At 40.5% G+C, this 288,358-nt stretch overlaps 7 protein-coding genes, 1 long non-coding RNA gene and 1 other non-coding gene across 17 annotated transcripts; 5 read left to right on the plus strand and 4 right to left on the minus strand.

Moving 5' to 3' along the window:
• Window positions 1-4,838: 4,838 nt before the first annotated feature.
• LOC117045511 (cell cycle control protein 50C-like) lies at window positions 4,839-11,683 on the minus strand. Its single transcript, XM_033146611.1, has 7 exons — window positions 11,039-11,683; window positions 10,123-10,233; window positions 8,998-9,099; window positions 8,489-8,579; window positions 8,092-8,232; window positions 6,757-6,966; window positions 4,839-6,153 (listed from the first exon to the last, which is right to left on the minus strand). Exons 1-7 carry the CDS (start codon window positions 11,237-11,239, stop codon window positions 5,969-5,971), a joined length of 1,041 nt encoding a protein of 346 aa, XP_033002502.1. The 5' UTR covers window positions 11,240-11,683; the 3' UTR covers window positions 4,839-5,968.
• An 870-nt stretch (window positions 11,684-12,553) lies between these two features.
• On the minus strand, window positions 12,554-191,652 carry CMSS1 (cms1 ribosomal small subunit homolog). 4 transcript variants are annotated; one of them, XM_033146612.1, is made up of 10 exons: window positions 191,435-191,652; window positions 29,741-29,841; window positions 27,637-27,720; window positions 22,156-22,285; window positions 20,121-20,180; window positions 19,027-19,129; window positions 17,423-17,483; window positions 16,484-16,571; window positions 15,412-15,500; window positions 12,554-12,782 (listed from the first exon to the last, which is right to left on the minus strand). In XM_033146612.1, the coding sequence occupies exons 1-10, from the start codon at window positions 191,493-191,495 to the stop codon at window positions 12,699-12,701; spliced, it is 861 nt and encodes a 286-aa protein (XP_033002503.1). In that variant the 5' UTR covers window positions 191,496-191,652; the 3' UTR covers window positions 12,554-12,698. The 4 variants fall into 4 exon arrangements, with proteins under 4 accessions (XP_033002503.1, XP_033002504.1, XP_033002505.1 ...); XM_033146613.1 differs by lacking the exon at window positions 191,435-191,652 and adding an exon at window positions 95,535-95,582; XM_033146614.1 differs by lacking the exon at window positions 191,435-191,652 and adding an exon at window positions 34,567-34,661.
• On the plus strand, window positions 30,586-30,658 carry TRNAK-CUU. The gene has a single exon. It is a non-coding gene; the product is annotated as a tRNA-Lys (tRNA).
• On the plus strand, window positions 34,611-187,519 carry FILIP1L (filamin A interacting protein 1 like). Of its 2 annotated transcripts, XM_033146610.1 has the most exons (6): window positions 34,611-34,657; window positions 119,112-119,391; window positions 121,739-121,912; window positions 127,937-128,115; window positions 174,141-176,907; window positions 186,501-187,519. In XM_033146610.1, the coding sequence occupies exons 1-6, from the start codon at window positions 34,626-34,628 to the stop codon at window positions 186,687-186,689; spliced, it is 3,621 nt and encodes a 1,206-aa protein (XP_033002501.1). In that variant the 5' UTR covers window positions 34,611-34,625; the 3' UTR covers window positions 186,690-187,519. The 2 variants fall into 2 exon arrangements, 1 of the variants encoding a protein (XP_033002501.1); XR_004426436.1 differs by lacking the exons at window positions 34,611-34,657; window positions 119,112-119,391; window positions 121,739-121,912; window positions 127,937-128,115; window positions 186,501-187,519 and adding an exon at window positions 157,001-157,146 and having other exon boundaries at window positions 174,141-174,186.
• Window positions 191,653-192,642: 990 nt separating the features above from the next.
• TBC1D23 (TBC1 domain family member 23) lies at window positions 192,643-224,274 on the plus strand. Of its 3 annotated transcripts, none has more exons than XM_033146619.1 (19): window positions 192,653-192,723; window positions 200,231-200,355; window positions 201,772-201,877; window positions 203,050-203,254; window positions 203,579-203,702; window positions 204,588-204,712; window positions 204,813-204,859; window positions 205,892-205,995; window positions 208,289-208,411; window positions 209,639-209,731; window positions 211,517-211,687; window positions 212,233-212,275; window positions 212,603-212,712; window positions 213,430-213,572; window positions 214,331-214,375; window positions 216,843-216,931; window positions 219,454-219,589; window positions 221,052-221,246; window positions 222,614-222,695. In XM_033146619.1, the coding sequence occupies exons 4-19, from the start codon at window positions 203,235-203,237 to the stop codon at window positions 222,693-222,695; spliced, it is 1,650 nt and encodes a 549-aa protein (XP_033002510.1). In that variant the 5' UTR covers window positions 192,653-192,723; window positions 200,231-200,355; window positions 201,772-201,877; window positions 203,050-203,234. The 3 variants fall into 3 exon arrangements, with proteins under 3 accessions (XP_033002509.1, XP_033002510.1, XP_033002507.1); XM_033146616.1 differs by having other exon boundaries at window positions 192,686-192,723; window positions 200,244-200,355; window positions 222,614-224,274; XM_033146618.1 differs by lacking the exon at window positions 214,331-214,375 and having other exon boundaries at window positions 192,643-192,723; window positions 200,244-200,355; window positions 222,614-224,274.
• A 1,465-nt stretch (window positions 224,275-225,739) lies between these two features.
• Window positions 225,740-236,847, plus strand: NIT2 (nitrilase family member 2). Of its 2 annotated transcripts, XM_033146620.1 has the most exons (10): window positions 225,740-225,815; window positions 227,427-227,545; window positions 229,936-230,056; window positions 230,189-230,277; window positions 231,175-231,268; window positions 231,570-231,644; window positions 233,946-234,024; window positions 234,317-234,415; window positions 235,246-235,301; window positions 236,644-236,847. In XM_033146620.1, exons 1-10 carry the CDS (start codon window positions 225,788-225,790, stop codon window positions 236,733-236,735), a joined length of 852 nt encoding a protein of 283 aa, XP_033002511.1. In that variant the 5' UTR covers window positions 225,740-225,787; the 3' UTR covers window positions 236,736-236,847. The 2 variants fall into 2 exon arrangements, with proteins under 2 accessions (XP_033002511.1, XP_033002512.1); XM_033146621.1 differs by lacking the exon at window positions 235,246-235,301 and having other exon boundaries at window positions 236,644-236,743.
• A 6,399-nt stretch (window positions 236,848-243,246) lies between these two features.
• On the minus strand, window positions 243,247-268,243 carry TOMM70 (translocase of outer mitochondrial membrane 70). The gene is made up of 12 exons (XM_033146622.1): window positions 267,971-268,243; window positions 259,761-259,934; window positions 254,672-254,798; window positions 254,377-254,486; window positions 253,342-253,490; window positions 250,846-251,053; window positions 249,556-249,690; window positions 248,903-249,010; window positions 248,588-248,704; window positions 248,294-248,391; window positions 246,107-246,229; window positions 243,247-243,707 (listed from the first exon to the last, which is right to left on the minus strand). The coding sequence occupies exons 1-12, from the start codon at window positions 268,226-268,228 to the stop codon at window positions 243,554-243,556; spliced, it is 1,761 nt and encodes a 586-aa protein (XP_033002513.1). The 5' UTR covers window positions 268,229-268,243; the 3' UTR covers window positions 243,247-243,553.
• A 1,754-nt stretch (window positions 268,244-269,997) lies between these two features.
• LOC117045518 lies at window positions 269,998-284,944 on the minus strand. Of its 2 annotated transcripts, none has more exons than XR_004426437.1 (3): window positions 284,818-284,944; window positions 282,994-283,181; window positions 269,998-270,167 (listed from the first exon to the last, which is right to left on the minus strand). It is a non-coding gene; the product is annotated as an uncharacterized LOC117045518 (long non-coding RNA). The 2 variants fall into 2 exon arrangements; XR_004426438.1 differs by having other exon boundaries at window positions 282,994-283,222; window positions 284,818-284,943.
• LNP1 (leukemia NUP98 fusion partner 1) lies at window positions 270,857-280,572 on the plus strand. Its single transcript, XM_033146623.1, has 4 exons — window positions 270,857-271,298; window positions 271,411-271,668; window positions 277,686-277,937; window positions 280,236-280,572. The coding sequence occupies exons 2-4, from the start codon at window positions 271,525-271,527 to the stop codon at window positions 280,383-280,385; spliced, it is 546 nt and encodes a 181-aa protein (XP_033002514.1). The 5' UTR covers window positions 270,857-271,298; window positions 271,411-271,524; the 3' UTR covers window positions 280,386-280,572.
• Window positions 284,945-288,358: the final 3,414 nt, after the last annotated feature.

Here is a 288,358-nt window from a genome sequence, read left to right on the forward strand (position 1 = left end):
ATTGATAACTAGCAGGCTGGTATTTTCATAAGGCTTCACATTGTAAAAGTAAACTGATTATTGTGCTTCCTGTAACAGGAAGTTAGTGGCAATTATAAGAGAAATTGATCCCTAAAATTAAAAAGAGTTTCCTTTGTTTATTTCTTTGATGAGATCAATTGGTAGTGTAGAAAATACCTGGAATCTCTGGCAAGCATGACTTGCTATACACTAGTAATCACTCTCTGTTGATCCCTTTGGAGTAGTTTCGAATGAATGCTGTTGTCTTTTAAAATACTGTATCAGGGTGCTCCTTTCCATTTCCTAGGGAGGCAAATTCCCTGAAGATGATACATTTGCTAAATTTTGTTACGGGGCTAAAAAGGACCTTACTGGGAATCCTTGGCTCAACTAAAATACCCCAAAGCCGTCCAATGATGGCCGCAAACAGCAATAAAATAAAATAAAAAATATTTTATTTAGATTAAAGGAAGTGATATTTTTAAGGAGGGAAGGATAAGTCCACTTCTGTAAAACATAAGCACACTGGCATCATTGCATGTAGGTTTTTAATGTAAATCAGGGTGTCTTTACATGCATAGATGAACGGCTTGGTTTTCGCAGTATGATTTTAGCTATATGCCTTAAGAAAATGCATATATATGCATTGATGTCATGGAGCCTTCTGAATGTGAGATGGCGATTAGATTAAAATATAGCTATGTTTAAAGTATTGGCATTTGATCTACAATGTATTGCATAAAAATTACTTTTTTTCACCCCCAGATTCTTCAAGTTCAAAATTATCATACACTTTCATTTGGGACTAAAGGCATTTCACCTTCTAACTGCTAGTGAAATTATTTTTCCAAGGTTTATATACTTGAAACCAGTTAGTAACTTTGTGCACAATGAGAATTGCTGAAAGCATAGCTGTATAACCTACAAGCCAGTCTCCCGTTGGCCATGCTTTAAATGTTTTTTTTTTTTAAAGCACATTAGGGCGACATGAAAAGAATGCTTTGTTTTTATTGTATTATAACAGCACTGTAGCGATGATGTAGGACAGATAAATGTGATATCCCCTCTATATGCAATAGCCCAGTTTTATGGACTTCATTATGAACATTTAGTTCAAAAGAATATTGGGTGTTATCCCATTGTGTTCGTCTGCTAGCAGGCAGATTGTCCACTTGCAGAATGAGACTTTCTCCCTTCCTCTCCTCCTCTGCACGGACACCAAATCTGCTTCAGAGAGAGAGAGAAGGTGGCAGGGGGTTGAAGGGTAAGGAAGCCGAAATCTACTTGTGCTGTATTGGATACTGCCCATTTCTGTTTTTCTTGCGGTCTGTATTGTTGAATGCACAATATATCTCAATGTAGCTGGCTGGAAAGGCAAATCATAACAATCACAACTCTTAAATGTAGGTAGTACTCCTTAGCCCAGCTTTCTCCAGCCTGGGGCCCCTTCGGATGTTGAGGACCACGCTATAGCTGGGACTGAAGCCCAAAACAGCTCGAGAGCAGCAGCCTTAGTCCAATACTTAGTTTCAGCAGTATGGCATGCTGGTTCGCTCTTGTGCTTTGTTCCATTTATATTTTGTTTATTTATAAAAGTTATAACATAACTTATTTTTATTCTGTAAACTACGGTACACCGAGGCTAAATGTGTGGCCTAAGAAAACTCTCAGAATATGTGTATATGTAGACTCTGTTCTATGGCCTAGTCTATAATTTCTTGCTTCGTTTGGTCCAGTGGATATGGGTACATATCTGCCAGATTGGATTCAACAAAATCTATGTTGAATATATGACACCCTAATCGTGTCATTGTCTATCTCTGTTAGGGTCTCTAGACTCAGCTGTCCTACTCTTGCATATCTGCATCTTTGAAAACCATACTGTAGAAGTAGCACATGTGCAACAGAGTGATTCCCACATCCCGCCATTGCCAAAAGGTGATTCATTTCTGGAAGTAAAATTCAAGGGATTAGCTCTTTTTAGTTCAGATGGTAGCACTCGTGCACCTTGCACAGCTGCCAATCAACACATAGTTCCTTAGCTTGGTTATAAATGGTTATAAATCACTTATTGGTTACAAATTGGAATCAGAACCCTAAATTCTTCAAAAACCTGAGATTGTAATTGGATTCAGTGGCGCACATCAAGCAAACTACTACTTGTAAACAGAATTGAAAACTATTACCTTTATTTATTGACAGTATTTATAAATCACTCTTCTGCATATGTTACAAGGCAGTGCACCAAATGCTACATTAAAAATACCAAAGTAAACTATGTCAAACTCTAAAATTAATGGCAGAAAAGCAACAGGAAAATAATCCTAGCTGATTTCCAAATACCTAGTGGAATAGAACACAACCTAAGTTTCCTAGATACTAAAAATTCTTCTTAGAAACGTATTTTCTGCTCAAATTCTAAACAGATGGTAGCTATCTTTAAAGGAAAATTAGGCAGCAATCTTGTACCCATTTCCCTATTTGTAAGCCCAGTGAACTGAATGGGGCTTGTTTCTGATTAAACACGCTATAGGGGTTGTGCTCTGAGTGTTTTGACTTGAATGTTGCACCAGTTAGAGTGGCTTGGTGTATTTGTATCACGCCAAAGTATAGAATTGTGTATGTGTGATGTTTCTTACAAAAATTGACAAGTGTACGTACAAGAGACTACCAAAAGCCACGGTAGGGCCGTTTTTCAAAGCTGCCTGTTACTGGAATTATGCACACAAGTGTATATGCTTAGTCTGAAGTCTTGCAGGTATCCAAACCCACAAAAATTAGTACAAGCAAGTCCACCTCCACTATATGTTGCAGATTTAAGCTTGCCAGCACATAAAATATTACAACAGTATAAAAGGAATGGTGTGAGCAATTGAATGTATCAAAATTAAATGGCCAATGAAATGAAAACAGCTTTCTTGATTTATTGCCCTGACGCGGGTGGCGCTGTGGGTTAAACCACAGAGCCTAGGGCTTGCCGACCAGAAGGTCGGCAGTTTGAATCCCCGTGACGGGGTAAGCTCCCATTGCTCGGTCCCTGCTCCTGCCAACCTAGCAGTTTGAAAGCATGTCAAAGTGCAAGTAGATAAATAGGTATCGCTCTGGCGGGAAGATAAGCGGCTTAGTCATGCTGACCACATGACCCAGAAGCTGTATGCCGGCTTCTTTGGCCAATAAAGCGAGATGAGCGCCGCAACCCCAGAGTCATCCGCGACTAGACCTAATTGTCAGGGGTCCCTTTACCTTTACCTTTTTATTTTAGGTACTAACTTATTGATTCCTGAATGTAAGACACACAGCACAGGCAAGTATCCACACTTAAGTGTTTTGGGGTTTAGGCCCACCGTTGGTATTGTCTCAAGGTATGCAGAGGGGTCACTCGGTTAGTGCAGGTGAGATGGGTGCAAATAAGTGTCGAGTGGCTGTTTTCCTAGAATGTACTTCCTTACCTCAGCATGTTCTGTAGTCACTCTGTATATGTTGCTAGAATTTAGATAATATGAATAGCAATTTTTTAATGTATGTGTTAAAACCTTTTAATAAAATGCACAATGTGGAACTCATGATTCTTGTTCAGGAAAAGTTAAGCAGATTCCATTTTGGAGCTTAATGTCACTGGATATCCCAGCTGATGAAGGGTCAGTTACAGCTACATTTTGACAAGCACTTTCTGTTCGGCAGATAGAATAGTCCTGATTTTATCTTGGGGGTACTGTTTGTGGACATGAGAACCTGAGTGGCAATATGCAGGTAAGTCACAACACAACAGACTTACACATTGTTCGGATGATTCGGAGCAGCCCAATCCTATTGCTTACTTGTGCAAACAGGCTTGTTCTGTTCTACCCCATCTGCCACACCTTTGCTGCACCTCTTGATAGCACACCGTTAAAAGAGCGCTGATAAGTTTTGAAAGGAGTTATCTTAGTGAACCATTCCACCCCCTTGATTAATACTGGAACAATGGTACCAGACAGATGAGTTCTGTTAAGTACTTATATACGAGTATAAGCCTAGTTTTCCAGCACATTTTTTGTGCTGAAAAAGCTGCCCTCGGCTTATACTTGAGTGAGGCGGGCGGTGGGGGTGGCAAGAAAGAAGCCCTTTCTCTCCGCTCGTGCTGCCACCCGCTCTCCCCAGTCAACCATTCCTTAAGAAGCGTACAAGAACAGCGGTTCTTTACTCTCCCCAGGCAGCTTGTTCCATTCCTGAACTGCTCGCATAAATGCAAACTTGCCAAAGGAGGAAGAGGAAGGAGCAGCCCAAAGGGCTGCTTTTGGGCTGCTCGTTGCTCCTCCTCCACAGCGGCAAAGGTGAACCGGCTTATACTCGAGTCAATAAGCTTTCCCAGGTTTTTGTGGGAAAATTAAGTGCCTCGGTTTATATTTGGGTCGGCTTATATTCGGGTATATACGGTACATCTTCACAGAACGCCTAATTTACATAATTCACTGCCATAAAATACAGTGGTACCTCAGGTTACAGACTCCGTTAACCCGGAAGTAGTAAATTGGTACCTCAGGTTAAGAACGGAACTCCGGAATGCATTAAGTTCGTAACCAGAGGTACCACTTTATGCTGATATCCACATGCTCAGATAAATCTACTGAGATTAGGTCTATATAGTGATGGTCACCTAAATAGATGCCCCAGGTTCAGAGGCAGTATTCCTCTAAATACCTGTTGCTAGTTAGGCAAATCATCATCTTTGGCGATCACTCGTAGCCGAGTAAGATTGTCTTCCATGAACACAGTCTTCACAGGGAGTCCGTAAGTGACCATAGCTGCCAATTCTGGATCCACATGTCCTTCCACAGTGGGGACATTGGTTTCCGGGTGGGAGTTGATCACAAATAGCATAGTGTGGGGGCTGTCGTCTTCATGGGGGCTTCTTGGAAGCATTTGGCTGGCTACTGGGCGACAGGTTGCTGGGGCAGAATGGATCCAGCAGCTCTGCTCTGACACTCTTAACCACTATGCTGAGAATTATATAGCACAAGACTAACTTAGAATGCACAGCGCATATGGAGCTAAAGCCCCACAACTTTGCACCAAGAAAACCCAGCATGTCTCCTTCCTTGTCATTAATACTTCCTTGTCATTAAAATCCGGAGAGTATTTCTTACAAGAGGGATTTAACTGCAACGTTTTTGCTTTAATTCTAATTTGACGTTGCCTGGCGCTTTTTAAAATTCCCTCTTGGTGGCAGCTGGCTGTGATGCCATTTACTGCTTTATCTCATGAAGTGTATAAATGGCACTGCATGCTGCGAAATAAATCACTCTTTAATCTCACAGAGGCCAGTATTTGGGAAAGCTGTATATAATTTTGGTACAGAGTTTTCAATACGAAAGATGAATTAATGGAAATAGACATTTTAATGAGCAGATTCATGCGTAACACTACTTACACTGACAGTTTCTTCCTTTTTAAACTCTACATTTCTTGCAACGTGCTGTTCTGCCTATGACACTTTCGGGAACAGAGTCACTGCTGCAGAGGATGTGCAAGAGGCCAGGGATCCACATGGCTGTTACCTGAGAACTTGTGTGAACTTTTAACCTAGCTGTAAACATTCATCAGACCAAATGTACTGGCGCAGTTCCTAGCCAAGCATTCATTATACTAAGTACTAGATGAATTCAGACAGGAACTCAGCCCATTGCTGCATGAGCCGAGACTTCACAGACTCCTTCCTTTGCATATTACGGTTTCTAAACTTCCACCTGTGTTCTGTGTAAACCATGGTTTGCCACTCCATCCGTGTTCCATCTGCAGAGTGATTTTAGCAAAGCATCATTTGCCTTTAAACAAGGTTCCCAAATCCAAAACTGTCTTTTGGAGTCCTGGTTTAAGGGCGATGATGGTGTGCTGAGAATCAGGAAGGAAATTTAGGTATCTCTCATTTCTGGTCTCTGGCTTTGCAGGGCACTTGTATTTTTAACTTCATCAAGTAAAGGGAATCGTCCTATAGTCCCTTGTTGGGTTTCCCCCTGGATTTCAAGTGAGCTACTGTAATGATACAACTTGCCAGCAGAGTCGCTGCACCAGTAACCGTGTAAGCTATCCCCAGAAAAGGATTTCTTCCTCCACTCCATGTTACTGTTGAGAAGACCACCTGCTTTTCTCCTTTGAACTTTGAAACTGGGAAATCTGACAGGATGATGTTCAAGTTGTATTAACAGTTTGGAACATACATGAGCATTAAAAGATGCCAAAGAGTTGGATCTAATCCTGTTAGCAATATCTATGTGCCCCCCCCCTTAGCACCTACAATGCAAAAGGCATATTTAAAAGGAATATATGTAGATTTTCACAGTTTACTCTCCTTGTTGCAATACACATCTATTGATGGGACACTACCACTATTATCAGCCTTTTCCAGTGTGGTGCTCTACAGAAGTTTTGAACTGGAACTCCCATCTGCTCCAGCCATCATAGCCAATGGTCAGGGATGATGAGAGCTACAGTCTAAAACACCTGCAGAGTACCAGGTTGGGGAAGACTGAGCTAGACAGATACAGTATCTGCATTAGCCCACTGTATGTTTCCTCCACCCAAGTGACAAGCAGCTCCTCTCCTCAAAACTCAGCTACATTTCACGATGAAATGCATGCAGCATTGGCCTGCCAGGGAGTGTTCTGGCTATATATTCCTTGATTACCCTTACCGTCTACAGAAAATCTGCCAGTTATAGCCCACACATAACTAAAACTTGCAGAGAAAACATGACACGAACCCACACAGAAAGGATACTATAGGATATTTGGAGCCCATACATCCCTGCTGGGAGCCCATTTGCAAACTGCCTGGTGTGGCTGACGCGACAGTAAAGATTCTTGAATGTAGAAAAGGCTGATACACGCATCCAGATGATAAAGTCTTCATTTGTGTAGCCATTGTTCTCTTGGTTTTCTTCATCTAATAAATATACTGGTTTTTGCCAGTAATGTGGTCTTGCCGTGCCTGAGATAGATGGGGAGGGAGGGAGATGATAGCTATAGGTGAACTAGCTACCCCTACTTCTACAGGTATATATTTCTAACGTTAGTCTCACTAGTGGGTAAGCATGCCTCAGCCTTCGCCGATATGGTGCCCTCAAGATGTTTTGGACAATAGTTCTCTTCATTCCTGACCATTGGCCATGCTGGCTGTGGCAGATGGGACTTAGAGTCCAACAACACCTGGAAGGTCCCAGGTTCAGGAAGTCTGACCTAAGTAGTCTAAACAAAGTGAGTACTGAGTTATAGTTTGATGCATCCATCACAGACACACTTGTGAAGGAGTATGTCCCACTGTTCAGTGGGGATGCAGGATTGCCTTGTAAGTCAAGCAACGTGCCAGGAATGTAGCTTCAATAAAGTTGATTATCCAGTATGCATATAAGGTGGAGCAGATTTGCACCCATTGGCCCTGCTCCTGACCTCGGTTGAAGCGGGAAATTTAAGTGTCGTTAACATCAATACTGAGGCACCTCTTTAACCATGTTTAAAGTGAAAGTGCACTGCAAATGGGCACATGTTCTGGGAAGGAAAGGGCACACCGTTTTGTGGTGGTGTCCCAGGTGCTCATCCATGGTGGAAAAAATCTGATGCATTGGCCTTGAGAAAAGGTAGCTGTGCAGCATTGGAACACCATTTCTTCTGAGTACTAAAATCTTTCCCAGGAACCAGCTTTGGCTGGGTTACATTACATCAGGGATGGGGAAACCTTCCAAGGGCCATATTCCCTCCAGGGGAACCTTCCAAGGGCCACAGGCAAACAGGCAGAGTAACAAGTGAACGATTCACCTTTCTACAGCAGGTTAAGTTTCTTCTGTCCTCCATCCAGACAAACAAGCAAGAGGCATTTACTAATTTAATAAAAATTATATAACACTTGATTGTGGGGAAAAACCTCAAAGCAATGGATCAAACCTCAAAAGCATGATTAAAGTTCAAAGACACATTCCAGCTAGGTAAAAACACTTAGGTCTGAAGCAGAGCTAGTGAAAAATGTAGTCAGGAAAGATTTCCAAGGCACACAAGAGAGCCCATTAGCTGCATTTCAAAAACTGACGAACCACCTTTCAGCTAATGGGATCATTCTTACCATCAAATGCAGAAGACAAGTTGTGTGCAGCTGGATTGTGAAATTTCACATTTTTATCTGTCCACCAGGCATTTCCTTGCTTCAGAAGTGGGACTCTGACAGCCTTTACAGAAGCAGGATAGTAGAACAGCTGTATTGTGTCTGTATGGAAAATAGAAACAGGGATTTAATGCTAAGCCAGTATTGAATGCCTGTAATTTGACTATTTTAGTTGATCTAAGAGAATATGGTCACATCCACACCATACATTTAAAGCACAACATTACAAAACCTCCAATGGTGGCTGTGTGATGACATCCTTACATTTTTGTCATATAGAGAGAAATCTTAACTTGCAGTCCGAATAGATTATGAAGACTGCATATTCAGGTAAATATCAGATGCACGTAGCACTCACCATTGAACATACTGTTTGCAATTGCACCACATGGAGCTATAGGTGTCCCGTTTTCATAAGTTGCAAAAGGTACACAATTGCTGTTCTGAATCTGTATTCAAAACCATAATGCAATTAGGAGCACATTTCTCTGAAAAATCAAGCCATAATGTTAAACAATGCAGCTATTCATAAACAGCAGGAAATGTGTTCTGAAAAAGACACATCTTTTATCTGGTGATGGAAAATCAATGGGGAAAGACTGTCACACCATGCCAGGGAGTGTATTTCCTAGTGTGGCTCTGAATAGTTGGCAAATGACTCTCCCTCCTCTCGGATGTTTACATTGCCCACCTCCCTCAGCATAACATTACAAAGTCCAGACAATGAATGACAAGCACAACATTCCTGAACCAGCTAGACTTCTTTCTGGTTAATAATATATCAAGAATTACTACCCTTAAAATGGCATCATGTGATTAAAAAAAACCAAACATCAGAAGTACTAAAAGAATTTCAAACCACCTTACGTTTGCCTTCCGACCCAATAGTTGTGCATCACTTCTGGAAAGGACATAGCGACGATGGTTCTGATAAAAATTATGCAATCCATAGTACATGAAGACATCACCCTGCATTTTTTTTTAAGGGACAACATGTAGGAATTAAGAAATGAGTTTCAAAGCTAAATCTGGCACACTATTGACAATAGCCCCTATGAAGTGGGACAGTAATATGAATGTCCAAGATCTAAGTGCCATCAAAAGCCCTAGAGATCTTTGATGGGCAAGAATTGGCGTGACTCCAAATCACCAAGCCCAAGAGACAAGCCTAAATTGTTACTTTATTGGTTTGTGGAGTAAGGCTACCAATAAATGAAAATGATATTCTCTTCCGATTGCTCCACAAGGTCTTCCTCTAATGTTCATTGCTTGATGCGCTCGCGAAATCAGTCAAAACAGCAAAGACAAGCTGCTCTGTATCACCTGACATTATTTCCACAGAGGCAGTTCACATCCTCAGCTGCTGAATTCAGCATTGGTTGAATAAACCGAAGGATAAGCTCCTGAGAGATGGGCATGGATATGGGAATCCCTAAGGTATGGTGCCAGATGCAAAAGAAGACAGGGCTCCTGCACCTTTAACAGAAAAGGAAAATTTGACAGGTGTGGCATCTGGTCACGCTACGCTAAGGGTTGTAGCCCTAGTCATTGAATGACAAGAGCTAACACACTAGATACTGACATGCCAACACCACAGTCACAATATGTGCTCCACACTGCTATTTCAGATAGATTTGGTGCTTAAAATTGGCTAGATGCTAAAAGCACCATAGGGTGTAATCCAGCCAACAATTGAAACACTGAGGTTCCACTGATTTTACAGTGAGAATTAATGCATGTGCTTAACATTCTCCCATTGAAATTATAAAAGGGCTTAACTCGGCTAAACACTCACAAAATGTTTTAAATATTTCAAAACGTTTACTTCAAATTCATTCTTGTTTCCTTAGGTACAATTTATTTCTTTTTATTCAACAGCCTTAAAATATTTGAGGTTTCCTTTCCCCATGTATGTTGTTAATTTTAATGCTAATCTTGTGTTGCTTATTAAAAAAACAACAACCTATTATTCACTTTTCCACAATCACTTACCTGCATGCTTTCCTGAAGTGTGAAGTTGGTGATACACAGGCATTCCTTCTCCCAGTTGGATGAGTTTTCACGCAGCTTTGAACAATGTGAGCATAACTCAGAATAATTAATCTGCCAAGAAACGAAAGAAACAGGCCGAGTTATTGTCATCATTTCACAAGGAGAACAAGATCTCCATGCCTTAAAGGCTTCACACCAGGGGTCAGCAGACTTTTTCAGCAGGGTGCCAGTCTACTGTCCCTCAAACCTTGGATTCTAATCTCATTATACATGACAAAGCTATCTTTAGCCATCTCACCCGTTGCCTTTTCCTTTAAGACCAATTGCAGTCATTAACAGTCGTTAACAGGTTTTCCACACCTATCAGCTGATCACCCATTCCCACCACCCTTCTGAGTAATACCCCTCCCCACTCTCACTATACATAAGGGTCTGGTGACTTCTGTTTCAGTGTATCTGAAGAAGTGTGCATGCACACGAAAGCTCATACCAAGAACAAACTTAGTTGGTCTCTAAGGTGCTACTGGAAGGAATTTTTTTTCTTTCAATATAGACTTTGTTGTTTAGTCGTGTCTGACTCTTTGTGACCCCATGGACCAGAGCTCGTCAGGCACTCCTATCTTCCACAATATAGAGTACTTACATTATTTATTCCTTTGCTAAAGAAATAAAGAACATAATAGCCAAAGTGGGTATTGAAGTCAGGTCTCTGGGTGCCAAGATCAGTACTTCCACTTTTGGATCTGCACCAAAATGTTTATTTTACGGCATTAGGATTAATGAGGACATCATATACAAATGTTATGAAAATTAAACAAAACAAAACAAATACACTGTAAATTTCTGTTTTACTTATACACAAATACAGTCTACCAATATTGTAATGCATGCTTTCTAGCACACAATGAAAACAAACCTTTATTTCTTTGACTCCTGTTGCAGCCAATAGAAGTACAATTCCCATCACAAGGCAGAAGAGGCTAATGATAAAGAAACTGGGGAGGACAAGCTCTGGGGTGAGCTGGGGCTTCCAGGCTGGGAGTCTCTGTTGTTTATATGCAGTATTATCAGGGCATCTCGATGGACGGTTTGGTGAAACGGTGCTCTTTTCATTCATGTTGATGCTGGACAAGTCTTTGGTTGGCCTTTGTGTCGTACCGTAAGGTATTTTTCATCTGTTTCTATCTACTTAGCATTTTAAAGAACCTTGGTAACTTCCTGGAATTACTTATTAACTTGATCCATTTGATTGGGAATAATGCCTTCCTTGTACTTTATTGTCATAATCACATTTAGCCAGCCTGTGCCATCCTCCTGCTGGTGTACTTTAACCTGACTTACACCTGCTAGCTAATACCAGTCAACTGCTTCCTGCACAAGGTTGCAACCCTTTTGCTGTTACTGTTGTTCCACACAGCTTAGGACACAATTTAGTAGGATCATCTGCATTGCTTTATTTGGAAATCCTGCATGCAGGGTGGTATATTACTCCCCAGATTTTCTGTCTGTCAAATTTATTAGCTGACTTGATTGTGTTTTTGTGATGACCAATGATTTTCAGCATATAGTAAACTTTACCGTCTGACACAACTTAAGGCTTCCCTTTCTCCCCACCATCACAGATTCCAAAACTGCATTGAAACTGAAGTAAAAAGGCAGATTTTGCTAATAACAAGTATGGTGAGAATCGAGTGAGAGACAATGGTTACACCAGCTCTGCATTTTTTCTGGGGCCAATTAAGCACCCTACTCACAAGTAGCATCTATTTTGCTTCAAGTTTCCTGGTCTTCATATCTGCCATAAGAACGAGAGTTTGCTACCTGATGCTTTGAATTCACAGTGGCAGATTCTAGGTTACAACGACCTATGGTAATGATAATTAGTAACACTGGGGAGTTCCCCTAAAGAAAGAGGGGTAGTTATCCCTATACATTGACAATTTATGATCACTGGCACTGATCTTTAAGGATATTTTGGAAATACTTTAGCCATGGTTCTGCCACAGAACAGATGATCTATTGGAGGTTACTTCCTTCCAGAAAACTGAACTGTATTGATATGCAGAGCTGCAGAAGAAAAGCTCAGGAAACATTACTATCATCATTATTATCAGTTATATTTTATATATTTCCTCAAGTGTTTTGTACACATTATCATGTTAAGCACTGCAACTACTCTTTAAAGCAAGCTGGTATTATTATTTCTAAACTGCAGCCTTTTAAGCTGAGATATGATCCCCCAAACTGGCCTAGAGGCTCATTCAAGGATTCCTAGTGAGCTTGTTGCTGAAATGAGATTCCCCACAACACAATCTCTTACCCACTAGCTTATACTTTTGAGTAAATCTTTTGAGTTAACAGTTACTTTATCTGCTGGTGGAAAAATCTGTGTTGACTTTCGATTTCATATCATTATACGCAAACATTTCAGTAGAGGACTCCATACAAAAGCTGGCTTTATTGCAAAATAATTAAGGGTGACAAAAGGGCTTCTACTATATGCATTTCAGAATTAAAAAGCAGCCTCAACTTGGGCAGACTGAAGGATGAGTTGAATTCAAGGGCAAACATTATATCTAAAAGAGTCCCACTTTCACAGTGCCCTCTCTACACAGTTTGATCAGTCCCATTTCCAGAAGTTCAATGGTTTCTTTCCTTGTCTGGAGAAAAAAGGAAAAAAATTAGAGAATTAAGGTTACCAAGGCCGGCGCTTCTGTGAGGCGAGGTGAAGAACTTTGCCTCAGGAGGCAGATCCACCCATTCCTTCCCACCCCAGCAGTTGCCAGCCCCACTGCAGTTTCACCTATGCCACCACTGCAGCACCACCACTGCCCTCACCACAAAAGCCACGCCCCCCACTGCTGCCACTGCATCATGGTGGCAGTGCAAGTGCAGCTGCAGATTAGGGTACAGTTGCAGTGGCTAGGCCAGTGGCAATCTAGGCACAATGGCGTTGTCAGGGAGAGGGCCAGGATCTGTGGGGGAGCAGCAGGGCATTTTGCCTACAGTGGAAAAATGTTCTGGGCCGCCCTTGAAGGTTACTGCAAGACCCCCATGCAAACATTTATTGTGCTGTCTCTCTCACGAACTCACTCACTCCAGCCAGCTGATACCTTATACTTCTCTTATTTTTAATACTGGCACAACACTCCCCCCATTAAACATGTACTTATGAAACACCATCGGTTAAGAAACATGCCTGCAAACTTGCAGCTTGTCGCTTGCCCATGGCAATTAACAGTTCCTTCTGCATTAGGAGTTTGTCAGATCCACTGCTCAAGTCAGCCTGGGCAACACTGTCTGCATGTGGGAGGCTAAGCAGACTAGAATTTTTTTAAAAAACTTGAGCTTGTCTGCAAGGAAGTTTGAACCTATACCTGTTTGAAAGGTCATCGGGGTAACTGACAGTAAATGATGTTTCAATTACAAGCATTTTGGCTGGGAAGCAAATTCAATAAAACTCAGTTTTATGTATGCATATTAGTCATCTTGCCAGCTGCATCAGCTGCTACTATAATAATTTCACATTGAAAAATGCCACAAGGGGGCACCTTCTTGCTTCAGTTATGGAAATTCATTGCAATCTCTAGTAGTAGACTTTTCTGAACATTGAGAAAACCAATGGGCTTACTATATTGTGACATTTTCAACAGCTTGGTAAAACAAGGCTTAGAGTGGAAAGGTCAAACGCAACACATTTAGTGCAAAAGAGGCCCTGGCCACATTCACACATAGCAGTTATCCTTGGGCTAATCAACCATACTGTGCATGGATTGCATGCTAGTGCATTGATCCTGATTGTTTCTGCTTCATTCTTCACTTAAGCAAGTAAAGAAACCAGGATGGGAAAAGCTGAGTGCTACTTCTAAATCCAAGATTTTGGCTTTTAAATAATAATAATAATAATAATAATAATAATAATAATAATAATAATAATTGAATAGGAATTATAAGTGAACAACATTTAAGGAGGGCTAGCAATCCTGGGTTATTAGGGTCGAATACACCACATCCCCAGATATTCAGACATAACACAAAGCTTCCCCTTTACTGGTTTGTTAACCAGCTTGTGAAAAGTGTGATAGAATGGATTCGCTGCACCAGAGGCCATCTCATGCATCATATGGTTCTTGGTGTATCATTATGGCAAATGCTGCTTCCACGTATTAAAGGGCATTTTCTGACCGAGGATGTAGCTAAGTGCCTGCTGGTTTGATAGCATATACAGAACAGTGTTTGCCATAAATTACAAGGTATACCAATCAGCACAGTTCACTCACATCCCAACCCTAAACATACCTGAGGAATTAATACCAAGTTAAGTATGCTTTGGACTGTTTTAGTGTGATATAATCGTACTCTAATCAAGACAATTCTTTAATTTTGGTTTCAGTGGTTCAGGAGAAAATAGGTATAAATTATGTGATGCTTGTATATACATCTGTGCAGTTGCATATCACAGTTTTGTACAGTATTTTGTACTTTTCAACTGTACTTTTATTTTTAGAATTTCAAATGTAATAAAGGGGGAAAGTATGCTTGGGAGTACAGCCTTAAAAGTACAATTTTCCCCACTAAGCTACCAGATTATGAGCATAAATTCAGTTTACAAGATCAGATGATTTGCCCTATTATGGAATTGTGTTTTTTCAAAAGAAGGTAAGTGTAAGTGTTAGTCCTCCTTAGGTAGAGGGCAGGAGTTAACAAAGTGTGTGTGTGAAATCTGCTAGAATAATTTTTGTTCTGTTCTCCAGGCTTACCTCTAACAGGTTGTTGTTGTTGTTGTTGTTAGACACTCTATTTGAAAATCCTACGGTCTGGAACTTTTTGAAAGCAGCAGCAGTACTTGCTTATGTTGCTGCTTTCCTACATAGCTTATTTGAAAGGTGTCAGAGAAATCAATGGAACTTGACTTTAATGAAAATGAATGTAGGCTTGAGGTGTTAAAGAGAATCACAGCAGGAAAGGTAAGCATGCCAGGAGGCTGAAGAGAGAGGCAGCCCAACACATTACTGCATATACTTCCTCTCCTGCTTCAGCTAGACAGAGCTCTTCAGCACCACAGCAGCCATGTAAAGACTAGCTGACCCATGTAGTGACAAGTCCATGTTCCCAACATAATGTGTGCAATGGCCCAGCATGTATCTCTTAAGCCTCGGATTAGAAAACTAAAATTATGATGTGCGTTTGTGTAAAAAGTCCCTTTCCCCTTTGCATTTCTAGAATGTGAAATAGAAGAATGTAAGACACCACACAGGCTTTTACTTGTTAAATATTATTGCTTGGTACCTCAGGGATGTCAATTAATCTTCTTAACTTCTGATCTCTCCAATTCCAGTCCAAGATGACATACTTCAAGGATGTCATGCTAAGACCATCTGAGGAGATAGTAAGAGACATTTGTTAGTAGTGTGACAAGTGCATTATCAAAATGATATTGGGCTTTTAAATTTTTTTGCTGCCCAATCAATCCCCAGGCAGCTAGTCTTTGCATATCAAGTCCCGCCCTTCTTGGTTAACAGACTATAAAGAAAGATCCCTGCAAGTTTCTGGCTATGAAATCAGTCCTGTGCCTATTCAATAGCTAAACACAAAAGCAGAACGGCCACTGGCATGCTAATCCCAAGTATGTGCCAGCAACTAATTCCCCAAACTTCTACTTCATAAAAACGCAAGAACTGTGCTTTTATTACGCTGATGATTTATTATTTATAAACTACTTTTCTGTTCAAATTCCCAAAGCGGTGTGTCATAAGCAGCATTATGAATATGATGTAATGCTGGCTCTTGCTCAACCATTGTTAAGAGACTGGGTAGAAGCTGCAGGGTTGCACACTCCAGCCCCTCCATTCTGCAAATTCCTGCTTTAAACTGCAGAAAAGGTGAGCACGAGCCTCAATGGTAGCCCCTTCTACAACAACAAACCTTCCCGTACACGCAGAGATCAACTCTGTAGACCCTCCTCTGAAGCTGGGGGAGCAGATGACAAAGTGAAAAGGCCTTTTTGGCGATGAACCTCATTTGTGGAATGGTCTTCCCAGGGAAGCTCAACCTGATGCCTTTATAGCACAGACAAAGAGCTTCATCGCGGTCTGACTGTGCTAAGTGCACTGTGTAGGTGTACGCTATTCCTTTCCCAGTTTGCTTACACACTTGTACGAAGGGATGAGTGAAGGGGAAGCGACTGGGCTGTGTGCATCTGTATGCAGCTCGTGCATAACCACTGTTTATTAAGCACAGATTCTTGGCTTATTGTGGCATGCAAACATGGCCTGCCACAGATGATCAAATATACAGACTCAGGAAACAATTCTTAGGGGTGGAGGAACCCTCTATTTTCGTTACTGCAACACAGCCTTACCTTGCTGTAAGAGTGCTTTGATCCTTCCAGGTGTCCCAACACCCACATGGATGACCCCTTTCTCCAGCATCTTCACCTGCTCTTGTAACTGTTTGATGGAAACAAATAAAAACGTAGCATTTGCAGGAGGCAGGGGAGAGAACAACTATATACATTTCCAATTCCTTCTCAAATATTTAAAAGACATCTGAAGAAATCTCTAGACTAACGGACGTTCGGCATTACTCCATGGAAAAGAAAAGAAACCTAAGTGGGAAACTTTTCAAGGGGAAAAGGAAAGCAACTAAAGCCTACTAACTATAAACAGTGTTTGTTTTCTTTTAATGTGCTATTCAATGCTTCCACCTTTTTCCATAATGGACGTATTTCCACCACCACCTACAAACAACTGAAAAATCAGTATGCTTCTGTGGAACTAAGAAATGTACATCTGTATGAAGTTAACATGCACAATATACTTGCCTTTATAAAGTTAGCACCAGATTGAATTTGTTTAGGAATAAGCAGGGAAAATATACTTACTGGACACAGTTAGCACACAAAGGCAACTACACTCTGTATTTAAGCCATTTTGCCTGGTAGTCCTTGGCAAGCAGAATTCCATGCAGGCAAGTGACTAGGATTGTTACATCCCTTCTCTGTCATACCATTTGGTTTCTGTGCTAGATGAAGGAGGAAAGGCTTTTCCTCCAGGAGCAGCATAAAAAAGGCTAGCAGAGGGAGCTAGAGTGATCTTTCCCTCTTCCTCTTCCCTGCACGGTAGCTTTCTCTTTTTTACTAGCCCAAGAGGCTAGTATCCCCTGTTTGCTGATCTCTTAGCAGACTAGTAATTGGTGGAAGGGGGAGGCGGAGGTGGTTAGAAGAGCTTTGAGACACCCAAAGGGCAAGTGAACAGAAAATAGTTATAAAAATAAACTCATCTCTCTTAACCGTGCTTACCTTTATGTGTTTTGCAAACATCTTCATCACCTTGCCATCTCCTTTGAATGCTGCCATTGACCTAGAACAGAAAATAGTTTTAAAAAAGAAAAATGGAACTGAAAAGAAAATGAGGACAGGAACTGATGTATTTCAAGTACAAAAAGAATGAGTGCACCAAGGGAAAGTTTATTAAATTGTAATGGTCCTCAGTGTTTCCAGCCCTGGGGAATACCTGCTGAACTCCAACCTACAACATAAGACACACGCTCAGGTTTTTGTTTTACCTCTCTCTCTCTCTGGGAGGTTGGCGAAATTATGGGTCTCCAGAAGTTGTTTGACTCCAGCTCCCATCAGCCTCTTCCAGTGAGACCAATAGACAGGGATGGTGGGAACTGAGAGTCCAGCAATGTCTGGAATGCCACAAGTTCCCCACCTCTGTTCTAGGTGGTAGCATTCTTGTACCTTCACTAATGGTGTCAAGACTTCTTTGCCTAGGGACATGATTTCTGCTTCAAGAATGACAATGCCCAGGATTCAAATCCAGACAAACTTATGCAATAAGGGAGAAGGATGTATCTTTTACTAAAAAATATGGGGAGAGGGACCATAGCTCAGTGGTAAAGGGACCCCTGACCATTAGGTCCAGTCATGTCCGACTCTGGGGTTGCGGCGCTCATCTCGCATTTGGCCGAGGGAGCCAGCATACAGCTTCCGGGTCATGTGGCCAGCATGACAAAGCCACTTCTGGCGAACCAGAGCAGCACATGGAAACGCCGTTTACCTTCCCGCCGGAGCGGTACCTATTTATCTACTTGCACTTTGACGTGCTTTTGAACTGCTAGGTGCACAGGAGCTGGGACCGAGCAACGGGAGCTCACCCCGTCACGGGGATTTGAACCGCCAACCTTCTGATCAGCAAGCCCTAGGCTCTGTGGTTTAACCCACAGCGCCACCCGCTCAGTGGCAGAGCTATGGTAAAGCAATGCTTTGTTTGCAGAAGGTCCCATATTAAATATCTTTATCTACAAATACAAGTAGCTTCATGTGAGACTCTAAAGAACTGCTGCCAGTCCAAGTATCCAATATTGGGTTATATGAACAAATATAATAAACTAGTATAGGTTCCAGCTGTCATGAAACATCGGGAAATTCAGAAAGTGTACCTTATGCGGTACACAAAAACCCATCTGCTATAATTTATTCTTTATACCTATTAAAAGGACCTCTGTCCTCCTTGGTGGTTTATCACTCTTCCCCTTCTCTTTAATAAAACCACACATATAAAACCAAACCAACCAAGGAAGAAGTGGAAGTGGTACTGGTGCAATACATCTGTAGCATCCCAATCCATTTGATGGAGATTAATGCTTCCCAGAACTAACAAGATACCATATGCAACAAGTTAAGAAGCTTTTTAAAAACTGTTATTTTGGACTTGAAATATTCATGCTAGAGCTAGGCAAGGAAGCTACCAGTGTAGGGAAGCTGCCTGAGCAAATACATCTGTGACTTCGTAGGCTAGCAGAGGACAGACAGTGCCCGGGTTTTGCCTATGATTCAGTGGTTTCAGACAAAACCTCAGAAAAGGGTGCCAGCTTCTATTACATCGCCTAACGACATACTTGATGAGTTCCAGACAGCGAAGAGCGGAGCTGCAGATTATCATCATCACCACTGACTTCTTCTCCATGTGGTTTTTACGGAGCTTCGCCCATTTGGGGCAGACTGCAGTGGGGAAGACGACATGCCGCAGGAGCAGTTATGCAAAATGTACAGCAATGACTAATTGCATGAGAACATGGTGCTTACGTGCCTACTGGCAGGCAGGCAAACTTTTAAGTTTGTTTGACTTTTGTAAAAGCCACATTGTAATAAATAAATTTCCAAAGCTAATCCACTCCAGGCAGGTAGGTGAGCATCAAACGGCATGGCGAAGCAAGACCACTGAAAATGTCAAAAGACACTGGACAAGCTGTCCCATCTCCCAAATGACCATAGCATAATATTGTTTTGATATCTTTATCTCTCTCTCTGTGTGTGTACATGTGTATAAAAGAAACACTACAGATTAAGCTCCACCTTACTCTGCTATATAATAGTATATAAAAAACCTCACATAAAGCTAAATATAATAAATATTACAGAACTAAATATTGCACCAGTTTCATGACCACAATATATACCATTGCATATTATCCAAGTATTTTTTGTTTTTGTGATTTGTATGTACAGTATACTCCATTTTTCTATAAATCTATCTGGCACAAGGGCTCCCTTAGATATTTTCAAGTTTGAGAGCTTGGTTTTAAAACCCTTCCAAACAATGTTCATACCAGTTCAGAATCTGGGGAGAAATGTGATGATTTCTAGCACAAACCTGTTGATAATTGGACTGCAGTGAGTAAATGTGTATGTATTATTGGCTTTTTAATCATATTTTTTTTATTGTCAACCACCACCAAGTACCAAAAACAAGCAAGTTTGTTGCTGAACATTAAGAAAATAACAATTTCTGTTGGAAATCAATAAAGGACCAAAACAAACATAATCTAACCACGTTAAGGTAATGCACCTATACAGAAAACAGACAGTAGAATAAGAAACACGTTTATTTAGACTAATAATGGAAATCTAAATTTGATTATAATCCTTTAAGGAAAAGAATGGGCATGAGAGTTATATGCACACAACACCTTCAAACCAATGAGCTACTCACTTTCTTTCAGGTAGGAAGAAAAACTGTGGGTGAGGTCATTTGCAGGGAGGAAACAGGCATCTGAAACCGCAAGAGAATATTGTTGCTTGGTGCTAAAACTAAGACCTTCGATTAAATCTTCCAGGAAAGCTCTTTTGCCAAAAGTCATGTACAGTGCTCTTTGGAAAGGCAGAGTTTCACAAGCACTCACAGCTAATAACAAGAAGCTTTAAAGCAGACTAGCAAAATGATGGGAACAACATTTAGCCCAACCAGTGCTTTTCCCCTAGAAAAATACGTGCTGGCACTGTGTATCCTTGAGTACCCCCTGAAAAAAAAGCACTGAGCCCAACCCAGATTCCTTCTAAAATCATCTTGCCATAAAGCCCTCTCCTAATTTATCCTTAAACATAGCTTTGCTTAACCAGCTGTGCATGCTACGAAATGTTTGCAGCTTTCTCTTTCAAGAGCTGAATCATTAACCAATACCACAAAACTGCACAATTCAACTATACAGAACAGTTCCTGAAACCCACACCAAACCCTGGCTCACCCGAGAATGGCAAATGCTATACTTTCTGTATCTCCAGCAGCCAGGGGCTTACAAAGCGATACACGAAATCCTGCTGCTTACACAAGTATGTTATTGCTGACTTTCGTTAGCAGCTAGAGATCCAAAACATCTTCCCCACTCTATGATACACAGTTCCATTTCTTTCAATGCATTTTATTTTATTTAGGTATTTGTCTTTAGGAATTTACAGTCAGCCACGCTTCGAGGGCACTTTACATAAAAAGAGATTATTAAACCATTGTTAAAGGTGAGGTGCCTGGCAGACAATCACTTAAACCTTGGTTTAAGATGTCACAGAATAGCACCGGTGAGAGTAGCAAACACTTGAGATGGGTTTGAATATTCTCTTGCTCTTCACTTGCGGCTCTGTAGCTTTTGGATCTGCCCTTAGGCAGGGTATGGTCAGAAACCCCAGCGTGTGAAGAGTTAAGATTCCGTCTGTTTGAGTGGCAGTTCGCTCGCATGAGGCGGGACTTTTCGCCCTTTAAAAGGAGGGAACTGCAGTTGGTCAAGGAGGGAGAAAGAGGGAGTGAGTGGTGACTGAGGGAGAGAGGGTTAGAGACCAGGACAGTGGTGGGTAGGTTAGGCTAGGTCGAAGGTTGAGTATGTTATACTGAATAGTAAACCTTTTAGGCTGTTATGAAACTACGTTTAAACTTTTGATTCTCTGAAACCGTTATGCTCTAAAAAGAAAATAAAGACTAGTTTTGTTGCTATAAGTCAGTCGTCGTCAATTTTTGGGTCCAGCGGGTTATAAACTGCTCATGAAGAGGTGAACCCAGGGAAGAGTCCAAACAGTCCTGCGGGGTGTTAGTTTGTGTCTTAGGGGTTTCACTCAGGAGGGGCTAGCGGGCTGCAACATTGTGTATGCCACGGAGTTGCTAAAAGGGCTTAGCAGACTGCTACAGTGAGGGATCTAGAGAGAGAGACCCTGGGGCTGTAGGCAAAATGGTGTTTAACCCCTGAAGCCCAGAGCAAGGATTATAAATGGCCACGGCAGCTGGACAAAGACACTCCGGTTACTAAGATACTCCCGTTTTGTAACTACCAGGGAGTTAACTTCATTGACGGAACTCCGAGGGACAGGTGGGGTGACTAATTAGTCTGGCCCGGAACACCTGAGCAGCAAAAAAATAAAAATAAATAAACTTAGTAACAGGGGAGGGGAGTGTGACAGGGAGGTTCGTTGCATCACTCCTTAACCATAGTTAAGGAGGTGCTCTGGGTTTGCATGTCATACTAAAGTATGGTTAACATTAGCAAAGGTTTGTAAACCAAGAACAAACCTTGGTTAATGAGTGATCTTTAACTATATTTAATAAATCATAGTTACATTGCTCGGCTGGGATCAGAGTTAAATGTTGCAGCACGGTTTAGCACGAACGAACCAGGCCACAGTTGTGTTACAAACTAACATTCCTATTGTTCTTTCTGCTGGTGCATCTTTTATAATATCCTTCATTATATAATATATTTCATTACCTGGCAACTGTAATTCTTCTAATTCAATCACTGAACGTTTAGCACAAAAATGTTCCTTAATAAGTTTCTGTAGGTCTTCAGGGACTCCTGGTTTTGGAGATGATTTTGAAAGAATATCAGAAATTTTCTTCTAAAGAAACAGAAGAAGAGGTACATTCAGCACAGCGATTCCATCTTCAGCACTCTTGCTGATACACTGTTTTCTATTCTTTTTTTTTATTTATTTTTATTAAGAATTTATTAAAATTTTCAGATTAAAAACATAAAAGACAAAAAGAAAAAAGAAAAAGACATAAACATTAAAAACCTACAACTTATAACTACAAACCACTACAAAACAGAAAAAATACAACATAGAAATTACATCTAATTACACAAAAATAAAAACCAATTCCAAAATACTCTAAACTTATTCAAATCTTACTTAATGGACTTCCCCAAGCCCTCTCTTCAGTGTTCATTTCAAATATACTTTAGTAACTTTATAACCCCTTTAAATCTTCTTTAAAAACTTATCTACCTCATTATCAATCTCTATATCTCTAAACTTATTTTAACAATACAAAAACCTTAATTCTTACATCTACCCTAAAACTCCTATTTTAACTTAACCTATTATTGCTATCGCCTCGATTGTCCTTTGATTCCATCAAATCTCTATCTTTTCACGTTTCTTTAAATAGTCCTTGAATTTCTTCCATTCATCTTGCACCTTTTCCTCCCTCTGGTCACGGAGTTTCGCTGTCAGTTCTGCGAGATCCATATATTCAATCATCTTGATCTGCCAATCTTCAACCGTTGGTAATTCTTCAGTTTTCCAATTTTTTGCAATCAAAATTCTAGCTGCTGTTGTGGCATACATAAAGAAAGTTCTATCCTTACTGGGTATCTCATGATTGGTCATGCCCAGCAGAAAGGCCTCTGGTTTCTTAGAGAAGGTGTGTTTTAACACTCTTTTAATCTCATTATAAATTGTCTCCCAGAAGTCCCTTACCTTTGGGCATGTCCACCACATGTGATAGAAGGTACCTTCAATCTGTTTACATTTCCAACATTGATTGCTCACATTATGATACATCTTAGCTAATTTGACTGGTGTTAAATACCATCTATAGATCATTTTCATTATATTCTCTCTCAATACATTACATGCAGTTTTCTATTCTTTTTGTAGCCTGAAAACAACAGGTCTTCAAAAACCTTACAAGTGGGACATCTTATGTAGTCTACATGGATTAAGACACCAGGATTCAGTTTAGAATACTTTAGATGGATATGGCAAAAGCTATCTAAAAGCTGTTGCTTTTTTAGCACGTTTAAACAGCTTTAACACATTTGCTCGTGCATATAGCTTCTGCAGTGGCCTGAAGAATGTGGAGTCACATCAAATGGGAGGCTTTTATCCATATTTCTCTCAACCACCCCCAAATCTCTGCTCAGCTGTTCATCAAGTTTCTATGGGATTGTCCCAAACAAGCATTAAAAAAATTCTCCAAGCAGAAAGGGACAGCTGAACTGTTGTGCCTTCAAGACCATAGCACCATCCATGCTTGCATTTTCTAATTCAACAAATTAAAATTTTCCTTTAAGGGCAGAGATTGTCTCCTGGGCAATTTTCAGAGTGATCTTTTGCATTAGTTTAACATAGCATACATAAGCAGATAAGAATCTGACAAAGATCAACTGGACTCACTTCACTTAAGGCCGGGAGGTGGGGGAAAGAGCACTATTTCATGGGGCTATTACATCATTCACTGAGTCACTCAATTCCTCCAGGAAAATAATGGTACTCTGGAGGGTGATGCTGATATTAACAAGAAATTCCATAACAGTAAGAACAAGGACACCTGAATATATTCCCTTCCTTCAAAGAGCTGTGGGAGGAAACGTTCTTCACGCAGGAAGTTTTATTATTTTGCTTCTAATTCATTCCAGATGCTAAAGAGCAAAAGGCTTTTTAAAAAGAAAGAATTGGGGGTGGGGACACAGAGATGTTTGCTGTGATATCCATGCCACACTTATTTCCTTACAGCTTGTTCATTCTGGGATTCAGTGCTATAATGCTACAAATATTGCTCTGGAAAGCACCAAAAAACGAGGTGTGATGTCAGTCTCCAAAACGAAACAAAAGCCTTCCAATGGAACATTTTTTTACATGGATATTACATCCTTGCAGGAAAGCTTGTGAATATATATTAAAGTATGACAACTGCACCCAGTGTCTGTTTAAGACAGCCTGATAGCTCAGGATAGAGTGGTTAGAGTGTGGTGCTGATAATGCCAAGGTCGCAGGTTCAATCCCCATATGGGACAGCTGCATATTCCTGCATTGCAGGGGGTTGGACTAGATGATCCTCAGGGTCCCTTCCAACTCTACAATTCTATGAAAGAATATAAGAAGAGCTCTGTTGGATCAGATAGAAGGCCTATTTAGTCTGGCATCCTGTTTCTCACAGTAGCCAACAAAGTGCCTGTAGAAAGGATATTGTTTACTTTAGAATAAGTGTGTCATATTATGTCTGCTGCATTCGTTTAATCACTGAGAGCCATCATTTAGTGATGCACTGGCACCACTAGTTCTGATATCTCTGTCAGACCTTATAGCTGCCTTTTCAAACACACTGCTTCTTGTTTTGCCGGAGGTTACAAAGTCCAACACATAATGAGAACCCCAAGGATAGCTTCATGTCAAAATATAAAACAAGAGAGTCAAATCAGGTTCACAATCGGCAGCAACACATTCTATAGAAAGAGCAGTGCTAAGACAGCTTTAAAAAGGAATTTAGCCAATTTCACAGAGGCAACGTCTATCAATGGCGCTAAGGTATGATAAAATGCTGCAGAGTGGAGTACTCCAATTCAGGTTTCTAACCAGCCATACAAGCCTTTCCCAGGACACTCAACTTCATTCCCCTAGTTTTCTGCTTCTGCCCTGCTCCAGTATTCCCTAGCCAATGAGCATGCCCAGTCCTTATTCAGATGTTTTGGCAAAGTATTTTTTTCCTCTTAATTCTGCAAACCTTGGGGTGTTCTCAAGCCAGTTGGTACCTCTTGTGTGTGGTTGGTGCTGTTTTGCTATACAAGGATCCAGGCTTGGAGAACTGAGCTCCCTGTCAGTATATCGGCAAGATCAGCACTACTAAAGGTGTTCTGCATTTGCAAGAACTCGGTCATTTAGCATGGCAGCACCCACACTTTGGAACTCCCTGCCTATTGAAATCAAGCAGGCATTCTTGTTTAGACAAGCCTACCCAGATGCTTAGAAAGTTGTTGTAAAATTAATCTGTTTTAGAATATTTACTTCTGTATGCTTTAATTCAGGGTTGCAAACTTTTCTTGATTTTATTGTTTTACCTTTTGGTCAACTGCCATGCCCCGGTATCTATGTATTCAGTGAAATGCATGGAAATGCCTTCTGCACATATCACTGTATAGGTGTAAGGCTTCTCCACATGGTCAGAAACTCTGGGGTATTCAAGATTCTGCGTCAGAGGTGTACATACTAGTCCCCTTTTACACATGCTGCCAAACAAATGGACACCAGGGTGCAGCCACTGTCTTCAGTGAGGCTAGAAAGCACAGTCCTGCTTGCCCCTGCAAGTGCACAGTGTTTTGGTGGAGTATGCTGTTCTTATGATCACCCCAATTATTCACAACTGAAATGAGGATTTTAAAAATTGTGAATTATCTGGAGAAATCGCACATATGGAACACCCGGACAATTTATAGATCTTCTTCTTAAAGCTGGATTTTGTGTGCTTGTTTTTAATGTGGATCTGGTCTGCAGAGCTGGCAACCCACTTCGGCTGAGCACAACCTGCCACTTATTTCATGTGGCTTCCCAGGTGCCTGAAAACCTCCTATTTTTTTTTATTCCCAGGTAGGTAATCCCAAGTGGTTTAAAAAATAAGTGGTTATTTTTATCCCAACATGGTTGGCAGGCTGAGTTCAGCTTGGGAGGTCACAAGTGGTGTATGCCTGGTTTAGCACTTTGACAAGCGACTCCTGATACAGAATTTGGATATCTTGCATTTGCCTGTTGAATCAAGGGTAAAGATACTACGTCCGTGTTGGTATGTGCAGCAAATTAGTAGAGCTTTAAAATAATGCACAAGTGAAAAGAGTAATAGGTAAAGGTAAAGGTACCCCTGACCATTAGATCCAGTTGCGGACGACTCTGGGGTTGCGGCGCTCATCTCGCTCTATAGGCCGAGGGAGTCGGCGTTTGTCCGCAGACATCTTTTGGGTCATGTGGCAAGCATAAATAAGCCATTTCTGGCAAAACCAGAGCAGCGCACGGAAACACCGTTTACCTTCGCGCTAGAGCAATACCGATTTATCTACTTGCACTTTGACGTGCTTTCGAACTCCTAGGTGGGCAGGAGCTGGGACCGAACAACAGGAGCTCACCCCGTCGCGGGGATTCGAACTGCCAACCTTCTGATCGGCAAGTCCTAGGCTCAGTGGTTTAGACCACAGCACCACCCGCGCCCCTCTGCGCCACCCACAGAACTTAAAAGCCTGATGCTGAATTAACTCAGCTTTTTTTTGGAATACAATCTTATATCTGAGAAGTTGGGAGTTTTTGGCAACTGAGCACACCCATATATCAACTCAGAAAAGACAAGATCCTCATGTTTTACCTTCTCAATGGGAGTATGTTGGATTTATAACCTGCAGACAGTTATCCCTAGTGGTTTGAACAAGGGATTTGATTTATTAGCATTTTTGTACCAAGTTTAATGTTGCAATGTCTGTTTTCACTTCAAATATATTTCATGGCTATTCATGTTGTTTTAAAAACCTTACATGACACAAATAAGGCAGGTCCCTTCACTGTACTCTTCTTGTATTCATTTTTGTTTAGACAAGCCTACTTGCTTTAATTTTTTAAAAAATGTTTAACATTGTTGTATTGAACGGTTTTTACCAATAACTGTACAGTTTTAATGTGGACTAACAGGTTGCACCAGAGGTTGCCACAATGGGAGAAACAGGAGGCTCTTGGAATGTGATGCTTTGAACCCCTTTTATCACAGGCTTGGGTTGTGTATATGTGTAAATAAACCATATATCCTAAAGACACCATAGTCTCCGTTGTGCCTCATTGTCCTAAAGGAAACACAGACCCTGGGGTAAGCGCCTGGAACCCCTGGAATCTTGCACTGCTGTGGAGATTGGGGTGATATACAAAAAATACTTCCCTACACTGAATTACTCAGTTCTATATTGAACAGGGATTTAGCTCAAATATATTAGTGGAGTAAGATAAAACAAGGATGGAGTGTTCTTGAATGAAATGATTTTCAGTGACTGAAAAATAACCCTCAGAACTAAAAGGATAAGGCGTGGGGATAAACTTTAAAGCTTTTAAAAAGTCATTTGTTTTGTGTCGTCTCGGAACAATTCTGAAGCATTTTATAACAGCCTCCAGAGAAGCATTTATGGTGCTATGTTGCAATGTCAGTTAGGAGTCAGTACCTTTCTTCTTCTCTTTGGCTTTGCTTCACTTTCGTTTTTATCCGCAGTGTCCTCTTTTTCTGCACCGAGGAAACATTCTGTAGCCTGCGGGTGGGGAAGGTGGGCGGGGAGAGAGAGAGAGAAAGAAGGAAAAGAAGCTGAGCATTTGGGCTGAGTTACATCATCATTAAAAACACTTTAGAAACACAACCGAACGGGTCTGTGGGAATTAGGCACATGTCTCGGCTGCCAGGATCTGCCAAAAACGAAAAGATTCTGGATCCTGCTCTATCTGTCCAAATCAGCCTGGCTGTGGAAGAAATCAAAAGCATACTGCAGCTGGAGATAAGTGGGAACTAACAACAGGAATAGGGCTGGTTTACCATTTAACAAACAAATAACTACTGGCTTCACGTTACATAATGAATGAACTCTATCCATTCTAGATATGGAATTTACAGCTGGTTAACTGCATGCTTTAAACACAACAGAAAATAATAATAAAAAACTTGGCATTAATTATATAGGCTATTGAGTGAACAAGAAAAATGCACTCAGAAACTGATTGTTGCTGCACTGTTTGCGAATGATCTTTTCTCAATGTATAATGATGTCCTGTGCCTTACAAAACATCACATGACTGGGTGTTGTTGTTTTTGTGGGGGTGTACATTTAAAGGAACATATTGAAAAATCTGTTTCTGCACCCTGCCAGTTTAAGAGTATCTGACTCTACCCTTCACAATTTTTGCTACATTTGAGGTCAAGAAGGGTCACAATGATTAGAAGTGATCCTCAATGGAACAAAGCAACTTTGAACATAGGAATCCCCCTTATCTGACCCACGGTCAGATAATTTGGATGCAGCAGCAACACTGAGAAGTGATGTGTATATGGTTATTGGGAATCAACAACTTGTTGGCAGAGCCCTCCTCACCTGGCCTGCACTTCCAGAGGGAAAGGCCAGAGGTGTGTTTGAAGCATACACTGTTAGCCATTGCTGCCTGAAGGTGATGGTGCCTTCCAGAAGCAGCACCAAATGTTCCACCCAGCCATCTTTTCCAAGGGAAAGGCTACATGGAGCAAGCATGCCCTGTTAGGTACCACTTCCCATTGGTGCTCCGAGTGCCTTCAAGCAGTGGCAGTCAATGGCAACCCTGTCTGCTTTTCTTCTTCCAGAGGAAGAGGCCTTCCTCCCAACTTTGGGACTGGTGGAGAATCGCTATAAAACTCCTTGGACAATCCTACCCACCCCTGCAGATTTGAAGTTTGGAGCGCTCATCACACTCATCAGAGGGCAGTGCTACGTTCAGCACTGTGAGCGTATTTGCCGAAATCTAACCTTTGGCAATGGCCCATGCAAAGTTTCTGGAAGAACGGGTTTTCAGGCTGGTCTTCAAAGCAACAGTTATTTTAAAATCTGCTCCCCTCGCCTTCCAGAAATTGAGATGTCACCAACACAGAAATACAGTGTTCTAAAAGAAAGCTTTGATGTGGAAAATCAGCTTGAACAGGATGAAACAGCAGTATACACTAAAACGTAACAAATTAATTTTAACTGGCAGTCAGTTTTTCTTTTGATATTTTTTTTACTGCTTTTAGCCAAAGGCCTTTGCAAAATAGTCAGTCAGCATACAAGATGTCTGGCAGTATGTCTTGGTAAATTCCACACCTGCTACCTTTCGGTAGGGGTATGTTTGTCCCCATCTGCCCACTCAAAAAATATTTTGGATTTTTCATGTGCTCCAATTTAAGATGCAAAAGACTTTAAGAGGTCTTTGCAGTTTTTGACAAGATGCTCCAGAGTCTACGCTGCTTTTTTCTAGTGCTGTAACTCTAAAGAAGCTTTCACAACCTAGTGCCCTCTGGATGTTTTGAACTACAATTCCCATTGGCAGCAGACAGCATAACTGTGGGCATTTGCACACTCTGGTCACTAAACTGGTGATAGATAAAATGCTGAACTGTAGAGCTGGGAACCAAGTACCAACTAGTAGAGTTGCTATAGACCCAGAAACTCAAGTATTTGGATTCTATCTGGCAAGCAGCACAGAAATTCCATTGCCCACTTTTCATTATGCATCATCTTTCTCTGCTTGGTAGTCGTGAGAATAAAACCAACCAACCTGTTTTCTTTTCTTTGAAGTAGGTGCCATAGGGGTTGTATGTTGCTGCTCTGTTTTACTTGTGCCAGCATATTCTTCCGAAGAGGCATCAGGTGACAGACCTAAAGACAAAAGTAAATATCAAAAACATATCCACTGTTCTGCATTCTGATCAAATGACACCGATGCAATTATTTCCTCCAGTAGTAAACTTGAGGGCTTAAGTGCCTATCAGTTTGGATGTGCAATGCCTCCTCCACTGGCCAAAAAGAAAAAGAGAAAAAAAGAAAAAGCTAGTGGCTTTTACATATTCCTGGGGCATTATGGTTGAGGGGGAAACATTTCATTCCCTGCACTGTACAAGGAGGGGGTTTGGGAGATGGAAGGAATACCAGTTTATCAGATTCCAGAGGAACATTCAACATGATCCAGAGGTTCAAAATTCAGTTGCAATGCAACATTTACTATGCACTGGAATATATTTGTATTGCTCTATCCAGGTATCCATATGCTGAGTCAACTGCTTCCCAAGATACCCACTTGTATACTGTAACCTAGAGACTTTGTACTGTCTATAGCTTGCCAAGAAAATCTGACAGCTAACTTTAACATTTCTTTATAAATCCTGACTTGGCATGTTCAGAAAGCGGAGAGGGAGTTGCCCCCAAAGCAGAGTCATAAATAGCCTCTTCTCCTGTATCTGCTTGTATATTGCTCATTATAGAACTCTAAAAGTAGACAAATGGCTTCCAGGATACAATGCACCACCTGTTAACTGCCCATCTTTACTTTGGAACTGGATTGCAGTATGCAATACCCTCCAACTTTTTTTCAGCTTGGAATGACACAATTAAGTTCAGCATCTTGCTGGGATAGCTCAGTTGGCAGAGCATGAGACTCTTAATCTCAAGGTCATGGGTTCAAGCCCCACATTGAGCAAAAGATTCCTGCATTGCAGGGGGTTGGACTAGATGACTCCCATGGTCCCTTCCAATTCTACAATTTATGGTTCTAATTACACGAATCTGAGAAAGACACCCCATAGCAATATATTAAATGCTTCCTGCTCCTGTGCAAACTTTCCCCAGTTCAAATGCATCTTTGCAATAAATGGTTATTTAATCTGGAAGAAATATCAGGATTGAATTCTGGTTTTGAAAGGTATTATTTACAGTTTAAATGGCTAAAAATTGCTATATGCTGTACAGACTTAAAACAACAACAACAGCAACAACAGCAACAACCACCACCACCACCCCAAGATAACCCATGCCTCTGGGATTAACATCTAACTGACATAACTAAAAAAAAAAAAAAAAGGAAAACTCTCTCAGGTACCAACTATTAAATTGTTAGTTCTCATAAGAATCAGCAAGGCTAAAGGAGTCCAGGAAAGGAAGGAGAGACGGGGCAGTTTGTTTTTCAGATAAGGGGAAGGAGTACGTCTTGCTGGCCCACCTCGCCTGCTGTAGCCAGGTGATATTCAGTTTCTATTTGTTCTTTGTTCCACCATGAAATTCATACTGGCATATAAACGGCTCAGGACCGCAATACCTCAAGGACCACCTCTTTCCATATGAATCTACCCGGACCCTGAGATCATTTTCTGAGGCCCTTCTTCATGTGCCTCCTCCTCGAGTGGTCTGGAGGGTGGCAACACAAGAACGGGCCTTTCTGCAGTGGCTCCCCATCTGGGGAATGCTCTCCCCAAGGAAGTTTGCCTGGCGCCTTCATTATACACCTTTAGGCGCCAGGCAAAAACGTTCCTTTAAAACCTGGCCTTTGGTTGATTTGATTGACTCCCTATGCCCCTTTAAAATGAGTGGGGGGGGGAGTTATTGGGTTGTTGTTTTTATTTTGATAAAAACAACCCAATAACACACCCCCCACACACACTCATTTTAAAGGGGCATAGGGTGTCAATCAAATCAACCAAAGGCTAGGTTAAAAAGGAATGTTTTTGACTGGCTATGTATTTTGTGGTTTTATATCCTGATTTTATTCTGTGAATCACCCTGAGACCTGTGGGTATAGGGTGGTATATTAATAATGATGATGATGATGATGATGTCCCAGATCATCTCTCACTCCAAGCTGTGGCTAGACCTAGACCTGCTTAGCTTCAACAAAGTTGCTGCATTATTTGCCTTCAGACACCAAGAACATATGGATGGGCACGTCAAAGTGCAAGTAGATAAATAGGTACCGCTCCAGCGGGAAGGTAAACGGCATTTCCGTGCGCTGCTCTAGTTCGCCAGAAGCGGCTTAGTCATGCTGGCCACATGACCCAGAAGCTGTACGTTGGTTCCCTTGGCCAGTAAAGCAAGATGAGTGCCGCAACCCCAGAGTCGTACGCGACTGAACCTAACGGTCAGGGGTCTCTTTACCATTTTATTACAAGGAAAGACATTTTTGGATAAGCACAAGGCTGATTTTTGACCTATAATACCAGCTATATGCCTCAACCTATAGTTCTAGGCATACTGCAAGGTACTCCAGGGCTATGTGTGCAGGAGTCCCCATTAATTTGAACAGAGGTAGGTGACCACACATGATATGCTTTTGGCGCTCTGTGCGGAAATGAATGGAAAAGCCATGTGTGCACGACAAGCTCTGCCTGCAGCTTGCAACAGATCCATAGGAGCAGGGCAAGTTCATAACTGGCACTTTCTAAACAGTTTCCTAGGACTCAACTATATTGACAGAATAAAAAAGGCAGAAAATATGTTCTGACAAAAGCAATTATATAATAAACTGGGCTATTAGCACAGCAAAAGCTGACTAATCACTTCCAGGCAGGGATATTCAGGGTTTTCAAAAATATGCTGAAGTTGGGAAATGATTTAGGTCCTCATATATATATTTGTTTTGGTTCCTGCAATAACCATGACTTACCGGTATATGCTTTACATGTGGTACATTTGCACAACAAACCAGCTAGTCATATTTTGAAGGGCTACTTCATGGTACAGACAGCTGTCAGTTTGAGTAGGGGTCCCCAAACTGTGGCCCATGAGCTTCCATTGAGGTGGTCCACAGAATGTCCACATCATTTTAATTTTTATTGCTTCTCTTATTTCCTTTAATGTATTATAGGTGATGTTGATGTGGAGACAAGCAATCATTCATTCATACATGGTACATTACAAAACAAATCAGTGCAGATCACCCTAAGTTTAATATTTCCCAGCAACACTAAACAAACAAGCAAACATACAAAAGAGGCGGGGAATACTTGGGAACAGCTGAAATCGCAGAGGTTCAGAGAGTAATTAAGTCTGCATTCCATTGTAAGACTCATAGAAACTGCAGACTTTGGGGCTCCAACACCAAGCCCAGCTTTTTCGCCCTCCTGATCCCAGGTTTTGTTTTAATATCCAGCTTTATGGAGAAGTTAAAAGCTTACTCATTGTTTCCTGACATTATGGTTGGTCTTAATAAACCTTTTTGTTTTTTGGATTCCACTTCGCCCACCCCCAAAGGATCAACACAGCTACCAAGGTCTTTTGTCTGCTTTAAATAGAGGTTAACATACTTACCCTTCATATTTTTTTTCATCAAAAACATTTATATCCCACTTTTCCTCAACAAGACCAAGGTGGCTAACAAGGTAAGTTAACAAGGTGGCTAATAATGTAACAATTTTAAACACAATGTCATGGCTATAAATAGAACAAAGCAGCCATAACATACTGAAACAGCATAACAAAAACACTATACCCATAAAATAATTTAGTTTAATTAAATTCACTTCAAAAAGAAGAAAGCCATTTATGATCCCCAAATCCTTCTTAAAAAGGAAGGTTTTGACCATCTTACAGAAAGCCATTAGAGATGGGGAGAGGCAGGTTCCAGAGCCTGAGTACAGCTACAAAAAAGCCTGTTTCCTGGTCCCAAATAGATAGATTTATGGGGTATTTGGGATACACAAGAGGGCTTCTGACATGATCTCGTTAAATGGGCAGGTTCACACAGGAGAAAGCAGTCCCTCCTGTCTACAAGCATGTGTGATACTCTTGCTCAGCTTCTAAATTATTTGATAAATTGCAAGCTGAGGTTAGGGAGAAACTCATCAGTGACCATGGTTGAGAACGGTAAATCAAAGCATCTGCATAATCCAGGGCCTGCAAAGCACATGGTTACATTACTCATACTTCTTCTCTGAAGGTTGTACTTTAGATGCCTCTCAACTCCTACTTTACAGAGAACAGTTCTCAACTTGAAGGTATTCTCTGTTTGGAGGGCTGCCTAGCCCAAGTCCAGTTTAGAGATTAAGAACCATAGGAAGGGAGTGCACCAACCTTGAATATGTTAGGGGCTCCAACTCTCATTGGTCTCAACCAGCAAGGTCAATGGCCAGGGATAATGAGAGCTGTAGCCCAAAATATCGGGAGGACACCAGCTTGGTAGAATCCAGTTTAAATTATAGTATTATTTCTAGACCAGCATCTATACATACATATAAATGAGCATATGCAAATGTTTGCAAGCCTGTGTCCTCTCTGTGTGTAATGCCTTTCCTCCACTTTTTTGGCAATGACTAAGCAGCCACCCTAGGAATGGTTTCTTATCAAGCAGGGTAGTTTTGCATGCTCTCAAGCTACATACAGGGGCAGCATTAATATAAACTGTAGCACAGTCAAACTAGCTTCTTGTTTTGACTAAAAGGGGAAATGCTATGGGCTTCTCCACTGGGAAGTTTTCCCTTTCTTCCAGGCTTAATAAAGCAGAACGGGGGGGGGGGGGAATACTGGAAGCAGTCATTCCTCTGAGAATACCCATTTGAAAAATATCCACGCAGGCAGAAATTAAGCAGGATGCGGTTGCAATAGAGATAGCGCCCATACCTGGCTTGCGGCAAGCAGATGTCTGCTACTTGCATTATGTCCTATCTCCTCTGCAAAGAATGACAAGAGGAGAGGTCAGCTTTCCAACAAGGTCAGTATTTGGAGAGCGGAGCATGGAAAGTGGGTTGCGTTATATTTAGAGTTTGGTCTAAATCAGTGCCAGTGTTGCCCCCCCTCCCATCTCTTCTTTGCAGTGCTGTCTCTCAGGTCCCTGGATCTTACACTGCTGGATCTAAACCTACCCAATACAAAGGGAGGGGAACTGTTCCAAAGCTTCCAAAAAGAGCAAACTGTGTGGCTTTTTGAAATGAGTGCTCTGGATGCTCAGAATATAAAGCTCAAGTAGAATTTCACTTCTGTAAAGAGACATTTTTATTTGCTGACCTGGATTTGTCCTTTGTGAAGGGGCGGAAAAAAGGAAATTAGCCAGGAAGCTGCCTTCTCAAATATGGTAAGATTTTCTATTCTAATGTCATTTTAGAGAAATTGTTGTGTGGCTGTTCAGTGTAACAAATTGTACTATATTTGCCTTTAGTGTGAGGTTTCCAAATATAAATGATAACAATTCTGCTTTGGATGTAATCTTGTTTATTTGATTAGAGATATACAGGTTTCCAATCCTATTGTGTAAATAATACACAAAATAATTATGTGCCAAAGTTAATCCCTGTCTATAAACTTTCACTGAATGGCAGGAAAAATATTAATAGAAATGGAAATATTACATCACTAGAATCCTCGGGTAGAGGAAATAAAGTGCATGTCTGTGCATATAGATTATGTCTTATTACTTTTGAACAGGTATAGCTTTTCACCTACAACATTGGTTTCATGGCAGGTAGCAATAGATCTGAAGCAAATAATACCATCAGAGGGGTATTAGGTTGTGAGATGTGTGGCATCTGCTACCTCATCCTTTCCCCTTCTGCCACAGACCTCACCACCTCAACCTGACCAGTGATTCCTAGAATAATGTCTGCTCTGTAATACATTCCCAACTAAACAATGCTAGAGACTGCAGTTCTATGAAACAGCTAATATCTCCAAGAAGAAACAAAAAACAAAGCCTTTGCAGCTCTTTATGTAAGCCGTGGCAGTTGAATCAGTTTAAAACAGAGTTTAGTTTTTTGGTGCTGATGTGTCTCAAAGAATCCACTATTTTGGAACTTCACAGCTTTCCATTATGATTTTCACTGCTGTTGATTCTTTAATTACTTGGCTCGCTTGGACCCAAGTATTTGCTCTGAAAGTACAAGGGCAATGCAATGGCACACATGCACACCTGGAAGTCTTTCCTTTCTTCAACTGGGTTTGAACTGCTTTAAGGGCCATGAGCAACAGTTCAGGCATCATTTGTTACCATTGTGGTAGTTCCTACAGAAAATTGTTAAGATGGAGAAATGAAACAGCTGGTATTTAAAGGTCAATGAGTTGCTTGGCACCCAGTCTTCATCCTTTCCAAGGCAAATGAGAATTCAGCAGTGAAACTTCAATTCCAGAATAACAGTTTGATTCAATGCATGAGAGAAGGGTTCCTATAAGGGGATTTCTTCCATAATGCCTCATCAATGGAATATCTTAGGCAAACTACAAAATTACAGTGGACCCCCTTGCCATCCCACCCTCAGATAAGGTGAGAGGGTTAATTTTTTATACGTATGATTGATGCTATGCCTTACTTCTTCCACAACAAAATGAGCAAAGTAAATACTCAAAAAGCTGTGGTGTTACATCTCGGTATTTAATGGGCATATTGAACTTATTATTTAAGTTTACTAAGTGGGCATGCAGTTTAACATAATGTCAAGTATAATCCATTGGTTTACAAATGCTAATCCATTGGTTATATGGATTTTAGCCACTGTAATAAAGCCAGTAATCTTGTATAATAAGGCAATCTTCTTTCCATTTGTGGATCATATAGTAAATTTCTTGTGAACTACCTAACGTCTCCTGAATAAGATAAGATTTCTTTATTGTCATCGTACAAGTACATTGTTGTACAAGTGCAATGAAATTGAATGCCATCCCATAAAATGCTAGCATTATTGCAAAAATGAATGAATGAATGAATGAGGAAGAGGCCCTTGGTGAGATCTTGTATGGCTTTTCTAATGCTGTTTAGCAGCATTACTGAATAAACCTTAACTAGTAGCAGTGTGTGTAGCGAGCTGGAGTTGCCCTCTAGACACTAGCATCACTGCTGCTTACTTGGACAGGGCTGAGATTGGTCAAGGCAGCAACAAGACTGGGACTGTGCAGGTGCATCCTAAGAAGCACCAAGTTGGTCAGGGCATTCTCAGTGCTGTATTAGCACAGCCTCAACCTCACATATTCCATAGTACACAGTGGCGCTGTGGGTTAAACCACAGAGCCTAGGGCTTGCCGATCAGAAGGTCGGCAGTTCGAATCCCCGTGACGGGGTGAGCTCCTGTTGCTTGGTCCCAGCTCCTGCCAACCTAGCAGTTCGAAAGCACAAAGTGCAAGTAGATAAATCGGTACTGCTCCGGTGGGCAGGTAAACGGCGTTTCCATGCGCTGCTCTGGTTCGCCAGAAGCAGCTTAGTCATGCTGGCCATATGACCCGGAAGCTGTACGCTGGCTCGCTCAGCCAATAAAGCGAGATAAGCGCTGCAACCCCAGAGTCGTCCGCGACTGGACCCAATGGTCAGGGGTCCCTTTACCTTTATTATGGAATATGTGAGAGCTCTGAATTCTTCATCTCTCTCACATGAGGCAGCAGAAGAGGAAGAGGTTTGAGCAAAGGGAGGAACACTGAAAGGAAAAAATGGCTGTTTTAAATAATGCTAGGAGTGGGGTGGGGCAGTTTAGAACAATCTTGAGTGTAGCAAGAAGGAGTTTGGAAAGGCTCAGTTGTATTAGCTTTAGGTGTCTGTTTCTGCATTGTACCTATCTCTGCTATTTCTCCTGTTTCTTCTCTGGTTAATACATTTTTCCTTTAAAAAAAACCCCAAACAAGCCCTTAGTGGCTTTAGAAATGGGGTTGGAAAGGTGAAAAGTGAGCTTAGCAGTTGTGTGGGATAGGAAGGGGGAGCACTAGGGGGTTAATGTGAGCGAGTGCTCGGGGAGTTGGGGAGTTGAGCAGCCCCTAGATTTAAAATAAAGAGGATTCTGGTTTTTATTTTTAGAGGAAGGGTAGACACACAGTAATTCATGTGAAGCACATCCATGACACACTGTCAACTAATTCCAGGTTCCTTTCCACTTCTAAGCCACCTGCTACAAAATTCATTTCCAAAATAGCTTACACCAGTCTATAAAGGTATAAAAACTGATACTCACACAAATCATGCCAAACAAATTTAGGTTGTTCTTCCTTTGCTATTTCTGATGCTTACATTTTGTTAAAGTTCTAAAGCAGGTGTGCAACCAGTGCTTAAGGCAAAAATGCTGGATGGTTGTTCTAATCCCAACTCCCTCTAATAGCAAACTCAGCTGCTGCATGCCACCAGGGTTGTAGGTAAAATGAGGCCATTGAGAAACAAGAGGGAGATGGCAGCATAGCTGGGGGAACCCCAAAGTTTGTACAATTTTTTTTTAAGCAACAAGGCGGCAACACCTCCTGTAGTCCCAGAAGGACTCAGCATGCTAAGTAGACATGGAATTTTATATGGCAGTTGGGAAAGAAAGAAAAATGGGCCATGGGGGAAGTGGGATGCTGTGGTTGGAACCCTGAACAGGAACACCCATTTTGGAGGGTATGTTGCAATAATATGTTGTAGGTCCCACTTGCTCCCTGTAATAGGGAACTCAGGTTGGTTGAGTGCCTGTGTTTAGAAGCAGAACAGGAGGTCGCCCAAAAATAGTGAAGTGGCTTCTGCATCCTTGAGTCTAACCTCTTTATCACTGAGCCCAATCCTAGTGTAAACTCTCTCACTCGCTCAACTGTCTGTAACTGTAGCTGCCCAATTTCAAGTGTGGTAGATGCAAAACATGCACTGTACTATGGTCATGGTCAAACACAGCCGCCAGTATTACTGATAAATGACAGGAGTAAATCTGCAATACAGAGCACTAAGAGGCCCAGAGCTACGTTGGAAAGAGTAGTACATTTCCTTCAGTGGTAGCTGATGTGAAAAAATATTTTCAGGGGAGATTTAACTGGAGAATAAATGGCTACTGTCTTTCCAAGCTGGCCCCTCCAAGAGGAACTGCAGCTTGAATGTGACAAGAGTCTGGAATGTCCCTCTAATTTCTCCACATGTTAAAAAAGATTGCGGGTTTAAATAGAGGAGTGTGAAGGACTAGAAAAGTAACAGCAGAAATGCCAGAACTTTGCTGAAGTGCCCTTTCTAAGAACAGTGTATTTCTGGGCTCCTGCACCTGCCGGCGAAGTACAACTTAGGCAGCACTGAGCTATATTGGTATATTTCATTCAGAGTTTCCTTGAAGAATTATTTTTAAACAGCTTCTCAAGTAAGGAGAAGGGTCTCGTTGCATAAGGCAGCCATAAAACAGGTAAAATCCAAATCTCTGTGAATGCAAAGATTAAAGACATGTAGTTATTGTATATATTGTATGTAATACATAGAAGCTATTATTATTATTATTATTATTATTATTAGCCCCACCATCATTATACTCTGAGCAGTTTATGTATAGTTGGTAAAAAGTGAGCTGTAGGGGTTTCTTTTGTTTCTTTTATAACTTAGAAATGAATGCCCTAGTTGTGATGTCGCACAACTGAGTGGCAGAGAGGCGATCTGACAGGAAAAGGCTCTACTCTGATTCGTAAATGCTATTTCGCATTTGCAAGTCAGACAGGATTGCATCCTTTATCATCACTACCTCTAACTGCAAATGCAGCCAGTGACTGCCAACAAGGTTCTAACCAACAGGAACCCAGTGGGAAACAAGAGGGAAGTATCAGCATGCTCAAGGAAACCCAAAACCTTTGCAAAAGTACAAATATATTGAGGGTGAGAAAATCAGAGGGGACAACCACCCTGAAAACAACATGAGGTTCCAGAAAGGAAGGTGGCTCACAGGCTGAAAAATGTTTCCTACCTCTACTCTATGAAATCAAGCAAAAAAGGGTCTAAGGACTGGATACATTCTTGCCTTAGCATCCAAAAACAAATGCCAAAACCTGTCTCACGATAACTTGCCTGGCTTAATTTCTGTCTCTGTTTCCCAGGGAGCCCTGAGAGGCCCCTTATCTGTGAAGTGGTGTCATCATATTGTGCTGATGAGTAAATCTCCCAAGGTTGCAAACTCTGGGAGTGCCCTTCGGCTGCGGTTCTAGCGAAGTTTATGTTCTCATGAGCCCAGAATGAAATAATAGGTTAAAATAATTGTTTTGGGACAATTTACAGCAATGTCTTGTGGAGCGTATTTAAACCTCTTTCAAACCTCAAAGGTTACCAAATTTTCTTTTGTTATTTAATCACGCCTATTAAGTAGGCTCTCAATACTCATTTCTGCTATAAATCTGCATGGTGACGTAGCTGCTTAAACGCTCTGTATAAATTCAATTGCCAAATCCTTTTTTTGTTTTGTTTTTTAAGTTCACATTTTATCAAAGGAACATTTAATTTCCCATTTTAAATAAGAGCTCTTTCCAAACCTCAGAGCTTTTAAAGAATTACTTAGGGAGCTGTTACTCAACTATTCATTATGTCATAACAAGGCACACATTCAAGGGCCACCACTAACTTAGGCTGTGTCTTTACTTGAGCATTACTCAAGGGCAGAGCTGAAATGAATACACATTGATGCCAAGCACCCTAAAAATGTACACAATAGTCCGCTCTCATCTTCTTCGTCTCCCTTCCCATCATCTGCAGTATGGGGCAGAATTGGACACCTAATGTCAACTTAGTTAAGTATATCAGTTCACAACTGAACTGCATCATGTTGTGCCTGTTTCAGCAAGTACGGTAAATATGTTTCTCGGAACATACAACTTAAAACACAACTTCCCTATCCTTAGGGGAAGGAATGTGGTGCACTAAGAGAGAATGTGCTTTGAACGTGGAAGTCTCACATTCAGTTTGTGGAATCTCTAGGTAGAGCTGGGAATTGTATTCTAAAAAGATAAATAAATCTGAATCCCAGGACACTTTGGTCATGCCATTCTGTTATCTGAAAGGGGTCATCATGGGCATCAGCATGCGTGGTAAACTGTTTCAGTTGTAATAAAAAGATAACCCATTTCAGTTGCAAGGTGGATTATAAATCTTTTTGTAAGGGCTTATGTGATCATACGGATGAACATCAGTTAAAAACTGACCAACATAGTTAAGTTAGAGAAGGCGAGCAGCAGGGAAACAAAACTACTTAAAACAGTAGAGTGGGAGACACAATACCTGAACAGGAATCATTTTTGTTTTGTTTTTGGCTTTCTCCTCTACTGATTGTAAATTTAGAAAAATGTAGTAACTACATTTAACTAGTAACTAGTGCAGTAACTAGTAACTACTAGTAATTACTCTTTATATGTATTTTCCACTTTTGTTTTCTTAACTTGCCCTATATTATTAAGGGAAAATAAATGTAGCTTAGAGGTAGAGTACCGGGTATATGTTTTGCATGCATAACAGGTTCAATCCCTGGCATCTCCAGGTAGGGTTGGGAACTGGATAGCCATTGCCCGCCAGTATTGACAACATGGAGCTGGAATAACTTAGTTTATAAGGCAAGGTTTCTGAATGTTTAAGAATGTTGTCTGTTGTTATAACTTTAAATTAGATTATACTTCTTTGAAGAAGTTGTGTCTATTTTCTACAAACTAATTTAAAATATCATTTTACCAATGGAAGATGAGAGAAAGATGCAGCCTGGGGGGAAATCCTATTTCTTGCCAGCCATTTCTCTAATTTTCCCTGCTCCAATCTGACAGTGCTATGAATGCGATAGGCTACAATGGGATTTCCACTAAATAGTGTTCTACAAGTAATTGCTCATGGAACCAGGGCTTAGAGAGGATTGAGAGTGCAAAGTCAAAATAGCAAAGCATTGAATTACTGCGGTAGGACGTGGTACTACCTAGCCTTCCTACTTAGAAGCAGTTTCTGCAGAGGTTTGCAAGCTCCAGCATTCAGATCCCCCCTCCCACATTGCACTTCCAGCTGAGTGCTTAGTTCAAATTTCAGAGTAGCTGAAGTGATGCATTTAACACCTGCTATTTATGTTCAAGGTTAATACAAGGCTTAAAACATAACAATGTTCATGGAACCCACTGATCTACCTGCCCTAGGACAATGAACAACAGTAGGAAATCCCCACCATATGGAGAGGTCAAAAGCATTGACCTCATGTGCTTAGGATGCCATGCCCAACACACACAAAATGCTTTCATCTTGTCCCTCATAGTTTTCTCCGTCTCTTGTTTACACATCACATACACGTGAGCTGTGGTAACTTCTGTATTGCAAAAGGCTTGACTTGAAGCAGACTAAGAGTCATTCAGGAAAATCTGCTGGTGTTAACTGTGCCACAGCTCAGGTATGAGCCGATATTACAAGAAGATGCTTGAGAATATTCCAGAACAGTAATTGGTTGCTTGGTAACGGGAAGGTTGCTTAGCTATGAATAGGGGATGCCTTCAGTTATTGATTCTCAAAGTGGGGAATGAGCAACACAGAGAGGCATGCATGCTACCCTGAACTTCTGGGATGAAAGGAGGAATATAAATGTACTAAATAAATAAATAAAAATGGGGGGGCATGGGCAAGCTCCAGAGAAAGCACAACCTTCCTTCCTTCCATTTCTTTCCCATCACGACTAGATCATGAGTCAGGAGGACAATGTCACTGTACTGTCTTCTTCACTAGATGGACCAGAGTTGACCGCTGTGGTGTGTTGTACACTTCGTGTTGTCAATGGAGCTACGCTGTTCCTCCACCCACCCTCCCTAGTCATCCCTATGGACCAGAGATGTTAAAGCTGTGAGCCTCAGTCTAATCACAATGTTGCAAGGAGCCAATCAGCCAAATATGACCCGTATGACCTCTGTCCCAAAGCAGAACCACCCACCAATGACTCTGCAGATCATCCAACAAAATCCAAACAGGAAGCCACAAGCCATCAAGTGAACATATAAACTTGCTTTTATATTGAGACAAACCACTGCTCCATCTAATCCACTACTGTTGACTCTGACTACGGCTCTCCAAGATATCAGGCAAATGTTGTTCTCCACACACACACTTGCATTCTGTCCAGTGCCCAAAAGCCAAGCCAGGTTAGGCAGAAAGGAAAACAGATTAACAAAACCAAAATCCTACCAGAAAAGATGTCACAAAGGGTAAGCAATATATTCACCCAACTTTGTTTTGAACCCAGAAAATTGGTAGCTAACACAAATACATGAAGACAGACCCAGGACTAAAGTGGCAGAGCAGAGTAAGAAGGGGTAGGAGAAGCTGAGGAAAGAATTACTCTGTTCCCTGTTGCTTGAAGAGAAGCAAGGATTTACAAACAGCAACCAAACCCTCTCTCCAGCAAGCCAATTACAACACTTTATTGTTACGATAACAAAAAGGGCTTCGGGATCTGACAGTACCACCCCAGCAATCTAACCTAGAACAAAGAGACCTGCATTGGCAGTCGCAACAGAACTGGACTCTTAATTTACTTGTTATAGGTTAGTTATATCACTTAGCTGCATAGACTCCTTGCAATGCTAGGTTAGAAGTAGCTTTTTTTTACAAGTTAGCTTAGCATTGATTCTAGTCACCTTGCATAATCACAAAACAAGTACAGTATTTTACAAGGTGAAAAAAACTCTTCCTACTAGAGAACAGCACCAAAAAAAAAAAAAATCATTAATTTTTATAAGGAAAGGGTGTCCGGTGTATATGTGGTGGATAATGACAATTCCAGACCTTTCTGCAGAAATTATTAGCTCAGTATGGGAACTCTCAACCCCTACAGATTAAAAAAGGCTTTCTATTGTCTTGGCATAACAAGTTTTGTGGGGTTTTTTTTAATCTGGGGATTAGTGTCTCCTTTTCCTATAAACAAAACCCACAGACACTGTGCAGAAATGTTGCTTTAAAATGTGTGAAACGTACTGAGGTTTGCCAGCTGAACCTTGTGGGAAGGACCTGCATGATTTACTCCGATGCACACAAAGTATTTAAGCCATTTAAATGGAGAAACAACCTAGAGCCGTATCCTGCAATATGGGAAATATCTCCTCCACCACTATACACATCTTCCTTTGGGACCTTTCTACTGGCTCTAAGCTGCAGAATCTTAAGGACCATAACCTTCTTAAAATAATAGACGTGAACTTGTGCCCTCCAAAGAACCGCACTGCAAGAGGTAAGAAATGCAGACAAAGACGCAAAACAAAACCCTTCTGGAGAATTTAGCAGCAATTTATTCCTGTTCTATTATTCAGTAAGACTATTCAGTTCTATCTATCCATGAGAGTCTTTCCCCATTGCGAGCAGCAGATACAAGGGCAATTCTGCTTAGGATCATGATGGAGGCAAAGGGTTAAAGCTGCATGCCTCCCCCATGCCATTGCCCCAATCCAGCTCCCCCAATCCAGCTGTTAAAGAAAATACAACTGCACAGTGCCAAACTATTCAACAAGTGTCATGTCTCATTTGGCCCATAGCTTTTGACTTGAATTGGGGAGAGATCTAGTTCAAATCCTTGTTCAGCCACAAACCCTACTGGATGGCCATCTCTAACTTGTTGTGGAAATGAAAGGAGATCAAAGTCTTGAGCTCCATGGAGGAAGAGTATTGTAATGGCGGATTATTATATGGTCCTCTAAATAAATGCAGAAGTTATATAGAGGCAACACCTTAGGTTATTAAACTTTGCTATTACCCTAACTATGATCAGTTTAAGTCAGGTCCACGCAACTTGTGTGTCCCTTAATGCAGTCTCAATAGGCCTTTGTGGCAGTCCACCTGAGCCTTAACAAACCTCCTGTTTTGTGACCTGCTTGGGAATCCAAAAACAAAGAAGCTGTTGAGTACCTGACAGGCCACAAGTTATGCAGGCCTGCTTGAAGCAGTAACCATCAATATATAATCAACTTCTCACACAACCCCAGCTGGGGTGACCAAGGAGATAAGAAGCAACCATTCACCACCTATCATCACCAGCTTCATCTGTATGTGTTATCAAAACTAATTGTAGTGACCCTCTACACATCAACTCTCTTAGTCAAGCAGAAAACTTTACACAGTGGGAAAGACTGCAAAGTAAGATAGAACTTGACAGCTCTATCCTTACCAGGTAGAAGTAACACTACAGAAGCAAAAGCTTGCATGCTGTTGTGCTTGTGGAGATGAATAGGACCTGCTGTCTTGTCAATGTCACCGTGCACAAGCAGCCATTTTTGCAACTGATAAACAGCTGACAGTAATAAACCAGGACAGTATTAAGTACACAAGGTGGTCAGAAATGCTTGGCAGAGGTCAGCTGATAATTGCATCATCTGTCAGCAACTACAGGAGCAGATCAATGCATTATTGGGTGACATTTGGAGGCTAACATCCCCCAAGAGAATATCAGTTTCCAAAATGTAACCGAACCTCAACCATTTCAACCTTGCATGTGAATAACTATTATGTAATTGTGCAACCATTCACCAAGAACTTGCATTGCGAATGACAAGGTGCTATCACGACAATCTTAACCTGGAGCAAAAAAAAATGCTTTTAGATTATAATTATAATGAAATATTATACCTGAAGGAGAATAATTCCACCCTATCTCACCAGGAAAACAAGTCCGTAAAAATGTCACACACTGCATTCTAAAACAGTTCAAGAAAGCATTATATGAACTATTCAAATCATTGGAGTTGTTGGTGTTTCTCACTAAGCCATTGTACCACATATTAGTACAATTTATCCTTCTTTCATCAGTCACCCTACACTGAAAGTTCAGCCCAAATCTATCCAATATTATACTGTGTGGGCCCAGTAAAGGTAAAGGTAAAGGGACCCTAACCGTTAGGTCCAGCTTAAGAAGAAGAAGAGTTTGGATTTGATATCCCGCTTTTCACTACCCGAAGGAGTCTCAAAGCGGCTAACATTCTCCTTTCCCTTCCTCCCCCACAACAAACACTCTGTGAGGTGAGTGGGGCTGAGAGACTTCAGAGAAGTGTGACTAGCCCAAGGTCACCCAGCAGCTGCATGTGGAGGAGCGGAGACGCGAACCCGGTTCCCCAGATAACGAGTCTACCGCTCTTAACCACTACACCACACTGAGTAGCCATTAAATATGACACGTGGACATTTGCATTGGGAAGGATTCCTCTCATAGTAGATGAGTCTGACAAATCCCCTCTGCTCCTCTTTTTCTTAGAATAGTCATATGTATGGCTATCAGCTGTGAAACCAAAATTCACATTGAAAGTATGTGTAACCTTAAACCTTACTACAGATACTAGAACTGTTTTAGAACTTGGATAATGTTTCATCACAGGGGGTCATAAGCAGGCATCCCCCAAAATAGATTGATTTTTGGGCTAATACCAACCCATGTCTACATCTGGCTCCCTCCTTTGACTTACCTTATACAGTGGCATGCATTTGACTTTCCAGATCTGTGTTACAGGAAATTATGTACACAACACACAAACATACAAACTGACAACAGCTGTGCACCCATAGTTGCTATTGGTTTGTTGTTGTTGTTGTTGTTGTTGTTGTTGTTGTTGTTGTTGTTGTTGTTGTTGTTGTTGTTGTTAAAAAATCACCTTTCATCCCAAAGGATTCCAGGGTGGTATACAAAAGATTCCATAAAATGAAGTGCACTACAATACTACAGATATTAAATCTAAAGGCCGATAACTACATCAGCTCTTCGGCTAATCTATCCTCAAAGGCCTGAGTGAAAACAATACTTCTTCCCTTGATGTTAGGAAGCTGGCAATGTGGGGGTCAGCTACACCTCCAGTGGAAGGTAGTTCCACTTCCAGAGTGCCACAACAGAGGAGGCTCTGCTCTGTATCACCGCAAAATGTGCCTTAGCTGTCAATGCATAGGTAGGCTAACTAAGGCCCGGGGGCCGGATCAGGCCCAATTGCCTTCTAAATCCAGCCCATGGACGGTCCAGGAACCAGTGTGTTTTTACATGAGTAGAATGTGTTCTTTTATTTAAAATGCATCTCTGGGTTATTTGTGGGGCATAGGAATTCATTCACCCCCCCGCCCCCAATCTGAGGAACATTGGACCAGCCCCCTGCTGAAAAAGTTTGCTGACCCCTGTGTCAATGGGACCACAGGGACTTTCCTGCAAAACTTATGGCTCAGGCGAGCAGATAGTGGTCATAGCACTACTTCAAGTACCGTACATGGGTCAGAGAGGGTTTTATAATCCAAAGTCAACACCTTAAATCGGGTGTGGCAGCAAAACAGTGGCACGGGGGGGGGGGGAATCCCAGTGGAGCACTCTGTCCACCTCTGATTTGCATCAACTGGTATTCAGAGGCAAATGCTTCTGATAATGGAGGCAGAATATAGTCCTCATGGCTAACAGCCATTGATAGCTCTGTCCTCCGCAAATTTGTCTAATCCTCTTTTAAAGCCACCCAACTGAATTGAACAGAGAGAGCCTGGGAACACGGGAGCTCTGTATGCGAAAGGAATTGGCTCAAGAGTGGATTTTCCATTACAGCAGATACTCAGTTGCTGCATCTGACAATTAAGTTGTAAGAAGTGCTCTTCCTTCAGCATTTAAAGTTTGATTAATGCTTATTCCGTGAAAACAGAGAATGCCACTTACAAGCGCCAAGATTCACCACTGTCTTTTTTCATGTGTATAATGTAGTTGAGTCTTTTGTTGGAAAGTGCATACTTGGACCGACTTAACTGCAGCTAATACATTAGCCTTAATGTAATAATTAGTACACTCGCATTTAGCTAAAATTCCTCAAGCACTAATGGCTTTTAAGCCCCGCCCAACAGACCTCTGTATTTACATGCACTATTACCCACATTCTAAAAGTAAGAAACGGTACATGTAATGACGAGCTGGTCAAAGACTCCAGATAGATCTTTATCAGCTTGTAGTTAATTATTATGAAGGGGCATATGGAACTAATTTAACATAATTTTCATTTTCAGACAGGCCAGCTCAGCTAGAACCATAAAGACACTGCCTAGGGTAAATGAGTAATTATCATCACATCATCTACCAAACTATGCAGCCATTGCTCATGCTATGTTGGCTGGATGTACACTAGCTCACGTCAATGGCATCCTATTGACTTCAATGGTATTACTTCTGTGTGTAATAGCAAACCCAGTGGTTACATATAACAACAAAAAGTGCCCTTTAACAACACTCTAAGGCAGGCAACAGGCATGGTGGGCAATCAAATTTAAAAGAATGGGGCTGAGTCAAGAAACCTTGAGAAAACTAATTATAGAATTACTAGTGCTTTAAACGTGTTAAATTAACGGGCGCTAGAACATTCCTTCCGGAGTCTCTTCCATCGCTCTCTCTCCTCCGTCGCTTCGCTTCCGCCCATGCTCCCTCGGCTACCTTCTAGTCTTCCGCCTGGCCGCGCTCGCTCCCGCCATGGGTCCCCCCGGCTCCCTCGCCGCACGGCCTTTCCGTTCCGCCCGCCGGCTCCCTCTCTGCCTTGCCCGCCATGCTTCGTGGCTGGGCCGCCCCCAGGAAAGAGCCGCTTGGGGGTTTCTGCTTGATCCCTCGGAGATCCCGGGGCCCCTGCGCTCCCTTGCTCCCACCTGGTAGGCGCCATAGTTGCTCTCGGGGTCACTGAGCGGCACGCGGCGCCCGAAGTCTCTGCGTTCCAAGTCCCAACGGCTGTCTGTGGGGCACATGCGCAGTAGCGCAATCCCACGGACACAGGGACTGGACGCAGAGACACTTGCACTTTATTATTGTAGATAGTGGTGACAGTCGCACATCAGAAACTAAGAACCGAAAAGCAACCAAAGCAGCAAGAAGTTTGTGTAAGAGCTGCATAAAACCTGATTCATTAAACCAAATCTGCCTTGAATAATTAAACATATAGTTAAGGGAACTTAGGCAAAATGTTTGCGAGGCAGGGACACAAACACTTCTCAGGCATTCTGATTTCAAATACAGTAAGCCCACAACTTACATGAGGTTATGTTCTGGGGATCGTGCTTAAAGCTAAATTTGTGTATAGGCAAAACACACTGGGTTGAATTGCAGGTGGGATTACCAAAGTCTTTTTTCCTAGATGCCCACCCCCATTCATTCATTCATTTAGCCAAGCGCTTAAAGCAGAATGTGCACAAGGTAAATGTGTGTAATTTGCAGGCTTACTGTACCTGAAAACCTGTTTCTGTTTACAATAATCAGCGTGGGTACATCTTTCTTTCAAACACACTTTCTTTGAAGGAAAAGACTTACTTTTACTGCATTACTGTGAGCATAAATAGCATTTATTTATTTAATCTACAGTGTTGCCCCGCTAGACGAAAATAATTCGTTCTGCGAAAATTTTCGTCTAGCGGGTTTTTCGTCTTGCGGAGCGGCAATGACAGCCGCGCTCCGCAAAACGAAAAAATAAAAAAGACGAACATTTTTCGTCTTGCGAGGCAGCCCCATAGACTTTTTCGTCTAGCGGGGCAGCCTTCCGCTAGACGAATCCCTTCGTCTAGCGAGGCATTCGTCTAGCGGGGCACCACTGTATTAGATTTATATACCACCTTTCTTCACCAGATCTCAGGGAGGTTCACAGAATAAAAACCCTATGAGGTACCGGTAGGTTAGGCAGAGAGAAAGTGACTGTCCAAGGTATCTCTGTGAGGTCTGTGGCTGAACTGGGATTTAAGCCTAGTTGTCTCTGACCCAAGTTTGATATTTCTACCCCATGTTGGCTGTCTCATGACAGCACGTAAATACTCCACATACAGTATTGCAAGGATCTCTTTAGAGAACCTCAAACAATCTATCATGTTTTAAAATTAATGTATTTTCAATTAGCAAACTTGATCCGTTCTTTCATCTCCAGGACGATGACATGGCACATCTTCAATTTGCTCTTGTATAACTAGTTCAGTGAAGGTCATTGACTTGGCAATAACACATTACTTCAGAGCCATCCAAGAGCAGGAAACAAGAGACTTGCTGACTATTTGCTACCATAACGGCACCTTAAAATATCTCATAGCAAAGCCATGTGTTGTTGGTTAGAGGTGAGACCATTTGTACAACCCTAACCTTAAGCACTGTTCTTATTCCACCAACCCCTCAAAATAGAGTGCAAATCTATATTTGGATCTGTTCAAGATGAATAAGCGATTTCAACTTTTTGATGGCTAGCATCAATTTGTTTTACTATTGCTCTCCTAGTAAAAATGGTAAAGCATTTTTAATAGATCAAATGGCTTTCTATCAATGGGTGAATCTGTTTATTATCTAATTTAAAAATGCCAAAGGGGTAGCAAAATGGGGGGGGCACCGTAAAGGCTAACATAAAACACTAAACTATGGTTTGGCATTACTAATGATAAGTTGTAGTGGGCTTGATCACGCCCATGAATGTTATGCTGTTAAAGATTTACAAAGTGTGTTCAAGAAATACAAAGCCTAGAATGTTATCCTCTTAAAATCACATTTTTGCTCTACTGTGTCTACATTGTGTTTTCATGCAGTTCCAGATAAATCTACCTCCATGTTCTAAGATTCTATTTCAAAAAGCTGGAACAATGCCATTTATAATCTACGAGACAATATGAAAAACAGCTAAGAAACAGTATATTTGAGGGACACAATTCTGATCTCATGAAGGGCAGCAGGTAACACAACTGAGTTCAGCACTGCTGTCAGCATAAAACAGAGTATAACAAGGCACTTGTGTTGTTGTTGTTGTTGTTTTTTAGTCATGTCCGACTCTTCGTGACCCCATGGACCAGAGCACGCCAGGACCCCCTATTCTCCACTGCCTCCCGCAGTTTGGCCAAACTCATGTTGGTAACTTCGAGAACACTGTCCAACCACTTCGTCCTCTGTCGTCCCCTTCTCCTTGTGCCCTCAATCTTTTCCAGGGAGTCTTCTCTTCTCATGAGGTGGCCAAAGTATTGCAGCCTCAGCTTCAGGATCTGTTCTTCCAGTGAGCACTCAGTGCTGATTTTCTTAAGAATGGATAGGCTTGATTTTCCTGCAGTCCATGGGACTCTCAAGAGTCTCCTACAGCACCTTAATTCAAAAGCATCAATTCTTTATGGTCCAGCTCTCACTTCCATACATCACTACTGGGAAAACCATAGCTTTAACTATACGGATCTTTGTCGGCAAGATGATGTCTCTGCTTTTTAAGATGCTGTCTAGGTTTGTCATTGCTTTTCTCCCAATAAGCAGGTGTCTTTTAATTTTGTAACTGCTGTCACCAGCTGCAGTGATCATGGAGCCCAAGAAAGTAAAATCTCTCACTGCTTTCATTTCTTCCCCTTATATTTGCCAGGAGGTGATGGGAACAGTGGCCATGATCTTAGTGATGTTGAGCTTTAGACCATATTTTGCGCTCTCCTCTTTCACCCTCATAATGAGGTTCTTTAATTCCTCCTCAACTACAGCCAATATTCACTGTGCCTAACTGCTATATTAGCAACACATGCACTATCTTAAAAGGTTTTAGTTATTTTGTAATGAGGTAATGTTTCCTCTACTAGCTTAAAACTTTCTGTCATGCAAACAGATTAGATTTTTACTCTTGGAAGGCATTAGGAAGTATCTGCATTGACTCATCTGCACTGATAATATATGCTCATCATCTTTTTAAATTGTTCTGATTGTACAACCTGTGAGGGCATCAACTTAGAAAGAGTCTTTGGGAAAGGGCAAAGCTATGACAAAGGACCTTCTCACTCTGTGCTAGGTGCAGAGAGAGATGCATAGAAACGCTTTGAGATGTAAGAAGCAAAATGCTTCTGTATCTTTTACGGAACCAGCTGAAGTTGGGGGTCGAAAAAAGAAGTCCTTGAACATTTCAACCCAAGTCAACTGAAGCTGGAGTTGAACAAGATTAGACAACAGTACAAATTAGAGAGGCAGTGAAGGATAGGCGTGCCTGGCGTACTCTGGTCCATGGGGTCATGAAGAGTCGGACACGACTGAACGACTGAACAACAACAACAACAACACAAATTAGAGATGCTCAAAACTCCCCCCCCCCTTGATCCAAGAAGTAGTTGGCTTAATTTAAATGCAGAATAAATCACACATCTCTAACTAGAAGACTATGAGATGAGCCCTCCTAGGTCAGATCATAAGTTCATCTAGTCCAGCATCCTGTTCTCAAAGTGGCCAACCAGATGCTTATGGGAAGTCCTGAGCATTAAAAGCACTCTCCCCACACATGATTTCCAGCAACTGATATTCTAAGGCATATTGCCTCTGTCAGTGGAGGCAAAACACATGCTTTTCATGCTTAAGTTACCAGGTTCAATCAGAATTCATTCTGAACCAAGTATGAAAACATATTATTGCGAGTCAATGACCCATCACCCGCATGGATTAAATAAAACACACGGACACATGATTTTAGGTTAATGGGTAAAATAAGGCCACAACTTTATTGGTTACATCATGTGAGTGGTATTGGCTTAGGCATTGGACAAGAGCGCAACACCAGACTTCACCCCATGGGGGGGAGTCACTTTAGGGTTAACAACCAGTGGGAGGAGCTTGTTGTTGCAAATTCAACTGGAAGCTTCCCCTGACGTCACCGGGGGTCGTGCCATGGCCCTAGCCACTAGCAGGGCATCGGACAGGATCCACGACTGCCAGATCCCTTTAAAGGAGTACCCCTAGGAGGTAGGTGATGGCTGCAACCTGACCTCCAACACACCACACATATTACATCACCTATTGAATATTCCGATGCAAGCAGGGAGCAGAATGAGTAAAATGGCGTTTGCCGGGCTGCTTGAATGCAGCCAGACACTGCCGCCCTGCTAGCCCTATTGGCTGGCTATGGGGCATGATACGGGAGGAAGGAGGGGCTAAGGCAGGGGGTTGAACAAGCCCCCCCACAGGCAGGAAATGGCTCCTGCTTGCAACCCCTCCCCTCCGGAAAGAGGAGAGGCTTTGTGCAGGTGTGTGTGTTTAATATATATAATTTACCAAAAAAGCAAAAAACATCTTTTTTGAATCATTTAGTTGGTAGTTAATAGTAACACTAGTAACACTAGTAACAACAACAACAACAACAACAACAACAACAACAACTGCTCAAATGGGATCATTGTTATTAACCCACATTACACAAAACGGTAACACCCTATCGAAAAACCGGTGGAAGGGATGCTTAAAGCCTATAGGAGAACAGTACACTTTGTAGATAGGCTTAATAAAACAAATTATGCTATCAACATGCTATTAATATGTTAGGCAGAGTCTTGCTTAAGTATCAGATGCAATTATTTGATCATGTTTCTCACTTGCTTTGGAACTCCAGTAACATTTGATTATATCCTGGTGCATTAAAAGTGATGGCATAGTCTAGGAATTCAACTGAAATTGAACAGACCTGAGTACATTTCCCATCAAACCTGCAAAGTAAACCTTTGCTCATGTTAATGGTTACTGTTGGCCCTCTGACAACAACTTTAGACAGATATGAATACAAGCCATGTGCAGTCTATCAGATTTAAGCAACTGGAAGGGAAAACACGCCCTGATTTTGTGTATCTAACTATGGTTGAGTTCACAGAGACCTATGCACCATTGAGAAAGATAACAGCTGAGGTAAAGTTATGTTGATATGCCCTGAATTTGACTTTTATGTTTGGTTGACCTTATTGCAAACAAAATAAAACAAACCCAAGGGGTATTAGGCATTGTGAATGCAACCATCTGAAGAAAATAGAAATGAGGGTCAATGGGAAAATCACATTGTTTTGCTATTACAGGACTTTTAGAACCTGGAAACAAATAAACCATTTATTTATTTATTTATTTGCTCATGGGTGAATAGCAAAATCTACTGAAATATGTGCTTGTAAACAGTCTGCAGTCTAATAATGATCACCAATCATTTATCCAGGATCTTAAGTGGCTGTTGTTATGGATATTAGCCAATGTTAGTCATACAGTAAATCCACTGAAATCATTGAATCAAGTCTGAGTGTGACTTAGTTGTATATAACCCAACTATTTCCTTTAAATTTAACTCCTCTTAAACAACTTTCAAAAGAATAAACAAAATTAAAAATTAAAAAATTCCTTCCAGTAGCACCTTAGAGACCAACTAAGTTTGTTCTTGGTATGAGCTTTCGTGTGTATGCACATTTCTTCAGATGTGTATTCTTCAGGTGTATCTGAAGAAGTGTGCATGCACACGAAAGCTCATAACAGAACAAACTGAGTTGACCTCTAAGGTGCTACTGGAAGGAATTTTTTTATTTTTTATTTTGTTTTCAAAAGAATGTTGGACAATTTCAAAAGTACATATTGGTTGGGTTAAAAAAAAAAACCACACAGCTAGCTCTGCACACCCAATTGAGCTTTTGGATTGTGAACATCAGGTAACCATGTAACATGACAAACAGCTTTTTAAACTCAGAGGACTGAGAATAATAGAACTGAAGAGTTCGAATGGACCCTGAGGGTCATCTAGTCCAAGGATCATCTAGATTTTCAAAAAGCTGTTTGCAAATGGCATTGCAGGGCAGGGTGCCTGCTGTTTGGTTAGGCGTTAAAATCCCACTGAGCACACCTAAAGCAGAGCTTTCAATCCTAGCCAAAATATTTTCCAAGACCTGTTTCATGTGTTATAGAATTCTAATTCATCGTTTTAAAAAAATTCCTTGTGTGTGAAGATAAGGAGAAACCCACACATACAATCAATACATATGTAATAACTGACATACAGATTGCATATTGTATCCTATTTAAAATTGCTCTCCGTGTTTACCAGAGGTGGGGAACAGGATCTGGCCAATGGGCCAGATCTTTAATTCCTTTCACCTCCATGAGTCAACTCTGACTCATGGGCTGGACTGCCCACCTGTCAATCACCTGATATCATAGTTTACAGCTGTCAAAGTTCAATGCAGGTCACTGTAACCGGCGATCAACTGATCATCAGTTACAGTGCCCGGTTGGTGCTGGAAGAGTGTCTTCAAAAAGGCTTGCTGTAGTTACCAATCAGCTGATTAGCAGTTACAGCAAGCTTCTCGAAAGTCCATTTGCAGGAAGAAGATTGGATTCAAACTGCTTGTGTCAAATGAAGCGTTTCTCCTCTGCAGACACATATGATGTCATGTGAGAAGAAGATGGGCATGGTTTGTGAGTAATGGCCTCGTGGGCCAAACTGGGATCTGTGCTGTGTCTAATTGGGCCTGTGGATCAGAGGTTTCCCACTGCTGAAATACAGTCTTTGGAGCAGCTCCATGAAAGGAGGACTATGAACAGTACATTTATTTCTGTAATAACATTAGCATCTATAATATTGCAATGGAATGACAAAAATACACTTTTGTGAAAGGAGGATCAATTTATTTCAGATTTATAAGCAAGACCTATTACAGACTGGCTTAAACAAAGAATTTCTAAAAGCCATGGGGTAGGGGGGAGAGAGAGATGTCATTTCTAATCTATGGGACTTCAGATTCCATGCCAGTAGTGTAGTGAATAAAACAAGACAGAACCTACTAATTATTCTCATGTGTAACCACAAAGACATTACATTAAGGTTATTTAAAGCCTTGCGGGATTTACTTCTGACTGGATAAAGCATACTTTTCAAAGTACTTCATTGACAACTGTCCGAAAAATCTGTTCCAGAAAGTGAAGTACAAATTTTACAGCTCCTGGAATGATTTATTGTCAGGCTGCTTGTGTCCTGTAAAATAATCAAGATCCTTTCTTACTTCGAGAGTAACTAGCACCTGTGTCTTGGCAGATAGCTTTAAGTTTCACTTCTTAGATCGTAAGGGTGTCACAAGGCCTGCAGAATGCTAGAAGGACCTCAACAACAACTGCCTGCATGCTCTCAGTCCTATGATCTTGAGATTCTTTGCCAACTAGCTTTTACTGATTGCGTTGGACATTCTTATTGTTCTTACTTTTGTATTGTGTTTTTAGATTATATACAGCCTCACAATATTTTAAATGGAAGTGCTGCTTAAAAATATTTAAATATTTTCTTAAAAAAAGAACAGTAGTTTTTTATATATTAAAAAAAGAAACTTTAGTGAATTCGGTGGTTAGAACAGCAAGGCACAATACTTTTGAAAGCCCTGAAATCTTCAGAATTTTAAAAAGAACACAAATCAAAGGAGGGGAAAAATAAAAAGGAGAAAAAGCTGTATTTAAAATAAAGAAGAAAGAGAAAGAAAAGAAGAAAAACCCAAATTAACAATAATATACAGTGGGACCACTACATACGCATAATCTACTTACATGATCATGACTTTAGGCACACAGCCCCAAAATAAATAAATGGGAAGACTGGAACCCATCATGGAAAGTGCTTTTAAAGTTCTTCATCTCGCTTAATGAGCTCTGGAAATGTCATGGGAGGACCCTGACATGCTCCCAGAGGTTGGTAAACAAGGAGGAGGGCAAGGCCCACTTAGGACAGGTAAAGGTGTTCACAGGGGAAGGAGAGTTATTGCAATTTTGCGTTTGTGCATGGACTCCAGGAACTATTCTGTTAGCTATCCTTTCATACAGTCTTGATTTTCTTTGTTGTTGCTTTATGTGTGCTTGTTGTGTTTAGTAAAGTATTAACTATTCCTTCCCCCTTACAATTCTGAATTTGAGGACTCTGCTTCTCTCTGTGTACAGTCTTCCTTTAAAATCATAATTTTTTTATGTATCGCTCTGCCTTACTTGTTTCACTCACTCTCAAACTTCCCCCACTGAGCAAAAAGCAGCTTGGGCAGATGACTAAGGACAATTGAGGAGGGGAGGGGGGTGAGAGGTGTTTTAGGTCCTCAAGATGGAAGTTTCCATTACCCATGCCAACCTACGCCTCAAATCAAATCCTTTGCTTGCTGCTTTGTGCGCTTGCAATACCACCTAAGGGCACCAACGTAATTCCACTGAATCAGTGCCCACAAACAAAACCACTGGGAGGAAAGCAAATCCCTGGCAGTTCTTCCTTCACACCAAACCCAACTTTAAAGGCACAAAACCCCAATTTCTCTGTGATCAGGAAGGGTTCTTACCTAGGGGTCACCTCTCTTCTGCCTGTTCTTTTGCCCACAGAACACTGGGAGAGATTGCTATTCTTTTTTATACCCTTATGGCAGTGTTTTTCAACCTTTTTTGGGCAAAGGCACACTTGTTTCATGAAAAAAAATCACGAGGCACACCACCATTAGAAAATGTTAAAAAAGCTGGGGAAGAGAGAGGAAGGATGGGATGACAGCAACCACAAAGCAACCACAAAGCAGGGAGTAGAAGCAGTACCGAAGAAATGTAGGATTTGAGCTTCCTGAGAACCAGGATGTGATTCTTTCTACATTGCATTTATAAAAGGTCTTGCAAGGCATCCAAGATCTCAAAATGCTAAAACAAACAATCGGCACAAATTGTAGAGCGAACATCTCTCACGACTGATGGGGAAAGGCTGAAACTCCACAGTACAGAAACTGCTTTGCATGCAAAAAATTCTCCGGTTTAATTCCTGGCATCTCCAGGTAAGTTATAAAGTCAGTGTAAAGACAGTAATAGGCTAGAAAGACCAATGGACTAACTTGGTATAAGGCAGCTTCCTATATTTCTATGGTGGTCCCTTCCAGAGCTAGCAGCCAGGGCTTCCTGGCCAGGGTTTCGCCTCTTCTGCCACTGAATCAAAATGTCAGCTTGCAAATTCAGTGCACAGGCCCTAGCTTTTGGAAATGGCAGAATTCATACCGAACAACACTTTTAAAAATGCAACCTGGCATTTGTTTTGCAGGAACTACTGCTTTGGAAAGGGGAGTTAGGAGAGCTCCTGCTGAAATGAAGGATCAGCTTGCATGTGCTCTGTGAACTCCACCGTCTGCACCTCATCTGCCTTGTCTCAATTAATGTGCGCCATGGGAGTCTGAGGGGATTATCAGAGGGGTTTTAAAATGCTCTGCAGACAAGTCTACCAAACTTTTAAATGAAAAAAGGATGAATGAAAATGTCCCAGAGCACGCCACTAATGTACATTGAATTTTTGCTCTCTGGGTCAATGAGGAGTTTATATTTTAGAAGCGCATGCAGTAATTTATTGACTAAGAGGATGGTTATTTGCAAAAGCAATGCCAGAAGGCCACTCCAGCATAAAACAGTATAATATATAGAGCATCCTGGTTTTGAAGTACAATACCTTTTCCAACAAATAAAAAAGGGGGGTGGGAGACACAAAAAACCTATTTAGCTTCCACTGGGATGCGTCAGGTTTTACATGGGGGGTGTAGGATTTGAAAGCTGCTTAGAGATTTGTACAGTAAGTGGAACAGCAGAAGCACTGCACACTACTATGAGAAGTATCATGTCTGTCCGTTTTCACCTATGATCGGGGTGGTGGGGGGAAGAGACAATAAAACAACATTACTCACTTCTTGGAAGTGTTCCTATTTTCCTTTTGAAGCCCATAGCCCTCCCTCCGCACAGTGGGATATTCACTCTCCTTAAGTCAAGAAGAATGTTACAAGCACTATCTGCAGGCATGTCATCATACTTCAGCTAATAAAAAGCAAGATAACTAGCAAAAACCTTGGCACCGATGTAACCGAAAGAGAAACAGCAGGCAAGCAAATAGGATAGGTGGCCTAGTCAAAAGGCCCAAGTATGGCAAGGAGCGTAAACACGGAGCGTTTAGAGGCACGCAGGATGTTAGCAAATGGAAACTAGGCTCTGAGAGTTAAACTTTATCGGCTACTCATTGGTTAAACCAATGTACAAATATGTGCAGATATCCCAACATGTCTATAGAATAGAGGAAAAAACTGTTGCTAGTTAGGAACAGCATCTTCATAATAAGGATCCTAAGGAAAAAGAATGGAAGGGACTGGAATTGTTTACTCTGCGTTTTAAAAATCTTAATTGCCTGTTTGTTTTTTGTACCACTACTGCTCCTGTGATCAACGGTTTATAACTGCCTCACTTCCCATGAGCTGCCTTTGCGCTATTTAGCAGAAAGGTAGAGTAGAAATAGGTAAAAACGCCACAAAGACCTATTCAAGCCCCCCTCCACCAAGAAAGCCTTACAGAGAACCTGGAGGGAGGGAGGGAATCACAGCGAAATGTGGATTGAGTGGTTTTGGGCAGCTGCACAGGCAACTGACAAAAGTTTCATGGGAACCTTACAGGTAATCAAAATATAGCTCACCAAGTTTCTTGCGCAAAAATACCCCTCTCACATTCATACCCATCAAGGTATTTTCATTATACTTTGTTGCTAATTGTCACGACTGGCTGGAATATGGAACAGCTGTACTTGGGAGGAGTCCTGGGCTGTACCCAAGAAATTCACTGAGTGTAAAACCAGCACTCTGCAAATCTGCATTCAGAGGCGGATTTAGGGCAGCACGAGCGCTTCCCCTGCACTTGGCGCTGAGCTGAGGGGGACATTACAGGGCTTTGCAACTATCCCACAGTGTACATACAGAACAGAAGGAAAGAGCAGGGGTGGTTTCTCTCAATTTTTCCAATTTTATTTCCATTTGCCATATTTGTGCATCAGGTTGCAATTTTATTTATTTATTTAAAAGAGAGCCCTCAAGAAAATTACTCAGCATTTCAGTAGGCATTTCTCCTAACATGCATTTTTTGGGGAAAATAAATATACTGGTCAGTATATGCATTTTCATGCACACCTTTGCTGAGTGTATACGGCATTGTACACTTTATTATTAATTAGAAAACTGCAGTGCAAAAGTTGGATAAGTATGAGTTTTGAAGGTGTAGCTACATTTTGATTTGCATTTTTTTTTAGGAAGTGTGAATTAGATAAGTTCACATTAAAATACAAATCAAGCTGAATTCATTTTCTCTGCTTCCCATGGTTTCACTAACCTGATTTTCCCAATCTATTCTGCAATAATCCCTTCTACGCTTTTGGGCCTTTCCGATACCTAGGGACTGTACAGGGGCTATTCAAAACATTCATGGATTACGTTTGCAACTCAGCTATTAGAAATCACTAAAAGTATCTGTATCTTGTGTACATGGCAGGGACTCTTCAATTATCCAAAAGCCCACTAATTTCTATTTCAATGAAACAAAACAAAATCGAAAATTCTTTCTAGTAGCACCTTAGAGACCAACTGAGTTTGTTCCTGGTATGAGCTTTCGTGTGCATGCACACTTCTTCAGATACGTATCTGAAGAAGTGTGCATGCACACGAAAGCTCATACCAGGAACAAACTCAGTTGGTCTCTAAGGTGCTACTAGAAAGAATTTTCGATTTTGTTTTGACTATGGCAGACCAACACGGCTACCCACCTGTCAATGAAACAAGATAGACCTCGACCTATTCACATAATTTCCTGTCACAATAATCCCTTCCGCTCTTTCCAAATGCCCCTGTCATAATCCTCACTGATCAACATACTCATGGGATTACATCTGTGATTCGGTTAATAGAAATTACTAAAACTGTTACTTCCTTTGCTCTCTTCACAATTATTTATGGTTCCATTCTGCATGCCGAGGATTGTTGTGTACAAAACAAGCATTCTCTCACAGCATATGTGCTTCCAGACTGTTACAAGTACCTGCAATCCAGGTCAGATCAGATTCTTAAATTGAATGCTGTTATTCCAAATGTACTATGGAGAATCATAATAGTTCAGCCCATCTTCACACTAGTTAAGCAAGGCTGCAGTGAGGTATTTTGCGCTGAGTGTTACAGTTACTTGAGGAGATAGCTTTCTGGAAACATATTGACTAATACAGTTCTGATTTCATTTTCATTTCATTTATCTATTAGTATCATTAAATTCTCTGTATATGGAACTTTCCACCACCTTTTAAGAAAAATCCCCCAGAAAAACTAATAAAGGGAGGGGAAGGGCGAGGAGAGCATATCTTTCTTCCCAATTTCAATTGCTGCCAGATCATGGTAAAAGCAAAGCAGCAAAACACAATCATTGCTGCCATGTTCAAAATTACACAAGCATGGAAAATGGCAGCATGGCGAAAAGGAAATGAAGCATTTCAAAAGCTGCATATCAAAGCAGGTGATCAGAAAGAAATATGTTTCTCCATCCTAAATGTGTTAGTGAAGGAAGGTTTTTAGACTATGCAGAGCCCTCTGGTGGAAACACAGGATTCAACACTTTCCAAAACTGCTCAATTTCTATGCCCAGAGCAAGGAGGTGCTTTAAAAGCATTTGGCTTCTTTATGAATTGACATTTGAAGGGACTCTACAGACCTCAAGATACACCAGGAATGCTCTTGGATGTTTCATTCTGTATGACTGTATGGCATGGAACAACAGGGTTGATTCCTCCTTTAGGAGACTGTAGATAAAGAAAGGCAGGCACTATGAAGCTCCCCAACTTTAAAGTGAACATATTTTATGCACAAATATAACCATGGGACAAAACTTCTCAAACCTTAGGGGCAGCAAATGTTTCTAGGAACCTGGGGGTTGCAGCATCTTGAGACTTCCTTATTCTTCCTTTAATAGTTCATATCTCAACACTGTCTTTGAGCTTTTCCACATCAGCCAGCATTCTATATTAGAAAAGCATTTTTAAAAGTCAATCCACAGGAGGGTGGGGATCTTTAACTACTTCTGTGTCTTCAAGCAGCAGCTTGATTTGTAGAAATCAAGGGTGGTTTTTCACAGCATGGAAATAAGCACCATCAGCTGATAGAGCAAGCCCTTGTTAAAGGCAAATGATCATGGGGGACTGATGAAAAAGTTGGCAGCAGTAAAAGACAGAGCTTTATGCCAAACTACCATTTGGGTGTAGGGAATGAACTTAGAACCCAGTTGTAAATGCTACTTCTACCAAGGAGCCACACTGTAGTTTCAGACTGTGGCTTGTTCACAAACTAGTATATAAACAAGAAGTGGCCTTCCAGATGTTGTAGGACTACAGCTCTCATCATTCCTGACTATTTGCTATGCTAGCTGGGGCTGATGGGAGTTGGGAGTCAGACAACATCTGTAGGGACACGGGTTTCCCACCAGTTGTGTAAGCAAACCACAGTTCCCTAAATTTAGATGCAACAAGCAACTGTGGTTTGCTTAAAAAGAAGTGCATGCTTCCGATTGTTGCAGCTGTGAATGAGAGGGGCAAGTACCAATGTGTAACCATTCATGCTTTCTTTCTTCTAAAATTAAAGAAAACAACACAACTTCAAGAAGTTAGGAAATTAATTCAGATGACAAGAATTTGGCATGAGATTAAATATCAAGCTTATTTCAAGGAGCATTTCTGCATCAGCATTTACATCTAACTTGAATAGTTTAAGGTAACAAGATAGAAAGTTTCACATTCTCATGGGGTTTGGTTATGATCTCATAAGGTAATCCTGAAGTCATGCTATTTCCTTGTGACTTTTTGAAATGCTTGAGGGAATTGTGATGTTGATCTAAGGCACACATACTGCTGCTTCAACATATTTTGGATTCCTGGTCAATGATAAGATGAGGCTGATGGGAATTTGTATCCAACGACAGAGGACCACAGGTTCCTCCTTGCTATCCTAAAGCATGAAAATGCTTCATTAGCTTCTCCAGAAGGTTTCACCATTGGCATAAATGTGAGAGAGGGAGCACAAGGTCTCCCTTTTAATACACATTCATAAGCAATAATAGCAGCAAAATAATCTCTTCTCCCCTAGGCCCTCTTCCAACAATATTGTATATTCAGTTAGAAGAGCACAGCAAACATTTTGGTGGTAAATTCCAACGGATGCAACTTTCCCATCACCCAGTGAACCATGCAAGAAGCTTCCCTGCTATCCCTCTGAAAAGTGCTCTCTCTCTCTCTCTCTCTCACACACACACATACACTTTTCCTCCCCTCCCTTTTCAGAAGGCTGCATTGTTTGTTGTAAGGCTTCATTGCCACAGTAAAGATTGCTCTATAAAGGAAGGTGAGAAAAAGGAACATAAAGACAAGGTATTAAAATTATTGTTGGGAATGTTCAAATGCTGTAACATGACGTGACTAAACTGAAGTGGTATAGTCAAACTGGTCCCAGTACACAACTACTGTCACAACTATTCTCAACTCATGTTAATCAGATGGCAGAAAGAAACCCTACATAACTTGTCTCAAAAGCCTTGCATTTGCTGACAGAAAAAAGCAACAAGGACACTGTTCACTTGGTTTGTTCTCAATAAACTCTTGTTGTTTAAATACATCACTTGCTCAGCTAACAAAGATTGATGCCATCTTTATTATAAAACATATTTTGTGTGCTAGACTGTTTCCTGTTCCTGGTGCTGAAGCATTGACTGTCTCAGAAGGAAAAGCTCTCAACTTAACATTGAAAATGACTGATGAGGAAGTGGACTTTTGTGTTGATTTTTAAAGTTTCTTCCAAAGCTACCTTGACTCCCTAGCCTATAAACCCTTCTTCCAGATTCTGCCCCTCCCCACATATCAAGCACATGTCAACTTTATGCCTGTGTCCCTCCCTATACAAGAGGAACTTTGCTTCCACATAATGCAGCTTCTCCTTTCCAACCACTCCTTACTCTCCAAATGTTCTCTTTCAAAAAAGGAAATCGGTCGGAAGAGATGATTTATTATTTTATAGGTTTCTACAAACTATAATATTTCTTAGAGCACTGAGGCAGGCAAGTTGGCAAAAAAGTATACTAAATACAGCTCAGCTTGAAATATATGCTTATTGAAAGAGTGTGGCATGGATAGGATTGAAAATTTCAGCTGGCCACAAAACCAAAGGGTGTAGCTCTGGTGCAGATGTATGGCTGGTTCCTTGTGTTCCAGGCTTTCCAAACTGGGATCCAGACTTGAGAATGTGTGCTTCCCTTTGTTTGCTTTAACCATGGTTACCATACATGCTACAATTAGCCACTCTTAACCAAAGGTTCCCAAACATCAGAACCTTGGTTAAGAGGGGAAATCTTAATTAGATTGGGTATAAACGACATGTACATTGGAGCATTACAAGTTCAGCAGACCTACCCTAAAGCATGGCTTTGACAAATAGAGGTTTGTGCCAGAGAAGAGAGAGGGGAAAGGAGCAGCATACACCTAACACTGGTCTTACCATGAGCTTCGTGGCTTTATTGGGATCAGGGTGATATGGATAATATAACCCTCTTAATTTAAAGAGAGATGGAGAGCAAAGCATTCTCTGCAGAAAGCATGCTTTGCTTGACGGCAAGGCGACTTCACATTCAAATAGCTTGTGTATCTCATTAATGGATTTATTGTGCTTTCCCTTCCCGTACTTCAATTTCCTGCTTGGAAGTGCTACTTGGTAAATTATGATTAGCCAGATCAGTAGCTGTTGCAGCGTAAAAACATATTTGCTTTCGCACAGCGCAGCTTGTTCGCCTGGTCCTACAACATACAATGGGAAGAATAAACACTAAATCCTCCTTTCCACGAATTCTTTGGTTATGTATTGAATGACGAAATCTTCTTGTGGGAACAAGAATTAAGAGCTGGGGAGAGAGTTACTTCCTACCTTTGCTTGCTAAGCACACAACAGACATCAACTGGACAGATGCACTGTCTTTTCCTGGAACAGCTCCAGTTTCATATAATCTGTTCAAACCTTCTGAATGTTGTGATGCTTGTACTCAGCCATAGATGTTCAGAGGATTATTTTTTTTAAAAACAACAACACCCATAACAAATGGGGCTTGATTTTATCTTATAGTACAGGCCTGGCATCCTGGTTACTCTGCAAACATAGGAAGGCAACAGGAGCACTATATCACAGCTGCTTCCTCATGACATATTCTTGTGTTATCCCTGGGCAATAATTCCAGAGGGTAATAATTCCAGAGGAATGAGCATGGCTGCCCAATGACAACTGAAGTGTTACTGTGTGTTTCCAAGAAGCACATACCTATGGACAGCACAGACTTGGCCCAGGTTATCTCTGTATTTATGATAGGGGTAGTTAGCTTAGGTTTATGTTAAGGTAACATCCAAATAGGCCTTTTGTACACTTCCTCAGTTATACCCATACTTTCAGCTATAATTGTTTAAGCAAACTTCAGAAGCCAAATAGGTCTTCTAGGAGCTTCTTTTGAGCTTGCACTTTGGGCTGTTTCTTCTTTAGGCTATGCCTCAAAGTGCAATCGTGATGGGAGAGATTAGACCAGTGATGGCGAACCCGTGGCACGCGTGCCACAGCTGGCACGCAGAGCTCTCTCTGCTGGCACGCCAGGGGCGGGGAAATGGCGCCGCCGCGCTGCTCTGCTCATGCGTCCTGCCAGCGCAGGCGCAGCAGCAGGCAGCAATTTCCCTCCTTGGCGCCTGTCCCAGTGGTGTTTGGCTGCTGCTGCTGCTGGCTGCTGCGAAGGATTCGACGCGAGGCGACGACGGCGACGAGGTAACAGCAGCGGGGGCTGGGCCAGGGGCGGCGGGCGGCGGGTGAGGGGAAAGCCCTCCTTTTGAGCGCTGCGAGCGGGGAGGGGGGGGAGCCGCGCGGCTTCGCTCTTCCCTCTCGCGCCTCCCTGCCTCCCTCCCTCCATCCGCACCCGGCCGTGTCTCTCTCTCTCTCTCTCTCTCTCTCTCTCTCTCTCTCTCTCTCTCTCGGGCACCTTCGCCCCTTCTCGCCCTTTTTCTATCCCCTCGCTCCTCATATTCCCTTCCTTTTGCGCTGCTGGTCTCCTTCAGCCTCCTCCTGATTCTCGTTCGCTTTCTGTCCCTTTCCCTTCCTCCTTTCCTGCTCCTCTTTGCGTCCTTTCCATTTCTTCCACCCCAGCCCCAGATATATTTCCTTCAGCCTTCTCCACTCCACTTTTCTTTTCTTTTCTCCCCTCCGCATTGCATATTCTCCTGATGGGATGTGGGTTTGCATTGTAAAAACATCTCTTCTTGGGGGGGGGGGAGGGATATTTATGAAGGACACAGCAGGCATGGAGAGGCAATTTAACCATTTCCTCCCATGCTGCAGCCCTAAGGACTGTTGCTCTTCTGAGGTCAATTCCTAATTTGCTTTGGAGAGAGCCTCCCGTGTTAACATTTGCATTTCCTACCAATGCAAATAGCAATTTCAAAGGGGTGGTTTTCATAAGGACCACAACAGGTGTGGAAAGGGTTGAACTCTCCATCTGCTGTGGCCCTGATTATTATCAACTGCCCCAATTGATGCTATTTGCATTTAAAACAATAACAGCAAGCCAGCACACTGGATGCAAAGACACATTTAACATCACATCTTGCTTGCCCCTAGAAATGCTTGTAAGGAAAAAGAAAAAGAAAACCTTTTGGAGCAGCACTATAATCTCTATCTGTTACTGCTATTCAGAGACTGTGCATAAGATGAGTTATTTCCACTATGCTAACACATATATCTGCCTGACCAGCAGCTTAATTTTAGCACATATTCTGTTAAAGTGATCCATTTATTTATTTGATATAAAAATTCTGTCAATGTTCTACTTCTGCCTTTGTCTCCATCTGTTCACGAAGATCCACAAATACCATTTGGACACAATTTCAGATGCAGTGTTCAGAACTGGGCTCTATCAGTACTTGACATCCTGATCATATGCATATTGTTTCAGTCTGAATCAAAGTTGAAATAGTAACAAACTATCTAAATATCACCTCCTGGCAAATAGAAGGGGAAGAAATGGAGGCAATGAGAGATTTTACTTTCTTGGGCTCCATGATCACTGCAGATGGTGACAGCAGTCACGAAATTAAAAGACGCCTGCTTCTTGGGAGAAAATCAATGACAAACCTAGATAGCATCTTAAAAAGCAGAGACATCACCTTGCCGACAAAGGTCCGTATACTTAAAGCTATAGTTTTCCCAGTAGTGATGTATGGAAGGGGGAGCTGGACCATAAAGAAGACTGATCGCCAAAGAATTGATGCTTTTGAATTATGGTGCTGGAGGAGACTCTTGAGAGTCCCATGGACTGCAAGAAGATCAAACCTATCCATTCTTAAAGAAATCAGCCCTGAGTGCTCACTAGAAGGACAGATCCTGAAGTTGAGGCTCCAGTACTTTGGCCACCTCATGAGAAGAGAAGACTCCCTGGAAAAGACCCTGATGTTGGGAAAGATGGAGGGCACAAGGAGAAGGGGACGACAGAGGATGAGATGGTTGGACAGTGTTCTCGAAGCTACTAACATGAGTTTGGCCAAACTACGAGAGGCAGTGAAGGATAGGCGTGCCTGGCGTGCTCTGGTCCATGGGGTCACGAAGAGTTGGACACGACTGAACGACTGAACAACAACAACAAGGCTTGTTCCATACAATGTCAGTCTGGCATATAATCATTATTACAAGTTGAGTATCCCTTTGTCTAAAATACATGCACATGTAGAGTTTATGGGTTTTTTTCAATAAAAAACTGTAACATTGAAAACTTTGTTATTGTGTTTTACTTTTACTTTTAAGACTGCAAATGTTTGGACAACTGTAGGAGTTTTTTCTAACTAAAAACCTCGATATTCAGGTTTAATTGCAGTGTTGGCACTTTGAAATAAAAAAGTTGGTTTTCCACTGCAGTTTGGGCACTCGGGCTCAAAAAGGTTCGCCATCACTGGATTAGACAAACCAAACTTTTTTTTTTTTTTTAAATCAGAGGCTTCTCCCGACTCCCACCCAAAACAAGACGGCAGAGGCTGTTACTTGTATATGATCTTTGTTCAGGCAAGTAATGGTACAGATTCAGCAGTAGGCACAGCAGTATGAGTCAATAGTTCAGGGGTCATGCAAGAATTTCAGAGCTGAACAGAAGCAATGAAGATATCCTAACAAGTTTCCACACCCTCCCACCAAACTTGAAGAGATGAGGTGTGGCAAGCTTGCTTACAAGATTCTCTTGCCTTGAGAAAATGCCAGGTTTGTAAGAGCAGAATATGTATAGGTGATTATATATTGTACGGTGTTTAGCTCCATTCACTATACACTATTACAGTGTAATGGGTGGCCAATACAGGATTATAGTGATCTTTGTTGTTGCTGTTATGAAGTGAGTATGAGCATATATCTTATCAAGTTATATTAACTGCAACTATATCAAAGAAAATTCAAGCAAGTACTTTGAATCAAGCGACAGTGGACTGTAAAGATGATTCATTAACAGAGTAAGCAAAAACTTAGTGTAATTCCAGGATGTTTCATGGATTTGTTTTAATCTTAAATAAGTTTATTTGCTCATGTTTGTGAAAGTACACATTTTATATGCATTGTTTGCAATGGCCTATGGCCATGAGCAATAAATATTAACCGTATCATGAGATGTAAAGGAAGTTCACAGAAGGAATGGTTCTCAAGGCTAGAAGCAGTATCTGGAACCCTAATGCAGCTGTTAGTGCCCTGGCTGGTGCCAGCCTCAGCCCCACGTATTTTCTCCCTGGCCTGGTATTCCAAGCAGTACCAGGTTCTGAATCTAGCCACCCTTTACGTTTCATAGAATCGTGAAATTATAGAGTTGGAAGGAATCATCCTTCTGCGGCATTGACCCAGCAACCTAGCAATGCTGGGAGCAACACATTCACAGCCAAGTAACCCTGCCAGGGCTCAGTGACAGAGGAAGGAGCTCACCATAGGACACTTTGACCAAATCCTTCTCAAAGCAGGGGACAAGGAAGTGGGAAACAACTTCTGGGAATTATCTGGGATCCAAAGCCCAAACGACACATGATGCTAGTCATGCAGCTCAGCCTTTAAGGGTTTTGTTTATTTTATTGTATAGTCAGCACAGGAGGTCCAATCTAGGCCCAGAACCTAGTGTGAGAGGAAAGGTGGGGTCGTCTAGCTCACCCTATACTGCAATTTGTATTGCTCCCCCCCCCCACAAAAAAGTCCCATTGAAATGTTAGGTTCCAAAATGGATCACAACCACCCACTGGGGGCTTATCCTGTAAGGAGACCACATCTCCATCTTCCAGGAGCTCTCGTTCTGTAAATGTAATGTGAGTAAAGATCCTACACCTCACTGGAAGGAACAGAAATGCAATCTTCGCACACAGGTAGTTGGAGTGGGTAGCAAATAAATCTACGGTTCAGGGTAGTCCAGTGTACAAGGGATGTTTTGAGTCATGAAGATGACAAACATCCCCTCCCTCCTTCCCACTTCCCCTTCTGGATAATCAGCATTTTTCTCGTGCAGCCATGGGCCCACGCACTAAAAATAACTTTGTTTAGCCACAGAAATGAGTAGGAGGCTCGGGCTGCAAAATATTGTTTAAAAATGTTATTCAAACAAACTAAGGAATGTCTAACATAACACAACTCCAGAGCATTCGAGGAAAACAGTTTTGTTTCTGCTGGAGGCTAGATGACACCACCAAGTCTCTCTGACAAACACGTAGGTGTAACAAAGATGAAATGGCACAATTATCATGTTAACATGTTATATATGATGTGAGTGTAAGGGGGTGGGCATTGACCCTTTAAGTGCTAGATATTAGAGGATCCTACTACATGCCATGTTATTAAATGGGTCTAGGTATGTGGTGGGTCCACTAACTTCCTTGCAAAACATATGCTCCATATTACAAAACTCCTTCCTCCCCCACACTATGACGGCATCGTGTTAGAGACATCAAGATCTCTCAACAGGGGCATGCAGGGAAATATGATCCACACAATGAGAAAGAAAGGGGTCACTTGAGGTAGTCACTGTAACCCCACTGACATCCTTTAGTGGTTGGGAAATTAAACTTGTTCTGAACATTTCCTCCAGTCTCTGACTCTTTGAAGTGTCAGCCCGATTTTACATAGGAGCTAATTTTCAAAAAGCTGGGCTGAGATGGGATTTGCTACAAAGGGATTTGCAACCCTTCCCACCCACGTCAAACTTCCGTCAAATTCTCCTGCATTTTCAGCCTGCTTTTGTATGTCCATAAAGGAAGTATCAAAATAAAGACTGGATGCGGAGAGTTTCTGAAAGAGAACTTTAAGTGGGGGTGGGGAGAGGGGTGGGGAGAAGAGCTAATGTAATGTAACACTACAAGCTGCAAGTCCCTGATCCAAATCCCAACTCAGCCAAGCGCTCACTAGGTGGCCTTCAGCAAGCTGCTATTTCCCACCTCTCCCCCATTTTAGCCATGAACTAACTAAAACGTTCATAGGAGCTATTTATCATTCCCTGTTACTCAGTAATGTGGCTAGTTTGAGCAATTTGGCTTTTGCAAAATACAAGGTTGTACCAGGTCAATTTTTGTGAAATGGTAGTGTTGGGAATACTTGCTTCTACTACAGGCATACATCAACGAGCATGAGGGTGACACTTGGTTTCAGAATCTGTTGCCCTTTGGGATCCAGGAGGCATCAATATCTAAATGATGTTAGAGGAAAGTTGTGAAAGTTGGACAGGACTCTAACCAATGAAACTGTGGAATGGCAAGGGGTTAGCCCAATTCCATCTTGGAACCAGGAATACAAATATTATTATTGTAAAATAATAATAATAACTACTACTACTACTACTACTATTATTATTATTATTATTATCATTAACATTATCATCATCATCACTCTAATCCAAGGAAAAGACAAGGTAGAGGCTGAAGGTAGAGGAAAATCTAGGGAGGGAGACAAGCAGGAAGAAGGTGCTTGCTTTGGTCACAAAGGATGGAGTGAGGAAGTTTTGTAGCAAGTATTTTCTATGGTCAGCCACTTGGGGCTCAGGATTGGAGTTCCATGAGACCTAAACCGATTCTGTCCTGTTGGAGCATTCCCTGGCCAAGTAGGAAAAACCTTAACATAAAAGCAAGTAAGTTTGGAGTGTGAATCTGGATAGTGCTTAAAGGTTTCACATTTAGTGTTCCATCCATTCCACAATGCAATAGATCTGGCTTCCATGTAACAAGGGTACTCCACTAGTGTCAACTTCACCCATCAATGTGCATGTTTCTCTCTTTTAGCTTTCCATAAATTCCTGCCACCATAAACAAACTCTAAAATAGAGAGCACAGAGAGGTGCTGTTGTTCTTTTTTGTACTGGATCAAAATGTTTAATACTCACTGCTGAAATCCTCCAGAGGGAAAATAGTTTATTTTGCATTCTCATTCAGCCCATAGCCAAATATGGTGGGGTTTTGCAACATGTAAAGTGACCCAATGCGAACTTCAATAAACTTACCAAATTATTTTCAAGTAGATGCCAAAGAGCTCTCCAAGACTGGCTGTTTTTATTCCTACTAACTTTGTCTGACTTGGAGCTGGCAATGAACGGATGTAAGTCTTTACAACTTACTGCCAATATAAAATTAACAAGACACACTTACAATGGCAACATAAATCTCCAGGATGTGCCAGGATAGATTATCTTAGTTTGGTCCTGTGAGTCCTGAGATTCTTTGTTATACAGCACCATTATTGTCTCAAGGCTCTTTGCAAAAGGTAACCCAAAGAGCTTACAACCAGAATTTTATCATAAGGAGAGAGAACACGGAAGAAAAAGAAATTGGGAAGGGTACATACAAATCCAGTTACACATACTTAGGCTTAATTTTAGCAGAGAACAAGGACTAAAGCGGGAATGGGGAAGCTGTGGACTTCCAAATGTTGCTGGACTACAAATTCACCATGCTGGCGGGGCAGATACAAATTGGAGGCCACAAGGTCCCCAGTCCTGGACTAAAAGAATGGGCAAAAAGCAGGTTTTGAGGAGGGGATTTTTGGAGAGAGAAAGGGAAGTGGCACCACTGAAACCTTCTGGAAGGGAGCCCCAGCCAAAATGGGCAGAAAGAATGAACAGGGTTGTTAATACAGTATAGCATTTGGGTAATAAATGCTCTTAGCTATGCATCAGGAAACATCTTGCCATAGACTACTCTTACAGAGTAGAAGCAAACTAAGGCTGTATGCAGCATATGCATATATGAGAGTGCTGTTGTGCTCATGTACCACTTATGGACGTCCCATTCAGCACCTGGTTTGCCACAATGAGAACAAGATACCAGACTAATGGGCCTTTGGTCTGTTCTTCTTCTGCTCATTAACATAAAACAAAATTAGGTATTCATGATGGGGTTTTTCAGAATTATCTAGGCAAAGAGCTACGAGAAGGGAAAGGAAAGGGTGAACCCAAGTACAGTGGTGCCTCGCAAGACGAAATTAATTCGTTGCGCAAGTCTTTTCGTTTTGTGGAAATTTTGTCTTGCGAAGCACGGTTTCCCATAGGAATGCATTAAAATTAAAAAAAAAAGCCTGCCTGTATCTAGTTTTAAGCAGCTGCCTAGCTTTCCTATGCTCCTATCTCAAAATATGCACAGTGCTGTACTATAAACCCATTTCATATTATTGCTCCTTCCTGTTGAACCAGACTTCATACTAAAATCCTGAGATGCCCCTTGCACAGTCCAGATACTGGCTACACTGCCCTTTTTTGCACTTAGGGGTGGGAATAGAGAATCAAAGTAAAATATAAAAATAATAACCCTTCTATAATTACAGAACATACTAGGGATGAATTCTCAGGAAAAAGGAGCTTGCAGAACAAATGCTAAGAGAAAGGGGAGGTAGATCCACCATTCCATATAGATCACTATTGCTTAAAAGTAATTATTCCTGTACAAGAAATACCTAATTCACTGAAAATAAAGAAAGTGTACTTTGTGTGACATTACTTGGAATCCACTCCAGAAAACACTGATTTGTTTCATGTCACAAACTACTGCCAAAGTCAACACCTTTCAGAAGTATTATTGGTCTGTTTCAACATTTATTGGACTGTTGTCATAATGTGCTCTATTATATGAATGGTTTTTGTGTATCAGCATAAAATAAATGTTAACATAGCTTAGAATGTGCCCGGTGCTAAAATTCCCCGCACTTGTAATTAAGACTACTTAAAATGACTTGGACAAAAATATTGTATACTATGTCTGAAGGATACTCAGGCTTTGGCTTAAACAGTAGTTTGGTCACAATGAAAGCCCATGTCCCTTTATACATTGCCTTTGGCCACAAAATAGCTATCTGCTTCTCTGGGCTGTAAAATATCTATGGAATATTTTTGTTTCTTTGTGAGAATTCCACAAACATGCCAAAGCTGGACCTTCTTCAAAGACTTGATAGAATGTCCTGGGGAAGCCATAGATAGATATAATTGAAACATTTCAGGAAAATAAAAGGCAGAGAAAGATACATCAATGTGGGGTCTGTTTATGTTTTTTAATCCCTTAAAAAAGGCTATTATTATACACGAATTAGTGATTTTTTAAGGCAACATCAGGACATTGGCCTCATTTAAGGAAGAGAATGGGCTATTGTGTTTTTTGTTATTTTCATTGGATAGCGCAAACAACAACCATTTAAACAATTGTCTAGATACATGTTTAAACTATTAACTTAGTATATCATGTCAAGTCTTATACATTTTAATGAGTAATAATAGTTAAAAATACCAAACTTAATTATAGTATCAGAGGATTAAGCTGAACCACAAAATCAGGTCACAGTCATGTTAGAGGTCTAATTTAAACCACGTGGTTTCAGCATAATCTCTGGAACCCTTTAATTTGCTGTCTCTCTCTCTTTCTGGACAGTCTTTCCCTCTAAGAACATTTTCTTTATACCCTTTATACCCTCCTGTGGTATAAGATTGGAGCTTCATACTTAACCCAGTAGAATACACAATACTGTACTATTGAAACTCTTTAAAAGCTGCATGTTTGATGGTGGCAAAAGATTCATCATTTGCCACATGCATCCAAAAACAAGGGCTCTGTCCCATAAAGGCTTTTGCCACAATAAATATGGCGCCGGTAAACATGTCACATGACTCCCCCCCAAAAAAAAACACTACTGTATAACAAACTTAATTCCAAACGCAATCCATATATACAGATGGAATTCTTTTACAAGCAAGAGCTGAATCAGACAGGAATTTCCAAGCCACGAATAATTTTAGTATTTTTATTCCTTTGATATGTCTTTAGAAGTTGACCCTGCCATCTTTAAGTAATAAAGCAGCAGCTTTACAGAGGAATATGGAATCACCTTCACTTGCGTACGGAGATCACAGGCTTTCCTTTCAAAAGTGCCCAGAGAGGGAAAACGGGAGAGAGGGAAGGTAGAAGACAGAAAATAACAGCTCTCTCTCTCTCTCTCTCTCTCTCTCTCTCTCTCTCTGTGTGTGTGTGTGTGTGTTCATTTTAGGGCTAGGATTGGGGGTGCAAAGAAAAACTATCCTAAAATTAGAGGCAGAAAGAAGACAGTTTGGGGGAGGGGAATTAAATTGAAGAAAATGCTATCTGTGAAAGAAAGGTAGCATCATAAATTAACAAGGGGAGAAAATGCACGCAGACGAAAGAAAAGGACAGCCATAGAAAGCAACCTGGTGGAATATATAATTATATCAACCAATCCCTCTTCACAGGAAACTCTGAGAACTATAGTTCTGGGAAGGGAATAGGGTCTTCTCACAACTATTATCACCCCTCACAGTATAAGAGCCAACTCCTAAGGGCCAATGGGTCTTCAGCTGCCCCCTAATAAAATATTTGAGGGGGGCAGGGCCCCCAAAGTTGATGGATATTGCCATTCAAATGGTGTTCATGCACCACACCATGTGATCAGTTATGCAGAGCAGGGCTTACCCTATTTTATTTAAGTTGGTACCCCTGCTTCACAGTCTACAGCATCCAGAATTATTTGAGGGAAGCCATGATTGTTTAAACTTTAAAGGCATAGCATAGTGCTTCAAATGTATGCCTGAATCTGGCCTTAGTCTTGTACTGAGGGCAAACAAAAGGAACCAAAAGGAAGAGGTTAACAAGGACTAATTGAGAAGTGAAAATTAAAAGAAAGGGGAGAGTAACTTCTGAGCAGCCCCCTCCTCAGACCATACAAAATTAAGGAATTTTGTGACATCCTAAGAAAGACAACCCCACTTCACTCCATATCTGATTATCGTAGTGCCCAGAGCAAATAAATCAAGTGGTGATACGACATGAAGACAAAAGATAACTCAGGAATTCTCAAACAGCAATAATTCTTTGTTGACAGGAAAAATCCACCACCACACACTGGCCAAACTAAAGGAATGTTGTGGAAAATCAATACGAATGAAAAATGACTGTGCAGTGACTGTAAACACATCTAAAGGCCAAGGAGAAATACTGTTTTTCAGGAAATAATCTATTTTAAACCACAGGACCCCAAGCCAACCTTGATGACTAATCAAGAATGTATTTCCCCATAACCAGGCCTTTTTTTTTTCAAAATAGTACATTTCCACATCAAATAGCTTGTTTTCCATTGTGTTTTTAAATAAAACAAAATAAAAGCAACACAGAGGAAAAATCTATTTGGTGGGGAAAAAAGAGATTCACAAGTGTAACAGGAACATCACTCATAATACCACTTTGCAGGAGTGCCTTATGAAAAACTAAGTATTCTCCATATGGAAAAGAACATCTGTATACGATTTGACACTTCACCTATTTAGGAGTCATTAAAAAAAATGCTCATTAAAGCATAGATACCTTCTGTTAGTATCTTATTGGTTGGTTTTTGTTCTGTTTTGTTTACAAAGCAATGGGTTAATCTGTGAGTGGACAATTTAGGCCAAAAAAGGAAATGGATTGACACCAAGAAAAAAAATAGCAAGAGTGTTGTTGCTGCAATAATTCTTGTTGTGGTATATTCTGAAGTGTCTAGGGACACTAGAGAATGATTCCATTTGGAACACTCACTAAAAATAGGCCAATAGTATTTGGCAGGTACCATCCACCCTGTTCTTAGGAATGGTACCCTGTTTGTAAAGAAAGTAATATACCGTATATTGCGGCATATAAGACGACTGGGCGTATAAGACGACCCCCAACTTTTCCAGTTAAAATATAGAGTTTGATATATACTCAACCACAGATTTTCCACCCGGTGTATAAGACGACCCCCGACTTTTGAGAAGATTTTCCTGGATTAAAAAGTAGTCTTATACGCCAGAATATACTGTAAGCTAGGGAACAAGACACCTTAAATTAAAAATTGGAACTGCTTTCCTCTGTCTCAAACTTGAAACCTACTTGTTACCATTTTCCATCTTTGTTGATTATTCAGTCTTTCCTGTAAATGCCTGGCTAAATTCTTTCCTAGCTGCCAGAATCCTCCTCTTCTAGGAACTCTCTAATGGATCAGTTGTGCCTGCCTTGATCTATACCATGTCTAGCTTCTGCTCATTTGTCTGAATTTTAGCCATTCCTCTTGTCCTGTCCCCACAGTCCCAGCCTGTCCAATTCTTGTCCCTTTCTTTTGTCCCTATCTGAACACAGTGCTCCAACTTTAATCATACTATGGGGACCAAACACAACCCCTCAAACACTAGAAAAATACATGACATGGAAGCACGTGGTCCTGTAAAGGACCCCTGGATGGTTAAGTCCAGTCAAAGACAACTATGGGGTTGTGGCGCTCATCTCGCTTTCAGGCTGAGGGAGCCAGCATTTGTCCACAGACAACTTTCCGGGTCATGTGGCCAGCATGACTAAACCGTTTCTGGCACAACAGGATACCGTGACAGAAGCCATAGCACACGGAAACGCCATTTACCTTCCCACCACAGTGGTACCTATTTATCTACTTGCATTGGCATGATTTCAAACTGCTAGGTAGGCCCTGTAGACTAGCCCAGCTGCCAATGCAGCCACTGATGCCAAATTTTGACCCCACTACATCCCATACTCCTACCATCCACATACTTAACCAATGTGCAAAGGTGCTCTACATTAATTGTCCCACATTTACTTCCCCTTTCCCACATCAGCCCATGTGCAGATGGCAGAATATGTGGCTGCGGTGCATGACCCTATGATCCCTTCTGACACAGGTCTTATTGGGGAGGGGATATGATATGAACCCCCTGCTAGGAAGCTAAATTCTGACACCATCTTGCCACTTCGAGTTCCTTTCCTTAATCACCTGGCAGAGTGAAGCAAGTGACTTCAGGCGGCACCATGAGGGAGAAATAGATGAAGGCAGGAATTTATATTTGAATGGTGCAGGACGACTTAAAAGTGTTGGCCTTACTTTGCAGGGAGTGGGAAATAGCACTTGGGCTCTGCTTCAGGCTTGGGCCTAGAAAACTGATTTTATTATTGCGACATGGTTTCTAAACAGTGGAAAATAAAAGGAAGTGGGCTGATATTAAGGAAAGGTTAAGCTGAAGTTCAATATTTTCACAAGTATGAAGCCTGGACCAACTTAAATGTCTTAATTCTAAAAAGTTTCCCACTGCTCAGTTAGATTTCTTGACAACAAACATCCTCAAGACTGGCTGAGGCCAGAATCTGGTCAACTTTGCATGGATGTTGCCTTGTCAGCTGCTGCTGCTGCTGCTGCTGCTGAATCATTCAGCTGACAGTCAAATCACTCCACAATAAACTAAAAGAAAAAAGACCACAGTATTTAAAACGGTTTGTCTGTGGGATTAAAATTACTAAAATTATACCAACGTCACTGTAACATAACATTGCATTGTGGGGGAAGCTGTCCCACCACTGCCATAGCAACCGCTCATAATACACAATATCAAACATTTAGCGAAACGAAAACAAAAATCCATCGTGAACAAGATGACTCAAAATGTACATACATCTTAGAAATAATACATGTTCCCAGTAATTTATACTAACTCACTGTTATATATATAAAAAGATTTCAACGTTTATCCAAGAGCTGCTTTGATTTATTTGAGGATTAAATTCCATTTTAAAATATTAAATGCTTACAAAGACAGCAATAAAGAAAGCAAAGAAATATTTGTTCAAATAAGGTTATGGTTGAAGAGAAAACTCGTCATGCAAACATATACATACACCACAGAAATTCTCATGAGGGGCTCTGTCTATCTAAGATTTAATTTTAATACTTCATTTATCACCATAATGTCTCCATGCCTTTCAAGAACATAAAAACAGCAAATCCAACTCTGTCCAGATTCCCACTCCACACCACTTCCCTTTTGACGGAACAATGTTTTCTAACAAGATCTTCTTGGACCAAACTGGCTTATTTTAGACTCCAGCCAAGGACACAGTTGGTTCACATACATAATGACAGCACACTGCAACCTCCTTTCCAAGCCAGTGGAATTAGAACAGTTATGTAACCTGCCTACTGTAGACTAGCTTAGCACATTTATAGTGGACGCTGAATTTCTTGGACTATTTGAAGACAGGACTCTGGGAAAACTACAGTCTAATTTTAAGTCCATGGTGCAGCCACCTTTGGAATGTTGCATACAGTTCTGGCTGTCCTATCTTAAAAGGATATAACAGACCTCAGAAAGGCGCAGAAATGGAAAATAATCCTGGATTAAGAGGCTGAAACACCTACCTTATGAGTAAAAGTGAAAACATCTGGGGATTTTTAGGTTTGTTGGGGGGGGGGTTTGAGCCCCCACCCCTCAAAACATAAGAGAAGAACATGATAGCGAACGTGTTCCACAACACCGAAACTCAGGGTCATCCAACAAAAGAGAGGGCCAAACTAGACATGCGTGATTGCATGTGGCATAAATAGGGAGTTTTTCCACATCTAAACATGGAGGGAAGATAATCAAGATCAGGACTGAATTTGGGGGGCCGGGGGGGGGGTAATGCATCTCTCCTGCAGCCAGTGCTTTTTTTCTTTTTTAAAAACAACAACAACGTTTAGGGGTACTCTCATTTTCCTACTCATATTGAAATACTGCCCCTCAATGGGGCCAAACTTAGATTCACAAAATATTTAGGGGTATGCATACCCCTGCGTCCCCCCCAGGAAAAAGCACTGCCTACAGCAATCCAAATACAAATTTGCCATGGAAGCTGGTATCACATGAAAGCCCTGGGATATGGGATTTCATTGGCAACAAGGCATTGCGAGGGAGACACCCACACTATTATAATAAACATAATTTCAAATAAAATGAAAGCATTATTTTTAGACTTACAGTAGGCTGTAATTGCAGATATTTGTACAGTTCTGGACAAAGGAAGGAACAGACAGACATATCTCATAGCTCCTTGTGGCAAACTTCAGATAACCTTAATCTGGGGCACGTGCTATTTATAGCAAAGAGATGCCTGAAATCAAAATGGTTTATATCTCCCCCTTCTATAATGATAGAATTCATGGACATCCAATGACACTGAACGTTGGAAGATTCAGGACAGATAAAGAAAGGACAGGCGTCCTCCCACTTACACACGATTGTGCGCTACTGTGTAGACACACGGCACTGAGAAATAAAGAAATACCAGGGAATGGCATTGGGCAAAGCAATCCCCAAAGAGACTGGAGGCGTAGTGGGTCTTTGTTTAGGCTGCTCAGCCTCCCTGCCTAGCAGCTGATGCACGCAGAGCACAGCAGCCACCACCACTTTTGAGGGTCTTCTAGCTGGACCCAGAGCTTCAGTTCTAGTTGAAGAGAGAACTGGAGACCAGGGGGGCGGAATGGACCTTTACAGGCTTTTTAGAGGGTGCTCCCCACTTATGTGATTTTCACTTATGTCCGCAGGGCCCAGAACATAACCCGCACCTAAGTGCGGATGGAGGGAAGTCTGTACTTCTTCACGCGCAGCACTTGCATGGTCTCTCATGAGATTATTTTGAGTGGCATCAGATATACCTGATAGTTTGCATAAAACAATGCACACTTGACATAATTTTGAATATAATTCCATAAAGTTTCTAAATGTTGTGCATACCTTATGACTTGGCTGCAGGTTATTGGTGTGCCTGGTTTTATGCATTTTGAATTGTACTCTCTCTCTCTCTTTGTGTGTGTGTGTGTTTAGGCTTTCTTCAGACAAGTATTTTTTTACTTACTAATGAAGATATGTTTAAAAATGTGTTGGTGCCCCACTTTTTGAGTAGCAAACAGGATGTAGCTCTTAACAATTGCCTCTACTATTAACAAAAGGAGATGTCAATCTTGTCTCCAGAAGTTTAAATTCAAAGTCCTACACATTTAAGTAAATCCTGCTGAGCTAAATAAGATTTACTGCTAAGTAAATAAGGACATAGTATAGGAATCTATTAAACATTGCATCTCTGGCAAACAACCCCTCCCCCAATAAGGTAAGTCTATGAATGGTTATTAGCCACATTGTCTAAAGAGAACTTTCAGGTTTAGAAATTTCTAAATGCCTCCTTCTTGGAGTGGAGCAAACATAACTAGGAAGTTTGAACACCTGTCTAATTCTTAGGTAGATACCTAAGAGCTTTACTGTTGACACTTAAGTATTTAAACTACTTGGCAGACCCAATTTACAGAAGTTCATTCAAGTGGTCTTCTGCATACTGACAAATTTGATATATCTTTCCTCAGGGTAACACAAAGATAACAAAGTTCTCTAGTCTGGGATTGTATTTTGATTAGTGAATGAGGCACTCAAACCCCAAGACGCAGAGCTAGGAATTTTTTCTCCTTTGTGCTGTAAACCCCATGGGATTCCAAGCAGTGTCTTAACACCTGCTTAACATCCCTCAGTATAAGATCTGGACAAAAGCTGGATAAGTTAATTTCTCAGATGTGTGGATATGTCAGATATTGCTGTGTTAGCACAGGAGTTTGTAGTAAGCTAAAAGTGCAATTTGGGTACGATTCATGACAGGTAAATGTCTTTCTTTCTTTCTTTCTTTCTTTCTTTCTTTCTTTCTTTTCGCTACCAAATTCACCAGCAAAGATTAAGGGATTTTGGCAAAAAAAAAAAAAAATCAAAAGAAAATCAATGGGGTTCCAAATAGAAGTGTGCAAGAGAGAATGGCAAGACACTCTGAGGAAATGAGAAAGGGGACAGGGAGCATGGGAGAAACGTGAAAGTGGAGGGGCATTCAGTTTCCCAATATCTGCCAATTTTTTGTCAAGGGAAATGTGGAAGGAGCCCCTGCCCCCACCAACAATGTGGAGCTCTAAGCCCCATCTAAAGTAGACAAATCTCTCCTTTACCTTAGAAGGTATGAATGTGAGATGCAGCAAGAATTCTGTTTTCCACCTTCTGTACAAGTTTGATGCAACCATCAGTAGAAAACACACACACAAGACTGGCAATGTTGCTGTAATCTGAGTATTCCTTTTTAGGGAAAGCATGAAAGAAGCTGAGAGGGTAGTTCTTCTGTGCACTGAACACACAAAAATGTGTTTCATTTCTGTTCTGCTTGAAAAGTTAAAGAGAGAGGCGCAATCAATGTAAAAGTATTCACCCTGTTTCACCCCTGCTCATCATATGAAGAGGCATCTGTACAGCCGGAATTATAAAACTAATTCTGTTTTCTAGAATTGGAATTGATGATTGAGTCATCTTTCCTATAAATTCATTGTTTAAATGATTTTGGCATTATTCCTTTCAGATTCCTGTCTAGCTATGCAATGGAAATTTCGACCTCACACTCTGGTTTCTTTAACATCACAGATACCAAGATTATGAGTTAGGGGAGACTTCGCCAGTTGACAAAGAGATGGAATGGAGAAATTTGAAGTTTAAAAAGGAACAGAGTTGATCTAAATAAACTGAAGAGTAAATATTTAGTTCCAGTGACATTAAATTACATTCATACTCTTATAGCAACTAGTTTGTTACAATTAAGAATGTGCCTGCTTTCCAATACTTTATCATTTGGCCATAAAATGCAATTCCTAAATGAAACTTGGCATATAAAATTATAGCCTGGAAGCAATGTCTTCATATGACTAAGTTACCATTTCTAAACCTGTTATACTTCATGAACAAAAAGAAGAATTAGTTATATCAAACCATGCATTTTTGCTTACATTTAATCTGGCAACAAGTTTAACAGCACAGGCTCAATATAGCACCCACACTTGAGATGGAGGCTGTGCCTATTTTAAATCAGCTACAGCAATGGTTATCAACGTTTCCATATTAGGATCTTCTTCCTTCTAGCACACTACAAAAGGCAGAGTGGACATCACCCTTTTGGTACGTTTGTGTATGGTTCCCCTAGAGATCTTCCATTACCAAATCCTTTTCAAATACTTTGTAAGCATATTTATACAGAGCATATAATTTGCCAAATCATTTGAATGATAAACTCACAGTCTGCTACAAGAACCCTGCCCACCTTTAACAAATAGGCAGCAAGGTGAAACTCCAGTTTTCAGGTGCCTAAAAAGGAATAGTGATCCTGGGGAAAGATTGATGCTCCTATTTCTCGACTTGACCTTATTCTAGAATATAGTGTTGCAAAATAAGATACTAAGGTGTGTTACCAAGGGAAAATAAAGTCTGTTATCTGACCTGCATTAGAGGGATGCAATAAATGCTAAGTACAGTCGTACCTTGGATTTCGAATGCCTTGGCTCCTGAACAAATCGGCTCCCAAATGATGGAAACCTGGAAGTGAGTGTCCTGGTTTTTGAACGTTCTTTTGGAAGCCAAATGTCCGACGGGGCTTCCAATTGGCTGCAGGGGCTTCCTGCAACTAATCAGAAGCCATTCTTTGGTTTTTGAACATTTTGGAAGTCAAATTGACTTCCAGAACAGATTCTGTTCAACTTCCAAGGTACGACTGTATTGTTCTCTTCTTCCTAGGTTTCTTCCACACAGAGTGGTGAGTTCCCTCACCACTCTAGAGTGTGCATGAACAGTATAATCTCATAAACCTGAAACTTTCACACCCAGTCAGCACCTTCCTACTCTCTGCTGGCTGGATGCTGATCAAGTAAAAAGACCCACATGATTGGCTCTGTCCTTATAATTGTCCCCAAACTAGGATGGATCCCAGATTGAAAAAGCTCAGCACAGAACATTTCCTCTAGAAATTGTTTGCCTTAGCAACTGCCACTAAATGGGACTAGATTGAAGCAACTTCATCAATAAAGGATAAAGGGGGGGAGGTGCAGTCATTTCACCTTCTAGAGTATCTTCTTTGGGACAAAACAGGACAACTGATAAGGATGTGATCTAGCTGACACAGAGGTAGCAGAAGAAAAATATATTCTCTGCTGCTACTATTGCCACCACCACATATGCCTGAAGAAGGGTTTGGTCATTAATTTTCTATCATTTATGTTCAAGCCATCTACCAAGCTTTCACTAAACTATGCAAATGGATCTCCTCAAAACTGAAAAGATGGCCCTTTGGGCAGCGCTGTCAATTGCCAAGGCCAAGCAACAATTTAAGGAGACCACCTGGAAATGCAGAGTATCACCTCTAATGTCTACACCTAAATATCCCAAAGCATTCTGGAAACATCTGTAACTCTCTGGGTATAGACCATTCTAGTAAGCCCCAGCTCTTGCAGAAGTGGGCAACTATATACACTTGCACCTTGGTTGTTTATTTTCTGCCCATCTAACCACCAAAATTCTTCCCAATGTCTCTTTCAAATACACTTTTTTTGTACCATTCTTTGCACACATGTATTGTGGCTTATTAAACCAGGAATCAGTTTTCTTAAACGGCTTTGTAAATAGTGCTTAAACCACAGTTTCCCAGTTTGGACATAATGGTAAACTGTGGATATCTTCATTAATGTTGGGCACATGATCAGAAGGAATTGGGTGACAAAGTGGGGGGAAAGACTGTAGGCACAGGGATGGTTCTTAATCCAATAAACCAAGTTAATTCAGACATCCTCCACCCTGAACTGGGTGACTGCACCTAAACTGGGTGATTGCTTTTCAGCCGGACAAAATTCAAATCCATCAGCATGATGCCCTTTTGAGCTTCCCAGAGGCATCTGGCTGGGCACTGTTGGAAACAAGATCATGTTATGATCCAGAACAGCAATTCTTCCAGTTTCCTTTCAACTTTTTACAGATGATTCATACTACTTAAAGCCAGATTTCTTTGAAACCACAAAGCAGGCATCTAGTAAAGGAAGACTGCTTCAAGAAACATATTGGAATTATGCTCCCTATCACTTTTAATTGCAATGATATTAATCATGCATGGATGAAGGAAATATTCCCTTGTCCCAATTGAGTTATTTCTCATCACATGATGGAAAAAAAACAAAAAAACAAAAACAAAAATTCTTCTAAAAACTATGCAGATGTAATTGTAGGTATTGTGATTTAGAAAAACAGAGAACTATATCTTTTTCTTAAAAAACACACCAACCAATTTAATTCCTTTTTATATTTTGTATTACACAATAAAGCCTCATTACCCTTTATGCTTATGTTGACAAAATAGCAATATAAAATTACAAGATTTTGTTGCTGGAAAATGCAATTCCTCCTTGAGGTAGCAAGTGTCACTACCATGACTGCACCCAACTGCTACATTAGTTAGCAGTCGTTTTTATGAGGAATGCAGAGTAATATTTCAATCTAACAAAAGCAGTATAAATAAGTGAGGCAGCACAATTGGGAATACTACTTCGCACCAGGCACTATGGTCAGGAAGTTAAGAACATGATATTGGCTGATATGTTCAGTCCCCTTCCTACATTCCTTCTTCCACATTTATTCCCCCATAGTGTCACACTATTTAAACCTAGTGTAGTATTAAGCAGTGCTAAGCAGGTCAGCACTCCTTCAGGTAAAGAGGTGACTCACAGTGAAGTGATCAATATCCAAGAAAGACAAAATTTACTTAAAAAAAAAACACCATCAGGAAGATTTTAATCCTACAAAACGAGCTGAACTTAACACCTGCTTTTTGCAAACTCTAGTTATATGTGCTAGGTTTATGCAATTTTACATTTTCAATTATGTTGCAGGTTTTGTTCTCTGCAGGCTAACACACAACATATTAACCCCCCCCCCCCGAAACCAATGTATTGTTCCAGTTAGTAACAGTGGTATTTTAATACGGAAGAACACAAACATGTCAGTGGTTTGCAAGGCAGTTGGTGTAACATATAGAAACATATGGTGTAAATTTTGTTTAAGCAGCTTAAATAGCTGCATAGCTGCTAATTTTGATTAATTCTTCAACATCTTATATTAATTATAATTACAGAACTTTTATATTCTTACTTAGAACCATTGTTTAATTTATATCGAGTCAGAAACCATAAGTACCCTTCAATTAAACAGGAATTTTGCTGTTATTTTCATAATCACCAATGTGGCTGATGTATACCATACTTGCCTCGATTCAAAGCTACCCAACAAATACTGTACTAGATTCACAGCATTCAGCCTGTAGTTTTACAAGCATTTTCATCTACGGATGTTTATCTAGCAAAAGCATCACCTTCTATCGCTTTCTTTGGAGTCAACAAAGCAACACCTCAAATATTTCTGATCTACTTTACCGTGCTGTTATAAGGAGTACGTGATGATTTTAGCGTTTGTACGATTTAAAGTATGGTTGTGATTTTTTTCTCGAGTTTATTGTTTTTTCTTTTTGTAAACTGCTTTGAGGTGTGTGGGTTGTTGTTTTTTTACAATCAAGGGGTGTATACATTTTATGAAATAAATATGTATGAAAGACTTTAAATATCAGAAAGTGCTATATAGATGCTTAGGTCCATTGGTTCAACCCCTTGGGAACTGTCTTGCAGTATGCCATAGGATTTGGTGTCATCACCAGTGCTATTTAATACCTACATGAGAGAGGTGCAACAAAATGTTGCATTGTGGGGTGTTCCTACAGCCAACCATACCCACCTCCACAATATTCAATCCTACAGGTATGTTATCTCCTACATCGTTTTTCATTCCACCGCCCGCCCACCCACCCCCATTCTTCAGTCAGCATTCTGTGATCACCGAGCAGGCTGTCCTCTGTAATGATATGAAATGATATGAAGCCAGATATTCTGATGACACCCAGCTCTGTTTCACTAAGCATCCAGGACCAGCTATCTCAGCTCTGGTGGTTGTTGCGAATATGAGGTAACAACAGGCTCAAGCTGAGCTCAGACCAATGGAGGTAAAATTGCAAGGAATTTTAATACCTACATACCTTTGGTGGGGTCTTCAGGAACTGTGATATATGAGTTGGCACAGAGGTCATTAATGTGATGCCTTCTAGAAGCTGTTGAACTACAGCTCCCAGTATCCTTATCTATTGGGTATGCTGGCTGGGACTGATGGGAATTAGAGCCCAACAACATATAGTACCATGTAGAAAATCCCTGGCTTAGAAATTTCCCCACCTGACGACACCTTGAGCCTGGTGTCCTAGTCATGGAAGGCAGATAGCAACAACATCTCGGAAGCTTTTATGAACTTCATTTATACATTTATTTGTAAATGTTGTTATGTGTTTTGAGGACTTTGGTTTAAAAGAGGGATAAAAAAATCTACCAAATAGCGAGAGAATGAATCTTTCTACAGTTATCCATGATCTTGTGACTTCTAGGACAAATTTCTGCAACTGGTGTAGTGGGCTGCTTCCAAAGGCAACTTGAATTGCAGGCAGTAGAGAATGCTGCTGCTTACGATCCTGACAGATTCAGAGTGGCAATATATTTAACTGGTATTGCAGAACTTGCTCTGACTACCTGTTTTCTTCCAGGCCAAAAGGAAAGTACTGGTGCCTCCTATTAAATATTTTAATGGTCTGGGACCAACATCTTTTAGAGAAACCATCACTCTTGCTTTGACCCATGGTGTGTCAGTGCTCTATAGGCTGAGCTTAGTTTGAATATTGCCTGCAAGAAGGAGACATGGAAACAACTCCCTACAGCTGTTTCGGGCTGTTCTTCCCTTAGTGCAGGTATAGGGAGCATGTGGCCCTACAGCTGTTGTTGCATCGGCTCCCATCATGCCTGATCATTGGCCATGCTGGATGATGGGGTCTGGAGTCCAATATCTTATGCATCATAGGCTCCCCATCACCGCTGCCTTGGTGCCTTCCAGCAGAGGTGAAAAACTACTTATTCCATAATGCTTTCCACTGATTTGGTTCTTGCTTCTTGTAGTCCGTTTGCTTGTTTCTACTGGTGTTTCTTCTTGCATCAGAAAATATACTTGCTGTGCATAAAACTGAAATTTCTCTCTCTTCCTAGAAAGCAAGCTCTTCAACTAAATTTTATATGGAAATAAGATCACAGTGTTAATCTCTCTAATTTACTACATATGTCATAATGACCCAGACTGGGACATGGCATAGTAGTACAGGCCTCGGGTCATATTTAGAGCTCCAGGAGTTCATTTACTGACCATTAATATGAACATAATAAAAGCTTCTGGACATGTACATGAATTGTTATCTGGAAACATATGTTGCCAACAGAGGTTACTTTGACCTCTATTGAGTAAACCTGGTATCTTAAATGTTCCACTGACTCCCCAACTGCTGTCTCTGTGTTACTAGTAGCCTCAGTGGTAACAGGAGTGCCCCCTACATCAATTGGCATTTATTTATCAATTTAAAGCTTTTATAAGCTGTCTTTTAGGATCAATCTCTCCCAAGGCAGCTTCCACCGATAAGGAAACAATATGTAATCTCTAATCAATTTTAAAAAAGAAAACGCATGGCAATAAAAGTAGTAAAATAAAAGCAACCATAAATAACACTAAAGCAATACTAATTCCAGTAAGACCCCAAAACACCACCAGAAACACAGTAGCCAGTTAGAAAGCAGTAGTGAGCAGATACGTTCAAGGCCTAGTGATGAGCCTTGGAATATCACAACTGCAAAACAGTTAACAGAAAAATAGTCCTGCAGAATCAGACCAAAGGCCTATGTAATCCAGGCTTCTGATTCCTACAGTGGCCAACCAGATGCCTAGGAGAAGCCCACAAACAAGGCATGAGCATGATAGCACTCTTCCACTGTTACTTACCAGTGACTGGTATTTAGTGGCATACTGCTCAGATACTGGAGGTTACATAGAACCATCACGATGAGTAGCAATTGATAGCTTTTTTCCACTACTGAAAATGCCCTTCCCTTGTGCCCACCAAGCTAACTGCTCTCACACAGGAGCACACAAGTAGAGCCTCCAAACCAGATACCATTTCACCACATATGCACAATGTCATCTCCAATTGATGCTTCCAAACTCAATCAATCCATGTTTATTACAGCAAACAGCCAGCAGATGCTTCCAAGCTAAATTACCGGTAATAAGAAAGAAGCAGCACTGTGCAGTGTTTAGAACCTGTGAACTTTTGGAACAAAAGGCATATATGCTCTTCCACTGAGCTACAGCCCTTCCCCTTGAGGGTGGACAGCTCTGTGAAAATCAATTGCAGATCTCTTTCCTCTTGCAATAGGTGTAAGTGTCTTCCTCCACAAAAGCTATTAAAGGAGTCCACATGGTCTTGAGAAGTGGAGTGACTGCCTTATAAACGGCTTGCTCAATTCTTCTTACCCTACATTTCTACTTACACTTTCCAGTTTTGTTTCTTTAACTGGGATTAATATCCCCCCCTTTTTTTGCTCATGCATCTCTTGAGCAACTATCCACAGCTCCTTAGTGGTAAAGAGTACAAGCATAGCTTTTAAGTGGCATCACCAGGTTATATAGCAAATTTGTCCAGTAACTGGGAAGTCAGGAATCAGGGCTATTTTTTGAAATACAATGTGCTCTGTAAGAACATAATAAAGGTAAAGGGACCCCTGACCATTAGGTCCAGTCACGGATGACTCGCTTTACTGGCCGAGAGAGCCGACATACAGCTTCCGGGTCATGTGGCCAGCATGACTAAGCCGCTTCTGGGGAACCAGAGCAGCGCACGGAAACACTGTTTACCTGCCCACCGGAGCGGTACCTATTTATCTACTTGCACTTTGACGTGCTTTCAAACTGCTAGCTTGGCAGGAACTGGAACCAAGCAACGGGAACTCACCCCGTCGCGGGGATCCAAACCGCCAAACCGCCGATCTTCTGATCAGCAAGCCCTAGGCTCTGTGGTTTAACCCACAGCGCCACCCACATCCTGAACATAATAAAACATAATAAAAGGGCCCAAATACTCCATCTTCCTGTTCTCACAGTGGCCACCCAGATGCCTGTGGGAAACCTGTGAAAAGGATTTTAGCACAAAAGCATTCTCCCCTCCAATAGTGTTCAAAAACACTACCTCTGAGGACAGCCAACCTGGCTAGAAGCCAGTTACCCTGGATTTATCTCATCCCCTTTTGAAGCCACCCCAGTTAGTCACTGTGGGAATGAGTTCCAAAGTTTAACTATAAACTCCATAAAGTAGTACTTTCTTTGTCTGTTCTGAATCTTTCAACCTTCAGCTTCACTGACCTAAAGTTCTCCATTTCAGAAAGAAAGTGAAGTGTTCAGCATTTGGCTAGATTGTGCCTTCATTTTAAAAATAAATAAATCATAGGAAACATTTAAGTATTACATCATGCTTTTAAAGCTCCCAGTTGCGCACTTACAGACGTAATCATGATGCAACCACTTGGCATATGCCATAAAGAGATTCATTTGCATTCTTCTTTCCTCAAACTATCAGTTTTTAATCATGCAGAGGAAAGAAAACATTCATTTTGTTACCCAGAGCCCAAAGAGGTACTCAGAAACTGTTGCACTGGACTTTGTTATCGGGTTTAATATGGTACAACATAAAGCGTTGATGAGAGGAAAAAAGTAAGAACACAGCAAGTTCATGAAGCTAAAAAGCCAAGATGTACTAAACTGGGACATTCCAAGTTAAAAATAACTACCTAAACTGTGAGACCAGAGCTGTAATTTTGTGCAGCGCAGCATGACATCATGGTTTACATGGGGCCAGCTCAATAAATCAAGCTTTAGCTAATTAGAGATCCTACTGCCAATCCATATTATTTTGACAAATAATTGAAACGGGACAGTTCATAACACAAGCCAGTTATGTTTGCTAAAAACATGTTCTTTTCAAACTGTTTTAACTTCACTCCTGCTTACAGATAATTCACATTCAGAAAAGTACAGATCCCAAGTGCTTATTTTGAGTCTGACTTCACTGTCAAGGAATTCTTCAATTAACTTTATGTTGCTTTGAGCATTCTCTCGCCAAGGAGAAAACAATCTGTGGTTCCTCGATCCTTCCCGTGCCAATGGCTGCCATTCACACTTCTCTTTTAAATGCCATACACAGTTTCTGCAACAGCCCACCCTTGTTTGGTGAAAACTAGCGAGCAGTCACAACACTGACACATCTTACTTGGGAAGGCAGAAGCAGCAGGGGAAGTTGCCATTTCTCATTGAACAGAATGAGAACATAAAGGCATCGACTTGCTACAAAATAGCCTGGATGCTGCTGTCAGTGTTTCAAAACCATCTCGTTTATTTTTAAAGCTGTGACAAATCAAAATATCCTCAAATCTTCAAAACGGTCTTTAATAAAAATTAAAAATAAAAACCTACTAGTGTAGGTTAGTTTATGTTTACATAAAATAAAATCATGAGGCGTATGCACACGCACACACAAATACACTCAAGAGATTATGGGGACATGGAGAGTGCATGGCAAAATAGGAGGAAGGGAAGTTATTATGAAGTGTCAAAAGTACAAGCACATTATTGGAACTGTTTAGTTGGTTCTCTTACATAAAGCTGTATACATATTGTTATAAATATGATTTTATGTGTGGTCTGTAGTTGGACAAGTCCAGTTTTCATTTTTTACTTGACACATGCTTTTAGCTCTCACTTTGTATCAGGAACAAAATTGTATTGTTGGTTGTATTGCACTGGTCTGTGGTAGCCAAACACCATCTTCATTTCATTTCAATTTTAATTTACATATTATCTATATTATTGCAATTGAGGAAGCCTATAACCCATAGAAATTATAAACAATACTCCCAAAAAATCACTATAAAAATTCTAAATATATCTGAAAACAAATTAACAAAATTCAAGAATCTTTTTCACATAAAGCATTACACAATAATATTGGAAGCAGAAGTCAGAACTGGTATCTGGGGTTGGGAGGGAATTGGGACTGTATTATACCTTCTTCTTGCTTTTTCCCACAGCCTTTGGTAATTTCTAAAATGTGTTATCTATTGCAATGTATCAGTTCTAAGAAAAGGGAACTAAAATTTAGCCATGTAAAATTTCTAGCCTACCTTATTCCAAAGAATCAGAACTGAAAATGTTAAAACGTAACATAAAATTGGAATCACGGCAGAACAGCTAAGGATCATATAATCGTAGAGTTGGAAGGGACCACAAGGTTCATCTAGTCCAACCCCCTGCAATACAGGAATCTTTTGCCCAACGTGGAGCTCGAACCCATGCCCCTGAGATTCAGAGTCTTGTGCTCTACCGACTGAGCTATCCCTGGATACAACATCTTAACACTTCACAGCTGCAAAATCTCTTACTAAATGGTCACAAATGGTCAGGCCTGTATAATGTTTTAATGAATAATGATTTAATGTTTCTTTTCTTTTCTGTTATGTATTATTTCTCTTTTTTATATATTAAATTGTATGACGGGGGGGGGGGAATAGTTAGGCCTGCTTGAGGATCAACTAAGGAAGCGCTCTTTGGTATGTCAGGGCTCTTGTGAGAGATCTGAAGTTTAAGTTTTTGAACCATGATTATGGAACCATTACTTTATACACATTATAAGTTTGAAGCAGCTAATGGATTTGCTAATAAAATGATAGAAATCTTGTCTTATTAATGGAAAACATTTGGAATTACAGCCATAGGGTGTACATATCACAGGGCCTTCCACAGTTAAACACGCTATTTTGGTTAACATTATCAAAAACAAAAAGGTGATTTCTCCCCAAGCAACAATCTGCTTACAAAAACAACAACAGACATTTGAAGTGCTGTGATTAAAGAATGAAATACAGTATATGCTTCTCTTGTATAAACTTGTACAGATTGCTTCCTATTGATCTTTCGAGTCATATTTTTGGCACTAAATTGCTATTCAGTTACAAAATATAAGCAATAGAGAACAAGTGATGTAATTTATTTACCATCTAGGTTTCTATATTCTTTACATGAGCAAAGTGTAATACAATCAGGTTGATAAAAATGAAAACCAACTGTTTGCATTTTTTTAAAAAAAAACAAGTTTAGTAGAATAATAATAAATATTTAATTCTATCTAGGGCTTTTTTTCCCAGCCGGAACTCTCCAGAACTCAGTTCCAGCACCTCTCAGTTGGGCACCATTGCCATTATACGAGAACAAGGGAGGTGTTTGTGGTGAGTTCTGCCACCTCTTTTTCTACTAAACTTCCTTTTAAAAAGTGCAAACAGTCAGTTTTCATTTTTATCAACCTGTTTTTGTCTTCAAATATCTGAAGGGCTGTCACATGGAAGATGGAGCAAGATTGTTTTCTCCTGCTCCAGAAGGTAAGACCTGAACTTATGGGTTTGAATGGAAAGAAAGGAGATTCCAACTAAACATTAGGAAGCACTTTCTGATGGTAAGAGCTGTTCAGAAGGTGATGTCCTCTCCGTCACTGGAGGTTCTTAAACAATGGTTGGATAGCCACCTGTCAGGGATACTTTAGCTGTGATTCCTGTGTTGCAGTGAGTTAGACAAGATAAGCATTGAGATCCCTTCCAACTCTACAATTCTATGATTCCACGACTGTGGTATTCCTCTGCCCATTAGGGCTGGGCAATATCAGCTTTTTAGCATTGTGGTATATCGCCAGCCAAACATCGTGGTCTGGTAATATACCGTGATGTTGAAAAAACAAGCTGCATTGGCCTCAGCTCATGAGGCACTGGGTGAAATTGCCACAGCTTTCACCGCAGGAGCTGAGGCAGTTTCACCCCAGTGCCTAGTGTGCTGAGACAAGACAGCTTGTTTGTACAGCTCAGCTGGGGTGCAGGAGGGTTCCAGTCCCAGGCAGAGCCACCCCGGTGCTCACCCCGCTTGCGTGGGAGCCAGCGCCAGGCTGGGGGATCCTTTAACTGCTTGGCTGTGGGGAGCGACAACAGCGCACTCCTCAGCTGAGCAGCTTAAAGATGCAGAGGGAAGAACAAGCCTCATCGGTGCAGCTTTTTTCTCCCTCTGCGCAGTATGTGGGCAGAGTGGGACGGTGGTCACTTAGCCATATATCGCTGGTGAAACCACCACCGCCCTTGAGTCCCTCTGCTAACAACGCTCACTGGAGGACATCGCTAGCAGAGGGAGTCAGGAACGGTGGCAGTTTCATAAGCAGTATACCTCTGAGCGAAGCCGAAATTGTGGTCTGCTCCTCATACCGGTCCTGGGTGATTTATTGATATATCACCCAGGTCCATGGCTCATCTGATTAAAACAAAATATATCTTTTGAGCAATTAATCAGGGATTAAAAATAAATAAATTTACATCCTGCCCTTGCTCCCAAAGGAGTTCTCCAGGCAGGTGTAGGGAACCTCAGGTTTGGGGACTAGAATGTGTCCCCCAGGACTCTTTTATCTACTAGTCCTTGGGATGCTCTTTAGACTAAGCTGTTTCCCCTGGTCACACCTTTCACTGGCCCTGCTCCACTGGCTGAGTGTCCTCAGAATGTAAATACTGAAGAGGCCCTTTATGATTGTTCTTGTTGGGACTGCCATTGGTTCTTCCTGGGCTTCTCACTCCTAGAGACAAAGACAGGGAAGTGAGGAGGAAAATGCAGTCGTGAAGGGAAGGAAGTCTGGCTACCAAGATGGGTGAGGAAATTGTGGTAAGGCAGCTGTTAGCCCGAGAAATCTCTCAAGAACATAGGAGCTGAGCAGGTCCATATATGCATGTATTAGGCTTGGCATTTCTTGGCTTGAGAAATCCACAGGAACATGGGATGCTGCCTCATACTGAGTCACACCATGGTTCCCTCTAATTTAGTCTTCTTCTTCTTCTTCTTCTTCTTCTTCTTCTTCTTCTTCTTCTTCTGCGATCACTCGTGGCCGAGTAAAATTGTCTTCCATGAACACGGTCTTAACAGTGTGTCCGTAAGTGACTGTGGAGGCCAATTCTGGATCCACACGTCCTTCCACAGTGAGCACATAGGTTTCTGGGCGGGAGTTGATCACAGTGAGGGTTTGCCAAGCGTGCCTTCCTCTTAGCACATCTAGGTTAGTACTGCCTACACTAAGTAACAGAATGTTCCTCTTCAGCCAGTTTTGCCACTCCTGGTCCTCATACAGTCTGACAAACAGTAGAGGTCTGTAGTTAATTTCTCGTAATAATAACTTCCAGGATTATTATTTTTCCAACTAAAGATATAGTTTCTAACTATAAAAATATTTCTAATTAAGCATATGAGACATTCTGCATTATGAAAGAAGAAAGTCTCAGCAAGATATCCTCTAGCTTGTAAACATGAAAGTCTTCATGCTTTATTACATTTCTTCTACACCTTTAATCTTCTCTAAGAGGGCAAAGACCAGAAGAATAATGCAGAAAACAAATTCTAATGTTATTCTGACTCATACTCAGTTACAAACTACCAACTAACAGATAAAGGAAAGGCTGCAATATTAGCTTTTCAGTAACTCTTTAGGAAGGGATTTAAAATGTCTCCTGCATTATTACCTCATACTAGGACCTCATGAATTAAAACTATATACAAGTAGAAAGTAATTCAGTGCTGTAGTTATGTATACTACATCCTCAACTAAAATAAAAAGAAGTGGGGAGAGAAGGGAAAAGGGAAATGAACTCCTGTTCTCAGCCAACTTCTCATTTTCCCCAACTTAATTGTGAACTGAAAGAGTTTGTCTCTTTGGGGACAACATCAACGTTGTGTCTAACTGTGCCATTTGAAAATAAGGGATATGGGGAATTATAGTTTTGCAACCACAGAAATGGTTAAAATAAGATTGCTTTATAAGCCCAGTTTTACATTGATTAGCATTTCTATACCAAGTTTATTTTCTACAGTATAGTCTGACTATTTTTGCTGTTGGAATTTAGCTGGTTTTGGAAAGCTCTCCAAAAGTTTATTTTATAAAAACATTTAAACTAAAAAATGTACACTATAAAGATGCTTTGTTTGGCATGGAAGTGTTTTATGACATCCGTTAGGAAGATACGTGACCCCTCTGAGCCACAGTTAGCAGCATCATAGCTACACTGTTCTGTGCTTCCCTTATAAAGTGGAAGCCAACACATAACATAAGGTCAGAATTCCTCATGCTCCCCAATTTTCTCAAGGCCACAAGAAGAGTGCAAAGAAATCTCTCTTGTGTGATTTAATTAAGCACCTTGCAGTAAAACTGCTCAGACTCGTCAACTCACCATCTCCCTATAACATTCTGAATGCTTCCACAACATTTTGAAAACTGCCAGCACATCCTACCTTGTAGCTAAATGGTTTCACATACACTGTACCTGTCACGTCTAATAGGACACCTTTGTCATAACTGCAGCTTTTCTCCAAACCCTTTCCAATTTTGCCATCTCCTGAAACTGGGGCTGTGGTCTAAGGATACTATATGTAGTTATGCTCTCTTCTACTAATTACTTGAATTTTTATTACTTTGGTAAGTAACTCCAGTATCCAGAAATGAAATCCAACCAAGGTGGAGTTTCATTTATAGCCGTTTCTGCTAGAGTTTCATCATTGGCTGCTCCTTTACATATGACTGATGGAATTTCTATTTGTTTTAAAACCTGCTAAGCTGTTGCACTTCTGTGTAATTTACTATTGTACAGGATTGTTTTTGTTTTTGTAAGTTGCTCCAGGAACCCTTGTCTAAGAGCTATGTTATAAATCTGAGCAATAGATAAAAATAGTCCAAGATTTGGAAAGAGAGTGTTGTCGCTTGACCTCATTATCTTAGTATTATGGTGCTATAGTATCAGGTGCATTGGTCCTTGGAAAATATTGTTCTGTTGCTTTTCAGACAAATGTGAGGTGTTGCCATTTAAAACTGTTATATTATATCACATTTACATGCAAACCTTAGCTGAATGTCTATGTAGAGTTAATACATACATATCAATCAAGAACCTTGAGGACCAGGAATCTCAATGAATCACAGGACACATGCAGTCATTCAACTGACTTTCCTTATGTCCCCCTCATGTGGTCATATACCATGGTTGTGCCATCTGAAAATGGACGTGGGCAAGAGCCATACTCAACTGGTACAAAAATAGTTTTGTGGGCATTAACATCTCCTCAATAAAAAAGATGCTCATACATTACCGAATAAGAGCGTCCTGCGTATGAGATTCAACATAAACAGTATTCTTACCTAGAAAAAAGGCAGTAAAGAGAATGATCAGTTCCATGCTCTCAAAACATTTCCAAAACAATGTTCTAGTTACAGGTAGGTAGCCATGTTGGTCTCCATAGTCAAAACAAAATAAAAAAATAAAAAAACCTTCCAGTAGCACCTTGGAGACCAACTAAGTTTGTTATTGGTATGAGCTTTCGTGTGTATGCAAACTTCTTCAGATTAAAAGGAAAGCACAACTAAAGGAAATTTAGGCACAAACTAGAGGAAATTAATTAAAGCAGTGAAACTTGCCTTAAGTACCCACCCCAGAGACCTTTAAATTAAAGCTAATTTAGGTGTTTAGAAAAACACCTAAATGTTTAGGGGGGGAAACCCCACATGGGATTCATAAAGCTACTTAAGTTCGGGCCTATCTTCTGAAAACTAGCACTCTAAATTCTGAGTTGACAGCATAATGGGTTGGTGGTGGCATTTGTTTTCTGGCATGCTTATGTAAAATATTCAAGCAAGGACAAATGGGAGTTTGTTAGCACTTAAATTAATAATACTTATATTTCATCCTACTACCTGCATCTTTTGCCTAAGATATTGCTTATATTTTATGATGAGCCAGTCAATGCTATTTTATAATGCTTTAAAATTACTCAACTTTGTGCTCAACTTTAAAATATTGTTTTTATTCTTCTTATTTATTTCATAGCAAAACAAATTAGACAGGGAAAGGAGTAAGAAGCAGGAAAATAGAATTTTTTTATTTTCTCTTGAGAAAACATTATTGTATTTCTATATTTTTATGTTTTATCATAAAAGGTTCAGAACAAGCAAATTGTTGATTGATTGATTGATTGATTGAGGTGATTGGATAAGAAGCCAGGACACACAACACACACACACACCCCTTATGGATGAGTAGTGATGGGTTGTAAAGTAGGAAGAAGTGAGTAGGAATAAACAATTTTCTAGTTTAAATTTCAGAAAGAGAAAAAAATATAATGGTCATAGCAGAAAGCTCACTGAAGAAAACAAATCTGATGTCAGGAATCACTATGAAAGTTTAAGAGATTGGAACATTCTAGGTTTTGGGGAGGGAGGAAGAGAATTAATGGGAAGCATGATGGGAAGCTGCAAACTTATAAACAGAATGGAGAGAGTAAACAGACAGAGTTTTCTGCATCTTAGAATACTGAAACTTCAAAAGAAAGCATTTCTCCACTTGAAATGTAATTAAGTAATGGAATTGCTTTGTACTAGCTGACATGGTTTTAAAAGTGGTTTGGACAAATTAATAAAAGATGTTCTTTTTTTAGTCTATGACAGCTTTAAGAGAATTTTATGAAATATACCTCTGGATGAAGCAAACAAACATCTTGCTTTGTTGCTAAAATTATGGGTGAGTAGAGGCAGAGGGTGGGAGGGGAGAGATTCTGACTAATCACTGATGGAGGCAAGTGTAATAGACTAGATAAACCTTTTTTTTCACTGGATCACACCAAACTTAAAATCCATAAGGTTCTGAACATTGTCACCAATTCTACAGATTACAACCTAGCACATTTTAAACAAAAAAGTGCATGCCAAATGACTCCTTCTCTTGCTGATAAAGCTTGCACACCTTTCAGCTTCCAGTGTCAAGAAAATATGAATCACTCATCTAAGCTAGCAAGGTTCCCATCATGTCATACTGCAATGACTTGTACTTCTTGAATCAGACAAGATGATACAAGCACTCCTTAGTTCTGTTGCTCAGTTCTTGTCCTCCTTAGAATCTCCCCTTAGTATAGGTTCCATAACCAGACTGCCTTGTTACAATTAAAATTGTGTAACTAGCATTGGAAAATCTAGTGTAATTGGTAAGGGGGCTAAAAGGGTATCTTTTAAAACTTTGCCAGTAACTTGCAGGTACAGTGGTACCTCTGGTTACGTACTTAATTCATTCCGGAGGTCCGTTCTTAACCTGAAACTGTTCTTAACCTAAAGCACCACTTTAGCTAATGGACCTCCTGCTGCCGCTGCGCCGCCAGAGCACAATTTCTCTTCTTATCCTGAAGCAAAGTTCTTAACCTGAAGCGTTATTTCTGGGTTAGCGGAGTATGTAACCTGAAGCGTACGCAACCTGAAGCGTATGTAACCCGAGGTACCACTGTACAGGTCATCATCACTGCAAAAAGCAAATGATTTCATATCTACATTTTGTCTGACCTTACTGGAACTACAATAGTAATTTATACAGTTTCTTTCAAAGTGCTTGAAAGATTATTTTACTTAAAGCATACAACATTATGGCAGAGAAACACTGAGAGAGAGAGAGAGAAAGGCTTGCTCAATGCTACTAAAGAGAACTTCATGACTAAGCAGGGAACTGAGGCTGGATTGAGTCACATTCACGCCCAGTACTCTACGGTTGCATAGAATCTGGCACATTTTCAGTCCTCAATATCTGACAGCAACAAATTTTATATTACATCGTCTGATGAAAGGTGATGTCCTTGATATAGTGACATCTGAGAGACTGAGAGAAAACGCCTTAACAATGTTCACCCTTTTCCTTCTGCACAAGTATACTGCAATAATATTTTCCAACCCTGCAGAAATTAGGCATGCTAACGGTGCAGGATGATTTTACACACTTACACACACACTTACACAAACACAGGGTGGCAGAGCAAAGGGGGGCGGGGGAGGGCGGCCACCCCGTGTTCCAGGGGAGGGGGGGTGACACTTTGGCCGGGGGCGGGGCGTCGCGCTGTGCATGTGCGTCATGATGTCATGACGCACGCACATGCTGCGATGCCCTGCCCCCAGGGGTGCCTCTTGGCTTCTCGCCCTGGGCAGCCAAGGGGCTAGAAACGCCCCTGCACACACACCTCTGACAGCTTAATGCAGACTAATGGAGGGAGTGTATTGCAATATATGGCCTGGACTCCGTGATGAGGTCTTCAAACTATTGTCATTAGGGCATGGATCCAAAAAACACATCTAAAGGACTGTACATGTAGCCAAAGCTTTGCTTGTTTGCTTGCTTTTTCACTGTTAAGTGTTCATACTGCTGATGAGACAATCATTTAAAAACAGAAAAACAGCATCCGGTCTCTTTGGCAGCGCAAACCACAGCAGGAAAAACAGCAAGCAAAGGTCTGGCTCTCTATGTGGTCCTCTCCACTATGCATGGATCCATTCTGTGGATCCCAGCAAAGTTCATGAAGATTTAAAAAGGAAACTGATAAAAAGCGAGAACAAAAAACCAAGAACCTGAGATTGCTCCAGAGCTGTTTGAACTACCGATGCCTTTCTAGCTCATAGCATGGTTCACTTATCAGTATACTAAATATGTGTAATGCTTCATAAATATCAGGCTTGAAGCAAAACTACTTCTAATCAGATCTGGCATAAAAAGGGGGGAAAATAGGGTGAGGTAAGTGTGATCATACCCTGCAGAAGAATAGTGGATGGCAGAGCTTCAGCACATTACTTAGACACTAAACAGTAGAGAGCTAGAGATAATTCTCAGGTAAACTTTCCATGAGCCACTACGTCATCCTTCCCTAACCTCCCAGCATTAATCATGTCAGTAGTAAACCTGATGCAACCAAGCAAGAATGTCTGATTTACAGGGAGGCAGGGCAATGCTAAGAGAACAAACACATTGGCATGTCAAGAAAGGAAACACCAACTCAAACTTAATTTCAGCTCTGTAACTTGCCCCAGAAGAAAACAAACATTTTATATTTTCTCTTCCCACCCACCACCCACCCCAGCATGGTGTTTGCTCAGAGATTTACCAACTGAGAATAGTCCCTTATGATTTTTTTCCCTGGAGTCTGGACAACACAACCACGAATAAAATTACGTTGTGGGAAGATTCCCAAATTCGACTGAGGTTGCCAAGTTGCTCCCAAAACTTTGTAGCTATATTTCTATAAGCCTTCCCTGTCGTGGCAAAACTTAATAACATTAGTAATTTACTGAAAGTATTGAAACACATAAAATGTCAACAGAAAAAGACAAAATGGTAAACTTAAGTGTTATGAAAGTCCCTTGGATGCGGATGAAAACACCAACCCTACACCTGATTCTAATGTCCACCCATCCCAATTACATTTTCTAATCCAAAACTATGAAATCACAGGGGCTCAGACCACCTCCTTTACACACTGTGGCATTAGAGGAATGAACTGTGTTTATGTACCAATTCACTATATGGCAGCAGATATCTAAGCACTTGGACTTCCTGCAAAAAAAAAAAACATGCAAAATGCGAAGATAGCTTCCCTTATATTTTATATGTTTCCTTTGGGAAACAATTGTGTAAACATGGCAAATGTTTACACTCCTGTTTAACATATTGGCCTTATAGTAATGGCATTGATATTCAGAGAAAGAATTTGCTGCTTTTGCAGTTGAACAAGGGCTAAACTCACTCACATCCTGGCCATTTTGACCAAGTTTAACTAAGAGAAAAGACAAGAGATCACTTGCAAAGTGGCTAAAGCAAACAGACTTTTCCCTACTGTACCCATCTCAAGTTCAAGAGCCTGAAAGTGATGCATTATGAGAAAACACTGGGTGTACATGTGTGTTGAGGACAGGGCATTTCTGTCATTTGAATGTGTTCAATGTGCTCCTTTTTTCTACCATGTCACTCAGTTGGTTTTTTTTAACCATGAAAGCAACACCCATTGCATTAGTAATATGAATGACAGTTAGTCACTTGGAAGCAACTCAGTTGTTGTGTCTGTGGTGCAAGACTCGTGCATTTAATCCTGTTTCTCAGATATATAACCCAAAATTACAGCACAAGTCTCCCTAGTGAAGTGCCCAGCAAAAATCCCCTTAGTGGGGGAGGTATTAACAAAGCATTAGTTTGAGTCACAAACACACCACTGTTTCCCTTTGCATCATAGCCTTTGTCCACACGGTGAGAAGCACTGACAGTTTCACAAGAGGGGTATTCAAGGACACAGTAGGGTCTTGAATCCAGTCCTTCAGCATGAAAAATCAAAAGCTTATGTTTACTACCAGACTGCTAAGATATTGGCATGCACCACTGGGTGCATTTTAGAATTTCATAAATTGACATTACTGGAGAATATAATTGCTGAAATGGAAGCAACAATTTTTATCTCTGCTGCACATGAAAGTTATGGACAGAAATGAAGGACACATCTGAAATGCAAAAGCCCATAGGTATCAGGATGATGGGAAGGGAAGATAATTTCAGCCGAGAAAAGGAAAGGATGCAGGTTTCAATGGATAATAGAGGAGGGTGTGTTCAGGAAAGAGGCATGGGAGAACTGACAATATTTATTTAATTTAGCTTCTCTGCTGGGTGAAGATGAGTAGAAGGCAAGAAGAAAAAAGTAGAAGGCAGGGGATGATGCACAACAATATCTACTACCCTTTAAGTCAAGCTTCCTCAAACTCGGCCCTCCAGATGTTGAGAGACTACAATTCGTATCATCCCTGACCACTGGTCCTGCTAGCTAGGGATCATGGGAGTTGTAGGCCAAAAACATCTGGAGGGCCGAGTTTGAGGAAGCCTGCTTTAAGTATTGGGATCAGTGGGTAGTGGAAGCTGTTCATTCATAACTGAACCAATTCATATGTCTAAAAACGCCAGGACCTTGCTTATCCCCAGACTTGGAAAATACTGTAAACTGCACCAGAATTCTTTTCATTAAATAAATTATTATTATTAATAATAAAATAATAAATAATAATAATTTTATTATTTATACCCCACCCATCTGGTATAGTGGACAGGCTGAAACACAACTATAGCAAACAAATGCCCAAGTATGACAGTGAAGCAAAACCCATGACAACTTCATCACATCATAGGGAGAGGAAAAAGAAGTCTTGAGAGTCCATTCAGGTGGCAAACTAAGCTGAGATTAACATTCTCAGCCTGGAGTGGTTTGGCCATTGGCATCATCCTGCCAAGGAGTAAGGAGGATTTCAACACACATCAGGTACAAGTGTATGCCCAAATGGTCCAGCTGTATCTCCTCACTCAGGAACTAGTACCACAGTCATACTCACAGGGTCTTACATACTACCACCGTGGTACCTCTGGTTATGAACTTAATTCATTCTGGAGGTCCGTTCTTAACCTGAAACCGTTCTTAACCTGAGGTACCACTTTAGCTAATGGGGCCTCCCGCTCCCGGCACGCGATTTCTGTTCTCATCCTGAGAAAAAGTTCTTAACTCGAGGTACTACTTCCGGGTTAGCGGAGTCTGTAACCCGAAGTGTTTGTAACCTGAGGTACCACTGTACTCCGCTTTCAGTTGGTACTTGCTTCTACTACAACTGGGCAAAGCTCATGCACACTTTTATAAGTCTCCAGCAGTGCTTTTTTCTAGAAAAATAGGTGCTGGTACTCATCATGAAGGTGTTACAGTAAGTGCCACACTTTTTAACAACAACAAAAGAGGCACCAGTACTGCGTGCCCCCGGGTGCCCCCTGGGGGGGGGGGGAAAGCACCGGTCTCCAGTAAGGCAAAGATCTGTAAGAGGTAGTTTATTAATACTATCAAGTAGGTTTATGATACAGTCAGAAATGCAGACTTTTTGAGCCTCTGCTTTTTGTTATAAAACATGTTGGGGCAGAGGAAGCCACCACATAACATCCCCAGGCTTCTTCTTCTGCATTTATGGTCCTCTGCCAATGCCATGTGGAGTCTCATTCAAGCACTAGCTATTCCATTCGCTTACCTCTAAGATAGACAATTGCCTTTCACTAAGCTACCTTTTGCTAATTGGTGCTTACATACATATTTTTGCTGCATGGAACTTTTATTTTGCAAATGAGACTTGTGTCACAAGAATAGTTCCTGAAAATAAATATCTCCTGTGGGTTCCCAAATGGCTTTCGGTAATATTAAAAGAGCTGCACATTTCCCACTTTGAATGAACGTGCTAGAGGGAAGTGAAGAAGAAAGATTATGAGTGGAAAAATTCTTAAATTTAAAATAAATAATACAGTATTTTATAGCTGAATGGAGCAGACAATAGCCATATGGCAAGCATCTGTTGGTGTCTACACCTCAAAGCTATTTTTTTTAATAATAATAAAAAAAACCTAGACAGACTTTTTATGTTAAGTGGCAAAGTGTTGGATCAGTGTATGTTGAGACAGCATGCAAGAAGACTGTACAACAGCTAGTCTTAAAAAACAAGAGGGTATCAGTAGTCAAGAGAGTGACCTATCAGTGACTTAAAAAGAGGCAGTTCACTACATCAAAAATGTACTAAGATGTCACAACTCAACTGTAGCTTTTTGAAAAGGGAAAAAAAACCTCTGAAAACCCAGCCTCCTAAAAGTTCACTAAAGAGTTATCCAGAATACATGAGCTAATGCAGACTAACTGGTGCCTTCTCCTCCTGCTCTGTCATTATCTATCAGTAATAGATGGTTTAATCCTAAAAATATATGATGCGGTTTTCACTCTGGGTACTAGCTTCCAGATGGAGGGGGTAAAATGCAGAATGTCACTGAGCTTGAAAAAGCTCTCCATGTGCATTAAATAAATTAGTGGCTCCCTGAGAGATAAGAAAAGTTAATTCTCACAAATTCTTTCCCATACAAGTCAGATTTTAAAACTTTCTAAACTCTGTGTTGCATGTGTCGGCACCTATATTAAACTAAGCACCTTTTGTAGCTTTTAATTTTTCCCTTCTCAGTCTCTAACATGTCAGGGAAAACCAGTTTATTACACAGGTGCAAAAGAACAGAGGATCACTTGCAGATTTAGACTTGTTACATGAAGGGTTCATGTTTTTAAAAAATCACTGTTCTATATATACATCCAGATATTTTCTGTTTATTTTAAAGGTATGCGTTGTTGGTGTGTGTGAGAGTGTGTTTTTGTCAGACCTGTTGCTGATTACAAAGAATTCATAGCATGTTAAGTAAAGCAAACTATTAAAATTACTTTATTTTAAAGACCTGCGACTGATCACAAATGACAGGTAGAATCTTAAAAAGCATTGCCACTACAAAGACCCCATGTTTTCAGGAAGTTAATAATAGTGTCCAAAGCCCTAAACAACAAGGGATCCAAGAATCTAAAAGAGCACCTCCCCTAGTAACAACCACCTCCTCATGAAACACACACACACACACACACACACACACACACACACAGAGTTAGGCTTCAGTGAATAAAATTGCCATTGCTGCCAATGGGAGGGGTGTTTCTAACCAAAATACAGTACTGTGATTGTGGTGGGAAGGGTTAACAACCGCCCGCCATGTGTGATCTTCCCATAGACATTGGGTTGGCCATTGTGGGAACAGGGTGTTGGGACTTAGATGGACTTTGACATTTTGTTCTCTCTGCACATTGCCTTTCCAAATAAAATCAACCCTATGCCTGGCATTAAATGCAGATTAGTATGTAGAACTAGGTTTATGCATGAAAAATGACTATAGTATACCTGTAATGTTCTAGGTGGAAATGCACTCTAAGAAATCATGTTATCTAAAAGAACATCTCTCCTCAGAGAGATGCCTGCCCATTTTAATAATAAAAGACAGCCCCTTCTGTTTGTGCCATGTCCTTTGGAAATCCATCTCACAACGACTAAAAGGAGGGCCTCCTCTGAAGTGGCTCCCACCTTGTGGAATTGCCCCCCCCCCCGAGAGCTGGTGTGCACCAACTATTTCTGTCATTTTCCAACTGCTGAAAACCTACACTCTGGGTACTAGCTTCCAGATGGAGGGGGTAAAATGCAGAATGTCCCTGATGTCTAACTAGTAGATTTTATCTGTTCCTGGATGAGGTGGCTCCATATTTTATTATATTTTGCTGCATTGTATTCTACTGTGAATTGCCTTGGCCTTCTTTTTAGTTAAAGGCAGTTTATAAATGAGTCAAAATAAATAAATAAATAAATAATCAATCAATCAATCAATCAATCAGGGAAGGAAATCCTGTTCTATATGTTGATTACTTATACTCCAGATTTCATGAAGGTTTAAATTCTAGAAATACTGCACCATTGAACATTTGCACCACATATGATGATATGTTCCTCTCACCATAAAATTATACAAACAACGTGAAGAAAGTTACTACAGTGGTACCTCGGTTTAAGAACAGCCCTGTTTACGAACTATTCGGTTTAAGAACTCCGCAAAACCAGAAGTAGTGTCCCGGTTTGCAAACTTTACCTCGGTCTAAGAACGGAGGCTGAACAGTGAAAGGGCATCAGCAGTGTGAGGCCTCATTAGGGAAAGCGCGCCTCAGTTTATGAACGGTTTCGATTTAAGAACGGACTTCCGGAACGGATTAAGTTTGTAAACCGAGGTAACACTGTAGTTACATTTTGAAAGCTTTGATGCTGTAACATACCACCTATGTGTGATTTTTAACATGATTTCAAAACTGGCAATACCCACCCTGAATTCCAGTCCTCATCATCAACTGTCATACCATAATCTGCCTCAAAAATATTCTTTAGATGCTCCATTTTACCCATACACAACTTTGGCAAAATATTGTATAAGTCAGATATATATATATCTTACTCAAGTCTAATGCGCCATCGAATGTACTGTGCATCTCAATCTTCAGAACCTTGAAACCAAAAAAAGTATTTGCTGGCAAATATAAATGTACTGTCAAATCTAATGCACACCTTAATTTTTGCAATGTAATTTGGCCAAAAAAGGTGAGCATTATATTTGAGTAAATACAGTAAGTGTATTTGAGTCCTTCTCGTATCTTGGCTTTTGTATTGAACATCTAGTATATTTGAAGTTTCTGGCCACATCAGTGTGCTGTTAAATCTCCCCCCATTTCCTTTCAGTCAAGGATTGCACTCCATTATATAAATCTCTTAAAGTAAATACTTTTGTTGTTTTTACTGCAACACACAACAACTTGCTACAGTTAAACACACTGGATCTGCGCTAGTCTGGCTGAGTAAAATCCAGTTGTGTTCCACAAAAGCATGGGGGGAATAGAAATATTCATTATGTTTTATGGGACAAAGGCATTTTGATATAACCTTTTAACAGAGGGATGTTTGACAACCCAAGTATGTTGCTGCTATAATCACAGAATGATTGTAAAGACTATCGTTCTGCAAGTGTGGAAATGTAAAATGACCCAACTAAAAATGTTTCCTTTGCGGTAACTCAAGAGCAGGATATAACTGAGCCTGAATGAATTTAACAGGTACTGTACATTTGTATGCTACTTTGAAATGCATTATCGCATTGTAATCATTACAACAACCCTGCAAGGTAAGTTGCTACTATTATCCTAAGGCTGAGAGGATTTGTTACACTTACACACACACACACACACACACACACACACACACTCTGACACATGCATTTGGAAACTTAAGATTCCCCTCCATTAATATACCACCATAAATAATAATGATCTACTGAAGGTTTTTTGGGGGGGAGGGGGGAATCAGAGGAATAAAGAAAAATCAAGCCTCACTCCTTAACTATCCCTACATAAGCAGAAAAGATTGTTTCATCAACAAATTTTCCAGTTTTCATGCCAAATTGCCAATGTGGAAACTAATTTTGCTGGAGACAGCAATCTAACCAAGTTCTATGTAAATGGTTGATACTTTACTACATAGCATATATCAGAAAGACATGGCATTTACCATTTTGTATACTAAAATAATGAAGACCATTCTTTTGGACAGAAATGCTGCTGTTGTAAATACATTTTTGCGGCAATTTAATTGTAAGTGAAGTTCAATTAACTTCAGTCTTGTAATAAGTGGCCCTTTGGGAGGGCATGTTTCTGACATCTTTGCATGCAACATATACATTACGAGTCCCGTTCCTCTTTTTTTTTGCAATCTCTTTTGGATAGTATTAGGATTATATGTCATAAATGAGGTCATCCAGACTTGTACAGATAGTTTACACCAGCTGTTAAGCATTTCTTTAAAACACTATTAACTCTTTGTTACTTCTGACAGCACAACAGCTATCTCAAATACAAACAGGATATTCCATACATATGGCAATTTCTGGCTATGAAGTGTTTGTTATTGATTGATTGATTGATTGAAAGAAAATACCCTGCCTTTTGGTTCTATTTTAAAAGCAAAGATTCAGGATCTGCACTCTCTACTTAAGGGGTGGGGGTACCTAATCAGCCTGAGGGACGCATTCCCTTCTGAGCTGTCTTCCAAAGACATCCCAGTGGTGGGCAAGGCAAGAGGCAAGAGTCTCACAAATTAAAAGATCAAAAGCTAAATAAAAGACACTAAAAACCTAGGGAGAGTCCACTGACAATAGCTAATATGAAGCAAGAGGCCTTTCTTCCATTTTTAAATTCTGTTCTGGGTTTTTTGGTGTGTTTTTCCCACTCTCCTCTATTTTGAGGGGGAAAGGTTTGTGCTGTTATAGCCTTCAAACTCAAAGCAGCTTTCTTCCAGTTTCGTAAAAGTCCTCTAACATGTTTAAATGCATGCATATTTATGACATCTGGAATCAAGTCCCACCTAGTTTTAAACTACAGAAGCTAAGATTATTTCACGCAACAGGAATTTACTTTTGTTAAGCCCTTTCTACCTTGTCAAATCAAGTCAGTTTTGTGCATCGTTTTAATCTCTGCTCACTGGCAGCCTTGAGAAAAGCTCTATTGTGCTACAGGTGGTGTTGAAAGATAAGGAGCTAGAAAGCAGTTCCCACATCGGCCTTTTGATAACCATGATGTTCAGCATACATCTTGCTTGACAATGCCAGTGCCATAAAACCTTCAACAAATTTCTCTCTCTCTCTCTTTCTCTCTCTCTCTAATGGCTACAGCATTTGGGCTGGATCCTACTAATTAGTTGAGCTAGCTGGAGCCAGTGCAACAAATCTCAGTAGCACAAGAGGGCTTCCTTCAATCCTCCCCCCCCCCGAAACCCTAGAACTGGGTTGGGGGAGGGAGAGAGAGAGAGAGAGAGGAGATAGTTCTGTCTGGCTTGACAGAATGATTGCAATAATGCAACATTTAATCACACCCTTTGCTTCTAGTATGTTTCTAGTCTTGGGTGATAGCCAGTTATGCCTGCCCAACAGTGGAACAAATTTTCACTCATGTAATAGGACTTCCCCTTTCTCTTCTCTTCTTTTCCTGCCGCCCGTAACCGCCTTTCACAAAAAGTCTGCTTTGGAGGGTTAGGGGGCCCCCTGAAGCAGGTTTACGGAGCATGAGGGGCTGCAGGAAGAGGAGAGGAATAGAAAATGCACTTACACAACATTGAATATCACCATTAGTAGTCCCATTGAAATCAATAAGACTGAAGTTAGTTAACTTAACACATTTATTTCACTGGGTTTAAGGCATGACCAAGTTTGGATGGACGGATAGATAAACTTACCTGAATTAAGAGGTGAAAACTGTGACTTCCTCCTGAAATTTATCTTTGCAAGCATTATCCTAAACAAGGATGACTAAGCTTCAACTGGGAAACTGTGCCCAATGCTCCAAAACTGCTGCACCATCTTCTATGCTCTTCCACTGGTCTTTTCAACCACAGTTCCCTTCTGCCTTTCATACCAAGCAGAATTATTGTTTTGCTCCAGAGAGTGGGTAAAGGCGGAGCATGTTGGTTTTGCATGTGGGGAGAGACAGGTTCAAATCTATATATGAATCTAACTGGGTGGTCTCTGGCATCTCTCTTTCAATCCAATCTACCTCTCCCAGTTATGAAACATATATTTCCACCCCTTATTCCATCAGACCCCCTACAAGATAGCCTTATAATGATTTTAAAAATGGAACAGCGAGAATCCTGAAAAAACACTTCCCCAAATACATCAAATTATTTAAAATCGACCTCCAAAGTACCAGGATAGATCTTTTAATATGTAAAACATCTGTTTAATATAAAATAATTCCTGAATTTTAAAAAAAATAGTTGTGACTTTCCAAAAAGCATTCCCCTTCACCCACATCACCTGGTCACCACTCAAGTGTCTCAGCCCATGTGTTAATTAGGACCAGGTGAGGGTCACTTCTTGGCAAACAGGACAATTAACTAGTATCTCCCACATACTGTATGCTTTTAAGTCACATGCTGAGTACCAGCATTCAGTTGTCACTTGGCAGATGTTTAAGTGCTTCCATTATATTTAAAACATCAAAGTGGGATGCATTTCTGTCTGGAAGCCCTGTTTCACTGAAGTAAAATAATGTAACAGAACACCCAGTTTGGCAAGCTTAAAGATGATGGACATGAAATAAATAAATACAAGGTGCCTTACTAGCATTGGTGCATATCCACAGAGTCAAGATGAGACACGGTCTGCTCACTGGATCACCTGACCTCTGGGAGAGAATGGGAAATTTTCTTCAGGCCTATCTCTGTCTAACAACATTTGTCAAAAGAAAATTCACACAAAATGCTTTGGAAACAGGCACAGGACCTTAAGTCACCACAATCTATTGAAAACATGTGTACTTAAATGTAATGTCTTGTATCCATATGTAGCTTAAGCATTTCCTTCTACACAGCAGTGACATCGCTTAATTTCATACCCGCCATGAGATCTCCTGCTTACATATGGAAATATGAATCACTATTTGTAATGGAAATAATGAGTTGTAGCAGCTGTAACCTGTCATATAAAGAATCAGAACTATAAAAATTAGTGTGGTTACACGGCATTACAATAATTTAGAGCTTGGGACAAAGAGGATTCTAATGCTGTACAATATATTATTTATTTTTAGGGATATCAGCAGAAACTCCATTATTAAATGAAACTGGTAATCCATTTGCTTTAAGAATTTTCCAAGTTCCCAACAAGTATGTTTGAAACCCAATTAAATCTGCAGTAAGACTGCAGATTTTAGAAAGGCCACAATGAATTTCTTATTGTGCCAATGAAGGGTAAAGATTTTACTGCAGTTTAGCTGCATGTACCATTTTCCTGTGTGATTAGTTTCAGGGGAACAGTGCCCTATTATTAGTACCCGATTCACTGTGCATGAGCATGTTGCAGTATTATGCAAACAGTGTTTTCAAATTTGCATAAAAATGAACGCAATATTAAAATAAAATGTTGACAACTAAACACATGATTCACTTGTAGGCATAGGTCATGCCTTAAAATCAGGTACTTTAAATTTCACCTCCATAAACTCAGATTTTTAGTATCAAGTGACAGTAAGCAAGCAACTATTACTTCCTATTCTTATTATCCTTTTACCTTGGGTATGGTATCCAACTGCAGCCACAACACAGAATCTAGCTCTTACTCTGAACACCAACAAATCATGCATTTGATTTAAGAGTGTGCATGATGAAAGTAGCAAATGTTCCACAGTCACTTGTGCTGCCTTGGACAGCAGGGGTTCCTGAAGAAGGCCCTTCACAGAAGATATTAGAAATGCAAGTGGTAAAACAAACGAGTCCTTGCCATGAAGGAGGAACCGCTGTATACCTCCTGCATGTGGCTTTTCCAGCTTACCTAGAACAGAAGCTGCTGTACTCGCAAAAATCCAAACTGAATAGCTGAGACAACCTGATAACAGGGAGTTAAACCACAAAATGACATAAATAAATAAATAAATAAATATTGCAACTATCACTTTAGGAACTCTGATTTGGGTTTTGTTTTTTAAAGCCTGAAGTAGCTCTTTATATCACAACCGTTTCCATTCATTACGCCAATCATAAAATACTTGCGATGCGTAACTACCAGCTGGGGGAAAAGGAGGATCCAGAGTAAGTGCTTTGAAAGGCAGCTGCAAGTTTGACAAGGCTATTTCTTACAAGAGCGCTCCAAGTCCACAGAGGGGTTTAACTCTCAGCAGAGTTACGTCTTGTACAGGTGGCCCATATAACTTCACGAGGATTCTGTTCCTAATAGTTTTCAAAGTCCACACACCACATTTATTACTATAGTTCTGACTAAGACCCCAAACTATTTTTATGGGACCCTATACAATAGTAATAGTTTAGGATTTAGTTAAGCTTTCAAAGCTGAATTATACCTGAGGAAGTGTTGCCCCTCAACATGTAATTAATTCAGGGACAAAACCAAAAGATGGGGCACCAGGATATTACTAGATGTTTTAAAAACTGGCTTCAGCATGTGCTGGTATCTTACACATTCATTTGTCTTTTTCATTCTGTGTGAACTTCACACGTAAGCAACTGGAAGTGCAGAATAGCCAACAAGTACAAGTTGGAGCCCATCTAGAATAAGGGAAGGGCGGGAAAAGAGAACTGTGAAATCCTTCCCCCATCCCATAGCAAAATTATTGTACTGCAAGACAGGGAGTGACCTCCCTCATGGTTCCCAAACCTTTCCCTGAGGGTGTTGGTACACCACTTAAATGATTTTCCTTGCAACGCATCACCTGAATGCAGCTCATCAACGGATGGCAGTTTGGGAACCCCTGCTCTACACTACAGTGGTAACTCTGGTTATGTACTTAATTCGTTCCGGAGGTCCGTTCTTCACCTGAAACTGTTCTTAACCTGAAGCACCACTTTAGCTAATGGGACCTCCTGCTGCCGCTGTGCCGCCAGAGCACGATTTCTGTTCTTATCCTGAAGCAAAGTTCTTAACCTGAAGCGTTATTTCTGGGTTAGCGGAGTCTGTAACTTGAAGCGTATGTAACCTGAAGCATCTGTAACCTGAGGTACCACTGTATAAGGGAGAGCTTGGAAAGTGCAGTCAGGAGCTGCTGCTTTTTGTTACATATCCCACAAAGCTACTATTGTAGGATACATTGTTAGGGGCTCTGCCCTATTTGCAGCTGAGAGCGTCCTTGAGGGCACAGCTAACTAAGATCTGGAGAAGCGTTTTTCCTCCAGTCCTAATCAACACTCCCCCAGGACTCTATTAGCTTCAAAAGGGTGAGCGTTTTCAAAAGTTCAAAGGGATGTGTAATAGGGATCCTAGGCTAGGCGGTACAAATCGATGAAAGGCAGGGGGCAATTTATAGCACTCTGAATACAGTCTAAAGTGCTGTGAATACACCATCTTTGTATGCATCTCACAACCCCAAACTAAGCAGTGCCCATATTATTTAAATATTTGTTTAATTTCTATACCAGCTTTCATAAACATATATTCCGGGATGGTTTGCAATGCATTATCCTCTTACTGCAGACTGGGAGCCAAGGCTGAGAGAGAGTAGGTTGCTTAAGGTTACCTTGGGAGTTCACGGAAGAGGGGTTTGTAGCTCACTCTCTTAATCACAACATTAGGCCAGCTGCAGATCATAGTGTACAATGGAAGTTCTATGTTTCCATAGGCATAATGAATCTTCCCTTCTTTCAGACATGGTAGTTTGAAAGAGTCCCCTGTTCTTGAAAATTTGGTCAAACTGTCTTAGCTATATTTCAGTGCTTATTTTATATTCATTTCCCATCTTATTCCAAAAAGTCAGGATGAGTTATCTGCAGGTTTCTCGAGCATCAAAATAGAAACATCTAAATGTTAAACCAGTGTAAGGTCAAAAGGTTATGACTTTCAAAATAATGCGGCCTTTGCTCTGGAATGTATTTTAAAACTTGTCACCTATTCAATACCTACCTCCGGGATGCCAATATGTAGAGAGACTTGGTTGCTTATACAATCAAAACAACTTAAATTGATCACTTCCCTTCTTGCTTCTTGCGAATCTACCTGAATTTTATTAGTAGCTGCATGTTAACTAGAAGGCTTCAAGTAAATCCTATCAATCAGTTTCACCATGTCAGATAAGATTACTATAGATAAAATCTATCCTCGTAATTAAGGAAGCAAATTGACTGAAAGGTGTGTTGAGTTGGCATCCTTGTTGAATCACCATTTCCATAGTTATTTGGTTGTATCCAGACTAAGTGAGTTGGAATTAGTTCCCATTGAAGTCAATGGGAATTAGTTGGTCTCTAAGGTGCTACTGGAAGGATTTATTTTATTTTATTTTATTTTATTTTGACTATGGCAGACCAACACGGCTACCTACCTGTAATGGGATTTAAGTTCAACTTAGTTTGCTTACAATCCCACTGCCTCCATGTTAAGGAAGAAAAGAAATGCTGCTTTTCAAACCAGTGGCCTTCCAGATTTCTGGATTACAACTCCCACCCACAGCCAGCATGACCAAAGGTCAGGGATAATGGGAGTGTAGTCCAATGACATGGGGGGGGGGCGCCACAGGTTCCACACCCCTATTTTTTAGAAACACTTTCAACACAATCTGAAAAAGTGAGCAGTAGTTTGAAAAGTTACATGAGCTAAATAAGAGAAGTAAAGAAAGAACAACGTCAGCTCTATTCCTAACTGAGAAAGACAAACATCCCCTTATGCATGTGCAGAAGAATGGAAGCGAAATCTGCTGGCATTGATGTCAACTTACATGTTAAAGCCAACAGATAGCACTTTTAATGTTGACAAACCAGAAAAATAACAGTTTCGTGGGTAGAAACACAATATTGAGTGTTTGAACATTACAGGTCAGAGGGTTACTACCTAGATGCATAAGCTAACCAGGACTAGGCACAGCAGTAGACTCAGGAGAATGCAGGCCAGAAGCAATTGCACCAAAGAGCTAGCTCATATGTTACATTAGCTGCTTGACTTACATAAGCACATGTGCCTGATGCTTCCAGTTCCCATAATTAACACAATATGTGGGTGATCAATGCAACCTGCAATAAGATCCACAAATCTAACTTCAAACAGTATGCTAATTGTGAGGAATTGGAAGCTCAAGACACTCGGACTTCTGCAAAAGATTCAATTAATTTAAGAACCCATTTTTAAAGTTCAGTTTATTAATTTATACGCTGCCTTTCCAAACACAGAAGATTCAAAGCTGTTGACAATAAATAATATAGAAACAACAAACTGGAACAGACTAAAGCCACATTTCAAGGAGGCAGAGTGCTGAAACGCTAACTGAAAGAACATAGCTTTAAATGAGCCACCTAAAACGTGAGCCATGATGGGGCCAGTCTCTGACTCTGCAATGTGGCCAATATAAAAGAAAATGTCTTTTTCATCAAGGACTTAAATGACTTAAACAGTTTGATATTTGCTGTCAAAAAGCAAGTTCATAACCACTTTGAAGTTGTTTTTTATAATCAAGTGGCATATACATTTTATGAAATAAATAAATGAATATATTTCTGGGACTGGTCAGGCTGTCCATTTACTACATTTATATTCTGCCTTTCTTCTATGATGGAACCCAAAGCAGCACAAATGGGGTTCCCAGGTGATCTTCCATCTCAGCACCAAACAGACACAGACCAGTTTAGCTTCAACAAAATTGAGTCATCATGAGCCTTTAAGACCATGCCCTGTGACCACAACTTCCACCTTCACCATGCTTTTTCTTTCTTGTATGTATGTGATGGAGAAGTACGGTGTGCAAAGAAAATTAGCTAGATAACTAAATATTACCCTTTTTAGGTCCATTATTGAATCTATATAAAAAAGAATGACAGTCAGCTCCCAAAAGCTATACATTTGAAAGATCAACCACTATTGACTAATAATAATAATAATAATAATAATAATAATAATAATAATACCCATCCATCTGGAACAACTTATTCCTTTCTTGATCTATATCTTGCATGGTTTTACCAATGTAAATGGCATATTTAAATGTAAAGTTGTGCTTTTCATTGCTTCTCAAATTAAGAACAATTTTTGGATACTTCCTTTTCTTTTCTTTTTACCTCCACAAAAATATTCTATGCCTATAGCTAACAGGAGAATGCTGATGATGGTTGTAAATTCTTGGGTCTTCCGCCAACATGAATTCATGAAAGGCTCAAGCATGCCGATTTATCAGACATTACTAAGCACGTTTGAGTAGCCTGAGAACAGCTTCCTCAAAGGAAGATCAAAGGGCTGTGGCTTCTTTTCTTTTTTATGTGTGTGAAAAATGGCTAAGTTGAAGTTAATATTCCCAGACAGAAAAAGGTTTAAGTAAAGCTGTGTCTGTCAGATTGCTTCAGAAGTTTTCAGGAGTAAACTGGGAATGATAATGAGGACATTGTTTTCACTCTGCTACTGCCCATTCTACAATTTCTTCTTAGGACAAAGCTTCAACATGCACAACCCTAGCACTTCCAAGATGAAAAAGTTTGTGGGTGGGTAGGGAGAGGGGAACGTAAAGAATAGATTTGATTCTTTTCTTGATGGCAACTACAACCTGCAATCAAGGGTGGTGCACATTGACCATACAAACAAATGATTTAAAGCATTACAGTTGCAAAGCTACATAGCTTCCTCTTTTTAAAAAAGAGAAATAAATCTCTAGGAGCAGATCAATGCACCTAGAGATAAATACAGCTGGACTGGGAAGGGAAAGGGGGGAGATCTCCCTCTATCCTCATGTGCTGTGATCTCTATGAATGAATGCCACACCCCTCTCACACGGTTCTTGTAATGGCAGGCAATTTGTCTCCCCAGACAAGTGTAATCTTCCCCAGGCAGAGGTTGGGGGGGCAGGTAAGCCCCACCCTGCATAATTGATCACCTGTGCTATCAAGTATCCAGTTTTCCCCGGGAATCTCCCTTATTTCAAGCAGTTTCCCGCTGCTATCCCTTATTTTTTATATCCCTTTAATTTCCCGTTTTTTCTAAGGAAGCAGCTCCTCTCCCTCCCCCTGCTGGCCAGGGATTGGGAAGACCTCGCCTCCTTGCAGCCTCAAAGCAAGCGGGAGCCATTTCCCGCGCTTACAGGCGTCGTAGCCCACGGGCAGCGTTTCCAAAATACAGTAAGCCTACTGTGCGCGTTCACACCAGTGTTGCCCACTTTTGCTTCTGGCTCCGCCCACCACTGCCATGTGACTGTCCCCGGGATAGGTGAGGCTGCTGATCCCTTATTTTCAAATCCGAAACTTGACAGCTATGTTGATCACATAACATGGCATGCACACACCTATGAATGGCAATGCCCATCGTTTTTTGGGGTGGCCCCCTTAAATATTTTAGGGGGGGCTGAAGGGACCTCAGCCTCTAGGACAGCCTTTCTCAACCTTGGGTCCCCAGATGTTGCTGGACTGCAATTCCCATCATCCCTAGCTCACAGGACCAGTGGTCAGGGATGATAGGAGTTGTAGTCCAGCAACATCTGGGGACCCAAGGTTGAGAAAGGCTGCTCTAGGAGTTGGTGAATGCCCAGTAGCAAATAGCACCTTTCCTTGTTGCATGGACACAGCAATGCCCACAACCATTATCACACTGCATTCAGGAGGGGATAGCTCCAAGCCTGGATTGGGAGAAGGGAAGCATTGAGAGAGAGTATAAAAATTGGAACTGGGGAGAGCAGCAGCAGGCAAGGGAATAAAGCAGATAGCTGAGGTCACCGCAAATGGGTGAAAAGAAGCCTTCTGAGCATGGGCCAACCCAAACTCAACCAACCTAAGGAAATAAATATCTACACTACACTTCATCAAACTATGCACTAAGATTATAAAGAGTCACCTGGAAGGAACAGTTGTGTTAATCCAATCTAGAACTAATTAGCTAAGGAGGTGATGAATTTTTTCTATCAAGCCCTGGTGCAAACTACTTAAGTCAGCAGCTAGGATAAAATCAGAAACATGCGAAGCATGTTTTGAAAGGCACTTCCCCTAAATAATCAAAAATATTGAACTACAAAGGAATCCCAAGAAATAGAGGTCTGCTAAAAAGAAAAAAAAAGGAAAATAAAATGCCAAGGTTCTAAAGAATCAATTATTTGCTTCATAGAAGCACCAGTGTTTCTTACCACTTTACACCCTCTGCTAAACCAAAACAGGCCACAAAACCAGCTGCCTGATGCATTAGTCATCCAAGTTCGGTGTAATATAAAACATCCCTTTGGAGGAGTTTCAACATGTCCACCACAGCTTTCATTCATGTCTTCAAAGCATTAATAATGCCAAAGAGAAAAGCAATGTAATGAAAGGAATCACGAAGACCAACAAAAGCCGGGATAAATCTTGATACAAAACAGGCCTTTATCATCTCTATGTCCATTTAATGCTATCACGTGAAGTTACCACACCCAGAGCATCCTAAAAACCAGAGTCATGTGTATTAACCATTCTTTCAAATTAAGTCCTGAAGTACCAGAAACCACATCTACACATGGAATCATGGCAGAAGCACCAGGGAATTTCTTTTGAAAAGGATGGTGAAATTTCCAATATGACAGAATGCATTTAAAGTTTAGGTACTGAAAGGGAGACTTAATTTCTTTGTGAGTCAGAACATTTTGAAGCGAGGAGTCAGTAATCAAAGTTGCATACCATGGGGAAATAGAATATATGCTTCAAAGAGTGATTGTGTTGATTCATAAATCAATTACTTATGCTGAAAGACCCATTACAGAATGGGGCATCCCCCATTCAGGGCCTTAAATCTTCCAGAATAACTAATAATTTTTTTTAAAAAACTTGTCCTTTTAAAAATATATACATATATTTTAAAAATATGACAAAATACATACAGATTTATCAATATGCTGAATTTAATCAAATTGATTCAACAGTGAGCAATTATAAATGCCACAGGAATTGTTATTTTGAAAAAAATGTACCTGGTTTCTGCCAAACAGGCACAGAAAGTTCTTATATTTAAAGAATATTTATAAAGTTAAAAAGTTATAACTTCACAGAATATAATAAACAGTATACTGTACAGTTTTGAAGAAGTCAAAAACAAACTGTTGCCAGATTGACAGAATATATAAGTAAAGTTCCAGAAGATTTTATCATGTGCTGCTTTACATATACAACTCATAAAGGGCAACTATATTTATTTTTTTAAACACACACAGAAAATGTATTCACTCGCTCTGAAATATAATATATTATGTGTGTAACTATTCATCTGGCATGTCAGACAGTTATATTAGGGGCACCTCTGTATTACAAACCACCTGCCACTGTGGTGGAATAACATAACAGCATGGTATTTAATTCAGGTTCATTCTAACCACTTAATCAAGTGCACTCTCTCTCTCTCTGTGTGTGTGTGTGTGTGTGTGTGTGTGTGTGTGTGTGTAGAGGAAAACACTTTTCCAAATCCACGTTCCATCCATGTTTTCTAGTTAGGGTACTAAGAAATAGCTGCAATGCTCATCATCCTAGCTTTCTAAAACAGTCCGCATGTGAATATTGCTGGGAATAGTCTGAGATAAGAGCAGGCTAATGTAGAACTCCAGATATGAAAGAGAAAAGTTGCCTCTTTCCCCACTCACTGGTTTTAAGTTGATTCATCTGATCACGTTGCTTTAAAGTTTCTTATGTTTTCTTCATCACACTCCTTCCAAAATGTACCACCAGTTTCCAATTCACCCAGTTGTTTTTTAAATGCTTTTCTTCTTACAATTTTTTAAAAGAAGTTGCTATATACTCAGTGAATGAGCATGTTGCTCCACTCCAATTTAACCAACCATTTTCAGGTGTAAAACAATGTTCTTGTTGCCGTCACATTCAATTTCTGCCGTTTCTAGGTAGGGCTAGGGAAAACCCCTTCTGAAACACCAGAGAGCTGCTGCCAGCTAAACGGTCTGGCTTGGTAGAAAGCAGCTTCCTAGGTTAGGTTCCTGTAATGTAACACCAGCATTGCAGGTAGATCCTCAGGTGCACACCAGTGATATTTCTTCAGCTGCCCAGGCACAATCCCACAAACAGATCTAAATGGCAACTCAACAGACAATTCTGACTGTACTGAGGGGACATGCACATCACATGCACTGGGTATAAAATTTTCTCTATGCTTCAGATATCTATGAGCGCTTCTAAGTTATTGATCTTTTGTGGTTTGGATTCAATCCAAATGGATTTAGTGTTCTTGTACAACAAACTCATTTCAAACACTCAAACATACACACACTTTTATGGTTAAAAAACAATGGGAAATATGGAAATAAAAATTCTTGAAACAACGTATAACCAGGGCTTTTTTTTTTTTTAGTTGGAACTCGCCGGAACTCAGTTCCAGCACCTCTTAGTTGGGCGCCATTGCCATTCTAAGAGAACGAGGGAGGTGTTCGTGGTGAGTTCTGGCACCTCTTTTTCTAAAAAAATAGCACTGTGTATAACCTCCCTACAAATATGGCTGGATGTGCAAATAAGCAGCCAACTTTCCGTAGACTCTTAGCAAAAAATTTGCACGCAAATAAGGATGTACCCTCAATATGCAGGTGATCTGGAAGCAGTCTATAAGTAAACAGGTGTAGTACTTCACTACTTTATTTTGTAATAACATAACAACTTCATAACAATACAAGTAAGTTGCTAGAATCTTTGATAAGATTCAGGATTGAACTGAATTCTCATCTTCACAGTTCTGATGCAGTTTGATTTAACAGGCCTGGCTGCAAAAGCAGCCATAGAAAATGTGAGGGTTCCATCTTACCATCCCATCTACTTTTACAAGGTATCCTAGATAAAGCTCATGGTCTGTTTACCTGCCTGACTGAAAATGTGTCTTGGTTAAGAGACCTTGCCTAGCATGATATACCACACTCAAAGACAATTCCGTTATCCACAACGCTATTATATTTTGTGTTACTTTAGGTTTTTACCATTGGTTTTTTATCTTCCTTCACCAGGTATTTGGAAATGCGTTCCAGAAGTAACAGCACGGAACATTCTTCCAAGCCAAAACATTCACAAAAAATGCCAAGTGACACTTATACAGAAGACATGCCTGACACTGAGAGGGTAAAAATGAAGAGGAGAAAAACAGAAAAGGACTTTGCAGCAAAAACAGACACAATCCTGAGAAGCCCTGATTCAGACAAGAAACAAAGAAACTATTCCAAAAAGGGAGAAGATCTTTCTCGCGATGATCTTTTATTTCTTCTGAGTGTGCTTGAGGGCGAATTACAAGTCAGTTTATTTTTTATTTTTATTATAAATACACAGCTCTTGCTTCCCATTTTGAGAGCTCTGTTGCTATCACTGATGTAAAAACAACATGAATATATTAATTTACATGTGACGAATAAGACATCAGACTGTTTTGTTTTTTTAAGTCAGTGTTAATGTAGCATAGTGACTTACAGAGCAATCCTCTGCATATATATTCATAATTAAGTCTCACTGACTTCAATAGGAATTGCTCCCACATAAGTTTAGACCACAGCGGGTGGCGCTGTGGTCTAAACCACTGAGCCTAGGGCTTGCCGATCAGAAAGTTGGCTGTTCAAATCCCCGCAACGGGGTGAGCTCCCGTTGCTCGGTCCCTGCTCCTGCCAACCTAGCAGTTCAAAGTGCAAGTAGATAAATAGCTTCCGCTCCGGCGGGAAGTGAAACGGCGTTTCCGTGCGCTGCTCTGGTTCGCCAGAAGCAGCTTAGTCATGCTGGCCACATGACCCGGAAGCTGTACGCCAGCTCCCTCAGCCAGTAAAGCGAGATGAGTGCCACAACCCCAGAGTCATCCGCGACTGGACCTAACAGTCAGGGGTCCCTTTACCTTTACCCTTTAAGTGTATATAGGGCTGCAGTCTAAAAGAAAGAACCGTGTGAAATGCTACCTGTCAAGATGGAAAGGGGGAAAGGCAATCAAACATGTTGGGTTTTTCAGAAATACGGGTACTTATACATCCAACTTCACAGGAACATGGGAAGCAGATTTACGTCATGCTATTTGTTCATCCTGCCAGTATTGTACACTCTGACTGGCAGCATGTATTGTCTACTCTGAATGATTCCAAGGTCTCCATTACCCGATTCCTGTGTTTTTACTCTGGGAATACTGGGATTAAAATTTAGGATTTTCCATATGACACTCTACCACTGAGCTATGGCTCCTTCCACTTTAAGAGTGCCGTCCAGCTCAAGCGAAGCACTTTTATGTGTCATTTATTTCATTACAGCCAAAGGGGATTTCAAGAGCTTGGCTTCACCTGGGCTATTCATTATCTCTTTTCAAAATAAATGATAAACTCCATCTCTCTGCTTGCGTGTTGTCAAAGCAGCTAAAGATACAGAAGCAGAGTCTCCACCAGCCATGACTGTAAAAGGCCTTTTTTATTATTATTAGCATCTTACATCAGCCAATTTAAAGCGCCTGCTTCTTCTAAGGGCTTTGAGGGATCTAAGCCATGACACCTGAAATCCAACATCCTTAATACCATTAATTATTTTTGAAAAAATCTTGGCCATGTGTATGGAGTATTGTATTGTATAGGTAATCACAAACACACACGGGTCACCCTGCCAACTTCTAGGCCAATTAATCTTGTTTTAAAGAGCTGCCATTATTGCATGCTATTGGAATGCACGCTGCGGAAGGTCACATCCTCTGCAATGTGTACCTCGCTGGCTTCAGTGCACAACCACGTACATGTAACAATAGTAGCAGACGGTTTTCTGGTTTGACTTAAAACAACAAAGGGTGACTTTGTACCCTTGCTCCTGGCTTCCCCCAGGAGGAATGAGTGACATGAAACTCCAAAAACAGCTGCCAATACCTTCAGGTTGTTCTTTTCCTTACAAAACTTGACCAGTAAGAAAAAGCACTCATTTGACTATAAAGCATTGCATTATCTGTTTGGCCATTCCACCCTAACATGTGCATGTTGGGGCCTGCCACCTGCCCTCTTATCTCCACCAAGGATAGCCAATGTGGTACCCTCCACATGTATTGGGCTACAGCTCTCATCAGTCTCCACCAGCATGGTCAAAGGACAGGAGAGATGGGAGTTGTTTCCAGCAACATCTGGGAGGCACCACATTTCCTACTGCTGATTTAAAGTCCCTTTTTTACGGCCATATTTCCATATACACTGCCAACATCTGGAAGCTACAGGAATTGACTAAAATGGAAAGTGACTGATTGGGATAAGGGGGATGGCAACAGAAGCCAGAGGTAAGAGAACAAAGAATGTGGCTGGGGGAGGGATGAAACATTGTTTTAAATTAATACTGTTGTCTTATAACAAGGATGGGGAACCTGTGGCCATTAGCATTGCAAATGGTCAGAGATGTTGAGAGTTGAGTGTCCAATGACACTTTGAGGGCAACAGGTTCCCTGTTCCTGTTTAAAGAGGCAAAGTTTTCCTTTTCCAATCACTCACGTGCCAGATGAATTGACGAAGCACTGGCAGCAGTAAAGGCTACTTGCGTGAAAAGCTGACCTTAAAAAATAAAAATGCAAGAATTAATTCAATACCATTGTTGCAAACAGCTGATATCCAGAATTCATCTCACTGGAGTAACTGTGTTTTCTCAGGCGCAGGATGAAGTCATAGGAGTTTTAAAGGCTGAAAAAATTAACCTGGCTTTACTTGAAGCACAATATGGCTTTGTTACTCCAAAAAAGGTCCTTGAAGCACTTCAGCGAGATGCTATACAAGCCAAGGCTACACTGTGGCAGGAGGATATCTATGAAAAGCCCATGGGAGAGGTATGTGTGATGCATGTTTTAAAGCAGGATGTATGAACGCAGGGATTAGCCCTCCAACCCTGTGAATCAAAGGAACGAGTCTCGTTGATTTAACTAGTGAAGGGCAAGTGCCAGCAAAGCAAAATATTGTTTGTTGAATTCTACAAACAGTGAGCTCAGAGCTTAAAGATGCCAGCCTTTAAATCTCCACTACGAAACTGACACACACTTCTGCTTTGAAAGCATCCTTTAACTTCCAAGCGAGATGAAGGCAAACCTAATTGTCAAATGGTAAAAAGTCTAAGTAGTCAATGAATCCCAAAGCCCGTAGTTAGATTCCTAAACCAACAACTGTGGACTCTTACAGGAGGTCACTGACCTTTGGGGACTGTTTGTGAACCAGAAGAACCCTTGTGAACACATGCACTGGGCCATTCCATTGTCACGGGTGGGACACTTTGACCATGTTTTTTGGTATTCACACATGCGTAACAATGTAAATATACATAAAAATTAACAACCAAAATTTAAACTATGTTCTTAATAAGATACTGAACATTTTACTAATGTTTTATTATTTTTATGGATATTTTTGACAATTTTATTAAATGTTAAAAGTGTTGTCACGGGTGGGACAAAAAAAGGACATGGAGCTTGAGATAAGTTTGATTTATGGAAAAACTCTGTGAGTTGGGAGGTGACTCAATGATAAACTCAGCATATCTGTTTAAATCAATGTTTATTGGTTACAACTATGCAATCAGGAATTAAGTTTAAGAAATTTAATGATACAAAATTAAGGAAAAAATGCTGTCACGGGTGGGACAATCATCAGAAAACTTTTAATTTGAACACTTCTGTGAAGACTACGTGGGTGGACTTTTGAAAAGAAGGTCCATAAAATAAACTTCTTTTGTCTTTAGCTTAAAAAAAAATGGTTAGACTGCACGTTTGGAATCTTCCTCACCAAAGTCCAGTGCTCATCTAGCATTCTTATCAGGCTCATTTTTCACGGAATGGCCCCACTGCAACTCTTCCCGGCCCAGCTGTAACCTCCCTGAAATCCCCCCCCCCTTGAGCTTGGGAGGTAAAGGCCTCCACTGGCTAATACAGGCTTCTTTCAGCAGGGGATAAAACTGTGGACACCATGCAAGCCTTCTGTGGGCACATGTGTGCTTGAAGGCACCACACTGGTGAATCATGGGCTAAGGAATCACCCATATATTACGTCACACTTCTGAAGACCTGCTCCCCTCATGTCCCACTTTACCCATTTTAACCAAAACCCTTCCTCTTTTGTCACAGCTTTGTTTCTCTTCCTCCCTCCCTTGATGTAACATACCTTTTCTTCTTAGTGTTTTGTTTGGATTGGATAGGCTTCCAGGGGCCCTCTGACTTCTTGGGATGAACAATAATATTAACAAGCAGGCTTAGTACAGTACAGTGGTACCTTGGTTCTTGAACAGCTTAGTTGTTGAACAAATCGGGTCCTGAACACCGCAAACCTGGAAGTGTTCCAGTTTGTGAACCTTTTTCGGAAGCCAAACGTCTGATGCAGCTTCCGATCGGCTGCAGGAAGCTCCTGCAGCCAATCGGAAACCGCACCTTGGGTTTTCAAACGGTTTCGGGAGTCAAACGGACTCCTAGAACTGATTAAGTTCGAGAACCAAGGTACCACTGTATCTCTAGACTGTAGAGTTCCCTAGAAAGAAGTTTCAACATCCAGCATTGGGAGATAATTCTACATTTGGAGCTTGCTAAAGAACTATGGATGATTAAAATGATGCAAGGTAATAAAATGGGAGCCAATATCTATCTGCATTCCTAAATGCTTTCCTCTTCACTCAAGCACACATGCTTCTGGTATACAGCTCATTACAGCTCACTATAAACGACATCATGAATAGAATTCTTCCACAGGGCACTTTCCAGATTTCAGAAAGAAACATATGATAAAGTTCATTTCACATACACAAACCAATGTCACACAAAAAGGTTAGAACTCGTTTCCAGATATTGAAGCCTTAACCCTCTAGTTATGATCCAAATCTCTTGAAGTTCAGTTGCAGAGGTCAATGCCTTTTCAAAACACTGTAGGGTATTAGGTCATAGAAGCTCTGAGCACAAAAGGAAATGATCCAAGGAAGGAACAGTCTTGCCTCCCCACAAATTTCCAAAACATAATTCGGACTTCTATTTTGCATATATTATACAAATGTTTTCTTCCTAACATTACATGGCAGCAAACGAGTTTCTAGCGCCACTTTCCTTGGCAATATCAAAGGCAAAGAGAAACATTCTGAAAATAGTAAAAATGGTACAAATCCCTCATGCTGAGTGGAGTCCTGGAAACGGAAGAAACTGATAAACACCATGCAGAACATTTTGCAGAACACTGTAACTTTAAATAGAATTTGGAAAAGGTAAAGAGTACATTTATTTTGTTTCTAACGTTATATATTTATGAAATAAATAAAAGAGAGAGAAAGGGCCACCAGCACCAGTTACAGCTGGAGTGCCGGAAAGAAGCAAATTACTATGTGACTTCCCGACACTAATTCTGTCAATGTACCTCATTGCCTGGCTCTCACAGTCCCTGCTATTCTAATTGCTGGTTTCTCAAGAGCAGTCCCTAAGATGCTGCCAACAATGTGACAGCTTTGCCAGTTGAGAATTGCCAAGCTTATCCTATGTGCATCTTGGTTCCAGTTATATACTTGGGACAAGTATATGCATTTCCAAGAGGACAAATATGTGCAGCTTTCTTCACTCCTATAATGAAGTATTAAGAGAGGCAGACAACCTGGTTTTGAAATCATTAAGAACTTCATCTCACTTGTTGCCAGTTTAGCTCATTTCTCTTTGGCAACAACAACTCAAGCTATCATTTCATAAAGACAATTCACTCAAGCCACAACTGGTGGGTGTTGACCCACTACTCACTGCCACATTTACCATATATGTGCACAGCAGATGCTGTATACATTGTAGTTTCATGTCACATGAAACTGTCCTAAGAGACAAAAGGACATACAGTCAAGTTATGTCGCCAGAGGGAGGTGGGGGGGGGAGCTTCATTTCTGTGGGAAACCTCAGCATCTTACCAGTAGTGAATTGTTTTGTCACTACTGAGCCCACTGTGTGGCAGTTTTGGTGACAAGTAAGCAATTTCCCTACCACCACTGCTCTTCACAGTGCCAACCCTGCAGAGCTTTTGTGTAGTTTAGGGGCTCCTACGATTTTGTCCAGCAGGATATGTAAAGGATCCCTTGGTAGCAAGCATTTAATGATAAAAAAAATTGTATCCACCACAATTGGGATACCACAGTTTATGTTGATCAGATAAAAGGATGTCCAGAACACTGTCTGGCTCCATTTTGTTGGATTTCAGTCATTAAGGACCCAGAATACGGGCATGGCACTTGGCTAACTGCCTGAATGTTCAACACTTGCCATGCTTCACTTATTACAGCTAGTGGGTCTGAGTACAGAAGGTGACAAATGCCTCTTTGAGAGAATAGGTGATCCCAGCCACATTAAAGGGTATGACCATTACTAAAGAAAACTGCAGTGGACCCATAAGACCTGAACAACTGTCAGCTCATTGCTAACATTCCCTTGGGACAGGTGATCAAGTAGGTGATTGCCAGCCAACTCCAAGCACATTTTGGATGAAACTAATTATCTAAATCCATTTCAGTCAGACTTCAAAGCAGGATTTGGCATAGAAACCAGATTGGACACATAGAAAGATGACATTTGCTGGGAGAGAGATGGGAAAGTGCAACTTTGTTCTTTTGGACCTCTCAATAGCTTTTGATAGGCTTGACCATACAACCTTTCTGGAGAGGTTGTGAAAGTTCAGTGTTGGAGGTATTGCTTCCTAGTGGCTCCACTCATGCCTTGGTGCTAATTCCAGAAGAAGGTGCTTAAGTATTTTTGCTCTGCTGCTTGACATTTATGCCTCAGAATCTCTGCAGGGTTCTATTTTAACCCCCACCCCCACCCCTTTTAATCATATACATGCAACTGGAGTGAGGTCATTTTGAGATTTGGGTGTGGTGTCATCAGTGTGCAGATGACACCCTGCGTTCCTTTTCACCTAGCACAGGTGAGGCAGTGGGAGTAATAAATCAGAGCCTGGAAATGGTAATGGACTGGATGAGGGCCAATAAACTGAAGCTCAATCCAGACAAGACAAAAGCACTGTTAATGGGTGGTTTAAATATTTGCCTACGTTCGAATCAGGATTGTGTTCTGGGAGTGGTATGAGAACTAACAGGGCCATATTTAACTACAGTAAGTAAGAAACACATTTACTGAGATGGAGAATGATATGGTTAAAAACATTTTGGTTCTTATTTCCATATTGCTATATTATTCCTTATGCATGACAAGCTTAGAGTAGTTATAGCAGATTAGTGGTCATTTACCTGGACAATGAGAATAACTTTTTTAAGTTAGCATGTGTAATACAGCACTTTCAAAATTATACATTCATCTTACAGTAGCAAGGGAGATCTGTGCACTTAAGCAGACTGCTGAACCCACGACTGTAGATATACATCTTCCTTGATATCATGACTCTCATCTGAATCCTAATATAACTGGTATAAACTGAGCTTCTGATGCAAATATGGATACACATCCCCTCCTGGGGTCACTAGTTGCATGCAACAAGTTACATGCAACTAAAGTAAGATTGATTTAGCTAGGTTTTATGAAAACCATCCTCTCCTTGCCTTCTTTCTCCTGGGAAACAGCTACTCTTGAACTATCTTTAACTCTCTAGCACTGAACCACCAATAGCAAGTTTAAAACAGTACTGTGCTTGCGCTGTAGCCCTTAACTACCATGCAAGGCCATGAATTACATGCATCACTGAAGAGCTGTACAAATGCCAACACAAATAAAAAATAATCAACTACTTTGACCTGATTTTTTTTAAAAAAGAATTCACTCTAGCCTCAAAAATTTATGACTGATTGCAGACAAATTTATCAGAAAGGTAGTGTTGTATGTAGGGAGGGGGGGAACCCAACAAAATATCTGTTGCAGATCAGAAAATCCCACCGAGACAGACCTTCTGACAAAACTATGAAGTCTAGACTATCTTGGTCAAAGGGCTTCCAGCTCTGGCAAAATAGTAAAGAATAAGAGAAATCTGTTCTGTTTTTATGTTTCCCTTCATTAGGCTCTTGTTCAGTTCATTAGTATAACAGCAGCAGCAGTAGCAGCAAATAACTTTCATCACTTCATAGGGAAGCTGAAACTAATAATTACATGGAACCGGGCCTCTTGCCTTCCTAGACAGAACAAAAAGTTAATATGCATCACAGCTAGACAAAGAGCACTCCATCAATTAAGCACCGAGCCAAAAGGGGAAGGAAAGTTTCCAAATACTGTAAGACAAAATATTTGAATAAATCATGTTTGTACAGAAGCACACTGGGAACCAAATCAGAAAGTATTAATGCACCTCACCAATATTAGGTGTCATCAGTAAGATGAAGAACTAAAAAGTAAGGTGGCACAACCGACAGGGAGTCTCATTGGGTTCTCAAATGAGGGAATAGGTGTATCTGAAGAAGTGTGCATGCACACGAAAGCTCATACCAAGAACAAACTCAGTTGGTCTCTAAGGTGCTACTGGAAAGAATTTTTGATTTTGTTTTGACTATGGCAGACCAACACGGCTACCCACCTGTAGAGGGAATAGAGGAAGGTCATAGTCCTGACTTCAGTATGTCGCTGGTGAGGGGATTCATTAGAACCAGTCAGAAACCTGAAGACCTGTGCTCTTCATCACATCTTGCCCTTTAAGAATCCCTAAATTAACAAAATGGAAGCTGAGTAATACATTCTTTACGATAAGGCCTGTGCCAATTAAATCCCCCCCCCATAGATAGTACTGATGTTACCCGGTACTTCCTGGCAAAATCAATAATTAAAACGACTGTTCTTCACCCCCACCCCACCCCCCAAAAAACCCCTACAAAAATGAAGGAAATCACAGAACTGAGAGAATCTTGTTATTCTTTTTAGCTTGACAAAGTTGCTGAGAAGCATAAAGAAACTCACAGGCGGATGCTGGAACAGCTTTTAATGGTAGAAAAATCTCACAGGCAAACCCTGTACGATCTGGAGGAGGAGAAGAGGAAACATGCAGAGTACATGGAGAAAAGCGATGAGTTTACCAATTTACTGGAACAAGAACAAGAAAGGTAAGACAAATTTAAAGCTACCAAGTAGACTTTAAAATCTTAGTACTTTGTAAGTACCTTAAAAAAACTACTCCTGATTTGTATTCAGCATTTGAACACATCAAGAACATGTTATGGGGTATATACTGCATGACCTTTTGTGACATAATGTGGTAAAGATAATATAGCCTGCTAGCCTTTGAGTATCATCCTAGAAATGTATCTTTTTTCCCTTTTTGTGCTTTCCCATCTCCCACATTTCCTTCCTCTTTGGAGAAAAGGCCTCTTCTGATTTTTCTTGAGAATTATCATCTTCTTCTTCTTTTGGTAGTGCAAAGGCAGAGAGGTAAAATTGTAGTAAATGTTGATATAACCCGAATAAGTCTTTAAGGTCTCCTGTCAAGTCACAAAAACTTATATTTCAAGTCCAAATCACACATGACACTAGTGATGTGGCAATCACCTTTATGTTGTTGGTATGTTCTGCCTCTCCATTTACATCCATGGAATCATTGTCATGTGGGTGATTTGAATGATACAGGTCCCACCCATGCAGCTGTTACAGGAATAGAACACATCACTTACTTCACCAATGAGGCTTTTTGCCCTACAGATGTTACAGAAGTAGAAAGGGAATTCAATGACACAGAAATGGCCTCCCATGTCAATCCAGCAACGTCGTTTCTTAGTGAGGACTGTACAAGAGTTTAAATATGTTAAGAATCAAATTCTAGTAAGCCTAGTAACTCATATATTTACAGTAATACACAACACGACCCCCAACGGAGAAGTCAGAACACAGTATCAACTGCAACGTATTTGGAACCAGTATATCTGTGATGTACATAGAGGGCTGCATCCTTCTTTTGAGGCCAGTGGAAGCATTTAGGGTGAAAATCGGACAAAAAATATTCCAAAGACTGCATACACAGTAAAAGACAGTCTTGTGGACTGTTGTAGTCATGCATCAGCCTGGGTCATTAAAACATTATATAAGCCCTGCAAGATCAAAGTGAAGGCCCACCTAGGCCTGTGTTATATAGCATGGTGCAGGGGCCAGCTCAGCTGTCTGTGCAACAGGATTTAGTGGCAGGAACCATGCTATGGATTCAGTCCAACTACCGGTATATACTGTATTGCTGCATTATATTATTATTATTATTATTATTATTATTATTATTATTATTATTATTATTATTTACACTGCATGCTCAGAGCAGCAGCAAAGTGCTTTGAGAACTGTAGAACGTAAGCAATAAGGAAAATGAAGGCAGCCTAAAATATGCAGCAGGAGATGAAGCTAACCAAATATACTGAGGAAATCTCTTTATGGTTTAGGATATAATGGTTCCTCACCAACTCACATGAGAAGAGACAAAAGTGGCTTTTTTGTTGTTGTTTTAAAAATTGCCTACACTTCAAAATAGTAATTAATTGTTTTTAAAAAAAAAAAAAAGATGAAGAAAAAGCCCCCAAAGAGAAGAGGAAAATATTACGGTCACATTTCCTATTCCCCAGACAGCTACACTTGATTCTCAAAAGTATGAGAACATGGTCTCTGTATCCCATTGCTCAGAACAGCTTCCAGATGGAAATGTCTGGGTGTGAGAACGTCAAGCCCATTCTAACCTCACATGATGCATACAAGATAATACTTCCTCTCTTTGCCGGCATAACCTCATGTTTCATGTACCCTGGCACCACTTGCAACATTCACCCTTCCTGCTACACCTTTTTCCTTTAACGTCTGCTGTAGAAAGCTCACAGGCTCTCTCTCAAAGTACTCAAATATTTACCGAATAAAATTCAAAAGTACTTTGTTGCTGATCTTGTTAACAGCAGAAGAAATGTTCTAAATTAATACAAAATTATAAATAAATACAGCTGGGCATGGGAATGAGGAATAAATAAAAGAGGGAGCTTAAAAACAAAACAAAACAGCAGACACTCTGCCCATGCACAAGTTTATGTGATGCTGATACTGGAAGAGTCAAAATTCAAAGCTGGGTTTTTGAGCACACTTTTCCAAATACAAGTACAGATCTCCAAATCGCTACACAGAAAAGACAGAACAGCAGAAAAATAATCAAATGTAAAGGCTAGGAATGGCGGGGAGGATGGTTTTGATTAAATGTAACAGAATGCTGCATCATCTGCAAACAAATCAGTATAAAACTGCAAAGAAAGACAGCAAATATACAAGCTTTTAGACATAATGGATTATCTAATTAAAATTTGTTGTTGTTTTAATAGTTGGAAACAGTTTACAATTATTATTTGTAACCAATATCTGTCTGGAAAGGAAAAACGGAGGTGGCTAATGAGACCTTAGAGAATGCAATATAATAGATTTTAGATTAAGCCTCAATTTTTGTGTTTTCTTTGGAGTGCTCATTTTATGTGGAAAACCCTAAAGGAGCATGATGTCACATCTTGAATAATATCCAAAACATTTGCCAAGTGATGTCGCCATCAGGATCTCTTAGCAATAGCCTACCAGAGTGAGAAAGCTCTCACACAAGTTAAGGCACGGCTCCTTTATTATGATAGTAGACAAGCTGATGTTTTACACACATAGGGGGGGGGGAGGAGAGAGAGAGAGAGCAGGGAGTGCCTGGGAATTTTTAGAAAGCAGAAACTGTTGTGATTTTAAAATGGATACTGAACTTTGTGAGTTTGGGCCTGTCACACAAAAATTTGGGTGAAATCACACCAAAGTCAAATATTGGTCCACCATATTGATTCAAAATGGTACCTGCCATCCAAACCTCAACAAACAAACACCACCTCAGGAACCCTTGCGCTGAGTTTGGTTACAATATATTGACAGATGACTAAGCCTGTGCCAAAAAAAAAAAAATAGATGAAGTTATGCCAAAGTCATGTTTTGGATTGTCACCTTGAATCAAGATGTCAGGCATCCAAACACTGACAAAGACTGCCACTCCTAGCTCAGGAGCCCTTGTGGTGGGTTAATGACAATATCTCATGTGGCGGCCAAACGCATACCCAAAAATTGGTTCCGTCATGACACGCACGTCACATTTTGGTTCACCATATTGATTCAAAATTGTGCCTGTCATCCAAATGTCCACATAGACCCTTAACTCAGGAACCCTCATCCCAAGTGTGGGCACAGTCTACCCGGTTGATTCGAAACAACACCTCGTGTCCAAACAGTGTTGAAGTTTGCCATCCAACCTCAAGAACGTTTGTGCCAAATCTGGCAACAGCATCAAGAGAGGCAACCAAACTTATGCCAAAAACGGGCAAAGTCGCACCAAGGTGATGTTGGTGCCTACCATCTTGGTTCAAAATAGTGGTTGGTGTCCAAACATGGACAAGGACTACTGCCTGCACCTCAGGAACCCTCATGCCAAGTTTGGCAACAATATATCAAGAAGCACCCAAACCTCTAGAGAACAGACAGAGCACTTTCCAAAATATACCTGTAGAGTATAACACACACACACACACACACACACACACACACACACCATTGTTGTGCTTCAGTGTTCCTGCTTAATTAAATTGCATAATCACTACTTCCCTAAAAGTCCTTCCAGGAGGTTGAGGAGACTCATCATCTTTGTGGGAGGAGTTGGGACAGTGCTATAGTTGGGAGGAAATGAATCACCCCAAACAGAGCAGGAAAATCCCACCCCACATGAGAGCATGACTCTTTTCACCCACTTTGGGGAAATAATTTCATCTCCAACTGCAGCCCCGTACAACTCGGTCCACAACTTTTGGTAACTCCCAGCAAACCTTTCAGAGGGTTTCATGGAGGATTAAAGGAAGGAAATGCTAATTGCTTAATGAACACTCATTCATTTTGCAGTTGGTTTAGAAAATGTTGGCTGTGAAATGCTTAGGTATAAAAATGACCCTGCAGGTTTTTTAAAAAGGAATACTCTTTTTGTGAATATGCAATAGAATCAGAATAGGAGAACAGTCAAGGACAAGAAAGGCAGAGTGGATGTAACCAAATTTATGATAAAAATCATGCTTAACTGATTTTTGATTTAATATTGTTGTTGTTGTTTAACTGCTTATGGTCAAGTGGGAGGTCAATTTTCAGTGGCAGTTGCATCAAAATACTGAAAGAAAACAGACTAATTAAGGCAATCCATCAATTCCAGCATACTTCAGTTGAATACTGAACATCAGCCAATACTAGTAATACTTTGTTTTCAACTCATACATATGCACACATACTTGGGAGTAAGCGCTGTTCATCCCAGTGAAACTTACTAATTAAACTGGCTCAGAAACAGAGACAGCAACTTGGTAATAACATTTGTAAAGGTAACACTAGTATCTCCCTACAAAAGGCAAAACAGGGAGAGTGATTACAGGGTCTGGGCTTAGAAAATTCTTAGACTTCTTAGAAAAAGGGACACAGTTGTAACATACACAAACATTCTTATAATGGTACACTGGTTGAATATTTAAGCTACTGACTGTTATTTTGTTAGCAGAATTAGCTAAGTCGGATAGCAAAGGCTGAAAACTTTATCACCCATCTGCAGGAAACATGGCCTCTTAAGACACAAGAAATGTATGTTCAGCATCAAATCTCTGCAGAATTGTCAGCACACATACTTTCAATTAGAATCAGCACCACTTCTATATATGTAAGAACTCCAATACTTAGTTTTTTAAGTGCTCATAGCATTTCAGTTACATTTCCTCAGCCATCTTTAAAGCAATACTCTGCAGTAAGGCATATTTACAGGTGATGGGGTTTATCTAAGAGTAGCAGCGAAGGTTAACCAGTGAGTTCATAGTTGGGCAGATATTTGATACAGACATTCCCAGCTTAAAACTTGTGCAACGACACAATGCAATGGCAGCTTCATATCATTTGTTTGCGACAGCCTCACAAAATGTTTTTCCTCCTTTCTCCTTTCTCAATGATTGCCAGCCTTTATTAATGATTCATAGAGTGTATGCACTTAATCACACCAGTCCTTTCAAAAACATGTATTTGTCATCAGATGCCCCTGTCTACAATTGAAAAAGTAGGCGAGAGGTAGCTGGACAGTGTTGGACTACAACTTCCATCAGTGCCAGCCAGCATGTTGGGATGATGGGATCTGTAGTCCAAAAACATCTGCAGGAGGGCACCATATTGCCTATCCCTAATGTACGCACTCAATTCAACACATCCTGGTTTATTTGGAGCTACACAACCTATCCTGGTTGAGGAAATTTTCCTTGAGGACCTCCAAAATGTCTGTGTGCTTATGCACTTGGACGGCACTCCTCAACATTTGCTTCTTCTAAACGAAAGGAAAGCACATTGTAGATTAGCAAAGTTTAAAAGTTTCATAAAAATATTACCATGCATAAAACTGAATTCTAGTATTCACAGCAAATTATGCTATCCTGCTGTTCAGCTAAGGAAATCTCTGTTTCAGAATTTTAAGTAACAAGTGGGGCTGGCAATAAAATGTTGCAGCACATCCTTACCCCATAATAGGAGAACTCCTGTACAGGATTCCAGTCAGCTATACCATCCTTCAAGGTATTATAAGCAGAAAGGGGATCAACTCATTCTTCCCCTAGTTTTTTATTTGTTTTTTCCAAGTGACACTCAATATTTTGGGGGTCCTGGAGGCCATTGGAGGTCTTGGAGGTTCACCTCATTTGGCTATTTGAGGATGGAGTTTCTCCCTTTGGGGTCTTTTGAAAATGTTTTATATTGTGTACTGCAGAGTTCACTCAAGCAAACTGACATCTCCCTCTATTTTCTCAGCAGCCCAGTTTTAGATCAAATCTCACTGGCACTCAACCACATGGGACTGTAATCAGAGGGAATAATTTTTTCCTGATTAATCCAAAGAAACTCGAGTACATATTCAACTGCTCCTTGGGACAGTTACATACACACACACACACACACACACACCATCATCTTTGGCAGGTGAGGGAAATGTACCTTACGACCCCCTCCCTCACTATCTGGAAGTGCCTTCAGAGTGTGGCAGGAAGGTAAGCCCTGCTATGTAAATGGAAATTCCCAACATAGCTTTTTGAATAAAGCAAAATCTGCAAAACCATTCTGAATGCAAACTGTTATATACTGAACCTTCTTGATTTCAAACTATTTAAAAGATCCATTCTCACCTAGGATGCTGAAATGAAACAAACTTAAATTAATTCTATGCTCAATGCAAGATCAAGACCGTTAGCATTCATATGGAATGCTATAGAAACCACATATTGTATCATATAGCATTTCTTTCGATAGTTTGCAGACTCGGAGTACTTCATACTACCACTATTTACATTTTTAAGAAATTAAGATTCCCAAGGATATTTACATATAACATTAACTTGGCTTCATAGAATGCTAACGGCACGTAAACACTGTTGACTTATTTAGTTGACATATATGTCCAGCAGACTCCAATTTCATACACATTGAGCTATTGTTGAAGAATGCATTGTACTCAAATGCAATCATTTCCTTTTTGCTTTCTGGCAAGTTGTATGTATTACATATGCCGAAGACTATGTCTTCCAAGTTGTGAAATGGATGCCAGATCTCTGTACATTTGACCTTTTTCATGGGTATCTTGTGTTTTGTAGGTGAGTGAGCAAGACCCTCCACAAGCACAAGTTTAGTTCTATATAACACCCCAGTGGGAGAGCCCAAATACTTTAACCACTACAGCATAAAGATAGGCTCAAGGAAGTGATGCACACAGACTAATGACTTCATGCTAGCATTTGAAGAACAGTCTACCACTTCATAGCATAACTTTCAACAGATGTTGGGAAAGCATACTCTTGTCAAAATCCACATGATTCAAAGATTTTCACAAAGATCCTAGTGCATAATGAAAGGTTAAAATAACGACACAGAAACAATACATCTTTTAAAAGTACAAATAAATCAAAGAATGAAAAAGCCAAAGGCTGGAAGAGCATTCGACATGCATCAATAATTCAATTTTCCTGTTCCCTAGTAAGAATGTAGAGCAATCCTCTCTTCAATATGGAGACTAAGAAAGAGACCACAACCACAAGAACGAATTATTAGTGCCTTCACATCAATTTTCATGTAATCAAAAGTTTTCATGAACTTAATGTTGCAATTTAAATACCTTCACCTATAATAAATTCAGTGATTTGTCTATGTACTCCAGGAAGCATCATTTCAAAATTAACTCTGTAATCATACCAACTTCAGCCAAGACTTATACTTCAATTTGTAATTAGGGGTTTGTGTTCTCCCCACCCCCCAAGCACAAGACAATTAAATATTGAATCACTAAAACAAAGTAACACAAATGAAATCAGTAAACTATTCTTCCCACAGACCATTAGTCTCTACTTTCAACACTACTGGAAAAAGCTTTGGCCAAGGCCACATCTAAGTACGTATATTTCATGAGTTTTGTAAGTAAGTGGTAAGAGACCCACCATGACCATGCTTTTGCCAAATACCAACATCTGTAGGCCTGAAATATCTATCAAGAAGTACTGAGCACAAGACAACAATTTATCTGAGCATTTTTACCACCACTCAAATAAAAAGCAACTCTCCACTGGCTTATCTGGCTCTACTCCATGGCCTTTAAAAACCTCAAACTCACACAAAAATATTTCTACTGAATGCATAGGTGCAGAACGCGGATACAACGGCAAACATTAAATGGTGTCACCAGATGTGATGGCAGCTAAAATGTTGTCTTAAGGGTTAGGTCTTTCAAGAGAATTGTACACATGGGCTCCATAGGCCCATCAGTGCCTTTTGCATCCAGGTAAGTTTAATGGGGAAATGGTGCATCATGGGGGGACTGATGAGCATGCAGTTGAGCTGTGGGTGACTTTTGCAGTTCAGACCACCACTGAGGATGGCAGATACTCTTTCCAGCATACTCATGCTGAGCACTTTGTCTAACACATCCTGTAGAATGGACGGGACATTTGTCTTCATCCAGCATTCTTCTCTTTCAAGTGCACAAGGCCAGGCAAACTTTCCATGCAAATCATATCTGCATATTAAAACTCACTGGACCACTCACTCTCAACCTCCATTCTGTTGGGTGGAACATGTTAGGATTTGGATGCTGTAGTATGGGCAAAATAAACACTGCCCCACTTTGCAGGGTTGTTTTATGGGTTGCTGAAAATAAGGGCGTGAAGTGCTTAAAACACCCAAAAGTACTATATAGAGTACTATATCAAAGTACATTGTAAAAATAAAATAAAAAATACCTACTTTTTGTTCCCTGTGAAAAAGGAAGCCTATCTCATCCATTGTGCACACTTAATTAAAAGAGCTTAATGCTTAGATCGCAAATTATTTAGGCTAAGAATGCAAACTTTGTTTGGACGCTTTGTCTCAAAATACACACAGCCAAGATGCCAGCAAAGCAAACTGCATATTATCATTGTCAATGTAAATCACGGGTCTTGCTTTGCTGTAATCCTTTGCAGTGAGAAGCTGGCACAGGGCCAGGCAAAAGCACATAATTTAAACACTCAATCAGTTACATTCCAAGGCATTTGTTTAGTGTTTAATAGGCTCTCAAGGGATGAGAAAATTACTAAAGTGCATTGTTTTGACATGAGACAGAGTGAGTCATCGGTTGTCACTAAATTTGGGGGGCTTCAGTATTTATTGTCTGAGACGAACTTCTTAAAAAACACATTATACATCAGCACATATGTGCAGGGACTCACATGTGCATTACAATAAATGTGCTTGCTTAAACCATTATGGCACAGGAAATGTTTTCTGGTTCTCAAATTCTCTCTCTAGATTTAGGATTCTATTATACACATTCATGTTCTACATTACAATTATAGACAGATTTAATACACTTTCCCTTTCAAAGAGACCACATATAGCTTGCTCATACTTGGCACATACAAAACTATTGAAATTCCGAATCAAGGGAAATAGACATTCTGTTCTCAAAGTAAGCTTGACATCAACATGAGGATTTAAAGTTAATGCAAAATTCACTTACTGAAATCTGAATTTGTACTTGTTTTGTAAGTGAGAACTATTCCACAGGTCTGATAATAGTCTACCTGTTGTTCATGCATGCTAAGCTCCATGCCCCCCAGGCAGAACACAAAGCACAAACCTAAAATATGTTTTAACCTATTAGAGGTGTAACATTTTTATACAACTACAAATGAAAAACATCTCAAGGGGTTCCAAAAAGAGAGATTAATGAAATTTATGAGTTATTTTTAAAAATGCTTCACTTGTGATCCACTGGATTTGTGATACTATTCTTCACTGTCATGTCACTATTATCTTCTCTTGCTTGTGCTGGCATTTCAGAAACATTGCCAACCAGGATGTTCGATAGTGTGGCCTTCTCCCCAATGTAAGTTACTTTGGGGGAAGATTCAGTGGGCAGGTTTTAGCATACTCAGGCTGCAACTGACTGCCACATTTAGCGTCAGAAAGGTATTTTCCTCTAGGACACACTGGTGAGAGAAAACGAGGTGCTTCTTTTTTATTCCGAAACACATGGCTTAGTTTGAATTATTCAAGCATCTGAACCACCTTCTCTTCGCCTGTGGAATGCTGATCTGAAAAAAGTGAATTGATCTGGTGGGTAAATGGCTTTCCTTTGGAGGAACTGGACACAATGGCTTTTGGTCCATTCAAATAATACAATTCTAAAAATACATGAAATGCCTTAAAAATACTCATCCCATTAGAAACAATGGAATGAAAAAGGTTAGCATTTGCACAGCTAAGATTAGTAGTAGTAGTAGTAATATACTGCCCTTCCTCCAAATTTCACAGGGGGGGTTCACAGCATAAAAATACAAAATAAGAACACCAAATACACAAAAAATACACAAAAGCAAACCAATGCCCCCACTCCCATAAACATATTCAAGAAGCCACAGAATGTTAATCGGCCAAAGTCCTAGCACCTAAAGATAGGTAATGAAAGCGCCATGCAAGCCCCACTGGGGACAGCATTCCACAACACAAGAACAAGCCACCGCAGAAAAGGCTTGTTCTCGTGTTGCCAGCCTCTTAACCTCTCATGGAGGGGCACACAAAGATGGGCCTCAGATTATGACTGTAGGTCCAGGTTGGTTCATATGGGGAGAGATGGTCCTTGGATTATTGCGGTCCTGCGTCCCTTAAAGCTCTATAAATCAAAACCAGCACTTTTATTTGGGCCTGGAAACTAACTGGCAGCCAGTGCAATCGTGTCAGGATCAGTGCAATATGTTCAAACTCTCTTGACCCGGTGAGCAACCTGGCCACCAAATTCTGCACCAGATGAAGTTTCCAAACAATCTTCGGAGGCAGTTTGTTGCATTCAAGCACAGTGAATTAGCCATGTACTATCTCCACAAGTGAAACCCAGCCTCCTCCTGTCCTGTGTTCAAAGCCCTATAAGGAATTCGCATATAACTCCCTTTAAACTGTTATCATTGTACCAGTGTAGAACCTGAAATCAGCAGTGCACATTCAACAGATAACCGTATCCTCTCTTTGAGCAATAGTTTTCAAACCACTGAACATAGGGGGAAATAATCTAAAAACAGTAGCAAATAACAGGCATTATTTTCCCTTGCCCCTGCAAAACACACTGATAAAAAACATCAATAAATTATTAGATTTCCACAGATGATTCAAACACACCATCCCCTGCAATTTCAGAAAGCCTATTTCCCAATCCCTTTCTTAGACAGTAGGCAAGTAAGACACCATTCAGTCCTGTCTGTGGAAAAATTGGCAGCACCTAAAACCCAGAATCCAAAGTCTTTGGTAAGTGTGGCCATGACTTATCCCTACTGGAATCCAACCTTAACCTCAAAACAGATGGGATGTCAGAGGTGTTGTTAGAACCTTGCCAACTGTGTGCATATCCTACCTTTTTACACTCCCCCCTGCTTCATATAAGTGATGGATTGTGATAATTAATCATTAATACAGTAATCAGCCAGGTGTTTAAACACTTTGGGGTGAGCTTCCTAGGAAAGAACCTTAAAGTAAAAGGCAGGCTGCTTGCATTCAGCAATAGCCACAGTCTACAAAAAGTTTTAAGACTTCTCTCACAGGAAATTGAGAGAGGGGTTGTTACCGGTATCTTCTTATCTGAGCACAGGGATGCTACTGCTGTGGAAAAGAAAGCTAGCAGCAAGTCCCATTTACATACACTTAAGTGCCAGTAGTGAGAGATTTTACTTTCTTGGGCTCCACGATCACTGCAGATGGTGACAGCAGCCACGATATTAAAAGATGCCTGCTTCTTGGGAGAAAAGCAATGACAAACCTAGACAGCATCTTAAAAAGCAGAGACATCACCTTGCCGACAAAGGTCCGTATAGTTAAAGCTATGGTTTTCCCAGTAGTAATGTATGGAAGTGAGAGCTGGACCATAAAGAAGACTGATCGCTGAAGAATTGATGCTTTTGAATTATGGTGCAGGAGGAGACTCTTGAGAGTCCCATGGACTGCAAAAAGATCAAACTTATCCATCCTTAAAGAAATCAGCCCTGAGTGCTCACTGGAAGGGCAGATCCTGAAGTTGAGGTTCCAGTACTTTGGCCACCTCATGAGAAGAGAAGACTCCCTAGAAAAGACCCTGATGTTGGGAAAGATGGAGGGCACAAGAAGAAGGGGACGACAGAGGATGAGATGGTTGGACAGTGTTCTCGAAGTGACTAGCATGAGTTTGGCCAAACTGCGGGAGGCAGGGGAGGATAGGTGTGCCTGGCGTGTTCTGGTCCATGGGGTCACAAAGAGTCGGACACGACTGAATGACTGAACAACAACAACAAGTGCCAGTATCGCCTATCTACAAAGTTAAAAGAAAGAAAACATAATGACCACCTGTAGAGTTAGAGGAGTTTTAGCAAAGTATCTAAAAGTCAACAGTTTTGCAAAAACTTACAAACACTGGTTAGAGGTACAGGACTTCTAAGAAACAGTAAGCAAAAAAAAGACCCAATTCCTATACTGGGCAGAACAGGTCGTCCTGAAAAGGTAGTATCTACAAGAGGCCCTCATTTGCAGAGCACAGTGATCATAAGGTACATAAGGGGTAAGATGACTTTTCAGGTATCAAATCATATACAACATAATTCTATTGATGTTTGCTTGAAGGAAGTCTTTGCGAGTTCAATGGATATGACTTCTAAGTCAAAGTTGATAGGGCTGCACTATAAACTCAACTGGCTGTAGGAGTCATAATTAATAGTCAGTATCATAACGTATCTAAGGGCATTGAACATTAATATACCCGCGACTGTAAAACGCAACAACATGTTTGTGCATTTAATGAATCTCTGATGTTCTTATGTTACCGGTATCTTATTTTTCTGTTTCTGAAATTCTGATTTAATAATAATAATAATATAATAATATTTATTATTTGTACCCCGCCCATCTGGCTGGATTTCCCCAGCCACTCTGGGCGGCTTCCAACAGAAACCAAATACAACAATATCAAACATTAAAAACTTCCCTAAAAAGGGCTGCCTTCAGGTTTTTTCTGAATGTCAGGTAGTTGTTTATTTCCCTGACCTGTGATGGGAGGGCGTTCCACAGGGCGGGCGCCACTACCGAGAAGGCCCTCTGCCTGGTTCCCTGTAGTTTTGCTTCTCGCAGTGAGGGAACAGACAGAAGGCCCTCGGCGCTGGATCTCAGTGTCCGGGCTGAATGATGGGGGTGGAGACGCTCCTTCAGGTATACAGGACCGAGGCCGTTTAGGGCTTTAAAGGTCAGCACCAACACTTTGAATTGTGCTCGGAAACGTACTGGGAGCCAATGCAGATCTCTCAGGACCGGTGTTATATGGTCTCGGCGGCCACTCCCAGTCACCAGTCTAGCTGCCGCATTTTGGATTAATTGCAGTTTCCGGGTCACCTTCAAAGGCAGCCCCACATAGAGCGCATTGCAGTAGTCCAAGCGGGAGATAACCAGAGCATGCACCACTTTGGTGAGACAGTCCGCGGGCAGGTAGGGTCTCAGCCTGCGTACCAGGTGGAGCTGGTAGACAGCTGCCCTGGATACAGAATTAACCTGCGCTTCCATGGACAGCTGTGAGTCCAAAATGACTCCCAGGCTGCGCACCTGGTCCTTCAGGGGCACAGTTACCCCATTCAGGACCAGGGAATCCTCCACACCTGCCCTCCTCCTGTCCCCCAAGAACAGTACAATTGTTTTATCTCAATATTTGTGACAATGCACCAAGCTCACCACACCATTCCTCAATAAAAACTACCCATGCTCCTGTTACACACTCCTGTCTGTCTGTCAACTTCCCTTGGAACAACATGAGGCTAGCCTGATTTCTGTGCACATAAGTCCTGAAGGCACTGAACACATACAGACTGGGAAAAATTACACAAATGGAGAACAGTTTTAAAAAATAAAACAAAAAAATAAAACAGCCACTTCAGCAAGTTAAGTGTACCAATTACATGGTGCATATTAGGGCAACAAATTTCTCCTTGCCTTCTCAATGCCATATGCCCGTCTTTTTTCAACTATAGTTTCCATTCACCATTGCAAACATGTGTTGCCATTTAAATGTCAAGAAAGGTATCTCTCAACTATCCCCCTTATGTATGATGAAATGAAATGGCAGACTGAATGGAGCCATGAAGCATGCCATTAGCAGTTATTCACACTTCTGTTTTTCTTTAACTTCTTACCCTCTGAAGTGCATTCATTCTGTACATGGATGTTTAACTATAATGACATCCATGACTCATAATCCAGAAAATATAACGTCAGAAATGAACTGCAGTGGTAAACTGCATGCGTTGTGTGTGGGGGTTTTTAAGCCACCTTAAATAAACCCATCCTGTTTCTAGACAGAAGATTCTTCTGCAAGTCTCTTAATCCCATCATCAGCACTGATGATTCAAAATTATTTTCTTTAAAAACCCTTTACTACAGTCCCATGTCCAGTTACCCATCCTTTCATAGAGCACTTGTTCATTCAGGATCAAATGAGGCTGTGCAATTTTTCCAAACAAACAGCCTCAGAAAACATGAAAGGCACTTCCCACATAAACACACAAGCAGTGGTGAAAGATCATACATAGAGCATCATTCAGAATGAAAATTAACATACAAGATTATTTACAGGCAATGGTATGACTGAGGTCACAGGGCTGGCAGGCCTAAGAGTTCCAAAGTCATGAGCTGAATACCACAAGTATACCAAGACATAAGTAATACTCAGGAGTTAAAAATAGTTTGCCTTTCAGTGTCAGGAGCTTGGGACCTCAAACGAAGATCTGCTAGTGAAAGAGACGTAACTTTGCTCACTAGACCTTACTGGCCCCAACAACATCAAACATACCATCTCAGGACTATTTAATTGCCCATCTTCTAACATTGTGTATGCCATCAAATGCCAACAGTGCCCTTCAGCTCTCTATATTGGACAAACAGGCCAAACCCCACGCCAAAGGACAAATGGACATAAATCTGATATCAGGAATCACAAGACAGAGAAACCAGTAGGAGAACACTTCAGTCTCCCAGGACATTCTATACAAGATCTCAAAGTAGCTGTCTTACTACAAAGGAATTTCAAAAATAGACTGGAAAGAGAAGTGGCTGAATTGCAACTAATCACCAAACTTAAAACCATGGAGAGACCTGGTCTGAACAAAGACACTGGATTCTTATCTCATTATACATGACAAAGCTATCTTCAGCAATCTCACCCCTTGCCTTTTCCTGTAAGACCAATTGCAGTCGTTAACAGTCGTCAACAGGTTTTCCACACCTATCAGCCAATCACCCATTCCCACCACCCTTCTGAGTAATACCCCTTCTCACTATATTTAAGGGTCTGGTGACTTATGTTTTAGTATATCTGAAGAAGTGTGCATGCACATGAAAGCTCATACCAAGATCAAACTTGTTGTTGTTGTTGTTGTTGTTGTTGTTCAGTCGTTCAGTCGTGTCCGACTCTTCGTGACCCCATGGACCAGAGCACGCCAGGCACGCCTATCCTTCACTGCCTCCTGCAGTTTGGCCAAACTCATGCCAGTCGCTTCGAGAACACTGTCCAACCATCTCATCCTCTGTCATCCCCTCCTCCTTGTGCCCTCCATCTTTCCCAACATCAGGGTCTTTTCCAGGGAGTCTTCTCTTCTCATGAGGTGGCCAAAGTACTGGAGCCTCAACTTCAGGATCTGTCCTTCTAGTGAGCACTCAGGGCTGATTTATTTGAGAATGGATAGGTTTGATCTTCTTGCAGTCCATGGGACTCTCAAGAGTCTCCTCCAGCACCATAATTCAAAAGCATCAATTCTACGGCGATCAGCCTTCTTGATGGTCCAGCTCTCACTTCCGTACATTACTACTGGGAAAACCATAGCTTTAACTATACGGACCTTTGTCGGCAAGGTGATGTCTTTGCTTTTTAAGATGCTGTCTAGGTTTGTCATTGCTTTTCTCCCAAGAAGCAGGTGTCTTCTAATTTCGTGACTGCTGTCACCATCTGCAGTGATCATGGAACCCAAGAAAGTGAAATCTCTCATCAAACTTAGCTGGTCTCTAAGGCTACTGGAAGGAATTTTTTTATTTTTTATTTTGTTTTGACTATGGCAGACCAACACGGCTACCTACGTGTAACTAGACCTTAGGAAGTTATCTTAGGGCTAATATATCACTAATAGCTTCAGGAGAAGTGCCTATAGTCTCATACAGTTTGGAGGACATATTGTGGCATTTTCCAGATATATCTAACTATCTTGAATACCCTGCAACAGGTTTTCCAAATTGCACTGCATATAACCTTTGAGATACACATGCTAGACTACTTTCAAAAGCCCCACTACATACGTGCAATGTCCCAGCACAACTAAAGGAACCTACTGGACTGCAATCAGTCAGCTTGGTTTCAATCATGTTTCAAAAATAATCACTATAGGGGATTTCATCAGGTAATCCCAGAAAAACAATCATTTGGTTGAAACGTTGAAGTAAGTGCAATATAAATAGAGATCCCAATCCAGAATAAAAGCACTTAAAGTTAACTGAGTTAACTGAGATCAGTGGGAGAACTAGTCAGTCACATCTCATTTAAGCCTCATAAAGTTAAAGGCAACTAATTTTAACTGAAATGGGTGTGAATTGTATCTGAATAATTAAATATTCTGATCTGCAATGTGTGCCCAACATATAAACCTGATTAATTTCAATAGGGCATGCAGCAAACAATGCATTCACCCTATTTATAACTAGGGTTGCCAGCTGATCGGGGGACAGGGGACGGGGGCGTGCTGGTGCACTTAACAGCAGGCAGGCAAATATTTTCAAGACCTGGCAAGGAACACGATTGCCTGGTAATGTCTGCAGATCAAACTGTTTTTAAAAGGTAAATGTATGGGACACAGAAGGCTTGTTGGAAAATTGGCAACTCTTTTTACAAACATATAATATAGGGAGTCAGAGCTGCCTACACTGAAAGTGCTACATCAGTCCTGATGCAATCTAACCTAACCTATCATCTCCAGGCTAGCATTGACTTGCCACATACAGTAGGCTACTAATGAACAAATGTTAAACTCTCCAGACTGCACTGTAACCTGAACAGAGTGGGACTTACTCTTAAGTAAATATTCCTATAAGTATACTGCAAAACACATACATTGCAAATCTATACACACTTACCGGAAGGTAAGTCTCAATGTATTCAAGGGGACTTACTTTTGAATAAACATGTATAGGATTGCACTATTAAAAGTGGCTTTGTAAGAGTAGTTTTATATTCCATGATTGAATTTCTTTCAAGTAGTGTTTAAGTGAATCGTTCGCCAGTAAATGTAACCACAGGCTGCAAGGAAATTGCACTACCTTCTTTGTATTCATTAGCAGCAACGGTTACATACTTTGTGTGAAATTTCAACGGCATGGTTCAGAAAGGTGGTTATAAAATTTTAAATATTATTTCCCTCTCCCACACACAGCTCATTGGCAGAAATAAGTAGTTAAAAAGGGACCTGTTAATGAAGTCATTATCTGCTTATCATACACCTTTTTTCCTGAAGAATTCAGTTTGAAGTCAAATAGTTTTAACATTTCAGACTACTATGTTAATAATATTTTATATCCTGCAATGTGAAATCTGCGAAGGTGTTCCACTGTTAACTAACAATAGTATCCTGCCCTAAGGGTAGTTTGAGTTAATAAGGCACCACTCTCCCCCCTATATGATGTAATGCATTTACATTTATTACTGTGCCTGAGAGATTTTGCGGGTGTAAGAAAAATCATAGGAATGACTCAGCAAGTAACATGATGTCATACTGGTAGTAAGTACCGGTAAGTGGCAAAGCTGTTTGTGTGTGAAGCCTCCAGCCATAGTCACTGGGAACCAGGTGCTTTCCAGATCCTTAGCAGTTTTCTGTTGGTGCAGTTGCTTAAAGCTTACCACCACATTTCTTGACCTCCCTTGTCAAAGAATGCTTTCCTGTATTACCTTACCTTGAACTCAATTGACAGTCTGTGGTATGTGTAGAATGGCAGAAACAACATCATCAACACTGCACACAGGGTATCAAGTGAAAATTCTTAACTGGTTAGCATTTTACCAAGGCACGAGAACCACTTGCTGCATTTGTTTCCATTTTATTTGACCCTCTCACCTCCCCAGTTTTAAACGGTCCCCTTGCTTGAAACTGTGAGCTCAAATGCTTCATTACCACTTCATCTGTGCCTTCAATGCATGAGCCCAGGTCCACTATCTTTCTATCCAGAAATTCATCCCACCCCACCATAAGTTTGTATTTGAAAGGATTAAGTTGTTGAGCTACCTCACCACCTGGGAGAGGGATATCATCCATTTGAGCTCCCATTGAAGTATTTTGTGTTCCGGGCGCCATTTTGGGAAGGCTTGGGTCTGCTTTGATGTGAGAGGCCACTCCTTTATCCCTTCATTTGAATATGTCTGTGAGGCAAGAATCTTTGTTTCTGTTTATAGGCCTGCATGCCTCATCATTCAGGGCTACAGGTTTTTAATTAAGTGCGTGAAATCCTCTGACAAGTGCCAGTGTGTTTAATAAAGCTGAAGAGCTCTTACATTGAGCTCTGAAGATCCATTCCCCTCACCTCTCTAATTTTAACGTGCATGTGTGCTCCCTTCTCAGGAGTGTTAAAGGGAGAATGAGGGGTGAGGAACAGGAGAAAAGGCTGAGAGGCACCTCAAAACATTTCGGTGCCGAAGGCAGAAAAATCCAAATTATGCTCCATGGTGCTATCAAGTAATAATACATGAACGTGTGCCATCCTTTAATGGAGGTGTGAAAAACCTCAGGCCCAGGGCTGAATGCAGGCCCTTAGACTACATTATCTGTCTCTTGAAACTCCCCCCAGACCCCGCTCTGGCCTTGCCTTGTACCCCTGGGTGTTTTCGAGTAGCTGGAATGTCTCTCTGAGCTCTGATTATGCCTCTTGCTTGTCTGGACACAGGCTAGGAATGGGTGAGTGCATGGAAACTACCCTAATGTACAAACGCAAAATGTACATCTATTGCTGTACTCTCGTTTGCCTCTGGCCCTATTGACCTTCGGTATGTGGCCCTTAAGAGGTTGCCTAAAAGGGAATGTGGCTCTCAGACAAAAAATGTTCCCCACCTGCTCTTTAATGAGAAAGCACATTCAGTAGCACACCTTTGTGGCTATTGGTAAACCATCCCTATGGGGGGATGCACTCCAGTAGTTTGATGGGAGGGAGAGCACAAGGCCATATCCAGTTCAGGATCCCTTAAATGTGGTTAAGGGACCCCTTTGTTACATCTGCACCTGACCTAGGAAACCAAGTCAAGATTCAGTTAAGTCCCAAAGTTAATGTCATTGGGACAGGTTTTTTTCTCAAATCTGTTCCGTAGAAATTAATGAGGCTTCAGAGTGCTTATCGTTGGCTGGATCATGTCCCCAAGATATTAACAAAGTACTTTTCCAGAATAGAGAACTGAGCCACACGACCAAGACAAATACCTGTGTCATCAATCTATCAAACAGATAGGTCAACATTTCTTTAAGCGGAGTTATTTCCTTAGAAATCTGCTTTCCAGAATAGTGCATGTGGGATATATTAACCACTGTGTCGGTTCAGCACAAATTCCTTAACAGAAATAAACTTGCTCAGTACCCCTAGGGTACTGATGTTTGGCTAGTCAGAGATTTGTATTTGGAAGGAGGGTAAATAGAATTTGCCCTGGATATGATAGAGAGGAGTGCAGGGCACTTCTTGTAAGACTAGACCACAAGTTAAGAGTTGTTTTGGGAGACAATTCTGGAGACATATTAAAAATAGTAATTGTGTTAGTAAAGAATTATATGGTAATAAAATCCTAATTGTCATTAGAAAAAATACTATGCCCCATACTACTGAATAGTACAGAAGGAGGATTTTTGCATCCATAAACTATATTACTACAGTGCAATATTATGTAGACTGCTATGATACATGATATAGAAATATAGAATCTGGTATTGATTGCAGAATTCAGATTCCTGGCAATCTCCGCTTTCATTTTCTTCTTAAAGCAAGCGTGTAGCCAACAGGTTCACAAAGATATATCTAAAGTCTTACTGGCAAGGTCCACTGAAATCTCAGAAATCAGAAGTGAGATGTGACTAAATAAGATTTTTGGTGGCTGGCGGGAGCAGGGATCCAGAGTTTTTGCAAGAATAATAATATGAAAATGAAAAAGATAGATTCCCATTTAGATTTGGTTTCCAACTTGTTATGCTCTTTTAACACTCTTTCAAAATAATTGCTTAGGACAAGTTTTCTGCTGCAGCTCACTTAATCTCTTTGTTCTGTTGGTTCTTTTGTTCTTGGATTTTTCTATGGCAGTAATTGATCGTCTCCATTTGTTATTGAGCTCTTCCAGTTCCACAACTAAGACAACAGGTAAAAGATTAAAGTTATGCAGATTTGATCTTTTTTTTTTTAAAAAAAGATGAATTTGCATGGTTTTTGCAGGCTAAACAATTCAATTTTTCTTAGTTATTATAACTGCATCCTGAAATTTTAACATCTAGTGCACACAGCCCAGAACAAATACTGAGTACATCTACGCATCTGCTAGCCAGGTGCACAATGCAGATGTCCTACTCGTTTCTTCCTTCCCATTCTATGTCGAGCAATTGAGCTCATACCTTTCACTTAGTTCTGCACCCATCAATCTCCATTTAATCCAAGCTACCATACTTTTAAGACATACCATTAGATCTTTGATTAACTGAAATCAAACCCCCACGCAGAGATTTCCTTGGAAGTACTATCATGCATTTAACAATTGCATGCAGAAGGTCTTTGTGCAACTACAGGTTTCTCAGTGACTTCTCAAGCGAAAGAAATGATTCACATCAAGCAAACCAGCACGAGTCTCTGACACCATAAGGAACAAGCGCTTAGCACATATGATCATATGGCAATTCTGCCTAACTAAAACACTGTGTATCTTTCCCTACCCACACTATGAGGAAGAATGCAGAAACACTGAGCAGAATTAAATTTCCCTCCCCACCTTACACGAGTTTGTGTGTGCGTACACTCTCTCTCTCTCTCTCTCTCTCTCTCTCTCTCTCTTTGAATTGTACTCTTTTGTTCCCGTCATGTCAAAACAATTTTTCTCTGGAGCTAATCAGATTCAAAAATTAACAAATCCTCGAATTCAGTTTGACATCAGGTTTGGCACAAGCTTCCACTTAAAGTGTTCCTCAATTAGTTATAAAAAGGCAACATATTCTATTTTACTACTTGTTATAATCTAATTAAACTTTTTTTAAAAAACAAAGTCTATGTTTGCACGGATAACTTGCTTTAATTATTCTATCCTTCTTAAAACTACAGAATCATTGAATACCTAAACTGCAAAATAAGAAATAATACAAATACGAAAGCTTATTTCATGACTTCTAGCTTGCCATTCAATTAATTCAGTAGTAATGTGGCTTACAAGCCTGTTAAAAAGGCAAATAAGTTCACAAAGGTCTGGTTCACACACCACATTAAACCACAGGACACTGGTGCATGCTACTGAAAATGTATCATCTGCCTCCTCCCCACTTTGCCAGGTCACCCACCTAATTCCTGGACACAAGAATCGCCCAACCACAGCACCTCCATCTCATAAGGAGTCAGTCTCAGTTTCATCTAGCCCAGTATTTTCTACATTGGATTCTAAGGTCTCCGCCAGATCAAATCTGAGACCTACAGTACATAAAGCATATTTGTACCTCTGAGTCATAATCCCTCCACATGAAAATTATGGGGAGGTATGAGGAAGGCATTGCCTAACACATGGGTGAGCTCAAACCACCAGCCCTTCAGTTAACAGCCATGTGCACTGGCCAACTGCCTCTTTGATAAGAAGCAAACAAGGTGAAGTAATTGCAAGGAGTAAGTTAAACTGCCCATGTAGTTTCCCTTTACATTTTAAAGTGTATGCTTAAAATACCTTACACCTAAAACATGTAATTTGTAAGCTAAGAATGCAATGAACATGCTTGCAGATACATGCATCATTCTTCTCAGAACTGTGGCAGGCTGAATGACTTATGCAGCCAAGGCTGCTGTCTGCATAGTGTGTGAAATTTTATTTAAGGCATTTTTATACTGCTCTTGGGGACGTGGGTGGCGCTGTGGGTTAAACCACAGAGCCTAGGGCTTGCTGATCAGAAGGTCGGCGGTTCAAATCCCTGTGATGGGGTGAGCTCCCGTTGCTCGGTCCCTGCTCCTGCCCACCTAGCAGTTCGAAAGCACATCAAAGTGCAGGTAGATAAATAGGTATCGCTCCAGCGGGAAGGTAAACGGCGTTTCTTTGCGCTGCTCTGGTTCGTCAGAAGCGGCTTGGTCATGCTGGCCACATGACTGTACGCCGACTGTACAACTGTATGAGCTGTACACCGGCTCCCTCGGCCAGTAATGTGAGATGAGCGCTGCAACCCCAGAGTCGGACACGACTGGACCTAATGGTCAGGGGTCCTTTTACCTTTACCTTTATACTGCTCTTGACACATATTTATATCAGGGAGGTTTATAATACAATTTAAAATCTGGGGGGAAAATCAGGTATACAACAGAACAATTAAAACTGATAGACAGTTGAACAGACAACCAAATAAAAGAGCAGAATGGAAAAACTTCATTCCCACAGTTTAAAAAAGCACAACTCAATAACATGCCTGAGAGAATTTTCTTTTAAATGTCTTATCTAAAAGATAATACAATGGGCGCCAGAGACACTTCCTTGAGGAGTGTGTTCCACAACCTGGGCACCACAGATGAAAAGGCTCCTTTATTGACACCAGCTTGATCTCAGGTGGTTAGTAGCACTGTGAGAAAAACCTCAGTGGAAGATCATTTGGACAAACTGATATGGGGAAAGGTGGCTTAACCAGTGCAGAACTCTCAAATGTGCTGAAATATGTTCCCAATGAGTCACCCAAGTTAAAGTCCTGGCTGATTATTTTGAACTAATTGCAGCTTCCAAACCAGCTTTAAGGTAAGCCTCATGCACTGCATGTCACAACATGTTACAGTAGTCTGAAAGGGATGTTACCCAAGCATGGGTAATTGGTGCCAGACTATCTCAGAAGACATGACCGCCTATGCTGGTTAAAGGAAAACACTCCACATTACAGAAGTCACCTTTGCCTCAAGTGAAAAGGCTGAATCAAGGAGTATGCACAAGCTGAGATCCTGGTCTCTCAGAGGGATCAAAAGCCCACCCAAATCAGATACTGTACAGTAGTTACCTGGTCTGGAGAGGGGGATTCTATCTATCCAATAGTGCCTCCACCTTAGGGTTGAGCAAGAAAAAGAAGACTGACTTTTGAATATACTTTAAAGGCATTGTGCTCCTTAATTCCTGATCGATCAATTGATCAATATGTGCTTTGTTAAAGCTAATCTGTGTGTTTTTTTAAAGCACAAAAAAATCAAAAGTTCAGGCCCAAATTATTTGAAAGCATTGAGTAGACAAAACAAACCAGGCTCAACAGTCAGGAGGGAGCAGCTCTCTGTTGGCACGCAAGGGTCGCAATGACCTAATCAGGCTTTAGCTCTTGTTTCTCTGATTCTGTGGTATTCTATCCTGCCATAATATTTACAAGTACAACAAATTTTTTAAAAACTATGATTAGTTACTAAGGAGACAGGAATTGTTTAGCAAGAGTCAGCATCTAAATCATTCCCTCTCCTCTTATAGAAGAGCATATTTGTAAGATCCCACTATTTTCCCAGCTCCTTCTTACTATCAGTCTCTCTCTACAACAAGAAATGAATTTTATCTACCAAAATCACTGTTCAGGGAGGGACCGTGGCCCAGTGACAGGGCACATGGATTGTGTGCAGATGCTCCTTGGTTAAGTTTCTGAATTGTTGTTGCTGTTGTTGTTGTTGTTGTTGTTGTTGTTGTTGTTGGACATGGGTAGCAGAAAGAGCTCTGTCAGATACCCTGAAGAGCCACTCCCAGTCACCAAGACCAGGGATGAGGAACCCATGGCCTTCCATGTGTTGTTAGAGTCCAACTCCCATCAGCCCCAGACAGCTTGCCTAATGGTAAGAAATTTTGGGATTTGTGGTGCAGTAACATGTGGAAGGCTACAGGTTCCCAATCCTTGCAGCAGACTGTCTTGGTTTAGCCCAGTGTTGGAACAGCTTCATAGGTCTGTGTTCAAACCAAGCCAGCAGGATGGAGAAACACATTTTCTTCAGCTGCACTCCAAAAAACAGGAAACAGAAAGTAGAATAGATACTAGCATTTAAGATTCCTGCTCCATTTTATTATAGCAGGGAATAGCATAAAGCCACATATGTGCCAGTTAATTTTGTGATGGTCAAAAAGCATGTGAAGTGTTAACATGTCCCTCAGCACTCACTAAAAGTCAAAGAAAGCATCTCCATAAAAATACCTAAATTACACAGCACCTAGCAGAGTCAAGTACTTTCACCATATAAATGTGTGTTAATTTCAGCAGTATTTAAAAGGTAAATATAGCATTAAAAAAAACCAGTTCCTTCAAAATAACCTATGAAATATCTTTGAAACAAGAAAGTGAGTAAGGGGAGGAAAAACATGTGGTACAGGGTACTATAGACTTCAAGTGAGGTAAAGCATGTTTGACCACTTCCAAGTGGTTCCCTTAAACCTTCCTATGTTAATCTCACAGCAACCATATGAGGCAGGTTGGGATTCATGGTCGAGTGGGGAATTGTACCTGGGTCTCATAACCCCTACACTTCAGCCACTACATCACATCAACCAGTATGTTGGGGAGGTTCAGAAAGGTTATGGTAGAGTTCTTCTCCCTAAAATGAGTACTGAGGGAGTAACTGTTTTTAAACTTGGAACTCAAAGAAGTGTTGTACCAAGTGATAGACACAAATAGATCAGTGGCTACCATGGACCCTGAGACTTGACCACTACACACACGGTGTCAGAAAATGCCCTACAGGAATAAAGAAGAGGTAATCTGAGAATCAGGCTCCAAGGCAGATGAGGCAGACAACTATGCAGGGATTTCTGCTCAGGATAAGTTGATGATCCACATTGTGGGTTGAAGGGAGAACTCTTCCACTCTTGCCTGCCATATCTATTGGGCTCAAGGGAGCAATCTAATAATCTTCAGATGAAAACCGCTGCCTTGGAATACTAGTGCTAAACCATTTAACAGCTAGCCTGATCTTCAGAGGTTTGGTAGTTAATTGTATTACCACTGAAGTCAATGGAACTGGAGCACAGAAGCACTTTGTCCCAATTCTTATGATGTCTGAATTATGTAAAATTAACTAAGAGGCAACTGCTCCTTACAGGAGAGTCAGAATTATTGGGGTACATTGCTACACTATTGCAAATAACTTATTTTTTTCCTTTTAGAGTGTAATAAAAATCATCCATGCTCTTCTATTGATACAAACTTTTGGTCATTCTGAACTTAATGCTGGTGTCTGGATGTTGTTGGACTACAATTCCCAGTAGTCTCAGACAACAAGGTCAGGGAAGATGGGGAGTTGTAGTCCAACAACATCTGGAAGGCATCGCTGTAAATTGTGGTATTTTATTTTTGTATTTTATCTTGTTTTTGTCTACTGCCCTGGCAGCTTAGCTGAGGGGTGTATCTAAACCTTTTAAAACAAACAAACAAACAACAACAACACCACATTTGACTGCTGAAGCAAGTTGTAACAGGCCACTCACAGACTTTAGCATCCATGAACAAAATAGTTTGGTGTCACATATTGTGAAGCAGGTTTGACACATATGCTGCAAAAATGACACTTTGAACATCCCAGTCCCAAATGAAATGTGCATTCAGCAGAAGCTGGGTCTGTACACGTAAGTCCTCTTTTAAAAAATAGTAGCCAGCTATTCATGGGGAGTAAGGAGCAGGCAGGAATGAACTCAGCATCTCTAAAAACTGGTTGTAATAAATGCTGTTTTGTCAAAGCTCTTTGGGTGCAGCAGCCACTGGATCAGGGAGATGAACTTCATGCACAGCAGCTGTTCACGTGCTTGGTTCTTTATGCATCTAGGGATAGGCACAAAGAAGCCATATGGTCCTTTCTTGGATTAGGGCACTTGGTTGTATCTTCAAGTTTATAAACAGACGGATTAGAACTTTCACCCAGCCCCCAAAGCTTGAAATGTCCAAAGCTTGCAACTGCTTGATAAGGGTGACATTCTGAAAATGGCACAGGCTGTAATCAGAACATTTTAAGCCAAGGAGACAAAATACGGTCCCCTTTTACTAAGTCACAGTAAAAGCCCAATTGTTGAGTCTGGTATGTTTTAAGTATGATTTTAAAATTGAAAGATGCCATATTCCCACATTCAATTTCAAGATGAAAATACAACAAATGAACAAGCATTTGTCAAATATACGTGAGGAAAAGGGGATAGTGAAGAATAAACTGGACATTTTATTTAAAAAATATTTCATAGCCTTCTTCTCCCCATCCCATGACTAGAACTCAAAGCACTTTATGAAAAATTGCAGGGGTATTTTTTTACACACACATACATACATACACATGTAATAGTTAAAGTCAAGCCAGAATGCACAACGTGAACACATAATCAAAGTTATTTCCTCTAGAAACTCCTACTTTATTCCCTCCCTCAACATTAATGAAACACACTCTTCATTTCCTGTCCTAAAGCATGATGTAATATTTGCTGTTATCCAGCTTTGGACAGTAACCTTTGAGTTGGAAGCATTTAGATGAAAGTGCAAGTATATCAGTTGCTTATGGTATATACAAGGGTGTTTTTGAGTGCATACCATACAGTATTCTCTCAACTCGAAAATTAGGGATAACCAACACAGTCGATAGTGCAAAACTTTGATTTTATCTATAATATTTGCATATTATCTGAGCCCAATTCTCCCCACCTCCCACCTTTTGCACTTTACTTCCCCCACCTTTGAAAGAAAACCAGTTTCCTCATCACTTCAATGGGCAATTCCCTTCCCACATCTTTGGTAGCAAGGACGGATTGTGCCCCAGTTGGATAGAGTGTGGTGCTGATAACGACAAGGTTGCAGGTTTGATCTCTGTATGGGGCAGCTGCATATCCCTGCACTGCAAGGGGCTGGACTAGATGATCCTCAGGGTCCCTTCCAACTCCATAATTCTATGATTCTATTTGTAAAGAATTGTCTCTTTACAATGCTAAATTGGTTTCTATGCAAGAATACATAGGGTGATAGCCAAGACCCACTGAAATCAATATGGTTAACTACATTGATGTCAATGGGTCTACTCAAGAGTATAGCTAACTCTGGCTGTCACCCATACTGACTAGGCGAAAAAGTGTCTTAGAAAAGCAGAATTGCTCATAATATCATGAGAGGTGCTTCAGGTTTGTAGTATCTACTTTTATTTTATAACATGATGCTGTGGTTCACCCTGATCTTTGACAGTTAACATGTTTTGTTTTGTGGAATTCAGCCCTCTTGTTGAATTTATACTGTTATATTCCTTTTAGAACCGTTTTGCTTGTTTTATAACACTAATGATTTGATCTGTGTCATATTCAATTAAGTTTTACTCAGAGTTGACTCGCTTATATTAATAACTATGTTATGGACATAAATTTCAGTAGGTCTACTTAAACTTAGTTGAATACCACCCTCTGTTTTTTAATTGTATCTTGTATTGTTGCAACTTGTTCTGGAACCTTATGGTGAAGTGCAAGCAAGAAATCTTATAAATAAATAAAATAAGCAAGGACACTCTTAAAATTATGAATTGAGCACATGCTCAGCCTGAGAATTTTATTTTCAATAGCAGAGCACACACAAACACACTCCTGGTTTTTTCTCAAGCTTTCTCCATTTCAGGAGCCTAGTTGTTCATCAACTGGGAGTAAGAAACCCTACAAATCACCCAGAGTCCTAGCGGATGTGTCCTCTGTCCACCTCTACACAAAGGGATATTTTTAATTTTGCATAATTGCATACAGTGAACCCAGCTCAGTGATAGAGCACATGCTTTGGATGCAGAAGGTATCAGGTTCAATCACATATATCTCTAGTTAAAGGGAGCAAATGGGAAAGCCATGTGTGCTGGGGAAGGTTGGGAGTTGTTGTTCAGAAGAGACAAAGGTCCCCCATACCCAAGTAGACAATACTGTACTCAACTAGATGAACAAGTAATCTAATCTGGTAAAAGGATGTTTCCCATGTTATGACAGTTACATAATTGAAATACATTCTTGTCAAATATTGTATTTTTCAAAAAAACAAAAAAAACAAATAACTGCTTCATATTTTCATGGTGTCACTCAACATCTTTTAGAAAGTCAGACTGAGAAAACCATAGGATTGTGCTACTTTATGCGTCCGAATACCAAACTAATATTTTATAATATTTGAATAATTAAAGTATGTATCAGTAGACCACTAAAAGATGAAATCCTAAACTCAAGTGTCTAGGGAATAAATTCCACTGAACTTTGAGCAACTTACTTCTGAGTAAACATGGACAGACTTATACCGCGAAGGACTGAACTTCAAGTAATTCATAAATGAAGGCAGATGTGCTCTGCTACATGGATTAGGGACACAACAAAGTGGTTTTAAAGAATATAGTTTCAGACTCTTTCATTAACATGCAGGGGATTTAATCAGATAATTCCCAATAACCTTTCAATGAGACTTTGCAGTCCTTTTCTTGCAGTCCCTCCCCCCTTCTACAGAACACAGAAGCAAATTAGGTTACATGCCCTTTAATTCTAAAACTCCTTCTCTATTTTCAGCCTCCCTGTATTATCTTTTCCAGTTATTAATCAAATGAATGTCCTCTTTAAAAACGTTCAATTTAGTACAGCATAACCAATGAAGAATCTTAATCAAATTTAAATGAAAGGGCTGTAAAAGTGGGCTTAAAGGGGAAAATAGTGAGCACACACTCAACACACACCCCAGTTTCTCATCTGGCCTTCCCATCATCACTTGAAGAATTGTTTTCTAGTTACATCATCAGGAAATAAAACACAGAACAAAAAGAAGAAGCTTGGTGTTCATACTTCTCTCGAAGGATTCCAGCTAAGCTTCTCTTCCCCCCCCCCCTTTTTTTAAGAGAAGGAGCAGGAGGGAGAAACCTACGATCCAATTCCCCCAAACAGTTGTGTTGTGGAAAACCAAGATGAAAAGATTAAAATGCAACAACCAGTTTATTACTCTTTTATCAGCAGAGAGAAGGAACTGCTCTGAACTTAACTCTCCCAAACATTCATTTTGGCCACAAACTGATTATACAAATGAAATGTTTCACACAGTCCAAAGTGTTAGCTGGAGCCAGAACACATTAATAAGCTTTGAGCTCTGGCTATCATTGAAATACACTACAGACACAACGAGTCTGCACAACACAGAGTTCCTTATATGGTATTGCCATGACGTAATGCTCCATAGGCTTGGGGCATGCAGAGAGTCTCTCTCTCATTGTTTGGTGTAACTGCTGGAATGCTCACATCCCTGATGCCTAAGAGAATCAAAATCCCAGCACCATGGAGCAATAGCTAACACAGGGACTCTGCAGTTCATTCACTGAAGGTAAGAGGGAAAGTTGTGGGATGAAGTTTCTTTTAGCAACCAATAGACATTTTGCTTCAAAGTTAACTTGGTTCACTTTAAGAAATCCACAGCGTGCATGATTTAATTTGCATAATAGAGGTTTTTGAAGCATCAGCTACAGCAAACAACTACTAAACTGTTTCTTAATGTTCTACATTTAAGCATAGGAGGCTATTTCCAAACCAAAAGATGAGGCTTTAATATTGAGAAAGGGGGAACCTATGAATTACACTCCGATTCCAAGTGTGTGCTGGACAGAGTCATAACTTTTTAAAATTGTGGGAAAGGACCCAGCAACGTTGTAATGTTCTGGATAAAAAGTTTTAGTGATTATTTTTATACATGCAAGTGGCACACTAAAAGGCATGTGGAAACATGTATATAAGAGTGTATTGTACTTTTGAACAATTTTAGAAGATGTACTCAAGGAGATAGTGCATTAGATTTTTTTTAGTGCGACTGTTAATGCAAATGCTTCAGTTCTATTGAGGAGTTGCTTTTTGTTTGTTTGACTGCATATGTTCAGTTGAAAGAGGAAAGGGAGACTAGTTACCTTTAAGATCCTTTTCATACCTTTGTTTAAAAAAATAGTGCTGCTTAAGAAAAGGAAGTTTTTCTTCCCTGAAAAGCACATTTCTGCAAGGTGCTAATTGGTCCAGGTTACCAGGCATTAAGGTCACTCAACATTTCTCAGAACAGTACAGGGCTGAACCCTAACAGAGTGATCTGTACCATGTCACCATTTTTCATATCAGCAATATTTATTCATGGCAAGATTAAACAGTGTAGTCAACTGAAATTACCAGTAACATGTGAATGCAAATGATATTTTTTGGGGGGAGGGGGAGTTTGAAGGTACACATAAACTTGCACTATTCTGTAATGTGTATTCTGTGTTCACCAGATACATCTTTAAAAATTGTATATCGATTTGTGGAAATTTGAACTTCCTATGTATTAATTTAAGGCTACTATTTTAAAACAATGCCTCTGAAAGACAATTGGAACCATGCAATATTAACTTTTTTTAAAAGTACTAAATATTATGGAAAGAAACAGCTAGTTTAGCAGCATTTGTTTTTGAAGAGGTGCTTGCAATGTATATAGCATGTGCACATCACCATAAGTATAACTACCGGTACCTGGCGCATGAGAACTTTGGATTTTGTTTTAAATACCAACGTAGAAGCAGCAAGTACTGTACAACATGGGGGAAAGCATCTGATTCATAGGAACTTTCCCAAATGGCTAACGTTCTAAAATTTGCCAGGGTGAATCTTTCACTCGCTACTAACTCACCTACATCTGGCAAATTAGCAATGTTTTCTAGGCTTTTAGAACAAAGCTGCTCAATTAAGGAGGAGAAAATCCTAGTTCTTTTGGTGCTTTCAGACCGGCTCAACAGCAGCTTGCTGAATTGATTTACAAAGTGAAAGACAACTAACTTGGTTGGGTTTTTTTTTTAAGGGAGCAACTTATATTTAGGCAATGCTTCTTTCTACTTCTTTTTAGTTGCACCTGCATAACAACCACAGATGTTATAGTTCTCCAAGTCTTATATGGTTAACTGTTGCTTTATCAAATGCATCTGCCATTTCACTACTTAGAGTAAACAGAAACATTTCTCTTCATTGAGAAGAAAAGGCATACCTTGAGCCAAAAGGTACATTATAAGGCACCACAAGATAAAGTTCAAAAGCTAAATCAGTTATCTGAAAATGAACAAGTAACATAAAAGTTTGATAGAGCTTTTAAGCAGCAATGCAAAGGTTCTTCCAATCAGCCAGAAGCTTTTGAAACCACCAGAGGAGGGAAATCATTAATTACTATTTAACATTCATATTAAAGAACAAACTGCATCTAAGCTGATGAACTAATTAATCAAAAGCATTTACACTTCTTGTATAATTATATGGATTAAAACTTACTTCAGACATAAAGTTAAATATGGCTGTCATTCACCTGACAGCATAAAACTTAGGTTTTTAAGAATTTCACCCCCTCTTCTAATTTCAAAACTACTAATCAATATTGCATTATTTTCACCCCCCGTTTTTGTTTTTACATGATCCTTGCATAATCAAACTGTGTAAAAACATACTACGGAAACAGGCAAAGCTAAAGTCTGATTGATTCCTGTGGGCAATTTAAGCACATGCTGAACTTCTTTGCAGATAAGACGTTAAACCTTTAACTTTGGCTTATCATGCCCATTCTCTACCATGTGTGTGGAAACCCAATTACATTTCTGATTGTAAGAAATGCATTGTATCTAATAGGGACATTCTAATATGTCTTACTGGCCATCTGAATTTGCTTTGCAACTGCCAGCGGATTACTGATGATCTTGTTGATGGGAGTCATGTTTATAGATTCAACAGTATGTTTATGGAACAAAGGGAAACTCTGAGGGCCTTGAATAGTAATGGCGTCACTTTAGTGACATCACTGTGGACAATGTAACTTGTGGCCAATTACAAGACTCTCTGTTCTAATATACTGTTCCAAATACCCTAAATTCCATATAGGCTTATTAACAGCACTATAACATTAACTGGTTTCTTCCTCAAAAGCTATTTTCCCCAGAACATGCCATTTTAAAAATTATTTAATATTAAACAATTAAAGCGTTCTGTGGTGACTGAACAACCTCTTATATGGATGTAGTTTTATTAAAGTTGCTACTCCATCAATTAAAGCCATTCCAAGGTGTTTTTAAAGCTGTTACAAAGCAATCCTATCAACATTTACAGTACTCAGAGGTTAGTCATATTGAGTTCAATAGGAGACCCAGAAAAGTGGGTATAGTTGAAAGAAAAGCCTGCCAAGTTGAGAAGGTAGCATAAAACCACATGGCTACCCCAAAACGCCACACCACCTTCCTCTGTGCCCTTTTAAACCAATAAGGGATAATGTGGGGATGCCCTCACCCTAACTTTCATGTCTCTGTGCCCATTCCTGCCACCTTGATGTAGGACAGCTAGTGTCTGCAGCAAGGAGCATGCTGTACCCATGCAGGCTTCTAACATGATTTAGAAAGCAGCAGGATCAGGGTTCTTAATTATGCTGGGAGGCTACATTAGAGAAGCCTTCCTGCTGCAGACATTCAGACCTCCAGCTCCTAGAGGATGACAGGACTGGTGATGGAGGGGGTGGAGCCAACATGCTTGTTTCCTCCTTCTCCCTCGCATCAACTGTGTGGAGAAATTGACCAGCCACATAGTACTACAGATCACTAAACATCCACTGTCCTGCTCCATCCACAAACCACTCAGCTGAAAGGGGCAGAGGGGGCGGGAAACAGGTTAACGTAACAATAATATTGTGTGTGTAAACAAGCTTATTTATATTCTCACATCAGCTCTTAAATTTCAGGCTTTAATCCTTCTCTAAAAGAGAGCAATCTATCCTAAGTGGTGCTGATAAGAAAAAAATATATAGAAAAAGGTATATAGTGTATTTACAACACCTCATTTAGCAAACCACATCCATTAATAATGTCAACTGCCACGAAGGGGCTGCTTTACAATGAAAATGATAAAGTTTATGTATTGTTTTGGGGTTTTTTAAAGTGTCTTTTTATCATCTGCTTCCCTTGATGCAGATTTTTCACTCAAAATCCAAAGAAAATGCTATTTACACTTTCTAAGGCTGCCTCTTGTATCCTATGCCATAACTAGGAAACTGCTGTAGTCCCCCTTGATGAAATGTCATTTAAAATCTGTTTCGGGACCAATTAATGGTTTTTTGTACACCTATATTCCTTATGGTAATAATGAACAGAATGCAGTCATCAAAATTAGGTTCTTCTTTCTTCAGTGGGATTAAAGACTTACCTATATACTTGAGTATAAGCCTAGTTTTTCAGCACACTTTTTGTGCTTTAAAAGCTGCCCTCGGCTTATACTCAAGTCAACCATTCCTTAAGAAGTGTACAAGAACGGCGGTTCTTTACTCTCCCCAGGCAGCTTGTTCCATTCCTGAACTGCTCACATAAATGCAAACTTTAGACCCCAGAAGGCAGAAAGCCTATCAGTTAAGGAAGTATTAAAACCCCACAGGTGCTCACTTTCCCTGGCTCCTGCTTAAACAGGACAGGATCCCAGCCTTCTCTGTATAACACAAGGGAACATTGTGCTGTGAGTTATACCACAGAGCCCTAGGGCTTGCCGATCAGAAGAATGGCGGTTCGAAACCCTGCGACGGGGTGAGCTCCACAGCAGCAAAGGAGGAAGAGGAAGGAGCAGCCCAAATGGCTGCTTTGGGCTGCTCGTTCCTCCTCTACCACAGTGGCAAAGGTGAACCGGCTTATACTTGAGTCAATAAGCTTTCCCACATTTTTGTGGGGAAATTAGGTGCCTCGGCTTATATTTGGGTCGACTTATACTCGAGTATATACGGTAGTTGAATAATGTACTACTGATTTCATAAGGGTAATGGCTAGAATGCACAATCATTGCTAACAGAGGCTCTACAGAACCCCATGCGGTAGAACTATTTTGTATTCTTTCATACCACTTTCTACATGCATTTATCAGGCTGCGACCTGAATAACCACTTTAAAAGGTACTAGGAAAAAGCTTTGCTCTTGCAAGAAGCAAAGGATGCTTCATACCAGATGAACGGGAGATAGTATGGCCGCCACTTGTCCCATCACAAATACTATGACATTTGAAGGGGCGTCAAGTATTTGCCTGTGGCATGTTTGCCACTTGTGAGTAGTCAGAATCCCATTCCACACTGGTAGCATTTGAATCCAGGAACACTGTAGCTCAGATGAATTATATGTAAGCTTGACACACAAGATCTCAACCACACAGCAGTGGCAATCCACTTCATTTAAATCCTAACACAAGCATTTCTTTACACTACAGTTATGGGGGAACCCATCACCCAATGTTAAATAAAAACACCAAACACATCCCATCTTTATATCCTGTCCTCTTCACCATTCTTCACGTCTCTAAATCAGTATTTCTTAGCACAGCACAAGTTCAACCATGTATCCCCCTTCCACTGCCGTTCCTTAACAGTACTGCTCAGCAATACAAGAGACAACTCCACACTCCCAACTGCATCCAGCCAACAATGAGCTTCTCTTTGTTAAGAAAAAGCAAGTTTAATAACTACTAGAGACTGAAATGTTTCTAAAGTGCTGCAGTCAAACCTAGAAAACTAAGACACCACAAACACACATACAAACAAACAGTGCCTAAGAAATTACAATTACCGACTTAAGTAGCAAAACCAAATAGATTAATTGCAGTGCTATCATTCCTGACCTCTTCCAGCTGTTGAAATATTCTTGCTAGTTATCTAGCTCTAAATTTTTTAAACTACACAAGGGAACTGCATCTCATTCTAACATAGCCATCTTTTTTCACTTTGATTTCCATGGGTTATATATGTAGTACTGTATGTTATACTTCAGGCTTACCCAAGCAGATTTTTGAGACTTGTATCAAAATGTCTATTTAGTGCTACAAGCTTTCTTTCGGTAGGGATTCTGATTGTAAGACTGTCTCGGATTTTCACATTCAAATTTAAGCTGCATAACTAACTTGTGAGAGATGTTACAACTCCTGAAGGGAGCTGGGTTCTTGTTAGCTAGCATTTCACACAATATTATCAGCATACAACCAGAATCTTTTGCAGCCTTCAGCCTTCTGGGATCTAATGAAATGTCTAGCTTTCACACAGCAGATGCCAAGAATTTGATACAGAAGAACCAACAGTCCATTTCTAGGAATAACCTATCACATTAACACTACCAAGCTTTATTGCACTCAGCAGGGCATGGCAGAGATAGACTGTACTCCTTCACAGTCAAGTCAACAGCAGACAGCACTTCCTCTTCTCACACTTATTTAGCGCATGAACACCTGAAATTAAGTCTGCTGGCAGGTGTGCAAGCTGAGGTGCAGAGACGGTACATGCATCTTCCCACAGAAGAAAACACTTGGCCTCAGCTTCATGTGTTCTAAATAAGCATGTAACTTGCTTGTGCTTCTTCTTTGGGCTCATCTTTAAAAATATGCTACATTTAAAAACAAAAAATATATATATTCTTATTACACCTTTTTAATGCCCTTCCCATCACCAGTATTCTTCCGTACTTTTGTCACAACTTTGGCTCCCCCTTGATGCAGGCTATGTTTTACAGATAATCCCTCTTTCCACTTGTTTAGAATGGCTGTACCCACTCTAGGGATTATTTACTGAAGCTGCTATGTCAGACCATTCTATTGCCATAATTCAGCCAAGCACTGGAATGCTGCTGCTCTCCTTCAACTTCTTACCAGCTGACAGGAAATTTAGGCACAAATGTGGACCAATCACAATCCAGCTCCCAGGGGGAGGGAAAATTCAGCTGAATGTTAATGTAATAAATAATATGGACCCACTGCAATAGGAAACGAGAGGAGTAGAAAGAAGCAACGTAAATTAACCATGAGCAGTGTGCGAATAAGGGAAGTTACAATATAGGAAAGGAAGCAGGGAGCAAGAAAGACATGTTCATGGTTGACGACAGAAAATAAGAGGGGGAACAGCTAAACATGGCATTTCAGAAGGAAAGGCATCATGAGATGGTGCAGAATGGCTGCAGGAGGGAGGAAAGAGGAAGTAGTACTAGAAGAAAGAACCACAGAACTGTAGAGTTGGAAGGAACCCATGAGTGTCCTCTAGCCCAATCCCTTGCACTGCAGGAATATTTTTGTCCAACGTGGGGCTCCAACCCATGATCCTGAGATGAAGAGTCTCATGCTTTTCCAACAGAGCTATCAGGTGGTGGAGGAGCTCCTACTCTCCCAGTGCCAACTCAGTGCCTAGAGCTGCATCACATGCCCTTTAGGCTGTGAGCCAAGGTGGTCATACTTGACTTAACTTTTGCATTCAGTCTATAGGGGGGGAAATAGTCTCAGAGTACGCCCAGTTCCTGGAAATGTTCTGGGAAAATGACATTTATGACCAGTCAACAATAAGTTGTTAGTGGCAAAGAGCCATTTCCAAATGCATCCAAAATATTAGCTAATTTAAGAAAGATAAAGTATCAGAATGATTGCGTACTTTTTCTTGAGTTTCCTTAAGATATCAGCACAAACCAGCAAATTACAGTAATACTTGAAGGAAAGAATGTTGCAATGCACAGAGGAACAGATACTCTTCTCAAAACAGTTTATTGGAACAGCCATAAACTGAGTCATGGTCCAAAGCACACTTCCTGAGAAGCAATGCTCCCTGAAATCGGTGAAGCTCACTTCCAGGTCATGCAAGTGCACTTAGGATCAGGATGCCAGTGCCCATTCCAAAGAACAGAAAACTTGCTAAATCAAGGTACTCATCAGTCGTATGTCACACAACTTTTGTACAAGGCGTGAATCCAGAGATTTGCAAGTGAAACCAGATGAGATTAATTAAATACACACACATGCAAATTTGGAGACAAAGATCAACATTAACAAAACACTGGTTTTGCCTAACCCCTCCATTTATGTGGCTTGCAACCATACTTAATACACCCTATAGCCAGAATCCTAGAAACGCTGCTATTACTAGTAACTTCCTTCATGTTGTACAACCAAAATTCAATTGCCTTAAGTTTTTAAGTTAAAAGGAAACTAATTGTGCTCCTAATATACTTTAGAAATGCTACATCTAATACAAAAAGCTGCTGTGACACTGCCACTGGAAGACAGCATGCTTTTTGTGATAAGGTATACCAGTACTTCTTCCTTAACTGTTACCTTATACCAGGGGTGGCCAACTTCCAAGAGACTGCGATCTACTCACAGAATTAAAAACTGGCAGTGATCTACCCCCTTTTGTGGGGTTTAGGTCGAGGTTGTTGAGCTTCTTTAGGAAGGAAAGCCATCCATGTTTTGGGGGGTTCGGGTCAAAGTTGAGCTTTTTTTCAGGAGGGAAAGTCCTGTTTGGGGGGCTTCAGAGCAAAGATGTAGAACTTTCTTTAGGGGAGCCAAAGCTGCTGAGCTTCTTTGGGGGGAGCCAGTGATCTACCACAGATGTCCAGTGATCTACCTGTTGGACATGCCTGCCTTATACAATCATACCCTGGGTTGCAGACGTTCGAGTTAAGAACGCCCGCAACCCGGAAGTGTTTCCGGAGCGTGCACAACCCGCGGATGCGCAGAACACTTCTACGCACTTTGCACATGCGCAGAAGTACTCAAATCGTGCTACTTCCGGTTTTGGGGGGGGGCGTTCATGTTAAGCACGCCCGTGTTACGTAGCATGATCCAGAACGGATCGCATGCATAACACAGGGTACCACTGTACCTTATAGAGCATGAGCTAGAATTTTCCCTCAGATACAAACTCATGAGAGGACCTTGGGCAATCCACTGTCTCTTACAGCTTCCCCCAGCTGTGCAATGGGGAAATTTAAAATGACTCATGTGAGACGGCTGTTGTGTTCCGAACATTTAGGGGAAATGGCATATGAATACCAAGTATCTTTAGATTCTACACTATGCCAACATCATGGGTGTTAGCAAGAAAGTAGTGAGCTTCCCACTGTCCCAATGTACTTTAGCAAAAACCAGCTTACGGTGTCTGGAGCAAGACAATACTTTCTCCTCTTGTGGGAAGACAATACCTTCTCTCCTCTAGCACTTAGGATCCTAGCACTGAAATCCATGTTTTTTAAAATCTCTTTATTATTTTTGAGGCATCATAAACAGCCAACATGAACTTGGGGTTACCTTAGGGCCCCAAAGAGCCCACAACATTCCTGAGAGCAGCTCTGTTTTCTCCACTCCCTGTTGGTGTTCTTCTGGGGGAGAGACGTAATCCAGTGGTACAGCATCTGCCTTGTATGCAGAAACTCCCAGGTTCAATCCTCGATGTCTCCAGGTTGGGTTGGGAATGCCTCCAGTCTGAAACCCTGGAGAGCCATTGGTAGTCAACGTGCAGTCATGACAGAGCTAGGTCTGACTCAGAATAAGGCAACTATTCTTACTGCCAGAACTAGAACTTTTGTTTCTGGCAGGAACTCAGCAATTGGGGTGAGCAGGCTTTTGTACTTCACTAAGAGACCCAGGGGCTTTGGGCACCTAAGACCAGCCCACCAAACTACATAAAAATAAAGAAATGTTTGGTACTTTGGGTCAAGAACAAACAAGAGGGGGGCCAATACAGTCATTCCATTCATTATATGATTACATTAAAAAGCTAAACTGGCAAGTTTAATTTAGGAACAAGAGAGGAAAGCAAAGTCAGAAGATGAATTAAAATCCAGGGAGTTCTTTCCTCATAGCCCTGTGCTCTGACCACCATCCCACATCTCTAGTGTCTAATCTTTCCATTTCCTCCTGTTAGCCTTGCATCTGCACAACAGTAATTTCCTGGCTGATGTAAAACTCAATGAGTTCCAGTTTCTGCTGCTACAAATGAAATCACTTGCTCCTTTTCTGGCCTAGAATCAATCTAGTCATGAGATAGAAAAGGAAGGCACTTAACTCTCTCTCTCTCTCTCTCTCTCTCTCACACACACACACACACACACACACAACAAATGGGAGAACAAATAAGATGGCAATTCTGCTCAATAATTGAAGCTCCATCATTAAAGATAAACAGTTTCCTTATAAATTCTTGCCAAATGCTCACTGCAAGCAAGGGTAAACCAGATCAAGGCCATTTCATTAGGCTGGATGGTAAGCGGTCAGAAGGCAGACAAATCTAGCCTCGGAATTTAGCCTAGGTATGTACTGAATGAGACTTAAGGCTAAGGAATGCAAGCAGAAACCTCTATGATTACTGCAATAAAGGCTGGTTGGCAACATGTAGAGCAATCCTATACAGGTTTACTCAGATGCAAATCTTATACACTTTGGTAAGATGTACTGAAATGCGCACAAAAATTTCAAGACATCCAATTATCTTCCACACATTGGCTATTCTAGTTATTGGAAGCAGAAGTGAGCCTCAAATTCAGGTTGGAAATGTACATGTAAGACAAATTTATTATCTGTTCACTGAAGGATCTTTGTGGACTAAGTCAGGACTACTCGAGTTTACAGAGAGACTCTCAATAGCTGCGCGCTCTCTCTCTCTCTCTCACACACACACACACACACACAAAGGATGAATGGCGGGACAGCCCATAAGTTCCAGGTTCAGCATATGTTTACATTACCATTCAATTGCAAGTCAAACTTTACATATTGATTCAGAAGGAAATTCCACTGAGTTCAATGCGGCTTCTGCTCAGGTAAGTGGATGTCAGGATTACAACATTAGGCTGCTATCCAAACACCACTGAACTCAGTGGAGTTTCCTTCAAAGTCATTATGCACAAGGTTGAACTGTTCAGTTATTTGTGCATCAAAGCAGCTGGTCAAAATAAACAAACTATAAGAGTTGATTAGAAATTAAAAACCTCTTATAGGCTAATTTAGATTTACATCCAGTGTGTGCATGTGGACTTTTGAAACTTCAAACAAAATCTTAAAGACTGCAGTGCCAATTGAAGAGTTATCACCACCCTTGTGCTTGTAACCTCAAAATCCACTTGTTGTCCACTCTATGTGCAGAAGATACCAGGTCCTAGGCCTAAGGGAAATGTTATACATAGTCATAAAACCTAGAAAAGAGTAACAGCAGGGGAAGTTCAGATATATGAACTGTAACGTATTTTTTTAACACTAAAATAAAACTCAACACATTATATTATAAAATATGTTGCTACAAGCTGTTTTCAATACCTAAATAAAAAGTGTAATAATAAGCCATAATAAGAATAGGAACTTATATAGTTGTAAGAGACTCTAAAAGACAAGCAATAAAAGAGATGCTTATCTGAATCAGTCTAGCTCGTATTCATGTCTATAAAACTTAATTCAAATAACTGCTTTTGCTGGAATTTATTCATTTTTTGAGTTTAAAAAAGAAAGAAATCCAAATGTTTGGCTACATGATACATCTAACTTTCCTTTCATGGTTGCTGCATTCTTATGAAAAAGAACTGAAAGTCAAAGTAAGTTATTTCATCCATTTAAGAAGCTGGTTATTTATTAATAAATCACATTCATTTTTCATGCTTGCACAAATAAATACAGCTTGGGACACAGAACAACATGATAATCCTATATCAAATATCAAGAATGTGCACTATTGTGAAAAATTCCAAATTCCAATCACCCAAACATTTAACTTAAAGTTTTAGAACAGCTTCCCTTTGTTCCTAAGGTGGCTGGAATGTAAATGAAGAAATTAAGACTCTCACATGACAGTTATATCATGTCATAATACTAATTTCTTTCTTTAAATACATTTCCAGCTACAGTATAAAAGGAAACATGCAGAGAAATAACAACCTTTCATTTCTCTATTGATGGAGAACTACAATTGTCAATCTTTCCATCTCTTAACCTTCTTCACTGGAGCAGAGGGGAAGGGGGGGGCCAAATAAAGGAATGGCTCGTTTTGATATGGCTGCAACTTCAAAATGAACTCAAAAAGTGTGCAATTCCAGACAGATTAGATTATTTTTAAAAAGTCCATTCCGCATGTCAACTTCCCTTTAGAGCTTTTTGGAAAATTCACAAAGTTCTATGGGAACATGAATACGTGTGACAATCTCTTTGCCTGTCTCTTCGTTTTATTTCTGCACTTGACAAACTTTGGCTACAACTGTCTAAATCAGGGGGGAGGAACCTCAGGCTCAGGAGTCAAATGTGTCCCTCCAAGTCTCTCTATCCAGCCCTTGGGAACTTCTTCCCTGTCGGTATCCATTCGAGACAATTTGGTCCACAATCCACAGCCATGACACATTTTACCCTGCCTAACAATAGGAAGCCTATCTGAAGAGCCATTGATAAGACAGGTGTAAAAACCAGAAGATATCCAAATTGCAATAATTCTCTCAAGGCCTTGCAAGTCTACATAACTGCTTTGGCAATAAACTTCACAGGATGGGTACCACAACTAATCCTGTTGTTTCATCTACCCCATCCAATTCTTAGCGTTGTAACTTGAAACAAGTTGTTAGACTCAACCCAAGTAAGCATGGACAATGGTTAGGGATGAGGGAAGCTGAAGTACAACAACATCTGGAGGGCTGCAGGTTTCCTACCCCTGATTTAAGGGAAATTTCAGTAGGATCCCCTCAAGTAATCTTAAGACAGAAGAGCTCATAGGGAAACGAAGTACAAGTCTTCAGGGACAAGGATAATTCTGACATTTTGAAGTTCTGCAAACGCAGCTGTTTTCCAACTGCTTGGGCCCTCTCACCTTTTTATATTATGCCTTGTTAAATTTGGGATATCATAGATATATATGCAAGTTAAAAGGATAAATCAATTATGATCGGATAAGTCTTTTATGATGGAGAGATTTTATATTATTTGGTTATGTTTAAGTATTATATTTTGGAAGAGAAATACATCCCCCCCCTTTTTAATGCTGGCCCCTGAATAATACTGCATCACCTATGCTTCCACTATAAATTGATTTTACATAAGCTGTTCCCCCCTTTCAAAAACAGATGTATTTTAAGACACAAAAGGAGCTACTTTTTATTCCCACTAGATCTTTTTAATTCCATCATACTCTTTTTCTTAACTAAATAGGAAAATGTTTCCAACATGCTGAGGATATCCCCTCTTGTTCCCGAATGGATTTTTCTGGAAAAAGAAAGACGACAAAAGCCTTCCAGGAATACTCCCGGTTTTATACCAAATTAAAACCACAGCTGTGTCGAGCTGTTTTTTCAACACAAGCAGGATGTGCTGAGATTTCCACCTCAGTCCTAGAGTAAATTGGCTTGTCCATGTCGGTTGCTTCCATGTAACGTATATGGAATTTATTTTAGACCTGGATCCTAAGTATTTGCACCAGCAATATGAGGAAGCATATCTGTTTGCAATAAGAGTGTCATGTTGCCGTAGTGTCAGCTATGTAGAGTATGCTTCATAAAGCTGGATCCAAACAGCAATTGAATACTATTATTATAATTACTACTACTACTATTACCACTACAATGTATTATTACCCGTCCTTTACTCTAAGGTGCCAGGACAGATTACAAAAATTAAAACACAACATTAACATTAAAGCACAATACTATACACTATTAAAATCAGTTTAAAACAAATTACAGAAATAAGGTGGGTCCTAAAAAATATGCTTCTCAGGTATCAAAAGCCAGGGTGAACAGGTGCATCTTCAGCATTCACCAAAAGCTGTAGAATGAAGGTGCCAGACACACCTCTGTGGGAAGGGCAATGGAGCAACCAAGAGTGCACCTTCTGCCAATCTTGGCACCCTAGAGGAAGGAGACAATCTTTCAGGTATTTGAGGCCTGAGTCATTTAGGACTTTAAACACTAACGTGAGACACAATAGCTCTGTACTTAGTACTCCATTCAGTATACAGAGCAACAAGAGAGCATGATAGGGAAACAAACATAATACTAATCCAGAGGTGATCACCCAGGCCTTTCTCAAATTATCTCAGGCTTCAGGTCGTTCTCCATCTTTCACTGAAGGAGACACCCACCAAAGTGCTGCACTGGGAAACTTAGCAAACTACTACAGGTGGCCACTCCTCTCACTGAGATTTTATTGCAAGCTTTTGTTGGGCTTCAAATCCCATGAGGCCCAGCCAGCATGGCCAATGATTCGGGATGGTGGAGTTGCAGTCCATCACCGTCTGCAGGAACACAAGTGACCAATCCTTTCCTTACTAGCCATGAGGGGACTACTGTATGTGGGAAGCATCTGCACTGCCAAATGCTGCAGGGATTTGCTGTGACTACCCAAAGCAAAGCAAAGCTGCTCTCTTGCAACCTTCTAGATCTCCAAGATGAGTAGCAATGCTTAGTCCTCTGCATGGTGGTAAACCCACACTTGGGTTGCAGTATGACTTCAGACTGCAGGAGAGAGGCTTGCATAATACAATGCTCCGGGGCAGGGGGAGTACCGGTACCTACAATAAATTCAAGGCACTTAAACTCAGCAGCTCTCAGTTACTTCCTACAAAGGCAAATACTCTGAGCATATATAACTCAGCATTTTCCTATTCATCTAGAGAGCGGGGAAACTTACTGTGCATGCACTGGAGAGAAAACTAGAAGTGGAAATCAAAGCTGTAACAATTTCTTTTAAATTCAACTCACCCACCCCGCCGCAATGATAATCAGTATTGTCAGCTCCAACATGCTGATCATGTCTGGGGTACGTATATCACTCATTCTCTGCAGCAACTCATGCATGCAATTGGGGAGATCCAGAAGGGCAATCTATTTGTGGAAATCTTATTGGATCACATAACTTCCCTGCAGAGTCAGGGGAATAGACTTCAATGCGGCATAAGCACTTGGATCAGAGCATTTACTTCCTGGCACTCTCTCAACAGCTTTGAAAGGTAATACTTCAAAAAGAGCATAAATATACAAGATGGGCACAATTAAGTACGCATAACTTCAGTGCAGGAGCAGTCATACATCATCCATGCAAAATAAACCGTATTACCTAATCAATGCTAGAACTGTTCAAATCCCACTTTCGGGGGGGAAATTAGGATTCTGCAGTCAATTGCAGAGATGTAAAGGAAGATTAGTAGTTAAATACTTTAGCTTATTAAGCTAGTGAGTAATTGTCACATGCCAGACCTATGACTGAATACTGTTATGTCTTTGGGGTTTTGTCAAGCCAATGTTAATTTAAAAAGAAAACTTCCACGACAAAGTAGTATTTCATAAGATGAAAATTCAGTCCAGTGACTAAATCTGAGTATTATCGTAAGCCTAACCACATGGATTCCCAAAAACAGAATGAAAATAAATGGTTACTCTTCTGTTATGATTTGGTATCTATAGCAATAGCTTTCATCAGCTTCATGACAAACATTCAGAGGCAGGAACAAGAGAAGCAATGGTGTTTCATTAAGGAAAATAAAAAGTGATGCTTCTTAGTAAGACATACCTATCCTCTCCAGTTCTTGCATTAGATTCAAATTCTTCTCTCTCTAAGGTAACACTCCCTTTAGTCTCTTTTTTGCAGTGCATTTTTGGCCCCCTTTACTGTTTACAGTAAAGGCTCATTGAAAGCCAATTTCACTATATTATCTTCATGCTGTTTGTTGTATACAAAGCTGGAGTATAAAGAATTCTACTTATGGTACCCCATAAATATAAATACCATTTATATTGTTAAAGCCATCTGCTTGTCCCTCAATACGTTTTATATTTAAGTATATGTACATGTGCACACAAACACTCAGCTTTTCAGATCCAGAAGGCCCCCAAGGCAGCACACAAAACATCAGTGAAAACAAATAAATAAGAACTAAGAGTCCACAGCAAAATAAACAAAAGCACTGAAGGTTATGCCTTCACCTAAACAATGTCTCTAACTGCAGCCACTGCTGCTTTGTTTACTGAATTCTACAGGAAGAGATTGTAGGTTACAACAGTTGTGTTTAATGAAAAACCCAGCCCCAGACCATGACAACAGTGACCCCCATGTTACAGAGGAGGGAGTGGATTTTGCATTGCTGGGCATAATTTTTAATTGGAAAATTTCATGAAAATAGGATGAAATGCATCAGAAAACCGATGGCTCCATTGGTAGAACATGAGACTCTTAATCTCAGGGTTGTGGGTTCAAACCCCATATTAGGGAAAAAGATTCCTGCATTGCAGACTTGGACTAGATAAGCCTTGTGGTCCCTTCCAATGCTACAATTCTATTATTCTGATATTCTAAAGGGTATCTAATTTAGAATGTTTACTTTACTTGAGTTTAGTAAGCAGAGCGATTTCTGTTCTCATCTTGAAGCAAGGTTCTTAACCCGAGGTACTATTTCTGGGTTAGAAGAATCTGTAACCTGAAGCTTCCATAACCTGAAGCGTCTGTAACCCGAGAGCCAGTGTGGTGTAGTGGTTAAGAGCGGTAGACTCGTAATCTGGGGAACCGGGTTCGTGTCTCCACTCCTCCACATGCAGCTGCTGGGTGACCTTGGGCTAGTCACACTTCTTTGAAGTCTCTCAGCCCCACTCACCTCACAGAATGTTTGTTGTGGGGGAGGAAGGGAAAGGAGAATGTTAGCCGCTTTGAGACTCCTTCGGGTAGTGAAAAGCGGGATATCAAATCCAAACTCCTCCTCCTCCTCCTCTTCTTCTTCTTCTAATTTATTTTTAATTGGTAACCATTCATTTTCACTAATGAACTTATGAAATGGAATATTCTCTGCAGAAATAGAAAGCACTGAAAATGTTCTACCCCACATAAAATTGTCTATTACTAAGTTAATTATAGTTATTACCACCTTAAGGGGTGTTTTCTGGATCTGAACATATTGCCGTAGGCAACTAATGGCAGTGGGGGATCAAACTTTTATTTACTGCTACAAAAAAAAGAAAATCAAGAAAACGCTTCCAACACGAAAATACTAAAGCTCACCGAAAAGTAGAGTTTCGTGCAATTAACATTTGTGTATCTGTAATGTAGCTTTGTATACCCATAATAGGACTTTTAAAATATGACACAGGCAGGTAACATGCTATTTAAAAGTATATTGGGCCATGAAATGTCTGTATACAGGGCCTTTTGCTAACATGAAAAGATGCAAGGGAGTGAGTTTTAGATCTAGTATGCCAGAACCACAAATATGCCCATAAGATGGTAATTACAAGGCAGAAGATAACATGAAATTACAAGATGCAATCTACCTTCTACCTCCTTCCTAGCCTAGGGCAATATATAATCCACATTAGCATCCACACCAAAGGAAGAAGAGAAGGAGGTATAGAAGCTGATACCTTTGAACAAGTTAAAATTACAACTGTGGGAAATGCATATTATCTGTTCAAGAAATATTATTATATCTGTTCAAATGTTTTCTAAAAGAAAGGATTTCACATTTTCTAAAACAGCACTTCATTTCTTAAGTACTAGTACATATCTGAAACACTATCACAAAATTAATTTTGATTATTTTTTGCCTTTCAGATTGAAAAAGCTTATTGACCAAGACGCAGCCTATCAGGCAAAAAAAGAAAAGGAAAACAGCAAGAAAATAAACAAATTGAAGGAGGAGCTGACAAAACTCAAATCATTTGCGTTATTGGTCGTGGATGAACAGCAAAGACTCACAGAACAGCTAAGCCTGCAAAGCCAAAAGATCCAAGACTTGACCATCACTGCGGAACAAGCTCATGAGAAACTCTCCACTGCAGAAACAAAAGCTCAAGAAGAGGAGCAGAAAGCTCTCCGGCTGGAAGCAGAACTTCAGGCGCAGTCCTGTAAGGCCTGCCAAGAACAGGAGGTCGCCATGGCCAAACTAACCAATGAAGAGAGCCAGAACCGCCAGCTCCGCTTAAAATTAACAGCTCTCAGTCGGCAAATAGATGAACTTGAGGAGACTAATAAGTCATTGCGGAAGGCGGAAGAAGAACTGCAGGACCTGAGAGAGAAAATGAACAGAGGGGAATGCGGAAACTCTACCCTTATGTCTGAAGTGGAAGAACTAAGGAAAAGAGTACTGGAGATGGAAGGGAAGGACGAAGAACTCATAAAAATGGAAGAACAGTGCAGGGAGCTTCACAAGAAGCTAGAAAAAGAAGCCTCCCAGAGTAAGAACTTCAAAGCAGAAGTTGATAAACTCAACAAGAGAATAATGGAGCTTGAGAAACTGGAGGATGCTTTCAGCAAGAGCAAGCAGGAATGTTACTCTTTGAAATGCAACCTTGAAAAAGAAAAAATGTTAACAAAGCAGCTTTCACAGGAACTGGATGGCTTAAAAGCCCGTATAGGAGAGCTTGAAATAATTGAAAGCAAATTGGAAAAGACAGAGCTCACACTTAAGGAAGATTTGACTAAACTGAAATCATTAACGGTCATGCTTGTAGATGAGAGGAAAACAATGAATGAGAAAATAAAACAAACAGAAGAAAAACTACAAACTGCAAATACACAACTTCAGCTGGAACAAAAAAAAGTTATGTCAGTCACCGAAAAACTGATTGAAGAAAGCAAGAAGGCATTAAAATCTAAAACTGATGCAGAGGAAAAAATGTCCCATCTCACAAGAGACAGGGATGAGTTGAAAAACAAACTAAAAGCAGAGGAAGAGAAAGGAAGTGATCTCTCCTCCAAAATGAACCTGCTAAGGAAAAAGCTTCAATCCTTAGAAGCCATTGAAAAGGAGTTTCTTAAAAATAAACTTAAGGAAACTACCAAGCCTAGCCCATCTTTGCAGCAAGAAAACAACAAGATTAAAGAACTAGCCCAGGAAATTGAGAGGCTCAAACACAAACTTAAAGAAATGAAAGCCATAGAAGATGATCTCATGAAAACAGAGGACGAATTTGAATCTTTAGAACGTAGATATATCAATGAACAGGACAAAGCCAGATTCCTATCAGAGGAACTTGATGTTGTGAAAAGAGAATTGGCTCGGTATAAATTAGCAGAGAAGACGGAATGCAACCACGAACAGAGATTATTCAGGAAACTCAAGGAAGAAGCAGCCAAATCAGGACACCTTTCAAGGGAAGTAGATGCACTGAAGGAGAAAATTCATGAGTACATGGCAACAGAAGATTTAATATGTCATCTAAGGGAAGACCATACAATCCTGCAGAAGAAACTCACTCACCAAGAAAACAAAAACAAAGAATTGGGAAGAGAAATGGAAATCCTTACTAAAGAACTAGAGAGGTATCGGCGTTTCAGTAAGAGCCTCAGACCAAGTCTCAATGGAAGGAGAATTTCCGACTTGCAAGTTCTCTCTAAGGAAGTTCAAACAGAACCAGCAGACAATGAACCACCTGATTACAAGAGTCTAGTTCCTTTGGAACGGGCTGTCATAAATGGACATTTATATGAAGAGAGTGACAACGAAGAAGACGACGACAACAATGATGATGAGCAAACAATATCCTTCAAGTACAATTCCGCTGTTGCAAATGCAGTAAACAATAGTAAACTTTGGATACCGTGGATGAAGTCCAAAGAAAGCCATATCCAAAATGGAAAAGTTCTCACGAAGCAGAATGGAAACTGCATTAAGCCTGGAAATTTGGTTCTAAGCCATACACCAGGCCAGCCTCTTCATATAAAAGTTACTCCTGACCATGGACAAAACACAGCTACCCTTGAAATAACAAGCCCTACTACAGAGAGTTCCCACTCTTTTACAAGTACAGCTGTGATACCCAACTGTGGCACACCAAAGCAAAGGATAACCATAATTAAAAATGGGTCTTTAACGCCTATAAAATCTAAAGTAGCTGATGGTTATACAAGTCCAGAGCAAGCCATGCCACCACTTACTATGTCTGCCTTTGCTAGATCTCAAACACCTGAATCATGTGGCTCTGTAACTCCTGACAGGACAATGTCCCCTCTGGCTCTTACAAGTGCTTCAAGTTCCCCGGAGCAGGTACTTTCACCAGAGCCTCTGGAAACTGGTGACCAGCATGCTATCTTTAGAGTATCCCCTGAAAGGCAGTCGTCCTGGCAGTTTCAAAGATCTAACAGTTCTGGTTCTAGTGTGATAACTACTGAAGATAATAAAATACACATTCACTTAGGAAGTCCTTATGTTCAAGCTATTCCTAATTCAGCAAAAAGCATTAGCCCTTGCACCACAGTGCAGGATAGCAGAAGTCCAGCGTTAGCTAATGGAACGCCAACTAAAGCTATCAACAAAATCACCAGCAGCATCACTATTACACCAACAGCCACTCCTCTCCCACGGCAATCACAAATTACAGTAAGTAATGTGTATAACTGACCCTCCCTTGCTGTGTTGACTTACTTACCAGCAATACAAACTTATACTCTCCATCCTGGCAAGAAAGATTTGGGACTATTTTAATTAGAACTTTGTGAGAATTCCTTGCATGTGGTCCAACAACAGCATACAGAACTAACATGAAGATCCGTCTCTTTAAACATATATAAAGTGTGCACTTACTGTATTACCTGTTCATTTAAATAACTTTTTTGTAAGACACTTAATACTTGCACCTGTATAAATGCATCTTTGTGTATTGACGTTTTCAACAACTGACATTATTTCTTGACTGCAACTTTTTTGGGTGAAATATTTTAACATTACAAAACAGTAAATAATTGTGTTTTTTAACCACTGCCTGCAGAAATCATTTCGTTTTTGTTCCTCTGTATGTGAATTTTTGCACGTAAAAGTTTGATTTTAATCTTTAGACAGCGTGTTAATTTTCGTTCACTACCTTACTCATTCCCTGATTTTTCTATTGCTATACAGATCAGTACTTTCTGATCAAATAGCATACAAAATTGCATGTACTTTAAAATAATGATGCATGAAATTACATGAGACCCCAGAGTAGCATAGTGGTAAAGAGAGTGAGTCGAGAGCCAGAAAGTGGCTGAGGTGAGATCTGAGCCAGCAACGAGCTCCCTGGGCAGAGTAAGAGAAGCCACTATCACTAATTTTCAGGATTGAAGAGAATATGTGCAAAATGCTTTCAGCACTTGGGATAGCACTATATCAATTCAAAGCAAGCAAGTAAAAATTTGTCAAAGCAAGCAAGTAAAAACATTTGGGGAAAAAGTAATCTGGTAGTTCTCCCACCCCCACCCCCCACAATGCAAACTGGATCATGAGAATTATACTCCAACTTCATTAAGCCAGTTATTTCTCTCCCCTACCCACACACTTTTAATACGGGGAGCTACTTTACAGCAAGTCAAAATATTTATCGAGCCTAGCATTCCTTACTCTGACTGGCAGCAGCTCTCCAGGATCTCAGGCAGACGTCTTTCATATCACCAGTCATGTGATCCTATTAACTGGAGATGCCTGGGAATCTCCTGGATGAACTGCAATAGCTTTGCCACTAACCTGTATCAAATTAGGTAGTGAACACAGGAAAAAAAATATTTCCATCACATCTAATTCTGACAGACAATATTCAATGAATATCAAGGCCACGTAAAAATGAAGCCCAAGTTCTGTTAAGGATAACAGCTGCCTGTACTATGGGCTCCACTACAAAATTTGCCCTTAACTTTGGGTGCATTCACAAATAAGGACCCCAGGTCCAGTTGCGGACGACTCTGGGGTTGCGGCGCTCATCTCGCTTTATTGGTCGAGGGAGCTGGCATATAGCTTCCGGGTCATGTGGCCAGCATGACTAAGCCGCTTCTGGAGAACCAGAGTAGCACACGGAAACGCTGTTTACCTTTCCGCTAGAGCGGTACCTATTTATCTACTTGCACTTTGATGTGCTTTCGAACTGCCAGATAGGCAGGAGCTGGGACCGAGCAACGGGAGCTCACCCTGTCGCGGGGATTCGAACCGCCGACCTTCTGATCGGCAAGCCCTAGGCTCTGTGGTTTAATCCACAGCACCACCCGCATCCCTGCATTCACAGATATTTCACTGCAAACACACACACCAGCATTGTACCAAGTACCTAACAGATTTTTGCTCCTACAAACATGCAAATATGATTCCAACACTACCCCCTTTTTAAATGCCCACTTCATTAAAGAAAGGAAAACCAGCAAAAGTTTTAAGTGTTATAAATAAATCGAGACATACATATGCATTGTTTCATTCATTAAAAATATATTTATTCCACCTTTCCATATATATGTTGTAGGTAGCTCTCAGAAAGACAAAAGAAAATACCAACACAACATTAAAACTCAATACAAAGAACATGAGCATAATCCACAACGGCACAACAACCTGCTGTCCACAGACAGCTGTTGTTCAGTCAAATGCCCAACAAGACAGCAGAACAAGTTTATTCAAACATGAAACACAATTTTTCAAATGGGAACTTAGTGAAACAGAAGGTGGCCATTTAAACTCACTGGAGAATGCATTCCAAATACAGGGGCCATCAATGAAAAAGCCCCACTTCCATTTGCCACTCACCTAATCCCTGAAGGTGGGGGCACTAGCTAATGGTGACCTCAAAAAAGCCGTATTCATGTAGAAACAGGTGACCCTGTAAGGTAGGAGGGGAACTGGAACTGTCTAGTGGGCCAGGCTGTTCTCTCCTCTGGCCCTCACATACCAGGTTTGACAGGTGGGTGAAACTGGTCATCTGTCAATCAACTCCCAATGATCTCGGGTGACATTTTTTGCCCGCAGACATTTGACAGAGCACTTTGCAAAACATTTCACAAAACAGCACTTTGCAAGACCTGACAATCAGCTGACTGGGGTGCCCACAAACCTATTTTTGGCTGAGCCAGTTTTGTTACCTGTCCCATGAATGATGCCAAGTGTAGGGCAGGTGGGTATGGCTTGGCCAAAACTATCCCCTAGGCCATATGAGGAGGCCTGGTGGGACTAAATAGGCCCATGAGCCTGAGGTTCCCCACATAAAAGGCATATCCAAGATCCAGGTCATAAATCGGAATATCTGTAAGTTGGTATTCCAGTATGCATGTAACACTAAACCATAGTTAACAATTAACTATGGTTCACTAAGAATGAGCAGTGTGCTGGTGCATGGTGCTGATTAGTGCATGCTTCGCCCCGCCTCCAATCCTATATTTGATGCAACTGGGGAAAAGACAGTATAAAGGCTGGCTTGGTGCTAGATGTTAACCAGTGTTCCCAGTTCCCCCACCCCACCTCCCCAAGCAAACCATAAGGAGTCAGCCAATAACAAACAGTGGCTTCTGTTCCTGGTTTGGTTAAACTGTTCTGTCTCTTTAAACCATATGTACTTTTTAACTATGGTTTAATGTATGAATCAGACCAAAACGCTACAATTTCCTTGATAAAATAAAGTGATAAATTAAAGGCACAGTTAAGGGGGGAGCTTTTACAGATGTTTAATCTAAAGTACAAGGAGAGCCTACTGAAATTAAGGTAATCGTGTTCATGACCTGCAGCCTTCATATGTATTGCTCCTATTTTCCAAGCAAAAGGTATGTGCATCAGCAATCCCATTGAAACAGCTATATTTAAAACAGGTGTGAATGGGGGGGGGGTCCTCAGGTGGAATAAGAGGTATTTTGAGGGGTAAGTAAGCTTGTGATGTTGTAATAACACACAAATACACATTAAATACCAATATTCTTAAACTACTCAGTATCTCTACACTTACAGTGCAATCCTATATATATCTACTTAAAAGTAAGTCCCACTGAGTTCAACAAGGCTTGCTCTCCCAGGTGCATAACTAAGTGCAGCCTTAGTTATTCTGGTTTGATATTACAAAAGAAAGTAAATTGTATTTCAGGTTGCTTTATCAGCTGCATTTAAGTCTTTAAGACATAGATCACCATCTAGAGAAATTTAGACACACCTTAAATTCCGCTGAAATCCGTGGAAATTCACATTGATAAATTTCTCTGGATTACAAACATAAAAAGAAGCATATTTTTTGGTTAGGCTTTTGCTGAAATTCTGTGATTATTATGAAGCGGTGTTTTCAAAAGCTGAGAAAGTTAACTGTTAGAAGAACAGCAGCACAGTTGCTGAACTATTTGTTTCACTGGCAAGAATATATCAGGAATAATGTGCATTCAACAGAGACAATATTTAAAAGATAAGTGGATCCTGTCAGGAAATAGCAGGCCAAAAATAACCAGCGATCCAATAAAGCCTTGCTTTGGATGAACTTTTCAGGTATCGACTATGCGAGAAAAAGAAATTGAACACACAAAACATGATTTGCAAATGAATAGTTTGCCAATTTGACAAAACGAAACTACCAAATAGATGTTTGGTTTTTTGAAGGTAAATAACCCAAGGTAAACCTAGGATGCAGTCCATAAATCTATCCTATCAATTGACTGAAAGAGCTGGTTTCACTTTAAAAAAAAAAATAGTCCTATTCCACAAAACAGGCTAATCTGCCAGAACGGAATCCAGGGTATACACATGATCTAACAGAGGAAGATACAAACAAACTGCATATACAAGGCAAGCAAAGAGGCATTATTTTTAAACTGGGGAGGAGCAAACATTGTACATCAAGCATTGTAACACACCATATTTAAAATGCCAGCCAAATGGGGAGGCATTGCACCCATGCATTCCAGTGATAGGATTCAGATACAAAACACAACTTTGTGTTTTTAACCCAGGTATCCTGCCAACCTAGCAGTTCGAAAGCACATCAAAGATAAATAGGTACCACTCCAGCGGGAAGGTAAATGGTGTTTCCGTGCGCTGCTCTGGTTTCGCCAGAAGCGGCTTAGTCATGCTGGCCACATGCCCCGGAAAAACTCTGCGGACAAACGCCGGCTCCCTCGGCCAGTAAAGCGAGATGAGCGCTGCAACCCCAGAGTCGTCTGCGACTGGACTTAACTGTCAGGGGTCCTTTACCTTTACCTATCTAACTACAGGTATTTGAAGCATATTATTAAATCTGTTTTAGTATGGTGGTCAGCTTGGCCCACATAACATACAAATAATGTAAGAACTGCATACTTGTAATCCTGGTCTTATAGATCAGAGCCCCAATTGAACAGGAGAAATTTATTAGGCATGTGAGGCAAATTTCTGGGTTTAAGCGTTGCACCTCAGGGAACACTCCTCAAGCTAAGGATATGTGCTGCAGTGGAACAAATACCGGTAGCTACCTTTCATAGGAACAATAGAACAAAATAAAACAAAACAAAACCGTATTGTTTCTACACAACAGAACTATGGTACATGAACATCAAGAAAAGGGTTAGGTGTAGTAGACAATAAATGACCTAGCCACATGCAACAGCAGCTACTTATACAGTACAGAAAGACTGGCTGAAAACAACCTATTAAAGCATTCTATGTAATTACAATGATTAAAAGGATCACACCTGGATTAATTATCAGTAACTCAACTGAAGACAGTCTAATTTGATTTGATTTATATAAAAAAAATCAAAAGGAGAGACAAGACAGTAAGGTTCTGCAAAGTTCTAAAGGTTGGCTATCTACTTCAAACTCTGCTTGGCTCATTTAATAATGCCAAGCCACAACTCTCCTTTATCATAACCTGCATATGCTGCTGACTTGCATGTAATTTATAGTGATTTTAAAAGGACTTACTCATGAGGAAAAATATGTATAGGCTCACAGTTCAATAGAATAAAAGACCTCTACTTCTATTCCAAACTCCAATTCTATGCCAAATACCATGTTAAAAAAGAAAAACCTATCATAATATTACTATAATGGGTTGGCAACAGATTATGCCAACTGCCTCTAAGGTTCCTCTGCTTTTCACTTAAATATAGGGTTTATTTCTAAATGCTTCAAATGGTAACCACATCCTGTGAAATTAAGCAATTCTATCCTGAACCCACATTAAATTAAACAACCTATAATGCAAACTTTAGAAATCCTTGGGTGATCAGATGCATCATAAAGGGCAACATGAACAAGTTTAAAATCATGCATTTGCCCATTATTTCCCTGGGGCTATCCTAACTGAATGCTGTAACTGAAAACAGCAAAAATCTAAGACTATTTAGCTCATATTGTGCACCACCCAGGCAAGTACTGCTGTGGTGGATCAGACCAAATATCCTTCTAGGGTGACACTCCATCTCCCAGTGGCCAGTTACCGGTATGTTCTGTCTCCACATGTTTGGAGTCACAAGTGAAGAGAGTGCTGTTGAACTCAGGTCAACAGCTCTCCAGAGATGGGCCTCTGACCAGATCTTTAAAAGGTTCTTCTTACATTATTATGCCACTGGTGAGCTTACAAAGAGAACTACAGGAAAAGCCATTTATAGCTTGTTCCCAGCATTCGACATAGGTTTAGCAGAAATATTGTGCTAGGAAAAACAGAAGGGCAGAAACAGGATAAAAGTGACCTTCCTTTCTTTGGCACTCCCAGTTCCTTTGCCTCAGTCTGGTCAGTGGGCTCATCTGCCGGCCAACTCCAAGAAACAGATACTAAACCCAGTGGTTGTCACTGACAGGCTGCTTGCCTAAGTGGTTCTTTCTAACGCCACAAAACAGAAAGACCTGGCACATATACATTCACATTTTAAAAGGGGGCTGTAATCTATCTACAAAAGTGGAAAAGTTGAGCACATTTTACTTCCCACTAATGTCAATGGCAACAAACATCACTTGTTCAGCATTATTCCATTTAAATCAGCTGAATCCAGAAGCTTAGCTTGTGCCCACCCTTGGTATTTCCAAATGATTGTCAACTTTTTATATCAGGTATGACAGTTAGGTTTCTGTCTCAACCAATATGGCCTTGTGGTTCATATATACCTGGAGATAAGCATCCCTGCGGTAAACAACCCCAGATTTGAGAATTGTATCAGATGCAACTTTGCAGCTGAAGTGTCCTTAGAAGGCAGGGGTGAGGAACCTGATGCCCTTCAGATATTGTTAGACTCCTGCTCTCATCATCCCCAGCCAGCATGACCAATGGTCAGGGATAGTTTTTTTATTTGTTTATTTCAAGTTTGTGGGCTGCTTTTCATCAAGGGGTCTAGAGGGTGGCAACACAAGAATGCACCTTTTCTGCAGTGGCTCCCTGCTTGTGGAATGCTCTCCCCAGGGAGGCTGACCTGGCACTTTCGTTACATATCTTTAGGTGCCAGGCAAAAACTTTCCTCTTCTCCCAGGACTTTGTCTAATTAGCCAATCAATGGCCTTTTAAACTGGGGGAGAGGTATTGTTTTTGTTGTTACTATGTTATGCATTTGTGTTTTTATATTGTAAACTGTCCTGTGATCCTTGGATGAAGAGCAATATAGAAATTTAATAAACAACAACAAGAACCTAAGTACCTGAAGTTCTGCTACCTCATAGAATCATAGAAGTGTAGAGTTGGAAGGGACCCTGAGGGTCATCTAGCTTAACTCTCTGCAACCTCAACTACAGAATCCATGACAGGTGGCCATCCAACCTCTACTTAAAAACATCCAATGAAGGAGAGTCCACCACCTGCAGAGGGAGTTGGTTCCACTGTCGAACAGCTCTTACTGTCAGAAAGTTCCTCCTGATCTTTAGTAGGAATCTCCTTTCTTGTAATTTGAATCCATTGGTTTGGGTCCTACCCTCCGTAGCAGGAGAAAACAAGCTTGCATATTTGTATGTGTGTGTATATACATATATCACTTTAATTGTACGAAACATGCTTCACAATCCTGATTTCACCAAGCCATGTAAGCCCTGTGAAACAAGGTATTAAATTATACTGTAGACATGAAAAAATTAAGCTGACACACAGGGGCAGTTGCCAAAGAACTCCAAGGCTAAACTGGTATTTGCACGTGGGTTTCTTTGACTAAATGTATTGCCCAAAAGGAATTAGAAGCATTTGGAAAGCTTATAGGAAAGATGATGAGTCCTAGGAACTAATCAGGAATACTTCCTAAGTAGAACTGGACTCAGCAATTCAGGCAGCATTAAAAAAATAACCAGAAACAGTCCAGCCCATTTATTCCAGGCTCTCTCATATACGAAACAATTTTCTTCTCAGCATATCAGGTCTTCTGCCCAGGTGGGGGATAAATATGAAGGAAAACCAGCTTCTACCCATTGGTGTGAAGGGAACTTACCTACTGTACATCACACTCAGCAGAATATAAATGGAACAGAAATTAAGCAATTGTACCCTCTGCAGGCCAAACCTTATCAGTTTAACATCATAAACACTCAATTCCATTCACCAGTTAATTTTGCAAAGAGGGTGTGTGTGTGCTCAATCAGAGATCAGATATATACATGCAAGGCTGGTCCACGCAGGTGCGGGTCTTCTGCCCACATACTACATTAGGTAAAACAAATTAAATACGTGTCAACCTGGGGAGTAAAGTACCCCAGTAGGCAATGTTCAGCTTCCATTGGTCTCTCATGTTTGTAGCCTCTAAGTGCCATAGTTGTTTGCATTTTCAGATTGCCAGCCACACTCTTTATCCTTTCCAGCTAATCAGCAGGATAAAAGCCTTCCTTGCAGATTCAGTCTTTCTGAACATCTCTCTCTTGATTGCCTTAAAAAAAAATCTCAGTAGACTTTGGGAGCAACATGTGCCCTTGATAGCTGTTTAGAAGCTGCAGCTAATGAACAACATAGTGGCCCACCTACTGGTCTAAGTAAGAAGAGCCACAGAACCCAGAATCAGCTAAGCACCCATATTTCTTCCAGGACACTATCCAAAGTGTTAACTTTTGACCTGTGAAGATTTTTACACTATGTTGATTTGCAATCTCCAAGGTCAGTCAATACCTCTGATTTATTTGGTGTGGCTTTTAGCAGCTAAGTTTAATGAGTTTGGTTTAATGCAGGGATGGGGAACCTGTAGCCTTTATTACCTTCTAGTCTTCACCCCTGACAATTACCTATGTTGGCTGGAGGCCAACAATATTTAAATGTCCACAGGTTCTCTATCCCTACTTATATTTACTGCAGTCTTGTCATTTCCTTCTTGCCCACCATGAATTGCAGCTGCCTCAAAGTAGTATCCAAGTGGCTAAAAGATGGCTTTTTCTTCTAGCCTACTATCTGCACAGCTCCAGAAAGAGGTGCAACAAGCCATTGCCATCTCAAGCCGCACATGTTCCTTTCTTATATTTATTTATTTATTAAAGTATTCATATACCGTCCTTCTACAAAAACATCAGGGCAGTGTATAACAACATAAAGACATTTAAAAACAATACAAAGCAATCTCTAAAACGACTAGCTACTCAGGGTGCATTTTAGACAACTGCATAAACCTGTCAACATGAAAAGGTGTTTAAGAGATGCCTAAGTCAAAAGCAAGGATGCCAGCCAAATCTTCCCAAGTCTTCTAATTTTTACAAACAGTGAAAACAGCCTAGACACCAAGTCACAAAGTGAACAAATGATCACAGAAGTGCTGTTCCTGATTAATCCCATTAGACTGTAAATCAGGACATATCTAAAAAAAGAGAAACTGAACAGAAATAAATATTTCATGTCACTCTCCCCCAAAATATGGATGCAATATGGACCCAAAAATATTTCCTTTGCTTTCCCTGATGGTACCCTTCACAACACATCTTGAGCAATTTGTTAAAACATTTGTCTTGATTATCTATTTGGTTCAGTTAGATCTGTAACAAAATCTAGAACCCCACTGTTCATAATTTGGTCAAGCACAATCCCCAGTGACGCTTAAAAAAAACATGCTTCAGAGTTTGAAAATGGTCATATTCTACAAACTAATGAACTTTGCTGCCATCTAGGGACAAAGGCCTTCACAGCTCTTACATTCCTATCTAGTATCTTCTTTAAAAACAACCCCAAAACTGTATTATACCAGTCATTTTAAGTTATATTTCATGCCAATTTGTATGTTTACTAAAGAACTGTGCAAACTGCCAGCCTTAACAATTACTCCTCTCCCTTTTGTTGTAATCTATCCCAGATTGCTGATGTCTTTCGTCAAGCAATTCCTACGCGGATCCCTAAACCAAAGACTACCAGTGCAACTGTAGTACCAGTGAGGACACCTACTGGGCAACTCAAGACACCACTCCAGGACAATAAAGCTGGAAAATCACACAACACCAAAACCATTCCCAGCGTTGCCATTCAAAATGGTGGGAAAAGATAGACTGGCCTGATATGCAATAGAAAAATGTCTAACTTTTGAGTAACGAGGATACACCATGCCCATTTTGTCCCCAAGACTATGCAAGTAAAAGGTAATATAAAAGCATCATACATGGGCAGAAAATGTTGACACTGGAATTATAAAGCATCAGGATTCAGGACATGCTTATGAAGTTTCTGTTCTCCACAAAGCAATGTAAGGGTGCTCCATATTCCTGATCTGCACCGAGCAGCACATTAACAGAGGTTGCCTCTTAGCACAGAGTGAGAAATGAGGTTTCCAATTAGTTCAGATGTGAGCTCTTGCAAGGTTTCTCCACACAGCAGTGAAATTATGTCCGTCCACGTATGGTCTGTTACGAGATCATTTCACTTCCTTTAACAGTAGCTATAGTTAGAGGGAATTTTCTTCTGGTGAAATGGTGACGGTGTTTCTTAAGGTTGTTTGCATTGCTATGAAACAGAAAAGTCGTATCAGACAGGCAGAATACTAAAACTTTAGATATGACCAAGGTCAATGCTGCAAATGGGTAACTGGGAAGTAGACAACCCAGGCCAAATAGCAATGGATGCCTGTCCTGCTCCTTCCACCTACAGAGAACCTGGTGGTATGGCACCAAGAACATACTTCTCCTGTCAGACACCAAAATGGCAGCAGAAGAAACACAAGAGAAGGCTAGAGGGTCTGACATTCAGTACCCTTCCCCAACAGGAAAAAGAGTTGGGGAGCAATGACACTGGAGAGGCAGAAATGCTGCATACCACACAGTATATGAAGGAAGTGGATTATTTGCAAGGAGACTATGTATTTTAAACGCTAAGGTGCTGTGTACTGCCATGTACTTTGTGTGTCGAAGTATTAACATAGCAGGTTGAACGAGAAAGTATTTTTTAAATTGACAATTGATTCTTTTAAAGCCAGTACCATTCTTGTGTGTTTGGGTTTGTAAAGCAAGGCAATGAACATTCTCCTATGTCTCATTATGAAGCCAATTCTTTTCATATGTCAATGTGAAATAATATGCATCACTGAGCATCATTCCTAAGGTGCTATCCAAAGGAGGGAGATGTTACAATTCCCTGAAAAGCATATGTGAAAATATTTAAAGGGGGGGATGTAATAAGCTACCATATTATTTTGGCTTCTGGTGTCAAATGAGGCTCCCCCATGCCCTAAGTGACTATAAAAGAGGAGTTTTTTCCCTAAGAATTGAGGTGGGACTGTTGAAGGAGGCAGAGGCTGCTTCTGAAGGAGAGATGAGTCATCCCCCTCCCAGGCATGTGTGCCTCAGTGAGGATTGAGTGACAAACACCAAGCACCCCTACCGTTCAGTGCAATGTAATTATGAGCAGTGCAGTACAGATACTGGAATACCAGCATAAAATAGAGGTGCCTGTTGCATTTTGTTATTTCACTCAGAGGCCTGCAGTTTATTTCTCCCCCTGACACCTGCTAGAGCTAGGATCTCCAACATGGTGCCTGTAGTAGGTAACACAAAGCCCCCAGATACACCACACTTTGGTACCCACCAAGGTCACGTACCCTACCAATTTATTTTTTAAATTGAGGATTTGTTTGTTTTGGAGGGTGTTGCCTGCTTGGGAGTAGGTGTTTTGTGAAACAGGCATTTTATGGTGCCTATGACCATTTATTAGATTTCAAAATGTTTTCCCCAGGCAAATAAGGTTAGGGAACCCTGTACCAGGAAAAAGCTTGTAAACATCTGACCTCCAGATGGGATCATGTCAGAGTCGTGCATAGACATTGAATCTTGTCTAAACTCATGAGAGCTGACAATACGTGTCCCAACATACATGTGAAGCCTAACCAAGTCCATGTCATGGGGTCCTGCACAACATCAGTCAATGCATACCCTAGTTGCTTGTCTACAATAGTTTTGTGAGTTTTATTCACACCACATGAGATGGGAAAGGTTTTCTATTTAACACAAACTATTGTGTTGGACAGGAGAAGCCTATTGACGTCAAACAAGTATGCATATGATGGAAACAGCTTATAAAATGACACACGTTGCTTATTTAACAAAAATTATATACCACTTGATCGCAATAAAACCTTAAAACAGTTTACAAAAAAAATACATCATCAATACAAGACCATTAAAAAGGGTATTTCAAAACTTTCAAAATCTAATTAAAACAAAAAAGCAGAAAATAAAACACATGTAACTTCTACAAATGTCTGGATACTCCTGTCTAAACAAAAATGTTTTACACAAGAGCAGAAAATTTCAGCGAAGGCACCTGCCTGATGTTAATAGACAATGAGTTCCAAAGTGTACGTGCCACCACACAAAAAATGCAATTTATTACACAGCCCTGTAAGAGAAATACAACTTTGGGAAAATGGCACATGGCAAGAATAACTAGTATTTGTGCTGAAGTTTGAATTTTGGGGTAAAAAATGAGGTACACCATATATTGATAATGGTGCCATTGGTGTCAGCACAAAATGGCTGCCATAAGCAGCAGTACAAAAAAGTGGTGAGTACTGTCATAAAAAAGCCCAGGCCACAGGTATCCTAGGTGCAACCACCCACAGGAGATGGATTTGCTATGGATCCTGACACCCTAATAGAGTTGGCAGGACAAACAGGAAGTAAGTTTCCCATAGAATCTTATGCCCAAGATGCAACTGTGAGCTCCCTTGGAGATGCCAAGATGGAGAAGCCTCCAGACTCCATTACACTCATCATGATACCAAGCTCAGGAGCATGACAGAGTTTGGAATAAAACTGCCCATAATTCAGGCACAAATATAGCACAAATTAACTCTTTTGCAGAAGGCTCGCTTTGAGCAATCCCAGGAAGCTCACCCTCCTCCAGCAGTAACAGAACATTATAGTGTAGTCCAACAAAAACTGATTATACAGAAAGGCCTTAAATGAGGAACGCTAGAGGGCAGCATTCATATTGCCAAAAAGTACTCTCTGGCTATAGCTACACAACATGCTCTAATAGTTGTTCACAGTTGTTTGTCTCCTCAGAAAAACCTGGGAACCAAACTACAATACTCCGGATATTTTACAGAAGGGGTCAGCAAGATTCATCTCTCCTGGGCCAGTTCACTCCAGCGGAGATCCCTCTGTGGGCTGGATCGCGCGCGCACGATTTCTGGCGCCGCGGAAGCGAGTCCCCGCACTGCGCCAGTTTAGTGCAGCACGTGGGGACTCACTGCCTTAGGCTGCTGACCCCTTTTTTACAGAATGAAAAGCAGCTGAAGTATAAGACCAATATATATTTATACTGTATATGTTTCATAGACTCACTGATTTGTAGAGTTGGAAGGGATCACAAAGGGACTACAAAACCACTGGCTATGCAGGAATCTTTTGCCCAGCGTGGGGCTCAAACCCACAACCCTGAGATTTCTTTTTGTAATGTATATATCCCTTCTCTGTATTCATAAGAATCTCTGGTCTTTTGTTATGTCAAGAAGACCCTCTTCAATATATTGGGCATATACGTATGTAAGCATGGGCCAGAGATTAGATGCAAGTGATGGGTATGCATGTTCACCATGCAAACGTTACATATACTGTATGTCCAATCACACGTACACATTGTACATACTAATTCTTTCACAGACAAGGATCCCTACACAATTCCATCAACCAAGTCTCCAGAATGAAACCCAAGAAAGGGGTCAGCCATAGGCCCCTGAGAACTGTACCCTCCACCCCCCCCCTTTATATTTATCCCCCTCATACGCAGCAGTCCTTAAACCCTTTAAGCTTCGAGGCCTTTTTATAAGGGGATCTGCTTCCAGTTTTACTCCTCCTGAAAAGTCACTTCAGCTTTTCATTCGCGCCACCTGTTTCACAGGCTAGTTGGAAGCCAAATTGGTTTCAAAAAATGCAGCGCGCCCAAGCTCTTTTCCTAAAGGGGCTGAAGGGAGACAAGTCCCTTCTCAGCTCAGCTGAAGAACAAATCCCAGTCAGAAACCTAGCAGGCAGTTTAACACTGTTTATTCATTTGTTTTTAAAATGCATTTTATTGGTTTGGGGCCATTATCCTAACGCCCCACATCTCACCGGTTGGAAAACTCTAGCACAATAAACAGGGCCAGATTTAGGTTTGATGAGGCCCTAAGCTACTGAAGGTAATGGGGCCCTTTATATGTCCAGCTGTCCTGTGTCAACAACAAATTGTTGCTGTTTTTTGTGTTGAATATTTGCTATATGGTAATTTATGGACCTAATAGGTATCTAAAGCCGCACATAACAAATAGGAGCCTACACAACACAAAACACTGCTGCTGTATGTAGGTTTTTTTATTTGTTTTTTATCTTATATTTCGGAAATGTACATGCAGTTGTTTTTTCCCTTTAATTTGTTGGGGGGCACCAAGAGAGTGGGGCCCTAAGCTATAGCTTGTTTAGCTTATACGTAAATCGGGCACTGGCCCCACATCTCACCAGGAGGAAAACTCTAGCAAAAAAGCAGTGAAGAGAGCGCAATAAAATCAGATTTGAGTTGCTTTGCCCAAGTGGAGACAAAATGTGTAGAGGAGAGAGAGCGAGAAAGGAAAGTCACAGAGTTGGAAGAGAGGGTCATCTAGCCCAACCCGCTGCAATGCAGGAATCTCAACTAAAACACCCATGACAGGCGGCCAACCAAACTCTAAGAATGCCAAAAGAAAGTCTGAGGCAAAGCACAGAAAGGGAGGCTTTTGCTTTTTAACTTCCTCAGTCACCAGCAAACGCCACCGCTCGGTCCCGGTACCTGGACTGCTGCCGCTCCCTTCACGTGGTTCCCACCAAGGCTCGTCTAGGGTGTCCCCCATGCTGCAGGTCCTCCGCAGGCCACGCCGCTCCTACAGAAGGCTGAGAAGGGGGAGGAGCGGAGGAAGCCGCCGGCTGGCCCTGCTCCAAACGAGGACGGCGAGGTCCGCCCCGAGGGGCGGATGTGGGCCGGGGCCTCCGCAGGCGTCCGGAGCAACGAGCACGGCGCACGCCCTCGGGAAGACGAGGAGGAGGAGGAGGAGGCAGCCTTACTCCAGCGCCGCGTGGTCGTCGCTCCGCCTCCTCGTGCTTTGCTTGTGGATAAGCGGCTTTCGGATGAGGGCGTTTGTGCACGGGGTGCTGGTCCGGAGCGGTAATACTTGCAAAGGGCTCATAAAAGGGTCTTCTAGAGAGGAGTTAATTGTGGGATCAGTGTTCCTCGCATATTCAGGGCAGGGTGCTTTTTTTTTCCCCGTAGCGGCCGCGCGACGTCAAAGTGCCACCCCAAGTTTAATTCACATTTATCCTTCTTTGGAGAAATCATGTTAGTTTTTCAAAGAAAGCACACACACACACACGCCCTATTGCTGGAGAACCATTTGCAATATCTCGACAAGCCTTTTACAATGCAAAGTCAGTCCCCTTATGAAAGCACCAGTGTCTACATTTCGGGGTTGGGTGAGAGGACAGACTGCATCCTCACAACATCCGTAATACTGTAGATTATAAATGCTGCATTGATTGGATAATCATATAATAAGACTTTTGCTCTAATTGTGATATCTAGTTGTTGCTTTGTTAGCAGTGTTTTATAGGTTGCAATCGTTTCGCTTACGATTTGTTAATTATACTACATTATTCATGCCAGATGTGGGGTGCTCTGTTATGTTATGTTCTGTCATACTATGGTTGTTTATTGCTTGTAAACTGCCTTGGGATTAATTTGAATGAAATATAATGAGTAAATAAAATCATGGATACCTCCATAAATATTTTTTTGCTCCTTATGGGAAACAGAAACACTTCTGTCCAGGGACAAAACCAAACACACAAACGGAAAAGGGGGGGGGGGAAAGCTTGCAAAGGGGACTCGGAACCTAAAGGCTGTGCGGCAGTTCTTTTATCGTAAGTCTATGCGCGAATGCTGTGCTTTACGGCAGCCGTGTCGAAAGCAGGAGGGGTTGCGACAGAAAACCTTGGCAGTGTCGGCTTTACGGCTTTACGGCTTCGGTGGTGGGGCACGTCAACAGCTATGGCGGGAGGGGAGGAAGCGCTCCCACCGAGAAGCTGGTGAGTTGGACAATCCATCGGTTAATGGAGTTCTCCGGAGGGGGGGTGGGCGGACGGGGGTCAGGTTTTCCCACCTTCGCCGCCTCTCGTCACAGAAACTGCCCCGCCCGGCGCGGAATGCCTGTAGGCTCTGGGCAGCCCCAGCCCGAAGCCCACTTGCCGGCCGCGGCTGCTGGAGCCGACCGACTCCAGTCCGCCTGACGTGGGCAGGTCCCTTCTGCCTCTTCTCTCCGCAAGGGCCGGTGTCTCGAGGAAGCAGGCAGGGCTCTCTGCACCCGGAGCCCCCCCATTCCTCTCGGCTTGCCCCTGCTCGCTCCCGATGGAGGAGAAGGACGAGCTGTCAAGTTGGGCTTAAAGCGAAGGCTGGGATCCATCCCCACCCCACCCCTTAAACCCAGGCTCCTTCGAAACAAGGCGGCATTTCTCAAGGGGGGTCGGGGGGGATCTTGGTCCGGGATCGGGTCTATTATCGCATTCGGTTATCCGGAACGCCCTTCTTTCAAGCAGCTTCTTGCACACCTTCTCAGCAGCCCTGTGGTTCAGTTTGGCTGAGAGCTGAGCTGGATCAAGGTCCACCCGGCGAGGTTTACAGCTGAGCACCTTGGACTCTCCTCCCCGGCCCCGGTTTGCTACTCTTATTATAACTGCTGTTCCCCACTAGTAACGGTGGCTGAATGGCGCTCCCTATGCAGAGGCTCCAGTTACTGGATGCTGAGGACATAAACATTATTGGGGGATGCCCGTCATCTTCACGCTTTGCCTGTGAGCATCTCACACTCACACGCTTCTGTCTGGCTGCTAGTGTGACTAGACTCATGCAAAGCTAGCCGGATCTCCGTCTCATTCAGCATGGCATTTCTTAAGGGTTCACACTAAAGACATGGCTGACTTAATTTTCATTGGGTCAATATGATCCAGCCCAATGTGTGTGCCTAACATATTTCCATTTTAGTTACTATGGTGTCGATTGTTTTAAAATCTAACCTGAACATTCATGTTCTCGGCAGTTTTCAACTCAGTTTCAGGAAAATGTCTAAGCGAGCTCATCTTTTCTAACTTTAATTTGGAGTGGCCTTTTGTTCAAACTTTTTATTTCTACAAAACTGCTATGATACTAATATACTTTGATCTTTCCCGTGTTATCATAGAAGTAACGCCCTCTAAATTCAGCTGACCCAGTTTCTGTGTAATAATAATTCTAATTATAATAATTTATTATTTATATGCCACCCATCTGACTAGGTTGCCTCAGCCACTCTGGGCGGCTTCCAACAAATTAAAACATCAAACATTAAAAACTTCCCTTCATATGCCTTCTAAAAGTCAGATAGTGGTTTATTTCCTTGACATCTGACAGGAGGGCATTCCACAGGACTTATACTCTGCAGCATGACTGGTTGCTTGTTTACTTGGATTAGAGCCGTAGAGAATACACACACACACCTTGCTGTTGTTATGAATAGAATCTGGTCTCACCTGATTGGATTGGATAGTACACATAAAAGTGATATTTATTTTTGTCCTTTCACTGTATGATTGTGACTTATATATTTGGTGCATCTTTTGCCTGTGCATTAATTAATTTGGTGTTAATTACTGTAAGCTACATATACAATGTAGCTTACAGTAATTAACACCAAATTATCTGTTCTTATAGATTTCTTTAGGTATGGAAAAATTTACCCCATGTCAGGTTCACTATCCACTGGTATCAGAATATTCAAGTTGGCTAAATTTGGTGCATGATTACTCTCCTTTATGATTTCTAGTGTTTGGCTGTTTCAAGGAGTTTCTATCTAAAAAGTTAATTTTTGACTTAAATACTGGACCTTTTGTTTTGCTTTATGTCACAAATGGAGAGTCCAGCTTTCTTTATAATGGGATTGCTTCCAAATTCCAGTCTGGGTTCAAATAGATTTAAGGTGCAGCCATATACTGAATTAGAGTAGCACGCCATGTGACTTGCAACAGACCTCAAATTTCACTTATCACAGGTTACTTCCAGTCAACCTGTTCATTCTGATTTATTTGGACAAAGTTTGCAGGGAGAATGAATGGGGTCTATTATTTATTAAGCATTTGTCATGTCACAATGTAAATGATGCACTTAGTTATTAGTATCTCTTACTCAGCAATATTAAGCATGTTGCCACTTGTTTATAACATTGTCAAGCGCATTCTGAGATAAAACCTACAAGTTGTAACTTTACTGTGGCAAAGTTTGTACTAGATGGATGAGACAATAAATAGGTGTACTGTGTGATAGGACAATGAGCAAATGAGTTTGGAGGTTACAACATAAGCAAAGACTGCTGGAGAATTCCAAAGGGCATTGTGATGTTGGAAGGTCTTTACAGTCTTTTCTGCTTACTTTTTAACAAACACAGAAGTACATTACATAAACGTGGTTCAGAGAGAAGTATTGGGTAGAACAGGGGTAGGCAACCTAAGGTCCATGGGCCAGATGCGGCCCAATCACCTTCTCAATCCGGCCCACGGGCGGTCCGGGAATCAGCATGTTTTTACGTGAGTAGAATGTGTGCTTTTATTTTAAATACATCTCTGGGCTATTTGTGGGGCATAGGAATTTGTTCATATTTTTTTTTCAAAATATAGTCCGGTGCCCCACATGGTCTGAGGGACGGTGGACCGGCCCATGGCTGAAAAAGGTTGCTGACCTCTGGTGTAGAAGGTGCAAAAACTAATGGCATTAATGAAAGTCAGGGCTAAGCACTAGCATACAAAATCTTTTATTCTAGGGTCACCTCCAGGATTAAACTTGTCTGTTATGGTCCTGCAATTGTGACTTCCTGGAGATAGACTTCTTGGAGTTCTTAAGTTCTTCATATACATGCAACCCAAAGAGAATAAAAGGATCTCTGCTAGAATCCAGAAATTTTATATTCTAGGGACATGTCAGAATTCAGGGTTGTCACCAAATTTCTAGCAATATGTGTTTTGGGGGATGTATTGATCCATTGTGGAAGGTCTTAGGCAAAATCCTGATTGTTATAAAGACAAAGAGTACCTGATATGAATATTATCAATTGCCAAAAACACTTTGGAAATTTTAGCTCATGATCATGTTTCAGAAAATTTACTTGAGTTTCCATGTAGTCTGAGAGAGTGACTGTGGCAGAGTTCTTGAATCTTTATGTTTCAGGGAATCAAAATGAAGAGCTTCCCTTTTTTTAAACAACCCAGGGTAAGATTTTTAGGAACCTACTCTGCATGGATTGGAGGGAATTAAAATGTTAAGACTCCAGTAGCAGCTTTTAAAGAGTTAGGAGCCTGACTTTTTTCAATAATAATGATAATAATAATAATAATAATAATAATAATAATAATAATAATAATAAAATTTATTTATACCCCGCCCTTCCCCACCAAACCTCAGGGTGGCTAACACCAATAAAATCACAACAAAAACATAAAACAATTCATTAAAATACAGATTAAAATACAATTTAAAATTTTATTTAGACTGCAGCCTCATTTTTAAGTAGCCCACCAATCACACCAAAAGAATGAAACATCAGGGTTAAACTGAAACCAACCTAAAGGCCAGGTGGAACAGCTCCGTCTTGCAGGCCCTGCGGAAAGATGCCAAATCTCACAGGGCCTTGGTCTGTTGTGATAGACCGTTTCACCAAGTCGGGGCCAGTACTGAGAAGGCCCTGGCCCTAGTTGAAGCCAACCTAGCATCCTTGTGGCTCGGGACCTCAAAAAAAGTTATTATTTGAGGACCTTAAGGTCCTACCCGGGACATACCAGGAGAGGCGGTCCCTTAGGTACGAGGGTCCTAAGCTGCATAGGGCTTTAAAGGTCAAAACCAGCACCTTAAACCTGACCTTGTATTCCACCGGGAGCCAGTGCAGCTGGTAAAGCACTGGATGAATGTGGTCCCGTGGCAAAGACCCTGTGAGGAGCCTCGCCACGGCATTCTGCACCCACTGGAGTTTCTGGTTCAGCTTCAGGGGCAACCCCGCGTGGAGGTGACCGTCGCATGGATCACTGTGGCCAGATCAGGGCGAGAGAGGTATAACATATGGACTTGGTCCATTTTGCTTAAAGTAGTAACTAGCTCTCTAAAAATCATACTGTGCATTTTGCCTTAATGTGGCCAGTCATAGAGAATTCTGTTTGGACAGTAGCCTGCTAGCTTTATCTCATGTACCAGTGTTGTTCTGTTAATTTGGAACAGAATCATGCCTATTTTTCTTACTCCCCGCCCCCTCGCTAAATAGATAAAACAAGAAATGGGTCTTTAGCAAATATTTTTAAAATGAGAAATTATGTTAGGAAGAGTTGGAAATAAGATGTAAAAGGCAGAAGAAAATCATTGTGAAACTATTAGTGAAAAGGGCATTAAAAGTGTTAGAATGCAGCTTTTATGTGCAACATTTCCCTGGCCCTCCCCATACAATATTCAACTCCTTCCTTTGGAATTCCATTAAATTACTGGAAATATACAGGAATAAGGAGTCTCACAATAGTACAGTTTTAAAAGTAAAACACTCATTCATAGAATATCAAACTACTGCATAATGATAACAACAACAATACTTGGAGCCAGCTTAGCCCAAATGTATATTTCTGCTTGCATCCCCCAATTGCTTCCAACTGTTTGAGACCCACACCCACTGCCTGGCTTTTAAAAAAAAAAAAAAAAAGCAACAACAACAATACTTAACATTTTTATAGCACTTGCAAATGTGTAAAGCAGTACTTACAACAAGTAAGTCAGTATTATTAACCCCCATATTGCAGATGGGAAGATTAAGACTGAGGCACAGTGACCACCTTATGAGGTCACAGTAGAGACAAGGTTCAAACCAGGGACCTTTTCATTTGTAACTTGGGCTCTTAGCCACTATGCTAAACTAGCTACACAGAAAAGCTGAATTCACTTTTGTCATAGAATACTGACTAATAGTTGAAGCATAAAAATTGAAAACTGTGGACGGGGGGGGGGGGTGTAACTGAGTATCACAGAACAGAATATGGCTGGCTAGTTGGAATTTTGAACAGAAGCAATCTACATGGTCACCTTTTCTTCCTCAAACACATGGATCTTTATCATAATAATTGATGGTGGTCCAGCAGAGAGCAACACAAAGCACACATGTAGTAGAACGGAGGATTGTGGAAGTTCCTCTTTTATGCACATGAATCAGGCTCACATGGGAGAAACAAACATTTGCGGTAGCCATGAGGAATGCAGGACTGAGAACTGAATAAGGCAGACACAATGACATGGAAGAAGTGGTTAGGCTCCAACCACCATCAGACTGTGGTAGAGGGAATTTCCAGTGATAGTTAAGAATGTGTCTGAGCTTCCTTATTGTTGTTAAAATATGGTTATTAGTACAATGGAACTAACTAAATTCTGTGAGCATTTTCCAAGACTCAAATCAGGTTTTTCACATTTGAAGGTAATAATTTCCAAATAATATTGTAGTTTCATTGGCAATCTTAAATTATGGAAGGCACCGTAAAGTGAAGGGCTGCTTTTTGAGGGTTGACCCTAACAGAAGAGCAAATTGCCCCTCATATTTGCCTCGGCTTTGGGAAAAGGTGCTTGGCAAAGAAGTTCTGGGTGTGAGCCAAAGGAGACCAAATGCGTTGGCACATCAAAGTCAGCATATAACTTGTTGAACTGGCTGCTGTGCTCTTAACACATGCGTTACTGGAGGAAATACATAGAACAATTGAATCTGAGGTTCTCAGAATGCATGCAGTGTTTTTATAACAGGACTCTCTTGAGAATATAGGCAGAAGCAATGAGTGACTATCATTAAGAGAGGAGAGATAAAAGCATCATTACATCTCTGAGGAGCATATGAATAAGCGCTTCAGCAGCCTAGGAGCAGATTAATTTTCCAAGGTTCCAGCTGGCTGATCAATGAATTGTTCCAAAACAGGTGTTCATTATAGTGAAATAATTAAAAGATGAAAGAGATCCTAGTTTGGCTGAGCAAGCAATAATATTAAGTTCATACACTGATGAATAAGAACAGCAGGGGAACAATTGCCTTCTCTCAACAGCAAGATAGTACAGTTTATGTTACTATGATATAGCACAGTATAGTGTATACTAAGGTTACCAGATTTTTTTCCAATGAATCCGGGGACACTTTAAATAAATAAATAAATACTGCACATTCGGGACGTTGATGCTGCAGCGATGGCGATGGCAGAGGGGACCTCAACCTCCACCCTTCCCCTTCCTCCGAGGCTTCTATCTCCTTTCTCCATGAGCCTGGGCAGCCCCTGAGTTGTTGGTTCTTTGGTGGTGGTGGTGGGGAAGCAGTGTGCGGTGGGTCAGGCATGGAAGGCGGAGGAGGAGGGCTGAGAGTGGCGACGGCAAAGCTTGGGCAGCGCAATGCCTCCCTTCCCATCGGAGCAGCCCCATCCCAACTCCTACTTGCGTGCAAGCAGGAGGGGGCAGGGATCTCTCAGCTGGGAAGGGAGGCTTCCCGTTGCCTGAGAGACCCACGCCCCCTCCTGCTTGCACGCAAGGAGGAGTTGGGAGGCTGCTCCGATAGGCAGCATGAAGCCTCCCTTCACAGCTTAGTTGCTGGGGTCAGGGAAGGTGGAGGCAGCCCGGAAGCTGCATCTTAAGAGCCGCTGCACCACCATCATATGGGGACTTCCGAGCAGCTCCTGAAGCCAGCCAGAGCCAACTGCTCCTGGCTGCTGAGATTGGGGCAGAGAAATGAGGTAGTTGGCTTCTACCAGCCTGTCATAGCTGTCAACCTTTTCCCTTTTCCCCCCAATGCTATAATATGGGAATTTCGCGCAAAAAAAGGAAGGTTGACAGCTATGGCCCTAGTTACATGCTTAACTCTGGATCAAACCTGTTAAGATTTGTGCCATAAATATTTCAGTGTTTCTTTAATCTCTTTCCACCACCCCTTTTGGCACATGCCCATACCCACAAAGCAGATCATTAAAATATAATCTAAAGCATAACAATGTCTCATTTTCAGAAGGATAAATATAATATCTAAGGTGCTTCACTTCAAATGAGATGGAACTTGAATCATGTATGCTTCTATTTATAGGCAAATTACTAGGGGCTGTTACCTCTTCTCACTCTGCTTGCCAGCCTTGCCTATCGTTTGCCAACCCTAACCCTTCCCCCAATACTTGACCAAACCCTGTCTCCATCCCTTTACACCTCACCCACCATCTCACCTATCCCCTCACAGCTAGCACCAAGCCCCTCTTCTGAGGGGGGAGGCACTTCACAGAACAGCTTGCTAAACCACTGTGTGATACATCTCTGCACCTCTCCCCCTGCACCCCGACAAGCAATGAGTGCTCACTTCATATTGGTTTTAAGTACACGTTGGGAGTGTGGGGGGTGTTTATAACTGGTTTTTTTTTTAGCTTTGTGGAAAATATTTTGCGCATCACTTTGGGGTGATAAGAAATAATAATTAAGCCTGTACTAAGAGATGAACATGTTGAGTTGCTTTAAATTCACTTAATCTTATTTAAGATAACTTTTACAGGGAGAATGACCTTGCAGAAGCTCTAGAAGAAGGTGGTTGTGATCTTGAAACAGTCCGAAACATAATTCAAGGGAGACCTTTGCCTGATGACCTAAGAGCCAAGGTCTGGAAGGTACGGCCTTTTTTTTGGAGAGGTGGTAATTTGTCTTGAGTTGGTCTCTCTCAAAAGAGACAGGAACCACTTAGAGGGGGCCCTTCACCTCTTTAATTTTATCATTATAAAGCTAACAGTCTCAGTTGTGTTTTGGTTCATGCTTGGTGTGTGTATGTGTTTTAAAATCCAATAATTGCTTCTTTTTTACAGGAAAGCACAACAATAAAAGTTAACTTTATGGCATCCTTTGTTTAAAGCATCCGCATTTCATGTTGTAAATGCAAAATGAAGTATCCTCCAACAGCTTTTTTATGGCCTCACTGCACATAATAAGCAAAGTGTTCAGTGGTATGTTAGTGGCCATATCACAGATGAAGAAGTCACTTCAGAGGGTGCTGTTGGACGAGGAGAAGCACTGCAGGAAAGGACATTTGTTCCTTTCCCATCTTGCAGTTTCTTGATTGCTTCCTCAAAAGGCTTTTCATGGAGGTTCCAAATGCATGTTTGAAAGGACAAACACCTCTTGCATCCTACAGGGAGAGAAAGCAGCTGGGGAAATGTACCTGAAGCAGAGAAATATACATTTGGGAAAGGATCCGGCATCTCATTCTCCCATTTTTTTCCCCTCAGGTCCCAGTCACCCCTATCCTGAAATGGTCTTTTTTGTTTCAAAAAGGGAATTGGAGTACTGTTACATGTTTCTGAAAATAACAGGGCTGGGAAGCTTCAGGCTCAGGAGTCAAATTCAGCCCTCCAACCAAGCCTCTCTATCAGGCCCACCCCTCACTTTACACCCCAGGGAAATATTTGTTTCATTTTTGTATTACAAACAGATACAGAAAGAGTTCGACGGTCCAATAGGCTGGAATGTGTTCTCTAACTCTGACAATACCTCTTGTTTGCCTGGGTGAAGGCATGTATGGCTAGTTACTCCACAATTAGCCTTTGTACTAATGTACAGAGGTAAAAGTGACATTTGTTGCTCTGCCCAATTTTGCTTCTGGCCTTGCCTGCTACTGGCATATGGCCCTCAGAAGTTTGCCTGGAAGAGAATATGGCCCTCAGGCTTAAGAAGTTTCCACATCCCTAGTATATAATGTGTAGCCAGGCCCTTAATTTGACCAGAGCAAGCAGGATGTGAGCTTTGTCTGTTTAGGTGCACAGAATTACATTGTTTCATTGTTTTTCCATTAATAGAAGAAATAACCACCAAGTCTGATCTAGAATGGTTACTTTGTATTAAACATAAACGTTTAGGAAGTTTATTGTTGAAGAATGCTGAAAGTTATGAAGGGATAATTTTCAAAGCTTCATGCATTTGCATTTTAAAATGTTTTTCTTGAATTATTTTAAATAATTCAGGTTTAAGAATTGTATCTTGTGTACATTGAAACATACTGAAAGTTTTCCACCCTCTCTTGTATGTGTTTTTAGATTGCACTGAACGTTGCCGGTAAAGGAGACAGTTTGGCATCATGGGATGGCTGTCTAGATCTGCCGGAACAGACACTAATTCACAAAGATTGTCAAGAACTGGTTGGTAAGTCTGCAATAAGATTAAATTGCTAGGCTGAAACCCTTCTGAACACTTTATTCTCTCCATAAGAATTACCTTCCTGTCCTATCGCCGCTCTAAGACCTGTCGAGTACAACTCAGAATTACTTCAGTAAAGTCTAGCTGAAATATCTTGGTAGTCTTGCCAGCCTCTTTTATGGATTATTGCTGAAAAGTATATTAATGCCGTCATTAGCTTAATGACCCTGCTAATACATTTTATTTTGTGCAATAATCAGATGGCTAAATGTGGACCTGGATTGGCGGGCTTTCTCTAGATGTCTTTATTTTCCCAGGCCTTTAAAAATATTGGCCTTTTAAAATATTGTTGTTGCCTTATTATTATATTTATCTTGTTTTTGTCCCGAGAGTGTTATTTTTACAAAAAGGCAGGAGTATAAATCGTATGTGTGTGTATGAATGAATGAATGAATGAATAAAAGCCATTATCACTTAGATAAATGTTTACTTACCAGCAGTTGCTTTTCGTAGAACTGAAAAAAGCAGCCTCTGTCCCTAAAAAAGGTGAATGAATGAATTCTGCAGTCGCTCACCTTGCAGTCTAAAGCCCCCTTCTCAGAGAACTTTCAAACATGAACGTGCAACAGTAGAATTTAAGCATTCACAGTGCAATTTGCCAGTTGATTGCTCATGTGAGATGACTTATGTCTGCTGTCAGATGAGCAGCTGAGTGCATAATCATGCAACCTAGTACAACAATGTCTTTCTCTCTCTTCAGGGAGAGCTGTTGTGCATTATAACAATGAGACAGAACCCAAAGGGCCATTCATGAGCTTCCACAGATACACTGAGGCTTTCCAGCTCTTCCTTTGCATCCATACCCATAAAAAAAAAATACTCCTTAATGTTGTCAGGTATTGTGAAGGATTATCAGATGCAATATTAGAGGTGCAGTTAGAAGGGGAAAGTAGCAGAGTGGGTGTATCAGCAGTACTGGTGCACTCAAGGGACTTATTAGATCTTGATTGCCTTGTTATGTTGACCCAGCACTATAGCAGCTGCGTATGAAGTGCCCTCTCTTGCTCTCTATGACATTCCCGGTTTCTGAGAGTGATCCCAGCATGATAGGTACCAGCAGTGAACCAAGTGATAAATGACACATTTTCAACATGGTTTTGATATTTGTCTGTTTTCAGATCAGCTGTCAGTGCCAGAGGAGGAGAAGTCAGTATTACTTTTGGATATTGAATCTGTGATTACCTTTTATTGTAAATCTCGTAATGTCAAATACAGTTCTAGCCTTAGTTGGACATATCTACTTAAGCCATTGGTGCATCTTCGACTTCCACGAAGTGACTTATACAACTGCTTCTATGCTATCATGAATAAGTACATCCCCAGGTAAAGAAAAACTATATTCACTCTGGTTTTAAATGTTGTTTGCCGCCTTTCCCCAAAACCCAGCCACTCTTTTCCAGTACAGAGGCATTGCTAGCTGTTTTCAAAGAATGGAATAATTTTCTGTTGTGGGTTGATAGACGGCGTTTTCCATTGCCATGTGTGTATCAAACAAAGCTACAAACTGAGCCTGATGTTTTTATTGTCACAGGTGTCTATGACTTCAGTTTTAATGCTCTGTTCATTTTGTTTAAGAATAGAAAGTTGTGTGCAATAATAATAAGTGTGCTTCTGTTTCATGAGCACTCTTGCTATTATTCTTTTTAGGGACTGCTTCCTGAAAGGGAGACCATTTCACCTCTTCCGGCTGCTCCTCCAGTACCATGAGCCAGAGCTGTGCTCTTTTCTTGACACCAAAAAGATGACCCCAGACTCATATGCACTCAACTGGGTAATAAAGTGAAAGTAGGGAAACATAATGAAAAGCATACTTCTGTAGTAATTTTTAAAAATTATCATTTGCTAAATAAGGAAGCTTAAACAAAAAAAGGCATGTATAATCTGTGAGGGGACCTTGTTGCATTAAATTTAGCTGCTAGGCATTATAATATTCTGATGTCCGCTTAGCAGGTAGGGCACAAATGGGTCTCTGAAAATGAATCCCATGCTCCAAGAATGGCATTTTAATAAGCAAAGCAGTAACTGTAAATACATGGTACATAATTATTATTGTAATAGCCAAACAAATTGAGGTTCCTGTTTGTTGCAAAATCCTAGTCTTCTGACAGAATTGTAATTCCCAGAAAGACTAGGGTGGTTATTTGTAAAGCAGACACACTCTACTACGCAGCTGCTATTTCCAAATATTTGGTTGCAGAGTTTTACTGGCATTCATTCAGATTTTTGCTAAGGAAGCCTGAATGGTGTTTGGGAAGCTATGACACTGCAGCATATTTATAACTGACCAGGATTCACAGGAAAAGTGTAAAACTGTCTTGTAATACAAACATATCTGAAGTTTTAGGTTACGTGCTACATGATTCTGTGCAAGTTTTCTTTGAAGTAAGTCCCAAGTTTACTCTGAATTAAGTTCAATGAGGCTTTCTCCAAGATAGGTGTGTGTAGGATTGTAGCCTTAGTCCTTACTCTTATTAGAAGAGTCCCTTGAAATCATGGGGACTTCTCCTAAGCACATGGAATCATAGAACTTGAAAGGCATCCCAAGGGTTTTGGATTTTGGAGTATTAATTATTCCCCCTCCCTCCAGGTAGTTTGTGAATATAACGAAGTTACTACAAACATGCTTGACTTTCCTTTCATTCCTTCAATTTTCCAGCTTGGATGCCTGTTTTCAAGCTACTGTTCTCATGAAGTCACTCGTGCAATATGGGATGGATACCTGCAGCTAGCAGATCCATTCTTCATTTATTTCCTAATGCTTATCATCCTTGTTAATGCAAAGTGAGTATATAGTTAAGACACGGCAACAAATTAGTTGGCCAATTGGACTTGTCTCTACTTTGTGTGCTTATGCCTTATCTCCACTTTTGCCTCTTTCTAGAGAATTCATCTTAGCACCAGAGTCGGATGGCAAAGAAGATATCGTGAGTAAGTCCTGCCATTCTAATGCTGCTGCGGCTGTAGAGTGGGGGGGGGGGGGACCTTAGGCACTATATTGCTAAGGTGCTTGGAAACCCCATTGATATGGAAAAATTAAGCTGGCTCTTAACTTTCACCTATTAAATGAGTTGGTTCTTAAAAAGATGAGCCTAGTTCTTTTGGAGCCAGATCAGATGCAAAGCTAAACTGTGGTTTAGCATTATGTGTAGAAACCTACAGCAGCTTTGAGCATCCACACCATCTCCCCTCTCCTCCTGCAAGGATATTTTTTTAAAAAACGAATCAAAGTTCCTTCCAGATGTTTTGAACTTCAGATTGCAGTGTGGCATAATATACAGGGCAGGCTTGTGTGCTTCCCCTGCTGGCTCTGTCAGTTCTGCCCAGTTCAGCCGTACTCAGACGAACCTATATTTGACTTGGTTCGCTGTTCGCTATGATTAATGGCTCCTTGCACACCTGCATTTATCTGGAGTCTGAAATATTTTTCTGTGGATCTACAAGATGGCATATTTCTCTCTTCTTCTTTTTTAAATGAAGAACAATTATTTGTGAAGGCAGCAAACAAATGAGACTTCTCATTGAGTGGCTGAAGAAATGCACACCAGCAAAATTTGCTGTTTGGATGTTGGGAAAGTATGTGGCTTTGTACAGGATTTAAGGGATGCACTGCTCTGTCATTTCTGTCTTTGGTGGACAAATGGAAATGAATATTGTCATGGTTGCTCAGGCAGCCAGGATGTGCTCCTTTATTACCGTGGGACTCGGGAGTCTCCTCCCACACCTATGACACGTGCCGTTTGTGATGAAGCTGACTGCCGTATAAGTAGTGCAACAGAAAATATTTGAGCTCTTTAACCAAAAAGTGTTTGAGTGTGTAAAAGAGGTTCAGCTGCAAATATGTTGGCATGAGTAACTCTTCTGTTTTAAAATAAATAAGTACATTTTACTTCTGGCAAACACAAATTTTAATGTTTTGTTTTTAAATGCCCCAAACCCTAATTTCCCTGTTTTATGTTTCAGAATTCCTAGAAAAATCCCCTGCCAGTTTGGAAGTAGAAGATATAGAGGACCTTTTCTCCTTGGCACAGTATTATTGTAGCAAAACTCCAGCTTCCTTCAGAAAGGTAATTGTCAAGCACTTAGGGTATTCCACATAGCAGCGTCACATCGGAATCAAGCAAGGGCTCCCGGGCCTGATTTTATGACATGTAGATGTGGTGAGCATGAGACAATTGAACAGTTTGGGTTATGTTTTCTCCAGAAAAAGTCTAGCTTAAATATGGGTGCCTGTCTTGTGCTGCAGTGCCTCTTTTTTTGTAGCTTATATTTTTATTGGCCCAAATGTTACTTTGAGCATCACAGAAGGCTGAGAATACAACCCAGCTTCTCTGTATGCAGGTGTAAGGATACTGAGGCAACTACATGACAGGTGATGGCATAGCAAATTTCCTTGGCTCCTTCCCATTGGCGCCTAAACCTCAAACACCTTGCCCACCGGGAACAGGAGGAAGCAGAACATGTGGTGGTGAATAGGTTTATTGCTCCCCTGAGAGTGAAAAGCTGGTTGCCTGGTCTGCCGGTTGAGGATTGGGTCCACAGAATATATTGGATTTGCCTTCTCCCACTTCCCTGCCTTCCTCATCATTTGCCTTTGCAGCAGCTGCCATTTGGGGAGGAAGAGGAAAGCTCTCTTTGCTTGCATACAGAGTCACTGCATAGTGCCTGCCACAAATGACATGCAAATTTATAGGGTGAACTATGTAAAGGGTAGATAATAGTAGAAGCTTGCATTGTCATATTAATTTTTGGTTCATTCACTGAGTCATTCCAATAGTAGTAGCAGTAATAATAATAATAATAATAATAATAATAATAATAATAATGCCAATGCCAAGCCTTCGGTCTCACATATCGCCTCAGTTTTATATACAGTGTTCCCAGCAGTGATTTCAGGATACTTTCCCGGTGCTTAGCCAGTTGCAACAAATTTGGTTTGGACCTTGGCACTTTATCAAGCCCGGCCTTTCTGGAGATGCAGCTTTTTCTTTTTGAAACTGTAGTCGTGAAACCATTTTGTATACTACAGCAGTTTATCACTGTTTGGAACAAGTCCTGGAGCAGCTTGTGCCAACATTCAAATGGCTTTGAAAAGCATTGATTTTCAGTTATGTAAGTTGGCACTCATTCCAAAACAGCATTATTCAAATATGCTTCATTCAATTTCATGTTGCAGGAGCAAAATGCAGTTGAACATTATATTATTTCCCACTTGCTACACACTTCTGGGGGCGGAAATGCTGTATTGAGGCTTGGGGAAATAAATGTCAAGCTACGTATAATTTTATTCTGTATTTTTGATGGCATTATTTTTAACTCTGTCAAAATATTATTGTAAACCAGCTTTTTGGGGAGTGGCTGTAGACAGGAATCTGAATAGAAATCAGAAAAGAAATTGGACTTTTTGTATTTAGGGGTTCATTCCTTTCATTTTATTACCATAATTGGCTAATAAATAAGAAAATATTTCCTACAATTCTTTTCCAAAATAGAACCCTTGGGATGATTATATGCAAAAGCAGATAATGGAAATATTCATATGCAGATCAGTTTAAAGACTGAATTGCTAGCATGTTCTTTTTGACTTTCAGTAGGCTTGTGAAATACTGAGCCTGTTTTAGAATACTGGATTTTCTGAGCCACAAATCAGATGCATGATGAGGAGTTTTCCCCATCATAATGCAAAAAGTAAAAGCCACCACTGCTATATGAATGCCATACTGTCAAAGAAGCAAGTGTGATATGGGCTTTGAGTACAACTACTATATGCCTAGTATAGAAGCTACACTACCATTTCCATGGCAATAGCTGGAAAAGCTATCTGTAGTGCTTGCTGATCTTGGAATACTGTTCGACAAAGGCTGATGCAAAATCTACTCGCCAGGAACAGGGAAGTGCCAGAGGTCATTTACAGTTGCAGTATCTCTGCCTGTGCTGGTGGGTATGAGGAGAGAGAGGGGGTCATGCTTTAGGCTTTAGTGGATCATACCTATTACCTGTCTATGGAGACACAGGAATGTGTTTCCAAAAAATGTAACCAATAAACCATGTGTATCAGCTGTTGGACATTATGTTTGAATGGTATTTTGACACATTGATCAGGAGAAAGAGCTTATGAGAGATCTTCTATTTGACAAAATGAGAGCCAAACCAGCAGAGCCCCAGTAATTGTGTGAAATTGAACTTAAAGTCGTGCATTTGCATCTCTTTTTGAACTCCATCTGAATTGTGCAAGTACTGTACATAGTTGCCTTTTATGAGGGTCACAAACAGGACACCGCCTAGGTCTTGGTTTGTTGTCTTTATTTAGCATATAGCCTTAATGTTGGCCATAACTAGTGTTCTCTCTTACAATTACAGGACAACCACACTCTGTTTGGCAGCAGCTTGCTGGGTCTCAAAGACGACGATTCAGACTTGAGCCAAGCTTTGTGTTTAGCAGTTTCTGTATCAGAGATTCTTCAAGCTAATCAACAGCAAGGGGTCAGTAAGTCTGAAACTGTTTTCCCCTAAATGAAGATAAACAAAGGAAATAACTTAACGTAGCTATCAGAGTTTATAGCTCCTAGGAGCTCCAAAAACAGAGCCGTTTCCCTGGTCATTGGTTAGAGTCCAGAGAATTGTGAAACTAGTTTCATAAGCCCAAGAGGAGTTAAGTACAGTTTTACTGGAAAGTACTTTTAAAGCTCAGGATAATTTCAAAAGCAGTATATGATAAATATTGTTTCAGACTTGTTGCCTGCTAATTTCATTGAGTACCTGCTAGTGGGTGGGTGGAAAAATTTCTGTTTCCTTCTCAAATTTTCCAAATAGCTATTGCTTCTCTACACTGCAGTGACATCCCCTTTAGCCTTTTAAAGATTGCTACTTTATATGTCTCAGACCTAAAGAGTTCAAGGTGGCATATGCATAGTTCTAGGGACACTGATGGTGCTGCGGTCTGAACCACTGAGCCTCTTGGACTTGCCGATCAGAAGGTCGGTGGTTCAAATCCCCAGTTGCTCTGTCCCAGCTCCTGCCAACCTAGCGGTTCGAAAGCATGCCAATGCAAGTAGATAAATAGGTACTGCTGTGGTGGGAAGGTAAACGGCATTTTCATGCTCTCTGGCTTCCGTCATAGTGTTCCGTTGCGCCAGAAGCGGTTTAGCCATGCTGGTCACATGACCTGGAAAGCTGTCTGAACAAACGCTGGCTCCCTCAGCTTGAAAGCAAGATGAGCATCACAACCCCATAGTTGCCTTTGACTGAACTTAACTGTTCAGGGGTCCTTTACCTTTTACCTTATACATAGTTCTCTTCTCCCCCTGCCATTTTTTCCTCAAAACAACCCTTTAAGTTAGTTGCATTAAGTAATAGTGACCTCCCAAGGTGGGAATTTGAGCCCAGTCACACTATTACTAATCTGATCTTCTATTACAGTGGTTCTCGAACTTTTTTTCTCTGTGTCACACTTTCAGAATAATTTTTTTCTTGCACTACATCAATTTTTTTTACTGATAAGAAATACACGGGGGGGGGGGGAGAAACAACTCCTAGCAGTGCTTGATAAATAACATGGAACACAACTTCTTTATAATGCAATTCTGGGACACCCAGAAAGTATAAACAATGCCGCTACATGAATCACTTGCAAAATAAAGGAGCCTCTTACATGTGTACCTTAAGTATGTATACTTTTTGAACTAAATGAATAAAATGTTCTTATTTCAGGAAGGAGTAAGGTTCTTTGTGGTGGATTGTCGTCCTGCAGAACAGTACAATGCTGGCCATTTATCAACTGCCTTTCATTTAGATTCAGACTTGGTAAGCATACATTCTAGGCTGCTTAATATGCTTGCTTTTTCATTTCCTTACATTAAAAAAGAAGGGTGGAACCCAAGAGTTCTCAGAATCTTAGTTCTATGAATTCTTGTTTCAAGATGCCTGGTTTATACCACCAAACTGTAGAAGTGAGCTTCTTTCAAAGGATTTTGTTTGTAAACAGCTCCTCTAGTATTTAGAGTCTTTGTGTCCCTTGCCTGAATATTTTCCTAAAATACAACTTGTTTTATTTAAAGGATAGACATGATCTCCACCAATTTTTAGTTCGCTGCTTGGGAATTCTAAGGAACAAGAAAAAATCCGTGCCATTTTGAAATGAGTACGTAGTTAAAATCAGTGCTGTTTTTGAAAGGTTCGATCCACCATTTTGATTCAGAATGGCAGCCAGTTGTATCCAAACACTGATGATCTCAGGAGCCATCATGCAACATTTAGTTACAATATCTTAAGAAGTGTACAGATGCACAGCAAACAAATAACTTTCCTAAATATATAATAGATATAACAGGCGGTAATAATAAAGTAACAGTTACAGTAAAGTGATAATTATTCAGTTCCTAAATGAAACGATTTCCAGAGTGTTAACTGTGTTGTAGAACAAACAGGTGTTTCATTTGCCTATCCTGGTAAGCCAGACTTGGAACTGCTTTGTTGCTCCCCGGTCCTTTGCACTCCCATGCTGCACTGAACTGATCCAGGTTTTGGCTTAGTATGTTATCTAAATCCAAGCTGTGGCTAAGCTCTCTTCTTGCTAACCTCTTCAGGGAGGAGCAAAGTGGCTGCAAAGCCCTCCTTAGTAGCTTACATGAGCCCCCTTAAAGACTCACATGTTTTTATAGTACAAGTTGTCTAGTCCATGGTACTGAAGTACAGTGGAACCTCAGTTGTCGAACGCTTCGGAAGCCGAACAATTTGGAACCCAAACACCGACAACCCGGAAGTGAATGCTTCCGTTCTCAAACGATTTTTGGAAGTCGAACGGCTTCCGAGGCGCGTTTCTCCATTTTTTCTCCATTTTTGCAATTGATTTTGCTGACTGGCAATTGCGCCTCGGTTGTTGAGCGTTTTCAGTTGTCGAACGGTCTTCAGGAACGGATTACGTTCAACAACCAAGGTTCCACTGTATTAGCTTTTTAGTATCGATGATACAATGTTTACTTACGAAACTATTCTGCTCCTTACATGGAAGTAAAACACAAATTGGGGGAGTGAGAGTGAAAGTGGCACAATCAACTCGCAAGTGGGGGGTAGAAGTCTTCTGTGACTTCTTGCAGCTTTGAGGTGCCTTCCTCCACTTCTTCACAACTTCGATGGCTGATAGTAGTAGATGGTGATGAGAATATTTGAAATAACCCTTTAAAAACACTATTTGCTTCCCTGGAGAGATGCCTTAGTAAAGGTTCACACACCTGGTTCCCTTACTTCTTTGCCTTCAAGTCAAGGACTCAAATAAACTTCGTAAAATTATCCACCTTTATTCTTGTTTTAATTGGTCTTGGAAAGGTATGCACATTTCTGCTTTTGATTTATGAGGTCCATTTCGGCCATATTTTAGACCCTCTGTTCTAAGGACCTTTGCACAGTTACGTTTTCCTAAACACATGCTAGTCTGTATAGAAAAATGTGATATATGCACTACTTATAAAGCTAGTTAAATCGGACTGCAGATGCTCTTTGGTGTCTTAATGCTTAAATATATCCATTTGTTTTTGAGTGATTTTTTGTCTCTTTTCAGTCCACGCATGTTTTCTTTGATTTTCTTCACAGATGCTCCAGAACCCATCGGAATTTGCTCAGTCTGTGAAGTCTTTGTTAGAAGCACAGAAACAGTCTATTGAATCTGGTTCAATAGCTGGTGGAGAGCATCTTTGTTTTATGGGAAGTGGCCGGGAGGAAGAGGATATGTATATGAACATGGTACTGGCACACTTTTTACAGGTACATCCAAAATATTAGAATGTGTTGTATTTAAACATAGTGGGTGATATCCAGCTAAATAATGCTAAGAGTAGAGTAGAGTAAAGTGATTTTTTTTCAGCTACTTCCCTTTCATCCTACAACCCCCCCCCCTTGCTTCTGCCCCCTAAGTCCTGCTCCAGAGTGTTTAGGGACCCTATGGAACAGAATGAAAGGTTGTCCAGGAGTTGCAAAGGAAGGAGAAAATAATGGAAAATATTCCCCATTTTCCTCCACTGAAAGCCTCCGCTGGATCAAACACCTTTCTGCGAATGAAAGCAGCCCTTCTGTTCACAGAAGTGTAGACCCAAGCCAATAACTTAATTTTATAAGAGAGAATATTCACCTGTGAATTCCTATATATGAAAGTTCTTAGACTAGAGTGCTCAAAGTCTTCTAACCATATTCTGATGAAATGCCAGATACAGCTAGTCTAAGCATGTTTGGCCTGTTTCATGTTTCTGCTTATCTTGTGAAAAACAGCAATTTTAGTATTCCCAGGGTGATTTACAATCTTCTTATTGCAGAAAAATAAAGAATATGTAAGCATTGCCAAAGGAGGATTCATGGGTAAGATTTACATTTAGTCACATCAGTTTTTATCTTTTCAAATGTCTTTTCCACTAGTTAAATGAACAGTCAGATGACTGGGAAGGAGACAGTTTGCATCCTTAGCAAGGTGCTGGGCTCTACCTAGTGCAGCACTTTTCCTTTTTCTTGCTCCCAGACTCAAATTCTGATCTTAGTTAATCCATTTTAATTTCTTTATATATATGTGCGCCTGCCTGCCCGCCTGCCTGCCTGTGTACATTGGTTTAATAGTGCCTGTTTGTTACAAGGACAAAACAGAATGCATAGTGCTATACAACACAAAATATGTAATGTCCTTTCTCACAGCACTGCAACAGCACTTAGCAGACATTAATGTGGAAGGACCAGAAAATGGATATGGCCATTGGATTGCTAGTACTTCATACTCAAAAAGTAGTATTAACTCCTTAGTTGACGTGAGTATACTTCTTATATCAAATTGTGTAGCTGTGGATTGGACTGGTTTTCATGCAGAATCCATCCCCCGCAACTTGTCTTCAAAGACATTTACTTCCAGGCTTTTGCAACTCAAGCTATATTACTTAAACCAAGAATGTCACACGAGCCCTGTTGGATCAGTCCAGAGGGCCATTTGTTGAGCATCCTCTTCTTCCAGTGGCGAATCAGATGCCTATGGGAAGCCTGCAAGCAACACATGAGTGCAAGAGCACTCTCTGCTTGCAGTTCCCAGCAGCTGGTATTTGGGGGCATGTTGCCTCCAACAGTAGAGGTAGAACAGAGCCATTGTGGCTGTCTTTATCTGTTCTTAGGCACCAGGCAAAGATTATCTCTCTACCTGGGCTTAAGGGTGGCATTGTGGCCTCTTAGTGGTTTGGGATGTGTAAGGTTTGCCTTCTATCTGTATAGCTGTGTTTCTAGATTTTTATTGAATGTTCTTAGTTGGTTTTAATATGTCACTTTGGATCTGTGAGAAAAGTGACTAACCATTAATAATTATAGCCATGTGACTCTCTAATTGGTCAAGAAGTGAACCAAACATAGCTACACACACACACACATACAAACCCTTATCCTAGATTGTCCCTTTAACTAGCTCACGTCTCCATCTTTGAGATAAATATGACAATAGCCTACATGTACAGATCAAATAACTGCAAAAGTTGCTTTTCTAGGGCGATTCTCCAAACGGTTCAAATGATGGGAAGGGTGTCAAGTCCTTGGTCAACAAGGTGACAGAAGCTTTCAAGACGAGATCTGTGAATGTGAAAGAAAAAGTTATTAGTTTTATTGAAAATACATCAACTCCAGTTGATAGGTGAGTTATTTTGGTCTGACTACTTTTAGTGATTATTGGCTGAAGTTGTGCATGCTTACTTGGAAGTTAGTCATATTGATCTCGGTGGGACTAACTTTTGAGTAAATGTCCATAGGATGGGGAGGATTCATAGAAACTTTATTCCTTCAAAATGTCTGTAACAAGCACCATCACCTGATTGTTGACCATTTTAGAGCTCCATCATTTCTGTGTAAACAATTTTGGTGCCCTTAAAAGCTATTTAACCTCTCCCTGAACAGTTTGAGTGTGGACACTGGACAACTAAAATATTCTCACATTTAACTTATTGCCTCTCTCATTATGTCTTGCTATTGGGAAAGTGGATCCTGGATTTAATAACTTGACCTTGTGACAATTTGTAAAATAAAAGAAACTTCTAAATTTTAGCCAATTATGATCTCTTTCTGTGAACTCAGGATTATGTTATCCAGCATTCCTCACACTCCAAAATAGCTTTGTGCACATTAAGCCATAATTGAAACATTACTACATCTATGGAAGAGTAGCAGCTCTTACTAACAGCTCCTGAAATCCATGAAATAGTATTTATTGTATGGAAAATACAGCTCTTTTCTTTCTTTTTTTAAAAAATGCTCCTTTAAAAAGATTTTTTTTTCATATTTTCTCATACTCCCTCCTACTTGATACTCTACTGCCAAGTAAGAAGAAACAAATCAGATACTCTTTCTTATAGATTTTAATTACTTTGTTCTGTCCTCTGCCCCAATTTGCTATAGAGTTTCTTTCAATCTTTCCTGGCCTGAGACAGCAAGTTTGCAGCGGTAAGCCATTGTATTGAACCATCCGAGTAAAACTGCCTTTGTCCTTTTTTCGCATGAATTCACAATGTTTGTAAGCATTGGTTACACTGACAATCTCTCTCAGATTATTTTTAACATCAAGCTATCAAAGCATTTCAAGTGTTGTCTTTGAAACTAGAGAGAGAGAGAGAGAGAGAGAGAGAGAGAGAGAGAGAGAGAAGCTGTATACAGAAGTACTTGTTCATATTCATTTTGTTGTTTGTTCTGGAACATCATTCCCCTTTTCCATATCATGAACCACACCAATTACTTCTTTTTCAAGCTTTTAAACATCATTGCCATGTTCAGGCAATCATATCTCTTCTTAAATTGTGGTAATCCTTTTTCCTGCAGACAGAGCCCCTTTGCTCCTCAGCAGTACACAGCATTCAAACCAGGAGGTTTTACTAACCATAGTTTCCTGTTACAATTGAAGTGGGAAACCCATGGATTCTAGTTTGTTTGTTTGTTTGTTTGTGTTATATACTGCTCGTCATTGGAATAGCACAAGGCAGTTTACAACATTGTTTTGGAACAAGCTTGTTATGAAGCTAGCAACCATAGTTGCCTTTGAAAGGGGGGTCTTTAGGTAGAATTTGAATTTTTCCTCCTGCACCTGTGTCAGCATACAGAAAGCAGATCTTTGGAGATTCCAATCAGCAAAATTCATATCAACCTGAATTTTAACAGAACCCACATTCAAAATTAAAAAGTGGTATTTTTATTATCATTTTTATTTATTTGCAAATTTTATCTAAAATAAAACATTATTTGCAACAGTGAGTTGCCATTAAACCACCTTATCAAATTCTCATTGAGCAAGATTTCCATAAAAAGTATATTGGCAAAGGAGACAGTTATTAATATCAGTTTATGAACGCATATCTTTAAGAATGCTCCTTACATTTCAACGAAGCACAGCACAGCTTTTCTGGAAGTGCATTCCAGAGGCGTAAGGAAATTTCCAAAAGGCTTTGTTCCTTCCTGCTACCAACCTAAATTTCCTCAGGTAGCACCACCTGGAAGCAACTCTATCTGAAGATCTTAGTGGAGCAGATTCTTACAAGAGCAGGTGAAATTTTAAAGAGGTAAATTACCTTTTTAGAGAATTGGTGTTTCTTCTTTGAAGGCTTTATTCAGAAGAAATCATGTGTTGTTTACAACTTACCAAACCCTGATCCACAATTTTGCAATGTGTTCATACTTAATAACAGCAACATTACTTTTGGTGCCACTAAACAGCAAAATCTTGACCAGAGGAGGTATGCTTTGAGAATGGAGACATTAAGGCAACCAGAAATGTATGCTCAAGATGGTGCTATGCAAATATAACACTTAACCGTAGTTGGTTTCTCCCAAACATAGTTTCAACTAAACTAAAGTTGTATCATCTCCATACCCGTCTGTCACACTGCCCATTTCATGTGTACATTGTCAGTGTTACTGATGCTTATTGTCTTAAGTTACTAATGAGCACTCTCGGCCTTGCTTTATTTGGGTAGCGCATTTGTTTGCTTCCCCCTTTAACAATTTTCTTTTCCCAAGTAGTATCCACTTTTAATACCTTCGAATCCTAGAAAGCAAAATCCGTAAGATATGCCGCCAGGAACAGAGTGAGACCTCTTTCCCTCCACCCCACTCCTTTAACAGCATTTGAATTTAAATTTCAACAGCAGTGTGTAAATATGAACACCATCATTTTCTTTCTCTCAAAAACAGAATGTAGAAAGATTTCAAAGGAAACATTCAGCCACTGTAATTGTTAGGAAATGTGTGACAGGTTAGAAACATGTGCCTCTTTACTGAGTCATGCTCGGTATCTATGCCAAGTAATATTTTTTAGAAAGTCAGCAAAAGATGAATGGGCAAGATACTAGCAGCAGCAGGGGAAAACTGAATGGAGGGAATGCCATCATTTATACTGTACCAGCTGAGGCTGTTGTATTGTTCCATAAGAAGGTATCCTCAGAGATTATTTCAAAGACTCTCAACTTTCCAACCTACCAAAGCTGTGCAATGTGTGTTTGTGTGTGTGTGAAATAGCTTGACCAATGGCACAACTCAGTATTAAGAGAGAGCCTTAAAGATGCTTCTGACTTCTGACATAGATTATTTGACTTGCTAGAGAGAGCTGTGTTCACTGCAGTTTAATGAGAAGGCAGTTTCACCATTTTCTCCAAAATGGACCACACCACTATAATACAACTCAGCCCTTGTTGTCTGCTTTCACTAATCCAGCGTGGCTTGCTGGCCACTCTGCTTTTTCTCACGGCCAGCTGTCTTCATCTGGAATCCTTTGGCTGCACGCACAGGTTCACGTCTTTTGCCGTTGCATGCTGCTATGGGAAATATCATGGTGTCGTCCTTTTTTTCCAGTTTCTGTTTTCTTTCTTAACATGTAGGATTTCTCTCTCCCACCCCCCACCCTATAATCTTCCCTTGCCAACAGACATGTGAGCAGCAGTGACCGAGTGGGAAAACCTTACCGAGGCGTCAAACCAGTTTTCAGCATTGGAGATGAAGAAGAGTATGATACTGGTATGGCAGAGAATGCTTCTATCCGAAATCCAGTGTAAACAAATTCCACGTCCCGCCTTGCAGCATAGTCATTAGATATATTACCAAAGAGGTGTTCTAACCAATGCCTGAACTTTTGCTGGGATCTGTTGAGTTAAATGCACTTGTCACTATACTAAAGCAGTCAATATGTTTAGCATCCTTCTAACCTTAGGACAATAAGGTTGCAGGGGGGAGTTTGCTGAGGGCATCAGCCACGTGCCCTGAGAATTCTAGGGCATCTCCTGATTTAATGCAGGACACCGACTAGGCCTTTACTATTGCCTCATGTGATGTGAGGCTACAACCTACCAGAATAACACACGACACTCCTGCAGAGAGGAGACAACGGAGAAGCCTATCTGCCATTACTGAACTTCTCACTGACAACCACCCAATATTTCGTTTCAGTTTTAATTTGTATACCACCTTTCTAGATCAGTACACACAAGGCAGTTTGCAAGCTGAAGAAACAACAAAATAGACTGCAAAGATCACACACCCAATAACAATCTGATCCAACACGAAAAGTCACAATAAAAACATAACTTTAAAATAAACAACTTGCATCAAATAAAGCAATATTCAACCATTCTTTAGAATATAATAGTAAAGTTAAATATCAGCGGAGAATAATTAAATGGTTTACAGTTTTAACAGTTAAAATAAAGAATTACTAAACTACATTCAACAGAAATAACGGCAAGTTACAATGCATAAAATACCACAAAACATACAAAACCATGTAAAAGGGTCAGATAGAGAAACATGCTTCCTGAATTGAGAATCCATCAGGGGCAAACACTAACAGACTGACTGGTGTCCTCTTTGTTCAATGGGAAAGCCCTGGGAAATCAGGATTTATATTACTGGCTGTGGGGTAATTGCTCAAGGCCTCCCACAGGGAAAGGGCTGAATCACCCTTGACAAAAAGTGCATTCAAAGTAGCAAAAAATGACATTGACATAAGAGCAATGAGATGAGGGGGTATTAGTTGGCCCTTTGGTGCTCTCAGGACATGGCTTTTGTGAATGAAAAAAATAATCCATCTTTGTTAATTCCTGTCGTGAATTTGTGAGTCCAGCAATGAGAACATTTTGTTCGCAAAACAAAGCATGTGATCCAAAATCACTTAGGAATGACAGCTGACTGGCCTCCCAATACTATATTTAGAGTTGCTTCTAGGATTGACCTGCACTCGTGCTGGAACTCTCAGTTGCATTGATCAATATATTATTTAGGAAAATAAAGTGCAATATTTTATTTAGGACAAGTAGGACACCAAAATGGAATTGAAAAATCAGATAAAGAAATGGAATGTTTCCATTCTTGTCTTATAATCAATCAATTTAAGGAGTGATAAGACAGAAGAATTAGCAGACTTTGAACTTAACATCCTCTTGTGCAGATAATGCTGTTTTGTGAATTGTGAAGTGACTGCCACTGTAAACCTTTGCTTCATAATTGTGCATTCCTACTCAGTGTCAGAATGAGTAAAATTCCTTCATCCAACTAGGGAAGCTTAACTTAATTAATAGCTCATATTACTTAATTAAAACAATTCAATTGCCCCGAGTTAATCAGGCAAGCAGATTTTTAAAAGGTACAGTAAAAAAAGACAAGTGTTTATAAAAACTGCAGGTGGCAAGTGCAGTGGCAAGAGGCATTTTCTCATCTCTTGTGTCTCTTCTGTGAACACCTGCTGTGGCTTGTGCATTGTCAAAAAAAAGCATGCATCTTACTTTGAAAATGCTGTTATTATCTACATGCACTTTTATGCACATTTATCAAGAGGGTGGTATCCAGTGGTGGCTGAAGGGAATCCATCAGTGGAACAGGAAAGGAGACAATTTTTGGTTATCCCCCTTCCAAAAGAAAATCTGCTCAGCGGTGTTAGGGGTCTGCCTCCCTGTTCTGCTGATGAGTTTCCTTCTGGCAGAGGAGAATCACAACTGTATATCACCCTAGTTTGCTTGATTCATATGATTAATAGATTCTATTACAGTATAGCAAAATTAATAGATTAAACCATGTGGTAACCGTGCTCCTAACATGAACAATAACTTTCGTAATAGCAAAATCATTAGGAAGCTTAAACTGAATAGGCAAGTAATATTTGAGGTGAAATGACCTACTTTTGACACTGCAGCGTTAGTTATTAAGTTTTGGAACTGCAGCTGAACTGAAACTTTAGGCTTGGACAATACAGCATAACAAAAATGCAAAGAAAAGCATGAAAATGTGAGAATTCAGTTATGTTATAGATACAGGGTTAGCTCTAGATTTTTGTCATGCCTAGACTCAGCTGTTTAATCTAAAATGATCTAGCATAAAAACCAAGACACAGTTTTTAATAGCAGTGATGTACTATATTCTTCATTTTAGAAATTTCAAATAATAATGTGAAAATTATTGTTACTATTCAAAGGATCGGGTAGGTAACATTAAAAAAGTGTTCATCTATGTTTTGTGCATGTGACATCACTCCTTTCTTTTTTAAACAGATGAAATTGACAGCTCCTCAATGTCAGATGATGATCGAAAAGAGATCGTCAACATCCAGACTTGGATAAATAAACCAGACATAAAGTTTCACTTCCCCTGTAAAGAGGTGAAAGAAAATGGACACATGTTTCCAAGGTATTGTTGGATGGATAATTATAATCACTAATACTTATTATAAAAAGTGCATAAATATCATAGATAGATAGATAGATAGATAGATAGATAGATAGATAGATAGATAGATATTTGGTATTGATAGTTGTTGACTTTTATGTGTTAGAGAATTTTGTGGACTCACATAATCATCTTTTCTACTACAAGGTGAATTTCTGCATGATCTGGGAATGAGTTCAGTGTACAAACTCTTTAGTCCTAGACATATTTACCAGGAATTGAGTTCTATTGATCTCAGCGACACTCACGTCACAGTAAACATGCTTAAGATTGGCATCATGTCTAGTTTTCACCTTCTTTGTTGAAAAAAAGCTTAAAAATTGAGTTTTCTAATACTATAGCAGGCACCTGGTACTTGTGCGTGTTTAATTTGTTTGTATGACCTGGTGCCTCATGGATTTTTCACTGTGAGGTCCCTTCAGAAAATATTTTCACAGTAGAGGTAATGGTTGAGAGACTTCACCCCAAGAAACATTTCACCCTATGATAAGTGTAAGGTTCTCAGTTAGTTGCTCATGAGTAAGCAGCCAGAACTCTGCGGTTTCCTTTAAGGTTTTTATTGTGCAAACTATGTACAGTGCAGAGCTAAAAAGTTTGTGTCTGTATCAAGCGGTGTCAGAATCCGGGAATGGTCCCTTCCGGTTCTGACCTCAACAAAAGAGCTTAGGGATACGAAACCTCCCCCTCCCATCTTTTCGTTTCACCCCACGACGCCTTTGGGACGACGGAAGATGCGCACCCCCTGTATCGCCCGCTGAACTGTGTGAGTGCTGGGTCTCTCGTGCATCCCCAGAGCCTCGACTCCTTTCCCCCTGAGAGACCTCCCCCTCCTCGCTTGATGCCTCACCACTCCTCCCGCTGCTAGAGGAGGTACTGCTGGCAAGGTGGGACTGGGGCTCTCTGTAACATCCTGAGAGCCCTTGCACCACTCTGCGCTGAGTCAGGGATAGTTCCCTGACAATAAGAAAAACAGTTTGAGAAATTCCAGTATCAGCTGATTAAAGCACAGTCATGTTCTGTTAGAGGAAAACCAGCATTTTAATTCTGAAATAAATATTTATAAGTGATTACAAAGTCTTCTGAGGCATTTGCATCAGGAAATGAGTACTGTTGCTAATTTTCCCACCATGTTTTTTTCCAACTCTGGATTGTGTCCTATGCTCTTTATGTGTGAGTGGAACATATTTCTGCTTGTGGAATGGGACTTCACCTTCTCTCCGTTGCAGTCTTGCACATGACCTCAAATTCTGCTCTGGGAAGTTGGGGAAGCCTCTGGGGAAAATTAGGCGTTTTGTGCAGAGGTCTGTCATAAGGGGGTAGAAAGTTGTAGTCTGTGCACAAACATAATTCTGCTCATGCAACTTTGGATTCTGCCCTCTGTATTTCTGACAAAAAACCTTTTCTCTTTTTACTTTGTTCACAGTCATCTTCTAGTAACAGCAACACATATGTACTGTCTGAGGGAAATTGCCTCCCGAAAGGGATTTGCTTACATACAATCTCGCCAGGCACTAAACTCTGTCGTTAAAATAACATCCAAGAAAAAACATCCTGAATTAATAACCTTCAAGTATGGAAATAGCACCACTTCAGGCATAGAGGTTTTGGCAATTGAGAGGTAAGGTTGTTTGTTTGTGTTTTGCTTCAGAGTCATCTACACATGACTATTCCCAGTCAATTGCACTGCCGTTCCATCCCCCCCCCCCCCGAGATCAGATTAGGAAATCCAAATAGTGTGGTACAGACAATTAGACACTCTTAGCATTCCATGCTATGTACTTCCTCTGAAAGGCTCTTTCGCCTTTTCTGACTTAAAATCCCTCTAGATATTACTCAACGGTGTTAGATGAACCTCAGTCTACAAACTACTATTCCATAGTTAGTGGTCCACATGATCTGCACTGCTGGACTTTTATGAGATTTTCTTACCAGAGCCTCAAACTACATAGCTTCCCAAGATTTTTTTTTTTTTAATGTGGAGGTAAGACATACGAAGTGCTAAAAGTTTCCATTTCAGTGGCTTTTCACCTAAGTTGTTTAAAGCCTGTGCCAATTGCCCTGTTTATTAGGTGATAACTATTACTGCAAACATCACATGATTACAGGATCATATTAAATGGCTGTCTCCATTCAACCATCATGGGACAGAGTTTTTATTTCTCACTTTCTGCAATGGGTTGGATGCAAAGAACTTTTGAGTATGCAGAAAACAGCTTTTACATAGTCTGCTACTGTATATATTTTGGAAAGTTGCTTTCCTACTCACTATGCATTTGGATACCTCTTAAGATACAGTAACCAAATTTTGTGTGATTAAGGAGAAGGTTGTGATTTGTGTGTGGATACAACTGGATGCCATTTTGAATCAATATGGCAGACTGGACCTTCCAAAACTACTGATTTTAACCACTAGTTTCAAAACTGCTGGGTTTTTTCTTCGTTAGAATTCCTGAGTAATCCAGGGTACAAAGCTGCTAGTGCTGGTATAAGTCAATTCTTTAGTAGTTTTCAGGTTTTGACTTGCTTAAGAATATCACCTTTAGACCTATACAAGGAGTGCAAATCATTCATTTTTCTCACATGGTACATGAGGTGCTCTTCCAAGATGCCTTTGGTTATAACTCATTATATGTCAGTAAGACAAAGTGTACCCGTGGTGGGAATTACACAACCATTTACACAAGGAAATTCTAGATGGATGGGCTGTGATACAGTAGTTATTTTGCAAATTGCATATGAAAGCAGCAAACAGGGATTAACATGGCTATTTGAAAAGAAGCCTTGGACATTATGAAACAATATTTTTAATCCTTTTATTAGCTCCATCTGTCATGGATGCTTTAGTTGAGATTCCTGCATTGCAGAAGGTTGGACTAGATGACTCTTGGGGTCCCTTCCAGCTTTACGATTCTATACTAAATCTTTGATCAACAGTGAATTTGTTCAGTATGTCAACAAATATTTGTTTTGTTTCCATTTCTTAAGGTACTTGATTCCAAATGCAGGTGATGCTACCAAAGCCATAAAGCAACAGATTATGAAAGTTCTGGATGCCCTGGAAAGCTAATGAGAAAAAGACTTTTTCAGTTGTGTCTTAAAAAAAGAAAAAATGTCAACCTGGATACTGCACATGGACCTAAAATGAATTTTCCAGAGGAATACTAACCTAAGAGGACATTTTCAGTTTACTGGTGGGAGTGCCTGGGTAGCAGGTTTAAGATAGGAGTAAATTATACATTTTGAATATATTTTTAAAGTCTTTTTCTTTAACACTCTTGGATTTTGTAAAAGTTGTTTATTATAAATGTCAGTTATTTTTCAAGTAGCTTTTGAGGAGCTGACCTGTTCTTAATAAGAGCAATTCAATACACAGATCACTTTGAAGAATTGTATTGAAGCCACACAGCACTTCTAAAATAATGGGAAAATATTTGAAACCCATTTTCTTCTTAGTATTACAAACTGTTAAGTAGCAGCTGTTTTTTAAAGGCCCGAAGCACTGAATATGTAGTTTGATCTGCTGGGTGAAACATCAAGGAGTGACGACAATACATATAATAGGAACTAGAACTAGGAAAAATTGGGACAGCTAAAAATAATATTGCAATCCACCAAACTGGGTGTGTGTGTAACGTCTTCTGTGTGCTATCAAGTAAAAAAAATAGTGGCTAAATTGATAAACTTGAAATGTTGAGTTGGATGCCGTAATGAAAAGTTTATACTCGCAAGTATGTGGTTGGGTTATTATGAAAGTGGAGGTTATATTGGGCCAGGGTCAGCATTAGAATGGACGCTGAAATCAGAATTCATGTGATGGAATATCGAAGTTGGCTGCCATGATGGGGAGACAAACATAATTGTTGGATTATCTTTTTAGAAACTGTCTGGCACAGGCTGAAGGTGTACTGTTTGCAAGTGAGGCAAAGTGATCAGAGAGCTACATATTTGCAATGATTTTTTTTATACATATGACATGCCTTTTCCCCCTCTTCAAGTCATGTCAGTTAAGTTTTGAAATAATGTCTTCAGTGCTTGAGAATTACAAGTTTTTGCTGCAAATCTGTAGCTATCACATACTGACCAAATGTTTAAGAGGAACTTGAATGCTCTTCATATCTTGGAGCAAGTTCAGTACTTGATGACATAAAAGGCTGAAAAACTGTTGGGATTAAATGTGCTGTGCAAAACAAAAACAAAGCTGAACACCTCCGGTTGCTTAAGATTCTGTTGCGGTATCATCACAAAATAAATTAAGCTGACCTTTATAACAAAGCAGCTCTTTAAAGTTACGTTCTTAGTAGGAATCAAGTTATGGCACCTTAATCCTGAAACTAACTCCCGTTTTTAAACATATCTAAACGAACAACACTAAAAGAAGTATCTGACGATGCATTGCATGAACTGCACATCTGCCAATGCTCCTGTATTTATAATTCTGCCCCAGAGCTGTCATTTTACGTATTTTTTTCCAATTCTCCTTTAAAATAAAATCTCCTGAAGAGCCTCCAATTTGTGCCTACTTCAACACAGAGATTTCCCCCTGTAGTGTTAATGTAAAGATGTTTGTGTTATTGTTTATAAACTGCAGTTGTAAATAAACCAGTGCTATTTGAACACAAATGGTTCAGATAAAAAATGTTTGATCCGACAATGTCATTTCTGCGGATTTAAATATTTTAGCACTTTAAAAATGTACTGTAATCTGTTTTTCTTTATGATTCAACAAAATCAAACATGAAGGATGATGGATTCAGACTTAAGTTTTCCATGAATGGAAGGACTCCTCCTGCTTGTGACAGGAAGGTAAAGACGGGAAGACCATGTTTTTGGGGACCCTGCCATCTTCCATTCTGTGGGTATGACCAAGCCGGCATAGACATCACTTGAGACAGAAGTGTGAACATGTAAAAAAATATTAAAAAGAAATGAGGGCATTCTTTACTAAGCGTGTGCAGGTGCCTGAATCACTAAACCAATCATTGCATTTTTCCAACATAGCCAGAAATACTGTGCTTTTCACCCTAGGAACAAGAATTGAGCCAAACAAGCAACACAATGCATGCCCACCTTGGTCCAAGAGTTCCTTGTAACACCTCAAGAGAGAGATTTAAGGCTGCAATCTTTTGAACAGTAGGAACCAGTCCAGTGGAACAGAATGAGACATGGTATTGATGCATGCGTAAACTGGCACAGCGAGTGGTTGCCAATTGCCCAGATAATAATCTGAAACAACCTGACAGCATAGCCAAGGGTCCGGGGTGAAGGGAAGTGTAGTCCAACAACATCTGGAGTGCCTTTTCCTGTAGGCTTCTTCATTTCAGCGATCTAAACCTGATTGCCTGTTAACTGGTGTGATCAAATGTCTGTGGTAACTTTGCGGGAAGCCTTTGGTGCTTCATGTTTGGTTTCCATTTCTCTTCCTCCTCCTGATAATAGCCTAATTCTCCAGTGCCTTTAATTTGGCTACCGTTGTGAAGATTTGAAGAGCTAATAATAAAACTTAAACCGAATATAGCGACGGGACAGCTGTGGTTGCCACCTTTTCAGAGGCCATCTGCCTCTTGCGGCTGCAGGTTAAGCTGAAGCTCAGCAAGAGTATCTTTTCCCCAGCATGAAATAAATTAAAAAATTGTCCAGTAGTACTTTAGAGACCAACTAAGTTTGTTCTGGGTATAAGTTTTCATGGCCAGGACAAAAACTTTTTGTTTCATGAGGATGCCCATGCTTTTGGACATCTCACCTATCTTTTAAGAGTACAAGAGCCTTGGCCAGGGTGAGTGGGGAATATTTTATACACACACACACAAACACACACACGTGTGTGTGTGAATTTATTTCTACACGTGTGTGTGTGTGTGCGTGTGAATTTATTTCTACGTGTGTGTGTGTGTGTGTGTGTGTATGAATTTATTTCTATACATATATGTATAGAAATGTACCCGCCTCCTTTATGCGCCACCGCTCTTGCAAGCAACCTTAATAGTCTCTTTTAATTCACTCCGATGATGCTTTAGCAGAGAGCGCATTGAGTACGGTCCGGCAGATAACGGAACTACATTTCCCAGCAATCCTTCGCTCCTACGGAGCATGCGCTATGTGCCAAATCCGTCCCCCTCGGAGAATGTGCATTTGCTTGGACGCGGAGGAGCCTTCGCGGTTATGCAGCTGGCGAAAGGCGTCATGGCCAGTGAGTGACTTTCCTGCCGGGGTGGGGTGGGGGACCCTCGGGCTTCCTTAGGGGCTCTTAATTTCCGATGCAAAATGATCGGGGCTGGCAGTTAAACAGGGACACAGACATCCCCCCCCCCGCTTTGCTAGTGGGAGAGGAGGAGGGGGAGTTCCCTCGGAAAACAAGGTTTCTCTTTCCTGCTGCTTTGCACTGATCTAGCTTGTGCACGTCCCTGTTCAGAAGGAAGCGTGCATTTGGAACTGCACCCTGAGATGCTCATTCTATCCATAATCGCTGCTATTTTCTAGTGAAATCTTTGTGGCGGTTTTTTTGGTAGGAGACCGCTCAGCCTCTCCCCCCCCCCCCAATGTTACACGGGGTGTTTCGGGGCGATTTTCAGCGTAGTTATAATAAAAGTGCCTGAAATCCTATGACAAACTACACTGCGAAGTAAGTCTCATTGAGTTCAGTGGGGCAAATGGGATCGCAAGCCCAAATCTGTCATCTCCTTAAGTGGATTCTTATCCAAGGCTGATTTGTCTACCCACCCTCCCCCCGGCCCCCGTGAAATACTTGCTCTTCTTTCTGCAGGAATTAGGAGGGAATACACATTTTGGATATTTAGCCATGCCAGTGAAAAAAATCCATTCTAAACCAGTGGATCTGTGGTTTGAAACTAGAACAGGGTTTCAAGTGGTTCTGGTGTGCCCTGGGACGGTTGTCCTAAAACGAATGGCAACGATAACTGTGTTACACTTTACTGTTTCATCCTTTATATTTCTGTCTACTAGTAAGCCAGAGTTTATTGAGATTTCCCCAGTTTAGGGGTCCATAGACTCACGTTGCCATCCTTAACACTGCTAGCGAATAAGCCCACACAGTTAGACTGTCTTCTCCATAAATATGCAGAGGATTGTTCTGTTAGAAAGCTCTCTAGGCGCCTGCGAAGTTTTCCACAAAAGATTTTAAATTAAATTGACCTTTGTTACCGCTTCCCTTTCCCCCTTAACTAGAGGGAGGCAAACATTTCTGCTACTGTGCAAGTTTTGTTGGCAATTTCCCAGTAAGTTTAAAGGACTCTGTTTTGGAGTTTCTTTGACTTCTAGTAAATTTGGAAAGCTCTGTGGCTGTGCAGGAATAAAAGGCTGCGCTCTAACTTGTCCACATGAGAGACATCATCATCATCATTAATCTATTACCTAACCTCCACATTAAGGTCACAACAGTTTTAAATGTAGCACTACAAACAGTTTAAAACGAATGTTGTTGGCATCTGTCTGTCTTGAGAGACAATGGAAGAGTGCCATCAGGGGTAAAGTCAAACTGTTGGAGAGGCCAACTGCAGTCGCAACTGCAGTGGCTTGGCCCCCACCAACATCAGCCCTGCCTACAGGATGGCTTTTACCTGCATTTTTTTATCCATCTCAACTCCCCCCCCCCCCCCGCAAGCATCACATCCTTGTCGGAATTTCTGTCATAATCCATAAATTATCTAGCAGGTTGTCTGTGCAGCATTTGGAGCACTGCAGGTACAGCAATAATTTTGGGGTTTTGTAAAAAAATTATAAATTTAGGAGTATTTTCCGGGGTCTTTCCCACTAGTTCATTATCTGCCTTCTTGCTTGTTAGATTTTCGTATCGCTCTCATCCAGCTTCACGTGTCTGCTGCCAAAACTGAGAACCTGAACCGAGCCTGTGGTCTTGTGAGGTCTGCAGCGCAACAAGGAGCAAAACTTGTGGTTCTGCCAGTGAGTACTTTCCCTGTTTCCTACAAAACCTTCAAACTTGTTTACTGTTTGTTCGCAGAGTTTCAGTCTTCCTCCCTGCTACTGTGAGTTTTCTTCTGCAGGGTTTGAAATAACGGTATTAGAGCAGTGTAAGTTGTTCTTAGTTCTGTACATTTTGGATATGACAGCTAAAACGGTCTTTTTTGCATTTCTGGGTTTTGTTTTGGTTGTAGGTTATTTATAGCTTGCCTTCAACAGATTTCCCAAGATGGCAAAATATAAAATACTGTATTTGAAATGCCAAATACGAGATTAAAAACCATTTCTAAAATGTGGAACAGTAGCCTGTAATTCCACAGAGGAGAGAAAAGTGATTTTAAATTGAGCAATAAAATAAATGTAATAGATCTATAGCTGGTGCTGAAGAGACATCAGCGAACACTAGCTGAGCCATTTATTTATTTATTAGGTTTATATCACACCTTTGTCTTGTTTTATTCTTCCATGTTTTGCTTTACTACCTTTGACACACAAGTGATTACACTAAATGTGCTTTTTGAAAACACAACATTTTCTGGCTTTGTGCTGCAGCAATCTTAATTGGGGCAATGGTTCCTTTCCTGTTGGGTTGATCCTCTTTGCCCACAGAGTTCTCTTGCCTGAGTTGGTCATTAACCTTCTGAGTTGGTCATTAACCTTCTGCTGCCTTGTATGCGGCCCCAACAGTGCAAAGTTCTTGATAAACCAGCCAAAACGTTTGTAGGATGTTTCCCCTCTTGCTAATGGTGTCAAATAAATATTCCCATATTAGCTATAGTGTAAACAACGGATATTCAAAATGGTCTTTGCTGTTCTCTTCCTGAGCTACTTAAAGTGATGACGTATACATACTTGTGAAATTATCATGTTTGAATGTGCAAAGCATTTCATGAATCTTGAAGAACGCGGACTATCTGTGTTCACCAATTTCTCCCTTTGCGTGGCAGCTTTAAATAGCTTTTATTCCACAGAGTAATTGGCTCCTCAGTGAGCCAGCAAGGAAAGTGGGGAGGTAAAAAAACTTGATTAACGTGGGCCTAGATACACCAGATTATGGAGGTAGCTATGACCGTATCTGTCTGGTGAGAGCGAAGGCAACTCTTTTTTTCAGATTTAATCCAAATAATGTTGTTTCTTGTTACCCTAATCTCAAGGCTAAACTTCTATAATGCAATCCTTCTGATTTCTGTGAGGAAGTAGACCATGGCCAAGGTTCTGTGGTGAATCTGGCGTTGTTATCGCCACGGCTTTTGTAGGGGCCTACAGTACACCGATAAGGTTGCCAGGTGTCCACTATTTGAGTGGTCAGTCCACTTTTTTCACATTATGTTCACTATTTTTTTTCACAAAATAGTGGACATTTTTTTATTCAAAAGCTTTATGATGAAATGGTATTTTAATACGTGTTAAAATGTTTGTAAGAAAATATATAATTTAATTTAATTTAACCCCCCGCCGCCGCCGCTTGTCCGCTATTTTTTGGAAGCAGACCTGGCAACCCTATACACCGACTTCTTGTTCATTCCCAGACCCAGCACAGGCTCTCTTTACCAACTTCCAGTAGTGTCGAGGCAAATTCAGAAGTGCATGGTCCCTTCATGATAGTCACAGCCATATCCCCTTCTAAGATTATACAGTCTTCTAAGACTATTCAATAATATTATGATTACACAACAATTATTGTTAGGACCACTACACCTCTGCCTGCTTCTGTGGCCTTGCCATAAAATATATCTTAGTTATTATATCCTGGCCTGTGATCTTTGCTTCTTCACTTCCACCAACATCCAAAGGTCTTCTGCTCATGCAAAAGACTCCACCATTTCTCCTTTGCTGCCCTGTATTCTTGAAACTACCTATCAGAACACCTGTGTGATAGCACCTTTCTTACTTAACTTCAAATCCCCGTTTAACCCACCTTTTCCATGAAGCCTTTGACACTGCCTTTGCTCACCCCCCACCCATTTTCCAAATCCTCCTGCAGCTTGACCCATCACAAAGCCTAAGCATTTTCCAAAGGAGCTGCCTGACGTAAGCAAGTCAGATGTAAGAGGACTGCATCACGTTTAAAGATACATTGTGTGTGCTTGTGTAGAAATTAAGAGCTATATTTTATTCTGTAAACAATTCCAGTATTGGAAGTTCATCCATGTTTTGGCTTTGTCAAGAAGAAGAAGTTTGTAGAGCTCTTTTGTGGCCAGCCACATTTGTATAGATTACTTTAAAAATCTTCTCAGACTTTGCGAGGGCCGTCACAGGCATATTTACTCAGAAGTAGGCCCCACTCAGTTCAGTGGGATTTGCTTTCAGGTAAGTGTATGTAGGGCTTGCATCCTGAATATGCTACACAGATGTCTGTTTCATTATTTTAGGAATGCTTCAATTCTCCCTATGGCACAAAATATTTTCCAGAATATGCGGAGAGAATTCCTGGCGATTCCACACAGAAGCTCTCAGAAATTGCAAAGGAGTGTGGCGTTTATCTGATTGGAGGTAAATTGCCATATTGACGATTGTGATGAGTGTTACAGTTTTGCTTGTCCTAAATACAGATGTAAGATTAGAACAAGCATTGTGTTTGAGTATCTGCCTAAATCATAACAGTTTTCTTCTCTTTAATGAAAGGATCTATTCCAGAAGAGGATGCTGGGAAGCTGTATAACACATGCACTAGCTTTGGTCCAGATGGTGCTATGATAACCAAGTACCGAAAGGTAAAATATGATATCTATGGCCATGTTTGGATTTAAAGGAAATCCACTATTATTTGTATAATGTGTACATTATGGTTAAAACAAAACATGCTTTGCATCCACATGCTACCTGTAGGTTTCTGATTCAGCTATGACTCATTATATATATATATATATATATATATATATATATATATATATAGTGGCTTGTTTGGTATAGCTTTTTAAAATTCATCAAGCACCTGAGAGAAGCCTGGTGGCCACGTATTTAGAATACTTGGTGGCATTGAAGAATAGTTTGTTACATTTGCATCCTGCACTTTCTGCCAAGATTTGAATGGAAAAGGGACTTTGCCCAAGTCTTTCCAGTTTGCTCCATGGCAAATACCATTCCCATTCCCACATTAGATCTAGGTTTCTTACATCTAAGATGGCACATTAATTGCTGCACCACACTGGCATTCTTGTCATAATTCCATAAGTTGCAGGTTAAATTTTAGTAGTTTATCTTTGGGCTAAACACTGCTATGGGCAGAAAAGCAAATGTGGATCCAGCCCAGTACAGGCGTCTTCCCCACTTTCACGCATTCGGTACGCATGCTTCCACTGACACACATGTTGAAAATGGTACCCAAAGGGGGTGGGGGAATTCCCCCCCCCCTGGTCTTTTCCTGGTGATGAACACAGCAGCCTGGAATGGAATCCCTGTGGAGGTGGGGATTCCCTTGTATATACTTCTCAAATGAGAGCATTGCAAGGTGTTCTTCCGGAAAACTGAAGTTATTTAGAGGATATATTCAGAGCATAGAATTGCCTATTGTGATATAAATATATATGAATGGATAGAGGGCATATAGAGAATGCACAATTAATGTGGAATAATTTGCAAGCAGTGCACCGTTTCTATTTTGAAAACAGATTCATTTGTTTGACATTAATGTCCCCGGGAAAATCCAGTTTCAGGAATCAGAAACGCTGAGTCCCGGTGCCACATTATCTGTGATTGATACACGTAAGTAAAGCATCTTCATTCTAGTGATTAGTAATTCACTTCAGGATGTATTGTGGCTCATGTGTGGTCAAGAAACAGCTGTGCTGTTAGCTTCTGTAGGTAGACTGGGAGTTTGTCTTTTCATTGTGTATGGGATCTTCTCAGCCATATTTTTAATAAGGAAGTGTTAAGTGTGTGAGAGAGAGATGGGTGGGGGGAGAGAGAGAGAGAACGAGAGAGGTAAGCATTTATAGACTGAGCTTTCTGCTTGTACGTCCCAAGGCAGTGACATATCTGGCATATTTTTAATGTTTTGGAACAGCTTATTGCAAGATAGGTCTTGGGATCTGTTACGACCTCCGCTTTGCTGAGCTTGCTCAAATCTACACACAGAAAGGTGAGGATATCCTGCTGAGTTGAATGAATTTGTGGTGGGGGAGAAGGGTACATATGGGACCTCCCCATGACTGGGACATGATGATTCCTTGTATCCAGAGTGTCTGGGGGTGGTTGGAGGATGGATGGCGGAAAACAGATGGAGGTTGAATCCTGACAAGACAGAAGTACTGTATATTCTGGCGTATAAGACTACTTTTTAATCCAGGAAAATCTTCTCAAAAGTTGGGGGTCGTCTTACATGCCAGGCGGAGAATCTGCAGTCGAGTATATCTCAAACTAAACTGGAAAAGTTGGGGGTCGTCTTATATGCCCAGTCTTATACGCCGGAAAATACGGTACTGTTCTTGGGGGACAGGAGGCGGGCAGGTGTGGAGGACTCACTGGTCCTGAATGGGGTAACTGTGCCCCTGAAGGACCAGTTGTGCAGCCTGGGAGTCATTTTGGACTCACAGCTGTCCATGGAGGCGCAGGTTAATTCTGTATCCAGGGCGGCTGTCTACCAGCTCCCATCTGGTACGCAGGCTGAGACCCTACCTGCCCGCGGACTGTCTCGCCAGAGTGGAAATGCTCTAGTTATCTCCCGCTTGGACTACTGCAATGCGCTCTATGTGGGGCTACCTTTGAAGGTGACCCGGAAACTGCAATTAATCTAGAACGCAGCAGCTAGACTGGTGACTGGGAGCGGCCGCCGAGACCACATAACACCGGTCTTGAAAGATCTACATTGGCTCCCAGTACGTTTACAAGCACAATTCAAAGTGTTGGTGCTGATCTTTAAAGCCCTAAACGGCCTCGGTCCAGTATATCTGAAGGAGCATCTCCACTCCCATCGATCTACCTGGACACTGAGGTCCAGCGTTGAGGGCCTTCTGGCGGTTCCCTCATTACGAGAAGCCAAGCTACAGGGAACCAGACAGAGGGCCTTCTCGTTAGTGGCACCCACCCTGTGGAATACCTTCCCACCAGATGTCAAAGAGAACAACTACCAGACTTTTAGAAGATATCTTAAGGCAGCCCTGTTTAGGGAAGCTTTTAAAGTATGATGAATTATTGTATTTTAATATTGTGTTGGAAGCCGCCCAGACTGGCCGGGGAGGCCCAGCCAGATGGGCGGGGCATAAATACTAAATTATTATTATTGTTGTTGTTGTTGTTGTTGTTGTTGTTGTTGTTGTTGTTGTTGTTGTTGTTGTTGTTGTAAAACACCCAATTTCATATCCTAAAGTTCCATACACTACCAAGGACAATGTGCTTGCATCCAAGCTACAATTTGGCATATCCATAATTGATCTTATGAGAATCTCCTTGTCCCAAAAGGCAAGCATTTATTTGCCTCATTAGGGAGGTTCTCCATTAAGGTGCAAGAACTAAAAGTCATATAATTCACATTGAACAAAGAGGACACCAGTCAGTCTGTTAGTGTTTGCCCCTCTAATGAAAACTCATGTTTTCTCTCCACCTTCTGTCACTCAGCATGGTACCTGTACTTGTTACTCACTCTACTGCCAGCAGGGGGCTTGGTTGAGCGGCGTAGCTCTTCCCATAGGCCCCAGACTGATTTGCGCCCTGACTGGCCATAGCTGCTGAAAGGATCTCTGGACAGTGACTGCAGTGATAAACTTCATACAGAGCACATTTCCAACACAGCTGGCATTTATTAGGTATTCTAACCTTGCCTGTCTTGTGGGCTTGGAGCAGGTTGCATTTTCTGAAACTTGTGGGATCACCTTACCCTTTATATGCCCTCCTGGCCACTTCAGTCTGCAAAACAATTACAGGTGCCACATTTGTAAGAAATCAGTCTTTTGGTGTGGCATCATCTACACTTTGGAACTCCCTGCCTATTGATGTCAAGAAGGTATCTTTGCTCTGCTCTTTCCAGCGCCTGCTTAAAGCATCTCTGTTTAGGCAAGCCCATCCAAACATGTGGACGATAGATGTGTTTTAATAAGTTTTTAGCTTATTGTTGATTTTAATTAGTTTTGGGTGTTTTAAAAATACCTGGGTTTAACTGTTTTTTACTGATCAGGTCAGTGCTTTTTTTATTGCTTCTGTAAACCACTTTGTAATGAAACCTCATTCGAGTGGTGTATATGTTTTTGTTACACAAAAATATGTTAAACAGAATGTCCAATGGCAGCAGAGGAGAGCAAAGCATAACCCAGAAGACTTCACCAAAGGAAGAGAAACGGCTCAAAAAAACATAGTGGTGAGATTGCAGCTGCTTTTCCATGACTATGCCTTTCTCTCCCAATAATATAAATGCAACTCAGCCACCATCTCCTTCCTTTTGAACCAGGTTGCCAGCTCTTGGTGTATCCAGGGGCTTTTAACTTGACAACGGGCCCTGCCCACTGGGAACTGCTCCAAAGAGGACGGTGAGAACCAGCAAATTATCTCTTCTCCCAAGTGCATGTACAAAAAAATAGTTTACTAGTGACACTTGTTACATTGCCGAAGGTGCTGTTCTTTTTAAATAGGAAAGCACTTTAGAGATTCTCTCACTAAATTAAAAACAGTATGGTACTTGCTTACAGTGAAGCAGTTATATGGATGATGAATGCATGCATAGCAAAATAGAACTTCAAGCTTGCTCCATTCCAGTCATCTGCTGCATTTTCTCCAGTGCACAAAGATTCATACTGAAGCCTTTTGTTCCTATTCATGCAGAGCCGTCGATAACCAAGTCTATGTGGCAACGGCATCTCCTGCCAGGGATGAGAAGGCGTCTTATGTAGCCTGGGGACACAGCACTGTGGTAAATCCATGGTAAGTAGGAAAATGGACATACTCTGAACATGTCTTGCATTCAGTACCATCCCATGTCATGTTTTCCGACTCAGTTTCTAGTTTTATCAAAGTTTTTGAATTTGTGGCATGATACCAGACCAATTCGTTCAGTTAAAGCCTTGCTGAGAATCTATTTTGTACTATAATATTCCAGTTACAGGTAAGTAGCCGTGTTGGTCTGCCATAGTCAAAACAAAAAACAACGAAAGCTCATACCAAGAAAGAACAAACTTAGTTGGTCTCTAAGGTGCTACTGGAAGGAATTTTTTATTTTTTTATTTTTGTTATAATATTCTAGTAAAACTTTGAAACGGCAAATGTTGGCAAGGCCAATAGGAAAGGATGCGTGAGAGAAACGTTGGAACATGATACGTTTTCAAAAGTGCATTTGGACCCTTAGATCCGAAGTCCTGTGGTGGTGATCAAAACCTGGATTAGCTTGAAAGCTTACTGCTTCAGAATTCTTTGCCCTACTTCTTTTCTTGTTCGCGTCTAGTATGGATGGGAATCAAATGGCTGAGCCAGGAACTTCCATTTCCTATCAGCCTGTCCTTCTGGAACTCTTTCCCATTCCACCTTTGGGCTAGGAGGTTGAAGGCCTTGGTTTAGGAAGTCTGTGGCTCTTAAGGGGTGCATGTAATGTGTTTATTTTAAATAAAATACAAAACGAGCAATATTTTTTTTAAGTTTTAAAATATTTTCTTTAGCCTATAACAAGGTAAGGACCACAGCTCTATTGACAATTTCCTCCCAGTTCCCAGAGAGCTTCTGGCATGGCTATAGTGTCATTGCTGTGTTTTCTTTTCCAGGGGGGAGGTCATAGCCAAAGCTGGCACTGAGGAAACTGTTATCTATGCAGATATAGGTGAGTCCGCAGTAGTGTTTTTTGTCTTCCCATGGCATGGGCTTCTTCTGCAGCATTAAACTGGGACAGTGACACGATTCGGTTCCTTGACTATAAAATAGGAATAAACAACCCACCCCACCCCCAAGGATATTTATGAGTGAGAGTGCAAAGCAGGCTCAATAACTTTGCATGTCTTTCATGCAATGGTAAATTAAAATTTACCATTGGATCTGCCAAGCTAAGATTTGACTGATTTTGCATGTGAAAATTAAGGATTTAACCTTCATCTTGTTTTCTGGGATAAAAACGTACCCAGGTGCACTTTTCATTGTGCAGTTTACTTATAAGTAGACATATAGGGTAGTCCTTCTAATCTAGGACATTGTGACCTACACAACACATCTCCAAATTTCAGCCAGTTGCCACTTATAACAAAAAACCACCCAGGGAATAACACACCTAAGAAATGCATTGAATGTTACCGTTGGGATACTAAAATAAAATAAAAATAAAAAAATAAGAGCCAGTGTGGTGTAGTGGTTAAGAGCAGTGGATTTGTAATCTGGTGAACCGGGTTCGCGTCTCCGCTCCTCCACATGCAGCTGCTGGGTGACCTTGGGCTAGTCACACTTCTCTGAAGTCTCTCAGCCCCACTCACCTCACAGAGTGTTTGTTGTGGGGGAAGAAGGGAAAGGAGAATGTTAGCCGCTTTGAGACTCCTTCGGGTAGTGGGATATCAAATTCAAACTCTTCTTCTTCTAAAATACTCCATTTTTTCCATCGAAAAATGGTCAGGGAAAGGCTGGGAGACATAGGGTGTCAATAGGTTGGCACAAACCATAGAATCTAGTTTGGGAACCAAGGACATTGTCATGCAGGTTTATCTTTGGGGTGAGATATACAAGGTTAACCTTAATTTTGTGTTGAAATACTGTAGTTTTTTTCTAGATGGTATACAATATTTAAAAGGTAGTTTTTGTTATTGTTATCGGTAATTGAAAATAAAAAGCATAGCTTAGTTAAGGAACAGAAATTGTGTTGTTTGCTCAATATGCAGGGACAATTGTTTCCTGTACAAAACAATTCTACCTCCTCTGGATAAGTGCTTTCTGGCTGTGGGTGTATTAGTTTTGTCAAGCACACTTCATCTAGCACAAACACAATTTTTTTCTGTGATCCAAAATCTCTCCAAACCTACACTGATGTCATTAGGGTACTAAAAATACTGCAATAACTGGGTTGTGGGATGGTTGTTTTTGTCAACATTGGATAAATGCAAAATTATAATGGATACAGGGCAGTGTGGGGAGCAGTGAGGGAGAATTGGTAGTAATATGGGCCTTCTTATTTTTGTTTACAGACCTAGAGAGGCTTGCAGAAGTTCGACAGCAAATCCCCATTCTTTCTCAGAAGCGGTCTGATCTTTATGCTATAGAATCAAAATTTGCATGATGTATAGACTTAGACCAGTACAGAAAAATAACCTTTCTTTTCCTAAATCTTTAGTCAAATGAAGTAGAAGAAAATGAAGTGTCCTTCGGATAAAAATCTAGTAAGGATAAGAAGCCCCGAATTTATAATAAAAATTCTGTATAAAATCTAGTGGTAAGCTTTGAATGAGAGGGGTTCGTTTGAGTTTTTTATATTAGGGTACTTGCTTAATCCACTTCACAATGCATTTAAATATATGTGTATCACCATAGCAGTGCCTTAGATATCAAGCATATATATGTTTTTAAGTGCAATGGTAAGATTGACTGTTATGCTTGGATAACTTGCCTCAGTCCAGTATACCTGAAGTACTGTCTCCACCCTCATTGTTCAGCCTGGACACCGAAGTCCAGCTCCGAGGGTCTTCTGCTGGTTCTCTCACTGCGAGAAGTGGTTACAGGGAACCAGGCAGAGGGCCTTCTCGGTAGTGGCGCCCACCCTGTGGAACGCCCTCCCATCAGATGTCAAGGTGATAAGGAATTGCACAATTTTTAGAAGACATCTTAAGTTTTTAATGTTTGATGTTGTATCGTGTTTTTACTATTCTGCTGGGAGGTGTCCAGAGTGGCTGGGGAAACCCAGCCAGATGGGCGGGGTATCATTATTATTATTATTAGCAGCAGCAGCAGCAGCACTTGGGACAATATATTTTGACCTTACCGTATTTTGCAAAAGCTGTACCATCATTCACTGAAAAGCGAGGCTCTGAGCTGTCCTTGAAAGTATTCCCCTCCCTATCAATCTCTTCTCCAATCCCCTCAGTTAGCTGAATTCTGTCGTTTCATGTCAAGGCATGTTCAGCTCTCTATCCCACTCCGGTCCAAAGGCATTACTCTCCCTAACTTCTGTTAAAGGGGAAGCTACCTTGTCCATCAGTTCAAGAAAACTAACTGCGCCAGGAGTAGTGGTGGAGCACTGAGTTGCTTATTCCATGAGATAACAGGTTTATTTATAACAAAGTAAAAAATTCCTTCCAAGTAGCACCTTAGCAACTAAGTTTGTTCTTGGTATGAGCTTTCGTGTGCATGCACACTTCTTCAGAATTGTGCAAATCCCCTAAATATGAATGTTTGTAAGCACCTGTGGTTAACTCTCAAAGCCACGAAAGCTCATACCAAGAACAAACTTAGTCTCTAATGTGCTACTGGAAGGATTATTATTATTATTATTTTACTATGGCAGACCAACACGGCTACCTACCTGTAACTAGGTTTATTTACGGTATGTACGACACTTGTTTGTTCATACAAATGTTAGGTTGGGGAACCTCAGGCCTGGAAGCTAGAAGCAACCTTCCATGTCTTTCTCCCCAGGTCATGGCCTACTCAAATATTTTTGCCTGGCTGGAATGTGGCTTTGAATTGTGCAAATCCCCTAAATATGTGTGTGTGTGAGCACCTGTGGTTAACTCTCAAAGCCACAAGGATAGCATGCCTCTGCTGCATTTAACATTTATTTTCTAGCACTTCAGCAACAAAAAGACACTGACACACACTGTGTTGTTTACTTGGGGGTGTATTTATAGAACCAAAATCAATTATTAGAATAAGACTTCCTTGGGGCAAGGGGCTTTTCCTGGAGGGAGGGAGTGGTGCTGTAGTCAAGTCATAAAGCACATGTTTTGTAAGCAGAAGGTCCCTAGTTAGTGTCAACAACTGAGCTAAATAGACCAGTAGGCTGATTTGAAATAAGGCAGCTTCCCGTGAAGGTGTTCTTGACCCTTGTGGTTGTTATGACACAGTCCAAAGCTGTCCTAGGAACCTTTGAAGGTGTGGGTGCAACTCTGTTATAATATAAAATTAAAACTTACGATTAACATAGTTTTTCTAGGGATAGGTACTTCCTAGGCTGTTTTAACAATGATGTCTTCAGAACATATGGATTATCTGCATTCTGACATTCAGTTGGTATTTGTGGCCAAGTTTGCTGACACCATGCACTGTTCATTGCTCATCATCAAACAGCAAGTCACAAAAATCTGCAACAATCTACACCTGTTGGGAATTTTACCTACATAAAGGACTATAAATCTACCAGTCTTTCAATCTTGTAAAATATCTGGATAGTCAGAATGATTTGTACAGCTAGGGCCATGGGCAAATTTATGGAGTGAAAGCGAAGATGAAAAGAGAATGCTACTCTTAATAGAGATCACTGATTCATAACCCACTTCTAAATACACTTTCACCGAAACAGGAATTTTGCTTCCATTAATAAAACACTTACAGGCTTTAAATACTTTAAATTTGTAAGTGCTCAGCCCAATAGTACAAATGTGGAATTACTGCTGCCACAACCAATAACTGCTTTTCTTTTTGATGGAATATCAAGTTTGTTGCATTTTTAAAAAGCAAAAAGGCACATACAGTGAAATGAAATTTATTTTTTTTAAAAAACACACACACCATTTATTCAGTATCTGACGCCTTCATTGAAAGCCACAATGTAAACTGCCCGCTGTGCACAAGCACATATACTACCACCCCAGGACCCACATTTGAGATTTAAGAGCCTTCATACTAGCTGCTGTTTTCCAAGTAGCTTGGACTTGACAGTTCTTTTTCTAGCATCCCCCTCTTCTTGCTCATTCTGATTCACACATCTATACCTGCCAAAAAAGCAAAAAACCCTCAGTATGAATAGTAAATTTTAATCCCCTCTGGAGAACAGAAAAATCTGTTTTATAGGGCTCTCAAGTTAGCCTTTACATATATAAAATGCAGTAGTTCTAGTGCTATGTAATAAAAGTTAGATTCTCATAGGGGAGAGGGGTCTTAAAGAAATTAAGGCTATAACCCTATACCCACTTACCTGAAAGTAAGCCCCACCTAACGCTGTTACAGGTATAGAGTTACACACAAGTTACGATTCAGCTACAATAAGGCCTATTAAAGTGCAATTGATCTCAATGGGGTATAGTCAAGAATTTATTGAAATTTGCCAATTAAATGCTTCTTACCTTTGTCTAGATCACACCTTTAAATTTTGAAATGTTTGTATTTCCACACTAGCATGGGCCACACAATAGGTTGATGGCTCAAATACCAACTAGGCAGCTGGTATAATGCCTAATCTTTCTTCTTTTTTGCTGATTTAACATTCTTATTCTCTAAATAAGAGAAACTACAGAAATCTTGTTACCAAGATGATGCAATGATTGAAGTAAGCCTGATAATGAATTCCACTATGCCCTAGTTTTCAACAAGTTCCCCTTTCGTTTGCTCCCTTGGATAAAACTGGCGAGTGTACAGTTGCAATATCCAGTTCTGAAGAGCCAGTCCTTCAATGAAAACTGAGCAGCCATTTTCCAGTTCACAGCAATGGTACTTTGCTAGAGATCAACTGTCAGCACCAGGGATGGGCATCCTGTCATTTGTTATCTGGTTAAATACCCAAGTACCGGCAATCAAAGGACAACACCAGTTGTATGTGGGAAAGCAGCTTGTTATTTCTAAGTCTCAATAATCCATGTGTGTGCGCGCATTTACAATTTAAGTAGAATCAGCACAAATAGTTGTGCTAGGTATATTTCCCTAAATTCACTTCCAGTTGTCTAAAATATTTATGGCTATGGCCTACTGTGCTTCTGAAACCTGTTAACATTTCATTAATAAAAAAAATATTTCCTACAACTTTCTTGTAACTCTTTTTTTTTTGGGGGGGGGTGAGAAATCCTTTTTAAAATAGTCTTCCTCCTTCAGGAAGCTGAATTTCCCTAGCAACACAAATCAACATATGCCTAATCTGAAAATACTGATCCCAGGATAGTCAAAAAGTGCATTTTCCTTTACATTTTTATACATTACTGTATCATGTTACATGTAAGGCTTTCATTCATTAAGAGTCCTATATTTCCAACAAAATAGACAACTTGTTTGTTATGATTTATTCCACTATGAAACTGAAGATTGCATACATGGGGTTCTCAAATGGTCTCCCATCAGGACATTGACAAGACCCAGAGTAGCTTAGCTTCCATTAAAAGCCTTCAGACAATGCCCATGGATAACCATGATCCTGAAGCAGATTTCAGATCTCTACATGCTGTACACAACAATTCAGACCCATGTTGCTTAAAAGCAAGTTGTATATACTTTTTCACATAAAGATTGTATGTTCACCTAGTCCTTCCCAGTTCTATACCATCATTACATTTGTTTATATCCAGACTGATTGATCAAAGTTCAGTATGGAACATTTGCTGATGTGTATTGGTCATATTTGTTTTGTTTATCATGGTGGAATCGGAGACCTACTTGTCCAGATCCTCTGACTTTTGATGGAGTCTAGTTTTCAACCATTTTCTAAGCTGCTCTTGCAACCTAACAGCACAATCCTAACCAAATCTACTTAGAAGTACCGATAAGTCCTACTGAATTCAGGTTAGCAGGGTTAGGATTACAGCCCACATCCTTTAAACAGCCTATTGTCAGATCTTCAGAAGCCCCTTTCAAAGCACTATTTTGCACAGCCCTGCAGCTTTGCAGGCGCTACTGGTCAGCTGATCAGCAGTGCCTACAAGCACTTTTTCAGTCCAGCCCCACACCTGACTTCACATAGAGCAGAGGTGTGTGGCTGAGCCGAATGGTGAGGTCTCATAGGCAGGCCCATTTAAAAAGCTAGGCTGATTCCACGGCGCTCAGGATAAATTATCTTGTTAGATAAGTTACCCTTTTTTAAAAGGTAAATTCTATAGCAATTAGGTTCCTTTTTTTAAAAGTCACACCCCATTGCACCAGCAAAAAAATGGGCAAATAAAACATGGTTATTTGAAGTTTCACTATTCCGTGCAGAGAAGTTAGCAGCACATTCACAGAACATGATTGTCTTTTTGTATGCTGATTTTCCAAGGAAGCAATTTTCCAACCAATACCCTAAATCTTACATGTATGAGATATTTTAATGTAATATTTATTTGGTGACTTTACAAGTGTAAGTCATTTACAAAAAATAACAAACAAATGTAATTCTCAGTGCAGTTTCAAATATCTTAAAACAGGAAACAATCTGTGATGATTTGGAATGCTAGTATCAGACAGCACATGCTTAATTCTTAATTGTTTTCCAGAGACAGAAGTGTCAGTGTACATAGAGCCACGCAAATAAAAACCCTTTTGAAAAACATAATACAATTACAGATGAGAGGGATACTTCAATAGAAAACTCAAGAACTCAAAAATGCTTCATCTCCTTTCTCTCTCTCTCTCTTTCTCTCTCTCTCAAGCAGCTGACTTTCTAAACGGAACATAATGGAAAGATTAAAATTATCACTGAATCTTGCCAATTTTCTTCATTTATTACATTAACAGAATGATCTTTTTTCAGCAAAATGTAGTGTAACCAGTTTTCACAATGGGTGGCTTAGGGAGCAGTCTAAAATTAACTGACCTCAAATACAATCTTAACACACCTGTGCTATAAAATGAATTTTGTAAATCTGAAATAGTACTATTACAGTTACAGATTCGCTTCAGTAGCTCCTAGGAACAGTAGGGCAACTGAGAACAGTGAAGGTTTTCAATCCAATAGAGATCTCACCTGTGTAGAGAGGCAACTGCTGCAGATTGCCTCCTCTCCCTGCAGCCTCTAGCATCATCTCCCACTCTTCTAAAGGGTCTCATAATTCTCTGGAACAGTGTGGAATGTGGTACTGGCAGAGAAGTAAATTCACCAACAGTAGCATCCTCTGGGCAAAACCCCATTCAGGAAATGTTTCTACTGATGGGAGCAAAGTGTGGATCCAACCCGGTATATGCAATGTGCTAAGTACTAGAATAGAAACAGCTCTTAAAAATACAGGTGGATGCTTTGTGCCACAGCATAAGCCCAAAAGCATCTTTTGAAGTATAAGTTACTGTTTCCAATTCAGTTGGACCCTTTCAACTAAACTTCGCCCCAACAAGGTCTGATACTTAATTCTACAACAATTCTAGCACACATACTATGACGAATCCAAGACCAGTGTTGGCAGTGTCCTTAACAGTGACAATTTTGCTCTCCTGAAAAACGTTTTGACACATAGGCTTTTTCTAGTGACTTTCAAATTTAGACAAGGGAAAGGAAAAGTTGCTTTTGGGGACACAGGGCTACTCATAAATGGTAGTTAGTAAATTGCAAAAGATCTTTGAAGTAGTTCTCTAAACCCTGCACTAGAACAGCAGATTGAGAACTTCTGCTTCTGTATAGCTGCCACTGCCCTATTAAATGAAGCAGAAACTGTAAACGGGAAGAAAGAAAACTGCACATGATAACTATGTTGAAATGATTAAGCTTCACCCACAATTGCCTTAAAAATTCCTACTATTCAACAACTTTGCAAATAATGTGTTCTTTGCAAAAATAAAATCAAGCCAGAGGGATTCATTGCATATAAAAAATTACACAGCACTATTAATTTTTAAAATCAACATAATAAGCAGTAGTAAAACATCCTGTAGACAGAGCCAGTCATTCACAACATCCACCCTCAAAACATGAGTCAAAAAGGTTTTTATTTGCATGGCCAAAATAATATTTGATCCCCTTGCAACTCTTTTAACCTCCCTCTAACAATTATTTGCTGCAGGGGGAACAAACTGCTTACTCTGTTGGACAGCCACTCCAGCAACACCTAAACATTTAACAGATAATTACAACACCATGGACCAAAAAAGAAAACCACCCCAAAAAACCACCCCAGATTAACTTCCACCATTCAACACACTGCAACAGTGTCTTTAGGACTAGGTCGAAGGGGGCAGCTTTACTTTTAAAAAGGTCATTTCCCTCCAATTCTTTCTTTACAATGTTGGTGGTTTCAATCCATATTTCTTTGCAACTTCTGTCTGGGCATAGGCAGCATCACAGAGTGAGTAGAGGTGAGCCATTTCCATCTCAGATTTGGCTAGGTTAATAGCTTTATTGAACATTTCAATGGCTTTATCCAGATTGCCTCTGAAATAAAGGGGAAAGGTTGCATTAACATAAAGGAAATAAAGCTTGATAAGACAAGAGAAAAGCCCATTCTAAAACCAGAGACTAAAAATAATCCAAGGACAATGCCTGGGTTAGAGCTGTATTCTGAAAGCTGAACTTTCCTCCTTAGCAATCACCAGTATTGTTATGGATATACAAGTACTTTATCAAATATCATAAGTTAAAGCTTAGCAGTTACATGTGGATGTTAAAAGATGTGTGGTTTTTTCCAATGGAAGAAAAACTTGCAGCTTTGTTGGTGTCCTTTAACTAGGTAAAGGTAAAGGGGCCCCTGACCATTAGATCCAGTCGTGTCCGACTCTGGGGTTGCAGCGCTCATCTCGTGTTACTGGCCAAGGGAGCCGGCGTACAGCTTCCAGGTCATGTGGCCAGCATGACAAAGCTGCTTCTGGCAAACCAGAGCAGCACACGGAAACGCAGTTTACCTTCCTGCCGGAGCGGTACCTATTTATCTACTTGCACTTTGACGTGCTTTCGAACTGCTAGGTGGGCAGGAGCTGGGACTGAGCAACGGGAGCTCACTCCATCGCAGGGATTCGAACCGCCGGCCTTCTGATCGGCAAGCCCTAGGCTCAGTGGTTTAACCCACTACCATACTATTTTTCTCTCAACTTCCTAATAGGCATTATTCAGAAATCTGTGTTCCTGTTTATCTGGTCTTAGAAATTCATTATGGTGAAAGTATTTCTGAGATGCTGGATGCACAAAGATTTCCAAATGTCCATGTCTCAAACAACAGCTTCATTCTTTAATGTGCTAATTAATGTGAACTGTTCTGGCAAGCAATTAAACTTTCTCTAAAATACTAGATACCCAATGGAAAATATAAAGGTATACAGAAGTATGCCCCCCCCCAAAAAAGGTGCAACTTGTATGATAAACACTTTGAGCAGGTTGTTTATTTATTGCTGTTGTGTAGCCAAAACTCTTGGCTGCGAGTCCTGGAAGACCTGCAGACCTTTCCCCACCAGGCCTGGGAGGGCAGGGCCTGACTGACTCCAGCTACAAAAGCTGGGGCTGCTGACCAGAATCTTGGGATGTAGTTTGGGGGGTTTTGTTTGTGGGAGGGTTGTTGCTGTTATTAATTTTTGTATCTATATTTTAGATCTTGTGATTTATGTGGAAATTGTTCCATTTGGTTGTGCACTTTTTGATGTTTTATTTACTGTTTATGACTACTTTTGTTAGGCTTGTAATTATGTAATATTGTTTATGCTGTAAGCCGCCTTGAGCATGGTTTGAACTATGGAAAGGCGGCATACAAATAAAATGGGGTGTGTGTGTGTGTAAATATGACTCTGCTTCTGTAATTCCTGCATTGCCTACAACACTTTTTGCAACATCTCCTGGGGCCCACATCCAGACCTATATCCCTAGCGTAAGTTCCATTGAATTCAGTGGGACTTAATGTAGCTTACATATGTCTACCCTGTAATTGGGTGTGGGTGGATGTACACATATCTCTGTGTGTGTACAGACACAGACACAGACAGACACAGACACAGATACACACTGCACTATTATATACTGCATCATGGTGCTTCGAATGTCAGTGAGACTACATTGTTCTCTACTACAGAACTGGCCCAGGGTTATAGTGCTTTTGTCCGAGGTTGGTTTCCAGCCAGGAAGCTTTTGAAAGTTTAGTAGCATGGAATGCATAATAGCTGCTTGTCTGTTGACAAGCTGGAATTGTAATCGTACCAATACGATAGTAGAGGAGAGCTGATACTGGTTTAGTAACAGCTGATGCCAAAAATGCACTTCAGCTGAAGAAAAATCAACCTCAGTTCTGCAAAGGAAGTCACTAATGGCTTAAAGCATTTGTTTTCAACTACCGGTAGTACATCAATACCTAACTAGAGCAGCATTTCTCAACCTTGGGTCCCAGATGCTGTTAGACTACCACTCCCATCATCCATAGTCAGCAGGAGCAGCAATCATGGATAATGGGAATGGTAGTTCAACATCATCTGGGGATCCAAGGTTGTGAAAGGCTGTACTAGAGGATCAGAGCCTGATCCAAGGGATATTCACTTGACACCTCGAGTACAGAAGAGGGAGGCAGGCAATGAAGCTTATCCCTTTCCTATACCAGCAGAGTTGGAGTACTGGATCAAGCTGGTGGCTGGATCCTTACTTCCCAAACCCTAGAGGGTCACTTTGATAAGCTTGTGGAACTATTTCCTTTACAGACTGGCTTGACAGTGTCAGGGGACAGATTATCAGGCTCATGTGTCAGAAGTTCTCCACTGCTGTGCTTTGGGCTGTCTGCTTCCAACAGTCTTGAAGGAAGAATTCTGATGACAGTAATGTAGCATTCTAGACTCCCAAACTGGAAAAAATATGGTACTTACCTTTGCACTTCAATTGTCCCCATAGTTTCATATGCAAAGTCACATTTGTTATCAATTTCAATGGCTTTGCTTATAAGTTCCAAACCTTTATCTAAATCCTGCTTCCACTGAAGTTGAAGTAAACTGCAATAAAAACAAATGCAGGCCTAAGTGAATTGTATGAAAACAACAGACCTAACATAGCAGCATTCTATGAAAGAAAATACAGTCTGAAAAAGTAAAGAGCCCTGCAGTCAAGTAGGCTCTGGATCCAAGTCAGATGTAGTCATTTACATATACAGTGGTACCTTGGTTTGCAAACAGTCTGGTTTGCATACGTTTTGGATTACAAACACGTCAAACCCGGAAGTGCGTGTCACGGTTTGCAAACTTTATTTGGATTACAACCCCCCCCCTTTTTTTTTTACGGACAAAAAATTTTGGGAGGCTCCATTGGCAAAAGCACGCCTTGGATTACAACCTGTTTTGGTTTACAAACGGACCTCTGGAACGGATTATGGTTGTAAACCAAGGTACCACTGTATACCTTTTGTGACTATATGATTGATAAAATAGAGGCTGGATTCTATTTAAACATGCCAACTTTTGTCTTTGTTAACAGCACAGCTGGATTCAAATCAGGTGAGAGTTCTTGGAAAGAAATCCAACTGTTACTGTTGAAGGCAGGAGGTGAAACATTAAACCTCTATCAGTTCAATCACACCTTTCAATCCAGCACATACTAAGCAGATACCTATTTATAAATTAACGATTATAGCTTGAATCCAGTGTGTCCCTACCATGAGGCTTCCATTAGAATGAATCAGTTTTCCACCCTTCAGCCCTCTCTGCAATCCCCCACACATTTCAAGAATAGAGGGGGGAAGATAAAACTAGCAACAATGATTATTTCACTTCTTCTATTGGGAGTATCCCATAAGCAGAGCTCTGTTCATGGGAACTCTGGATCCAACCCAATAATATTACTATACCTTTAAAACATTTTAATGTTACATTATTACCACTGGAGCTTTCCAGAAAATTATGAATTGGATTTTTTTCCAAAATATTTACAGCTGCTGGATATCTGATTTAGCATGTTTGACTTTCATTTAGTAAAACAAAATTACAAAAAGCACGACTTACTAATTTAATATGTTGCATAAATATCTGAGTAGTTTTTCCAGTAGCAATGAACTGAAATATGTGATTAAGTGTCAGGGTAGAGTTAGAAAAAGAGTTAGAATGTTCCCAGAGGCAAGGGTTAAGCTATGACTCCAACTCGGGGGAGGGGAGGTACAAGCCAGTCCTCACTAGGAGGTTAGAAAAAGAGCGGAAAAGCCTTTTGAGAGTTGCTGGTCAGGGGAGAAGCAGAGCTCAGAAGGTATCTGAACTGAATGACTCTGTGGAGTGATAGTTGAAGTTAAGAACTATTTATTAATACTGTTTGTGAATTCTTAATAAAAATTATAAAAGACCAAGAGACGTTTGTGTGGTAATGTGAAGAGGAATCGACCAGCCCTGACATTAGGAAAAAATAGAAGTCCAAGTAGTGTGATTTTAATTCAGTATTCAAACAAACTCAAAGCTTCACTTGGAAGTTTTTGTTGAAATGAATACCGGTATGTGTATCAATACTTTTAAAATACACGTAACTACTCAACAGCATATTTGATTTCAGTGGAAGAGTTGGATGTGGAGACACTGTTAACATATTTATTTTAGTATGCCTGAAAAGTTGCACATATACATACTTAGGATTATTCATTATGTCACTAGTACTGCATAAAACTAAGTGGAACATTTTAACTGAAAGATAACATAGTGGAAATTTTTTCACACCACGTCCATTTACTAGGGAAGGATTTTATCCCTCTGTGTCACCCACCTGATGGAAAGGCTTCCATCAGTGTAATGGAAAGCAAAGCAGTTTTCAGTGATTCTCCTCCCTCCAATATAACCTGTTTAAGAGTCCCTTAACCTTCTGGACCATAGGCTGGGGCACAAGAGCACATCCAAAATTGCTTCAATCCCTATTTCGTTAACAGAAGCTTTACCATCAGTTGAGCAACAGAACTGGATACAACCCAATATCTTTTTAGACAGATTATTTCAGATCTAAAATTTAGAAGTTTTCACACACACAATAAACCACAAAAGCAGACCTACAGATAAGTCACAAATGTAGCAAGCAAGTATAGTACTTACCCTTTATGAACATAAGTAGTAGCATTATCTGGCTCAAGATCAATACATTTATCGTACATTTCATCAGCTTTGCCAAATTGCTGCTGATCTGTTAATGCCTGTATGAATAAACATAATTGAATAATGAAAGAAGATGTAGTTTAAAGACTTAAGTTCCCATTCTCGTTTACCTCTCCAAAAATAAGTGGCATATACTAGCCCAAACTGTTAGCACATGAAGTATTAAGAAGTATTATTTATTGAGTTGGTTCATGATAATGCACAATTTTTTCACAACTGAAGAGAAACATATACCTGGGCATATAGTGCATAGCCTTCAGCACACCTCGGGAATTTTTTAATAACATCTTCGAAGCCTTTCATTGCTGACTGTACTTGTAAAGCGTTATTTCCAGTATAGGCTTGACGATACTGTTAAAAAAAACAACAACAAGGAACTACGTAAAAAATAAAAGCCTGACAGAAAACTAATTTATTGTCATCTAACCTCCAAGCAATAACTAACACATTCTGAAATGTAAACCATCAACTTCCTGAAAGCAAAACAGTATTTTGACAAAATATTTGACTGCTTGACAGTAAAATCCTAATAAAACTCCATATTCTCACCAATGCAAAGCATTTCTGTGCTTGTGCCAAGGCAGAATCTGGCCGCAAACGGATACATTCATCAAAATCTTCTACAGCATCTTCAACTTGGTCAAGCAGAATTTTTAGCTAACACAAAGAAAGAAGTATGAGCAAAGCTATACAACGAAAAGTCAATGCCACTGATAAAAATACCAGAAAAAAATCATTCCATACTCTAATTACCAGGGAAGATAGACCTACTCCAATTAGAAAATATATTTTGCATGGGTAATTTCTAACCAGCTCTCTAGTACTTGTCTCTTGTTTATAGCAAGTTTAGCATCCGTCCCCATTTAACACTAGTCTTGCACTTCTCTCCAGTTGCTTACTTTTTAGCAGTTAAGAGATATTTAAGAACTACTCAAATCTCAATGCACAGTTGTCAATCTCTCTCTCTAATATTCTGTAACAATATACTCTATAACTATCTATCTATATGTTACAGAGTATCTGATTTTGAAGGGGAACTAATCAAAATAGCTCCCACCTACTAGGAACTATCCCTGGATTATCACTTTACATTCTGCTATTTTAATATTATATAGATATTTGTATTGGTATGTATGCCACCCTGGAATCCCTTTGTTGATGAAGGTATAGGTGGGAAATTTAATAATAAGTAAAATAAATACCTGCCCTCTGTGATGGTAAACATCTGCATTCTGAGGATCAATATCAGCAGCCATATTAAAATCTTGAGTAGAGAGCAGAGGTTGTTGTTGTTGCATATACATACTGCCTCGCTTGATGAGGGCATTAGCACGAAGCTGTTAAAAGGAATAATGGAAATTATAGCTGCCATTTAAAAAGTCTTTTCAGAGTTTTAGGCTGCGGTAGTCATCCCACTTACCTGGGAGCCCTATACTTGGGTAGTATTTGCAATCTGAACATGATACTGAACAAAATTACTACCGTTTAAACTGTTAAGAACCCCCCAAACAAGCCTTAAAGCAGGCCATGACACAATTACAGGAAGACAAATACCCTAGATCCAAAGAACTGTATTGGGTGCCCAGCTAAAACTGGATTCTTTGTTCTCCATCCCTCACAAGATAACTCTGGGCTAGTCATATTATGCTGAAGACCCAGGCCCCCTTCTCATGATCTGGTATTTCTCTTACTCCTTCTGCAAGTTTAAGTTTCATATAGCCCAGGCATGGGGAACCTTTGGACCTCCAGATGTTGCTGAACTAAAACTCTTATAAGCTCCAGCAAGCAAAGCCAATAGCCAGCAACTATAGCCAGCTATAGTTCAGAAACTATAGCCAGCTATAGTTCAGAAACATCAAGAGGACCAAAGGTTCCACATGCCTGATATACCCTAAGGCAGTAAATACAAATGTTGGCTCATGGCCAATCAGTGGTTAATAGAAACTTTGTGAGCAGTTTGTCAGGAAATGGTTATGCAGGGTTTCACTTCCTGGTCAGGAGTCAGCAGTGCTTTAGAAGTCTGAAGCAAAGATACAATCTTATGGCCAGGTCTCCTTGGCCAAAAATTTGAAATTCGCCCATTTCTAGGATAATTTTGCTAAATGTCTGTTACACAATGGGTGAAAGTATATTTTGGGCAGTGAGCATATAATGTCAATCCTGCGCTTGCAAGGAATTGAAGGGGAGAAAAGGCTGGCAATATGCTTAATTTTTAGTCCACCACTTTTCTTCTATATATGCCCTCCATCCCCACCAAAGGGTAGTGGGAATTATTTTGAACATTCATTTATTGAAAAAACACTTAAGCCTACCACACTTGAACCCTCAAAGGGCACAGTAATGACAATATGTACCAGCTGAGGTCAGATAAGAGGCAACATAGTTACTTATATAGTCTACTCAACAGCAGAATCACATAAATAAATGAACAGAATATCACTGCTTCATCAACTGCAAAACATTTCAGGAAAATAAACACATTCATCACTCACCTTTACATTGGCATCTTCCATACCAATAACCTGATTCAGATCAGGTTTGGCAGCGTTTGCATTACCAATAAGCAGGTAGAACGTAGCTCTTAATAATAAAGCTTCTGCCATATATTTTCCTTTAGCCTCAATTTCTTTAGTACACTCACTAATTATTTTGTCATAGTTTTCTTCCTCCATATATTTCTTTGCCTTTAAATAGCCAGAGCTGAAAATAACCATAGTTATTATTAATGGACAGTCAGGAATTCTCCCTAGTTGTAATAAAAAATTATGGAGAGGATATTTTGGGTATCACTGGCCTATACATTAACTCACAAACCAATAGGTCCAAAATATCCTATTCCTCATCAATCCAGCTTTTAAATTTTCAAATATGCAAATTAATAATTTACTTGGGTGTTATCAGAACTATTTCAACAGACAGCACATATCAAAGCACACAATCAAATAACAGATAAATGTTCAAAAATGTTTCTTTATCTTAAAAAAAAGGTTTCAGTATCCCAAGTACTCTGACTTTGTAAGGTGGTGATGGCCTTGAAACTATTGGTTTGAGTAACCTCCATTTCAGAATGTTTATGTGTCCTGATTGACTGGTTGAACCAAATGCACTGTGTGTGTGTGTGTGTGTGTGTTTGGAGTTGGAAGGAACACACACACACACACACACACACACACACACACAAACTCTTCAATGGTGCCATTCCTTTGCTATCTATGACCCATCTTCAGCAAAACTGAACACTCGAATTAACAGCATGTGCATTTGACATTCTTTTGAAACTGATAAACTGTCACTTCTCTTTTTGTATGCTCTCATACAAAAGTACCAAAATTTCTGTTGCTCAGAAAATAAAATGTTGGTTTTATTTATTTAAAAGATTTTAATACTATCCTTTATTTAATACTAGCCTTCAACAACAAAATTCCCAGGTAGTTTACAACCAGTCATTATTCCTAAGAGATAAAAAATATTTGATAGGGAGCTAGAATTATAGAATTGTAGAGTTGGAAGGAACTCAAGATTCATCTAGTCCAATCCCCTTTCTTGTATCTCCAATTGACTGGTTCAGGTCCTCCTCTCCAGAGCCCTTTAGATATTTGAAGATGGGCTGTCGCATGGAAGATGGAGCAAGCTTGTTTTCTTTAACATGAAGCTAAACACAAACATTTATTCTAGTAATACCCGAGATTTAACCTCTAATCCCACTATTTGCACATTAACAAACCAAAGTGGCAGTGCTTTGGGTATTTCTTCCATAAGAAATAAGCAATAAGTAAAATGTTTTTACTTATTGTTTAAATTTATACATCTTCTTTTTGCACAATGCCCAATACTCTGAAAATGATTCTCCTCCTGCACGACAAACATTTTCTACAGTATCAGGCAAGTTGGTAGTGTACAGATAGGGCAAATGTAAGCCATGTTCTAAGCAATTATTTTCCTTACAGATTTTCAAAGCTGAAAATATACAGCACCATGCATTTTACCTTTCTTATAAAGCATGCTTTAGAAACATAGCAGTTTGTTCTACTTAATTATAAGAAAATGTCACTTTCTGTGTACTTCTTGGATCGATACCGATCTTTCTGACTCAGTGGACCACCACAAAGGGAGGTGTATACCTAATATTCCTGATGACTTAAGCCAATGAAAGAATCATAAAAGGGATACAAAATGTCATGCTCCCTCACCCCAGCCTTCTTTCTTTCACTCTTTCCTCCTGCTAGTTCTAGCCATGGTAAAGTGTTATGATGGTACCAACTATAACCAGGCTTCAATAATGCCTAACTAGGATTTTAAGATAGTGAAAAAACAAATCCTGGTTAATATTAACCATGTCTGACCCACAGAAGTAGGAAAGCAAATATGCATTTGTCACAATGCTAATATTTTAAGCACATTTAAAGCAACATCAGGATAATTTTGTCCAGACAAGTCCACAGATCAGTCTCCATACCTGAGCACTGGAAAATGCACAACCTAACATCTAATTTTAAAGAGATATGGGGGTGGGATCCTGGAAATTACAGGCTGGTTACTGGTGGAATGTATTGTTAAAGATTAAATAACCAAGCAAATAGAAAAACAAGGCTTGCTGAAGTAGAACCAGGATGCCTTCTGCTAGGATAAGACCTGTCTCCCTAACCTATTAAGAGTTCTTTGAGTGTGTCAGGAATTATATAGGTCCTCTTATGGATCAGGAATTGGTCAAGTAAAAGGAAGCAGAGACTAGGAATAAATGGGCTGTTCTCCCAATAGAGGGATGTAGGAAGCAGGGTCCCACATGGATCAGCATTGGGACTTGTGCTTTTTAACTTGTTCATAAACAGCCTAGAGTTAAGGGTGAGTAGTGAGGTGGCCAAGTTTGCTTTTGCAACTGGACCTAACGGTCAGGGGTCCCTTTACCACAGCAAATAAAGATGTAGAACAGACAATGATGTATACTAGAAAACCAACAATTTACTCGCTTAAGTTTATCATTTACTTACTTTTCTTTTATGACAGAGGCTTCTCCTTCTTTATCTTTATCTTCATCAGATTTCTCTCCTCTAAGAAGAGGTTGGGAGATGATGTCATCCGTGAAAGAGCTGAAGTATGATTTGATAAATTGTGGTGAAGGCATCAGAGGTTCTCTGTTCTGAAATAAGATGGACAGTGTTAGTTCAAATGCCATTTCTAATTTTTTATCAGTCAATGGCAAGTAACTAATCCAACTGCAATTAGCACACAATTTAATTACACTTTAAAAAAACTGATTTCTGGTTCCATTTCTAAGTGCAGTTTAAGTGCTGGTGTCAGCCTATGAAGTACTAAACAGTCTGGCCAGGGTTTTTGAAGCACTATTCCTTCCTTATCATTCTCTTCCATCTTTGTGAAGACCTTCTCCTATTTCCCACACCTAAATTACGGGGGCGTTAATGAGGGTGCTAATAAAGGTATCACTTGAGAATACTCTTTCAAGGGAAATCTGGATGAACAACACGCTGTTATTAATATTCCAGGCCAGGAGGACTCTTTCCCTGTAATATTGATACAACTGCTGATGTCTTGCTGGTTTACCATGATCACTGATATTGCAGTTGATTCCTTGCTACTGAAACTGAAAATTAAACTGTCTACGTTATCCTACTGAAACCAAAGTATGTGTAACAGAAATAAGACGTACCTCTATTTCCCTTCCCTTACTGTTTTTCTTATGTTTACTTTTAAATAGTAAGCTGTTTAAGGCAGGAACCTGGTTTTTTTGTTCTTTGTGGAGAGCCACATATATACATGGTTGTGTTTTGGGGCATGTTATGCAGAAAAATAAGAATAAATATCATAAAGTATCTGACTTGTGGACTTGCTGTTTCTATTGCCTGTATTGGCTATTCCCACTGTGGTTATCAGCAATCCTTACTTTCACTAGGAACAGTTTTCAAATCACTTCACACTTGCTGTAAAAACCATTAGCACAGTTTTATTCTTGTAACCACCACCAAATGGCAGATGTGTTACTATCACACCCAATATTGAAGACATACCTTATATTTTTCTTTGGCCTTTTCTTTCCCAAGAAGTTTAAGAACTTTATCAGCTAGCAACATACTTTGCTGATTTTGAAAGCCTTCTAAAATGCACACTGCAGTGACATCTGGGGATTATAAATGGAAAACAATGATATAAATTATGAGTTCTTTAATCCTTGAAAAACTATATAGCCAATTGCCACAATGTACATTTTATCCATCTGAACACATGGCATATACCCTTATATTCTTTTGCTGAATTCAAACAACTTCTGCATCTTTAACTTCATTTAAAATACAACATACTCACCTTCTAAACATTCTTTCTTATTGTCTAGCTTCTCATGTGCCTTAGCACGCCTGAAGAGGGCTTTTATGTATCTGGGATTTAGCTCAACTGCCTTTGTACAGTCTTGTGCTACCTCTTTCCATTTTTGCTGTAGATATAAGAATAACCAGTTACAAATAAGCAATTTTCTCAAAGGAAAAAAATTACAGATTTCTACCACTATTAACACTGCAACCTAGTATGCTTTAATTGTTTTTAGTCTGAAACTATCTTATCTTCAGATGCTGCTCTAGATTTAAGTTACCAATCCATCAATGCAAGCCTATGCATGTTTACTCAAGAGCTAAGTCCCAGTGTGCTCTATGCAACTTATTCCCAGGTTGATGTGTTTAGGATTGTAGAAAATGGTTACAGCTACAGAGCAGTCTTACTAAAGTATTAGTAAACAGTTTGACCATAAAACATATGAAGTTTTCACTCTCAAAGTAGCATCTTGGAGACAGATGTCCGGAAAAGCAAAGAGCAGAAGCAGCCAGTCAAAAAAGGAACCCAAAGTATTCAAAGCCTAGTGAATTCAAGACCTGGTACTGTACTATTCAAGCCCAAATAATTCAAATAAAAAGAAATACTTCTAATAAGCATGTTTCTAAGTATCTTATTAAAGGTAAGTTTGCTGCTGCAACTAAATTTAATGCAATCCTCCCACTATGATTCTTATACTCAGAACTAAGACCACTGTGTTCCATGTGGCTTGTTGTTGTTCAGTCGTTCAGTCGTGTCCGACTCTTCGTGACCCCATGGACCAGAGCACGCCAGGCACGCCTATCCTTCACTGCCTCTCGCAGTTTGGCCAAACTCATGTTAGTAGCTTCAAGAACACTGTCCAACCATTTCATCTTCTGTCGTCCCCTTCTCCTTGTGCCCTCCATCTTTCCCAGCATCAGGGTCTTTTCTAGGGATTCTTCTCTTCTCATGAGGTGGCCAAAGTACTGGAGCCTCAACTTCAGGATCTGTCCTTCTAGTGAGTACTCAGGGCTGATTTCTTTGAGAATGGATAGGTTTGATCTTCTTGCAGTCCATGGGACTCTCAAGAGTCTCCTCCAGCACTATAATTCAAAAGCATCAATTCTACGGCGATCAGCCTTCTTTATGGTCCAGCTCTCACTTCCATACATCACTACTGGGAAAACCATAGCTTTAACTATACGGACCTTTGTCGGCAAGGTGATGTCTTTGCTTTTTAAGATGCTGTCTAGGCTTGTCATTGCTTTTCTCCCAAGAAGCAGGCGTCTTCTAATTTCGTGACTGCTGTCACCATCTGCAGTGATCATGGAACCCAAGAAAGTGAAATCTCTCACTGCCTCCATTTCTTCCCCTTCTATTTGCCAGGAGGTGATGGGACCAGTGGCCATGATCTTAGATTTTTGATGTTGAGCTTCAGACCATATTTTGCGCTCTCCTCTTTCACCCTCATTAAAAGGTTCTTTAATTCTTCCTCACTTTCTGCCATCAAGGTAGTATCATCAGCATATCTGAGGTTGTTGATATTTTTTCCGGCAATCTTAATTCCGGTTGGGGATTCATCCAGTCCAGCCTTTCGCATGATGAATTCTGCATATAAGTTAAATAAGCAGGGAGACAATATACAGCCTTGTCGTACTCCTTTCCCAATTTTGAACCAATCAGTTGTTCCATATCCAGTTCTAACTGTAGCTTCTTGTCCCACATAGGGATTTCTCAGGAGGCAAATGAGGTGATCCGGCACTCCCATTTCTTTAAGAACTTGCCATAGTTTGCTGTGGTCAACACAGTCAAATGCTTTTGCATAATCAATGAAGCAGAAGTAGATGTTTTTCTGGAACTCTCTGGCTTTCTCCATAATCCAGCGCATGTTTGCAATTTGGTCTCTGGTTCCTCTGCCCCTTCGAAATCCAGCTTGCACTTCTGGGAGTTCTCGGTCCACATACTGCTTAAGCCTGCCTTGTAGAATTTTAAGCATAACCTTGCTAGCGTGTGAAATGAGTGCAATTGTGCGGTAGTTGGAGCATTCTTTGGCACTGCCCTTCTTTGGGATTGGGATGTAGACTGATCTTCTCCAATCCTCTGGCCACTGCTGAGTTTTCCAAACTTGCTGGCATATTGAGTGCAGCACCTTAACAGCATCCTCTTTTAAAATTTTAAATAGTTCAGCTGGAATATCATCACTTCCACTGGCCTTGTTGTTAGCAAGGCTTTCTAAGGCCCATTTGACTTCACTCTCCAGGATGTCTGGCTCAAGGTCAGCAACCACATTACCTGGGGTGTATGAGACCTCCATATCTTTCTGGTATAATTCCTCTGTGTATTCTTGCCACCTCTTCTTGATGTCTTCTGCTTCTGTTAGGTCCTTTCCACTTTTGTCCTTTATTGTGGTAATCTTTGTACGAAATGTTCCTTTCATATCTCCAATTTTCTTGAATAAATCTCTGGTTTTTCCCATTCTGTTATTTTCCTCTATTTCTTTGCATTGCTCGTTTAGAAAGGCCCTCTTGTCTCTCCTTGCTATTCTTTGGAAATCTGCATTCAATTTCCTGTATCTTTCACGATCTCCTTCGCATTTTGCTTGTCTTCTCTCCCCCGCTATTTGTAAGGCCTCATTGGACAGCCACTTTGCTTTCTTGCATTTCTTTTTCGTTGGGATGGTTTTCGTTGCTGTCTCCTGTATAATGTTACGAGCCTCCATCCACAGTTCTTCAGGTACTCTATCCACCAAATCTAAATCCTTGAACCTGTTCTTCACTTCAACTGTGTATTCATAAGGAATTTGATTTAGATTGAATCTTACTGGCCCAGTGGTTTTTCCTACTTTCTTCAGTTTAAGCTGGAATTTTGCTATAAGAAGCTGATGATCTGAGCCACAGTCAGCTCCAGGTCTTGTTTTTGCTGAGTGTATAGAGCTTCTCCATCTTTGCCTGCAGAGAATATAATCAATCTGATTTCGATGTTGCCCATCTGGTGATGTCCATGTGTAGAGTCGTCTCTTGTGTTGTTGGAAAAGAGTGTTTGTGATGACCAGCTTGTTCTCTTGACAGAACTCTATTAGCCTTTGCCCTGCTTCATTTTGATCTCCAAGGCCAAACTTGCCAGTTGTTCCTTTTATCTCTTGACTCCCTACTTTAGCATTCCAATCCCCTATAATGAGAAGAACATCCTTCTTTGGTGTCATTTCTATAAGGTGTTGTAAGTCTTCATAGAATTTGTCAATTTCGGTTTCTTCAGCACTGGTAGTTGGTGCATAAACTTGGATTACTGTGATGTTAAAAGGACTGCCTTGGATTCGTATCGAGATCATTCTATCATTTTTGAAATTGCATCCCAGTACAGCTTTCGCCACTCTTTTGTTGACTATGAGGGCCACTCCATTTCTTTTACGGGATTCCTGCCCACAGTAGTAGATATGATAGTCATCCGAACTGAATTCGCCCATTCCTGTCCATTTTAGTTCACTGATGCCTAGGATGTCAATGTTTATTCTTGCCATCTCATTTTTTACCACATCCAGCTTACCAAGGTTCATGGTTCTTACATTCCAGGTTCCTATGCAATACTTTTCTTTACAGCATTGGACTTTCCTTTCGCTTCCAGGCATATCCGCAACTGAGCGTCCTTTCTGCTTTGGCCCAGCCGCTTCATCAGCTCTGGATCTACTTGTACTTGTCCTCTGCTCTTCCCCAGTAGCAAGTTGGACGCCTTCCGACCTGAGGGGCTCATCTTCCAGCGTCATATCTTTTATATGCCTGTTGTCTTTGTCCATGGAGTTTTCTTGGCAGGGATACTGGAGCGGCTTGCCAGTTCCTTCTCCAGGTGGATCACGTTTGGTCCAAACTCTCCGCTATGACCTGTCCATCTTGACCTGTCCATAGCTTCCCTGAGTAATTCAAGCCCCTTCGCCACGACAAGGCAGTGATCCATGAAGGGGCCATGTGGCTTATTCCCTTGTAAATGTGTGTAGGAATGCAGGCTTGGGCAGACTGTTTGCTGGAGAGGTAAGCTTTCAAATAGACAAACAACATTTATCTTGCTTGCAAATTTCTTATCAGTTTATGTCAAAAAGGCTTGCCATCTCACCTAGTCACATAAATTACTGGATTTGAAATTCAGTAATAATTCATAAATTCAATGTGTTAATACATTTTTCAGTTTGGTCATTAGCGTACTGCAAATAAAAATGGAAATATAAATTTATCAGCGTCAAATGTTTTCAGTATGGAGAGCAGTATATTTATTAATTTTCTACAGCAGCATTAGGACAAAAATAAATATAGTTTGCAGAATACAGAAACAGTAGGGTAAGCCAATGGACACAGAGAGTAGCCAGTATTTAATCAGAAATGTAAGGCATGGAAGTTAAGAAATCTAGCACTCCAAGAATCAGTGCCATCTTTAAAACCAAGAGAATCTCAGGTTCTATTTCAAATACACAGTCAGGAAACTGGGAATGTTATAATCTGTATAAGGCAGTGGTCTTTAGGAGATGCAATACAGCTAGATGTGAATCCTGCAATTCGGAACTTCCAAACCATAAAACTCATTTGGATGTAATAATAATAATAAACTTAGCCTAACAAGGCAGGATATGCCCAAGTCCTTTGCTGCCCCCTCCTTGCAAATTGGAAACAAATGAGACAGCTTCTTGTGTGAACTGGAAAACTATGGTTAATGGCTCCCAAACAAGCCAGGATTTGTTATCCAACTTTAAACTATGGTTTAATATATTCACTTGTTTGGAAGGCATTAACCAGTTTCCCAGTTTGTATTTATCATGAAGCAATAGTTAACTGCTCCTCCATGGTTTGTTTCCCTGCTTACATGAAGAGGATGTGTCTGAGTGCATGGAACTAGTGCATATCCTGGATTCTTAAGTCAGAATTTGATCATGAAAACAAGGTCCATGTGCTGCTTCTCCCTACCAATGAATTGCAAACAGCAAGTAGCACTTGTGAATTAGAAGAATTTTAAACCTCTGCATGTGCGGAGTTTAATGCCTAGGGGCTAGAGCATATAAAATGTCTAAACATACAAAAAAGCAGGTGAAGTCTATATTAATAATGCTTATATTTAAGATACATACCAGTTGCTCATATGCTGCAGCTCTGTTCTGATAAAACGTAGAAAGGTCAGCATTTTTCTCAGGTGGACATAAACTGATGGCTTCGGTATAGCACTGAATGGCTTGCTCATATTTCCCAGCTTTAAAGTATTTGTTGCCTTTGTTCTTTGCTGCTTGGGCTCTATCAAGAGGGCTCTGTAAAATATATATATATTTACAATTCATACATATTTTGAAAATACAAAAGGGCGGTCTTAATAAAACTTTAAGTCTCGAGAACCACCTTATAGAAACTGAGATATGAAAGCTAAGAGCTAAATGGTGCATTAAACCTAGGTTATGGGCGTAACAATGGTATGTCTAGACACATATTTTGATAACAAGAATACAAAGCTGAAATGAATGAAATGCAGCTGAAATATTATTTTCATTTTTCACACGGTCTAATCCTTCCCCTGCCCAACCCCCTAATATTCTTAAGAGGGTCTCTTCTCCAGTCTTCAGAGAGTAGTTGGAAGTGGGGAGGCAGGAAAAGGTCCTCCTTTCCTTCCACTCTCCAGTTTTAATCAGAAATCTTAGGCGCAGTACTGTGCCCAGAGCTCAGAAACTGCTCATGCTAATGAAATTCTATAGCAAAATGCGCCTAGAAAAATGGGAGTTTCAAACACTGCTGGGTGCTGATCACAAGAAAGCCGCTATTTTATAAAGATGCTCCTTCTATAGGTAAACAAAATACAGCATTCAAAATGTGGTAAAGATTTAAACATTTCCCCCGCCTTTATTTAGATCAATCTATATATAGAGGATCTTTAGAAGAGGCCTATATGAATCTCAGCTATGTATGGTTATAAGTTGATGTGCATACAAGGCTGCCACAGCTGTCAGCTGAGAGGAATGTTTAAAATATTTCCTTAGCTTATGAAAGATTTGTGGTGTAGATCTTGCTACCAATTTAAACATAAACATACATTAAACATACTCTATCACACTAAGATTATTGTTTTAATAAAGAAAATAGAAGTAGAAGATAAGCCTCTTTATTACCAGCACAGAAAGTGTATCAAGTCCAAGAGAATACACAATTTAAGAGAGAACACTGTTATGGTCACTGAACATTCTGTGATGCTTCTTGCTTGCTAATAGTTATGAATGGCCAGTTGCTTGCTAATAGTTATGAATGACCAGTTGATACTTGCACAATGACAGCTAACAAGACAGCCTTCATGCTTTCCTGTTGACCTATGACAAGCCTTTGTTTTTTTTTTTTAAACAGAATTTATTAACATTTTCATAATATAACATAAACCCAACCCCACACCTACAAATACAAAAACAACTACAAATACACATAAAGTCAGGATTCTTCTTCTTAATTGTAACCTTACAAAAAAAAATTTCTAGTTCTGAATCTTGACGCTTGACTTCCCCCGCCTTTTCACCTTCGGTTTTAATTCAATATACTATTTCCTTAACAACTTTTCTCTGTAAAAAACTTAACTTTACTTAAAAAAAAGAAATCATACTTATCTCCATCTTTGCATTGTACCTTAAATCGTAACCAAATATTCTTATAGCTAAACTTATTTCTTCTGTCCTTTATCATGCTGCTTTTAACTTAAAATTCAATATCTCCTTACTTATTTAAAATAAACTTATCATTAAGAGACTTCACACTCCGACTTCGGATACCATGGCAGACCATTTAGATTATACATTTAGTTCTTCAACCCACTCCTCCTCTGTCCATTGTCTTTTCCTGTCTTACTCCAGCGCCAAATCTCCCATTGTCTTCCTCCAAGTGTCCACAGATCCAGGCTGCATCCACAGCAAACCCCGCATCAAGCCTCAAGGCGTTCCTCATCTGCATTCTGGGCTCCTCCGTTTCTTTTGCTTCTTCTTCTTGTAAAAATTCTAATTCCATGTCCCTCGCCCCCGAGCTGCCACCTCGGGGTCTGGATATTGTAAGTTTTCCCATTTCCAGTTGCTTTCCCCGGTTTTGCCCAGCCATCTCAGACCATCTTTCAAACGCCTCTCCCAGCTCTTTGCCAAGGCATGATTCCATTGTATAGAACTTTTGAAAAGCCTCCTCTGTGGAAAGTAGATCTTTTTTATGAATAATTCCACTCAAGACTTGTAGTTTCCGATCAAGCAGTTCCATCTGTAAAATAGTGAGCTTTTCCTCATCCTTTAAATATGAGTTCGATGCCAGTGTGAGCGCGAAGTCCAGCATTTTGAGAGAGAGGGTGAGTGTCAGATTTCAGTTCCTGTCTCTTCCTTCCTTTGTTTCAAATTTTTCCTACGACACTCCGAGTCGCCGCCATTTCTCCGAGGTAGGAGTATAAAGATCCAAACTTCAAACGGAGATATTTTTCCCCCAATTAACCCCCGAAGGGAGGTCTCAACAGACTCAGTTTTCAAATTCCAAATACTTTCTAATGATTGTTGTGGCAGCAGTCACTTAAAGAGTTAATTTCTTTCACCAGCCGAAGGGAGGGAGGCGGGCTGCCTTTCTTCTTTCCCCCAGAGCATTCCAGGAATACAAAGAGACAATCAATTACTCACAGCCTCCGGGTTCTTATCAGCTCCTTAATGACAGGTAGAACTTAGACGCTCATCACAGGCTTTGCCGCCGCAATTTCATCCCGGTTGGGGCTTCTCCCCTAAAGCCCGGCTCCGTAGTCCCTTCACCCCCACTCCCCCTTTACAGGGGGTGCGGGGGAAGGGTTCGGAGCCACAACGGGCACAGCCGGGGAGCCCAGGGCACGGGACGCTCTTCCCGCACCCCAACCGGAGCCCTGCTATGCGGCTGCAGGGCTCCTGACCCCCGGGATGAACTGGGTGCTTCGCAGCCGAAGCGACCCACGACCACCCATAATGGCGTCGCAAGCGGAAGTTCGACCTATGACAAGCCTTTGAAAGGCAACATTCTCCAACAGAAAGGAGGTGCTAAGAGAAATTCGAGTTAGTTCGAACTTTAAATTTGGACTCCTAGAGAGGCAGACAAGAGAGCTGACTTTTAAGCTGCAGTTGACTAGAATTGGGTTCAGTCTTGGAGTTGAGTGAACTAGTTGTTCTCTGGGAATCTCAGGCATGATTGGCAGCTACATTTCTAGCTTGCTTGCTTCCATAATGCTTTGCTTATTTTTTTGTAAACTAAAAAAAAGTATTTATAGGATACCATGTATCTCTATTGTTTTTTGTTTTGTTTTTATATAAAAAACACAACTCTGTAGCGCTGAACCTAGACAATTCTCTGCTCAAGGAAATGAGATGTGTGTTGAGGATGTTACCATGGACTTTTATTATTAAACTGCTCAATGTGCAACCAATGTGGTGACATAATTACATTCTCACTTGCAGCGATAACCAAGAATACATCTTCAAACACTTTGAGTTTTGTTTATTTCTAAGGGGTCAAGTGGAAGAATTGACTACTTCAAAATTAATGTTTTTAAAATTAAGACTCCTAGTTCTGGAGGTATAACATATTTCAATGGTAAAATTTACATTATGGCCTCAATCCAAAGCTTTGTGGATTCCTTTGCAAACACAAGAGCTTCATACATGAAGCAGGCACAGGGCTGTATTGCATGACTTAGAAAATCATGTTGCTCACAATGGAGAATCCCTACAAGCACGCAAAATATCCTCTAATTTCTAACAGAAATGTTAATAATTTAGACATTAGTTGCTAGCAGATGAAATCTGTACTACCTGTCCAAAACTGCTCAAGTGTCATAATATAGACTTAATGTCATTTAGTCTTGCAAAGGCTGTTTGAGTAGCACTTTATGTTTACTACCTTGTCTCTCAAACACAAACTCCCTAAATGAGATAATGCAGAAGAGTATATTTGTTCATTTGTAAAGAAAACTATGGTTAAACGAAGCTGATAAAAAGGTTTGTGGTAAAAAGTAAACACTAAAGGAATGTGCATTGGTCTTCATTATTTTTCCATGTCACAAAGCTTATGAAGAAGGCCTTTGTTTTTAGGGACAGTGTCTTCTCAAGCAGAATGAGGAATTTGCTGTCATTTAATGGCCATGACCTCAGTGACACCAACATATGACAAAAATTGACTAGAGATATATAAAGCACAAGTTTCAGCTTTTTCCTTACAGATGTCTAATCAAAAACTGTCTTTCAAACAACACAGGCATTTTTTTTATTATTGTGGTCCAAGATCAGTACCAAAATGCCAGTGAAAAATAGCTGGCACTAACCACCTATACCACAAAATGCTTCTCCAACAAAAATGCAGTGATTGTCTCTATAAGATATTAAAAGCTTGAGATTTCTTTGGCAGCTAGAAAAAGATTTCCAATTCTAGGCACCTACATCATTTGTTAAGCAGGATAGATGACTTGGGGACTTTTTAATATTTTCCATTCATTAATACTACAACAACAACAACAACAACAACAACAACAGCAACCAAATGCTATTAAGCGGCCTAAACAACAGAAGATACTTATCCTATTTCACTTTAAAGAAGGGAAAAATATATAGCTACTCATAAGATCAATAAATTTTCAAAGTGCACTTTTAAAAAATTGCCATTAATTATTTAACCTGGTATGGAAAGTCCTAATATTCATTCTCCAATGCTTGCAAAGAGAATGCAAGCATTCCAATTTCACAGGATTTCTTCAGACAGATTAAAAAATAAAATTCCAAGTTGGAAACAGAATTAAGCAACTGTTCACATAATGCAATCGGACTACACATTTTCAGGGTACAACAATGTAGGTAGAGCTACTTTGGGAGCTAGTGCGCCATGTAAAAAATAAAGCCCTTACTTTGAGCCATGCTTTATATTCCTAATCCATGGCCTGGCACAATTAGCAATCAACAGCTCCCATCAAATGCAAGAGACTACTGTATATACATCACATTCTAAGATTAGAATGCTGGTAGATTCCCACTATTTAATGACTGCACTCTGCTTAGAAATCTCAGAGAACTAAGAAGTTTCATTTTTATCTATAGGAACATTTACTAAGACAGCAATAAGATGCCTGACTATACATTAAAACAAGAACTGTTTCCAATTTATGGATCTTCCTCATGAGTATTTATCTCTGCCTTTCTTAACTTGCACTGAATTACCTAGTAAGATTTAGACAGGGCACTAATTCCCAAACTGTGTGGTCATAAGTGCTAAAGTGTGACTTGAAAAAATAAGCCATCAGTTTCGGAGCCTCAGACTAGGCCATGGGGAAGACCCCATACAGCTTTAGCTGCCAGTATGTGAAATTAAGACAACATCCTGAAGACAAAGGTGCACTTGGATTCCCCAAAACAGTCATCAGTACAGATGGCAAGAGCATGGGAATCTCTGAAGCATTCATTACCACTGCCCAGAAAGCACCTCCATGCTCTGAACACCCTGGGCAGTGACTTAATTACTGTATATTCTGGCGTATAAGACTACTTTTTAATCCAGGAAAATCTTCTCAAAAGTCGGGGGTCATCTTATACGCCGGGTGGAGAATCTGCAGTCGAGTATATCTCAAACTCTATATTTTAACTGGAAAAGTTGGGGGTCATCTTATATGCCCAGTCGTCTTATATGCCGGAAAATACGTTAAGCACAGGGAAAAGCAAGCCTCCACTATAATGCACTTTGAACTGGAGCATCCTGCAGTTACAAGGTATCTTTTCAATTTAAAAACAAATTTCCTCCTATTTTAATCAAAAGTTTATGGAATCAAAAGTTTGAGAAATATTTACATAAAATTTCAAAATATAGGTCTCTAAATCCAAAGCTATAGCATTTTATTTCAAAGCAGTCTAGCTGAATCAGACCAAAGGCCCACTTAGTCCAGCATCCTGTTCTGTGACCAACTACATACGTATGAGCCCACAATAAAGATAGGAGAACAGCAACTCTCTCCCCAGTTGTGTTCCGGAGCAACTGCTAATCAGAGGCATACCACCTCTGAAACTGGATGTAATACTCAGCCATTGATAGCCTTATCCTCCATGCATTTGTCTAACCCAATTTTAAAGTCATCCAAGCTGGTAGTCATAACTACCATCCTGTAGCAGTGAATCCTAGTTTAACTATGTGCTGTGTGAAGTACTTCTTTTTCTCTTGTCCTGAATCTTCCAACATCAGCTTCATTGGATGACCCCTGGATTCTAGTACAGTGGTACCTTGGTTGTCGAACGACTTGGCTCCCAAACAAATCGGCTCCCAAACGCTGCAAGCCCGCAACTCAGTGTTCTGGTTTGTGAACGTTTTTCAGAAGCCAAACATCTAACACGACTTCCGATTGAATGCAGGAAGTTCCTGCAGTCAAACAGACTCCCAGAACAGATTACCGGTAAGTTCAACAACCAATGTACCACTGTATTATGAAAGGTGAAAAATGCAATTCTAGCCACGTTCTCCACACAGCGCATCATTTTACACATCTCTATAATGTGTCTCCTTACCTGTCTTTTCTTCCAAATGGAGAAGCCCCAACTGTTATATAACTTTTGCTCATAGAGGAATTGTTCCAGGGCTTTGATTATCTGGTTGCACTTGTCTACATCACTTCCAGTTCTGCAATGCCCTTTCTTAAGTCAGGTAACCAGAATTGAACAGTTCTGTACACCTATTTCAACAACTACTTATCCCTGTTTTAAGTTCATAACAGACACTGGAGTACAAATTTTAGAATCTACCGGTATATTACAAATAACTAGCCTGTGGCCCTCCAGATGTTGCTGGACTACAACTTCCATCATCCCTGACCCATTCAATATACTTGCTGGGAAGTGGAGCCCAATTACATCTGGACAGTCACAACCACTTAGCTGTCCCAATCTATATCCTCCAGATGGATAAAAATCAGTTCATAAATGCACTGGTTTTTCATGTGCTCAGAGCTCTTTCAAAGAAGCAATAGGCATTATCTGCAAAAGGACTGTAGCGCATGCATGACTACATAACTGAATTAGCTGCACAACCCTCACAGACAGGTCACCAAAAAGGATTCTGCTGCACTGGGGTTCTGCTTCCAAGGCAAAGTTCACAAACCAAAACACCTACTTCCGGGTTTGCAGCATTCTTAATCCAAGTTGTTCATAAACTAAGCCGTTCTTAAACCAATGTACAGTGGACACTCAGGTTGCGAACGTGATCCATGTGGGAGGCACGTTTTGGCGCTTATGCGCAAAGCGCGATTTAGAGCTTTTGCGCATGCGTGAGCGCCGAAACCCAGAAGTAACCCGTTCCAGTACTTCCGGGTACGGCAGTGAGCAACCCGAAAACGCGCAACCTGAAACGTCTGTAACCCGAGATATGACTGTACCACTGTATATGACCAAAGAGACACGCTTAACACAATTGGAATGTTCTACACCTATAACATAAGAGCTACCTTGAGGAAGGGCTTTCAAAGGCATTCATACTCTTAAAACCAAACCTATGAAAATATATACTGTATCATGAAGTGGTTCCCCCATTTGCCAGTGATGGCATGGAGTCTAATAACTGGATTCCTCACTTATTCTAGTAATATAGCACTGAGTCTCACAATTGAGGGGTTTGTAAAGGCTAACTAAAGTTCCTATCCCAAGTCAATTACAAATTGGGACCAGACCCTGTCTGAGGTTTGGGTCCAATTTCTAACGGGCATAAAACCATCTCAGTCTTTTCCACTACAGGTTTTTTTCCAGCTTGCCAGGGCCAGCAGCAAAAGGCTAAAATCAATGGCGAGGGCGGGGGGTCAGCAACTGGAGACCGCAGGGTCGCCCCTGTAATTCACTGGGAACATTTGATCCCATTCTCCAACCGAAACAGAGTAGCTGCCAGATGCGCTCCAAAAGACGCCGCGCAAGAGGAAAGCGAATCGGGGAGGGCGGAGGAAACGAGGGCCCTCATTCACTGCGTACATTTAACTCCTACGATCATTCCCGCCCAGCCAAAGGTGAGGAGGGATTGGCTGAGGCAATGGGTTGGGTGTCTTGGCTACCAGCCCCTGGGAGGGGCCGCGCGGTCTGGCCCTCCGTGCTCTGAGAGAGAGGCCCTTCCACACAACCGAGGGCCGCTGGAACCCCAAGGTACTAGGTTGGGCTCCAGCACGTGACCGGCCTCCCGCCGAGCGCACGCGGCCACCGCGACGGCTGCCCCCCAACGGCTTCACTTCCCCAACGTTCCAACGGCCGCCCTCGAGGCGCTGGCCGAGCCCCGTTCCTCTCACACACCGTCACCCCAGCCCTTCCCGCCCTCTTCTCACCATCTCGTCCCCACTGGGGCCATCGGGGTGTCCGGCCCCTGAGCCGTCGGCGGGCCCCGGGCTGGCCCTTCCCTCAGGGGTCTTCCTCTCGCTCGCACCTTTGCCTCCGCCCCGCGTGGCGCGCCTCCGCCGGCCCCACAGGTACAGGGCTCCGGCCCCGAGTAACAGCGGCGCCCCCAGCGCCAGGGCCAGCTGCCAGCGCGGCATCCCCGAGCCACTCCCGCCCCCGCTGGCCTCCACGGGCTTCGAGGCGGCCATGATCCCCCGAGCGCCCCGCAGTAGCAGCTACTGCTGCTGTTCCTCCAGCGGCGGCGGCGGCGGCGGCGGCAGCAGCAGCAGCAGCCGAATCAACACAAGAGAAAGGGAGAACGAGGGGTCAACGGAAACGAGGGGCATAACGGGAAAGGAGGCCTATTAAAGCTTCCGCTCGCCGCGTTCCTTCCCATTACCAGCAAGTCCTAGGCTGCAGCGCCACCTGCTGGCCGGATGGAGTCGGCACAGAGGCGGAGGAAGGAGGAACACTCGTCGGACCACCTGCTGGCTGGACGCGGTGTAAGCAGAGAATGCAGAATCATAGAATTGCAGAGTTGGAAGGGACCCTAAGAATCATCTAGTCCAACTGCTTGCAATGCAGGACTGTGTAGTCACGCAAGGGAATGTTACTGAAATTTAATTTCATGCTCGGATGGAAAAATGTACATCCCGCTAACACGTGATATATCTTAAACATGTAGGTATGTATGTATACATACATACATACATACATACATACGTACATACATACATAAAAATGCAAAACTCGTATGTAAATGCAAGCATATTTTACAATTATGAAAAAAATCACATCAACAAACACCTCATTCAGACAATAAAATAATGAACATTTGTGGGGATCACATCAGCAACCTCTACTACATCTAGTATAAAAGGTAAAGGGAACCCTGACTGTTAGGTCTAGTCGCGGACAACTCGGGGGTTGCAGCGCTCATCTCGCTTTATTGGCCAAGGGAACCGGCGTACAACTTCCAGGTCATGTGGCCAGCATGACAAAGCTGCTTCTGGCAAACCAGACTAGCACACGGATATGCCGTTTACCTTCCCGCCGGAGCGGCAGCTATTTATCTACTTGCACTTTGACGTGCTTTCGAACTGCTAGGTTGGCAGGAGCAACGGAAGCTCACCCCGTTGCGGGGATTCGAACTGCCGACCTGATCGGCAAGCCCTAGGCTCAGTGGTTTAGACCACAATGCCATCTGCATCCTTAGTATATATCTAATATACTCTAGTATGAAAACAGCCTATAATGGTGCATAGAAAACTCTTTGCACAATCACATACTAACCCCCTGACCCAGTAAGGATGGAACTTGGCAACTGGTGAGTACAGTGGTACCTCGGGTTACAAACACTCCACTAACCTGGAAGTAGTACCTCAGGTTAAGAACTTTACCTCAGGATAAGAACAGAAATCGTGTGCCGGCGGCATGGTGGCAGTGGGAGGCCCCATTAGCTAAAGTGGTGCTTCAGGTTAAGAACGGTTTCAGGTTAAGAACAGACCTCCGGAACGAATTAAGTTAATAACCAGAGGCACCACTGTACAAACAAAGAACTTCCAAAAAAAAAAAAAAGGCTACAACATGAAACTACTGAATTGCAGTTCATCAAGAGGTTCAGTGCTCTGCTTTGTGGATTGAGCTGCTTTTTTTTCTTTTTAATTTTACTGTTGGTCTCCCACAACATTCAAACTTCTACTTTTTGCTTGGAGAAGACAAATTTGAAAAATATTTGTCTGGTGATGCTGGATTGTCTGGTACCCCACCAGAACAAGACAACTAAGTGACTGTTTTAAGACCAACATGGCTGCTCACCTGCAGACAAAATGCTTCCTGTGTTGCTTCCGCTTGTTTAACTGCAGCATTTAGTGGAGGGAGCACATTGCATTTTCCTCCCATTTTCTTGCCTGCAAAATGCAGTGGAGGAAGAAAAACAGGATTTGTCATCGCGGAAGAAGATGGTGCAAGTTTGTTTGGACTTCTACTTGGATGGGAAGGAGTTGTGGTCGACAAGGGTGCTGGTGTTTGTCTGGCTGATGTTTTCACGGGTGGGAGATGCACACTGAACATGGATGGTGGCTTTGCTGTTGGTCTTAATGGTGGAAGAGTAAAATCTGCCATTGCATATACTTCTGTGATGCTCTCCTAAGAAGAAGAAGAGATATCTCTCAGATTTTATTTCATAAAATCTGAATTCACTCTCTCTAGCCTCCTCCCCGGGAACTTTTTTTACATTATCAACAACTAAAAACAAATCAGAAAATGTAAAGTCAATATGACTGAGATAATAACCATAGACCTATGGAGAATAAGTCTAATCCTTTTCTTTAAAGCTCACCAAGGTAATAGTCCTAACCATGTCCTGTTGCTATGGCCTTCATAAGTTAATCATCATTAATAAAGACACCCTGTTTCATGTTCATCCTAAACATCCCACCAATTGATTTAATCTGATGGTCTTTTGAGGGAGGAAGCAGTCTGTTATAAATGTGTATGGTTTCTTCACCAGATAGTGTGGTCAGATAAATGTTTTGCATGTTTATGTACTAGACCTATAGATTTCAAAAGTTTGTGTTTATATTTTTTGTGTTTATATTTTCCACAGGTGGACCATTCCCCCCTCACAATTGTGTTGCTAAGCATGGTACTAATTCTGAATTTTCAAATTATACTCCAAAGTATTATGGATTTGAAAGTGCACTTTGAGGATAAATGAATATAAATGATGGACATACTCCAAAAAGCTACTCAATCTACCAGATCCTGGTTGCTGCACCAATCCTGATGTACTATTATGAAGAATCTGTGATTTTGGCTTTTTCCTGGGTTTTTCTGTTTTGGAAATATCAATTAATATACCCTGAGACATAATTATAAGAGGAATAAATGTACAAATGCACATACAGTGGCAGACTGGAACCAGTCTTTGGTTGGCACAATGTAGTGTTAGCCAAATTCTAGAATCTTCTCAGGAGAGCCTTTTTGTATAGATGCAATGTGTAATTTGAATATTGGAAGAGAGAATATGTTATTTTGTACAGTCATTTAAGATCTATACTGTGCTAGTCCCTGAACATGGTCAATACATCAATTCTGCTTCCTGAAATTGCAAGCCAGATCTAAATCACAGCCTGAGCCTTCCAGGCATGTTATCATGGAAAGCTCTCCATTGGTATTGACAGTTGGTGCACTCAACAGCAAGACTATGAAGCAGGCGGCCCAGTTCTCTTGCCACCCTGCAGGGTGTGTGACATTGGGAATTTCTGTAATGGAAAGGTTAGAAACAAGTAGCAATTGTTAAAATAGATTACCAGGGCTTGGCTTGTACATATATAGACAAGACCAAGGGCAGCACTGGACTAAAATATATTTGTTGGTTTGCTTTTAGGTGGTAGCATTTTCTAAATAGAAGGGACCAATTTGAAATTACAGCACTATTCCCTCATAGTTGTGTGGGTATAATTCAGCAGTGCTGTTTCACATACATATTTCCCATCTGTACATGGACTATGAAGAGGATGATGATCTTTCCTTTGCAAAATGGATGAGTAGTTTCTGGGGCCATAGTGTGACTGATGAAAGAGAGAGTAGAGCACACAGGAAGCAGCAGACAAGATCGCTGAGTGAAAGGAGAGCCTCTCTTCCGGTAAGACCGTAAGTAGAGAATGTGAAGACCTATGGTTGAATTATTGGATGGGGGTTTTATTTATTATTTTAAAAATCCAATACATAGCAAGATGTGAATCCTAAATGCTTTTCAGCATCCATGTCAATACAGTAAATTTCCACAACCAGAGCTAATAAATAAAATAAAGATGAAAATATTGTAGAACTCAAGCATGAGAATTGTTCAGGACTGAATAAAGAAAATGCTGTTATCCCATAAGACCTTGAGTCAAATTTGCACAGCCAAAATTAATGAACATGTTTTGTTTGTATGTATGAATCTGAGCTGATGGAAGAAAAGTCAGTATAAAGTTCGTTGTGAAAATACTTTGGTTTCTCTTCAGATCATATAAATATTTTGTCTTTTACTAATGAAGTTCACTGTGAAATAGGAGGGTGCCTTAAGTTCTGCTCTGGCTGTGTTAGTTACTGTATTTTAAAATTTTGTTTATTTATTTGGAAGTTCAGAGTTTGCACAGAATTAGTGAGGAGCTGGGAAATTTCCCATAGCACATTGCAAATTCCATGGCTACATGAATTGCTCTAAAACAAGATCATCAAACACTGTCCCTTGTCTATGTTTCCATAAGCATACCATCCCTTGCATGTAAAAGATCCTTGCAAGAGGGCATGATTAAATAATGTTGGGACAGAGGAAGGTTTCCCCCCTACAATCCTTATAAATCTCCCCACAAGCCCCAACTAATTTAGTTTCAGTTGGATCAGAACTCTTTAATAGAATCCTGAACAAGAGCAGGGGAGGTTACAGGTAGGTAGCCGTGTTGGTCTGCCATAGTCAAAACAAAACAAAAACAAAACCTTCCAGTAGCACCTTAGAGACCAACTTAGTTTGTTCTTGGTATGAGCTTTCATGTGCATGCACACTTCTTCAGATACACTGAAATAGCAGGGGAGATTTGGATGGGAAGAGGTGTGTCTCACAGCATGCATCTTCTGACCACAAGCCACTCACCCATCTGTTTATCTTTTTCTCAGCTGACCTTGAAATAACCTCAGCATTCCCCAGATCCTGGAAGGCTATGAATATGCTCAGTCTCCAGGGGGGTTTTTTTGCAGAGAGGGGGTGGAGGTTGTTTTGGTTTTTTGTTTTAACTAAGAATATGTTTCTGTGTACCAGCAGAGTCATTTGGGTATACAAAACCTTTGGCTTTCTCTGTGGGTGGTCCAGTTCCACTGCCTTTCTGATAGACATGGGATCTCCAAGTTCATATTACCATACAGTATACAAGTGCAACAAAAGGTTATGATGTATCTCTACCGCCTAACCGAGTTCCTGTTCAGGGTGTGCATCAGCCAGCTATGCCCTTCCCTAGAACACCCCATTCCATTCCACACACAGCTTTGTTTTCTATTGTTCTTTTCCAATTCTGTGGCAAGTGAGCATGCTCACTGGGGCTTTTGTGGCTTTTGATCCCTCAGGCTTTTTTTTTTTTTTTAAATGGGTTATAGTTAGGATTCATTCAAGCATGGTGATGCCCCCACCCCTGTTTCTCACTGTTTTGGCTCCTGTTAGAGGGTGGTGCTGTCTGAGAACCACTAGGGCAAAAGTTAGTAAGTTAATTAACAAATTTACGAAATGATTATTGGTCAATTAAATTTGAAAATAGACAATGACTCTAGTTAAAATAAACACTTTGTGAACTTATCAAAGCATGTTTCCCGAAGTTGTTGCATTCACCTAACTTCACTAAGGATCGACACAAACTTTTGGATTCACAAAAACTTTTAAGTGTGGTGAGATATGAATCACCAGGGGGAACAGAGTTTTGAATCTGTTCCAACATGTGCCCAATTGACAGTTCACTATTCTATCCACTATCCAACCCATTTTTTCTATCTAATAGGAAGATTCCAGATAAATTCAGTACTGTGCTAGGGTACTTAGTATTTTCCATCTGGGGAGAACAGGGCAAGAAGAATGTGTGCATGTAAGAGTGTTGGAGTCCACATAGGTTCACTTTTTGTGAGCAAAATTCCCGTTGGCTCTAAAGTCTTGCTGAACAAATCCAAAAATTGTCACTAAAACAAATGATGTTCTACAAAGCTGTGCTTAAATTGCTAATGCAAAAGGTTAGGGAACAATTGTGTGTGTGTGTGTGTGTGTGAGAGAGAGAGAGAGAGAGAGAGAGAGAGAGAGAGAGAATATACCATATATATTCATTTAATTTACATCAAGAGTGACTACTAAAAAATGATATACAAATGCTTAAGGTATGTCATACTTAAAAACAATTCTGACACTTATTATTTTTCAACATTTTAAAATATATTCATTAATCTTGTAAAAACCCAGCACCTGTGTCACCTTTTATGAGCAAAGGCAGTAGGGCATTTTCCAGTTGCAGTTTCCACACTATAACCCTATAACACTGCTACGGCATTATTTGTCAGCTAATAGCAGAATTAAAATGCAGCACTTAATATAGCAATATAATTGTGAAGCAATGTGCTCTTCCCCATGGGCAAAATCCTTATACAATGACTACTCAAAGTAAATATCAGCAAAGATCTCTTGCCACATCAATTAAAAGCTTCTTGTTTGCTCTTTCTGTCCCTTTTATTGCTTCCAGATGAGCATGGCAACAAAACTACTGATGAATAACCTGTTAATTGCTTCTTGATTAACCTCTCTTAATTGCCAGTCTCTAAAGAAGGCTTTAATGACTGATTTAATCCCATTTTTAAAATGTTATTTTTATATAGAAACATAAATCTATATACAAATGAAAAGTCCACTGCCATGGTTAACAGGAAGCGTTGAAAGAGCAGAACATATAAATTGGAAAGTTTTAATTAAATGTGCATGAGTCCTAATAAGCTTCAATAGCACTTTTTCAGTCATCACTGAATAAACTACAAAATCCACAAATCGAAAATGGAGGACAAAACAGACAACACTATAATGTCCATATTTGTTCATGTGATTGTCTGGATTTTCCATAAAAAGTGAGGAACAAACAATAACAATTCTAGAGTAAAGTGGAAATGTGAAAGCAACCCATATATATGCAGTCCACTACTTTTTTCCTAGCCACAACCAACCAGATATCTCTGGAAGCTTACAAAATGGACATAAATATATACGTAATCTAAACATGGAAGTTTTATTTAGTATGTCCAACATCTATAGATGCATCCTCCATGATTTTTAAAATCCTTTTTAGAGACCAGCGCTACAGCCTGCGGTAGTTAATTGCCATGTTAAAAGTCTTTCATAGGATCAGTAGAACAGCAAGTAGGGAAATGGGCCTCTCTTTACACCCACATTGTACTAATAACTAGATTATACAGTATATTCTGTGAGACTACAGTATTTGTCCTCAGCCTCTTACCTTCTTTGGTTTTAGTTATAAATAATTCAGTTAAAGCTACTTTTCCATATCTGTGGTACCTTCTTTATAATTATAACTTGCCTTTAAAACATCAGAAGATCTAGAATCTTTCAATGAACTCATTTACAACCCATTTCCTAAAGGAGTGCTTCTATGATCATATCAATATTCACTGCATAGTCACAGTGGGAACAATTCACTAAAAGCTTGTGATAGGAAATCATGTTCTTTGAATGGCTTTCCAGATACAGATACATGCATATAATTCTTACTTCATTATATCAGATAACCTCTCAAGTTGTTGGAGGTTTCTGTATTTCCTCCCCCCCCCCCAAGCAAAATGGAATTCCCTGTGATTCCCTCAAACCATTGGTAATGGTGCCAGGAATTTGTATTGGCCCACAAGGGAATCTTGCATAAAACTGGCTGTTAGCGGTTTTGATTCCTGTATGCATGCTCTCCTAAACTTGGGGCCTGCTGAATTTAGAAACAGCTTGTATGATTAACATGATTAATTCTGTACTCCCCAGTCTCTGCTGGATAACATAGCAGGATCCTGGGTTTTTCTCTCTCAGTAGCATGAAATTAATTGTTGTTGTTGTTCAGTCGTTCAGTCGTGTCCGACTCTTCGTGACCCCATGGACCAGAGCACGCCAGGCACGCCTATCCTTCACTGCCTCCCGCAGTTTGGCCAAACTCATGTTAGTAGCTTCGAGAATACTGTCCAACCATCTCATCCTTTGTCGTCCCCTTCTCCTTGTGCCCTCCATCTTTCCCAACATCAGGGTCTTTTCCAGGGAGATGAAATTAATAGGAAGGTGCAAAAGGGCAAACACTGCTCTGGCGTCTCGTCACCACAACACAGTGGGCCAAAATTAAGGAAGGAGTTTATTAAAGCCAAGGCTGGGCAAATACAAAGGGCTTTTCAATCTAGTTTCTGAATATTCATCCTGATTTGCTTGCACAGAGCTTATGTGGAAATTAAATTATATCAACTATTTATTGAACATGTGTTCTGATCTTTTTATATGGTAAAGTTATACAACATTGAGTATTCATCCTGATTTGCTTGTGGAGTGCTCATACCCCTTCCTGTTATTCATTCATTCCACACTTTTGGGTGCATTTCTCTTTCACTTTCCTTACTGCAAAAAGTCCATTTCTTTGGGAAGTTTTTGCAGCTGACATTAATGAGCTTGCAGCTATACGATATTACCCACATTTGGATGGCTCCTATGAATTCCCAATGCAGCAGCTACTGAAGGACCAACCTAACCTCGCAGTAAGAACTTTGTATCATTATCACAGAATGCTTTCTATCTGAATTGTTCTCATATTTTACCTGAACAACCTGAGAACTTTAGTATTAACTGTTGAAGGTTTTAAATCAATAAATAATGACTTTTTAAAAGATGAATGTCATTGTATTCAGCTGTCACATGAAAACTATCTTTTTTTTGAAGCTTTGAGACATTTTAATCAAGGGTACTTAGAGAACCAGATATAAAAACATTAGGAGAGAAAATATTTATGGGAGGTAAATATTATAAACTAGAATGCTGCTGCTAGCCAGAAGTCCAAGACATCTGTAAAAAATCCTGGCAGGAAATTCCTGTGGAAAGGCTTTCATTTGAATCCAATAGTTGGATGGCTGCAATAATCCCTGAAGAAGGTACATAAGGAAATACTTCCAGTCAGATATCAGTCCAAGGCCTCATCTGCGCTGTACTTTTGAAGCAGTATTATACCACTTCCTCCAAAGAAGCCCAGGAACTGTAGTTTGTTAAGGGTGCTGAGAGGTGTTAGTAGACCCCTATTTCCCTCAGAGAGCTACAATTCCCAAAAATCCCTGGGGAAAGGGATTGACTGTAAAACCACTCTGATGATACCACTTTCAATTTATAGTGCAGATGAGGCCTAAGGGAAAGAGCTTTTCCCAATCTAGCATCTGAAGAACTACCAACCTCAAAGCATGCTTGGACACTGGGTAATAAAGTAGCCGATTCCAGGTCCTTGAAAAATAATGAGTCCATTTCCACTCTGGCACAATATTGGTATGACTAAAGGTTGCAACCCTATATCCACTTACTTGGGAGTAGAACTCATTATATCCAATGGGACTTATTTCTGAGACGGTACATATAGGATTGTGCTGTAAACCATTAGAAAGGGGATTTGGTTATCAGCCTTTAACAGTGCCACTAGATTACTAAAAAATGGCTACCTCCTAATTACCTAAAAGCAACCAAACAGGAATAATGCTGAAAAAATAAAGATAAATGTCTGGCGTGGGGAGGGCAGTTACTTTTCTCCCCTTTGAACTCAGTGCGTGTCAATAAAAATATCTTCCTTACACATAACAAATGAAATGATAAATAATATACATGTATCATTTATTTCAATTTGTCAAGGCGGGTGACTAAAAACCGTGTTCATAAGGGAAGTATTATTTTGACTGCCCCACAGTATGTAGCACCAGCCAGAGATCTACATCTCTTCAAGAATGTAGACATGTGATTTAAAACGCACACACGTGTGTGACTTCATATCATAGATGAAATAGAGTAATGAAACCTATTTTGTGTCAAATTTCTGCATAAAGATTATTTTTATTTTTATTTCATAATGATTCTTTTTTTTACAGGCCAAGCTTTCTTCCATCCATATGACAAGGCTTCATGGTTCTACCAAGATCCCATCCTCAGGCCACCTAAAAGAATTGCAAGAAGATCAAGATACAAAATGCCATTGTCATATGAAGGCAAGCAAAAAATCCTCAAATGGTAATTCTTCCCAGGGGACAAGTGGACCAAACAGTAGATCAAACTCCATCCAGGAATTTTCAGAATCCTTTGAGAAGCAACTGCATTTCAAAAACAAGCGCTCAGTTTCTTTGGTAAGTGCAACCATTTGTATATGCTAATCTAATTGAACAATGTGTTTAATTTTAAGTAATTTATACTTTTCAAGTGGCAAAGTGGAACGGATATAAAAAGTGCTTAGCCCAACCACCACCACTTCCACTTTCATATCAGTATGGAATAATTAGTTGGTCTGGGTCAACCATGATGTCAGCTAGATTTGAATGGCTTCTCCAGCTATCCTGAGCTATTTTACTCAAGAATTTGATAATGCAGTTCTGTTTCTTTAAAGGTCCCTATATTATATTTAACCTTGTAGTAAATCAATATGAAAAATATTTAATAATCAGAACATTTGTTTGGCAAGTTTCTTCAGCAGATGCAGACGTTAAAAAATGCAACTGTCCCCCATTCTGCCTTCTTCTGAGTCCAAAAGGACCCGACTAAAATGGCTGCCACCTGAATTGGGCTTTCCCCATTTGTCACTAAAGGAAACACCACACTCTCAGCCACCAACCTCAAGGAAGCCACAGCACTATTAACAACACTAGAACTGGACTGTCCACCTGAGGTTATTGATTTTTTGGGAGCAGCAAGATATTGAACTCATTGGCAAAGTTAACCAAGCTCAGGAGCTTAGATGGAAGAGCTACAGGAAAGCTAAAAAAGCTATGAAGGAGAAGAATGGGACATGGAAAAGGCAGCATTGCACATATTTCAGAAGGGTTACTGCACTCTCAAATACCTAGAAAATAAACAGAACTAAGGCAGAACTATTACAAGGCTAGAATGTTCCTTAAAGGAGGAAAAAAAACCCTAATCTTCTCTAGAAGTGAAAGCAATCAAACTGGAATGATCTGAAAACATAAATATATCTAAGGTACCTGGGGATTTGAGACATGAGGTTTAAAAGAAAATGTCCACTTTAATCTACCCTATCATTTACTTGTTTAAAATATGTTTGATTTTTACGCTTATTGTTTACTCTATACCCACATGCCCTCTGTTGTTGAAAGAGGATACACACCATGTTGTATGTTTTAAAGGTTCTAGGTTAATAATTCAAAGGTTTTTTCAAAGTTGTGATGTAAGTAGTTTTATTATGGAAGTAAATGAACTGCAGAATCAGAGCAAAAACATGGAAAGCTTAGATTGGCAAAGGACACAATTCATTACAGTGCCTCTCCAGTTGTGACTTAACTTTAACTACTCAACGGGAGTGGGGGAGAGGGCCTAAAGCCTTTCCAGTTTCAAAGGAAGGCCCACCCAGTGAAGTCTACCTTTCCTTGGCTATGAAGAACTCTGAAAGAGGGACAAAACTGGCAGCCCCCAATCAGCTGCAGTACATGCAACATCAACAATATCAACAACCTCAACAATATCAACCATCAACAATATCAACAACCTCAGATATGCTGATGATACTACCTTGATGGCAGAAAGTGAGGAGGAATTAAAGAACCTTTTAATGAGGGTGAAAGAGGAAAGCGCAAAATATGGTCTGAAGCTCAACATCCAAAAAAACTAAGATCATGGCCACTGGTCCCATCACCTCCTGGCAAATAGAAGGGGAAGAAATGGAGGCAGTGAGAGATTTCACTTTCTTGGGCTCCATGATCACTGCAGATGGTGACAGCAGTCACGAAATTAGAAGACGCCTGCTTCTTGGGAGAAAAGCACTGACAAACCTAGACAGCATCTTAAAAAGCAGAGACATCACCTTGCCGACAAAGGTCCGTATAGTTAAAGCTATGGTTTTCCCAGTAGTAATGTATGGAAGTGAGAGCTGGACCATAAAGAAGGCTGATCGCCGAAGAATTGATGCTTTTGAATTATGGTGCTGGAGGAGACTCTTGAGAGTCCCATGGAATGCAAGAAGATCAAACCTATCCATTCTCAAAGAAATCAGCCCTGAGTGCATTTGCTTTTTTTTTTTTGTAACTCTACTGACTTTTCCGTGAGAGAGATACATGTGGCTTAATCTCCTTTGACATCTGTATTAATCTTGTCTATCTTGTCTATCTGCATGGAAACTCCCCTTCTCTCTCTTACATGCTTTGAGTGTTTTGTGGTGGCCCCACCCCTGGATTTTTGTTGACCATTATGTGTGTGTACAAATGCTTCTTTCCATCTCCTGTAAACCATTTTCTTGATTGCTTTTTGTGTAAGAATAAATGTGCAGTACAGGGGAGGTTCCAATTAAACACAGCTTAGAAAATGAAAATCACAATCACCACTCCATCTATTAAATATTGTAGTCAGTTTGACCATGTTACCATATACGTGTCATAGACATATTATTAAATTAATTTTCAGTGCTCTTTTTCTTTCAGGAACCTGAAGGGATGAAAGAGAGGAGAGAAAGAGAAAAACTGCATATTCCCAAGAGCAGGTCTCGTAAGAAAGTGGGAGAAAAGGAGCCAAAGAGAGAGCAAGGTGAAGGAGAACACAACACGGAATTTGCAGCAGGGAGACATAGTTAATAATTTCCATGATACCCAGGAATAAAGAGGAAATGTGTTTGTATCCATTAGGATAGACTGACTTTTTAAAGAAATGACGGTATAAAATAGATTCTGACACTTAGTTTTTATTCCCTGAAACTGCAAGTGTTATATAAGTAGAATAAAGCATAAATGTTAAAATTAAAATACTTTGTATTCCTTTGAAGCTGTTTGTATAGACCTGTTTTAAAAAAATCTACATTCAGTCAGAAACATTTATGTAACCAAAGTGAGCAATAAATTGTCAGACAGTCATTCAATGTGTTAATTTACAAACACAAATATAAATACGAAAGGCTTGATGGTTGTGCTAAGCCATATGAGGATGGCTTTTGCTAAAGCTGGAAGCTGAGCAAAGATTCAGCAGTAGTCTCATGAAAGAGGAAGAATCATCCATACGTCCTGACTACTGACTTCTGCTGCATGATTTTAAGTTTCATGGATAACAATACAGTGGTACCTCGGAAGTCGAATGGAATCCGTTCTGGAAGTCCGTTCGACTTCCAAAACATTCGGAAACCAAGGCACAGCTTCCGATTGGCTGCAAGAAGCTCCTGCAGCCAATCAGAAGCCACATTGGACATTTGGGTTCCAAAGAACGTTCGCAAACCAGAACACTCACTTCTGGGTTTGTGGCATTCGGGAGCCAAAACGTTTGACTCACAAGGCGTTTGGAATCCAAGGTACGACTGTATAGTAAACACCTGTATATAGTCATGTATGAAAACAAATTGGGAGTTATTCTGGATATTCCATGTCAAACCTTGTTATTTCTGTTTGTATAAAAGTAACACACATGTTTTAAATATTCACCCAAAACAAATGTATAAATTTAATTGCTTTGTATGTTTCAAATTCTATATAAAGGGAACCAAAACTTTACTGAAGCTGTCTAAAGTCTAAAAACACAACCTCTTGTTGGGTCACCTGTTACACTTATTTTATTTCTTCCACATCTCTGCTGCCTCATTTCTTCTTTTTCTACCACATTCGCATACCCCTCTCCCGGAACAAACATGTTTCCACTGCTATTCTCCTGTCTCACCGATCACATTATGGTACCCCTTCCCAACAGTTAGTGGCACTTTGTTATTTCCAGAATTCATATTACTTCTAAATTCTAAACTATTTTTTTAAAATATAAATCACCCAGTGGGCTTGGGTCAAGGAGTAGTCTATGAAGCAGGAGTGGGGAATCTATTTCAGCCCAGGGGCTATATTCCCTTCTAGGCAACATGCCATGGCATAGGCCATAGACCACTGGGTAGTTGTGGCTAGAGGCAAAAGTGGTTGCAGTAGTGAATATAAAGTTAACCTTTGTACTGTAGGTTAGCATTTGTGCGCACACAACACACCCTACTCTATCCTCTATTCAGACAAGCTCTATCCCCTTAACCATTTTGGTTGTTCCTTTCTGAACCTTTACCAGCTCTATACTGTAATATCCTTTTTGAGGTGTGGCAACTAGAACTGTACACATTTTTGTTTAATGCCATGATATTGGCAGTTTTATTTTCGTTCCTTTCTTGACAATCCCTAGCATGGAATTCATCTTTTTCACAGCTGCTGCACACTGGCATCTTCATCATTCAGCCCGGACACTGAGGTCCAGCTCCGAGGACCTTCTAGTGGTTCCCTCCCTGCGAGAAGTGAGGTTACAGGAACCAGGCAGAGAGCTAGGATTAAGGGGATGGAGTGACTCCTTTATGAGGAAAGTTTGCAGCATTTGAGACTTTTTAGTTTAGAGGAAAGGTGAGAGGTGACAGGATAGAAATTTATAAATCTATGCATATCATGGAGAAAGTGGAGAAAGAATTTTTATTTTTATTTTTGCTCCCTCTCTCAGAACACTAGAACCTCTAGACATCTAATGAAGCTCAATATCTCTCAGATGCATGGTTCTATGTGGGGTCTGCTGTGCACCCAGGTGCCCTCATACTATGCAGAGAAGAGAGCTACTTTTCTGAAGAGAAAATAATAGAATCATGGAATCTCAGAGTTGGAAGAGAGTGCCCATGGTCATCTAGTCCAACCCCCTGCAATGCAGGAATCTCAGCTAAAGCATCCATGACAGATGGCCATCCAACCTCTGCTTAAAAACCTCCAGGGAAGGAGAGTTCAGCACCTCTCATTGGAGTCTGTTCCACTGCCAAACAGCTCTTACTGTCAGAAAGTTTTCCCGCATGTTTAGTCAGAATCTCCTTTTTTGTAACTCGAAGCCATTGGTACCAGTCCTACTCTCCAGAACAGCAGAAAACAAGCATGCTCTTTCTTCCATGTGACAGCCCTTAAGTCTGGCAACTGTGTAGGCCTACACACATCTGAGCAGCTCTGCTCAATAACAAAGACTAGTTCGGAGCAACATAAATTACTGGAGGAGAGATAGTATGTCACTGTCCTCTTTGTGAAGTACTGCATACACTCTAAACAAAAGTTTTAAGAGGACCAATACAGCATCTATTTCTGGCTATTTGCCAGGCATACAGCAACAATAAATCTCTTTCCAAGACAGCATATTTTTATGTTGTTAGTACATCTTCAGAAATAATTTGTGCCATTTAACAGAAAACAATTCCCCCCTACCTACCTGGGATTCAATTTTGTGTATCTGCTGCTTAGTAGGTTTCTCCATCGTTCCTAAGAGGGGACAGCATTGGTGTTTTGACTTGCCAATCACACAGATGTTCAGTAGGAGTCAGATTTTGCTCCACCACCATTTGCAGAAAATCTTCATTGCTCTTTATTCATTGTTCATGATGTCCTTCCGTTTAAGGGCTAAGCAAAACAGGGAGGTTGTTTCTTAATTGGGGAGAAAACTGAAAAAGTAGTTATTTTCAAAATGGCTTCCTTCCAAAAATATGAACATAAACAACCACAGCCACTAAGAATATATTTCTGGAAAAGATAGATATGTAATATTTGGTAGATGACCAAATGTTGCTTATGGTAAGCCATTTTAAAATAGCAGGAGACAACAAAACTGTAATGCAACATCTTTATGTAATGAACATAATTTAATTAATGGTTCTTAATTTATTTCAACATGATCTTTCAAAAGCATTTGGTCAATACAGCAATGAACATTACATCTATAGTGAGGATTAAATCAAATAAATAGTGGATTTATCATCCACTTTTTGACTCACATCCAAAGTCCACACAAAGTCTACGAGCAAACTATCCTGGAATGAGCTTTCTCTCTGGGGTGTTTTGGTTGGGTGTGGTAAGGAAGACTTTATCACACTTCAGGTGCATATGTGTGACAAATGCATAGTAGATGTGTTGAAAACACATAGTAAAGTCTGTATTCATCTCATCTGTACCTAAGCCACTGATGTCTCTAATTACTTTGGAAAGCACTGAATCTCCAGTGTACAGTATATCCATTTTTTAAAAGAAAAGTTTGCAAAATTCATGTTCAAAGAAAAAAAAACTTTATCATTTTAATTGTCTGGCTCATGGTGTCATGACATGATGTTAATGAATTCATAATTAGTCATTAATGAAACATCAGAACTCAAAGCTGCATAACTTGTGCGTATTAAACATTACTTGGCAAACAACAGCAAGGAATGTGTTCCATTTTAACATTTGTTTGCCTAATTATACAATCTATGGCCTTTTAAACTGGGGGAGGGGTGTATTGTTTTGTTTGTTACTATGTTATATATTTTTGTGTTTTTATATTGTTAACTCCTTGGGAGAAGAGAAAAGTTTTTGCCTGGTCCCTAAATATATGTAATGAATGCACCTGGTGAACCTTCCTTAAGATAACCAAAAGATGGTTGGTTGGTTTTTAGTATATTTCCAGAAGGCAGGACCTAATTTTGAAGAATTTCTTGAGTGGCTAATAATATATGTCAAAGAATTACTTACACTGTTGGACATTTTTAGACTTTACAACCTACTGTTGTAAAGAAGCATTATATGGGTATCAACAGTATATCTTTGTAGACCAGGGAAAGGAAACGTTTTGCCACACTAGGTTCGACTTTGTAATCTCCATATTTCAATGGGAAATGAATTGAGCTCCACTCTATTAAATTGTAAGCCACAATAATAATTCAGAAGACAGGTTGGTTCCTGAAAAATATCCAAACCTTATTCATGAAGCAGCCTATGTACGTCAAGCGACCTGATGAACCCAGAAACAGAACTGAGAAACTTTCTCTGGTTTTTTGCAATGAGAAAAATTCCACAGTTCATTTTCAAATAATGACTGAATCATGTTACTTGTTTTTTACCTTGAGGTTTTCAGCTGATTAAACAGTTTTAGTGTATATTTTGTAAGCTCTTTCTGTTTTCAATGGAATGATTATGGCACATGGTAAGAATTATTTACATTGGTATCTACCTGTGCATTGTCTTAGCCACATTCACATGCAGAATGTATCTAAATAGATGAGATTACCTTATTATTAAAACAGGTTTTGTCTGAAGTCTCCTTTCTCTGTAAGCCATCCTCATTGTTAAGAGTTGTTGAAACAGCCAAGTTATTGTCACATTTGTGATGAAGATCACAGGCCTGCATCAGCAGAATTATTAACTCAGCAGTGATGTCATCAGACAATGGACTTGGACTAAGCCTACATCCTCAGTATACAGAGCAGTAGCAAAGCACTTTCAATAGTTTTGGCTCTCCTGCCCCCCCCCCCCAAAAAAAACCTGGGAGCTGCAGTTGGTTAAAGGTGTGGAGCTATAATTGACAGAGTGGTTTAATAATCAATCCCTCTTCCAAGGGCACTTTGAAAACTGTAGCTCTGTGAGGGAATAAGGGTCTCCTAACAACTCTCAGCACCCTTTACAAACTGTAGTGCCCAGGATTCTTTGAGGGAACTACAATTGTTAAATGTGGCAAGATGCTGTTTTAAATGTATAGTACAGGTGCAGCCTAAATTGGCTTCTCTGGTTGGATACAACAACCCTGTGAGGTAGCTTAAGAGGCTGTGGTTGGTCCAAGGTCACCCAGTGAGCTTCATGACTGAGTGGGGATTTGAACCCTGATCTCCCAGATCCTAGTCTGCCACTGTAACCACTATACCCATACTGGCTTCCTAGAGTACTTCTGCTATGGGGCAGCTATATAAATTAAGAGGGTAAAAAAATATGGGGAAAGCCAAATGTCACAGAGAAGTATCTGAAATAATTTTCTTGAAGCTTGAATTTGTTATATTCTGGATTGTTTTATTTTATGTAAACCGGTTTTTCTTTAAATATAAAGCAGAATAGAAATAATAATAATAATAATAATAATAATAATAATAATAATAATAATAATAATAATAATAATAAATTTTTATAGTTACATGCACATACTAAAAGCCCAGTCAGTACAGCATGAAACTCTTAATCTCAGGGTCATGGGTTTGAGCCCCACGTTGGCAACAATATTTTTGCATTACAGGGGGTTGGACTAGATGACTCTCAAGGTCCCTTCCAGCTCTTCAATTCTATTTCTAAATTCTGTATGTATTGCACACACAGAGAGAGAACATACAAAAGAAGATCATACTAAGTAGACATAATGTTGTACAAACTATTTTGGAAAAATGTATTTAGGGAATTCATCTTGGCATTTAGCATTGAAAAGAGACAATACTAAACTAGATACACCAGTGATGTGACTTGGTCCTTCCTACATTCCAGTATGCAGAGATGAGGTTAATATCTGGGAATATAGGCAAGTGACTATCAGAGGACTGCAAGTATGTGGGACAGGAGTAATTTATGCAAGTTGCTCTTTTGGGTTATCTTCCCCTACTGCCCTTTCTAAGTCTGTCCCCCATACGCTCTGACAAGCAGGGTCGGTCCTACCATTGGGTAGGGTAACACAGCTATCTCAGGTGGCAGAGGCTGCAGGACAGGGAGAGGTGGCAAGCCAGACCTCTCTGTATGCCCTGCAGCTTACCATGAGCTAGCCTGCTGCCTCAAGTGCAGTGGAGGGCATTGTCCTGTTGCCAGCACTTGAAATAAGATTCAACTGCCAGACCAGTCAGCTTCTGGAATGAGAGAAGGGTGTCATCTTGTCCTTTACCAGGCAGCAAAATGTCTCGAGCTGGAATTGCTGACAAGGAGTTATTTATTTCCAGGCACTCATCTTTAAAGCTGTAGGTCTGTATCTTCTGCAGCAGATTTCTTACAAAACTGCAGATAAGCAACTTTCTGTGACAGAACATGGCGTCCGCTATAGACAGTCTCTGCTTGTGACCTACAGAATATGGCTCCAGCACACAGTGACATTTATTTTGATTGCTGTGGGATTTTTGAGTCATTCAGTAAGTCGTTAAAACTGCATGTTTCCATGGAGTTTCCCCAGTGCTGAAATGGCAACTGGGCTGCTTGGGAACCAAATCATTATGGACCTCTCTTTTGGTGACATAATTGATTTTTATATATACCACCCTTTACTTCACAAAATCAAGGTGATTAAAGAGTGGGATTTCGCCTGCTTTACCAGGACACATTTATGTATGGAGTATGACCAGTTTTGAAGGAAGAGAGTCTAACTTGAAGGAGGTATCACCACCACCATCTTTCTGCGTGCTAATTCTGATTGAATTCCCCAAGTGTTGTTGCTTAAGTAGGCAAAACAATATCAAGCAACCAGACATGAGAGCAGCACACTATCATCCTTAGGGCAGTGGTGTGCAGAAGTACAGAAAACAATATTTAGAAAAACTCTAAAGGAGGGGGAGGGAAACCCCACAAAGCAGTCCAATGAAGACTATGCTTGACTAGTGAACTGAGAATGCTGGCTGTGAAAAGAAAAAAATCTGGAAAACTGGATGCACATCACCACTCTCTGAGCGCTGAGAGACTCTAGGGTTCCAACACTTACCCAGGCTTCTGTTTCTTCAGAATGAAAGTCAGCTGAGACTCTAGTGTCTTTTAAGATATTTTATTTGAACACAACCTGAGTATAGGAAGCTACTAAAATGAGTTTGGCCAAACTGTGAGAGGCAGTGAAGGATAGGCATGCCTGGTGTGCTCTGGTCCATGGGGTCACGAAGAGTCGGACACGACTGAACGACTGAACAACAACAAGCATAGGATGGGAGGGGCTCACAGCATTAACACCCTCATAGATCTTGCTTCCCCTTGCTTTCAGGGAAGCCCCAAAGTCCAGCAAAGAGCAAACACATCTCTCTCTCTCTCTCTCTCTCTCTCTCTCTCTCTCTCTCTCTCTCTCCTGCTTCGTCTTGTTTCCAGCTCACTGACCACAACTTGGCTATCCTTCTCCTACATGCCAGCCAGATGAGATGGGTGGGGAAAGCCCTCACCCATTTGGCACATGGAACCAAAGCCATTTCCTTGAAAAAGGAACTGGTTTGGCAAGCTTGTTGTTACACAGTGAATCGGAAGGAACCAGAGTATCACCCAGACTGACCCCACAAGCTTATGTGTGTACACACACGCACACACAGGAACCCAACTGCTTTCTTGCTCTCTTGTTATTCAGCACCCACCCATTCACTCACTCACTCTGAGCAGTCCCCTATTTGAAAAGGGCAAACTCTGAAGGCTCCTCCAAGACACAAATAACACGTTTTGTTCCAGGGACCTACTTTGGGAGGAGTCCTAGCTCAGTGGTAGAGCATCTGCTGTGCATGCAGAACGTCCCAAGTTCAATCTCCAGCATATGCAGGTGGGACTGGGAAAGACCCCCTTTCTGAAACTCTGGCGAGCCGCTGACAGTCTGTGTAGACAATGCTAAGCTAGACAGACTGTTGGTCTGATGTAGTACAAGGCAGCATCCTATGTTCCCTCGGTTTCCAATTTCCAGGAATGAGTGTCTCAGGCAGCCAAAATTACACCACCTATGCACAAGAGGGAGGTATTGACACACTTGGTGAAGCCATAAGGTCGGACTAGATGCCCCTTGCTGTACCTTCCAACTCTAGAATTTTATGGTTCTTTGCCAGCGATGCTGACTTTTCCTGCTCCCTACTCCC

Source organism: Lacerta agilis, chromosome 4 (genome assembly GCF_009819535.1).
Source record: "Lacerta agilis isolate rLacAgi1 chromosome 4, rLacAgi1.pri, whole genome shotgun sequence".
In the NCBI taxonomy this organism is placed as follows: domain Eukaryota; kingdom Metazoa; phylum Chordata; class Lepidosauria; order Squamata; family Lacertidae; genus Lacerta; species Lacerta agilis.

Excerpts from the sequence above, each read along its gene's own strand:
- LOC117045511 (XM_033146611.1), bottom strand. The coding sequence starts at position 11,239 with ATGAATGAAAAGAGCACCGTTTCACCAAACCGTCCATCGAGATGCCCT. Across the intron at positions 8,233-8,488 it reads TGCAAACAGTATGTTCAATG|ACACAATACAGCTGTTCTAC; the intron begins GTGAGTGCTACG and ends TTTTCCATACAG. Across the intron at positions 6,967-8,091 it reads CTTGTCTTCTGCATTTGATG|GCACGGCAAGACCACATTAC; the intron begins GTAAGAATGATC and ends CATCTATCTCAG.
- FILIP1L (XM_033146610.1), top strand. The coding sequence starts at position 34,626 with ATGACAAGAGGAGAGGTCAGCTTTCCAACAAG. Across the intron at positions 34,658-119,111 it reads GAGGTCAGCTTTCCAACAAG|GTATTTGGAAATGCGTTCCA; the intron begins GTCAGTATTTGG and ends TTCCTTCACCAG. Across the intron at positions 176,908-186,500 it reads CACGGCAATCACAAATTACA|ATTGCTGATGTCTTTCGTCA; the intron begins GTAAGTAATGTG and ends AATCTATCCCAG.
- CMSS1 (XM_033146612.1), bottom strand. The coding sequence starts at position 191,495 with ATGGGGGACACCCTAGACGAGCCTTGGTGGGAACCACGTGAAGGGAGC. Across the intron at positions 19,130-20,120 it reads TTCTTCCTACCTGAAAGAAA|TCTGCCCCAAATGGGCGAAG; the intron begins GTGAGTAGCTCA and ends TCCCCACTGCAG. Across the intron at positions 16,572-17,422 it reads TGTTTGCAAAACACATAAAG|TTACAAGAGCAGGTGAAGAT; the intron begins GTAAGCACGGTT and ends TCCATCAAACAG.
- TBC1D23 (XM_033146616.1), top strand. The coding sequence starts at position 192,686 with ATGGCGGGAGGGGAGGAAGCGCTCCCACCGAGAAGCTG. Across the intron at positions 212,276-212,602 it reads TGCCAAAGGAGGATTCATGG|CACTGCAACAGCACTTAGCA; the intron begins GTAAGATTTACA and ends CCTTTCTCACAG. Across the intron at positions 212,713-213,429 it reads GTATTAACTCCTTAGTTGAC|GGCGATTCTCCAAACGGTTC; the intron begins GTGAGTATACTT and ends TTGCTTTTCTAG.
- NIT2 (XM_033146620.1), top strand. The coding sequence starts at position 225,788 with ATGCAGCTGGCGAAAGGCGTCATGGCCA. Across the intron at positions 225,816-227,426 it reads GGCGAAAGGCGTCATGGCCA|ATTTTCGTATCGCTCTCATC; the intron begins GTGAGTGACTTT and ends CTTGCTTGTTAG. Across the intron at positions 235,302-236,643 it reads TGTTATCTATGCAGATATAG|ACCTAGAGAGGCTTGCAGAA; the intron begins GTGAGTCCGCAG and ends TTTTGTTTACAG.
- TOMM70 (XM_033146622.1), bottom strand. The coding sequence starts at position 268,228 with ATGGCCGCCTCGAAGCCCGTGGAGGCCAGCGGGGGCGGGAGTGGCTCG. Across the intron at positions 254,799-259,760 it reads CTGCAGCATATGAGCAACTG|CAAAAATGGAAAGAGGTAGC; the intron begins GTATGTATCTTA and ends TTATATCTACAG. Across the intron at positions 249,691-250,845 it reads TGGAAGATGCCAATGTAAAG|CTTCGTGCTAATGCCCTCAT; the intron begins GTGAGTGATGAA and ends TCCTTTTAACAG.
- LNP1 (XM_033146623.1), top strand. The coding sequence starts at position 271,525 with ATGGACTATGAAGAGGATGATGATCTTTCCTTTGCAAAATGGATGAGT. Across the intron at positions 271,669-277,685 it reads AAAGGAGAGCCTCTCTTCCG|GCCAAGCTTTCTTCCATCCA; the intron begins GTAAGACCGTAA and ends TTTTTTTTACAG. Across the intron at positions 277,938-280,235 it reads ACAAGCGCTCAGTTTCTTTG|GAACCTGAAGGGATGAAAGA; the intron begins GTAAGTGCAACC and ends TTTTTCTTTCAG.